The sequence below is a fragment of the Ischnura elegans genome, chromosome 7 (genome assembly GCF_921293095.1).
Source record: "Ischnura elegans chromosome 7, ioIscEleg1.1, whole genome shotgun sequence".
Lineage (NCBI taxonomy): Eukaryota > Metazoa > Arthropoda > Insecta > Odonata > Coenagrionidae > Ischnura > Ischnura elegans.
Window position 1 is genome coordinate 84,163,776 of NC_060252.1, and position 250,522 is coordinate 84,414,297.

Here is a 250,522-nt window from a genome sequence, read left to right on the forward strand (position 1 = left end):
AATGGGTGTATACAAAAAAAACTGATGGTACTTATAAGGCCAGATTAGTTGTGAGAGGTTTCCAGCAAACCGATGAAATTGATGATATTTATTCTCCCGTAGCAAAAATGCAGACTTTAAAAATTCTTTTGTCATATTGTTGTCAGATGGGTTTAGAAGTCGACCAAATGGATGTGGAAACTGCTTTTTTAAATGGCAAGGTCACTTCTGAAGTTTATGTTAAACAACCAAAAGGCTATGAAGATGGTACAAAAAGAGTATGTAAATTGTTCAAAGCTTTATATGGTTTAAGAGAAAGTCCAAGAGCTTGGTATGAATGCCTTGATGAATTTTTGGCAAATTTAGGTTTTAAAAGAAGTGATATTGATTCCTGCTTATATTCTCTTAGAAATGGAAAATATTCTATTTATTTATTAATTTTTGTTGATGATTTATTAATTTGTGGTGCAAATAAGAAAGACATACAGAAAGTTAAAGTCTTACTATCTGAAAAATTTAAAATGAAAGATCTTGGGAAAGTTAAAGAGTATCTTGGGATTACCATTGAATATGAGTCCCACAAGCATGAATTGAAATTAAATCAAACCAAGTATATTGAATCATTGGTTAAGATATATAATTTAGAAAATAGTAAATTGTACAATACACCAATGGAAGTAAACTTAAAAATTGAGAAGGCGGATATCTGTGACAAAAACATTAAATTCAGAAATTTAATTGGTGCCTTATTATATATAAGTTCAGCTACAAGGCCTGACATAAGTTTCAGCGTTAATTACTTAAGTAGATATCAAAATTGTTATAATGAAACGCATTTTAAGTATGCTTTAAGAATTTTGAAATATTTAATTTTAACAAAGGATTTGAAATTATGTTACAAAATGAATGATTGTGTAAATATTATTGATTGTTATGTTGATGCTGATTGGGCAGGTGATTATTTGGATAGGAAATCCACAACAGGTTATGTTATAAGATTATTTGGGAATGTTGTATATTGGAAATCGAAAAAGCAAAAGTCTGTGACGAAAGCTTCAACTTTTGCAGAGTATGTAGCTTTGTCAGAAGCAGTGAGTGAATTAAAATTTATAAAAGAGTTATTGAGTACATTTGATGTACAATTAATAAAGCCAATGAAGGTTTATGAAGATAATTCAGGTGCAATTGATATTGCAAAGCATGGTAATTTTACTAAAAATTCAAAGCATATTGAGGTACACTACCATTATGTGCATGAATGTGTTAGGGATGGTATGATTGATATTGTCAAGGTAAATTCAGAGGATAATGTTGCTGATGTATTTACTAAATCCTTGTGTCGTCAAAAGTTTGAAAGTTTTCGAAATGTGTTGGGTTTGAATTAGTGTAAGTGCAATATAGATGTAAGGAGGTGTGTTGGATATATGTGTGGTACATCTATATTGCGCAAAACTGTTGATGCGCATGCGCACGTTGGTGTACGCACGTTGGTGTGCGCACGTTGGTGAGCGCACGTTGGTTACGCACGTTAGTTGGCGGGAGAGCCAGTCTCGGTCAGTCTCTCGCAGTCACTCTGTATGTGTTGGTATGTGAGCCTGGTGTGTTACCATGGGCCCAGGGGGCCATGGTGTGTAGCAAGGGAATGTATTTTCTTTGTTGGCAATAAAGCCCAATTACTTAATCAATTAAGTTTTACTCAAATCTGTTAACCCGAGAAACCTGAACAAAGGTAATGCACTTTTTGGCTGAGAAGCAGGGTCATGGTGGGGGTATGTCTTATAGGTTCAAAGCCACCCCTCTGAGAAAATTTTTGAGAGAAGGTCTTAGGCTAACTCTCCAAATGAACCTTCCCAAATAGTATTCTCCCTGCAAATAAAGCCTGGGGGAGTTATCATAGCTTTAAGGTAAATGCCAACGGTATATATCCATGTCAATTGATATATCATACAAGAATTCTTGTGTGAACTCCTTCGTTATTTTTTCTGAGAGACGTACTGCTCACAAAACAGTAGGGTCATTTGATAATGAAGTGACAGAACCTTTTACCATTTAAATTACTTTAAGAAAACTATTGTACAGCGATCAATATTAAATGCTCCACCAACGAAAGCATTTTTCTCTTGTAAAATTTTATGTTTTCTCGGCGAATAGATTAATGAAAAATTTCTCGGGATTCCCACCGGATGTGTTATTGGGTTAATTCTCCACAATTAATTAATTAATTGAATTAGGGAGAATTAACCCAATACCACACCCGGTGGGAATCTCGAGAATTTTTTCATCATTTTTCTCTTGTCTTAAATACCTCGTTTACTTAACTGACTCAATCATTTCCTTCCAGTGTCAGTGTTTGAAATGCACCAGTAAATATTGAAATATTTTGAGCTAGCTCTCCTGTCTCGTACTTACGTGACCTATGGAAAATATCCTTTTCTTTCAAGTACATTAATTATTTCCTGCTATTCCGCGGCCCCTGCCTGGAATGAATTCGCCTTTCTATGGGCGCCGATGGAAATTCTCATAGGGGCTTACTCAAAGTGGTAATTTCGAAAGGAGCGGTAAAATTTCTTCCGCGACCTTTAGACTGCTCGCCGACTGGAGAGGCTTTAGCCCTGACATTCTGTTCAACGAAGAGTATTTTTCATCGTCATCAAGGACTTCTGCCTCTATTTCATTGTAAAAGGCCTCCGGATCGACAGCTACTTTTTTTCCATCTGTTTTGCAACAGGTGAGTAATGATCTTATGATTCTAATATCCGTGGTAATGATACAACTGAAAAAAATGTATGAACATCGTGCTTTGCTCGTTGAAATACTACGTGCCACTCGGGAAACTGAAAAATGGGGCTTAAACATTTCTTTCTCTCTGTGAATAACTCATTCTCCGCGCAAATTCGCTGTGAAGCATGTTCGATATTTTCATATCGTGAGTGACCTTCTCGTTATAAAAATACTTTTTAAACACGATTCACGAAATCGAATGATCACAAAATTTGCCTATCTTCCAAATTTCAAGGGGAAATTTCGGGGATGTTGTTCAGATGTTTTTCAAATTATGGCGCCTTATATGAATGTGTTGACGACAATTCTAGGTAGATTTCTTGAGGGTTTATGTCTCAAGTGGTTGTTTGGAAAATTTAATATGAGTAACAGCATAAATAATAGTATAAAAACATAGTACCAATATAAAAATTAATGACTTTATAAAATAAGTGCGAATCCATATAACTCCAACGGTCCAAGTGGGTATAGTCAGACAACATCTTTGTTGTCGTTTTAGCTTGAGTTCCTAAGTTTGATGACAAGCTTAATTATTCCATTTCTTACACCAACTTTAAACTTTTTCCAGGAGTAATATAGTAATATTTATAATGCAATATTTTTTCAAGTTGTCAACCATTTTGGAAAATGAAATTTATACAGAAATGAGATGATATCCTTTTTTAGGTGTTGAACCAATTTTTCTTTCTTGTGACAGCGATTTGTTTATTTTTCAGTGCACGTTATTATAACTGGGATTGAAGTGAGAAAGAATAAAAATGGCCAATTCCAAGGATGATTACATTTTTAGATCTCCATTTGCTGACATTGGTGAGAAGATCAAGATTCCTGAAATTCCTCTACACAGCTTTATTTTTCAGTCGATAGGAATGAACCATGATATCCTTGGCGAAAGACCTCTAGTGGTGAGTTAAACTCCTCAAAGTCCTTAGCTGGCAACTATATGACTCTTCATATATCTACCCAGTCTTGGTATGATAACCCATGGGCACTACCCTCCATGGGGTAGTATCACAACGCTGCAATGAAAAAGGCATTTGCCATTAGAATTAATCCTATCCACCCAGCGTCTACAAGAGGAAAATATTTTCCATGGTACTATATTCTGTTCATTTTATCTCTGCGGGTGAGCTGGTGTGGCCAAAGCAAGTGGTGGTGTGGGGAGGGAAAGTTTCTCAACATGTGACTTTGCCTTTGCTAATAAGCAAACAGTAGGCGTGGCCTTAGTCAGTTGCTCCCCGACCTCCGCAGAGTGAACATGGTTAAGCTGCTCGTGGAGCAGTGTTGCCAAACTTCACACGTTCTCCTTGTATGTATGTGAGTAAGCATGCCTTCCACCAACGGTGCCTCATTCAGCGCGGTAGCAGACAATGTCATGGCTTCCGTGAAAGGATTATCCCCAACGCCTTCCAAATGAGTTGGTATATTGTCTCGGCACCGGGGTCAAAATACATGTGGTCACCTATGACTCACACGTTTTCAATGGCAAAGTAGGGTGGCTATGTACATTTGGCAACGTTATGTTCATTCCTCCTCTCTCTCTCGGTACTACCCCTCCCCTATCAGCGAAGCCATCCAAGAGTTTCCGGGCTCTCACGGAAGTTCACCCGCAAAAAGTGAATAGACTATAGTAGCATAAAAATATTTAAACCTCTCCATAAGCACTTATTTTTTGGGTAGCTCATGAGTTGCCCTGGACATAATTCTCATCCCTCCAATTTGGGACCCAGCTGAACAGGGCACCCAGTCATTACTCTGGTCTTTGAAGTAGACCCTCAAAACCTATCTTAGCATGATCAACTTATTTTGTTACCAGTGTTTTATAAATCAAATATTGCTTTTAATTTTCAATAATTTAACTACTCTAAGAAAAACTAACATTTTTTTAAGCATTGTAGAATTTTAAATGGATTTCTAACGTTGATAGTAACAAAGTTAGTGAACTCAAGGTAGTAAGACTCTTAACTCCAGAAGTTCATTAACACATTCAATGCGGGCCTGATTTTCATTTAAGTCGTCAAAATCGGCTGTTAAAATAAGAAAGAAAAATAGAGGGCGGTTTCCGCACCATAACTTCCATTCAAATACTGCTTTTTACAATTGGCACACACAGTTTGAAAGAGGGAAGCTTGCTGGAGGCCATACAAACAATCCAAAGACTCGGAAGTGGATATTAGTTATGTGCGTAGGTGAAGAAAGGGCTCCCGGCCCGACCAGCATAGCACATCAATTGACTTGCTCCGTATCTTGGTTTGGACTGGACCACGTCTAGTGACATACTCTGTACTGAATGTGTTAACCCTTAGACTGCAGGAACGCTTTTAAATGTTTTGTTTTTCTGGGATGGCTGGAGAGAGTTAAGCCACATTAGCGATCCCAACAGTGAGAGAAAGTGCACTTGGGCTCTACCTGGGCAGCAATAAAAATTTTGGCAAATTGAAGTTACATGTAAATCAGACGGGACCGTAGGGGTGGTATGATGTATGGAGGTTTATGATGTAAAGAGGTTCACTACATAGAGGTTTTACTGTAATGAGAATGCATATTTCCGTAATTGTAAAACAATTTGCTTCAAGTAACCTTTGTCTTTTTTATTACATCTTTCATTTATGTTCCACGATTGACACGAGTGTTGTGGGGGTCCCCTAAGCTCGGGGCCTTCAGCAATAGGGTGGTTTCCTATTATTTTTTTATTGCCTAAATCAAAAGATTACTCCTGGAGTATGTATTTCACGCTTTTAGATTTTTAAATGACGATATCTATTTTTCTCCATATTAATGAAAAATGAAAAATTTCAAGCGCACGAAAATGTGACGGCTAAGTATGAATGCTGGGAAAAGCCCGTGTGACGTCTGGCTGCTGCAGTGTGAGGCCACCTGGGTGTGAGGCTATGAACGCTGCTACGATGCAGGTTGCTTACTGCCGAGCATGGCAGTAGCGTAGAGTACTCTGCTAGCAGGTAGCGCTTGGCTTAAATAAGGATTATTAATACACTATTAAGCGAAGGAAACTTTCTGACCATAAGCAATTTTAATAGGTGATTATTAAGAGATGTTTCCCTGAGCTCTGTGCCTTATACATGTATTGGTAGTCTCAGACGAAGTAAACTCCTGACTACTTGTATAGCATCTAGGTCCCTGTGACGTCACGTGGAATGACATTGCATGGCCGCCAATCTGGCCTTTTTCAAATGAGGTTAAAATTGACCATTAACATTTGTCTAAACTGGGATATCTAAAATCAAATAATTTTTATACTATGAAAACACTTATGGTGCAATCAATGCCTTTCGTTTTCTTTGACGAAGGAAATTACCCTATTGCCGACCAGCTGACCTGGCTAGACCACCCCTATCTGTGGGTGCTATGATATATTTCTCTTTGTAGATTGATGCCCAGAGGGAGCAATCCATTTTGTACAAGGAGCTGGAGCCTCTGTCCAAACAGTTTGCCAGTGCTCTAACCAGAATGGGCTTTAAGAAGGGGGATGTGTTGTTTTACATGACATACAACTCTTCTCTCATGTATGTCTTACATTTTGGAGTTTGGATGTGTGGAGGAGCAACAAGAGGATATTTCCAGCGTGAAGAGAAAGGTAATTTTATTTTCATTGCTTTGGATATTAACAGCATCCTTCGTTAAAACTTTCGCGGGTGCTCGTCATTGTGATTAAAAACTTTTGGGCTATGTCGCCACGTCAATTCTTGGGTGGCCCCAACGTTTCCCGACCGATGCTGGTCGCTTTTTCAAGGGATTAATATTATCCCTTGAAAAAACGACCAGCATCGACGCGGCGACATAGCCCAAAAGTTTTTAATCACAATTAACAACATTACCTCAGGTTTACCTATATACATATTTCACTTTCAAATTGCAACATCAGGCTAGATGTGTGGAAGTTCTGGTGCTCAGTGTGTCTAAGGCTGGAATGGAATCCATCATCTTCAGGCATGCTTATTGTTCTTATTGGCCGGCATACGATTATCCCAGAATATTTACTGCTGATGTTGGATGGATTTTTTCTGCTATGAGGCATGTTGCATCATCTACTTTGTTATCAAAAGTGGCATTATTTCTGTTCTAGATATTCCTGGAATATCTTTGTCCTTGTATCATGGATTATTTGACCTCAATACCTGATGAATATTGTTTGCGACCCGTAATTACTTTTAACCCGTCAGCACCCAAAGTTTTTTTTTAATTCACACATATTCCCCCTTATAAAATATGATACATATGAGCTCAACACAATGAACACAATCCAAATTGACTGAATAATAGAGGAAACCTTCTACTAAGTACATATGTGCACTGAAATGCATGCTAAAATTCACATATTAAATGCATTGAAGGAGTATTGGCTCGGCACTGCACTGGGTGCCATTTGACACCCATGGGCGTTGACGGGTTAATAGAGTTGCAGGTTGTGTGTTGCAGTAAAAAAATTTGGGCCTGTGGCTTTTTGGAAAATAATGGGTTTCATGTATTTAGGACTCATTTACAATGATTTTGTTTTATGTTTCCTTCAGTTTAATTGTTTTTTTATTTTTTTTCAGAAAAGTAATTTATTTGTCTGTGAAAATATTATGAAAAAATGTCAATAGTTAGGGGAAAAGCATACAGAGATAGGGGGGATTCCTACTGGCCTCTTGGGTTGTGCTTGACACTGATCGGAATCATACTGATCAAATTTATTTCCAAAACGATGACTCTTGTTTAATGACAATGCGATAAGAAATTTTTTTGTTTCAAAATTTTCATTCCCTTAGACAATATGAGCCTTTGAATAATTAAATTAATCAAAATGAAAATTGTATGCACAAAAAATTCCAATTATGTTGCAAACCAATCGGGATTAACCATCTCAGAATGAAAATCCAATTGGAATTATTCAAGCACCAACAATTAGTCCAGCACACCCTCCTGTGGTCCTCCCCATGGACCAGCTACCCACATAGCTGAAAATACTTTCTAGATATCTAGAAAATATCTTCTAAATATCTAGAAAATATCTTCAATGTCTTGGATATTTTAAATATCTACTAGATGTCTTGAAAATATCTTCAATGTCTTGGATATTATTGAAATTATATTACTCATGTGATGTGTGAGTACTCAAAAATTGGAGTCGGGTAGTTTTGGTTACAGAGCTGTCGAGGCCAGTAATTTCATAAATCTGCCGATAGGAAGCACTATCAGAAAACTTATGTAATAATATCATTTTTAAGATTGGTAAGTCGTTCTAGTCCCTTTGCCTATGAGATTCAGCTTGTTGTACATGTAGCAGTCAACCACCATTGTAGTCGATGTGGGCACCAAATAGGTATGTACTTTTTTGTCAGCCTTGCTGACAGACTGTCTTCCGACCCGGCGGTGTAATCGTAGTAGACCGCTGTACCGCTCATATTTTCGTATGTTATTCTTTTGAATCCAACTACTATACCTTCTTTACTTTCCTAATTCTGTCACGATTTACATCAATGTTCCTCATTATCTTTTCTTTTTTGCATCAAGCTAAGCATTCAGAATAGAAAATTGGGGATAGGAAAAATGAGAATATGTTCAAGCATGCATTGCTGTATTGCCTGGTTCACAATTGCCATACTCGACTCGAGATCAAAAATTACTACTCGCACATCCCCAATGGCAATCTTTATAATTAACTATTATCTGTTCACTTTATGTTTGCAGGTGAGCTCTCATGAGATCCTACCTATTGGAGGGCTTCACTGATGGGGGAGGGGTAGAACTGAGAGAGAGGGCAGGAGTAAACTTAACATTGCCAAATGTAGATAGCCACCCTAGTTTGTCACTGAAAACTTGTGAAGTGATGGGTGGCCACAGGTACTTTGGGCCTGGCGCCGAGACAACATGTCTACTAATTTGGAAGGTATTGAGGATAATCCCTTTATAGGAGCCCATGACATTGTCTGCCACCACACTGAATGATGACACCGTTAGTGAAAGACATACATAAAGACACACAAGGAGAATGCGTGAGGTTTGGCGACACTGCTCCAGGAGCAGATTTACGATGTTAACATGTCAGAGGTCTGAGAGCAACTGAATTTTCTGAGCGCTAGGCCAGACCAACTCTCTGCGGATTGTCTAAGGGAAAGTCACGTGTCGAGAAACTAACCCTCCCATCACCTCCACTTGCTTTAGCCACACCAGCTCACCCACAAATATAAAATGAACAGTGTAGCTGGCCATCCGGTGTTGCTCGATAAGGATAGTACCCAGAGAAGTGGAAAACTTGGAACTTGGAATTTATAATGATATAGCAGGATTTTTATGTTTTCTCGGTTTTATGGTTAGCTCAATTGGGTCAACAGTTAATAATGAAGTGCTAATTTCAGTATATTATGGTGAGTTCTATTCCCATGTTATTTATAGCATCCTTTTTTGGGGCCCTTTACCCTGTGCTCATGTTGTAGAAAGGAAATACTCAAATGGCCGTGTAATTCTCCCACAGCTCGTCCACCTTGTAAGTCAAAATTGTCACTGCGTTGGTGCGCGGGAAGGGGGAGAAATTCACCGCAGGGACCAAACACCTGCCTCTCAACCGGAAAGCCCAAAACACACACACACACACACGCACATTCACTCACAACAAACATGCACAACAAGATCCTTTGTGGGGGCTGTAGGGACCACCACTAAGGATTCTCGCTCCACAAAAAAAAAACCGGGAATCTTCACAGGATGGGCCTGTTAGGGATATCCAGTGATTTTTGGAAACACACGCACTCAATAAGCAGTCACTCACACATTCACGCACCTACAGATGGCTTCAATTTTCCCGGAGAAAAAAAATGTTCACACCAACGCAAGGTGGACGAGCTGTGGGAGAATTATACGGCCAATTGAGTATTTCCTTTCCACAGTTCCGAGGCTGTAGAAGCTCAACCCCCATTTTTGCATGTGCTCATGTTGTTTTTAAAATACAAAAGAAAATAGTGAAACTGATGTGTAGTGCACCCCTTAGGGCTCTATGTCGCCCTCTTTTCAAGAAACTCTCCGTTCTCCCAATTCTGTGTGTTTACATGTTGAGTGCAATCATTTGTGCCGAATGCAATTTTAGTTTTTATGCTACCAACGATAACATCCACAACCATCTACATGTAAAGTTCATCAGAACCAGTAAAACCAGCCTTTCCCTCATAACACGGGACTCCTACTACATATATAACAAGTTTCCTAGAACATTTAGAGTGTGGAAAAAATGTCTAGTTTTAACTTTAAGGTGAAGGAGGTCTTTATAGTACATTTATTTTATTCTATTGATGAATATTTAACCATGTAAATATGTTCTGTATGGGTATTTTTTATTTATTTTTTGTGACTCAACAGTGACGTGCCGTATATCATGGAACATGTATTTACCGAGATCTCCAGACAAATAAATATTTTTATTCTCTTGGAGCTTGTCAAGAGGTGTGCCTACCCGGCAGGATGTCCAACCGCACATGACGTGATGTAACAAACGATAATGAGAATACGTTGCAAAGGACCCGTCGAACGCTACAAAAAGTAGTGCTATGGTGTTTGATAGCATGAGATGCACCTATGTTCTAACTTTGGTCGAAATCCTTGCAGTCGTATAGAAACGCATTGTGGACAGACAAACAGACATCCTATTTCATATACATATATGTGCCTCATTGTCTACTCTAAAAATTTATCTTTGCTGGGATTTAAATTTTCATTTTCAGGGGAAGTGGAGCGAATCATGAGGGAAGTTGGGGCAAAGTTTGCACTGTGTGAGCAGGAGACAAGTGACACCATCAAGTGGGCAGCGAGTCAAATGGAGTGGCCGGTGAAGCTGCTCTGCATTGATGGAGGTGTAGAAGGAGCGATACTAGTGGAGGACATGGTGTACAAAGATGATGGCTCAGGTTATAATCTCTTTTGCATAAAGCCCTAGTCAGACTATCATTATTTCTAGCCTTTATGAGTGATTTCATCCACATACTACCCTTCAAGGCACCTCAATTATGATAGACGTGTGGAGGGGTGTTAGAATGCCAGCCATTCACAAAAAAAAAGAAAAGGTGGCTTTGGAGATACTTGACCATGTACTGAGTCTCAGCTAGCCTTCATTTGAGCTGTTTACTGTTCTGGGGAACAGTGGCGCAGCGAGGGGGGGGGGGGGGTTTGGGGGATAAACCTCCCCCCCAGAGCTCAGAGAAATTTTTAAGTTTAATCCGTTTTACTTAATTGGATTGATATTACCAATAGAATAGCGTAGGGATTAATATAATACCCCTCAGAAAGCCGTAAAACTCACCATTTTAAACCATTTATCTTAAAATTCTGCAATTTACTAATCTCGTACCTACCGCTTATCCTGGTGGGTATACCGTACCCCCACACACACCGGTATTAGATGCACTTAAACTTCCCCCAGCCTTAATTCCTGGCTGCGCCCCTGCTGGGGAAAAGTGAACTCCCGGGGAAATATGCCTATCCGTTCAGCGAAACATCTCTCTTATTTTATTATTTTATCATTCTTGATTTACAGATTCAAGTCAAACATTGAGTTGAGTGTAGTGGTAGACGAGGTCTTGTCCCCAGTGCCACCATGGCTGGCGATAGAATCGGAAACATTTTTCCTGCACATTTTAGGAGTCAAGTGTAATTTCAAGAACTTTACTAGGTTTGATACATAGTACTCATGAATGTGCTAAGCTGTAGTAAAAAGAATTCTGCAAAAATGCAGTTGGCAATGAATTCAACCACCAATTTATGTGACTTTGAATATTTAGAAAACATTATAGATTTATGGCAAATGAATTTATGACACTAATGCAACTGTTGCTCTTTTAGGTGTAGGTCTGACTTATCTGCATTTAACCTTAAAATTTTACTTTTTACCAACTGCACAGCTTACAAGGAAATTGAAATCAATCCAAAGGAAGATGTGGTTTTCATTCCAAGCACTAATGGCAGCACTGGCTTCCCAAAGGGTAGTTTGATAACTCATTTCAATTATGTGGCAATGCTGGCTGGAATGGGTGCACCTATGAAATTCTCAAGGTGTGTAATAATAAGCCAAATTGTTTGAATGCCTTATCGGAGTACATTGATTAATCATGCTTCAGATGGAGTATTAGTAATTTTTTTCAAATGCATATCCTGCTCATTGGTTTTAAGTTACAAAATACATATTAGAATATGTACTCTATAACTAGGGTGGATACCATTGCAAAAAATTCATTTCGAAGATGCTGAAGAGTTCATTTGCATAACTTCTTGCTATTAGGTAAAATATGGACATGTAACTATATGTTGAAGGATGTAACGATGATGCCTACATATTTGCTCATTTTTTAATACCCACTCTTGATAACACAAATGGCCGATATCACCAATGACTTTTGTGGGCTGAGTGGCATGGAATCACATACAGGGGTGGATTTAGGGGGGGTATCACAGGGGTCATGAACCCACAAATTTTATCAAATTTTTATCAGTATAATAGTTATTGTATGCTGTAAAGGTTATCAAAAAGAGACACTTTGTTACTTCAACCATAGGGGTGCCGAAATATTGAGGGGCCCTTACTGGGGGTCTCGCCCTAGGAAATTTTATAAATACATATTGAGTTTTAAAGTTTTTAAAGCATTTTATAACTGGACACTCCGGGGAAAATCGACAAGCCTGACGCATTTTTTCATCACCCCCATAACGAATTTTTTTTGAGGGGGCTCAGGCCCCCTCAATCCCCATGGAGTTGGCGCCACTGAGACTTCCACAAAATAATTGATAATATGGAGCCCTTGCGTCATGTACAAGCTTCAAGTTTAGATTTAATGCTCGTATAGGAGTAAAGGGAGTGAATATGCAAATGCATGGTTACGATTCCCAAACGTGAGAGAAGTTTGAGTTGTATTTATAACAGAGTGTAGCACTCCCTTCTGTAAACATGCCCCTTTCTTCTGGGAGGTATTCCATATTCCCCAGACCCAGGTCATAACCCCCATCCAAATCTGATGCTGAACCTGCCCCTGATCTCACAACAATAAGTTAATTAGAATTTTATTGGTATATATATACTACCTATGATATTTCCCATTTTCTTCCAGTGATGTGAAGCATAAAGTGTTTCTATCAGTCATGACAAATTTTACCAATGCTCCAATGCTCACTTTTTTGAATTGTGTGGTACGGAAATACACCTTTATATCTATACCAAAATTCAGGGAGAATGAATACTTTAAGTACGTCGATAGATACAAGGTAAGATATAATGTCTTAAATTTTCTTACTTCATCATAGTTGGAATTATCAATGTCTTCTACATTATCAGTCGTATGCTTTTTGATTGATATTTTAATAAGCATAAAGTATTTACTTTGTTTTCTCTTCCAGCCAGATGTTATATTTCTGTTTCCATATGCTGCCCGCTGGTTTTCGAGAACACATGAAGTGTTGGAGCACGATCTATCCACTGTCAAAGAAATCATTGTGACTGGTGCTGTGTTTGAGCATGCTACTCTTATGCAGCTGTCTAAGAAAATGCCTCAGACAAATATTTATGTGGTTAGTGTAACATATCATTAACCTTTTCCCTACCGTACACGTATATATACGTGTGGACGTTTCCTGACCCGGGAGACCACGGGCGTATATATACGTGTGAGATTTTCCCGGTCAAGAAAACGAAACCCGTATATATACGTTTTCTAGCTCTCCCCCTTTCAGGGCGGTCGTGGGTTTAGGTCGCCTTTGTCTCGGGACCCAACGCTTCGAGGTTTAGGATTAACCCTCCGAATCCGGGAGCAGGTACCCGGACCCTTCGTCTTTTATAACCTCTCTCAGCGGTAAGGGACAGCGGTCATACAATTGTTTATAGAGTCAATTTTCGAAATAAATATTTGTTCATTTCTCAAGAAATATAAACTAAGAATTGAATTGTTTGTCTTTTGAGCAGCGTTTACAATTTTTAAACGAAATTCTACGACAAATATTAACTTATATCTCGAGTTATGTATAAACATCAACATGGAAATTGTTGCTGCGTTAAATGCTTTGATAATGGCCTTAGAACTTCGTTTAAAATTTGACAATGCTCAGATAAAAATGAGGAATTATATTCAATGTCTGTAATTTACGTGCAAGCAACAATTATCCATTTGCTAAATACATATAAGCAATTCATAAGTTGACCGCGAACCAATGCCGCAGGTATGGTCGTAAACCCGGAAAGGAGGGAGCACAACTACTCTTGGAGTCCGAGATAATACGGAGTCCCACCGTGGAGGGGTCGAAAAATGTTCAGCGAGACCCTTTTTAACGAATGCCCTCCAAAAATGCTCCGTACCACGAGAAAGAAGAGTCTCTTGGGGAGCGGTACAGCAGTCAAGCTAAGACGAAAACTCCGCGGTCTCGAAAGGGTTAATGGGGATCATGTTATTTATTCATAGTAGAATTATTTATCAAAACTTATGGGATGCATTATGATAATAATTGGTCATAAATAGTATGATTACTTCCCAAGCAGCAATTAATCCCAGTGAGAAATGGGTGGTGGAATCCACGTGGAACCCACGTGGAATCCACGTTGAGTGGTGGATATTTGGTGGTGGTGGATATTGAGTGGTTGGACCCACGTGGAATCCACGTTGATTTCAAGTGGATTTGTGGTGATTAGCATTAAATGTTAAACAGAATTTCTAATTTGTGGAACTTAACTCTCTGGTGACATTGCGTCATTTATCATCCTGAAACCACGCTAGTTATGTGAAAATGTATCGCACATTCTATTTTTATATAATTTGTGGAAAGGCAGCCATGAGAGCACATGAAAAATCGTAGACACATATATAGAAGGTTTAGATATAGAGTGGTTGAGGTTTTAATGGTTTTAGGACAGCACCTACTGCTGTTTTAATTTTCCCATCAAATTTCCACGTGGGTTCCACGTTGATTCCACGACCAAAAACACGTGGTATCCACGTTACATCTCCACGTGGGTTCCACGTGGATTCCACCACCCATTTCTCACTGGGATACCTCTACAACATTGCTGGCATTAAAATATGTCCTCCGTGCGGTATCATTTTAATCCAATTAACGTTTTATGGATATCTGTCAAATATGCAAAGGACCCTCCAAATGACCTTGCAGCAATGTCCAACAGTGGAAATGGAGGTCTATACTACAACATCTCTTGATATCTTCACAACATCTACCTAATGAGTAGATAATGGCTATACTAATTATGGTTTTTGGTAATCCTCAGACATACAGACATTTGTGCTCTTCAATTCTAGATAGAACATATGTTACTAATGGATTTTGTTTGGAATACATTTTTTTAAAGGAAATAAGTGCTATCTTAGAATGATGGTAAAGGTGATAAAAAAGAACAAGTAGGAACATTAATTTTTTCCACAGTAATTTTTTTAAATTTACCCTTATTGTATTAAGACTTAATTAGTCGTCTCCTTTCTTTCCTTAGTTTAATAGGTATGGACTATACCTATTCAATGTCAATTAAGAATATCATGCATATTACAATTTGGATATCTATGTGACATTATTTTTACAACTCATCCTGGATGTTTCATATAAGATATCTATGTAAAGTTGTCTAAATATCCACCGTGTGATAATCAACGTGTTTTCGATATATCAGCTTTATTTTGATATCTGATGGATATTGTCTGCTGCATGGGTTATTTTAGCCTTTTCAATTAACATTAAAAATATGATGTATTTATTTTCTGAGTGAACTATCTTACTATATATAGTGAATATTAATTTTCTCTGTTCTATTTCTAGAACTTTAAATAGAATTCATGCCTTTTAAAAATTTTCTTCCATTTTTATGCAAAATTATGACTTAAAATACACCAGTAATTTAATATTTTTTGGAAAAAGTCATCATTTTCTCCAATTGCTTTTTCAGTAAGGGAGGGTGGAAATGTTATGAATTGAAACCAACAGTTATTTAAGGGTTAAGAGCAATAGGGCTAGATTTTGTATCTCCAGGTTTCTTACATAGCAGAGAGTGGCATCAGGAATTTATTCAATCAATAAATCCATCAACTAGCATCCCTAAAAATGTTGATTCATTCACTTTTCTGTTGAGTATAATTTGTAATGACCATTTAATACGAAATGGCTTAGGTTTCACGGATGAAGCTGATGGTGCATTTTTGTCTACTTGCAGACGTATGGCAGCACAGAAATGCTATTTGTTTCATGTCACGATTTCTCTCACTACTTTGCACCTGAAGCTGCCGGCAGAATAGTTAGCCAGTGTAGTCCTGTTGTTGAGTTCGAGAATGGTAAGACATCTTATGTTTGGTGTTGGCTGATAAATTATTCTTTTGCCCAAAAGAATGCCTTCTCATTTTGACTACCATGATTGAAATTGGTGTCAGATGAAATATTGTTTTATAAATGTGATATTGTTTTAACTTTAGGTCCCGTGTCTGAGAGTTTATCCATGGATGGACTGTTTCCTAAAGTTTAAAATAATTAGTCTCAGCAAAAAAGTTTTCACCTGAGTTGCCAGGGTGATGGAAGGAGTGCGGGAATTTCTTCTAATCTACCCTGAATCTGTCACTATGTGTGTAGCAAGTTGTCAAAACTTATGCTAGGTAGTCTGTGTTGCAATTTTCATTCTACTTAGACCCTCATATCTTGCAAAACTTTTATTTTGCCTTGCTACTGTGTGGTCTTAAAATATATATTCTTTTCACTTCGAATCATTTTTAATAAAATCACTTTAACATGGTTCGTAACATGGAATGGTTATTGATATTCCTTAGATGTATTTAAAAAATATGCAATACATATACATAACAGTACTGAAATTGCATCTGGACCTATTTGCTTGAAGCGTGGGTAAGAAGTGTATAAATCATCTCCTCAACTCAAGAATTAGGAGGAATTCTATGATCAATATTATATACCATCCCTTTTTACTTTCAGAGAATCATGTTTCCTGTGGACTTCTGTTGACCTTTGTAGAAGCAAAAGCAAGTACATATTTCAAGTATAAATGATAATCGTTTGATGAAAGCCATTGATTTTTATGATTCAATATTTTTACCCAAATTTACATAGATCTTGGTGTCCTTGTGCTAAGGTTTAATAATTAAATTTAATGATAAAAAATATTTTATTAATTTATTAAGAAAACTTTGGGAATTTTTCTCTTGTAAATATTCCACAGTATGATGTTTATTGTCATGTACAACATATTAAATATCATCTTGCTTCATAATACACATGTGCTTTCACTTATGTAATTTTTCTGAATGTGTCTTGAGATGATCATTGATGTGATATTTTTCTATGTTGCCAGATTTTAGATGTCTCCTCTGGAAAGCCATTGGGAAAAATGAAAAAAGGAAAGCTCATGGTTCGGTCCCCATATGTCTTCAAAGGTTACCTACAAAATGCTGGCAAGGTCAGTGACAAAAAATAGGTTAAATACCAAAGGGTCTATCCCCAAAGTTCCTATCGCATATGTATTTTTTAAAAATATTTATTGATTATAAGCTTACACCTGCTTAAAATTTTATCACAATCCTTCTGCTTAGATTAGCATTTTCCAACTTTTCACCATATCCTCATAGGCTCCCTGGAATGCCTCTACAGAGACATCTCACAGATGTTGAATTGATTGAATGCCAATCAGTAACCAGAGAACTCATTTTTGTTGGCAATCTATCAAACCTCTCAAAATTTCATGTCCCACCCACAGGCGTGGTTCTGTCTCTTTCAGCCCTCCCTAAATGATGACGGGCATATCTTTTGTGAAACTCCTCTTTTGCAAAAATAACTCTGCCTGATAATGTTTCACAGATTTTTAATGAAATCTACCCTTGTTTTAACCGCACTGTGATCATTACCTTTACCAATATCCATGAATGTTAGTAAATTAATGTGTTTTTATTTTTTACCCTTCATTGAAACATCATAAAAACATCATGGATACATAGGTACTCCAAATCCAAGCTTATAAAGGTTATAAAGCTTGGACTTGGATTACATATCCAAGCTGTTTTTATCCAGTTCGATACTTAATTGAATCATGCTCAAACTTCAGTCCCAGCATTTTGTTGGTGAGGTCATATGGCTAGGACAACCAGACATCCGGATTAATCCAGACATGACCTCCTTTTCAGATGTTCATCTGGTGTCTGGGCAGATTTTTAAGAATCAGAAATTGTCCTCTTTTTTTAAAAATCATGATTATATATAGTAACGTGCTGGGGTGCGTGGGACTGTAGGAGGGTTCGTTCGGACGGGTCGTGGGTTGCGAGAAAGGGAAGGGGGAGGAAGAGAGAGGGGGTAAGAAAGGGAAAAGTGGTTGTGGGGTGGGTTTCTTTGCTGATTGCGGGCTGGCGTGCATGAAAGAACGAAGGCTTGCTACACAAATTACAAATTCAACGCAACATTTAATGCAAAAGTCAAATTGGAAAAATACACTGAAACACATGTAATTGGCCTTTACTTTAAAGAACACTACTGGCCAGTGAAATAAAAAAAAACAAATTTAATCAGATCTACCCTAAACAAAAGTCAATTATGAAACAATAAAAAGTTAAACAAGAATCTTCGCTTCTTGTGAATATCTGGCGTGAATACAAAAACAAGTGAAATGAAAATGCCAACACTAATCCTAAACACTTTGTCCTAAATACTAAAATATTCACACATTCACAGGGAAAATGGGAGGGCAAAATGAATAAAAAAAAATACAAGGGACAATTCTTATGGGGCAACGGGTCTTCTCACGTTTCTTGTTTTCTTGTATGGGGGGATAAAAGGGGGATCTCTTCGTGAATCTTCTTAGTTTGGGAGGGGTGGGGGGGCGCTGTGTAGGCTGAAGGTTCAAAATTAACCTCTAATATAAGGGATGATTAAAGGTGATTTTCAGGTGTAAGTTTCTACCAAGAACATGATTATAAATGAATTATAACATTTTTCCTTTTTATCTATTACAGGGGTTCAAGAAAGCAGTTGATGATGAAGGCTGGTTTGATTCAGGAGACATTGCATTTTTTGATGAAAATAATCACCTCTACGTAGTTGACCGATTAAAGTCAATATTCAAATGTTACATGCATCAAGTAAGTTTCAATTATTGTTCATAGATTCTCTTTCTCATAAGTACCGTATTTCTCCTAATTAGTCCCCCTCGGACTCATTGAGGGCTTTCTTTGCCACTTCGCGATCTTTTTAGCGGCGATAACATGGGTGTATTCGTATTAGTAATGCTCCATGTAAGACCTGGTTTTGAAAACCATACATCCGTGGCTTTGTGATCACGGATAAAGAAAAGTGGTTTGCGCGAATGTTCCAAAACCACTACTCAACGTCGGAAACTTCACTGTCAGGCACCACACCACGAAGTTGCCTCTTGCACAAGTTGCCTGGGTTGCAACTGCTGCGGGACGTGTACTTGTGATCATGGAGTGCTGTCGCGTGCTGCGAGGCTTGGAAAACAGGAACACAGTGCTCCCGTAAATGCAGCTGGTGCGTGATCGCTTCCATTTTACGAAGGGGATTCTAAGAGAAATAATAAGCCCGGTTTATCCTATCATTAACCTTTTCCCTACTGTACACGTATATATACGTGTGGTCGTTTCCTGACCCGGGAGACGACGGCCGTATATTTACGAGTGAGATTTTCCTGGCCGGGAGAACGAAAGCCATATATTTACGTTTTTTAGCTCTCCCCCTTTCAGTACGGCCGCGGGTTTACGTCGTCTTCGTCTCGGGACCCAACGCTGCGGGGTTTAGGATTTACCATTGGAATCCGGAGCCCTTGTCTTTTATAACCCCTCTTAGCGGTAAGGGACAGCAGTCATACAATTGTTTATACAGTCAGTTTTCCAAATAAATATTTGTTCATTTCTCAAGAAAAATAAACTAAGAATTGAATTCTTTGTCTTTTGAACAGCATTTACAATTTTTAAACGAAATTCTATGATAAATATTAACATATATCTCGACTTAAGTATAAACCATGGTCCTTATATACTGGTTACTAATCTCCCGACATATTCCGCCTCGGGAGTGTTGCCTGAGATTCCGCTTCCACCCCTCCAACCCCTCACACGCCTCCCCTCAAACACAACTATGGGCACAGTGCGCTGTCACTAGGGGAATTATGGAACTAACTCCACTGTCGGCGGCGGTATATGCTTTCGACAGCGCAGTTAGTTCCATATTTCCCCTAGTGACAGCGCACTGTGCCCATAGTTGTGTTTGAGGGGAGGCGTGTGAGGGGTTTGAGGGGTGGAAGCGGAATCTCAGGCAACAACTTCGAGCCGGAGATTAGTAACCAGTATATAAGGGCCATGGTATAAACATCAACATGGAAATTGTTGCTGCATTAAATGCGTTAATATTGACCTTAGAACTTTGCTTAAAATTTGACAATGCTCAGAAAAAAATGAGGAATTCAATTCAAAGTCTGCAATTTACGTGCAAGCAACAACTATCCATTTGCGAAATACATATAAGCGATACATGAGTTGACTGCTAACCAATGCCGCAGGTATGGTCGTAAACCCAGAAAGGAGGGAGCACAACTACTCTCGGAGTCCGAGATGAAGCGGAGTCCCATTGGAGAGGGGTCGAAAAAGGTTCCGCGAGACCCTTCCTAATGAATGCCCTCCAAAAATGCTCCGTACCATGAGAAAGAAGAGTCTCTTGGGGCTCAGTACAGCAGTCATGCTAAGACGAAAACTCCACCGTCTCGAAAGGGTTAATGCAGTAATTCCTGTGATTTTGCATCCGATTTTATTTTTTTATAAAGATTGCGGAAAATATTGAGCTAGAGTGAAAATTATGCACGGATAATCCGCAAACACGGATATACCGCAGCCGTATAATCAGGAGTCTTCTGTACTTGGTAAAAAAAATATTTCATGACACAGTAAAGCAAGGGCCAAATTCAGAAGTATCAAATTGTCTCTCATTGAAAAAGTGATAAACATATTTAATTTTTGTCATTATTCTTTCTTCACCATCTTATTTCAATATAGTCAAGCACTTGATTAATATGCTGCTTCTCTATTGCAGACTTTGAAAAAGAAATGGAAAATGATCCTAAAATTACAACATTCTGGAGTTTTTGTGGAGAAAGTTTTCTTACTTCCATAATGTCTGATTGTTTTCTTTGTTCTCATAATTATACTCTGGTGTTATTTTATAGTTCTGTTTATACTATGTAATAGAAACCCTTCATTTCTTTGAGGGATTCTTTCCTTTTTCCTTCCCTTCCTCTCCCCTCCCCAGGAGTGCAGGTGTATCAGTTGTAGTACTTGGTCCCGGCCCCATTGGTTGTAACCTTCTATGAACCCCCATTGGGTTCTCATTGGTGGACACTTAATCCTTTAAACTTGATAGATTCCAAGTTATGAACGAAAATGCGAAAAATAGTGGTTTTTGGCCTTTTGTTATTTTTTGCAATGTTGCTTCAAAAATTGTTATCAAACCACAGATTCTGATCCAGCTGCCCTGAATACATGTGCGTAGGTCAGAAAATTTTTCTTTTTGCTTGGTTAACCTGTCATTGATCATCTTGCAGCTGTCCGCGGCGTACTCAAGTTGAATCCTCTTTGGATCCTTTCTCCTGGAATAGTGATCCCATATTATATGTGACTATCTTTATGTCTCAGGATTGTATCCTGGGATAAATGGATATCCAACTGCTTGTGCTGACTGGGTAGCCAAGAGCTCAAACCACTACTCCACCACACTGTCATGAAAAGCTTAGTTGTAATGAATTTTTTATTTCGAAGTTTTTATTCAAAACCTAATTCTTTTTAGTTAATAAATCAACTTATTTAATCTTATGGATTGAAAGCAAATTGAATTAAATCTTTCTATATATGTACTTTGTTCACCATTTATAGGTTTCGCCTGTTGAAATTGAGGGTGTCATAGTTCAGATCCCAGATGTTTTGTCAGTAGGTGTGGTGGGCATCCCTAATCCTCAAGCCACATCTGTAGCCAGAGCTTACGTTGTCCTCAAACCAGGAAGTAAGATTACTGCAGAAGAGATCAAGGAATATGTAGCTGGTGAGGCATAGTATTTATATCATCATGTATGGTGGTCAGATGTTTTGTCTTTTAAAGTTGAAGAGTTGAATGCTTTTCCATCTCAGTTGTTCCATCATGGATCAATTGTAGATGGCGGTTTGGAATTGATAGCATAGGTAAAGGAGATGGAGGCTTCATAAACTAATGTTTGGTATGAATGTGAATGAACTTCAGATTTTGAGAGCAAGGAGGCTGAAAGATGAAAAATCTCTCTCACTCAGTGATTCAACCCAAAGTTTGTTTTGGATAGGTGAGGCTAGAGCTCACTCCAAGCTAAGCCATGGGCACATGAATATCTTGTAAATATATTGTAAATTCATCGCTACTTAAGTTCTAACTGCTCAGAATTTGCTTGTGTCCTCCACTTTTATAAAATATCTATGAAGAAACTCCTGGGTATCATTACATAATATCGTTTTAACTTAATGCATATATTTCAGGCCGTACCCCATTTTACAAGCATCTGCACGGTGGTGTTATATTCCTGGACAAGTTACCTGAAACTCGAGGAGGAAAAATAGACAGGTTGTCTCTTCTGAAGCATGCAAAGGATAATATGAAGTCTGAAACCAATGGAAATACGCTGCCATTTTTTGAAGCTGTGTGAATCAGACTGGGCTGTGAAAAGTTGAAGTTATACATATTAAATTTGATTGTGCAATGAAAGAGGCAAGTGCATCATATGTTGTCATCGTTGCTTATGCCATATCAAACGGTCATTCTTAAGGGTGAAATTTCCTGCTAGCTGGAGGGCAATCAACACATTTGCTTTGGGTGAGGACTGATTGACAGGGTGGTGTGCAGCAGTCTAGAATGACTTCTACCTCTCTTTGGAATGCAGAAAGTTCTTCACTCAAAATGTAAGGTTAAATTTTGTTACTTACACTAGTTCACTATTAAAAGGTCTTTGATGATGGGTAAAGCCTAGGTATATATTTGTGGTTGATAACAAGATGATACCATCAAAAAATATGCATCGGAAGTTGTCAAAAGGTAAAATCAACTACAACATAGCTAAAAAATTTTATTGAGTGATGTCAACCACACAAGTATGGAACATGTTAGATATGGCCCCAAAAATTATCAGATGGTGCTCATAGACAAGTGTTCATTATTCAGTCTCTCACCAAGACCTGAATAGGATGGGGTGAATGGTGCAAATGAAGCCTCTGAATTCAGATGATGTTGTACTTTTTACTGAAAATGCCATGTAAACAGGTTGACTTCAGATGGATAGGAAATTCCCTCTAGTGCACGATCCGACACCATTCAATTTCACTGTCGACCAAGGTTCTTCTCAACGGAGCAGCATGCCACAACCTTGCCAGTGGTTACCTCTCTTAAAGCCATGCTGTGGCCAATGACAGAGTTGGCACCACTTTCTTCCAAGCTGATGGTGGCGCTCTGTACCCTGATACCAGCACCAGAGTTTTGAGCTTTGGAAACCATGTGTGTCACATCACCACCAATGTTCTGTTAGGAGGAATGACAGATAGGATGAGGACTATGTATATTAATTTGGATTCATAGCGATTTTTGAAACTTCCTTTTCTGGGATTCATTTATTTGTAAATGCTTTAAAGATTGAAGGAAACAATGCATCAAATGACATTACAAGCAAAGAATACTTTCACATATGGAGAGGAGCTTATATTTTTTTAGTAAATACTTTTTGTGGTTTATACTTTTTTAATAATTTAAACCAGGGGTCTCCAATTTACTAGGCCACGAGGGCCACATTCCAAGTTCTGAATCGCCCCATGGGCCAGATAGCAAATTTGCCGATGACTGAAGTATTCGATACCAACATCTACTGAAGTATCCGGTGGCGTATTTCTTATTTACGAGCAGTTGAAGGCGACTTTGACGTGCAGTACAGTGCTGCAATGCTCCTAGCGGCGTCTCACAGAGTTAAACGAGCGAGAATCGCGTGCTACTTGAAACGAGTGTGCGGGCCGGATAAAAGCCCTCCACAGGCCGTATTTTGGAGACCCCTGGTTTAAACTAATTGCTGACTAGGCAGAATTTCACCAAGTACCTAGTATGTGATATCATTCTTGGATACCCATTTTCATTGTCGACAAATTTGAATGTGGCAATTATATTTCTTAAAAAAAACCACATTGGGCAAGTACATACTTCATGCATTCATATCTTTTATGTATAATTTTTAAATTTTTTTCTATATGCTGAACTTAATTATTAAATTTTATGAATCTATCCAAGAAAATTGGCAAGCTATGTGGTAAGGGGAAAGTAGTTAATTAGTAGTGGTGGTCGTATTGGTTCACATGAAACCTGTGGAATTTGAAATCTTAACCCTTCAAAACCTATAATTATGCTTGATTTTCATATTTTGATATTTTTTAACTGTTTCATGATCATGAGGAGATTTTAGGGTTTTGCCTGAGAATCATGTCACTGGGTGGGTTTCTTGAGATTTTGATTCCCTGCCCAGCATTCTCTGCTCAATGAATATGTATAAAGACAGGAATTCCAAATACCAATTACATTGGGCATGAAATGTTGCTCAATGCCAGGGGTCGGCGACCTTTTGAGATGGAAGAGCCAAAAGTTATGCAACCGGAATTGTATTAAGCTGTGCAGCTACATTTTGGCAGTGCTTCAATTTGAGTATGGGCAATGTATTTATTTTAGAGATGCATAATCCTCTCTCCTTCCTACATTCATTGTTTTTATCCTGTTTGCAAAATGTATTCCTTTGAGTTTTGAAAATAAAATGATACAATTATTATTTTTTATGCAAGAAACTGGAATGCTGCAATTGGACATCGAAAGAGCCGCAGCTTGACATTGAAAGAGCTGCATACGGCTTGTGAGCTGTAGGTTGTCAACCCCTGTCCTTTGCAATCGTAAGTGGGGAGGATAACAGATGTTAACCCATTGAGTGCTTTGCTAACCCCCTGTTTACCCACCGAGGGCTAGGCTTATATGTAGTTAACAGGTGCATAGGCTAACTCTTAGCAGGTTAACATCTTTTCGTCTCCCTGTCTATGATTGTCTAAGAAAACCAAAAATTTAAAAACCCAGTTTCGGAGACAGCCTTCCGACTTAAACCGGCATTTGTATTTTCTGTTTTTGGAAACATTCACTGAAGCTAATAAGTTAATCAATTTATTTACTACAATGTCTGCTCTAACCTAATCCATTTGGCTAAGTGAGTGAGATATACATACTGAGCTTATTAGGACTATTGCAGGGATCTAGTCTGGGCAGCTCTGGATGCTAGAATAATGTAAAAACGAGGTTTAATACTTGGGCAGAGAGTGTTTACCAACGTATTCTCACCTGCATGGTCTCTCCAATGTTGGCACACCCAGAGTTGGCTGGGCCTTGGTGAAAGGCAAGAGCGTAGGCGGTGCCTGCTGGCCCACCCAGTCCCCTCAGTCCACCCTTGATCCACACCGGTTCCCCAGCTCTCTTCTGGTAAATGTGAACATACCCGTGGACATTACCACTGTCGTTGGCCGAAGCAGGGATAATCCTGCAGCCTGCGGAGCGATAGCGGGAGCCAGACCAACTGGAGTGCAAGGACTGAAAAATGCAATAGGGTCGTTTACTCTCACCCAAAATTGCAATTCATTGAGACAATTCAGTTGATGGTAGGGAGTTGCAACTGAAATAATATCTTTTTCTTTTGCCATAATCTCGTAAATGTTAACCCTACGCGGTGCAATGTCACGGGTCATTTACTCTCACCCAAAATCGCAATTCATTGAGACAATTCGGTTGGTGGTAGGGATCAGAAGTTGCAACCGAAATAATATCTTTTTCTTTTGCCATAGTCTCGCAAATGCTAACCCTACGCGGTGCAATGTCGAGACTGGCTCGACAAGTTTAGTGCCGAAAGCACTAGGCTTGTCGTAGCATTAGGTGTTACTTTGAGTTAGGCGAAGGGATTTATACCAGGGCAATGTTTCAAAAGATTACCTGATTTTCCGTCAACTCAAAGTTAGACCTGATGCTACGACAAGCCTAGTGCTCGTAGCACTAGACTTGTCGAGCCAGCCTCGACGTTGGACCGCAAAGGGTTAAATAAGAAAACAAAATTTACCTCACATGACTTCTAGAAAATTTGACTAGATGACACTCTTTCAGTGAAAGCTTTTGTTTCACCACCTGAAAGAACCATTTAAAAAAATCATCAATGAATATCTAACAGTCACATGTCTACACCTATTTAGCAGACACATAATGAGATATGAAGTATAACACTTTGCACTTTCACACTTTTCACGAGGTATTTAACTGGTACACTTACAACGAGTTTGGATTTTATAGGGTATGCCGTACCAGCCCAACTACAGCACTGAGAAACGGTAATGAGAAAATGATGCAAAAGACGTGTCAGGCACAGCCAGAAGAAGTACCTACTACGCATTTGGGAGCATGAGGTAAATGTGGACAAACTGTTTGCAGTATATGAGAAACTTGAGTCTGAATTTTGACTAAAATTTGGACTACCGATTGTAGATATAGTGTAATGAAATGCTCCAAAAGGCATATCGCGATACACTGGTCTGTTTTGCAGCAACCCAGGTATGTATTGGTTTGTGGGGATATAGGAGGAACCAAACATAGCCTCTCAACCGGCACTCACTCACTCATACACAGGGGTGGATTCAGCATCAAATTTGGGTAGATGGTAGTCACTACCTGGTTCAGAGGAGTATAGAATATCTCCCAAGAGTGAGAGGGGCCTTCTCTCATGCAAAATGTTTTGATATCCATTTTTTCGCATTTTGTATCCTAAATTAGATTTTTATTTATAACCACTGATGAAATTGAACAATTTTAGACATCTAAGAAGTGGAGGAAAAATGAATAGCCAACTTGAAGCCTAAAATAATTGTAAAATATTAATGTTTCATGCAGCAGGAAATGTGAAAATAGCCATGAATTTACATATACAAGCCCTTCAATCATTTTCATGGATACAAAAATTATTGAACTAAAAAAAAATTAAAATTTTGGGTAAAATTTGGGGGTGTCATGACTCTTGTTACCCCCCGTCCCCCCCAATCCACCACTGCACAAACACACACAATGAGACACACACGGGCTTAAGATGCCAGCAGAATGAGTTCAAAAGAGCAGGTCGAAATGTAAATTAGGACAAGGAATGTGCGGATAGCACTATTTCGGCCTCCAAGAGGCCCTTTTCAACACTGGAAGTATAAGATTTCCACAAAAATACATAGGCGAAGTGATCACTTTGGTGAATTTAATTGTACCATTTTAATTTACAGGGGAGCAGCTAGGAATTAAGGCTAGGGGGGTTTTAGGCGCAACTAATACTTACGGGTGTGGGGGTATTGCATACCCACCAGGGTAAGTAGGAGTTGCGGGGGCCCTCCTCCAGTAAAAATTAAAAAATAATGATTCAAAATGGCGAATTTTACGGCTTTCTGAGGGATATTTGAATAATCCTAACACTATTTTATGAGTTACACCGATCCAAATAAGTAAAATGGATTAAACTTAAAAAGTTCTTTGAGCTCTGGGGGGGGGGGGGGGGGGTTTATTCCCCAAACCCCCCCCCTCGCTGCGCCACTGTTCTTAAGACCATAAAGCTCAGATGCTCACATTCATTTTACCGATTGTAGCGTGAAAATCATGTCATTAGTGCGTTTTTAAAAATGTTTTTGGCTGCGTTAGGCGAACGTCATGCGGACACTCGCGGTATGGGAGTGAACATTTCATCATATGTACTGACCTCTGAAGTGTTATCGCTTTCGCTGCTACTCGAGGAAGATGAATCTCTGTCACTGCCTGCATACGTCACCGCTGCGCAGCCAAGGAGGAAGGCGAGGAGAGTCCTGCGGAGAGAACGAAAAAGGTAAGTCATTCATTCGTTACATTAAAAACTACCCAAACGAATTCTAGAATGCCCGTAATGGTCACGGTGATAACATTACGGAGTCACCGTCATGGGCATACCCAGCGAGGGGCAGCTGCCCTCTCCCCCCCCCCCCCCCCCCTCCTAGAAGCAAATATCGCAAACGTCTTTAAGGAAAATAATATTTTTTCAAGCAAATAATTTTCAAAACTAATGAAGACCTGTTACAGTTTCCTTAAAATGTTGGTTTCATTCACCTTTCCCGTGCTTAAATCTTACCTATAACTTGAACAACCATGACTTGACCCCCTCACCTAGTTTTTATCCTGGGTACGCCCTTGGGCACCGTAATTTAAGTACAAATGTGCGAAATTCTGCAGGGGAAAGAAATCATTCGCCTTGACTGGCATTCGAACCCGGATCCCTCGATTTCCGGCCGAGTACTTTAGCCAGTTAAGCTACCGAGGCGTTATTCCCCTCTGTGTAAATGTGTGCGCAAAACCGGACAAGAAGGTCTGGACTGCTTAGCATATTATGCACCTGCTAGTCCAAGTCGCGCGACGCTGCGACGCAGTCGGAGAGTAGCCAGTCCCGGTATAGGTACGAGAATCAGTTAAGAGCGATCACCTCTTGCGTTCAAAGTTTCGGTCCGCAGTGACCCTATCGAATACCTTTATTTGACGGAAACCTCGACTAGCGAACACTTTTCAGTGGAACCGTACATGTAATATTCCACCTCTATTCTGCGGCTAATTCCTTTTAAGGCCTGGTTACACGGTGCATTAACATGTACAAGTTAATGTACGTTTGCGTAAATGATTTTGGTGGAACGGAACATGTACGAATGCTCAGTGGTGCAGCGAGGGGGGGGGGGGGGTAAAACCCTTCCCCCAGAGCTCAGAGAAATTTTTAAGTTTAATCCATTTTACTTAACTGGATTGATATTACTAATAGAATAGTGTAAGGATAACTAAAATATCCCTCAGAAAGCCGTAAAACTCACAATTTAGAACCATTTATCTTAAAATTCCGCACCTATTAATCCCGCACCTACCGCTTATCCTGGTGGGTATTCCATACCCCCACACACCCTGGTATTAGTTTCACCTAAACTCCCCCCCTCCCCCCAGCTTTAATTCCTAGCTGCGCCCCTGCGAATTCTTGAACCAAATTAGAATAAGTTCTATTTTCCGCTCATACATTCGCACAGGTTGCGTGGTTACACGGTGCATTTTCGTGTTCATTCACGCGTTCATACTTTCAAGACATTAACCTGTACCTACGTGTTAATGTATCGTTTAACCAGGCCTTTAGAGTTGGCCGCAGAACTCCCGCTCAACCGTATGTTTTGGTGATGGATAATTTAACCCTTAAAAGCTGTTATCCTTTCAAAATTTCCGGTTATATAGGGTCGACCCTGGCCAACATTGGCCTGTATCTACCCCATATACCCTGAAATATCTCGTTTGGAAAATTCACCTCAGTATTTTCTCAGATATACTTTTTTCACATTCGAAAAAATAGAAAAATGTCTACTCAGTATACTCAGAAAACCGTAAGGTTTTAGCCTAAGTTTTGGAGGAGTGATGAGTGGCCATAAAAGAAAGTTTCTCTATCTACGATTAAAATTTGGTAACAATTTTTATAAATATGCCTAAACGTTAGAAATTCACGCTTCGTAGTTTCAGGGCAGTATTTAATTCGCAAAATGTGATATGGCAACATTTTTGAAAAAAAAACTGTAGTCATCACGACCACAGTCCAATTGGTCACCCAAGACCATGATCCTACAGGATCTAGTAAAGTGAAAGTGATGTAAGTGAAAGTAATGAAAGAGTCTATTGGAACATTAATGAAAGAGCACATGCGTGATAGAAATACCAATCGAATAATTTCAAATTATTACGTATTGTATTTACCAGGCCAAAAAAATTCTATTACGACCGCGGTTAGGATCAGTTGAGATCGATATTTTGCGTTAGCAACGGCTGTTTATCTCCTGTTGCTTAATACACTGTTTCCATGATCGAAGGCAGTACCAGATAGTACCTGAAGTCGACTGCAATGAAAGTAGTTGAACCTAAATAATAAATTGGACATTTACTAGCCAGCAGCAGGCTACGTTTCGAGTTGGCGTCACGTGCCAATAGTTCGCTCTCCACCTGGCGCTCCACGAATTCGTCATTTCCCCTTATCCCTCGATCCATTTATTTTCTTCCGCGGAGAGACTTTCTATACCCTCTGCCACGCGGCTTTTCTCTTGAACTGAGTCATTATTTCGAAAAGGCTTCGGCAAGCAAAGAAGAGGAAATAGGCGTCATTAAATTTACTGACCACCTTCAATCTCTATCGTAATAAACAGTCGAATGGATCGGGAAGTTGCCGTTCTAGTCGAATGACGCAAAATGCCTTGGTGATCCCTTAGATTTGAGTAAATGATCCTCTAGGTTCTAATTTGGTGGCAATAATGATAACATAAAATATTCTGGCGCAATAGATGTACTTACGCCAATATTATAAGGTAATCATCTATGTGTAATATCATATTGATTAATTTAATTATTTGGAACCGTGGCAATTTTAAGAATAAAAGTTGAGCCAATATTTCAGAGAGATCTTTATGGAAAAGTCATAATGCCAATGGCTAATGTTTTTTTCTTGTTGGACTTGCCATTTTTCGGCGGAGAAAACATCAGTTTCCGAGGCAGTGGGTCACATAATCTGTGAGTACGGTTTGGAAATAGATTGACGCAAAAAATATTTTCGTCTTGTCACTTTCCTTTTTGTCCACACTGCTGAGAATGTCCGCTTCGCTTCCCACGCGGAAGTGGAATTGGAAGGACACGGCCTCAGAGTTGGCCTGGCATGAATTCTAAGGCGGTCCGTCGATCATGCGAACTGGATCATACTTAGAGGTGATCAAGGCAGTGAGTCAAATGGCTTCTAAGGAACAGGTATTGTGACTACTTGATAAATATACACAAGGACGTACCCAGGATCATAACTAGGGGGGGTCAAGCCATGGTCTGTGGGGGGGGGGGGGCAAGCCAAGTTGTGACATTTTAGCATGGAAAAGGTGAATGAAACCAAAATTTTAAGAAAATTGAAAACAGCGCTTTATTAGTTTATGAGATTATTTCCTAGAAAAACTAGTTTTATCTTGCAATTAGATACATATCTTACATTAATACATATCATTTATCGTGGATTTAAAGAAATTTTGTTGAATACTTTCGTTTCAATTCAGTACTGATTTTGCTTAAAAACTTTTGCGATTTTTGCTTCTAGGGGGGGCAGCTGCCCCTCGCTGGGTACGCCCATGAATATACGTCTGAAAAAATTAGTTCAACCTTTTCATACAACTTCCCATCATTAATACCAGTACGTAATGCACAGGGATAGATAACAATAAAATTCACATTAGCTTCGGCTCAAATTTCGTTCTTTGAATAACATCTCTATATTTTTGTAAAGCAAACGGAGTATGGTTTCTGTACGGAATTGATGCATGGACAATGACACCAGCGGAGAAAGCAAGGGGCGAGGCCCTCGAAATGTGGTGCTACAGAAGAATGATAAGGATCAAATGGATCGACCGAGTTAATGATGAAGAAGTCCCATGAAGAGTAGGAGTGAAGGGAAGCCTCGCAAAAATCTTGATAAGAAGGCGGAATAACATTATAAGCCAAATTTTTTGATGTGATGGCCTGATGATGACGATCGTCGAGGGACAAGTAGATGGCAAGTAGATGAACAGGTAAAGAAGGATGTGAAAGAGAAGAAATGCGTAGGTGTGAAAAGATTTGCTATTAGGAAGATTGACTGAAGAGCTGCGTTAAAGCAATCTTAGAGCTGTTGGCCAGTTATGATGAAGAAACGGAAATGTTGGATATGACGAGGAGCTGAGGATGTCTGTAAACAGTATATTGCGGCGTGGGCAATCGACAACTGTGCCGTGGTGGCAACTCTTCTAAGTGATTGACAGTTCACAATAAAAGTAATTTTAATTTTATGTAGCACAATATTGTACTCTGATATCGAGGTATCAGAGTAGTAACGAACGAAATCTAAAGCATAGTTTTTTTTTCAATTTTATTTTTTTCAAACGTTTTGATCTTTCCGACTTTTTGCAAATTCCCTATGAAAAACGTGGATCTTCTTTATCCATTAGCATTGTGATTGACCCAAGGCTCTTCCTTCGAACGTCCTCTCCTATGTTTCTCCTTAATTTTGCCGACCTCCAAGCATCTAGGTCACAGGGTTTGCCTTCAAGAATAACTTTCGCAAACTTAAGTTGAAAGAATTTGGAGACGAAATAAAAGAATAGGGGACGGAAGCGGTGTGTGGGAAAACTATCAAAGATAAATTTCTATTCCAGTGCTTGTAGTTGGGGGAAAATGCCCATTTTCTTCAACAAGAGGGTGAATTCTTTTCAGTGTATTGTCAGGGCAGGTCACAGCTCACCTTGCACCACGAACTAATGCGTGACATATTTATTTACTCTCTGCGTGTGGATACAAAAATATTTTCTTTTAATTCCTAAGAAAACAATGGCTTTAATTCTTACTTTCATCATATTTCCCAAGATTATTTTTGATGATTCCATCACTTAGGGGGAGCTAGGTATCCTAGTAGATACACCGCTTAACTCTTGACGGAATTGTTACGTTTTCAAAACCCGAGTGAAGCCTTAGGATTATTATTAAGGTATTCTACCGATTAAGTTAGGTTTCCGGCAGTGTAGCCAGGAATTTTGTTCGGGGGGGGGGGGGGGGTCCAAAACCAGGGGGGAGAATTTTTGAAAAACAGAGAACTAAATAATGGGTTTTTTAACTAATTTAAACATTTTTAATAATCGTAAAAACTTTATTAAAAAAATATTTTGTTAATTCATGATTTTTGTAATATTTAGTTTTCTTTTATGAAGGAAAATAATTGTGTTTTCAAATTGCGGGGGGGTCCGGTCCCCCCTGGCTACGCCACTGGTTCCGGGGAGTATTTAGGAAGGATTCTGGCAGTTACCCCTTTCTTCATGGGCATCTCTCTTAAATTCGCAATAAGGTCTACTCCTTTTCATTCTATCTATGAACATATTCTTTTCCTTCCTCTCCCTCGTTTACCCAACGTGCTACTGTCCAACACTGTTTTCAAAAACGCCTCCTCTCTAAGTACTCGCTCCATCTATACCTTCTCTCTCCTCTGTATCGATCGATTCCTGTCCGTGCTAGTGATGAGCGGAACTGTGATTTTCCAATCACTTCATTACCTGTGACTGCTATTCATCAGTAAAGGTGATTCTTAACTGTGATTGCGATCACCGAGGAGAATCACTCATTCAAGTCATCCGTGATTTGTGGCGCTGCTATTCCTGCTACTTTGTCCAATCCCTATGAATGAAGTCTCCGCAAATGGAACGAATAAACTTATTGAAAATTGGAAAAATTATGCAAAATATTTTTTTTGAGGAAATAGTTCTGATTCTGAGTTTATATGACGATAATTAAGTAAATTTGATATGGTAAGGGAATTGATAAGTGGCATCATTAAAATCCCGTCGGCATTTTTTTAAACATATTTTATATTCAAACCATCATGATTCAAACCGTCGGTTGTATATTTCGTGTAGAATGTCTTATTCATCATAAAAGATTATTATACTGTTATTATATTTTACTGTTACCTTTATTATACTGTTGGTAGTTGGTAGCAGTGGTAGCAGCCGAAGCTATCTTCACCGTATTCACAATCGCAGTGATTTCGAGTATTTAGTGATTTAGTCACCGGCAGTGATCGGCTACTTCTCTTCAATCACAGGTAGCACTCATCGCTCATCACTAGTCCGTGCACCTTATGCACGGACTCCATTCTTATCCACATTCATATCTCCATTCTTATCCACACCCACATCTCGAACGCCTCCAGTCTTTTCGCGTCCGCCTCCATTGTCCATGTCTCGAACGCCTCCAGTGTCCATGTTTCCGCACCGTAAAGCGCTACACTCCATATCAGACTCTTTACTGTCATTTCCCTTATACCTTCTTTTTCTTAAAGATCCTCTGATAAGATCTTTCTTATTCATGAACGCCTCTTCTGCTAAAGCAATTCTCGTACTCATTTCCTTACCGTAGTATCCCTTTTCCGCTAATATTCCACCCAAAGAGTTGAAAACAGCTCTGCCTGCTCAATTTTTCCCCCACCTATTTTTATCTTGAGGTTAGTTATATGTTATTTTGAAAATTTCTAGGTAGTAAATGTATTTTTTAACGAGTAATAATTGGAGATTGGTCGCTCGGAGGTAATGCATCCTATTGCATCCTATGAACTTTCGTATATACTCTGGGAAGGTGTTGTGCGGATATATAAATTTATGGCGTGTTAGACATAGATGAGCAGAAGTGATGACGAAGCTTTTTAGCTGAAAATATAATGGATCAGCAAAATTACCGGCGATTACGTTGAAGTGTCCCCGGGGTTCCAACTGGGTGACGATCTTGATGAGCCTGAGGGTTGCGGAGGGGTATTTTGTTGTCAAAGTCAATATTAATTCAGACTACCCCATCTAACCGTTGGCTCCCATCAACACATGCATTCGGTTGGAAACCCGAAGGTATTTCGTAGAGAACATTTGGATGGCAAACCTCGACCGTTGAATGAATTTCTGTTTGGAATTGGATGTGTTGAAGTTCAATGTGAAGTACGAGAGAGATAAAAAAATAACATAAAAAGAGTTAAAAATTCTTATTTTCTAAGAAGGTATATAATGTACTAAATATCGTAAAAAAACCCTAGGTTGGGCAGAATAACAGAACACACTAAAAAAAGATAAAAAACACTCACAGGTACTGAATTTTCGGTGGCGTGGCCACCTTCCTCAGAGTTAGGTAGAGTCTCCTACCTAACTCTGAGGAAGGTGGCCACGCCACCGAAAATTCAGTATTGTGAGTGTTTTTTATCTTTATTTAGTGTGTTCTGTGATTCTGCCCAACCTAAGGTTTTTTTACGTTATTTACCTCGTCGAGGAACATTTCAAAATGTACTAAATATTATATACAAATATTATTTATAAATATTATATTGATATCCAAACCCAGTCAGCACCCATGCTTTATTTTTCGAGTGATGAAAAGTTTTTTTTTTACTTTTTAGTGCATTTTATGCTTTTTCAATGGAGTATTTCATCATTTTTTCATCTTTTAATTTTATTTTTGTTTTCTAATTTTTAGTTGTGAATCGATGAAACCACATCTGTTCAAGTAATTTTTGCCCAACAAAATATAGCTAACGCCATCTAATGATATAACGTAAAACTAATTTTCCACATGGAAATTTAGTTAATTAATTAGAGCTCAATGAGACAAATTTTTAATGTCTGAATTTTGAATACTGTTTTCTGATCTGTAGCAAGCAAGCTTGGAAATTTTTAAGCCGATCCGACAATGGGAGGTGGGTTTAAAAATCAATTGCAAGATTCTGCCGAAGGAACAGACAAACAGATGTAAACTTGATCAAAGCAAGTATACCTACTGGGTGAAGAAAGATTCATCATCACTGGTCAACAATCCTAGGATTGGTTTGACGCAGCTCTCCACTCAGTTCTCCTATCAGCTAATCTTTTCACACCTACGTATTTCTTCTCTTTCACATCCTTCTTCACTTGTTCCATATATTTTGTTCGAGGTCTTCCTTTTCCGTTCTTGCCTTCCACTTGTCCTTCGACGATTGTCTTCATCAGGCCATCATGTCTGAAGATGTGGCCTTTGAGGTTGTTCCGTCTTCTTGTTAAGATTTTCATGAGGCTTCTCTTCTCTCCCACTCTTCTTAGGACTTCCTCGTTACTAACTCGGTCGATCCATTTGATTTTCATAATTTTTTTGTAGCACCACATTTCGAAAGCCTCTATCCTTGCTTTCTCCGCTGCGGTCATTGTCCATGCCTCACTTCCATATAGGAGCATACTCCAAATGTAGGTTGAAGAAAGATTGTGTCACGAAATTTAAACCCTGGATATCAGATGCCAGTAGGAACCATAATTACTGATAACATTTAGTTCAAAAATGCACCATTTTTAAGCTTCAGAAACTTTGAGCCTAGCGCTCCCATTATCCGCGAGCTTGCCTTGTTGCCGAATGCTCTGGACAGCAAATTACTTCGAATGATTTGCCTGCCGGAGATCGTGTGATCCAAGGAATCCGGCAACAGACCAAACTCGCAGTCAATCGGAACGCTGGGATCTAAGTTTCTCTAGTTTAAAAATGATGCATGTTCGACCTAAGCATCAATAGTAATTTTGGTTCCTACTTTCATCAGCTAACCAGAGTTAAAATTTCGTTACGCACTTTTTCACTACCTTGTATAAAAAGCGTATAATAATTATCCGCGTGAAAAGCGCGTAAACAAGTGTGTAAAAAACGTTTTTCTTAGACACTCTTTGAGGAGCTTCTTCGGCACATCCTGGGCACGTGAGAAACTGTGTGTGTGAGGTGAGGCATGGAGTGGAAAATAGCTCTTCCATAGTTGTATGGGAAATGACGTTATTAAAGAGGAAAGTGGTTATAGGCTCGGAGTGGACGTAATTACGAGCTTCAATATACTTAGCTGGCGATTGGAAGGCAGTGGAATCGCATCTTAGAATACTTGTGATATTTAATTTTGCGGAAATATTGTAATTTAACTCTGTATTATTATAAAACATTTAGTTCACCGCATAATAACATTCGTAACTTCCTTCTTGCCAGCACGGCTTCCAAAAAGGTAGATCATGCGAAACACAGCTCGCGCTCTTTCTTCACGACGCGACGCTCTCAAATGTGATGAATCGAAAAGACAAGTCGACGCTTTATTTCTAGATTATAAGAAAGCTTTGAACTCGGTACTCCACAAAAAACTGTCACACAAATTACAGTAATGCAGATGCAAACGAAACAGTAGTAAACTGGATACGCGACTTTATGATCGATTTTTTTTGTGTTTGAATGCGAGTCTTAAAATGCAACAGCTTTATAAAATATACCTGTTCTAAATTTCTTCCGGCCACATAATAGATTTAGAATTGTTAAAACAACAATATGAGGAAAAGAAAGTACCATTATAGTTTCCCTAACTATACTACTAAAGCACAAAATCTTAGGCAATCGAAGCCGAAGGACATGACTTATGGCTGAGACAAGTTCAATGTCAGCAATGATATTTCTCCTTATCTTGAGCGTTGAAAATATTTCTCCATAAGGACACATTCGTAAACTTCACATTCAGCTGGAGTTTATCAAAATTTATTATGTTAACTGTGCAGGATTGTGATGCTATATGAAGGACGCTTTCGCAAAATTGGAAATTCCTATCTCCTGATTTACTTTCAAATGCTAAGGCGCTATCGTGCCATTATATGCGAGATGTACAATTTATGGTAAACTAACCATTGTGATCTAGCCATTGCTGAGTAGCAGATTTTAAATGAATTATTTTAAATTTTATTGTTCATAATAGCGTAGGGCAATTAGTTAATAAATAAAAAATAGTTTATAATATATATCAGAAGAGTCGATGGAAGCTTTCAAAGGTCATGGCACCCGTCCAGGAAGTTAGATTCATCACAGGAAAGGCCAGTCGTGAGGTTACAGACGCTTTCCATTGTATTTTCCCGCTCCCGTTACCAGTTGTAGCTCGGACCTCTATCTTTTAGAAATCATTGTCTTCTGTAAATTAGATTTCCTATCCATCATATTTTGTTATCTTATTTTAGCTTCCGCTTTATTTTTCCGATGCTGATCCCATGTGCCAATCGTTGCTAGGTTTCTTAGTAAATGTCAATATTGTAGCAAATCGACGAATCACAATTTCTTCCATATGACCTAGCCATATTTTTCGTATGCTTTTAGTTTCATTGTACGTAATAATTGCATCCTTATGTTTCTAAAAGCATTTTATTGCCGCTACGTTTTGCATCCTACTTTCAACATTGATCCACTTTCACTTACTCTTTTAATTCAAGTTCTAAAAAATAGTCATTTTAAATATTATGTCTAGGCGAACGATGTCTGCCTGCCGCATACTTCGCTAGATTAGCGTACTGTGATGTAGCTGTTTCGATAGGTTCTTATGCAAATGATATTTTGCTGTGGGGGAATGTGAAACTAATTAAAGAACTCATAGAAGTTGAAATCGTTGATGAAAGAAAATTTTCTAATTATTGTAATTATTTCGCTAATTGATTTGTCGTAATCTCGTTTTTTACTATTCTCAGTATTTTCAGGAACCATTGCCTGTTGACTTGTCTTGGTGCTGGAGAACCGTTGTTGACTACCTCAACTGCCAAACTTCAGTTCCGTAATTAGCTCCGCGATTATCATGAAAGCTTTTCCCGAAAAGCAGTGTCGAAATTGCGTCAGGATGGCTCTACAATTACGGTTCATGGGTAAGGAAACAAGCCTATTATCTAATTAGAAACAAGCAAACAGAAATTAAATGGATCATTGAAATGAGAAACCAATTTTGTTCACCAAAGACCCCACGCTAAGAAAATTTGGTTTCAAGGACGTGTCCCTTATTATCTCTGACGTACTGTTTTGAACGGTTCAGTAGTTAATGTTACAAGCGTCAATGTTGAAACTTCACAATTTGTGACACCCGGTGTGATAAAATTCTCATTTTAATAAGATGCCGGTAACAAGTGTTTGGAAGGTGTTTTATGTGGGAAAGCAAAGGCTGCATTACGGCCAAAGACATTGCTAGCTAATGTATTGAAAGTACTTCAAAGAGAGAATTGTCATTTAAGTTCCCAATATTTCATCGAAAGCATTACTTTTATTTCATTCGTTAATTTTTATCATTCCAGATGAGATGGGGACGAGACAGAAGGTATGGATGAATGAAGTACTTAGCGTGGAGGAGATATTGGAAAGAATGTTATGTAAACAAAGGATAGGAAGGAAGAGAATCGAATTTTTTGATAGAAAGATGGGGAGTAGGCCCTATTGTGAAATGGAGAGGGAAGTAAATGAAGAAAGGGGAGGTTGCCATTTTTCATAAATTCTCCATGGTAACCTACCTTTACCGTTGGAATATGTGAATAATAATTGTTATGAAGTGGGCTATATACTCAAAGGACGTCGCGACGGTCGCACGCTTGGTAGAAGCCCTCAAAAGACTCAAATTTCCAATATGTGGTCATTTTCCTGTCCGTATTGCTCGTATTTCCCTTGGAAAAAATCTGTTCGTCTCGTCCCTTGGTTTTACCCTGGCTTGCCTCGAGGTGATAAGTGGTGTTTAAACTCGTATTCTTTTTCGTAGTGTAGCGGAGTTTTGAACGTTTTGACCTGGGTTGTTAGTCTTCGCTTTTTAAATTCTCAGTCTGCGTGAACATTTTTTCCTAAGCTGTCTGTCTTGATTTCTCCGCAGCTAAGAAGAAGTAATAATATTACAATAGAAATTCAGATCACTAGATTCTGCAAATGGTTGCGGTATGAACCGTATTTTTATTAGCTTTTTTCCTTTATATTTTTTTAAATACTGCCCCGGAAACGTAAGGTAATTTTATAGTTACTGTCTTAAAAGGTGTTCTTATATACTGCAAGAGCAACTCTCCACTCTGCCACACGTTCTACCGCACGTTCCATACTGTACGGAAAATTTCAATCATCATCACTGGTCATCTTAATATTTGTTTGACGCTGCTCTCCATGCAAATCACCCATCAGTTAAACTCTCCGCATGAATGTGTTTCTTCTCTTTCACGTCCATGGTCCTTTTCACGTCCTTCACTACCTGTTCCTCATATCCTAATATTGACCCAAGGTACCGTTTTTGCCATCCACTTGTCCCTCGAGGATTGTCTTCATCAGGATATAATGCCTTACGATAAGTATCTATTATTGCCGACGAAGTAGTTACAAATGTAGAATACAGCGATTTTATCGATTAATATCTTGAGGGATTTAGCTAATTCCGAATTCTGAATATTTTTGACGGTTTGTCTGTTGTTTGGAATTTGGGACGGCTTGTCAAATTTACACATAATCTACATGATAATGGTCACATTCGCGTGAGAGGAGAGGAATCAGACACTTGATGTGCCTTGTATGTACGTATAGAGTAATTAGGGATTGGAATTCCACTTATTATCTCAGTACTGGTGAGCCAATGTCTCCTAGAACTAGGAGGTGGAGATGTTTAACACATAAATTTCGCCCTGTTATCTTTTTACTACACTTAATTACTAGTGACTACCCTGTTTCTACCCTACGAGCGTGTGTTGAGGAATTTTAACCACCGCAAGGGCAAGGAGAGAAGGGAAGAAAATATATTATGTATCAAAGAAGTGCCAAGGTAATTTACTATGTTTTTTTTACTGCCCATTGTTGAAACAGGAATGAGACCGTATAAGGTCTCATTCCTGTTTCAACAATGGCGCCTGTCATTTACGAGGGTAATATACTGAACACATCGTCTCTACTCCGTAAAAAAATTGAAAAATTATGGATATTTGAGCAGAATATCTATATCTATCCGCAGAGCTGAATACCGTCGTTGTTATCGAAGTGATTACGCTATTTTCCTTCAGATTCTACCTGGCGGTAGGATTCTGAGACCTGTAGTGTACGGAAATGGACGATTTGGATGATATGAAGGGATAATGAAATCATTCCGTGCTGGCGGGAGAGATGTTTCCTAGAGTTATCGCATGTGACTCAGGATGCTTCAGTGAAAGAAATTCAGCGATATTGTATTTCGCAACAGTATGCGCATCATAAATTGTACGAAGAAATATTGATACTGATCGAGAGTTGAAATTATGTGCTGTTGAACCAAATAATGTAATATTAAGAAATTTAGGGGAGAAAACTAGAAATACTGCTAACTCGAAATAGACGCTAAAATATTTTATAAGCTATAAGCATTTTAAAAGCCTAACATATTTTAGTTCTAATATTTCTGAGGTATTGCTCATTTATATTGATTGGGCAAAGTCGAGTGTAACTATTTTACATTAGAATTTAGTTTAAAGAATATTACAATGAAGTATTCGACAATACTGTAAGTTCAAAATATTACCAGACACACTATTTGGTTGTGATTCCAATTCATATCCATTTCTTGTGGTAGAATATTAATGCACTCCATTTAATGATTCCAAAATAAATACTTTCCTCAAGTTAATACCTCCAGTATTTATTGGCCGTCAGCCGAAGTGAAAGTGAATGCGGAAATCGTGTTTGGAGATCACTCGCCGATTGCTATGACATTGACTTACGACTTTTTTGCAGTTTTTAAATAATTATAGATTGCATTTAAAACTAATAGATCTGTGATTGAAAATTTTAAGTTATGATATTTTAACACTCAGTTAAACGGGATATTGGCTTACGGGTTATTAGCAGTTTATATATAATAATAGTTAGCATTCAAAACTAATAGATCTGTTATTGAAAAATTTAAGCAATGGCATTTTAACACACGGGTCAACATATCTGATATAACGGTAATAAATATTTATGTGCATTTTATCTTCCCCGCGTACTTTGTAACTATCAAGCGTATTACGTGCACGTTGCACTTGCCTGATTAATTTTGCTGAGTATTATGTAAAAGTACCCATAAAAATATATAGCTATAGAGAAAAAATGGCATATTTGCAACTATTCAAATGTTTTTTTGCCCCATGATTTTTAGTGAGTACGTGGCACAGGGCATGACAAGGTCCAAGAAGCTTTTGATTAAAAATAATAGGGAGCCCAAGTACCTCGTCTTATAGGTTGAAAAGATTAGACCTTTATATTTGTAAAAAGTAACCTGTTATGCCAAATGTATGAATATAAAGCAAGTATTTGGAATGTGCGTACGCGTTCCCAGCTATTTTCCGTAACGCCATGGATTGGTTTGTGAAATAACTCATCAATATTAACGGGTGTAGTATTACGTACTGATTTCCTAAAAATATTAATGACCAATTTTTGCTGCTCTCTAGAAATACCTTTCTTTACCGTGGGTAAACTTTTCTCGGGATTCCCACCGGGTTCATGTTTTAATATCGGCCAACGTTTCAAGTACCGTCTCGGCACTCATCTTCAGGGCTGAATATTATCATATCAGGGCTCAATATTCAGCCCTGAAGATGAGTGCCGAGACGGTACTTGAAACGTTGGCCGATATTAAAACATTAACCCGCTGGGAATCCCGAGAAAAGTTTACCCACATTATTCGCCGGGAAAGCATTAAATCATATTTCACCTTTCTTTACAGCTTGGGGTGTTACCTTATTTTATTATTATCGTAGTTATAAATGGCGTAATTATCTTATAGCAGTTATTTTTAGCGAATGGGGCTGCATATAGTCATGGTGAAGAGGAATATTTAATTTAGCTTAATGAGTCTTTCCTCCACCTCAACACTTAAAATTAATTATGTCTCGAAATGATATTGCAGATCATTTTTTTTCCTTGAAAGATACTAAAAACTTCAAATGGAACTCCACCAAAGTTTAGCTGCGAATATGATTAATGCGTTGGTCTGAAGCTTCAAATTATTTGCTCGTAAATATTCCGCTAATTTCAACAATTACCCAAATCCAGAGAAAATCGATTATAAATCGAAATAACTCATCGTCAGTCTATTACCCTCTTATGGATAATGCCGAAAATATCTTCAAAACAATTAAAATATGAATATATTTTTGACGAACTACGTAAAATTTGAACAGTTTTTTCCGTTATAATCAATTTTTAAATCAACCAAACCATGAAAATATTTTTAAAGACAAGACAATTCAAATTTGTATGTGCAATATAAGATTGCATAACAGAAAAGTAAATTTAAATTTCATTTATGTTGTTTATAAGTAATTGTCTGAATTATTTTTCTGTTGTAACTGTATTAATCTTTTGAAATACCTGCGAATATTTCAAACTCACAATTTTATGCACACGTGATTTTTAATACGACAATGGAAGTACTCAGAAATCTCAAATACAAATTTTAGATACCATTTTTCAACTAAATTTTCAGTTTAGAATCTAATATAGAAAATACGTAAAAGTGACTTTGTATTCAAATTTTAAAAGTAAAATAAATAACCCAAAAGTTAGGAAAACAAGCTTAAATAACAGTATTTGGCCGTGGAATTTTTCAATTTTAAGCGCAGTATTACTTTCCGTTAAAGCACTTGAATTTTATTGGAGGACCAATAATTCCAGCTGGAGAGATCATTTCAGTGAAGTATGTAAACTTGTCATGTTATCTTGAAAATTTCAAAGCATGGAAAGGAGTTTTCAGCATCTTCCTGGATCTAAAATTTGAAAATGTTGCTTTGACATTGTCTTACGGCTTACTTTCAGTTTATTCATTAAAAAAGTTTATACTTGAGGTGATGGAAAATATTGACTAGTCTAATCTTATTTACCATTAACATTTCAAGATGACAGAGGTATTGAAATAAGTACATGATATTTTCATCGACTATAAAATTTATTACGACCTAGATTTCAAAGTTACTACATCACCTTCAAGGAATTTCAATGTATTAACATTGAAATGTAGGTATTAATCAATTTTATAATGATAGAATATTGCAAGTATTTTTTCAATATATAATTCAAATAATAACTTGTATTTTTTTACAACTAAAAAAATTTATTACGACCTAAGTTTCAATGTTACTACATCATATTGAAGGTGTTCCAAAGTGGTAACATCGAAACCTAGTTCGTAGTAAATTTAATAACCGTGTAAAATTGCAAGTATTTCTTTTAATATGGAAAAATTCCACTACATCACGCTTGAATCTTCGGATTTTATATGACTGCGTTAGTTTTAAATCAGTGATACGATACGAAGAATTACAAAATACGACCGATTGAGCGGTAATGAGGCGTTTTTTTAAAGCACGCCAATAAAAAATGTTAATAATGAATGGACTTTATTTAGCGAGATTGGTAATATTAATTCCCATGTTCCATTTAACCCTCGTCACACATTGAATATTTGCAAAGGAATACAGTGTCTCTCTTGAATTAAATTTAGTCAATATGTCAATAGATATATAGAAGTACGCTTTTGACGAACAATAAACAAAATTCGATGTGAACAAAGTTACATTTACCAAGCGTAAAAATATGTGAACAAACGTGGGAAAAACCTCTCGTTCTTATTGGAAAAAAACTCTATTAGAGGAAAACGCTTACACAAAAAGGGGGGCGTGAAAAACCGGCCAAATCCTGCTGAGAAAGAGCTAATGTAGCCAGTGCTGTGGTTCTAACGAGATCCCGAATTGTCCGCGTGATCGAGGGCCTTTGGAAGTGCTCATTGGCGCGGAAAAGATGAAACACGTCGATACGCCCGGTTTGCTGTGAGAGAGAGGGGATCTAGTGCGGGTGGGACTGACTTACACGGCTTTCATCCTGGTCGTCTTTCGTCCAACGTGGGTCCAGGCAGGAGGTGCGTTCACAATGAGGAGATGGACGGAGACGGGTGAGACACTGTTGCGGAGCCGTGGAAAGACTTGGCGAGCTGTGGAGTGCTCGCGGAGTCTGTGGCTTTTATATGGGCTCGCGTGACCGTCGGAGGAGGGGGTGGTAGGGATGGGATGGGAAGGGGAAGAGTGGTGGTCGGGGTAGTCCCAGCTCTTGCGCTCCTTCTACTTTCCCCTCTGGTCATGGGCCGAGAGCGCGTGACACCTCGCCGCCCTCTTAGATGCGAATGATTAAGGGGGCTCACAATGGCAGGGCCGGAGCTAGGAGTTTTACCAGGAGGGTAAAGATCATTTAAGCCTGAATCACAAGATCATTTTTTTTTCGTCGCGAAAGTGATCACTATCGCGATCACCAGGCGAAATGATCGTCGCCGGCAACTGTTTTTCGCAATCACGATGAGGATTCCCATCGCTATTTTTCATCACAAGTCCGGTTGCTTTTTCCGTCGCTAAAATCGTCACTAAAACCCCATATTAGCCAATCGGAACGCATTCCCGTATGGAGCGATTGCAGCGCAACGTTTGACAATTGTGGGAACGACATAAATTAACAAACACGCTGTATATTTTCGTGATGAAGGTCCTATGACAACGAGCTGTGATATCGGAAGTGATGCGAAAAGCGACGGCGGGAGTGACCGTGTGATTCAGAAAAATGATCACTAGAGCGATCTCTTTTCGCGACGGGATAAGTGTTCGCAATAGTGATCACTTTCGCGACGAAAATAAATGATCGTGTTATTCAGGCTTTAGCCGCCCCCTACCCTGATCACCCCTCGCTCCCTTCCTACACTCACCACTAAAATATAATATAGGGTGAGCAATGCTTTGACTTTGGAATTTGGAAAATATTTGACACGTTAGATTCATTGCCGAAAAAATAGAAATCAATTATTTTAATCCTATACGTTGAAACTGGTATTTTAAACTGGTTAAAAAAACTAAAATTTTCAAATGGCGCTAGATTTTGAACGGTTCGTGGGATATCAAAATCTATGGGACAACATTTGTAGCATATTTTACGTTATTTTGTTTTGAACTTAAAACTTATTCCTAAAATCAAGAAGACGACCGTTTCGCCGTTTTCATAGTTTTTCGCGGGTTATTCTTCACTCTTTCGACCGTAGAAGCTAAACGTTTACCTTTAAACAATATTTAATGATATATTGTTTTAGTCGAATAAACAATGAGTAAAACGATATTCAACAATACCTTATGGAGTTTCGGCAGAATTTCGTACAAATGCTTTAAATTCAGCGTCCTACCTTTTTTTGCGGAGGTTAAATTTTTGCAACGCATTGGGCCTCAAACGGAGCAGCATGAAGGGTCCAATAAACTTCAAAACAGAACATATATTGTCAACGATATACATTCTTCATTATAAAGGGTGGATATAAATAATGACGGATTTTTAAAGGCACGGTATTATTAAAATGATTATTAAATGAATGCACATAAAAATGTATTAATTAAAATGGCTACAAAAACACCCATCCTCAATGTTTTGGCTATTATTTCGCAATCAAGGTTACAATACGCCTCACCCCACACTCTTCAGGCATTTAAAATATTTAGCGACAGCATGGCGCGAGAGAATAATCATTTTGAGAACTTTTGGAAGTGCAAATTTCATTAACTTTTAAAACAATTTTAAATTTGGAATTTACATAATGTCTGACATGCTAGACGAAGTTCGGATTCATTACCGAAAAAAATAGAAATTAATTATTTTAAACCTATACGTTGAAACTGGTATTTTAAACTGGTTATAAAACTAACATTTTCAAAAGCGCTGGATTTTGAACGGTTCGTGGGATATCAAAATCTGTGGGACAACATTTGTAGGATATTTTATATGTTATTTTATTTTGAACTTAAAACTTATTCTTAAAAGTTGATAGATTTCGTTGCATGAACAAAAAAGCTAGGCAAGAACCATTTTTTGCTATGCTGCGTCACGAAATTTTGTTATCAAACCTCATATTCGGAATCAGCCGCTCAGAATATATATATAATGGACAAATTAAGTACTCGCAAGCTTTCCTCCGATGGCCCTCTTTGACATCTTGACAGGACTATGAAGGCAATGATGGGGCTTATAATTTATCGGTAAAAAAGGACAATTTCCGCTAGTAAATGTTTTTTATATTTTTAATATTTTGACTATTTATATATTTATTTCCATCACCCCTAAAACAACACTATTTGGCCTTTATATAGTGTTTACAACAGTTAACAGAGGACATTCACAAACCACCATGCTCTGGTAATGGATGACCTACCCAGGCGGGATACGAAACCTAGGCCCTCAGTGTGGCAGGCGGGGATTGTACCCCGCCGCCACCGAGGCAGGAAAATTTACGTTAATGGATCTGTTTCCGAAAAGTTATATGACTATTGCATACATATTGTCATCATTAATGAAAGAAATTGTGGATTTTTTCCTGGAAATTCGCCGTTGCCACGGTTTTCTGAAAAAAATTGCCTTTTGAGGAATATGAGGTTTAAATTATGTTTTTTATGCCAAACATAAAAAACTCAATTTAAAACCGAGAATAAAATGCAATCCTACTGCTGCAAATATATTCAGCTGACCGCTTCGTATTTTTCAAATGACCAGACCATTCTTAACGATGCATTGCAAGCCAGTATTACGATGGGTAGAAGAGTGGTAGAAATCGCGAGTGATGGTATACTTCCTACTACCCTCGGAATGGCTATCTTTTCCATCATCAAAAGTTGCGTTTCTTTCCCGGTGACTGTTACGGGTGAATTATTATTTTTTTCTGGATTCTCCGTTCATCCCCTCGCATCGGGGAAATCCCGACTGAACTTCACCGGCCAATTTTCCTGCTTTTAGTGACCGCTTATGGAGGTGATCACAGAATGGAGGTTTAGGAGATGTAAGGTTTTCACGAAAGAGTAATTCTAAAATTAGTCATTAATTAATTTTCTAAGTGTCCCTTTGTTAGACATGCCAAATTCGCACCCACGATAGAGCTCGCCAAGGTAACTTTACTGCAAATGTAAATAATTGCACTCCTATCGTTAAGGGTTATCGAAAATAAAATACTTGGAATTCACATTGCTTACGTGGGAAAGAGGTTCGGTTCTACGGAAAAGTGGCCGCATGGGGAGGTGTGTGTGTAAGTTTCATTGAACTCTTTTCAAAGTAATCTGTTGACCTTACATGGTTGGAAAGTGTAATGAATTAGAATCTTTCAGTAGGCCGTTGCACCTTTTACGTCCAAGCAATATTTAGCGTATTGATGTATGTATATTACAACCAAGCATTAATTTTAATGGAAGGTGAATCATTGTGAAAGAAAACAAGCACATATTTAAGTAAAATTTACTTTTTTTATATTTTCATTGTTGCAGTTGAGCAGTTTTTACTTATGTTGGAGTTAATTTTTTAAAAAAGTAATGCATTTGAAATATATCGTTTGTCATGAATGATATTTTTTGCCATCGTGAAATGCTTTTTTTTCCTTTTGAATTTTTTATAGATCGAATTGTTCACTTTAGAGCTTCTTATTTGAATCATTCAAGTTCCACTGAAGCTCTATGATCTGTGATTTGCACAAAAAACTTCACTGTGTAGGTAATTTACGAGAAAGCATGGCAGGAAGGAAGGTATTTTGAATCTTATTTGTTTTCGGGAATTGGTAGTACTTCCTCGTTCGTTCATCTTGATGACGGTATTGTGCGTTTCGTTTCGTGGAATCATTTTATAACCCCTATATATCGTCGAACGGGTTCGGCTAAGCCTAACTATACTTTGTGATACCTATCTCTTAGTACTCTACTATGTTCCAAAATTATGTGCCGAAGTTTTCTGTCTTTGTCGTTTGCTTCTTCAGGTTAGTGTTGAGCAGAGCTGTGATTGGTTCGATCCTTTTTTATTCTCACGCTTCGACCTCGGATTTTCGGACTTAGATTTGGTTATCACGCTTTGGATTCTTCGCCCTATATATCTTATTAAACCGCATTACTTCTCATAGATTTCAGGCTTTTATTTTTATCAGAATGATTTTCCTATATTGGAAAGATATTTATTTCACCGAATCAGGTTTCTACTTTTGTAGTTTATCCGTGTCGAAAAAACTATTTTTTCTTAATTTCCTTGAGGACTCACAAAACAAAATTTCAGTATTTCAAAACTTCAGTGCACCTCAGACATCTCTTTTGCTATTTTGGAATATAGTTTTGTGGGTATCAAGAATAAGGTTGGTTGAAGTGAGTTGATTCCTCTAAAAGTATTGGATATAACAATAACTTTGTACGCAACCACGCTCACTGATGCATAATCATTTGCACAGAGGATGGATTTCACCATGAAAAATTCATTTAGCTTATCTGGAATTAGAACCCGGATATACGAAATTATAGCTATTAGCCATCTTTCTTCTCATTTCACTATGGATTTTCCGATCGAGATGTTGTGGATAGGTGAAAAATAATTTACAGAAATAGTGAACTGCACTATGAAATATTGTTGGCTCCTTTTTGATGGCTCTCATGTCTTTCGACGAGAAGATTATATTCATTATCGATAAAATTCCTTGTGAAGATTTCTCGCAGCTCACACCGGGTAAGTTCCTTCATATCTCCTTCCGACGTTTCTGTGTGCAACTCGCCCATTGTCCTCGGGGATTCAGGAATCCAATGCTCATCCTTATCGTGTCTTTTCCCGCGATCTATAACAGATTTGTCTTTTACACGAGGTCCGCGATCTGTAAAATATCGCAGGCATCGTGTCTTTTTCCGAACGGAGAAAAAGGGGAAGATGATGATGAATGGCGTTCCTAAATACCTGGCGATGGGCGAGTTGCACATCGAAACTTCGGAGGGTGATATGGAGGACCTTACCCGGAATGATGACCCGAGAAATCTTCGCTGTCATTGTTCGCTGGAACAAGAGAGACATTGCAAAATACTTCCCGGCCTGACTTTTTTGTTATCGGCGTTCATACCTCCCGGTAATCATAATCGGCGTCAATGCACTGTTTGTGGAAATCCAAGCAAATACGAACGTCGCCCGTAAAACTAGAGACTTATGCAAAAAATAAACTATTTACAAACAAAATATTCGTAGAAATATTTTTTTTAATCCATGGAGTCCGTAGCGGTGCAGATTCAGGACGAAATATGGGGGAAAGAATATCTTCTGATATACCATGTTGTCATAGTGGCTAGGGATATGAAGCATTGGTATGAATCACCCCCTTTATTTCCATTGGATCCTCAAAGTGTTGGGTAGCCAGCGACTTGAGTTATTTAATTGTGAAGAATAAAATCAGGTCGTGATGTTTTAAAGTGATTGAATTGGTGTTAAAATGAAATAAAATTCGTTCCTTTCGCACTTATAATTTTAAATGACCAGTTTCTTGGCGGTGCGACAACCTGTGGTATACTTAGATACCTACGGGAAATTCACAATCTTGAATCCACTCGAAAAATGTGGATGAAAGGACATTGAAACCGGTCGTTCTAAATGCATATGAAATTTTCTTCAAGTGAGGTATATTTCAAGTCTCGTATATTTGCCTCCTTAACTTTACCATTTTTATTCTAATGTACCTTCGAGAGGATGTTATAATTTACTAGGAATTTTAGGCCTCGAGATATCAGATTTGAAAGGTCAAACAAGAAACCCTGCTTAAACGTCTCTTGTAAAAATTAATATGAGGTTACAGTTTTATGTTCCATCCTACGGAAACCATAGTTTATATATTGTGCTCTGTAAATTCGATCTACTTCGAAACAATTTTCTGAAGAAAAAGGTGCACCGGACAAATTAATTCGAAACTCAAAAACTAATACTCAATATCCAAGGCCAGGGCGTCAGAATCGAAGTCTCCTCGATTGAAGGGCTGTTTCGCTAGTTATCTCGAGCAAAATGAGGCCTTCTTGCCATCGACCTCCAGGAATTCTCACACTTGTGTCAGCACTTTAATCAGATTGCAGCATTTGTGTGCATGGAAATTGAGAGGACATGACATAGTGTAAACAATGTCGTAATATTGACGATGAATCTCTTCTCTGGTCAAACCAGCTAATTCCATTATTGCCTATTTGTGCATAGGGAATCGGTTGATGCAATACGACCTATATTCTTCTCTCATGATTTATTGACGGAGAACAAAATATTTCTCGCAGGTCTTGCTTGAAAAGTCAGCTGGAAGTTGTTTTCACGCTGCTTATGATGCAGCTGATTCACTCAGATAGCAAGAATTTGAATATTGTAAAATTCTATGTATGCTTAACATAGTGTCTACCCATGATTAATGCATTGTATATTACCGACGGATTTCGCTTTTTTTTTAATGAATCGGTGATTAAGAATCTACAAGCTATGGTAAAAGTATGACTGCACTTAGTCATTGTCTTTGGAGTATATGAAATAAAATTTTTAAAAATTATGACAGTTATGTCTACTTTTATTCGTGTTCCAAGAAAAGAATTTGTTATCGTATTTTGAAACTAGCTTATGTTACGATGAATACGAAGGTGAAGGATAAACGTATGGAATGGGAAAAGCAGTCAGAGGCCATCACTATGGTTCCGTAATTTTTTGGCTGCATTAAAAATGTGGAATAAAAAGGGACTCGTTTTCCTGCATTAACTTTATTTTATTTTTTTAAATGGAAAAAGTTATTATGCATATCATTTTGGGTGAAGAAAACCTGAAAAGAAACAAATGAAGACGAAGATAGGTTGATTTTGGGTGATACTTTTAAAACTGTCGAAATGGCAAGAATTTTGTCATTGCGAATGGCAAGAATATTGTCATTTCGGCAGTTTTAGACAGTGAAAGGACTTGCCATCGTATGATTTGGTAGTCATCGTCATCATAAGTCTACATCCTATGATTGCTTTGATGCAGCCCTTCATTCCGCTCTCTTATCTACTGTTATTTCCATAATGACATATTTCTTCTTTTATATATCCGTTATAATATAATTTATTCGGGCCCGTCCCTTGCCCTTCTCCCCTTCCACCTGTCCTTCATTGTCAATTGTTTTCATCAGGGCATCATGCCCAGTAAATATCACCACCCCTGAAGTGAAATGAGTGTTCGCGGAAAAATTCGCGAATGAACCGTCATGCGCATGATCATTCTGTGAAAATTAGAACATGTTCTTTTTTTCTCTCATGACCCTGTGAATGCTCACGTGATCATTTAGCATGCTCATTCACTGTGTATAGCGGCCTTAATGAGGAAGAGATGCCTCTCTCCTTCAGGGGATGGGAAAGATAATTGTCGGCGACTTGCCAGACGACATTAGATGTACACTTCAGTTTTAACCATGTAAAAAGAGGATCTACTTGTGATTTTAGTTTTAAAAATTAGGCAATAAGGCAGTTATTTAACATCTAGGTGATTTAGGCAGCTGCATATAATTTTGAGATATACGGATATTTTTAATTAATGTGATTGGTTGTAGTAAATGGTACGTATGTTAAGTACTAGGTTTTATGATGGCGTGCTTAACTTGACCAGATTGGTGGTCAATGAAACAAGAAAGGTGTATACGAACGAACGAAATAGGAGAAGATTTTTCGCATGATGGAGGCAAAGAAGCCTCGGAAAGTTTTTGAGTGGGAACATCAATGTACTGTTAGAATGAATTAGATTGAGGATGAATAATTGACAGCTAAATGGCATTAATTTTTAAAATATTTGTTCCATTTAAAGATTCTTAATGTTGCGAGTTGTGTTAAGAAAGAAGTATTAACTACAAAGAATTACAATACGGCATAGCTGAATGTTTTAAATAAAACGTGCCTTTTTGTTATGTGCACAAAATTAAATTCTTACTGTTGACGTAAAATTTCAATTTCTCTTATATACCATTCTATGCCTAGTGACATAGTTTTCATTTTGACCTAATGAACCTTCTATGTCAGTCCATATTTTTAATAGCCAAAACAGCTATGATGAATAATTTCAAATTTATCGTAGAAATTTTAAGTTAGTACCATGCTCATAGCTCCTTGGGCCTCCGCTCTTCTGTGCGATGATACATTTTTAGTTCGGCCATAATAATGACAGATTGTTGCCGCGGCTCGCGAGGCCAAAGTAGAGTGTGTAGCATTAGCGTGGTGTTTACTTAGTGAATATTCATCTCATATGTATTTACTATTTACCCCTTTTAATAATTTGAAATTAATTTGATTATGATAAATTGGGCGCGGATGCAATCGGACGCGGTCAACACGAATAATTGGTAGGAACCGAACGCCTTCTAATTTTTGATATGACTCTGCATTTGAATATTTCCTTGAAAATTGAAAACCACGGATATTCATGAAGGTGGTTTATTTTATATTGTTGTTATGAGGAACCTTGATATTAGCATATCTCTCGGTAGAGTGATCGTTTGAATCCCGTTGAGAAGGGAAATATTATTATTATAATGGAATATATATTCCATGTCCATGGACCTTTTGAGGACAGCTTTTGAGTGCCGTGGTATTCCGTCCGTCGGAAGGGATGTTAAACCATGGCATTGCGTGAATACCATTTATATTGATTTGTATTCATTTTGTTGTCTGAGTAAGATCAAGAGAGTGTGTTTAGTGAACTGATAACTTCCCTTCACCCCGACCTTGGACTCCTGTCCTAATTTATTTCCTCGCCGCCTTGGCCACTAATCATTACTGCGGGATAAAGTGCTCAATTTCATGACAGTGTGGGGTGTGTAAAATTGGATTTTGCAATGACTGGAAACAAAGGCGGTCTGGCCAGGTCGGCTGGTCGGCGATCGCCGTGGGCCCCGAGATTAGGGGGGGCCCTAAAACGCTCACGTCTATCATGAATGGCGTATGAAGAGCGTAGTAAAAAAAAATCAGATTAGTTATACCAAAGTTTTTTTGCGATTATAAAATTATATACAAAATTGATTAAATTATTGTGTCGGAAGATTAAAATGAGAACCTCATGTTTTTTTTGAAAGGGTTATTCAAAAAGGTTATCTTAGAGGTTTTTTGTAGATTTCAGTGCAGTTTCAAGGAAAAAATTCAGTAAATAGAAACCAGAACCGTAACACATTAATAAGTTTTATAAGTTGTGAAATTCTCACTTCGCGCAGAATTTTTATTTACGAAATTTCTCTTTCTTCAACTAACTTTTATTTAGTTTTTAACACCCAGAATAGCGTCAATATCCATTTCAGTGTATGCAATTTAGAAAGTTTTTCCGGGGTAGGACTCCCCATAAGGAGGGCCCCATTAGGAGCCCCACCTGAGGGCCCCCAAGCACCCCAGACCGCCCCTGACTGGTAATAGAATGTCATGAAGAGTTTGGGAATATATTTATGAGGCAAGGCAATCGAAATTCGATGTTTAGGGAAATGTAGAAGCGGACTTTCCTCAGTAGCCTCCCATTATTGGTCAATATTGGCTATCCCGTATTGGCTACATGCAGGCAATATCAGATTTTTTTGGGAGGACAACCCCCCCATAATCGTCATTGGTGGGACAATATCCCCTTTGTGAATCGGGATATTTATTATAATACTTAGACATATGAAAACATTGGTGTATCTGGACTCAAATAAATGGGCCTTGAAAGTGTAAGTGGGAAAATAATCATGAAAATGTGTACGCTGTGGCATAAAAGAGAAGTGAACTCTATTTTTGACCATTTTATATAATGGGGTAGCCGATATTGGGTCATTAAGGGATTTCATTGGCGGTCCATGGCCAATGAAAGCCAACATTGCCATCTTGGTCCACCATTGGTCCAAAGTGGTAGGCTATTAGGGTTGTTGTGAGTGATGAAATAAATCTAAGATAGTGGCCGTGGCTGAGACTGATTGCTGCAAGGAAAATGACAAAAGTCACGACAAACCTAAAAATTAATGACAATTAACGAAAAAAGTACTTCCAAAAAATATTTCCAATTGATCGAGTCGGTGTGGTGGCTAGAGTGTTGGCTTCCCACTCCGTGGACTCGGGTTCAAATCCCAGCGGTGGCAGTGAGTTTTCGGAAACTACCCGATCCTTGGTTGAGTGCTGTGTGAAGGACAATTCAAGCTCACACACCGTCCGTCGAATAGGACGTTAAGGCGTGGTCCCTTTGGCGCCTTTCTCCAAGAGCAGGCTAATGCCGCGGCATGTCGTCGCCGGGGTACTCTCCATTTTTCCTTCCACACCCTTTTCTCATGACGCAAATAGCCTCAGCTGCCGGTCGCCTTCTCCAAATACTATACCATACCATGAAAAAAAAATTCCTAAAAATCGCTGTCGTTTTTTATCTGGGAAAAAAGGTTGTGGGTACCAGAGATCCCGGCGGCCATCTTGCCCGTTTCAGGCAGTTTTTCGCAAATATATTTCTTATTTTATCATGAACTCATACATTCCCGCACGTACTTAGATTCGTCACAAAATTTTGCTTCTAATGAGTGCCGTCTCGGTCGCCTCATCCAAATTCCTACCATACCATATCCAAATTCAATAGAAGGATAGAAAAAGGTTGAAAATCTAAGTGGAATCGAAATGATAATAAAAAGGCTACAGCTAAGGTTGGGAAAATTCCGTATGGTCTCCTAAAAAAATACTCTATTGCAGAAAAACAGGATACATGCGTCTTGATCCGCAGAAGGTGACAAGTTGCTAACTTGGTTGCATAGCTTGGAGAACGGAGTGTAGTAGGTACCAGTGGCGCAGCGAGGGAGGGTTTTAGGGGATAAAACCCCCCTCAGAGCTCATAGAAATTTTTAAGTTTTATCCCTTTTACTTAATCGGATTGATATTACTAACAGAATTGTGTAAGGATTAATAAAATATACCTCAGAAAGCCGTAAAACTCACCATTTTGTACCATTTATCTAAAAACTCCTCAATTTAATAATCTCGCACCTACCGCTTATTCTGGTGGGTATTCCATACCCCCACACACCCCGGTATTAGTTGCACCATAACCACCTCACCCCCCACCTTCCTAGATTCTAGCTTCGCCCTGGTAGGTACTTATCAGTAGAATGTCTCTAATATCTAAACGTTCACCAAACATTATCGTTCTAAAATATGAGGAGCAAATTGGTAAAAAATTAATTTATGGGAAGAGGAATGCACTTATTTTGAGACACCTAAACCTTAGTATTAGAAGAGTTTTACCTTGGCGTCCATTTTGATCATTCTTCTGTTGCCAATCTACTTTAGTTTCGGAATTCGCACCTCTTTTAATCTCCTCATTATTGACAAAAATTCGTTCGAGTTAGGCAAACTAGTTCCTAAATTTATTATTTATCATTGCGGAATTTTTGGTAGATCGTTTGAGATTTTGTAAGGAAAGGGCGGGATTCTTGCCGTTATCGGTAGAATACAAAATTTCCACCATCAACTTTGTCGTTAATGCTCCTTTGTTCCCCTAAAAACATTATTTTGACAGAAGTGAACTAAGGACTATCATTTAGGTGGAAATATTTTTGTCATTTGCCAATTGACACATTTGCTGACTTTGCTACCCCTCCGGTTGAAACACACGGGAATTAGTGGCTTACCATGGATATCTTCTTTCCAATTCAGTGGAGAAGGAATCAGGAAGATTCTAGGAAGAAGAATTTCTTTGCTACGAATGTTAATAAATGAACGTGTTAATAAATATTACACACGCATGTGGAACGATCGCGTGAAGTTCGAGTTCCCGCCTTAGCTATGATAAGGCCTCCAAGATACGTAGAAAATTAACAGCTATTTTCTTACACTCGTATGTGCAATGATAGCAAATAAGTGGTAATCTCATTCCATTCAAAGAAAAAGAATAGGGACGACTTATGCTAGTGTGACGTGGTAGGTGAGAGAGGTACATATACAAGAGGTACATAAGCGGAATATGACGTCAAAGGCGTATGTGATAATTCCTCTATAAATGCGGTGCAAATTTTGCTCCGCATTCTGAACTCTTCTCCGAAATCCAGTTCTCAGAATTTCACCTCGGAACGGTACCTAGATTAAGGTGGAAACAAAAATGTCCATCATGTTTGTCTCTGGAGAGATTTACTCGCTAAATTGCCCAACATGCATGTGAAAGCGATACCTTCTCATATTGAATTTCAAAAGTATGCTTTGATCTGTTGAGTCATTCGATCTGTCGCATTTTTCGGACCTCTTTTATTAGAATTCCTTTTGAAGGTATATTTGTTGTTGGTTTTTAGTAAATACCAGTAAGAAGTTATTACTCCATACAGCCATCTTAGATTCCAAATTTTTCACTTTATCGCCTGCAAGTTCTGACTGTAGACATCGAAACATACGATATGTTGCACCAAACATGGAAATCTCTCGTTACCAAAGTCGATGAACCACTCTTCTTTAAGGTCAGTTAAAATTGTTGAATAACTTTTCAATAGATAGATAGATTGATACATTGCTCCCGTTGATATGTTATTACATGTATAGGACCCGTCAAATGAATAAGTTAAAATGCAATAAAATGGCAGCACACATTAGAAAAGTTACTCAGCATACAACAATATTATAATTAATTTGACAAGAATTCTCTAATTGTTAAAACAAATCCCAAAAAAATATTTTTTAAATTTAATTTTTAAACACACTAGTCACCGCCAAATAAGTAACAAAAGAACAATCATCCAGCAGGAAAAAATATATAATGTATAAATACTTACGTATATATAATGTATAGATTACTTACTTATATATTAAAAATATAAGTATGAGAGTAATTTAGATTCATCCATCTACTAATTTGATATTTGCAGTGGACTGCTATTCTGGCCACATTCCGGCGTCATGTTAGCAGATTAATATTAGTTTAGTTTTTATTAATGTGTATTTCATGTGAACATCTCAAGGTTTTTTGTAGTATTTAATGTGCTCAGTTTTAATCTTCCTAATTTAGTGTGCATTGCCCGCGCTTTGTTTCAATTTCTCTTCCACTATCGCTGGAAAGGTCACATTGGTCCGTATTCACATTTGATATGCCACTCCATTTTTTGTGCCTCTGAGTACCACCAAAATTGTTGAAAAAGTGGATTTTATCGCACCAAAGCGGCTGATAAACAATTCCTGTCTGCAAGTTTCAGTCGAAGGAATCGCGTTGTGAGGCTGGCAGTCGTGCCAGCGTAACTGTTGTTATCGCCACAGCAACCTACGCGGTCGTAACTGGAAATGAATAAGTTCAGTTTTAACACCAATGTGTAATCATTTTTTTAAAATGATATATCTCTAATCTCGATCTAGCGACCCATTACACAGAGGGTTTGGAAGAAATGGTTACTACCCCACAAATTTCGGCTGCTCTAATAGCTTGTCGAAGGATAGGAGGAACCGCGGAAACCTAGAGAAGGAAAATAATTATTACGGGGTAGGGTATTAGGGTAATAATTATAATTATATTATAATTCTTGACGGAACGCATGAATGGGTTTGGGGAGGAGATCGTAGTTGCATTAGGTAATAAACAATTACAAGTAAAAATTTCTTTTAATGAATCTGGAATAAAAAGTACACTTTTATGTTTCCAAATGTTATCCACCATAGGCGGATCTACGGGGGGGCACGTGCCCCCCCCCAGACCCATCAAAATATGCAAGATTTTTAATGCGGTCCCATTATAATTGCGTTCGTTTTGTATTACGAGTTATCCTTGTGCCCCCACCAGAACAAAATCCTCGATACGGTCTTGCTTGTGCCCCCCCAGAAAGAAATCCTGAATCCGCCCCTGTTATCCACTTCGCTTCTGTGTGAAGCTAATATTTTCGGACCTGGTAAATATCAACAATTCAGTAAAAGCGTAAACTCTATCGATATTGCAGGTGCGATTTATTTTTTCTAAATAAAATAATATCTTTTGGCAACAAATCAATAACATTTGGCGTCCAAATTTCGAAATTTAAACACAAAGAACAATATGTATAGTATTTATTTCTTGAGGTCAGGCTGAGTTTGTTTCCTAATACTGAGGTATATGGGGGCTATTAGCCTTAAAATCTAAATATACCACCAAAAATTAATTTCTATTGGTAAAATGGACCGGGAATCGAACCGCGCCGACAGACTATGGTGCACAACAACAATGGATGGAGTCCCAGGGTGATCCCCTGGAGCAGGGGTCTTCGACCTTTTTTAATACAAGAGCCAAAAATCGATTTCACATCATCCACACTATTAGGCCACAATGCTCCACGTCACTTTACCTCCTCATCGATAAAATAAAACATTTAATTTCAAAGTTCAATAATCTTTGTTGGCTAAAACGTTCAATCAATCTATGCGATTTTTGAAATTATTTAATTTTAACTGGTGTATCGATATTTGATTTCATTTTTGTAGTTGCAATAAATATTTTCTTTAGCCTCAAGGGGCCGCAATAAATTAGCCGGAGGACTGCGGGTTGAAGACCTTGTTACCCTTGGGGTTACAACCACGAGTTCCGGGAACCAAGTACTATTAACCTATTCACCCAGTCATCCTTGGGATGGGGTGGAGAGAAAGGAAGGAAATGATCGGAGGCACCCCTGCGAAGTGAGCACGACGACGCCTCCAGGCCAGGATTAGGGAAGGAAGTAATGGGATGGAAGAAATCGCAACGCCGCGGCGCGCCGTCACTAGGGCGTCGTAGGTTACCATTAGCGAAACCATAATAGGGTAGTTTCCTTCATCAAAGAAAACGAAAGGCATTGACTGCGATTCGTTACCCACCGTTATTGTATTCATAATATACAAATTATTTCGTTTTAGAAATACCGGTTTAGACGAATGGCTATGGTCCATTTTTAACCTCATTTGAAAAGGGCCAGATTGGCGCCCATGCGATGCCACTCCACGTGACGTCACAGGGACCTAGTTTCTATACGAGAAGATAGGAGTTATACATCGTCTGAGGTTATCAATGCATGCATGAGGCGCAGAGCTCAGGGAAACATGTCTTAATAATCACTTATTAAAACTGGCTAAGGTCGGAAAGTTTTCTTCATTTGATAAGGTATTAATAATCCTTATTTAAGCCAAGCGCTACCAGCCAGCAGGGTACTCAGCTACCCGCTACAGAGCGTTCCACATTTAGTTGACAGTATGGGCTCTTATGGAGAATCGTTTCCCATGTTAATCTCCATAAGGCCAGGAGCGCGGTGTTGTCAACAACAGCACGAAAATTAAAGTTGCGTTATGCACTGATTAAAAATTTTATTCTAATGTAGAAAAAGGTGCTGCATTCATTGGCGCCAATAGTTTTTCGATAAAAATTATAACAAAAGCTATAAAAAACATTTCGTTAATTTCCGTCAGAAACGTGTATTTTTTTACTTTATCTTCTTCTCGCAATTTCTGCCTGACCGTTGTCTGTATTGAATTGAATTTTTTTGCAAAAAATTTTTCACACTATTTTCTGCTTGAAGGTCTTCACCAATTGTACAAATATTGAGTTTTAATGTTGTTATGCCGACGTAACACACTTTAGGACAAGAAAATTTTGATTTTTGCAAGGTAAAAAGTAGTCGCTTACTAACTTACGTTTCTTACGTCGTAGGTCCCTATATGCTGCGTACCAAATGTGAAGAACACTACAAGGTTACTTTTGGTGAAAAAATCATTAACTTACATCAATTCTGAAGCGAGTTACAAGGTTTTTATCTTAAGAAAAAATATTACGGTGCCGCTGGGCGGGCTTCTTGCTTTTTCTTGCGCGCAGAGGGAAAATTCTCGGGAGGAAAAGGAGTTTTTTGTCAATGCATACTATGAAATGTATTTATGTATTCGTTTGATATCCTAAACAGAGAATACCTACTCATACGTCGTAACAGCAGTGTTTTTATCTGAATACATTGATACACGAAAGTAAGCAAGTGGCTTGGAAGTAAGACTCTTTCGCCTTGGGTGTTTAGGTCCCATCGGGGAAACCAAGAAAAAGAATATCTCATAATCTGTACCAAACACTACCCCATCCAGTGCACGCATTTACAAAAGGGGGCTTGGGTTTTTTCTGAGTTCCTTTCATAGGGTGCCATAAAACCTGCCCCAAAAGCGACCCAGGCCGAAGGGGCCGAGGGAAGAATTTACGAAGGCGTTCAGTTTGTCATTGCATTTTTTTGGAGTGAACAAGTGAGTGTTATGTGGTGTATTGACCTTGAGAATTGTGAAGTGTGTTTTACACTTATCTTTGCTGTAACATGCCCAATCAATATGTCCAATACAAAGAAGAGGAGAAAAGGTGAGAAGCTCATAAGCCGCGAAAGACGATTGGTGCTCAAAGTCTTCTCGTACATAAGGAAATCTCTCAGCATTAGTGAGGCCTGCCGAGAAGCTTCGAAGGCTACTGGGTGCTAGGAGTTCACTAATTACAGAGTGAGAAAGGAAAGCTCCCGTGGTCCATTGGTAACTCCTTCAAAAACTAAAGAAATTAGACAGCCTTACAAAAATTCGAGGGCAGTGATTTCCGACGGTTTGGTGAGATCGGGAATTAGAAGGAATGTACATGAATCCTTCGTGAAAATTATTCCTCCGACTTTAAAATCCATCTGAAACCCGGTGAATATGGATAGTATTCTCCCAGATTACAAAAGGACAACACTATATCGTCTTCTTTTGGACATAGGCTTCGTGTACGAACGCAGGGGGAAAAGAATCATCCTTATCGAAAGGGATGATATTATTAGTTGGTGGCACAATTAAATATCTAAGGTAGCTAAAAAAATATCGTCGCGAACTCAGGACGAGTGTATTTACAGGCGAAAGTTGGATTAATTTTGGACAAATAGTGAACATAAGTTTGCGAAACAAACAATTAAAAAATCCGCGTCAAGCTTTCCTTGCTGGATTAAATACTGGGCTTGGCCCCCACTTCCCGAGGAGGACGATTTGCAATTATACACGCAGGAACGGAAAATGGGTTCATAAAAGGAGCATCGCATGTGTTTCTGTACAAAAAGAACTCAATGGATGAGCATGAAGAAGTGGGTGGCGAGTGTTACGAGAGATGGTTTGAGCACTCACTTCTTGCAAACTTACCCGAAGGATCAATTATAGGGGTAGATAATGCCTCTTATTACTCAAGGAAATTGGAATCCTTGCCTACTACAAGGTGAAGGAAAGAGAACATTAAGGAAATTAGCTTTGAAGATGTCAGCTTGAAAAGAGATCTTTAATTTACAATAAACCAAGTACGGGAAAATTTTGAAAACTTAAAGATTGATGATGTCTTATACAACGTCGCCTTTCATGTAATACTAGCTAGAGCCAAAAAATATTGCATAATATGGAAGGAATAGAAATTTTGTCTCATTCAGGAGCGGCTATAATTTTTATTATCCTTCAATTTATTGTTATTTTTTACATTACAGATTATTCATTATTCAGTTTGTGCATTGAATAAGTACGTACATGAAATAACAAAAGACTTTTCCTTTTGTACTGCAGCAAAGGTATTGTGATATACGCTAAAAAAATCCTTAATTTACGCAGTCTTTCGTGCGATCCCTAACTCCTTTTTGAACTAAACCGTTTTGGCGCCAAATTATGTGTGGTTGCATACACTGTTAGGATGCCTGCCGGCGGAGCAGAAGCTTGGCAACACTGTTATCCATAAGGCCCGTACTGTCAACTAAATGTGGAACGCTCTATAGCAGCCTGCGTCGTATCAGCGCTCAACTCGCCTCAAGGTCACCTCACAGGGCGGCAGCGGGAACCAGAAATACGTCACACGGAGAGATTTCCTGGCATTCATACTTACGCGTCGCGTTTTCGCGCGCTTGAAAATTTTCACTTTTCATTTAATCGCGAAAAATAGATATCGTCATTTAAAAATCTAAAAGCGTGAAATACGTACTCCAGGAGTAATAATCTTTCGATTTAGGCAATAAAAAAATAATAGGAAACCACCCTATTTGATATACTATGGGGGAAAAAAGTATCCCAACAGAGTTTGTGCCGCCACCATCGCTTCGCAGGAGAATGGATTCCCTTTCTAACGGTATATAATCCTTGGAATGAGACGAGGGAAATTCAAATACGGTCTTTTTTCAGCCACCGAGGTCGTGGCGGTGAATTTGCCTGCCTCAGACCGAGGTTCGAACGTATTTCGTACTCCTCTCTAGAGTGTTGGCGCATTCGATATCCTTAGGAATTGTGCCTTCCTTTCACCCTCTATATCCCTCTAACCCTCCTTTCCGTTCCTTCTTCGCACCTACACTGGCACATGATCATGATAATTTTCAGCCATGATATTTCCTAAAGAATGTCCAGATACATTTCTGAATGCCATCCAAGCGCTTTTTCCGTTGACCTTAATTGCTGTTGAAATTCCTAATCCTTCAGCGCTTCCCTAATCTGTGCCCCAATACAAATTCCTTCTTTTATCTTTGCCTCACTTAATTGAAGGACTTTTTGTTCCAAATGAGAAAAATCAGCACTATTTTTGTCCATTGCTTTCACAAAATTGAAAAAGTCCTTATTTCATATGCAGAGTCGGAAAAAGAATATTTTTTGGATCGACCAAAGGCTGACAAAGGACATTTTTGGATTCAGGAACGAGTTTTTTATTTTATGACAATTTTTCTTTCAAGTAAAAATTCTTTTCTATATTATTGGTGGTGATTTTTTTCTAAAAGTAACTGCATATTCTCGTAACATTCTTTCATTTCATTTTTATGAGTTAGCAGTATCAATGGGAGCTCATTGCCATTATGTAAGAGATTAGTCTTTAATATAATCTAGGAGGAGTAAATGAACAAACTTAATCATCTGTGTTGAATTCAAAATTAAGAGTATCCATTACGGAGAGAACGCCATTGCAAAAATCAAATGGTTTTCTAGAGAAAAAATCAATTCTAATTTGTCATGGCGAGATCGAGACATTAAAAGTTTCGTATGTGGATCCAGCAATTTCCAACCAATCATAGGACCAATCGTGGTCCTAATATTTCACCCTACTTTTTTGATAAAATTTAAACCGTGCACTTGATCATTTAAATTCTCTTGCACTATAAAATGAGGTCCATCAGATGTACTCGCTCCAAAATTTGGGTCCTCCGAGTTTCCGAATCCTTCCTTATCACGTTCTTGATTATTTTCTGAATCTTCGCTAAGACTAACATACTCCATTGGTTCCGGCTCTTGCACATTTTCGAGTGAGGGAACATTAGTATCGCTGATTCAAAGTTGTCTGGATATTTTACTGTGAGTTTTGACTTCAGTGTAATTCGTTTCATTTTTTCAACAAAAATAACAGTCTGAAGAAGGATCCGCCAAATCATGGGAATGGTAAATTCCTTATGATGTTTTCCCTTAGTCCAACAAGTAAAAATGGAGTAATTTTCCACCTTTGAGCCTTAAAAGTAATTTCACCGTATTCATAACAAAAGTCATCTGGATGGTTCACGCAATATCTAGGCTTGAATAAAGCTAAGCCACTTCTCAGCGATTACATTATAATAAGCTGTAATTTCCTGCGATCAACAAAATTCTCCAACTATTCTGAAACAACTCGGTTGAAACCAATTTGATTCCAATGTGCAGCACTCTTTTATATTTTGAATTCATAAGTTAGCAGCAAGATTATTCCATGCAAGCTAAATTTTAATGCGCCATTGTGGGTACTTTAAAGCACTGAATTTTTAATCAAGAAAATCACGATTCCGCCAAAAATATAGGGGGTAGGATGTGCCACGTAAGTTCAGTCCTTCTGGACTACAGCCTGCGCCAGAGAGAGGCTCACGGGCGCCGCGCCGATTACATTACAGCTACAGCTGCATCTACATAATAACCTGCGAGCCACGTCTAGGGTGTTTAACAGGGGAGCACGCATTAGGAAACGCCGACGACCAGAGACCGGAAGTCTTAGCCCCTGAATGTTTGTCCAACCATACATGCGTCGGCAGTGGATTTGCGCAAATAAAGAATTTTCACGGGCACAAAAAAGCGTCAATAGCAATTGTAGTCACAGCGGATGCAGTACCGCGCGTGTGTCAACAAACACCCACGTCAATCTTAGCGATGATACGACGTTTTTTCTTAAAAGACCGTAAATACTGAGTATTGAGAATCGGATATCTTTTATTCGTCCGGTCTTTTTCGGAGTGATCCGAAATTATTATGCTCGTTCTAGAGGTCATTTTATAAATATTTATTGGCGCATATCATCATGGGACACGTGACACATGGGTGATACCTGGGTGATACCTGGGTGAGACATGTGTGATACTAACATCCGTGAGGAATGATGTCTTCCGATTTCCCCTCTTTGGTGGGTCCACGGTAGCTCACAATGCTATATAAGCAGAGGCCCACAGCATTTCCAAGTCACTTACACCAGGACAGCGGAATTGAGAAGACCAGACGCATCTGATCCAGAATCATCCCATACGATATATTCGGTAAGTTTTAGTATTTAAACTCAACGAATACGCCAATGCTTGCAGTATCTTTCGCCTGATAGACTCATAATACTGTTACTGTAAATATTTAAATACGAAATAATGAATAAACGGCCTAAATGTTTGCTTCACATTGGTGGCATCTGAAAATTTTCATATCAATGCGTTACATTATGCTTCATTGCGTTGGATTAATTAACACTTTGGGTGCTAAGGGCGTAATATATTTTTAGATTTAAGATATTTAATTGAATACCACACAGATTAAACGTTGGTCTCAGTTATGGTTTCCGCTTATCTGACGATTGAATTATTTACAGCTATAAATACTCCGCCTCCAGTTCGATTAATTCTATCTTTTCGATGAACAATGAACGATTTTTGGAAGATTTTACCATCTAAATCTTCATCTGTTAGTCAACTATATGTTCCCATAAAAACATTTTACTTCGTCCTATAAATTAAATGGTATAATTCGGGAAATTAATTCCTTAAACTACGGCCATTAATTATTGTCAGGGTTATTACTTTGAAACTAGTATTATTGCGATTCGGGACTGTTTTTGATTCGCTCTTGTCGATTAGACTATTTTTAGGCTCTATATTCCTACTTCATGGTTCTGCAGATTTTATTGTCTCACCATACTTTAACCTTGACTGCCTTTGATATTATGATTCAACTGATGTTTCTCATGCTTAAAGTTATAACCTGTATTATTGTAAATTGGTAATGCTCATTATGACAGGGTGATTTTTCTTTCTTTCACTCTATTCTCATTTCTTGAAGAACTTTTATCTGTGAGAACATCGGAATTTACCCTTTTATTTACCAACCCACCATTATATCTACACCCTTCCCTACTCTCTACTCTAAAAAAAGACCTTCAGGGCTCAATATGCTACACGGCGATAAATACGTTTAAGTTCACTCAACAACGTCCCAGAACTAAATCTATGGTGACCACTGATACCTAAACAATTATCACTTTAAAAGGTATTAGTGAGTCAATTGCGACTGAAAATTTTCTCAATCATATGCACATGATTGCTACAAATTTAATTGACGACACACAATTTTTCTAGGTAAATTCCATAAATCGTAAAACAAAACTAACATTTTATTTTTCCCTAGTCAGTGGAAAAAAATATTTATTTTCTGCAGTTTGATACCCCACTTTCTTTCCAATTTATTTGAAAACCAATATTTTTAAATCAAAACAATGCATAACATTTTACTTACTTGTGAAATATGTAAGGATCAAATAGATATCTAAGTTAATATGAACAAAAATAATGGAGGAAAAAAGGACGAAAAATATACTCCAATGAATTCACACTTCGCTTGGGACAATATCTCTCCTGTTATAAAATTCGAAATCTCAGCAGCACTTCGATGTCAGTATCAACATCTGCGTTTGTACACCTCGGTCCTAATCGGTCACTTCTCAGATGGAAATCAGGTGGAGGTCTTCTCCGATTGTTCAATACCTCATTACCCTCCCTGTTGCGTTTCTCCGAGTAGTACACGGTACTTCAATTTTTATTCATCCTTCGCTATGTTTACGCTACTGTTAAGCCTGCCTCCAACAAGCTGACTAATTCAAATACGTGGGTAGAGATTTTGGCCGTATCGTTGAGATAGGCGAAGGAAAATTCAGAGGAGCGTTCCCATTGTGCGCACATGATACCGTCGAATGCGCCTCAATTCTACGGAGTTCATCGCGAATCATGCTCTGGGTTGCGGGGGACTCAGTAGTCGGTCGCGTATTTGGACGACGGAGATAGGAAATGGTTTGCCTTGTTTGAATTTCCCTCACAGGCCAAAGAATAACAACCCACTGGAAAGGAAACCCACTATTCCGCGGAGCGATAGTGGCGGCACAAACTTTGTTGGGATACTTTTTTCCCCATAGTACTTACATGTCTATATTCCTAATTAAACTACGAGAGACGACCTTTTGCCGTTGGCATAGCAGCAATTTGCGAAGATCGGGCGCTCGCTGTCAGGACAGTTAGGTTAGTGGCAATGTGCAGAATATAGACGAATTCGATGAATGCTGCTTTGGGCGCTTTGCGGAAAACGGGCGTCCTGACCTACCGAGGCAGGTCAAATGTGCGGAGCATGGATGATCCACCCTCGAGACCCTACGTGCTACACTGCTTTAGACGAAGACCATGAAACTCGGAGAAATAGACCATCCATACAATAGAACTTTCGCACTAGGGGCGCAGACAGGAATTAAGTCTGGGGGGTTTAGGCGAAACTAATACTGGGGTGCCTAGGGGGTATGGCATGCCCGCCAGGGTAAGCGAGAGGTGCGGGGGCCCTTCCCCAGAAATTTTTCAACGTAACTGGTTCAAAATGGTGAGTTTGATGGCTTTCTGAGGGATATTTATCCTTACTCTTGCCTATAACTAATATTAATCCAATTAAGTAAAATAGATTTAACTTAAACATTTCTCTGAGCTCTGGGCGGGAGGTTTATTCCAATAGCTTTCCCCCCTCAGAGCTCCCCCCCTCGCTGCGCCACTATTTCGTACGTATTATGGCCCGTTATTGTGCGTGGAAAAAACGCAAACGCAATTTGATGCAAACCCACGAATATTACCAAAAAGGCTCTCTAAGTGTGCCTTTGTCACCCACCGCGCATTCTAACGAGTTTACAAAAGTCGCCATCGCGTCGCTGACGACAAATTGATCCGAGTTTCACGGGAATATCCGATCTATGAAATTCATAACTTTTCAATGCTAATCCTCGCAATTACAAACATTGTATTGCAAAATATTGGAAAAAAGTGGATCGCATTGCATTTATCACCGCGCCGTGGACATTTTTGAAAACCGACCGCAACACAAATCACCTTTATATGGGATGGATTGGGCCTCCTTTATGCAGCCCCCTTGTGCAAACCACAGAACATTAAACAATCGATTGCCCATACCCCCTCCGAGTGTGAAGTAATGAAATTGCCCATCTGGCCATCTTGAGGAGAACCTCCATAGCTGTGCCTCATTTAAATACACAATATTAGTGATAATTTTTGGCACTCCGCTCATACATTTTGGATTTGGTGGCGGCTTGGATGATAAGCTTGTTGCTAGGATCCCATGCGATCGTTTCTCCGCCTAAAAATGCACGCACTATTTTTAAATCGAAATTTGCCTAATTTCCCATTTCAAAGACTCGCGGGTCGGACCCATATTTCAGCATGGCTTCAACCGCTCCCGTGCGCAGTAGCGGATTCAGAAAAAACACTCAAGGGGGCGCAAAAGATATTTTGAGCTACCTATACTTCTATCGTAATAAAAAAAAATCAAGTTACATGCAAATTTTAAGATACTTTTGTTTAAACTGGTTGTACGCATAAACATGACAATGTTTTCTTATGATATAAAAAAGTCACAATTGTAGTCCTGCAATGTTCGGAAATGCGGGCAACCCTGCGAGGGGGGACGCGCGCCCCCTGCGCCCCCATATATATCCGCCACTGCCAGTGCGCGATGCATAGCGAACAGCATTACATAGCTTAAAGATAAGTGTAATTGTTAATTATCTGTAATACAGGGTCACCATAAAATAATGGTACTATTTCAGTAATCCATAGGAATATAGTAGGAAAATATCAGACTCACACCTTGCGTGCGTTATCGACCAAAACGTCATTGTTAATTTTGATTCCTACTTCCATCAGCTAACCAGGATTAAAGTTTCATGACGCGGTTATTCTCCACCCTGCGTAATAATGGCACTGTGCTCGCCAAGGGAACTGCATAGAGGGGGCCAAATTCCATCCCACGGAAGGCTGATTTCTGTTGCCAATTCGGTCCCATTTTAATCGGTGTTCAAAAATTAGATCTAAGGTTTCCGCGGCGTTTCTTCATATGATTCTCGGCTTTCGGGGGTTCTTCCGCGTTGAGATGACCATAGGCGACGACAGTTTCTTCAAGTTCTTTCGAAGTCGTCACCGATGGCCATCTCAACGCGGAGGAACGCCCGCAAGCCGGGACTCGTATGGTTTTCAAAAATGTCCGCGGCGCCGTGATAGGTGCAATGCGATCCACTTTTTCCGATATTTTGCAGTAAAATGTTCGCTATTGCGCAAATTGCAACACAACACTTCACCTGAGGCTAAAAGAGGTAACACAATTTGTTTGAAGAAATCCACTGTATTTCGAGAATGAGACGCCAAAGTACGTAATGAGCCGAAGAGAAAACTATATGTACATCATGCAAATACGTGGCAGCTGGAAAAAAGATCCACCACATCTTTTTCTCAGAGACACTCAACTACGCGAATGACATGGCCGGAGAGTAAATTCGAAGCATTGCCGAATAACATTTTGGAGAAAACAAGGGTTACTGTTTGTTACTTACGACTCTCCGTCTCTGCCTCCGGATAAGCCAGGCAGCAATAGCAGCCATTCTCTGTCGCCTTTGCATTATTAAGATTGATCATCATCTCCGACAATCCAATAAGCGCAGTTTAATACTGTAGCCCTAGGACAAAATCTCTCGGGTCCATTTCTTCCGCGGAGATACTCTAGCAACTAGAGCTGTGTCGTTCATGAATGAATCGTTCATTTTGAACGATTCATTGGCATGAACCGAATGAATCGAAATACGCTCCTCGTTCAAACGGTTCATTATGAATCAAGTCGATCCGTGCGGTTCATGCCGTTCGTGTAGTTCTTGAAGAATCGAAGAATCATTTAGAATCGAAGAATCAGTTAGAATCGAAGTATCATTTAAGAACCGCAGATTCGTTTAAGAACCGAAGAATCATTTAAGAACCGAAGAATCATTTAAGAATTGAAGAATCATGTAAGAATTGAAGAATCATTTCAACGATTCCAACAATCGTCGGAGTAGTAGAAGTAAGGTCTTGAATTACTTCACGGGCCGCGGATGACAGTAGGTTTTCTTGTCAATTAAGAAAAGTGGCGGATCCAGAGAGCCTCTATTTATAACCATATTACATTTATTACCATTATATCTAGAGTTTTTTTTATTACACCATTATATTTAGGGTTAAATAAAATGGTAATTTTGTTCAGTTGTCAGGGAAGGTTTACTCCCAATCCCCCCCACCTACTTGTCACAATTTTGAATCTGCCTGCACTGGTTAAGAGTGAATATTCCATGAAGTTTTCGCTTATTATATGGAACTTAACGTTCTTCTTCCCCCGACAGTTGATGAATAAGAAATCATTTAGGAATTACTTAAATTCTTTGAGAAAAGAGTAACAATATTCCTTGTTAAATGTTTTGTGGGAACTGAGGAAGCAACTGATGGTGTAACTATGGCTAATAATTTTTCCAAACACTTTTCAAATTCATTCTTCTCCCTTCATGTTTTTTTTTCAAACCGCTACCCATTTCCTTTTCGAATTCCTCATTTTCATTTATCTTACTTATAAGGTTCCGTATGTTCAATCCAGTACATCAATTGATTAAATTCTACGCCAATTGAAATTTTGGCATTATGTATTATTCATTACAATGAGACTTATAATGAGAGATAATTCACTATAGTGAGACCCCATTTGGATAATGAATCCACTGGGTATATAGGACCCTTATTATGATGTAGGTACATGTAAATATATAAAGTTGGTCTAACAAAAATTTTTAATATAGGCTTAAGCTTGAATATAACACAGCATTTCTGATGAACTTGATAAACATAACCATTTACACATCTCATTTATGAGTTGATTTTCTTGTACAATATAATGGCAAAATTGCCTTTCCAGAACATTTAAGTTTAATACAATTCAGAGTACCGTTATACTCCTTCGAGAAACCAGCATGACCTTTTTGTAAATGTTTAACCTCTGGTTGGAGCTGAAAGCATGTGTTTACCCGCGAGAACCTTTTTAACCAATGTCCTCCAAAAATGCCCCGTGCCCGGTTTGGGGGATAACCCCTCCCCCCAAACCTCTGAGAAATTTTTAATTTTAATCCATTTTACTTAATTGGATTGATATTACTAATAGAGTGATGTAAGGATTGATATAAAATCCCCCAGAAAGCCGTAAAACTCACCATTTATCTTAAATTTCTGCAATTTATTAACCTCGCACCTACCGCTTATCTTGGTGGGTATTCCATACCCCCTCACACCCCGGTATTAGTTGTACCTAAACCCCCCCCCCCCCCCAGCCTTAATTCCTACCTGCGCTCCTGCTCCGTACCACTAGAAAGAAGAGTCTCTTGAGGCTCAGTGCAGCAGTCATGCTAAGACGAAAACTCCTCCGTCTCGAAAGGGTTAAGTAGATATTCTTATTATTTTGTAATATCATTTTATAACACCTGTGACTCAGTTATTACATACACAAAAGCCCGTTGTCAAAAAATATTCTACGAATATCCCAAAATGCCCACACATCCCCTTAGCCCACCCCCTCTCTCCCCTAGTCTATCCATCAATGCCGGGAAATGCCTCCACCCGAAATTTGAAAATTTCCAAGTGGCATTGAATGGCTAACATTGATGGATCTCCAAAAATCTTGTTTAAAACACGATTTATGATCTTTAGAAGCAATTGAACTCTTGAATGTGGAACATTGTTTTGGTCCCTAACCCAGTTGATTTTCGGACTTAAGTTTTTGGTGCCTTCTTTGAATTACTGTTATACAAATTGTATACGCTATACACAAATTGTATACATTGTATACAAATTGTATATGCTGTATACAGCATGTGACTTAATGCAGTTTATACAATTTGTATACTTTGTATACAAGTTGTATACAACCTGTATAAGTTGTATAAAATTTTATACGGTTTTATACAATTTTTTCATAGGGGTAGCAGTACTGCCAGTGAATCACGGAACGCGCCCTGCCATCGCTTCGCAACTGTGAGGATGAATGCGACTACAGCGGTCATCGCTTTGGCTATTATAGCCAGCGCTTCGAGTGAGTACCTAAAAAGTCACGTTTACTTGTAGATAGATGTGGAGACATTGAGAGCACCCATAACTCACTCTTTATCGGTCGTGTTTTGTGTATTTTTTGTGTATTAGAGCGACGGATTTCTCTCGTAACCCATTTCCGGCAAGAAAAATGTCTGCTTGCGATTTTGAAGATATCAATAAGCTGCGCTCCTATATTGTCGTCTTTAAGTTATCTTTCGAAAATATTTTAATGGCGCTCAGGGCTGGGCAGTATTCTAAATATAAGTATTTTAAAATGCGTATTTGAAATACATTTGTAATTTTTACTTGATATTTCATATACACGACCTGAATGCATCTTGTATTTTGTACTTCAAATGCAGATTTTTTGTATTTTTCTATTATAAAATTTAAAACACGAAGAAGAATTATATAAAACACGAAGTGCTCCGACCATAAGTAACGAAATGGTCGAAAGTTAAAACAAAACACACATTATAACGGCAAAAAAATAACTTTCGACCATTTCGTTATTTATGATCGGAGCACTTCGTGTTTTATATCATTCTTCTTAGCTTTTTTAGTACTTTAAAAATATGCTATTTAGATTTATAATATTATGAGAAAGTAAAAAAAGTTAATAATTCTATTAGAGGTGCTAGTTGCCTTCGTCGGGGGGAGGAAAGGGACGGGCGAACGGACCCGCCATCTACCTGTGTCGTTCCTGTACAGTTTTTTTGTCGGTCCTTTCCTACCCTCCTTTGCTCGCAGCTCTGGTACTTTGCGGACCCGTGCGCCAACTTACGGTGTACACAGTATAAACTAATTTTAACACTTTTCATAATCGAAAAAATAATTTGTTAAATAAATATTTGGTAAATTCATGATTTTTCTATATTTTGTTTCCTTTTATGAAGGAAAATAATTGTGCTATTATATTTCGGGGGGGTGTCCGGACCCCGCGTATCCCCCCTGGCTACGCCACTGGGTACAACACTATGGCAGGCAACAGTGCAACAACGATAGGCGACAAGGCTGCGACGGGTACCGCAGCAGAGTCAACCTGGCTGTGGAACAGGCAGGCTGGCCCTGCTTGTCTACATTATTCGTATCAGTGGCGTAACTATGGGGGGGGGGGTGAGGGAATAGATCCCCCCCGAAAAGCCTCAGATAAATAACAAAAAATATTTAAGGCTATTGTCTAATTTTTACACATAACAACTGCATCTGCTTTAAGTTCAATCTTTAAAACCCAAAGTGATGTAAAATGTATTTCCAGGCATGTCATTTTTCAAAACTTTTACCAGATTTTGCCCGTCGGTGAGGGGGTCGCCAACTCAGGCCATCCCATCCCCCCCAAGGCATATTCCTAGTAACCCCACTTATTCATCTCAATCTTTTATCAACATTATTCGTCTTACTCTTTATCAAGGCTGCTCATCGCGCAAGGAGCGACCGCTACTTGACGGGAGAATCATTGGTGGGGAGGATGCAGCCCCTGAAGAGTTCCCTTACCAGGTAAGGAATAAGATCAAGGGCGCACCTAGGATCAAAACTTGGGGGAGGGTGGAAAACCATGGTTGTTCAAGTTATAGGTAAGATTTAAGCATGGAAAAGGTGAATGAAATCAACAATTTAAGAAAATTGTAACAGCTCCTTATTAGTTTTTAAAATTATTTGGTTGAAAAAATATTATTTTCCTTAAAAACATATGCAATTTTGTTTCTAGGGGGGGAAGCTGCCCCCTCCTGGGTACGCCCACGACTAAGATCACCATTATCATCACTGGTCAACGATCCTAAGATTGGTTTTACGTAGCTCTACACTCAATTCTACTATTAGCTATGATCCGTTTAAAATATTTTTATGACCGGCATTGTCGTGCAATTTCGGAAGGTTTTGAGTTTTGGTTTTATTGACTAGTTTTGGTTTTATGGCCAAAAGTGGAAACCATCCACAGAGCCAGTGGCACATCGAGGGGGGTTCCGACCCCTGCCCCTCCCCTGGAAATATAAAGACACAATAACTTCTTGAGAACTTGATATAATTTAACAAAATATTTTATAAAATGAAGTTTTTTCCGATTGTAAAAAGTGTTTAAATTAGTTTAAAACACTACTTAGTTCCCTGATTTTCAAGCGTGGAGTCCTGCCGTTTATTTAATTTAATTGATTTAAATCTGCATGTTTAAACCATATTTTCTTCATTTATTTGACCTCGAGTCCAATTTCTCCTGTTCCATCTTTCAGCTCTCCTTGAGAATAGGCGGACGTCACAAGTGTGGTGCATCCATCTTGAACGAATACTGGGCCGTGACTGCCGCACACTGCCTTCACAGGTGAGTATCAACGAGAAACAGAAACACGTATCCAATGGCCGTGACGTAAGTATGACGTCATTGGTGGAAAATAATACTGTGTTGGTTTGCTGGAACGGAAGGATTCGCAGCAGTGACCATGGGCGTACCCAGCGGGGGTCAGCTGCCCCCCCACCCCCCAATAAGAAAAAATCGCGAGTCTTTAAGGAAAATTAGGACTGGATTCAAATGAAAGTTTTCAACAATTTTTGCATTTTCTTTAACTCATGTAAAGTGATATTAGTATAAAACATATTACAAAAACAATTTTTTTTCCAGCAAATAATTTTTAAAACTAAAGTGCTTTTTTCTAAAAATTAAATAAAAATTTCTTAAAATGCTGGTTCCATTCACCTTTCCCATGCTAAAATATTACAACTTGAACGGCCATGGCTTACACTCCCCTAGTTTTGATCCTGGGTACGCCCATTGACAATGACCAACCCAAGATTCTCAACCGGAAATCGCTGTCAGGCACTAATCTCACGTGAGATTGGTCAAAATTCGTATTTTAAGTATAAACACGTTAATATATGCTTCATTTAGTTGCGTTGCATTCATAGCGTTGGATTTATTTAAAAAAAACAACAGCTTTTGCTATTTTTATGTAAGATCAGTTAAGGCTAGTATTTAAGATAACTAAGATCATAGTCTATAATCACATTTTACGCTGATTCTTGCGGAAAAAAATTACGTCACACTTGCCCCCTCTCCCCAACGTGAGATGGAGTGAGAATCGGCTGAATCCCCTCCCCTAAACGACTCACGTAATCAATGGATGCCGCCTAAACCGTTGTGAAGTCGGGAACTGTTCAGCGTTTCGCCCAATCTTCGTTATTTACGCAGCGAAATCTTTTCGGCTCCAGCCACGCGTAGAAAAATCAGTTCGCCACCATCACAATTTTTTATGCAGTGTTGCATGTTGCAGGATAACTACACTTTCCGTGCAATTGCATAGGTTTTTCAACATACGAACAAGGTCTCGGAATGCGTCTTGTTCGTATATTGAGAACTAGCTGTACCTGCCTTCTATACCCTTTTTCTTGACTATTGGCGGCTGGACAGGAGAGAGCTAGTAGCCAATAGCATATTCAAGCCTTGCTCCTTTAGAGAAACATGCTCCATATATCAGTGGCGCAGTGATGGGTATTTTTGGGGGGTAAACCCCCCCCCCCCCAGAACTCAGTGAAATTTTTAAATTTAATACATTTTACTTAATTGGATAAATTTTACTGATAGAGTAGTGTAAGAATAAAATATTCCTCAGAAAGCCGTTAAACTCACCATTTTGAGCTATTTATCTTAAAAATTTCTGGGGGAGGGCACCCACACCTCCCTTATTGCATATCCCCCAATATTAGTTTCTCCTAAATCCCCCCCAAGCCTTAATTCCTAGCTCCGCACCTGCTATATATAGGATCTGATGAATTGTTTCCTTACTTCTATGCTTGTACTCTCAGGTGTATGGAGATTCTTCTTTTTGTAGAAAGCCCTCTTTGCCTGCACTATTCTACTGATGATTTATATCTTTCTGCTTCCTTTGTTGGTAACTCGGCTTCTTAGATCCGATGGATCCTTCCATCTGGTGGATAACTACAACATGGAGCTCATGGCTGGTTCTCTTAACGTTAATAAGGGGGACATCTATGATGTAACTTATTTCACTGTACACCCCTATTATGATCCAGCTGCCAAAGACTGGGACTGGGATGTGGCTGTACTCAAGGTAATTTTTTGTTCTTCTATAGCTATATGGGTATGGGATAAAATATTAAAATTTGTTACTATAAGACCACTAATTTTTTTGTTTATTTTGCTTTTTGTTAGCTGTATTTGCATATTTAATAATAGTGTTTTAGTACACATAGACGAATCTAGGGGTGAGGGGGGGGCATGTGCCCACCTCCCTGACCCTTAGAAAATATGCAAGATTTTTAATACGGTCCCATTATCATTGCATTCATTTTGTATTACGGAGTATACTTGTGCCCTCCCAGAAGAAAATCCTGGATACGGCTTTCCTTTCCCCCCCACCCCCCAGAAAGAAATCCTGGATCCACCCCTGTTAGTACAAACTGCTATTTTTTACTTGAAAACGTATGCTGACGAATTTTTAAAAATAATTTCCTGAATATTTTTTAAAACTTTAATCTTTAAGTATAAAGATTTTCAAAATTTAAATAATTTTGTCGTGAATATTTTGGATATTGCATTAATTTGTATTTAATTGCATTTTATTAATGTATATTTTATTGTATTAGGGTATTAGTTTAAATTCGTACAAAAGCGTTTCTGAGTTGATTTGGTGGAAGTTCAAAGATCACAAATGATAATTTCCACATTTTTAAATTCAACACTCAACAACCGACCATGATTTAAACATGTAGCGTCATTTTCACTTTGAAATGATTCAATGTGTTGAAGCCATTGGAGGTTGTTGAGTTTTGGAGTTAAAAAGTGTGGAAATTACCATTTATGTTCTTTCATCATGAGTTAATTTATGTTCATGTAATTTTGAATATTTTATAAATTTATGAATAATTTTTTCATTATATCAACACAATTTTTTTTGTACCATTTTTAGTTGCTCAAAAAATGTATGTATTTTTTTCTCAAGGGGTACAGTCTCAGAGCCATTAATAAATCTCATTTGATTTCATATTACAGGTCTCAACACCTTTTGTCTTCAGTTGTAGAGTGTCTCCTATTGCATTGCCTGCAGAAGGAGAGGAGCTGGATGCTGGTACAATGGTGGTGATAAGTGGATGGGGTTACATATCGGTATGTGAACAAGTGCAGTCGGGTCAGGTTGGCTGGAGGGTGATCACTGAGGGCCCCCTCAACACTCCCATCTTTCATGAAGCATATACAAAAAATTTAATAAAAAAACACTCAGATTACTTGAACTGAAGGTTTTCTTTTTGCTATTATAAAATTCAACATTTTTATCGGTTGGTTTATTTATAACATACTTAGCGTAAAAATATCATATAAAAAATAAATAAAATTAAGGTGTCAGAAGAATCAATGGCGTAGCGAGGGGGGCGGGTCTGGGGGGTCCGGACCCTCCTCCAAAATACAAAAAAACAATTATTTTCTCTCATAAAAAAACAAAATATTGAAAAATCATAATTTTTTCAAAATATTTCTTTAACAAATAACGTTTTTTTGGAAAGTGAAAAATGTTAAAATTAGTTTAAAACCATTACTTAGTGCATTATTTTTAAAAAATTTTCCCCCCTCACCTGAATGAAATTCCTGGCTACGACTCTGAGAAGAACAAAGGTAATCGTGATGCTATTTTGAAATGGTTATTCGAATAGATTACTTTTGAGGTTTTCTTAGATTTCAGTGCAGTTTCAGGGAACAAATTCACTAAATAGATAATAGAAACACAATTCATTGTTAAACTTTATAAATTCTCACTTTTAAAAATATTTTTTCTTACAAAATTGCTATTTTTCATTGACTTTTTATTTAGTTTTGATGAGTCAGAATAGCATCAAAAATTATCCACTCCCCACTCACCCCAGACCACCCCTGAATCTGAATATTTCTAAGTTTCAGTGTACAGTGCTCTGAGAAATCCATACTTATATGTACTTCTGAGTTCCTATCCTATGTAGGTACCCATAATTATAATAACTATTTCTGTTCCATGGCAAACCACCATAGAAAAATTAAATAGGTTTCCATCATTAGTTTAAAGTTTGATTAAAAATTTTCAATATATATTTCAAGCATTAGTATTTTCAATGGTTGTTCCCAATTTGAACCCATGAATGCCAAATTTCAATTTGTATTTTTAGCAAACAAATATTTTAACAAAGTCAAGATTTTAAAACTTTAGATGAAGGTAAATTTTCATGAGAGTCGGTGCCATTACAAGTTTGAAAATGATAACTTCAGTTTTCAACAATTCTTCAATGTTGGTTTATAGATGCTCTCTTAAAATAATGATGAACAATTCTAATTCCTCAGGAAAAAGGCCCTATCGCTAAATTCCTTCAGAAGATTACATTCCCTGTATATGACCAAAATAAGTGTGCTCTGGCTTACCATGGGATTACAGATCAAATGTTCTGTGCTGGAGTGAAGAAAGGAGGCAGGAATGCTTGTCACGTAAATTGCATTTACATACTTTATATCTTCTATTGTAATAAATGATATATTTATTTCATGGGCGTAAGCCTTAATAACATATCAACACCTCCACTGCACAAAAGCTCAGCAATCGCCTACCCAATCAAATCCGCTCATCTAGGTGCTCAATAATAATACCGTAGCAGAGAATTGGAGGTGAGCGTTTATGCTCCGGCTACTGCCAGCTGAGAGCATTCGTATTGTTGGGCTCCTAGATGAGCGGATTTGTTTCAGTGGGCGATCATTGAGCATTTTTGCAGTGAAGGAATTGATATTACAAATAAAATGCATTGCACCATCATCCAATGTACAACAATAGATGTCATTAACACCCTGTGCTGAAATGACAAGTCTAGCTCATCGTGAACTTCTGATACTAAATTGTGCATTTCATACTAGTGCCTCAAAGTGAATGCAAACATAGGTAAATATGTATGTATTGATTAATTACATAATTTATATATTGATTTTATGCACCCACCCTGAGAAACAAGTTGTATTTTCCTTGAGCATGGCTCTTGGTGGGGGTTTACTGAATAAAAAATTGTTTGGAAGTTTCAGACTTTTAATCTATTTTTGTAGTCATACATATTATCAGTGTATGCACAATAGTATTTTAATGCTTTTGTCAATATAGGTGCTGTTGTAGAGGCCATATATGCATCTTAAATTCAGAATTTATATTTCTCTTAATTTTCTCTTTGACAAATGAAGTTTTTCATGGTCATTATTATCCTTACCATAATAATCTAATTAGATTGGTCTGGTCCAATTAATAAGCATTCACCCTTTCTGATTTGAACTTGAAAAATTGTATGAAATGTCAGCATTGAAGCTTTTGGAAGCACATAAACATGTAGGCACTAAGATATTTACTAAATACAATAAATCTTACTTATAGAGATTTTAAATGACTTTTGGTGAATGGATAAATCAAATTCTCTCACAGGGTGATAGTGGTGGTCCTGTGGTCTACAATGATAAGCTGTACGGCATTGTATCCTGGGGGATAGGTTGCAGAGAAAGAGGATACCCAGGAGTTTACACCAAAGTATCGTCAATGAAGGCATTCATAGCCAAGGAAACTTGCTTGAAGCAGTGTTGGAGAGTATAAGCTGATTAGCCTACATACATGTATGACCATTAGCTATATTTTGTAAATTTGCATGTTCTGAAAACTTTTGTTTTCAATAAATCATTCAAATAGGGTGGTTTCCTATTTTTTTAATTGCCTAAATCGAAAGATTATTACTCCTGGAGTACGTATTTCATGCTATTTGATTTTTAAATGACGCTATCTATTTTTCGCGATTAAATGAAGAGTGAAAATTTTCAAGCACCCGAAAATGCGACGGCTAAGCATGAACGCTGGGGAAACTCCTTGTGACGTAGTTCTGGTTCCCGCTGCCGCAAGTGAGGTGACCTTGGGGCGAGGCTTTGAGTCCTGATATTACGCAGGATGCTAGCAGGGAGCAGAGTACCCATCTAGCTGGTAGCACTTGGCTTAAATAAGGATTATTAGTACTCTATCAAACGAAGGAAACTTTCCAACCATAGGCAATTTTAATAGGTGATTATGCAGAGATGTTTCTCTGAGTTCTGTGCCTCATGCATGCATTGGTAATCAAAGATGATGTAAATCTCCTGACTACTGGTATAGCATCTGGGGCCCGTGTGACGTCAGGTGGAGTGGCATCGCATGGGCGCCAATCTGGCCTTTTTCAGAAGAGGTTAAAATTGACCATTACCATTCGTCTAAACTGGTATTTCTAAAACCAAATACTAATTTGTGTATTATGAATGCATTAATGGTGGGTTACGAATCGCAATCAATGCCTTTCGTTTTTGTTGATAAAGGAAACTATCCTATTGTCAATACTTTAGATTAATGGAATGAAGGCAAAGTATGTAGTAATTAAAGCCATAAGAGCTGGCTTTACTTCATCTTCCTGAAAATTTTCCCTTGTAGCGACTACCCACCTTATGTTTCCTTCCCCAGGTGAAAATTTTTGCTTGCCGTTTCTTTTCACAGGATAAAGGACAGGATAGGGAAAGGAAATTTGCTCTTCAATTGGCTTCTGATGCTTTCCAGTTGGCTTGCATTGTGGATAGTCGCTACTCAATTGCGTTCTAATCCCTTTCCATTGGACCTAGAATTATGTATTTTGAGGAGTAAATGTGACTATTTTGCCATCAGATTGCTTTTCGATTTCTTTCCCAAAAAATTAGAATTATTTCAAATAATGTTGCCGTCCTACTGCATTCTGTTTCTTTTCCGAAGGACTTTTTGTTAGAGGCTTTCTAATGGACTATGGAGAATTAATTACTATGAGATAAAATGTATGCATTCAAAAAAGAGGTGAAATAGATGTACGAGCATGGCAGTATGTATTTTATGTAATTCAAGCTTTATTATGTTTGAAAGGCTCCTTGCAAAGTTATGAAGCCATGAAAGCACTTAACAAACCAGATAATAATTAGATTTTCCATCATTATTTACATGAAAATACTGACCAAACACATTTTATATACATATCAACTCCAGTATCCACCAAATATAAACCAGGATTATTTTTCATGAGAATTGAAATCCAATAAATAAAAGCCCAAATTAACTATCCTTTTTGCAATAAATTTGGGACCAACATGAACTGCACAATGAATCAAAATCATGGTATGAAGCAACACATAGGATACCTCTATTGGACTCAATGTTAAGAGCAAAAACATTTGTAGTACCTAACAATCAAAATGGTGATGGCTCAAAGGAGAAGGTGTTGGAGTAGGAAGGGGTGAAGGATCTTAAGAACATAGGTATTGGCTGACACAAACAGTTCCAAGGCAGTTTAGGATTAAGTTACAAGGGGGATGAGGATCAATTACATCCGTTCTGGTGGGTTACAGAGGCTTTAGTTTCCCAGAGATTTCTTCATAAATATGATTCTTCTCCACAAAAAATATTGGCTGACACAAAACTAAACCCTCTGAGCCATTCACAGTAGCCTAATTTAAGCAGGAAATTGCCAGGCTATTTCACTCAGAAATGCAGACGTTTATAAAAATGTCAAAACCATTAACATTCCTCATTATATACTGATAACTTATCTTAGTGCAGAAAAATTCTCTTCCTCAGTACATATTAAATAAACTATTGAAAAAATCATATCAGTGAAATAATTTTATAGACAAAGAAAATTGACATGCCAAGGAAAGGTGAATGTTGGCACTTTTAGGGTTAATGAACAGTGAACATGAGGTTCAATAACATATTGTTAGGTACATGTATTACTTTACATTCAAAATTAAGTCATGCATATGATAATTCTTTTGCAATTTACGCAAAGTGATGGCAGCCTATGTGCCTATATCACTACATACATAGTTTGTTTTCATAAATTTAATGAAGAAATAGCTTTATGGACTTATATATGTCACTTAAAGAGTTTCGGCTTCTGTTTTCAGGGTTTGCATGTGGTAGTAAAGTCTGAAAAAGGAATTCAACTGTACAAAAATGCCAATTATGCCAACAAGCACTGGAAAGTTGAGCAAAAACCACAAAATACTAAATGTAACACGAAAATTTGCATTGTCAACCATCAAAGTTCGTGAAAATTTGTTCACAGTGAAAATAAATATTATGAAAAAATAAATAATCAGTCTCACAAATTTTAGTACAAGTAGGGGAGTTGTTGATAAAAAAAAATGGACAGTGACGTGTTGCATACAGATCAGGAAAATTGCATCATTAATGCATTTTACTGGAACCAGGACGGATGGCAAGAATTCTCGTTTTTTCTGTTGACTCCTTTTATTTTGACAATTTCATTTAATTATCTATGTTTGTTCCCATGAAATGGACAAAATCATTAATAATGTAATTTTGCGTAAGTTTTACCCTTTTAGCATGTCCACACATATTTTTTTGTTTAAAAAGTTGTCTTCATAGTTGCTACTTTCACCAATTTGCATCAAATATAAAAGGATTGCTAACATCATACCTGTGCAACTACAAAAAAATTCCATTAAAAATCATTTTAAAAATTATGAAACAAAAGAGAGGAGTGCACGTTAAAGAGTTCCAGTTTAAATACCTGCCAGAAAGGAGGTGCATGAGGGATTTAAACAATGCTGTATGCAAGGTGTTTATCAGAGAGTGAGAAATATGTATTAAGTATCGTTATTTAACCCTCTTCTTATTTAGCCCTTCCACAAGGGTACTTATAACTCTTAATCTGGACAATATTACGTATATTTATCCTTTTAAAGTTATTTCCAAGTATATATATATATTTTTTTCAATTAATCATTTATATCCTTTTTCATTAATTATTTAATATATTAATAATATACTTAGGTTGGTACCTACATATAATTTTTAGGTAACTGCTGGAACAACAAGTGTAAGCTAAAAGTCCCATATACATATTTTAGATCACAGGTATTCATGAGGGAGGGGGCAGGGACTCCTATTTAAATTAAATAAGAATGAAAAATAATGAAGAAAAAATCAAGAACCAATGACTGAATTAGTTTTGTGAATCGTGCAGGAGGGCTTTACCATGGCATGCAGGGCTACTCCATCTCATAATATGATCCTATCCATACTATGTATATATGGTCATACACTACTTGATAACACATTTACAGTCATATACCTATATAAGCGAGAACTGGATGAGTGAAAACCTCAACAAATGAGACAAAATACCAGGTCCAGTCATTTTTACTCTTGAGAGCCTCTATAAGCGAGAATCTAGGAACCTCTATAAGAGAGAGATTTTTTGGCAGACTTCAGATGGAGATGTACGTGCACGCTGTCTGTGCATGAGATTTTCCTACACAGACGAACGAATGCTGAAAAAATACGTGTCCTTGCTCTCCCCTTTTTATGATGGTCGCTGGTTCGCAAAGTAATAGTTTTGGGACCCTACACACTGTACACAGGTTACGGCCTGTAGTACACAGGCCGTACCCTCGAAATGCGGGAGCAGGTACCAAGACCCCTCATCTTACATCACCCCCCTTTTGTGGTAAGGTCATACAGTGTGGTAAGGTTGTATGACATTGGTTTGGTTTACAAAGATTTGCATTACTGATAGTCCGTACGGAGAGTATGAGGGTTCTGGGCGAACCCTTCCAAGGATACAACACACCGGGTACCGATTTGATCGTTGTGTAGCGTGGTAGTCCTCGTCGTTGGCTCAATAAAGGATAAAGACTTTTACGGGGCAATGAACCGCTCGTGGTGAGCGTTGTTTTATTGAGGAAGACACTACAATCGATCAGCACCAGCAGTAGCCTTGACCACCTTGACAGTCGGCGTAGAACTCTCTAGAACTCTGCGGTTGGCTGCTCTTCGCGACTGGCTGTCTCCACTCCCCTGGCGGTGGCAAGCGGAACTACATATCAGCTGACGATCATTTTTGCGCGTCGTCTGCACCGACTCCACAAGCCAGTGGCTTATACGCCCGATCACCCGGGGAGGGGCAGGAGAGGAAGGAAAAAGGAAAGAGGCACCGCCGCGATAGGAGCCCGTCAACGCCTCTGGGAAGGGAAAGGGGCGGAAGGGACGGGACGAGGGAAAAACACCCAAACACTATATTAGCAAAGGGGGCCCTACTATTAGCGAAACCAAGCATAAGCAATTAATGTTCTGACGATCTTGGAGGGCCCTTCTATGAGGAAGAAGGATCCAACGATCAAATCGTTAGATGATAGTACGTATGGTCTCCGCCTAGAATGAATGAATTCTAGGTGGAGCAATCATATGCATATTTTCCTGTATCCATATACAAAAAATTGCATTAGCCAATAAGAAATTTATTAACTCACTACACATTATCTCTTTGGATGTATTGGGTCAGAAGCACATATCATGCGCTTTTTAATTCCTTAATGTTGTCCTTTACAACTTTCATGAGGGTAAACAGTTACATTTGTGTGTGTCGTGTTTGTTTCACCGAACGTGGAAGGATTGAAAACACACGCGGTACTCTACACCGATTTATTCAACACATTGCAACAATACAACCTCGGCCATATGGCCGTACACCATACACCGGATATCCGGGAACACACACCAATGCCCTCTTGGTCCCAACACTTAAAACACACAAAAAACAAGTGACACACAAAATCCATTACATCACATTCCTCCCCTGCTAGGTTTCAAAAACCCTCCCTTCAGCCTCAAAGATTAAGGCGTACAGGTGCCTTGCTTCGTCGAGAGGAGCGACGAGGCTCACTGAAGGTGGCATCCCGAGGTTGGTCTTGGAGGTTGCTTTGAGGACTGGTAGCTGGGGACAGGACAGGAATCAGTGGGTACAGGCATGCTGGCAGGGTAGAGTTATGGGTCTCCAATGAGGAATGTGGAGGTTGAGATGGTGAGTCCACCCTGTATCTAGCTGGTGCTCCTGGAGATGGAAAATCCAAGGTGTTATTATACTTAGGATTGACATAAGGTAATGACAAGGATTTAATTTGGTTCATGTGGACTAGCCGAGTTCCACCTCCAATTTTCACTTTGTACATCACTTGGCTAACTCTTCTCTGAATAATCCCCCGAACCGGTTCAGTTTTTGGTTTTACTCTCACCAGCACCACTTCCCCCTCCTTATACTCAGGATACTCATGATTATGAATAAGGGGAAGGGGGGACCGCGGTTTGATTAATGAGAGGAGGGTGCGGGGTTTGAATTTCAACATTAAGTCCGATGGGCTTAACCCACCAGAGGAAAGGGGGGTGGTACGGTAGGAAAACAAAATTTTATTAAGGACCCCTTGAATGTTTTTGTTGTTTGCCATACTAGAGCTCAGTTCCTTTTTAAGGGTTTTCTTAATGGTCTGAACTGCCCTTTCTGCAAGGCCATTTGATTGAGGGTGGTAGGCAGGTGACTTTAGGACCTCAATGCCTTTTGACTTACAAAATTCAATAAAATGTTTGGAATCAAAGGGTGGGCCATTATCAGACATTAATTGCAAAGGGAAACCAAAAGTACAAAACAAATTATTTAAATGCTCACAAACTTTTTGTGAATTTGTCCCATATGGCATATAAAAGGCTTCAATCCACTTAGTACAGCTATCAATCACAATAAGGAAACATTTCTGCTCTATTACAAAAAAATCTACATGTAACCTACACCAAACATCAGCCATAGGCCAGGCTACATTTGCTGAACAATCTGGTTTAAAATTTGAAATCTGGCACTGTTCACAGTTACGGACCATATCTTCAATATCCCTATTCATGTTTGGCCACCAACAAACTGAGCGAGCTAAAGCTTTCATTCTCACAATCCCAGGATGGGAATCATGCAATAATTTCAAAATTGACTCCAGCAGGGATTTAGGAATAATTACCCTGGTGCCCATAAGAAGACAGCCATTTTCCAAAGAAATTTCGAATCTTCGTCGGAAAAAGGGAGCAATAGCATGATCCTCAACATAATGTGGCCAACCTTGCTTAGTTAATTCCACAACCTTACTTAATACTACATCTGTGGCAGTTTCTTCAGCAACTTCACTGTATGTCAATGGAAAATTAGTTGGGAGCACACTGAGTACATTTTCAACACAGTCTTCTGAGGAAATGGGGAGCCTAGAAAGTGCGTCTGCAGGACACATTAGGGCAGACTTACGATACTCTATTTTATATTGATAGGCACTTAGAACAATTGACCACCTTTGAAGTCTTGCTGCTGCAACAGTCGGAATTCCCTTATCAGGAGCAAGGATATGGCGAAGGGGTTGATGATCACTGATGAGTGTGAACTTCTGGCCATACAGATACTTGTGGAACCTTTTAACTGCAAAGATCAGAGCTAATGCTTCCCTGTCCAACTGAGAATAGTTTTGTTGTGCAGCCGTAAGGGTACTTGATGCAAACAGCACAGGTTTTTCCACACCCTCAATTATGTGGCTTAGAACTGCCCCTACCCCATAAGAAGATGCATCAGCTGAAACCAGGATGGGGAACTTGGGGTTATAATGCACCAACAAGGAATGTCCTAAAAGTAACTTTTTGCTATCTTCAAAGGCTCGGTTGCACTCATCAGACCATTCCCAAGAAGCATTTTTCTTAGTCATATTATACAAAGGTTTTATGACACTTGAGAGGTTAGGTAAAAATCTATGATAGAAGTTTAACATCCCTACATAAGACCTCAGTTGAGTGACATCCTTGGGAGGTTCAGCCTTCACAATGGCGTCCATTTTATACGCCATCGGTCGAACACCTTCTGCATTGATGGTATGACCCAGATAGTCAACAGATTTAGAGAACCACTTACATTTGGCAATGTTCACTTTTACATTATATTCATTCAGCCTCTTTAATACCATTTCCACTCTGTTTTTGCAATCTTGAAAATCCCTTCCAGAGATCAAAAGGTCATCCAAGTAACACACTACCATTGGTAATCCCTTGAGAATCTCCTGCATTACTGACTGGAATATTCCCGGTGCACTAGAAACGCCAAAAGGTAGGCGGGTGAATTGAAACAATCCCTGGTCAGTATTTATAGTGAGGTACTTCTGGGACTCCAAGCCCACTCCGAGTTGCAAGTATGCATTTTGAAGATCTAGAGTAACAAAGACAGTGCCTCCGGCTAATGAAGCAAAGACCTCCTCCAATTTTGGCAATGGGTAAAAATCAGTGACCAAGACTTTATTTACTGTTACTTTAAAATCCACACAAATTCGTACCCCTCCACCTTGTTTTGGTACACACAATATAGGGGAAGCCCACTCAGAATGGCGAACAGGTTTTAATATCCCACCCTGCACCATTTCTTCCAGCTGCCTCTGAACCTCAGCTTTTAATGCAAGTGGAACTGAGTAAGCTCGGTGAAATATCGGAGTAGCCCCCTCCTTCACCACCAGATTTGCATTAAAATGATTAATGGTATCAGATTTCTTACTATTAAAAACACCAGGGAACCTGCTAATATACTCTGAAACCATTTCTTCGACATTTAGAATTGGCTCACACACCCCAGCTTGGGGGTCAGATTTAGATTCAAATTGAAAAATGGACATGCCTTCCATTTCCATACTCAATTGTTTTACAACTTTCACACTGCCCAGGAACACCTTCCTCCAACCTGGAAATAAGGCATCCAGCCATGGTCGACCCAACAGTGGTTTTATTTTTCCCTTGGAAGAGACAACAATCAATTCTAAAGGATGACCTTTACTTTTCCCACTCTCTGGAAGGGATGCATTTACACTTATTTTCCCATGAACACAAAGTTGATCTCCGGTTACAGACTTAAGGGCTAGGGAACATTCGTTAAGAAAAATACCACTCAAGAAACTCTTATAAGTGTCTTTAGAAATTAGGGACACACTAGCTCCACTGTCAACTTCAAAAGCTAGGCGTATTCCATTGACAAGTACGTTAATTATCACAGGGGCGCTACCTGACACTGAACTAACCGTGGGCACATTAATTAGAACAAGTAACCATTTCTCTTGGGAGAACAATTGAATTATTTAGAGGAACATACTCTGACCTCGATTCAGTAGATTGATGGGGCTGATCATCTTGCCATTCGTCCAAATACACCTCGCGGACATTGCCACTCCGGCACATTTTGGAGGAATGACCCCTTCGATGACACCTGAAGCATTCCCACTCACGGGCCGGACACAAATCCTCGCGATGGAAACGTCCGCACCGCTTACAAGAACCGCCTCTCTGAGGTCCATTGCTCGGCCGGGTGCTCCACTGCCGTGACCCTCGATGCGCAGGAGCGAATTCTCTCCCCCATGGAGCCGCCTCTTGCAGATGTCGCTGGTGATGGTCTGGCGCGGTGACTCTGCGACGAACAGCATCCACTTCGGCTTGCGGTTTCGCCGATTCCAAGGCTGAACTCCTTTGTGCTAGCTCCACATCCGCGGCAATCGTGCATGCCTGCTCAAATGTGAGCTGGCTCTCTAGCAGAAGCCTTTGCCTCACCACTGTCGACTCCAGGCCGCACACAAGCCTATCCCTTAGCGCATCATTAAGGAAGTCACCGAATTCACAGAATTCGGCCAGTTTCTTCAAGGCGATTATGAATTCCTTGACACTCTCGCCCACCAGCTGCGAGCGGGAATAAAATTTGTAACGCTCCGATATTGTTAGGCGCTTTGGGGCAAAGTGCGCCTTTAGCGTGGATAAAAGCACTTCGAATGGCTGCTCATAAGGCTTCTTCGGAAAAAGGATATTTTTTAAGAGCGTGTATGTGGACGCTCCACAAAAAGTTATGAATAACGGCACTTGCACGCTCGACTGCGATATGCCATTGAGCAAGAAAAATTGCTCAAAACGCTCTGCGTACGAAGAGAAGTCCTCCTTTTCCGGATCAAACGGGTCCATACGCCCTACAAGCGAATTTGTCACCAACGGCGCCGCCATTTCGTAAAAATCACCATTTATTACTTTATCCCAACCGTCGTCGCCAACTGTCGTGTTTGTTTCACCGAACGTGGAAGGATTGAAAACACACGCGGTACTCTACACCGATTTATTCAACACATTGCAACAATACAACCTCGGCCATATGGCCGTACACCATACACCGGATATCCGGGAACACACACCAATGCCCTCTTGGTCCCAACACTTAAAACACACAAAAAACAAGTGACACACAAAATCCATTACATCACAGTGTGCTTCAAATGTTTTGCTGGTATTTCCTCTCCATCCTAGGTGAAGCAGGCAAGAAAAAGAATAAATGGGTACCATTCAAATATATAATTGGAATATTGATAATATGTAAAATGAAAATAGATTATAGTTATTAGGTTAAAGTACGTTTGGTGGGGCCATGGAGCAGGTAGTCCAAAGATGGGCGTGGTACATCCTCCATAGGGTCCTTAATCTTCAACCCTTTCCTCAAAGCGTTTGCCCTCGCTGGCTGGCTAGCCTTCCACAAATGAAATCTTATGGTCTAGACGAAGATGTCATTTCCTGGATAAGAGAATTTTTGAGCGACCGCGTCCAAAGAGTAGTATTAGACGGTGCAGTCTCCAATGAGGTTAGAGTCACTTCTGGCGTTCCTCAGGGCAATGTCATAGGCCCACTCCTATTCCTTCTTTATATAAACGACATTGGCGAAGTAGTACACAGTAAGTTACGATTATTTGCAGAAGACGCTGTAGTTTACAGAGAAATCCGTTCCAGCAAAGATATAGATGAACTAACGAATGACCTTGCTGCTATCCAAGCTTGGTGCGATGCTTGGCAGTTAGAATTAAATTTGAAAAAATGCGTCGTAATGAATTTCTGGAAGAAGAACAACTCCCTACAACGTAGCTATATAATTCGGAGTACCCAATTAGAGACTGTTGAATCCGTTAAATATCTAGAAGTTAGACTCAATAATGATCTATCGTGGAATAAACATATTCGTGAAATAACCGGTCAAGCTAATCGTAAAATGGGTTTTGTTAAATAATTTGGTTAAGAATATTAGGAAAGTGCGACGACAAAGTGAGAGAAATTAGCTACTTTTCCCTCGTTAGACCACATTTGGAATACGCTGCCAGTGTTTGGGACACTCATGAAAAGGCTTAATAACAGAGTTAGAACGCGTGCAAAGAAGAGCTGCCAGGTATGTGAAAGGTCGTTACGATAGTCTTGTTAGTGTAACTGACCTCTTAGATAAACTCGGATGGGAATCTCTTGTAACGTTTTTAAATATACACTACTTGCTTAACAAATAAATTCAGTACAATTAAAAAACAGGCTCTATATTTTGAAATTTGGAAGCAAAAAACAACATCAAAAAGCCACCATGACTATTACAATACCATTTGTACTACCCGTACTACCACTCACTGACCTAATGCCAAGAACTGCACCAGTGGGGACCTTGAATTCTGCCGTATCTCTTCCTCTGCTCTCTCAATACACCGCTACTTTAGTCTTTCTCTCGATCTTTCCTTGTAACACGTCTACCTCCTCCTTCTCTCCATACACGACTCCCCATTTCCGTTCACAACAATCTCCCCGTCCCTCACTACCATTGTTAGTTTTTAATTATTTACAAACAACATGGTGGCTTGTTTACATTATGTTACACTCTGTCGGACCGTAGATTGAAAAATAGACTAAACCTTTTAGATTAATTCAAGAGCAGTGTCTTTTCGGACGAAGTTAACCATATCTAACGGACGCCAACATACTACGGAAGATCAGACCATATAAATAAAATAAGAGAGATAGATTGTAGAACAGACAGATTCCGAATGTCATTTTTTCCATGATCAATAAGAAATTATAACGGCAGCAATAGAACTCGTAAATATATTGCATGACTTGTAGTGAAGCCTACTAACCTATGTAAAAATTAATGCATGTTTCTTAATTCAATTATTATTTCTAACACCATATAGTAGTATAGTTTGTTAGTATACGGGACGTTTTTTGGACGGTGTGGTGTGCATGTGGGAGTCCAAATGCATGCTGCATTCTGGTGATTAATCACCCCCTGCCAAACACCCTAGAGGTGGCTCGCAGGGTATTTGTAGATGTAGATGAACCATGAGGTATGAAATATGTGCCTTGTGGTCAATAATAACCGTCTCAGTTCTGATTTCGCACTCGTTGCCAAGAGGTCAAGGTTGTTGTTACCTGTGGTAGGTGTATTTTGCGTAATAATATAATATGTAAAGGGACTCGCAGTCACCGTCTAAAACTCACACAACCTATCCATCTTTCGGGTGTTTTTCGAATTTTTGAAGTAGTTCGACTGCTTTAACCCTTCAATATCCCACTAAGGGAATAATTGACCTATTATCTCGACGCAGGTTATCTAATCGGAGACGATGTGGAACTAAAGGTAAATTAACTGAAGCCTTGGCGTGCAAATGAGCGGTACCAGATGGCCAAATCATGCTCGGAACTCATTCAAACAGCCCGCTACTTTGCCCATTCCAAAGCGCTGTTGCCATTTTCCGGTGGTCTGCAGCCACGTGTTTAGCAAAGTTAACAAAATCGTTATTTTTCATTGCAGAATCACGGTTTAAAGACGCTCTTGATCGCACGATTGACAGGAGTACTATGCAAATAATCATTTTTTGATTATTGGATTGATTGATGGATTTCCAAAATGCAGTCATTCGAGAATCCAGACAAGCAATACGCCAACTATTGGCCGAATTAGGAAGTAGAGCTCCGAGGATACCTAAGTAAACCACGTTGACTAATCATTTGTATTTCTGGGAATTTACTGATTTTTATAATTATATTTTTGGTATTAAGCCATCATAGCGTCGCAAGTAATATATTTTAAGCATTCATATTCATGAAAAATGCCTTTTCAGTCGCCATTTTTTGCTACAATTCATCCTTTACTGGGACGGTGGTTTGTTTGTTTAATGCACCTGGGGCAACCGACGTATTGCAATTTTTCTTTTCTATCCGTCTGAGAATAATGTTATTTTTATCGCATTCACTCATTTATGATCATTAGGAACCCTATGAGTACTTAATGTCCGTGAGATTTTAGAGCATATTTCAGCTAAAATTTCTTAATTCCTTAATCTTAACTGCTATTTGTCGTTGCCCTTGGGAATTGTAATACCTCCTCAAAGCCAATAAAATCTTCTTAGATATTTTCTACTTAAATTATCGCAGTGGCTAGACGAATCATCCTATTGCACCTATGTTATCATTACAACAATATCCTCGATGCGTCTGCCATGTTGGCAAATTACGTCACTGCTTTCAGCGCCGCCATCGGTGGTTTGAGTCTCGAATAGCGGTCACTTTTCGGGAGGGAGGCCCCCCGCTGGGAAGGTCCAAGACACGAGCCAGCGAGGGCAAATGCCTCGAGGAAAGGGTTGAAGATTAAGGACCCTATGGAGGATGTGCCACGCCCATCTTTGGACTACCTGCTCCATGGCCCCACCAAACGCACTTTAACCCTTACTTATATATAAGTATGCGAGTAATTTAGATTCATCCATCAACTAATTTGATATTTGCAGTGGACTGTTATTCTGGCCACATCCCGGCGTCATGTTAGCAGATTAATATTAGTTTAGCTTTTAATAATGTGTATTTTATGTATATATCTTAAGGTTTTTGTATGCAATGTGTTCAGTTTTAATCTTCCTAATTTAGTGTGCATGCCCGCGCTTTGTTTCAATTTCTCTTCCACTATCGTTGGAAAGGTCACACTGGTACGTGTTCACATTTGATATGCCATTACATTTTTTGTGCTTCTGAGCACTACCAAAATTGTTGAAAAAGTGAATTTTATCGCACCGAAGCAGCTGAAAACAATTCATAACTGCAAATTCCAGTCGAAGGAATCGCGTAGTGATCCGGAATATTCGACCGAAGAGGCCAGCGAAACTATAGTCATCGCCACAGCAACCTACGCGTTCGTAACCGGAAATGAATAAGTTCAGTTTTAATACCAATTATGTGAAATCATTTTTAAAATGATATATCTCTAATCTCGATTTAGTGACCCATTACTCAGAGGGTTTGGAAGAAATGGTAACCACCCCAAAAATTTCCTTGAAAAATAAAATTTCGACTGCTCTAATAGCGTGTCGAAGGATAGGAGGAACTGTGGAAACCTAGAGAAGGAAAATAATTCTTGACGGAACGCATAAATGGGTTTGGGGAGGAGATCTTAGTTGCATTAAGTAATAAAAAATTACAAGTAAAAATTTCTTTGAATGAATCTTGAATAAAAAGTTCTCGCTTATGTTTCCAAATGTTATCCACTTCGCTTCTATACGAAGCTAATATTTTCAAACCAGGTGGATATCAACAATAGGGTGGTTTCCTATTATTTTTTTATTGCCTAAATCGAAAGATTATTACTCCTGGAGTACGTATTTCACGCTTTTACATTTTTAAATGACGATATCTATTTTTCGCGATTAAATGAAAAGTGAAAAATTTCAAGCGCGCGAAAACGCGACGCGTAAGTATGAATGCCGGGAAATCTCTCCGTGTGTCGTGTTTCTGGTTCCCGCTGCCGCCCTGTGAGGTAACCTTGAGGCGAGGCTTAGCGCTGATACGACGCAGGCTGCTAGCGGGTAGCTGAGTACCCTGCTGGCTGGTAGCGCTTGGCTTAAATAAGGATTATTAATACCTTATCAAATGAAGAAAACTTTCCGATCTTAGCCAGATTTAATAAGTGATTATTTAGACATATTTCCCTGAGCTCTGCGCCTCATGCATGCATTGGTAACCTCAGACGATGCATAACTCCTATCTTCTCGTATAGAAACCAGGTCCCTGTGACGTCACGTGGAGTGGCATCGCATGGGCGCCAATCTGGCCCTTTTCAAATGAGGATAGAAATGGACCATTGCCATTCGTCTAAACCGGTATTTCTAAAACGAAATAATTTGTATATTATGAATACAGTAATGGTGGGTAACGAATCGCAATCAATGCCTTTCGTTTTCTTTGATGAAGGAAACTACCCAATTTGCGAAAAGCGTCAACTCTATCGATAATACAGGTGTCATTAATTTTTTCTAAGTAAAATAAAATCTTTTGGCAACAAATTAATAACATCTGGCGTCCAAATTTCGATATTTAAACACAAAAAACAATATGTATAGTATTTATTTCTTGAGGTCAGGCTGAGTTTGTTTCCTAATACTGAGGTATACGGGGAATTGTAGAATTAAATCTAAATATACCACCACAAATTAATTTCTATTGGTAAAATGGACCGGGAATCGAACCGCGCCGACAGACTATGGGGTACAACAACAATGGATGGAGTCCCAGGGTGAACCCATAGAGCAGAGGTCTTCGACCTTTTTTAATACAAGAGCCAAAATCGATTTCACATCATCCACACTAGTAGGCCACAATGCTCCACGTCACTTTGCCTCCTCATCGATAAAATAAAAAAAAAAACATTTAATTTCAAAGTTCAATAATCTTTATTGGCTAAAACGTTCAATCAATTAATGCGATTTTTGAAATTATTTAATTTTAATTGGTGTATCGATATTTGATTTTTTTGTTTGTAGTTGCGATAAATATTTTCTTTAGCCTCAAGGGGCCGCGATAAATTAGCCGGCGGACTGCGCGTTGAAGACCCTTACCCTGGGGTCACAACCACGAGGTCCGGGAACCAAGTACTATTAACCTATTCACCCAGTCATCCCCGGGAGGGGGTGGAGAGGAAGGAAGTAAATGAACGGAGGCACCCCTGCGAAGTGAGCCCGACGACGCCTCCAGGGTAGGAATAGGGAAGGAAGGAATGGGATGGCAGAAACCGCAACGCCGTCATTAGTGCGGCGTAGGTTACCATTAGCGAAACCATGATTTGATGTACATACCTACAGAAGGGAAAGATTTTTCTATGAGGAAGAAAAATCCGTCGGTACTTTCGTGGAAGGGCAAAACAACATTGAGGGCACAGTTGAGGATAAGGCTAGCTACCACCGAGGTAGCCTCCCCTTGTAATTGACATCAGTGGCGCAGCGAGGGGGGAATTTTGGGGGATAAAACCCCACCAGAGCTCAGAGAATTTTTTAAGTTTAATCCATTTAACTTTATTGGACTGATATTACTAATAGAATATTGTAAGGATGAATAAAATATCCCTCAAAAAGCCGTAAAACTCTCCGTTTTGAACCATTTATCTTTAAAGTTCCGCAACTCATTAATCTCGCACCTACCGCTTATCCTGGTGGGTATTCCATACCCCCACACACCCCTGTATTAGTTGCACCTAAAAAAAACCCTGACCGTACCGTGTAAAACGGCCTTTACATTTTCTCACGGCGCTGCCGAGCTACTCCTTCAAATACCATTCAGGCTACTCCGCTATGTGTTTCGCCAATCATTCCGTCGTAACAACACCGTTGTTTTTGTCCAATTTTTGGTTCAAGCTCAGAAGTCCCATCCCTTTTTCATCCATGGAGGAAATCATACTTTTGAAAGTGCCCGTTACAAATAGAGTGAATAACACGAGAGGTGTAGTGTACGCTAATATGTTACTTAGGAAAATTTCACCTGTGACGAATTCGACTGAATCCTGTTGCTGCATTCATGGTGAAATGACTCGTAGACATAAGGCGCGATATACCGGAAAAAAATAAAAGGCCGGCGAGCATCTTTCACTTTGAGATGCTTCAAATTCTTATCTAAAACGACCACGGTCGAGGCCTTTAAGATAACTAAACCCTTACCATTGATCGCGGCAGAGAAGAATCGGCAGCCAGAAGTCAAAGGCCTTTGGAACAACCACAGCCAACAAATGAAATATTTACTAGGAAGCGTGTTTTAGACGTAAGTTTCGTAGAGTACTATAATAGTGCGCACTATTATCTTCCAAAGGTTACCTAATTTAAATGAACGTGGCAGAACCCAAATATTGTTAAAAGAGAATATAATTTAGCTACTAAACAAAATTTTATTGCATAAGTTTCTCGCACTAGCCATCTCCTATTTGAAATTTAATTTATTAATAATAATGTTAAGTCATTACCGGCATGCTCGTTTCGAATTAATAGCATTCGACTCTTTTCAATGGTCACTTTCGATTACTTTTTTGTTCTCAAATTTCATTTGTCTAAATGATAACATTTAAACTAATTAAAATAATGCGCGTTTTCGCCAAGTTAATAGTGCTAATATTTCCTGTATAGATCTGTTTTTTTTAGCTCTGTGATTTGGTTCTTAATTAATTTAACGCATACGTTGACTGCGTTGCGTTAGATCCGCATCTTTAAGAAGTTTGGTATGGTAAATGACTTGCTATCGCGCTAATAAAGAAGTCTTCTATCGAGTATTTGTTTTCAAAGCTGTCCATTTATTTAGCAGATCCTGTGGAGCAGAGGTTGCATGAATTGCAAAAGCCGGAGAAAACAAACACCAGAAATAAATGATCCACATAATAACTTTCCAAACAATGAAGTTATATTATATGCGGATGATACATCCACACTGAACATAGGTGACAATTTTCTAGATGCTAGCAGTGTGTCCCTTCAAACCTTAATAACTATGTCCAAATGGTGCCGGTCAAACAACCTACCTCTTAATGAAAACAAAACATGCTTCATTCATTTTCATAATAAAATAAATCCACCAATAGGGTGGTTTCCTATTATTTTTTTATTGCCTAAATCGAAAGATTATCACTCCTGGAGTACGTATTTCACGCTTTTAGATTTTTAAATGACAACATCTATTTTTCGCGATTAAATGAAAAGTGAAAATTTTCAAGCGCGCGAAAACGAGACGCGTAAGTATGAATGCCGGGAAATCTCTCTCCGTGTGGCGTATTTCTGGTTCCCGCTGCCGCCCTGTGAGGTGACCTTGAGGCGAGTCGAGCGCTGATGCGACGCAGGCTGCTAGCGGGTAGCTGAGTACCCCGCTGGCTGGTAGCGCTTGGCTTAAATAAGGATTATTAATACCTTATCAAATGAAGAAAACTTTCCGACCTTAGCCAGTTTTAATAAGTGATTATTAAGACATGTTTCCCTGAGCTCTGCGCCTCATGCATGCATTGGTAACCTCAGACGATGTATAACTCCTATCTTCTCGTATAGAAACTAGGTCCCTGTGACGTCACGTGGAGTGGCATCGCACGGGCGCCAATCTGGCCCTTTTCAAATGAGGATAAAAATGGACCATTGCCATTCGTCTAAACCGATATTGCTAAAACGAAATAATTTGTATATTATGAATACAGTATTGGTGGGTAACGAATTGCAATCAATGCCTTTCGTTTTATGTGATGAAGGAAACTACCCTATTCAAAGCCCTCTTCTCAGAACAGACTCAAATATCACTATACTTCAATGTGACACTATTAAATTTCTCGGTTTATATCTCAATATGAACCTTGACTGGCAGCCAGGGCCGGCCCTAGCAGGTGCGGGGCTAGGGGCGAACCTTCAGTGCGGGGCCCTTCTCTTAAAATATTAAACTCTATACCCCATCTACAAACTCGAGCATTTTGAATCCCTACCACTCTGTGGCTAAGTATGTGTTCCCCTCCCAAATTCGGACTTCGTAATTACGACGTTATGATTCCATCACGCAGTTGAGTTCAAAATAGTATAATACAAATAAAATTTATAATTATATTTATTCATAAAATTATAACGTAAAATAAACATTTAAAGCGCGCTTTTTCAATAGGTACGTATTTTCATAAGTTAGATTATGAAAGTTAATTAGTTGTAAGCCTAAAACAATTACTGTAAAATGAAAAAAGATAGTTTTAATTTCTTATGCAAGTCAAAATGGTAATAAATTAATAAAGATAAACTTACCATTGCATTGAAGTTTAATCACTCTTATGTACTGGTACTATGATTGTAGTAGTATGTAGTTAAAATAGTTGAAATTGCGTTTTCAAAACTAAGGTATATTTTAATTTTTTTCACGAACGCGGGGCCCGGGGCGGTCACCCCGCCCTAAGGCCGGCCCTGCTGGCAGCCTCACATAACCAAATTAATCAATAAAATGAATATGTACTGGGATCTACATGATCAGGAAACTTGCCCCAACTACCTCAACTCAGATTCTAAGACTCATCTACTACTTCGACAAAATCCATTCCTTTTTAGTTTATGGAATTGTATTCTGGGGTAATAATAGCGCTGCAATCAAGGTATCTTCAATACAAAAGAGGGCTATCAAGAGTATGCTAAGGGTCTCAATTAGGACCCCAGGTAGACCTCTATTCAAAGAACTTAAAATACTTACTCTCCCCTGTGTTTATATCTTGAATTGCTGTACTTTTGTGAGAAACAATAGGCACCTGTTTATGTCCAACTCCTCAATCCATAACCACGAGACACGTGGTAAAGACAATGTCCATCTGAATAATCAGCCTTTAAATGTAAGCAGAAAAGGTCCTCACCTCTCAGCCTCTATGGTTTATAATAAAGTACCAAATCCAATAAAATTTGCAGTGAATGATAATACTTTTAAAAATATGCTAAAAGAACTGCTACTTAAAAAATGCTATTACAGCATTGATGAGTATTTTAATGACAAATTAATATAATTATGTATGTATTTAACTGCTTATCTCTTCTTTGTAATTTCTATGTAACTTTTGTATTAACTTTTCTTCCTTTTTTGACTAAATCCTATGTTATACTTGTATAGCCAACAGGAAATTAAATATTATGTATTATTATTATCAAAACCTAATTCTTTTTAGTTAATTAATCAACTTATTTAATCTCATGGATTGAAAGCAAATTAAATTAAATCTTTCTTTTTATGTACTTTGTTTGCCATTTATAGGTTTCTCCTGTTGAAATTGAGGGTGTCATAGTTCAGATCCCAGATGTTTTGTCAGTAGGTGTGGTGGGCATCCCTAATCCTCAAGATACATCTGTAGCCAGAGCTTATGTTGTCCTCAAACCAGGAAGTAAGATTACTGCAGAAGAGATCAAGGAATATTTAGCTGGTGAGGCATAGTATTTATATCATCATGCATGGTGGTCAGATGTTTTGTCTTTTAAAGTTGAAGAGTTGAACGCTTTTCTGTCTCAGTCATTCCTTCCAGTCGCGTTGCCAGAAATTTTGTTTGGGGGGGGGGGGATCCAAAACCAGGAGAGAAAATTTTTGAAAAACAGGGTAATAAGAAGAGAGTTTTCAACTAATTTTAACAATTTTCATAATCGAAAAAACTTCATCAGTTAAAGAAATATTTTGTAAATTCATGATTTTTCAATATTTCGTTTTCTTTTATGATGGAGAATATGTACTCGTGTAATATTTTGGGGAGGGGGTCCGGACCCCCCAGACCCTCCCCTTGACCATGCCCATGGTTCCTTCATGGATCAATAGGAGATGGCAGTTTGGAATTGATGGTATAGGACAAGGAGATGGAGGCTTCATAAACTGACGTTTTTTATGCATTCCCTGAGATTGAGCTTCAGATTTTGGACAGCAGAAAGGCTGAAAGATGAAAAATCTCTCTCACTCAGTGATTCAACCCAAAGTTTGTTTTGGATTGTTGTGGCTAGAGCTCACTCCAAGCTAAGCCAGGGGCACATGAATATCTTGTAAATATATTGTAAATTCAAAGTTCTAACCGCACAGAATTTGCTTGTGTGCTCTACTTTTATGAAATATCTACGGAGAAACTGCTGGGTATCTTTACATAATATAATTTTAAGTTAATGCATGCATTTCAGGCTGTACCTCATTTTACAAGCATCTACACAGTGGTGTTATATTCCTCAATAAGTTACCTGAAACTCGAGGAGGAAAAATAGACAGGTTGTCTCTCCTGAAGTATGCTAAAGATAATATGAAGTCTGAAACCGATGGAAATACGCTGCCATTTTTTGAAGCTGTATGAATCAGACTGGGCTGTGAAAAGTTGAAGTTATATATTAAATTTGATTGTGCAGTGAAAGAGGCAAGTGCATCATATATTATCATCATTGCTTATGCCATATCAAACAGTCATTCTTAAGGGTGAAATTGCCTGCTAGCTGGAGGGCAATCAACACATTTGCTTTGGGTGAGGAATGATTGACAGGGTGGTGTGCAGCAGTCTAGAATGATTTCTACCTCTCTTTGGAATGCAGAAAGTTCTTCACTCAAAATGTAAGGTTAAATTTTGTTACACAAGTTTACTATTAACAGGTCTCTTCGAGAATGAGTAAAGCCACATTATATTTTTGGTTGATGACATTATAATTCAAAGTTACAAGAGGCCTATATTATTCATATGAGGCTGAATTCTTTGGGAAATGGTGAAAGCACTGAGGATGATACCGTAAAAAAATATGCATCGGAAGTAGTCAAAAGGTAAAACCAACTACAACGTAGGTACAATTTTTTATTGAGTCATGTCAACCACACAAGTATGGAACAAGTTAGATGTGGCCCCAAAAATGATCAGAAGGTGCTCATAGACAAGTGTTCATTATTCAGTCTCTCACCAAGACCAGAATAGGATGGGGTGAACGGTGACAAATGAAGCCTCTGAATTTAGATGTTGTTGCACTTTTGACTGAAAATGCCATGAAGACAGGTTGACTTGAAATGGATAGGAAATTCCTTCTAGAGCGGAGGGTCAACGTCTCCAGTCTGAACGGAGCAGCATGCCACAACCTTGCCAGTGGTTACCTCTCTTAAAGCCATGCTGTGGCCAATGACAGAGTTGGCACTGCTTTCTTCCATGCTTATGGTGGCGCTCCTGGCCTTGATACCAGCACGAGAGTTTTGACCTTTGGAAACGATGTGTGTCACATCACCACCGATGTTCTGTTAGAAGGAGTAACAGATAGGATGAGGAATATGTAAATTAATGTAAATTCATAGGGATTTTTGAAACTTCCTTTTCTGAGTACCATTTATTTGTAAATGCGTTAAAGCTTGAAGGGAACAATGCATCAAATGACATTACAAGCAAAGAATACTTTACATATGGAGAGGAGCTTATATTTTTGCATTAAATATTTTTTGTGGTTTATACTTTTTTAATAGTTTAAACTAATTGCTGACTAGGCAGAATTTCACCAAGTGCATATGTGATATCTTTGATACTCTTTTTCATTGTTTACAAATTTGAATGTGGCAATTATATTTCATAAAAAACCACATTGGGCAAGTACATGCATCATGCATTCATATCTTTTATGTGCTTTACATTTTATCTATTTGCTAAACTTGGTTACATGGGCGTACCTAGAATCAAAACTAGGGGAGGGGGGCAAAACTAGCTGTGCACATTAAAGTTGTAACTTTTTTGCACAGAAAAGGTTAATGAAACCAAAATTTTAAGGAAATTATGACAGCAATTCATTAGTTTTTATAATTATTTGCTCGAAAAAATAATGATTTTTATTTTAGTTGCATGTCTTACAGTAATATCATTTTTCTTCAAAAGGAAAAGTTGGTCATAACTTTTGTTTTGAACTAAATTTATTTTTGCTTCTAGGGGGGGGGGGCAGTTCCCCCCCCCCATGCTCCCTGCTGGGTATACCCATACTTGGTTATTAAATTTGATGCATCTATCCAAGAAAGTTGGCAAGCCATGTGAAATGGGGAAAGAAGGTTAATTGTTATAAGTAGTCATATTGATTCAGATGAAACCTGGGGAATTTTAAATCTTAACCGATCAAAACCTATAATTATGCTTGATTTTTTATATTTTGATATTTTTTTCCTTCATGATCATGAGGAGATTTTAGGGTTTTGCCTGAGAATCATGTCACAGCCCCTATGAAAAAATTGTATAAAACCGTATAAAATTTCTATACAGTTTATACAGGTTGTATACAATTTGTATACATTGTATACAAATTGTATACAAATTGTATAAACTGTATTAATTCTCTTGCTGTATACAGCATATACAATTTGTATACAATGTATACAATTTGTACACAATGTATACAATTTGTACACAATGTATACAATTTGTATAACAGTAATTCAAAGTAGGCCTCAAAAACTGAAGTCCAAAAATCAACTTAGTAGGGGACCAAAATAATGTTCCACATTCGAGAGTTCAATTGCTTCTAAAGATCATGAATCGCGTTTTAAACAAGATTCTTGGAGATCCATCAATGTTAGCCATTCAATGCCACTTGGAAAATTTTCAACCGAGGCGTCAAAAATTTAAGTCCAAAAATGAACTTAGTAGGGGACCAAAATAATGTTCCACATTCAAGAGTTCAATTGCTTCTAAAGATCATGAATCGCGTTTTAAACAAGGTTCTTGGAGATCCATCAATGTTAGCCATTCAATGCCACTTGGAAAATTCAATGTCACCAGCGGGCGTCCATATCTCCATAGTGTCCCCGTGTCCCGTTTGTACGAAGCGGTACGAAGGTTTTAAACAGTACACTGACAAATTCATATGCAGCGATAAAATTGTATCACATACGCCCAAATTTCCTAAAAACTCGTGATTTAATATATGACACAGTAGTCATTTCGTTTCTGGATACTCTGGATAAAAAAATTCATATCCGGTGTGGGACTATTTTCTTTTGCGGATGGGGCCATAGCCACCGAGAAAGAGAGCCCGCGGAAGGATCGCCCAGGATCGCCGTTAGAGATTACGTGGTTTATGTTATGTTTCACCATATTCCTTGGATTTTTGTGGTTAAGTTGGTGAAAATTAGAGTTTTTGTGAATAGTGAAGTTTCCGTTATTCTTTAATTTCATTCGGTGGGCTTCAGAAACTTGTTTGTGAGGCATTTTTGTTCAATATGCCTTTCTCGTGTGTGGTGCCGGTATGCGAAGGAAACGATCCTGCAGGACTAGACCCAAAGTTCAAGTTTTTACCTTTCCTATAGATCTTCATGGATTGAAGAAGAGGTGTATTTTGGCGATAAGAAGAGACAATTTCACCCCTACGGAAAACATTAAGGTATGTACCCTTTCTCCCTGAAATTCTTTGGACGTAATTTCTAGTTAAAAGTGGCTTCATGATGTTGATGTACAGGACTGAAAGTGGTGATTTAAAATATTGTAGCAGCAATTCATTTGGAAATTCTTGCATTTTAGTTGTGTTCGTTGTATTCTGTCGTTCGGATCTGTCGTGCAACAATTGCTCTATGAAAAATGTTCTTAATTGTAATATATGTATTACTATAGTATATTTTATAACTTTCATTTATAAATATGTAATATATTAATATTTTAACTTAAAATCTTTTCTTTTTTAAGAAGAAGAAAAATCCAAAGAAAAGTTTCTAAAATGTTTACGGCCTAAAATGGACAGGTTTCCTAATTTTGAAACCTTAAGAATGTTAAACTCGAGACAAATAAGACTGTAGTTTCCTGTCTTATGTAATCTGCTTGTTACCTACAAGAGACAATTTCTTGCTACAATGAAATTTTTATATACTTCATTACTACAGTAGCAGTGCAGGAGAGCATGTCAGTCCCTGAAAAAGATGTGGAGGTGGCTATCAGAAACTCACTAAGGCACGCCAAGTGACAGCAACAACACGGTTGCAGGGGGAGAAGAAAATTAAGTACATAATACTTACGTAGTTTCTTGTGTTGTATTATTTCACCAAAGAAGCCCAATAAATATTGTGTATGGAATTGAAGCCTAATTTATTTAAATTCTTGTCTGGACCTATTATTTAGATACTAGTATCGAACGAAATTCAGTCCTAACCTAAACGTGTCTTAAAGGTGTCCGTGTGCTGTGTGGGAAGTACCTTGTAGACGTTTAATTTTTTATGAGTAAGTGATGTTTTACTTTGAATTAATTACATGCTATTCTTAATTTCCACTGTTTAACTTGAGAATCCCCTATTTATCATTTAAAAATCTGGTATTGAATGGTTGGTTAGTTTTCAGTTTAACAATGTTTAAAGGATTATAATGTTATATTTTGGACAGCATTCACTCCATTTTTATTTATGCCTTTGTATGCATGTGGGTTCCTAGAGGAAGTGTGGTAAGGGAAATGGTCTGTTGGAATAATTTTTATCTTTATGACCTGAGATGAAATGAGGAAGAAAATGGGTAGTATTACTCCACCTATTTTGGATGAGGTATTCCTAGGTCTTCTTTCATACAGTTTGTATACAATTCTTATTCAGCCCGTATACAGCCCATGTACAATTCTTATGCTGCCCATGTTTAATTCTTATACAGCCCATGTACAATTGTAATATAGCGTGTATGTAATTTGTGTAAAAATGCATATTTTTATACAAATTGTATATGTACACTCATTTTTTTATATAACTTGTATACAGACTGTATAACATCTGTATAGAGATTTTATACAATCTGTATTGAGACTGTATACAACTTGTATAACATTCTATACAGAATGTATACAAAAATTTTATACAATTTTATACAGGTTTTATACAATTTTTTCATAGGGTAGGTCTTCTTTCATACAATCCGTATGCAATTCTTATTCAGCCCATATACAATTTTATACAGCCCATATACAATTCTTATACAGCCTGTATATAATTTGTATAAAATGTACATTTTTATACAAATTGTATACACTCATTTTTGTATATAACGTATACAGACTGTATAAAATCTGTATAGAGATTTTATACAATCTGTATAGAGACTGTATACAACTTGTATATAATTCTATACAGAATGTATACAAAATTTTTATACAATTTTATACAGGTTTTATACAATTTTTTCATAGGGGAGGGTGGGTTTCTTGAGCTTTTGATCAAGGAGGCCATAGCTTCCCCAGCATTCTCTGCTCAATGAATATGTAGAAAGACAGGAATTCCAAATTGCAATTACATTGGGAATGAAATGTTGCTCTATGCCGGGGGTCAGCAACCTTTTGAGATGGAAGAGACAAAAGTTATGCAACCGGAATTGTAATAAGCGGTGCAGCTACATTTTGACAGTGCTTTAATTTGAATACCAGCAATGCGTTTATTATAGAGATGCATAATCCTTTCTCCTTCCTACATTCATTGCTTTTATCCTGTTTGCAATATTCTTTTGAGTTTTGAAAATAAAAATATACAATTATTATTTTTTGCGTTAGGAACTGGAATGCTGCAATTGGACATCGAAAGAGCCGCAGATTGACATTGAAAGAGCTGCATACGGCTTGTGAGCTGTAGGTTGTCAACCCCTGTCCTTGGCAATCGTCAGTGGGGAGGATAACAGATGTTAACCCATTGAGTGCCTTGCTAAGCCCCTGTTTACCCACCAAGGGCTAGGCTTATATGTAGTTAACAAGTGCATAGGCTAACTCTTGGCAGGTTAACATCTTTTCTTCTCCCCATTTATGAATGCCTAAGAAAACCAATAAGTCAAAAACCCAGTTTCGGAGACATACTTCCAACTTAAACCAGCATTTTGTATTTCCTGTTTTTGGACACATTCACTGAAGCTAATAAGTTAATCAATTTGTTTACTACAATGTCTGCTCTAACCTAATCCACTTGGTTAAGTGAGTGATATATACATACTGAGCTTATTAGGACTATTGCAGGGATCTAGAGGCCTCCCAGGAAAGAAAAACTGATTTCCAATCGTTTTGAACCTCATTTGAATCTGATCTGAATCGTTAAAATCTGATTTGACTCTGTCTTGACACTGATTTCCACTGGTTTCCAGCGGACAGGAAATGGAAGGAAGTGATTTGAATCTCATTTTCATTGTAACTGGTTTCCAGCTGTCCTCCACATGGACTGTATTGACACTGAATTGAATGTCATTTGAAACTCTTTTCCTTATTTATTGGCTTGAAAGTGTTTTCCACAAGTGCTTTCCAACTGAGTTGAATCGTAGAATGAATTTGAAATTCTCCTGATATGAGTGTCTTGTAGAAACCCATCTCACACAGGCTTTACTACTGCGTTGATTGGAAAATTTTTGGATTTTTCTGAGGTGTCAATGAGTATATTTAATTCAAAATCAAGGTCAGAAATAAAATAATGACATAAAGGAGGAAACATGTACTTTGCCGTCTTGCAAAAATGCACGGGTGATGAAAAAATTTAATGTACATCATCCGCACTTTGCATTGCATATCATTTCACCTGTTGGAACTCACTACCACCAATATACCAAACTGTACATAACTTTGGAATGAAATCACGTAAAAACCTCACTTCGCATTTAAAAAAATATAGCCGGTATAGTGCTGCCACCTAACTACGAAAGATAGCAAAACAAAAGTAGCAACGCCGATACCCGATTTCGTTTTGAATGTTTACGTGCTTGTGGTTGTCTGTTTTGTGCTAAAGTTATAGGGTGTGGAGAAAAAAATAATCATATCAGTATTATTTAACCAGTGCTAAATTCCCGCAGCGTTGAATTAAGCCATTCGTGCATCTCTTCAGGTTTTAAGCGACAGTGAAATTCTTGATGTGATTTGGATTTCTGTGTTTTCATTGAATAATTTATCTTTTGTCTACAGTTTTTGAGCGATTGCTAATATTTTTGTTTGCAATATGTATAATATGTACGCGCGTTACGTCGCCGACGAGAACCTACCAGGATTTTCAGAGTATTGTGTATCTTGCAGGTTTGTTTGTGCTAAGTGAAACGAACTTGTGTTCATGTATAAACAGTATGGCAAGTTTCTGTAGTGAAACTTACAGATATGGTTGGCTTAATGCTGAATCAGAGTTATTTTCATAAGGCATGTAAAGAAGTCTTTCTTTCATGAAGGCATCTGAAATATTTTCTAGTGTTGTGGTTTTTCTGTTAATCACGGAAAAATTTGTGTTCTTCGATAATTCAAGATTGTGAACTCTGATGTAAGCTGTTGTTCTGGTGCAATGATTGTTCTTTTACTCCTGGCAAACCTTGTGCCTTTCGATGAGTGTTCATGATTGTTAGAACTGATAAACAGTGTGGAAAAGCACTACTAAATTGTCAAACTCTCCTTCAAATGAGATTTCATCTGTAAATTCTGTGTTTCACTAAATTATTTCTAATGCATGACATTAAGATTTTAAGTGTATTCAGCCATAGAAATTTATCAAATTAGATGACAATGTATTTTCAATTGAATATGTACTCCCAATAGAGTTTGTGCATACTTAATAAATACGTTAATAAAGCCTGTGTTATTTCATTGTGGTGGGAGACTTACATGAAGTTCATTTTGTTAGGTTGTATTTTGTAAACTTTTTTGCTGCCGAGTCTACTTCCAGATTGATGACAAAGATGTAGTATGTGAAGTTAGAAACGTTGGTTGAGTGCAGCTCTGCGAAACTTGGAATTGGCGGAAATAAGTCATGCATCAGCAGGTCATAGGAGGTGAGAATCGAGTTGCAAACAAGATTCAGATCGGTATGACGGTGGAAAACAGATTCGAAATAGCTAAAACGGGGAAACCTGTTGAACGGTGGAAACCAGAGTCAAACCACATTCATGGAAATGAGTAGGAAAACAGCCGCCATGTTGGACCTTCACAACTGATTTCCCACTGTCTTCCTACTGATTTCCAGCTGTTTCAATTTTCAAAACAGATTCAAAGGAGAAGGAAATCAGTGCGTCAAACCTGTTGGAAATCACTGTCAAATCTGATGGAAATCAGTTTTTCTTTCCTGGGCTATTACGAACGGCTTACCGCATGCGGTGAGATACCGCCTGCGGTATCATACCGCCCCGAAGCGCGTTTACCGCCCCCGAGCGATTACGAGTGGCCACCGGTCGGTATCATACCACGGCTTAGGGGTCGGTATGATACCACGGCCAGCTACCCCGGTGGTGAGATACCGACCCCCTAATGGCGGACGTCTGTTTACATTTTTCGGGTCGAGTTGGCGTTTTTAAAACAAAATATCCGACGATAGAAACTCGGAAGCTATCATATTTTGTGTTATTTATAATATTAATGTCTGAGTAAGCGTATAAAATATAAAACTGGAGCCGACTGGAGCAGTTGAACAAAAAAAGTATAATACCCATATAACAACGTTGTAGCCGTCTGAGATGAGAGAGAGAGAGCCACGGCCGTAGGAGATGGATACGTTGATTGTAAGTTGACCCTCATTCATTTATTTAATTAGAACAATTTGGATGTTTTTTAATGTCCGCTATGTTTTTATATGCAAAAACATCTTCCATTTCTTCATAGGTTCCGGAAAATTCGTCGTTATAAGGACTGCCTGTGCTTGTATTGTATGGTGAATACAGCTGTTGCTCGCCGCTTGGAGATTTCTACGAACATCTTTTGTGGCAAAATATTATTTTTTCAACGTGACAACTTCTTGCATTGCAAGGTGAATACTACTTTTGCTCGCTGCTTGGAGATTTCTACGAACATCTTCTGTGCCAAAGTAGTGTTATTTTCAACGTTATAACTGCTTGAATAGTGAGGTGAATGTAACTTTTGCTCGCTGCTTGGAGATTTCTACGAACATCTTTTGTTTCAAAATAGTGTTATTTTCAATGTGACAACTACCGTTAATCACAGTACCAGTGGTTGTAATGCACAAAGTTTGACAAACATCTGCCAAGAGCTGTAGTTATCACTGTTCCATTGTGGTTGGTTTTTAAACAGTGGTTTACGCTATCGAGAAGTGTCTGATAGTAATGTAAAGATTGTCAGTGGCGTTTATACCTTCGTCTTTCACCGCAGAGATAACATTTCACGATCAAGCTATCAAGTTCAAAGCCATGTGTGAAATTTGTTTATATACTAGCATATCAATTTCGTACCATGGAGTTGTAGTGAGAAAAGTCACCTGTGCCACTTGCGTAGGATAATGTGAGGCTTAAAATCAGTGATTATATAGTTGTTTTCATCATAGCGAGCTCTTGATTGTAATGTTTACGTGATGAACATAAGAATGGTAGTGACTTCCAGTTTTTGATGATCGTATTTGCCTATTTACCATTATTTATAATGGTGTGAGCATGTATCGATTGTGGATTTTACCTGAAATATTGAAATAAGTTGTAGCCTGTGTGTGTGATTGCCGAGGAACCGATTCGGGATCTCACATGTTTATTGTGGGCAGACTGTTTTGCTGTGGTTGTGTACCCGTGATTAAACCAAAGAAATGGTGAAACTCTGTCACATTATATTGAAATAAAATTTTATTGTAACCAGAAGTGAATATCTTGTGTTTTTTAATTCTCCATTGCTTTTCATAGATAACAGCCAAAAAGTTATTTTTCATTATTTTTAAAAGTGCCTTTCTTGTTCTCTGAATTTGCATTAGGTTTCCAAACCCCGTTACTAACACGAAAGGAATGCAGAGCAACATATATTTTTGTCATTTCACAGATGTTGAGTGTCATATTGTCTGTGATGAAGGCTCTCCAGCTAAGTATTCGTGGTGGATTTTCATATATTTTTTAAGAATGGACATTTCGGTCAAAGCTCTAATGGAATTGGTGGTTCACCTAGCCCGTTGGCCCTAAAAGTACTTCTATCGTAATTTTTCGATGGTCTGCCATGCAATTTGTCACTACCTGCGTCTGCTCATACGTGATTTTTTGATGATATCTTCCGCAAGTCACTGCTAATTATTGTTTTATTCAACTTTTTATCCTATAAGTAAGAATTGAGGAGCAAAATTCGTTCATTTGTCAAACTTTTAAGGTGAATTAACGAAGAACACATCCTTATTAATCCATAAATACCACTAATTGTCTTGATCGACTGCCAACAACTCTTGCCGAAATATTCGTCTGCTAGGAACAGTTGCCGCGGAATTGGAACACCGCACGCCCTTGCCATTGGCTACACCATTTTCGGGCTGAAGGAGCTCAGAATTTTTCATACAAACGTCACAACCGCCGCATCGCTCCTTACCGACCCCCTGACATGTACTCTCCGCCCGGCGGTGACTTTCCGACCGTCCCACTCGTAATCGCAAGGGACGGTATGATACCGTATACCGAACGAAAACTCCGCCCGGCGGTAGCGTACCGCCCGCTCGTTCGTAATAGGCCCCCTAGTCTAGGCATCTCTGGATGCTAGAATAATGTAAAAATGAGGTTTAATACTTGGGCAGAGAGTGTTTACCAACGTATTCTCACCTGCATGGTCTCTCCAATGTTGGCACACCCAGAGTTGGCTGGGCCTTGGTGAAAGGCAAGAGCGTAGGCAGTGCCTGCTGGCCCACCTAGTCCGGCCAGTATACCCTTGATCCACACTGGTTTCCCTGCTCTCTTCTGGTAAATGCGAGCATACCCGTGGACATTACCACTGTCGTTGGCCGAAGCAGGGATAATCCAGCAGCCTGCGGAGCGATGGCTGAAGCTAGGCCAAGTGAAGTGCGTGGACTGAAAAATACAATGGGGTCGTTTACTCTCACCCAAAATCGCAATTCATTGAGACAATGGGGAACTTGCATGAATTTTTTTTATTTCATAGGCGGAAAGAAAATTATTTTCTGAATACAACAAAGAAAACCGCATGTAAATCTGAGTTTTCCTTCGCGAGATATTTAATGATAAATATAACGAATTTTAAAGCGCGGGAAAAACTCCCTCACCCCCCAAGCCACTGCCGACGAAGCCTCGATGACGTCAAAGGTGCCTAAACATCACGCGAAGCTATTGTTGTGATTGTTTGTAGTAGTTGCCAGCAGTTGTGAGAGCTTCGTTTGTTAGACGTGCTGATTATTTTATATTTAAATATAAATATCCGACGATAGAGGCTTGGAAGCCCTCGTATTTTGCATTATTTATAATATTAATATCTGAGTAAGGGCATAAAATATAAAACTGGAGCAATTAAACCAAAAATTTGATAATAATACCTTAATAACATCGTTGTAGGAGTCTGAGCCACGGCCATTGGAAGGGGGATACGTTAATTGTAAGTTGATGTTAACGACGGCATATCATTCATTTAAGTATGTAATTAGAACGATTTTGATGTTTACTAATGTCCGCTTAGCTTTTATATACAATAACTTCATCCGTTTATTCGTAGGTACCGGAGAATTCGTCGTTTAGGACTGTCTGTGCTTGTATTATGGGGTGAATTCCAGTCAATGCAACTTTTGCTCGCTGATTGGAGACATCTAGGAACATTTTTGTGCCAAAATAGTGTTATTTTCAACGTGACATCTCCCGTTAAGCTACTGCTAATAATCACAGTGCCAGTGGTTGTAATGCACAAAGTTTGACAAGGTTGAAAAATATCGGCCAAGAGTTATCAGTGTTCCATCGTGATTGAATTGTAAAAAGTGCTATTACGCTATCGATAAATGTCTAATAGTAGTGTAAAAATTGTCAAAGGCATGCTAATCTCCGTTGTTCACCGTAGATATGACATTTCACGATCACGCTATTGAAATAAAAACTGTGTGTGAAGTTTGCTATTCCATTATTTCAACGAATAGTAGTGAGAAATGTCACCTGTGTCACTTGTGTGGGCTAATTTAAGGGTTTAAATCAGTGAATAAATAGTTGTATTCATCATAACGAGTTCTGTCATTGTAAGTTGTACGTGTTGAATATAAGAATGTGATAGTGACATCCAGTTTTTGATAAGAGTATTTGCCTATTTCCCACTCTATTTTTATGGTATATGCTAGTATATTGTTTATGGATTTACCTATATTATTGAAATAGGTTGTAGCTTGTGTGTGTGTTGGCAGCGGAACCGATTCGCGATCTCACATGTGGATTGTGTGCAGACTGTTTTGCTGTGAATTCGTACCGTAGGACGGATAGGACTACCTTCTCCGTTAATCCGGCGTTGCCAAATTCAACAGCACAGCTTACTCTAATGTCAACAGCACAGCTTACGATCGTTATCCTCCAGTATTGCAAGTTTCTTTTACAACTCGATTTGCCGCCGACGTATAGCAATAATTTGTCTTAACAAATTCCATGAGGGTCGTAGCATCAATTTTTGGTGTCCTAAAAAAAGGCTGGTGTCCTAACACCCCATGCCACACGCCTTTTAGGCGGCTTGCGGGGTATCATGTAGACGTAGATGAATTTCAGGTGTACTATTCGAACGAGTGGCAACGTTATCATCCATTTTTCTGATAACCAAAACACACGAAGTGAAATGCTTGTACTTCATCATCCCGATGCAGCATTATTAATATCCCAAGTAATAATCTAGGCACATTAGCAATAGGAAAACTTGCCCAAGAATAACAGAACAAAATTAAGTGACGATGAGCGGCTAAATACTCCCTCAAAACAAATTTTACACCATGCACTCAGCGTATTTCCCTACTCCCTACGGTTGTTTAGGCACCTATGACGTCACGCCAGGCCTCGGCAACGCTCGGGTGTCTTCGCGCAGTGGTCGGCTCAGAGAAATTTTTCTCGATTTTAAATGCAATTTTTTTACTTCTTTTGATGTTGAATGGAGAAACTGAAGGTACTTTTGCGAGCTAATGTATCCATTTGACTTATTCAAAATAGTTTTTAGAGCAATCTACGACCCATGCAAGTTCCTCATTTGGTTGGCGGTAGGGAAGCAGAAGTTGCAACTGAAATAATATCTTTTTCTTATGCCATAATCTCGTAAATGTTAACCCCACGCAGTGCAATGTCGTGGGTCATTTACTCTCACCCAAAATCGCAATTCATTAAGACAATTCGGTTGGTGGTAGGGATCAGAAGTTGCAACCGAAATACATAATATCTTTTTCTTTTGCCATAATCTCGTAAATGTTAACCCTATGCGGTGCAATGTCGAGACTGGCTCAACAAGTTTAGTGCTGAAAGCACTAGGCTTGTCGTAGCATTAGGTGTTACTTTGAGTCAGGCAAAGGGATTTATACAAGGGCAATGTTTCAAAAGATTACCTGATTTTCCGTCAACTCAAAGTTAGACCTGACGCTACGACAAGCCTAGTGCTCGTAGCACTAGACTTGTTGAGCCAGCCTCGACGTTGGACCGTAAAGGGTTAAATAATAAAACAAAATTTACCTCACATGACTTCTAGAAAATTTGACAAGATGACACTCTTTCAGTGAAAGCTTTTGTTTCACCACCTGAAAGAACTATTTTAAAAAATCATCAATGAATATCTAACAGTCACATGTCTACACCTATTTAGCAGACACATAATGAGATATGAAGTATAACACTTTGCACTTTCACACTTTTCACGAGGTATTTAACTACTAGTAACTCTACTAAACTCATAACGAGTTTGGATTTTATAGGTTATGCCATACCAGCCCAACTACAGCACTGAGGAACAGTAATGAACAAATGATGCAAAGGACGTGTCAGGCACAGCCAGAAGGAGTACCTACTACACATTTGGGAGCATGAGGTGCACCTACGCAATAACTTTGTTTGCAAACTGTGCAGGCGTTTGGAAATGCATGGTAAACAGACATCCTCTTTGGTACATAAAGATGTAAATGTGGACAAACTGTTTGCAGTATATGAAAAACTTGAGATTTGGGTCTGGGAATGCCAAAATTTGGACTACCGATTGTAGATATAGTGTAATGAAATGCTCCAAAAGGCGTACCACGATACACTGGTCTGTTTTGCAGCAACCCAGGTATGTATTGGTTTGTGGGGATGTAGCAGGGACCAAACACAGCCTCTCAACCGGCACTCACTCTCTCATACACAGGGGTGGATTCAGCATCAAAATTGGGTTGGGGTAGTCTTTACCTGGGTCAGAGGAGTATAGAATATCCCCCAAGAGTGAGAGGGGCCTTCTCCCATGCAAAATGCTTTGATATCCATTTTTTCGCATTTTGGATCCCAAATTAGATTTTTATTTATAACCGCTGATGAAATTGAACAATTTTAGACATCTAAGAAGTGGAGAAAAAATGAATAGCCAACTTGAAGTGTAAAATAATTGTAAAATATTAATGTTTCATGCAACAGGAAATGTGAAAATAGCCATGAATTTACATACACAAGCCCTTCAATCATTTTCATGGATACAAAAATTATTGAACTAAAAAAAAATAAAAATTTTGGGTAAACTTTGGGGGTGTCATGACTCTTGTTACCCCCCGTCCCCCTTAATCCACCACTGCACAAACACACACAAAGAGACACACACGGGCTTAAGATGCCGGGAGAATGAGTTCAAAAGAGCAGGTCGAAATGTAAATTAGGACAAGGAATGTGTGGATAGTGCTATTTCGGCCTCCAAGAGGCCCTTTTCAACACTGGAAGTATAAGATCTCCACAAAAATACATGGTCGAAGTGATCACTTTGGTGCATTTAATTATACCATTTGTATTTTACAGGGGCGCAGCTAGGAATTAAGGCTAGGGGAGGTTTTAGGCGCAACTAATACTTACGGGTGTGGGGGTATTGCATACACGCCAGGGTAAGCAAGAGTTGCGGGGGCCCTCCTCCAGCAAATATTTAAGAATTATGGTTCAAAATGGCGAATTTTACGGCTTTCTGAGGGATATTTGATAAATCCTAACACTATTTTATAAGTTATACCGATCCAAATAAGCAAAATGGATTAAACTTAAAAATTTCTCAGAGCTCTAGGGGGGGGGGGGGGGGGTTTATCCCCCGAAACCCCTCCTCGCTGCGCCACTGTTCTTAAGACCATAAAGCTCAGATCCTCACATTCATTTTACCGATTATAGCGTGAAAATCATATCATTAGTGCGTTTTTAGAAATGTTTTTGGTTGCGTTAGGCGAACGGCATGCGGACACTCGCGGTATGGGAGTGAAAATTTCATCGTATGTACTGACCTCTGAAGCGTTATCGCTTTCGCTTCTACTCGAGGCAAATGAATCCCTGTCTCTGCCTGCATACGTCACCGCTGCACAGCCAAGGAGGAGTGCGAGGAGTGTCCTGCGGAGAGAACGAAAAAGGTAGTAAGTCATTCATTCGTTACAGTAAAAACTACCCTAACGAATTCTAGAATACCGGTAATGGTCACGGTGATAACATTACGGAGTCACCGTCATGGGCATACCCAGCGAGGGGCAGCTGCCCTCTCCCCCCCCCCCCCCCTAGAAGCAAATATCGCAAACGTCTTTAAGGAAAATAATATTTTTTCAATCAATTAATTTTCAAAACTAATAAAGACAATTACAGTTTCCTTAAAATGATTGTTTCATTCACCTTTCCCGTGCTTAAATCTTACCTATAACTTGAACAACCATGACTTGACCCCACCCCTAGTTTTTATCCTGGGTACGCCCTTGGGCACCGTAATGTACAAATGTGCGAAATTCCGCAGGGGAAAGAAATCATTCGCCTTGACTGGCATTCGAACCCGGATCCCTCGATTTCCGGCCGAGTACTTCATCCAGTTAAGCTACCGAGGCGTTATTCCCCTCTGTGTAAATGTGTGCGCAAAACCGGACAAGAAGGTCTGGACTGCTTAGCATATTATGCATCAGCCAGTTCAAGTCGCGCGACGCAGTCGGAGAGTAGCTAGTCCCGGTATAGGTACTAGAATCAGTTAAGAGCGAACACCTCTTGCGTTCAAAGTTTCGGTTCGCAATGACCCTATCGAATACCTTTATTTGACGGAAACCTCAACTAGCGAACACTTTTCAGTGGAACCGTACATGTAATATTCCATCTCTATTCTGCGGCTAATTCCTTTTAAGGCCTGGTTACACGGGGCATTAACATGTACAAGTTAATGTACGTTTGCGTGAATGACCGGAACCGGAATAGATGACGGAAGCGGTGTGTGGGAAAACTATCAAAGATAAATTTCTATTCCAGTGTTTGCAGTTGTGGGGAGAATGCCCATTTTCCTCAACAAGAGGGTGAATTATTTTCAGGGCAGGTCACAGCTCACCTTGCGCCACGAACTAATGCGTGACATATTTATTTACTCTCTGCGTGTGGATACTAAACATCTTTTCTTTTAATTTCTAAGAAAACAGTGGATTTAATTCTTACATTTATCATATTTCCCAAAATTATTTTTGATGATTCTATCACTTAGGGGGAGCGAGGTATCTTAGTAGAGAGACCGCTTGGCTCTTGACGGAAGTTTTCAAAACCCGAGTGAAGCCTTAGGATTATTATTAAGGTATTCTTCCGATTAAGTTAGGTTTCCGGCAGTGGCTTAGCCAGGAATTTTGTTCGGGGGGGGGGGTCCAAAATCAGGGAGGAGAATTTTTGAAAAACAAGGTAGGTACTAAGTAATGGTAATTTAAACACTTTTAATAATCGAAAAACCTTCATTTGTTAAAAAAATATTTCGTTAATTCATGATTTTTTAATATATAGTTTTCTTTTATGAAGGAAAATAATTGTGTTTTCAAATTTCGAGGGGTTCCGGACCCCTCCTGGTTTCCGGGGAGTATTTAGGAAGGATTCTGGCAGTCGCCCCTTTCTCCATGGGCTTCTCTGTTAAATTCGCGATAAGGTCTCCTCCTTTTCGTTCTATCTATGAACATATTCTTTTCCTTCCTCTCCCTCGTTTACCCAACATGCTACTGTCCAACACTGTTTTCAAAAACGCCTCCAATCTAAGTACTCGCTCCATCCATACCTTCTCTTTCCTCTCTATCGATCGAGAAGTGTCAGCCGTTCCTTTTCCTGTCCGTGCTAGTGATGAGCGGAACTGTGATTTTCCGATCACTTCATTACCTGTGACTGCTATTCATCAGTAAAGGTGGTTCTTAACTGTGATTGCGATCACCGAGGAGAATCACTCATTAAAGTCATCCGTGATTTGTGGCGCTGCTATTCCTGCTACTTTGTCCAATCCCTATGAATGAGGTCTCCGCAAAAGGAACGAATAAACTTATTGAAAATTGGAAAAATTAGGCAAAATATTTTTTTAATTAGTAGGGAGTAGTTCTGATTCTGAGTTTATATTACGATCAAGGCCGTAGCCAGAAAATATTTTCTGGCTACGGCCTACGGCTTCTGGGGGAGGGGGAGGGTTATGGAACAGTAGACAAACATAAAATTATTTTTATAAGATAAATAAAATAGCGTATACGGTTAAATATGCATATTAATAATAATTAATAAAACCCTTAAAGGAAAATATAAAAATATTATTATAAAGTTGAATTTAGCCTTCCAGCTTTTTTTTGCAGCGACCAAATGAATTAACTCCTCGGTGTCGATGTCAATTCTGCGGTCCCTCAGGAAGCTCATAAGTCACTCACCTCTCTACTAATTCACAGCACTATTATTTCACACACTGCACTACAGCTACACACACTGCACCTACAAATTCGCTCAGATAATTATTGACTTAACACATTCGCGTCGGGCCCCGCCGATAGGCGGCGTGCCGTGTTTTCCCAAGGATCGGCCGCCGCCTTTCGGCGTCTTGAAACACTGGTGATCCAAAATGAAATTTTTTTGTCGCCCGCTCGTCACAGCTGTCTCCTGAATTTTACCCGGTCTTTACATAGAACTACATTCTAAAATCTGCCCCCCGTTCTCAAATGTCATGCTTCGGAAATACAATGAAGCCTTCTTATTTTTCATTCACTATGTCATTTGATTCCGTGTATTCCTGACGCGTTTTTTACCCTTTTTCCGTGTATCATGTTTCCACAATTATATTTTTACAATCTTGCAAGTCGCTATCTTCAAAGAAGTCAAGATAACACTTCCTATGTAGCAAACCATCAGTTTGCCTTTTGGAGACACTTTTTGGCTGTGTGCTTCGTACAATGTACCTATTTTATTTTTGCTTTCGCGACATTGTTATTCAAGGCATATATATAAAGGGGAAACGGCAATCTCGTCCGCATAACTACTCGTCGTTTTCAATGGGTTACACGTATTACGACCGCTTTTAATTCATCACTGTTTTCACACTCCAGTTTGAGGATTTTTGAAGCTTACAAAACAGGACATTACTGGAAAGACGGAGCATACATAAGGTAAGTACAATTTTAAAAATAAATATAATTATTCTATTTATTGATTATCTTTAGAATTCAACAATAGTATTTACTATTTATTCATAAAAAATGAATTTCTATTTGTTGCTGCTATCCCGATAATGATTATGGTCTCGTTGTTTTCCGCAGGATAAATAAGAAGTTGCTTCATAAATACCATTCGCTTCGAATGACGTAAAATACCTTCAAGTATACTTTAGATAAAACTTAGAACCAGCTCAATTGGTATGTACGACTTTATTTGAAATGTTTGATTTCAATGTTTACAGCAATATTGAGAAATAATTTAACCTTTTTCTTTATTTTACTCTAAGAAGACTTCATGGAGAATAATCCGAATTCATCAAGAAAGCGGACAAGGAGCGCACTTCGTCACCCTGTGTCTATCTCCGACGAAGACATCGCTCGGTTCTTTGAGAGGGAAGAAGAAATTTCGGATGGAAGTGCAACAGATTCGGATTTTGATGTCTCCTCTGAAGATGAGGAAACCGACGAGAGCTCCGAGAATGACAGTGGTGCAAATGGCGATTGTCAGGCCTCAAGTGATTCAGGTAAACGCATATCCCCGGCAGGATGGCAAACTGAACGGCCAGTTATCACTCCTATTGCTTTTACTGGAAATTCTGGACTCAAAATACGGCCTCATGTTTTAGATCCAATAGGATTCTTCATGCTCTTGGCAAACGATGAATTTTTCAACCACATAATTTCTGAAACAAATATTTATGCCCAAAAATTGCAGAATAAATCAGTAGCTGATAAATCTAAAATGAAACCATGGAAAGACTTGACTAGAGGGGAGTTTGAAATATTTTTAGGGCTACTTTTTCATATGGGGCTTATCAGAATAAATAAAATTCAATATTATTGGCGAAAAGATGGGCTTTATGAATTTCCCACATTTTCACAGGCCATGCCAAGAGACAGGTTCATGATCATTTTGCGGTGCCTACATTTTGGTCGTAACGCTCCTGATGGCCACCCTAAGCCAAGTGATCCACTCTACAAAATCCGCCCTCTTTTGAATCTTATCCAGACCAATATGAAAAAAGTGTACTATCCTCAGAAACAACTTAGCTTAGATGAATCGATGGTACTTTGGAGGGGAAGACTATATTTCCGGCAGTACATAAAAAACAAGAGGCATAAATATGGTATTAAATTGTACATGCTAACGGAACCAAATGGGCTTGTTTTGAATTGCTTGGTTTACACAGGTTCCAAGGATCCAAATGTTGGGGGAGTTGGTCACTCAGAAAAAGTTGTACATTCGCTTCTATCTGATTATACTAATGTTGGTCATGCTGTGTACATGGACAACTTCTATAACAGCTATAAATTGTCGCGAGAACTGCTGGGAAAGAAAATATATTCCACGGGAACTCTCAGAAACACTAGGAAAGGCAACCCTCATAATGTTGTAAATAAAAAATTGGCAAAAGGAGAAGTAGTGGGCCAGTATACGAAAGAAGGAATTTTCATACGCAAATGGAAGGATAGAAGAGAAGTTTTAATGATTTCCTCGGAGCATTGTGGAGAGATGATAGAAGTAGCAAACAGAAGGGGTAAAATTTCTAAAAAACCAAGCGTTGTAGCCGAATACAATAAATTTATGGGGGGAATAGATAGGGCGGACCAGATTATTTCTTATTATCCAGTGGAGAGAAGAAGCCTGAGATGGTATTTAAAATTAGGGATACACATGTTTCAAATACTTCTAAACAACTCGCAAATACTACATAATAAATTTAGTAGCCAACACATGAGTCTTCAGAATTTTCGTGAAAGTGTAATCGCCAGTCTTATTTTCAAAAACAAGCCGGCAGAAATTCCAGCGCCAATCCAGCGAAAGGAAAAGATCCATTTGCCAGTACAAATACAAAGTGAAAAGGGTTCAAGAGCGCAAAGAAAAAGATGTCGTAACTGCTCAACGACAGGAGTAAGAAGAGACGTCGTCACGTACTGCCCGATGTGTGATGGTGAACCAGGACTATGTCTTGAACCCTGTTTTAGAGTGTTCCATAACTATTAATCGGTAAATATGTTGCAAATTCCAATTACAATTGTTGCAATGTTTATCCAATTAATGTTTGAATTAATAATAAAAGTGTGAATTGTATTCAAAGAAGAAATATATTTTAGATGAAGTTTTGAAACAAAATAGCGTGTAATTATTTTGAAATACACATTTTTTTAGTATACTTAAATAAAATTTTATGTTTAAAGTTTTTGCTACTCTGGCTTGCATTAGTCTAATCGTGAGACCAATAAATAACACTGCTATGCGAGGAAAGAGCTTGCTTGCCGACATTAGCAGAATAGGAAACATCACGGAGAGCGGTTCACTTCCGATAGGCGGCATGGTAATGACCTGAAAAATTGTTGGTAAAATTGTCGTCAATATTAATAAATTGGTCATAGATAATCATTACATTACAGAAATATTATACGAAACAAATAGTAGGAAATAGAAAGATATGCGCTAACATCTATTTTTGAAAACAATCTCGCCGATCGGGCAGCCGCCGATAGGCGGCGGAGATAATGTTTAAAAAATTAACGGTTAAAAAATGAAATTCAGCGAAAATATTGGCGTAAAATTTGTTTATGTAAAGCAACGGTTGGTAATCAAAAGAAAAAGATTCCCGGTCCTACGTAAAGTCGTGTCCTGAATGTCCGCACCGAATGTGGATTGTCGCATTGGACTACTAGATGTCCCTGCGCCGCTCTACGATATAATATCGTCGTGTGAGTACCAAGCGAGCATAAAGTATCTATTTAATTTTATCATTTCGGGGGGGGGGAGGAACAATCCCCCTTGATCCCTCCCCTGCCTACGGCTTTGATTACGATAATTAAGTAAATTTGATATGGTAAAGTAATTGTTAAGTGGCAATCATTAAAATCCCGTCGGCATTTTTTAAAAACATGTTTTATATTCAAACCATCATGATTCAAACCGTCGGCTGTATATTTCGTGTAGAATGTCTTATTCATCATAAAAGATGAATAAGACATCCTTTATTATACTGTTGGTAGTTAGTAGCAGTGGTAGCAGCCTAAGCTATCTTCACCGTATTCACAGTCGCAGTGATTTCGAGAATTTAGTGATTTAGTCACCGGCAGTGGTCGGCTACTTCTCTTCAATCACAGGTAGCACTCATCGCTCATCACTACATCGCACAAGATGCACGGACTCCATTCTTATCCACACCCACATCTCGAACGCCTCCAGTCTTTTCGCGTCCGCCTCCATTGTCCATGTCTCGAACGCCTCCTGTGTCCATGTTTCCGCACCGTAAAGCGCTACACTCCATGTCAGACTCTTTACTGTCATTTCCCTTATACCTTGTTTTTCTTAACGATCCTCTGATAAGATATTTCTTATTCATGAACGCCTCTTCTGCTAAAGCAATTCTTTTACTCATTTCCTTACCGTAATATCCTTTTTCCGCTAATACGCCACCCAAAGAGTTGAAATCAGCTCTGCCTGCTCAATTTTTCCCCCACCTATTTTTATCTTGAGGTTAGTTATATCGTTTATATGTACTGTGAAAATTTCTAGGTAGTAAATGTATTTTTTTACGAGTAATAATTGGAGATTGGTCGCTCGGAGGTAATGCATCCTATTGCAATGGATTTTCGTGTATACTCTGGGAAGGTGTTGTGCGGATATATAAATGTTTTGGCGTGTTAGACATAGATGAGCAGAAGTGATGACGAAGCTTTTTAGCTGAAAATATAATGGATCATCAAAATTACCGGCGATTACGTTGAAGTGTCCCCGGTGTTCCAACTGGGTGACGATCTTGATGAGCCTCAGGGTTGCGGAGGGGTATTTTGTTGTCAAAGTCAATACTAATTCAGACTACCCCATCTAACCGTTGGCGCCTATCAACACATGCATTCGGTTGGAAACCCGAAGGTATTTCGTAGAGAACATTTGGATGGCAAACCTCGACCGTTTAATGAATTTCTGCTTGGAATCGGATGTGTTGAAGTTCAATGTGAAGTACGAGAGAGATAAAAAAATAACATAAAAAGAGTTAAAAACTCTTATTTTCTAAGAAGGTATATATAATGTACCAAATATTATATGCAAATATTATTTATGGATATTATATTGATATCCAAACCTAATCAGCACCCACGCTTTATTTTTCGAGTGATAAAAGTTTTTTTTTTACTTTTTAGTGCATTTTATGCTTTTTCAATGGCGTATTTCATCATTTTTTCATCTTTTAATTTTATTTTTGTTTTCTAATTTTTAGTGGTGAATCGATTAAACCAGATCTGTTCAAGTAATTTTTACCCAACTAACTTTTTATAACTAACGCCATATATTGATATAATGTAAAAGACTTTTCGACATGGAAATTTAGTTAATTAATTATAGCTCAATGAGACAAATGTTTAATGTCTGAATTTTGAACACTGTTTTCTGATCTGTTGCAAGCAAGCTTGGAAATTTTTAAGCCGATCCGACTATGGGAGGTGGGTTTAAAAATCAATTGCAAGATTCTGCCGAAGGAACAGACAAACAGATGTAAACTTGATCAAAGCAAGTGTACCTACTGGGTGAGGAAAGATTGTGTCACGAAATTTAAACCCTGGATAGCTGATGCCAGTAGGAGCCATAATTACTGATAACATTTAGTTAAAAAACGCACCATTTTTAAACTTGAGAAACTTTGAGCCTAGCGCTCCCATTATCCGCGAGCTTGCCTTGTTGCCGGATGCTCTGGGCAGCAAATGACTTCGAATGATTTGCCTGCCGGAGATCGTGTAGGATCCAAGGAATCCGGCAACAGGGCAAACTCGCGGCCAATCAGAACGCTAGGATCTAAGTTTCTCTAGTTTGAAAATGATGCATTTTCGACCTAACATCAATAGTAATTTTGGTTTCTACTTTCATCAGCTAACGAGAGTTAAACTTTCGTGACGCAATTTTCCCTACCGTGTATAAAAAGCGTATAATAATTTTCCGCGCGAAAAGCGCGTAAACAGGTGTGTAAAAAGCGTTTTTCCTAGACACTTTTGAGGAGCATCTTCGGCACATCCTGGGCACGTGAGAAACTGTGTGTGTGTGAGGTGAGACATGGAGTGGAAAATAGCTTTTCCATAGTTGTATGAGAAATGACATTATTAAAGGGGAAAGTGGTTACAGACTCGGAGTGGCCGTAATTACGAAACTTCATTATACTTAGCTGGCGATTGGAAGGCAGTGGAATCGCATCTTAGAATACCTGCGATACTTCATTTTGCAGAGATGTTGTAATCAGGGTTGATAAAAATCAAGTGATTTAAATCATAATGTGATCTATATGTTTGATTTTTAAAGAGTCAAGAAGAAAAGGAAGTTGCAAGTGCATAATTTTGATTTTTATTTCTTAATTAATACAATGAATCGACAGTTATCAGCACAATGGTGGCTCTTAAATAGAAATGATACTGTAGGAATGCATGTAACATGAAAATTTACAAAAATGGCTTTGGTTAGAATACTAGTGTATCCGTTGAAAAAAAATTGTTTTCTGATTTAATTTCTAAGCGTAGGCACTATACAAAGTTGCAATTACAGAATTTTTCTAAACTTCATATGCTTTAGAACCGCAGAATATAGTACATTTGATACTTCCAATGGCAATTTTATATTATGCTGGTGTAATTTTTAATTTGATACCATTGGCATTTCCATAGTTCTCTCCCCTGATTGACTAAATGTTGTATTGAGTGTAGAGTATGTTGCCTCTTGTTGTTTATGCAAGCGTTCATTCTCCAATATGCTGCCCAAATAGTTAGTTTTGCAAATAACTGAATTTTTGATGAATGGAGAATCATAAAAATCTCATTTAAATCAATAAAATCAGATTTAAATCAATAAAATCCGATTTAAATGAAAAAAATCAACAAAAATGATTTTTTAATGATTTTTATCCACCCTGGTTGTAATTTAACTCTGTATTATTATAAATCATTTAGTTCACAGGATAATAAAATTCGTAATTTCCTCCTTGGCTGTCAGCACGGCTTCCGAAAAGGTATACCATGCGGAACACAGCTCGCGCTCTATCTTCACGACGTTCTCAAATGTGGTGAATCGAAAAGACAAGTTGACAAATTATTATTTCAATATTTTAACAAAGCTTAAGACACGGTACCACACAACAAACTGTTATTCAAATAACAGTCATGCAGATTAAACGAAACTGTAGTAAAATGGATATGCGACTTTCTGAGTGATTTTTTTGTGTTTGAATGCGAGTCTTAAAATGCAACAGCTATATAAAATATATCTGTTCTAAATTTCTTCCGGCCACATCATAGATTTAGAATTGTTAAAAAAATAATATGAGGAAAAGAAAGTACCATTATTGTTTCCCTAACTAGACTACTGAAGCACAAAATCTTAGGCAATCGAAGCCGAAGGACACGACTTATGGCTGAGACAAGTTCAATGTCAGCAATTATATTTCTCCTTATCTTGAGCGTTGAAAATATTTCTCCATAAGGACGCATTCAACACTTTATTCAAAAGTCCCCTGCAAAGAAGATACACGTGGAAGATGCCAGGAGACCGTAGAAGATTCCAAATCGACTACATTCTAGTGAAACAAAGATTCAGAAACCAGGTGAAGGACTGAAAAAGTTATCCAGGGGCAGATATCGATAGTGACCATAACTTTGTTATGATGAAATGCCACCTTAAATTTAAAAAGTTGAAGAAAGCCGTGAAAAACATATGGCAGGTTGAAAAATTGAGGGAGGTTCAGCATCAACTGGCTTTTGAAGAGGCTGTAGAAAATAAAATCGGGGAGGATACGACCAACACACCAATGGAAAAGAGTTGGAAAACCATTAGAAGTGGTCTGCAGGCGGCAGCTGAGGAAGTTCTTGGTAAAAGAAGAGTCGTTATGAAAAATCCATGGATCACGCAGGAAGTATTAGATCTCATTGAAGAAAGAAGAAAATACAAGGCTGCGAAAACAGAGGAAGGACAGAATCGTTACAAGAGAATAAGGAACGAAATATGTCGTAAAGCGCGGAAGGCTAGAGAAACGTGGATGAAAAGCATTTGCGAAGACGTGCAAAACAATCTTAAACATGGGAAAGTAGAGGCCGCTTATAGGATAGTGAGGAACCACTTTAAGGAAAGGGGCGTAAGATGTAATACCCTTAGGGACATAAACGGAGAACTATTGATTGAAATCGAAGAAAAAGGGAAGAGATGGAAGGAATATCTGGAAGATTTGTACAAAGGAAGTCGCCTCAGAACGAATGCTATCGAAAAGGAGAGGGAAGTGGATGCCGATGACATGGGAGCCCCTATTTTAAGATCGGAATTTGATGCGGCTGTAAGAGACCTCAGGATAAATAAAGCGTCTGGCATTGATGACATTCCTGCAGAACTAATTAAAAATTCAGGAGAGAAGACGTTGAACCAGCTATACAAAATCATTAGTGAAATGTATACGACAGGTGAGATACCAAAGGATTTCGAGAGGAACATTATAATCCCTATTCCTAAGAAGAAAAGAGCGGAGAAGTGCGAAGATTTTAGGACCATAAGCCTTACTACACATGCGTCAAAGATACTGACAAGGATCATCTATAGAAGAATAGAACGAAAAGCAGAAGAGTACTTGGATGAGGACCAATTTGGATTCAGAAAAAACAAAGGCACAAGGGAAGCAATATTGGCCCTAAGACTGCTCATAGAGAAGAGAATGGAAAAGAACAAGCCAACATTCGTTGCGTTTGTGGACTTAGAGAAAGCATTTGACAACGTGGATTGGAGCACAATGCTTGGAATCCTAAAGGAAATTGGGGTTCTTTATAATGACAGAAGAATCATCCACAGTTTATACAAAAACCAAGTAGCCGTGATAAAATCAGGGCCCAGCTGTGAAGAAGCAAAAATTAGGAAAGGAGTGCGATAAGGCTGTACATTGTCACCCGTAATTTTCAACGTTTACATTGAGATTAATGAAATTAGCATTAATCTCAATGCCATTAATGAAATCCATTGAATCCCATTGAAAGCCATTAATGAAAGCCATTAATGAAATCAAAGAAAAGGCATTGGGAGTGAATATTCATGGATAAAAAATTAGCATGCTAAGATTTGCCGATGACATAGCCGTTATAGCAGAAACAGAGAAGGATTTGAAAAATATTCTGGTTAATATGGGTAGGGTAATGAGTAGATATCAACTGAAAATAAGCACGAAGAAAACCAAGATCTTAGTATGCAGCAGAAGAGAAGAAGTCAAGACCAACATTAAAATAGGGAGGCAAAAACTGATAGAGGTGGATGAATTCTGTTATTTGGGAAGCAAGATAACTAGTGACGGGAGAAGCAAGAAAGAAATTATCAGCAGAATAGCCCAGGCGAAGAGAGCATTCCACCAAAAGAGAGACCTGCTTACAGCGGGAAACTTAAGTATGGGAGTAAAGAAACAATTTATAAGAACCTACATCTGGGGTATGCTACTATACGGAAGTGAGGCATGGACAATGACCGCAGCGGAGAAAGCAAGGATAGAGGCCTTTGAAATGTGGTGCTACAGAATAATGATGAAAATCAAATGGATCGACCGAGTTAGTAACGAGGAAGTCCTAAGAAGGGTAGGAGAGAAGAGAAGCCTCATGAAAACCTTAATAAGAAGACGGAGCAACCTTATAGGCCATCTTCAGACATGATGGCCTGATGAAGACAATCGTCGAAGGACAAGTGGAAGGCAAGAATGGAAAATGAAGACCTCGAACAAAATATATGGAACAAGTAAAGAGAGATGTGAAAGAGAAGAAATACGTAGGTGTGAAAAGATTAGCTGATAGGAGAACTGGGTGGAGAGCTGCGTCAAACCAATCCTAGGATTGTTGACCAGTGATGATGGTGACGTGGATAACAGATATAATAGTGATATAAAATAATCACCAGAAAGTAAAATTAATAACTATTGCTACGAATGACTCTTATTATGCAATCGCTGGGCACTGCAAGAGGTGCGCTGAAAGGTTTCTTTCTTTGAGTGCATTCCATATACTACTACGGAGAATGGACTTAAATCGTGTGCTTAAAGTAGGGAAACGGACTCTTTTACTAACTAACAAACTCTATTTCTAGGCAAGAGCCGTCGATGATCCATGGCCTCCACTTCCTAACCTCCCATACATATTTAAAGGCCTGCTGACAACGGTCGTTTTACAGTATTGTTGTAGTGCGGAGCCCTTCGACCTTGTTTTTGGTGTGGACTCTTGCTATCTGTAGAAGGTTCGAAAGGCATATTACTTACATCGGATGATGTATGCTTTCGAAGAAATGCAGTTAATTTTAATTTATGCCTTATTCTCAATTTAAAGTATTGATTTAAACATGAAATTAGCAAAATAATAGAATCGCCATTTAATATGAACTCAAAATTTACACCCGCACTGAAAGCGCGCACCCTTATATGATTTGCGAGAGTTAATTAATGGGACGAGGGAAATTATCAGACGTGGGTTAAAATGCTGCATAATGCAAGTTTTTAAAGTTGACGCTTCAGGGTGGTAAAAGTGTCGGAATAAATTGTAATGATGATTGCATGGTATCAGAATACGTAGAACAAGGGGAATGGCGTTGGAGTAATGTGAAATCTCCTCCAACCCTGGACCATTATTGTATTTTTCTATTGTAATTAGGTTAGTTAATTGAGCATTGGGAAATTCCTTAGCGTTATTTTTTAATGATGCCTACAAGCCTTAGACACATGGGCGTACCCAGCGGGGGGCAACTGCCTCCCCTCTAAGCAAAAGTAAATTTAGTACAATACGGAAATTTTGAACAAATTTTCTTTAAATTCATGAAAAGTGATATTATTATAAAACACGTAATTAAAATAAAATATTTTTTCGAGCACATAATTTTAAAAACTAATAAAGCACTGTTATAATTATCTTTTGGTTTCCTTAACCTTATCTGTGTTACCACTTGAACGACCTCGCCTTGCCCCCCCGCTAGTTTTGATCCTGGGCTCGCCCTTGCTTAGGCGTCTTTTAGAATTTTATCTCGATTGACCCTTAGCTGCACGTACCGGCGAGGAAAGCGCCAGTGCACGTTTGCGGCGATTTATCCGCACTTTAATATTGTTGGTTTTCCTAAATATACATCAATATTTTAGGGTCTTTTATCGCATTTAGGTAACTTATCATACATAAAAGCACTTTAAATATTTTTGTCTTTTATTTATAAACAAAATTAAAGCATATTAATATGCAAATTTCGTGATGAACACTTCGAATAATTTTTCTTAAGGAATTGCATACGATAATGTTCTTGGTCGAGGAAAAAGTACAGAAATAGAAACCCAAAGTGTACCACCAGTGATCTATGCGCATTAAACGCTCTATTTCGAAATGTAATATAAATATGGAAAAATCCCCGCTTAGTGAGTAACTAAGGATTAAGCGGGGCACGATGGTAAAAGGCAGATGTTAGGAAGTAATAGGTGGAGGGTCAATTTCTCAATTGAGTCCAGAGGGGATAACTGGGGCAGGAGAAGCCTCGAGCGGTAGCGGTCGTCTATTATCACATTCATCATCTAGCGGTGGTAACTAGTCTCCTAGTTCAAGCTGCAGAAATAAATTCAGAGGCTACGCTCACGAGGCAGGAAATAGGTCATAGAACATACTTGCATCGCATGCTGCGAATGGGTAATGGTACGGCCGTCTCAAGGCAAACCGCTAATGTGTCGCCCCCAGGGCCGGTTCTAGACATTTTTCTAGTGTAAGCGAACACAGCGTTCCACTCCCCACCCCTCAGCAATAACCTGAGATGTAGTAGGGATTCTCTCAGGATACATTTTTAAATGAAATACAAATACTTTCGGAGTAAGGGTCGAGACTTAAATATCAGCGTGAACTTAAAGCGTGCTTGCTCTTATATACTGGACTCGCACGCTCCGCGCGCTCGTTAAGGGGCTCTGCCCCTTAAAAACCCCGGTTCCGGCTTCGCCGTCTATATTTGTGTTCGCTCGAAGACTTTTTAAGTTCGAATAATCTCACCTCAGCTTGGGGCCGGCTTCGCCGGCCAGGGGGTAGGGAGGCGCCCCACTCATTCCTCGGAACGGCTTCGCCGTTCCTCACTGAAGGGCGGCTTCGCCGCCCAGGGGTTCAGTGTGCCCCCCCGGGGCTTCCCCGCTTAATATTTGGAACGGCTTCGCCGATCCTCGTCTAAGGTCGCCATAGCCGCCCAGAGGGCGAAGGCATTTCGGAGCTGTTTCACCGTTTTTCGTTTGAGGGGAGTCCACAGCTTCTGCGCCGCTTGAACATCGGGGCGGCTTCGCCGCCCGAGGGTTACTGAAGCTCCTCCTCGCCTACGCCAGTTACTCCTCGGAACGGCTTCGCCGTTCCTCGTTCTGGGGCGGCTTCGCCGCCTTGGGATTGAGGATTTTTTTGGTGATGTTCCAGGAGGTGATCGGGGGTTTTCTGGTATTTTTCCCGTATGGTTTACGGTGGGTCGCCCTCACCAAATATTCCGGATCTAGAGCTCAGAGGGGACGGGAAGTGCGGCGTAATGTTTGAGAGAAGTTCCCAAATGGGAGACTTAATGGCACATTTTACATTTGGGGGGTATTTCAGGGGGATTCCGGGGGTTTACGTGTGTATTCCAGGTGGTCACCATCCGTTCAAATAATTTCCGTGGGGATGAATCGTTGGGGGCGGTGGTATACTCACGAAAAGTACCCAAAAAGTAGAGTAATATGCAAAATTTTATTTTTAGGGGGGTGTATGTGGGTTAACCGGGGGTTTATAGGTTTGTCCTACCAGGGGTCATCAGTCGTCGACATCAATACCGTAGTGATGAGTGGCAAGGCTTGGGATAGTGGCGGAATCGTGACGAAAAATACCCGAAAAGGCTACTTATATGCAAATTTTAATTTTTAGAGGGTTTCGGGGGGTTTAAATATGACGATACCATATGGTCACATTCATTTGCTGTCATATCTAACAGTAGTGTGCCCTATGAACTCCATATTTCAGGAGTAATACAAAAATAAGGAAACCAGTCCCCGAAAAAAGTGAGTAGTGCCCGCCATTTTTATTTTTTCGCGTTTAAATCCATTAAATCATTTGCAAGATGTTTATGATTTCTGAAAGACAATTCATAGTTGTATGTAACTACAAAGTTTGAAAGAAATCAGTCTGGTAAAAATTGACAAAACCTTGTGTTAATCTTTTGGGAATCGTAATTTTCGGTGATTTTCGGAATACTTTAATTTTTTTCTGAGTAACCAAGCACAATGAAAGAAAATTGTTAACTCTATTTCGTAGACGAAGTTATGAGCATATATAATAATCATTTTCAATATCCTAAACCTGTAATTACGACTAGGGGAGCGGAAGTTATGAAATATTTTTCGAAAAACCAATTTTCGGACGCCATTTTGGCAGCATATTTCTTAAAAAGAAACTTATAACATAACATAATTACGTTCCTACATTTACCAGCTTTCAAAAAATGCATTAACGATCCGTGTGGCACGCACGGTTTGCGCGCAGTAAAATAAAAACCGGAAGACGGTCCCCGGAAAAAGCGCGATTTCGGCCATTTTGTCGTCCTAGCGACGACACGTGGCGGAAACTTCCGGTTTTCAGATTTTTCCTCCGAATCATTTCCGGTTCCCCGCACGCGTGCCAAATTTCAGCTCTCCAGCACTTCTAGAAGTGGTCGGGAATTTGTATCCATGAGTGAGTCAGTTACCTCAAGGGCTGTATATAATAGAGACTCGCTGCGCTGCGCGCGCTCGTTAAGGGGCTCCGCCCCTTAAAATCCCCGGATCCGGCTTCGCCGTCTACATTTTTGATCGTTCGAAGAATTTTAGTTTGAATAATCTCACCTCTGCTAGGGGCCGGCTTCGCCGGCCAGGGGGTAGGGAAGCGCCCTGCTCATTCCTCGGAACGGCTCCGCCGTTCCTCATTAAGAGGCGGCTTCGCCGCCCGGGGGTTGGGTGTGCCCCCCCGAGGCTACCCCGCTTAACACACGGAGCGGCTTCGCTGTTCCTCGTCTGAGGTCGGCATAGCCGCCCAGAGGGCAAGGGCATTTCGCAACTTTTTCACCGTTATTCGTTTAAGGGGCAGCTTCGCCGCCCAGGGGTGGATGAAGCCCACAGCGGCTTCGCCGCCCGAGGGTTATTGAAGCTCCCCCTCGCCAATGCCAGTTACTCCTCGGAACGGCTTCGCCGCCTTGGGGATGAAAGACTGCTGCTCCGCTTAGTCCTCAGAATTGGTTTTCTCCACCGAGAGGGGTGCCCAGTGGTATTCGGGGTTTTAATGTGTCATACATGCGGTCATCAATCTTTTACAGTGATTATGTAGCGATGATTGTAAAGGGTAGTGCAATGCGGCGTAATTGTGGCGACAAGTACTCATATAAGAAGGCTTTATGGCAGGTTTTTAATTTTTTTTCCGGGAGTTCCAACGGAATAACCGGGTTTTATACTTGTGTTAAACCAGTGGTCAGAACTCGTTATCATACGTTCCGTGCTGATAAGTCCTAGGAGTTCGAAATAGAGGCGGAATTCTGACGAATCTTTATCCGGAGAGGCGACTTATTACAATTTTTTGTGAGGTTTCACGGGGTGATCGGGGGTTTTAGTATTGACTCCGGCTGAATTGTGACGAAAACTATTCGGAAAGGCGATCTTAAAAATTTTTTTTTCGTCGAGGTTCAAGGAGGTTCCAGGGGTTTTCTGGTATTATTTCCCGTATGGTTTGCGGCGGTTCGCCCTCACCAAATATTCCGGATCTAGAGCTCAGAGGGGACGGTAAGTGCGGCATAATGCTCGCGAGAAGTTCCCAAATAGAAGACTTAATGGCACATTTTACATTGGGGGGGGGACTTCAGGGGGATACCGGGGGTTTATACGTGTGTACTCCCTGCGGTCACCATCCGTTCACAAAAATTCCGTGGGGATGAGTCGTTTGGGGGCGGTGGAATAGTCACGAAAAGTACCATAAAAGTAGACTTATATGCAAAATTTTATTTTTTGGGGGATGTATGTGGGTTTACCGGGGGTTTATAGGTTTGTACTGCCAGGGATCATTGATCGTCCGCATCAATTCCGTAGCGACGAGTGGTAACGCTTGAGAAAAAGAAGGAATAGTGACGAAAAGTCCCCAAAAAGGCTACTCATATGCAAATTTTAATTTTTAGGGGGTTTCAGGGGGTTTAAAGATGACGATGTTCTATGGTCACATCCATTTACTATCATATCTAACAGAAGTGTGCCCTATGACATCCATATTTCGAGAGTAATGCAATAAAAAGCAAACCAGTCCCCGAAAAAAGTGAGTAGTGCCCGCCATTTTTATTTTTTCGCGGTTAAATCTATTAAAACATTTATTAAATGTTTATTATTTCTAAAAGTTAATGCATAGTTGTATGCAACTAAAAATTTTGAAAGCAATGGGTCAGGTTTAAATTGAAAAAATCCTATGTTAACGTTTTGGAAATCGTAATTTTCGTAGATTTTCGGAATATTTTAAATTTTTTCTGAGAAACCAAGGACGACGAAAGAAAATTGTTACCTGAATTTCGCAGACGATGTTATGAACATACATAATAATCATTTTCGTTGTCCAACTTACAAAATTAGGCCGAAAGCAGTGGAAAATAATAAATATTTTCCGAGAAATAGATTTTAGACGCCATTTTGAAAGAGTTTAAGATAGAAATTAACTTAAAAAATTACATAAGTACGTGGCGACATTTATTGGCTTTCATAATATACAACAACGGTCCGTGTGACGGAAATAAATCGCCTGTATAACGATAAAGAGTAAACGAACTCTCGAGAAAATATGGGAACTGCCCGCCATTTTTTATTTTTTGGTGGTTTATCGAAGGCAATATTGTAAAAAAATTTAAATTTTCTGAAACCAAATGCATAGTTTTATGTAAATACAAAGCGCTAACGAAATCGGTCGCGTAAAACTGGACGAAGTCTTGTGTTAATCTTTTGGAAATTGTACTTTTCAGTGATTTTTGGCATATTTTAATTTTTTTCTCGGCAACCAATGAAGACAAAACAAATTGTTGCCTAGGTTAAATGGAGAATCATAAAAGCATATATAATAATCATTTTCGTTGTGCAACACCAAAAATTAGGTGGATGGCAGCGGAAAGTATGAAAATGTTTCCGAAAAATCATTTTTTGGACGCCATTTTGGCGATGTTAAAATTAGCAATTTAATTAAAACAATACATACGTACGTGGCAGAATTCATTGGCTTTCTAAATGCACAACAAAATTCCGAGTTGCTTGCACGGTTTTCGCGCAGTAAAATAAAAACCGAAAGACGGTCCCCGGAAAAAGGGCGATTTCGGCCATTTTGTTGACCCAGCGACGACACGTGGCGGAAACTTCCGGTTTTCGGATTTTTCCTCCGAATCATTTCGGGTTCCCCGCACGCGTGCCAAATTTCAGCTCTCCAACATGTCTAGAAGTGGTCTAGAGTTTGTATCCATGAGTGAGTGAGGCACACATCCGGCTGTATATAATAGGGACTCGCTGCGCTGCGCGCGCTCGCTAAGGGGCTCCGCCCCTTAGAAACCCCGGATCCGGCTTCGCCGTCTAAGTTTGTGGGTGTTCGAAGAATGTTTATGCGAGTATTTTATGATTCCGAATGTGGTAACCCTAGGAACATAACGAAAAACGAGGTAAGCATGCGAAATGATAAGACAATTGTAGAGGGCGTTATCAAAATACTTTTTGTCGTCTTTCGTATCCTTAACCCCAAATTCGGATCCGGTGTCGCCGTCTGATGTTGTGGGTGTTCAAACAATTCTTTTGCGAGTACTATGACCCCTAATGACTGGGGAAGGGTAACGCCCTCCGCAGCCGTCGGGAAAAAACTGTCCCTCGGCTGAGCCGCGGCACACTTGTCAATTCCTGACTTAGTGGACAGTGTTTCGCCGTTTGTCGAAGCTCTGTCCACTAAGTTGATGAGGCCGCCGGCCAGCGGGAATAAGTTAAGTCCGCTGCAGCCGCTACCGAAATTCCCAGGGCGGGCCAGGTGGAAGGGTGTTGCCCCCAAGGATACTCCTGGGAAGGGCTTTGATTTTCATCGACCATTGTCAAGGACGGTAGGTGCCTTTCAGGAAAATTTTTATTTTAGGGGGGATGTGTGTGTTTTCAAATTTCTTTCCCAGTTAATGTTATTTTTCCCAAGTTCGTTTCTATTGAAATGTGATTGAGTTTGACCGGCTGCATTTCGAGGAAATGATATCTTAGGGCCGTATTGATAGTCGTTCTCCTGAGAGTCGCCTAGGCGAATCCTTAACGAGGGACTCCTAGGGGAATCTTCAACATAGAAATTAATGAATGTCCCCTAGGAGTCTCCTGATTAGGGGACCCCCCCGCCGATAGAGGTGAAAACTTTGAGACTCAACAGCAAATGGTTTGTTTAACGTTAGTAACTTTTGGCGGCGCGAAATTGTTCTTTTTCGACGGCGGAGAAGAAAATGATGTGGGAATCGGTAAGAAAGTATAAATAGAACCCCCGCAGCCGGCTTCGCCGTCTAATTCTTTTGTGAGAGAAAATAAAAATTTCCACGTTCCGCTTTTTCGCTGGGTATGGTAGGTGGTCTTCTTATATGATGGATAAAAATGAAATTGAAACGTCTCTGATAGATTTTTCAGCGTACCTAGACTCTTTGATCACCCACTGCATTTGCCAATCGAAAGCCATAATAATTTTAAGGTAACATTGGAATGCATATACAAGTTGAGATAGCCATTGGTGAAGAGGAAGACAATCTGTACTGTAAAGTGTTTTTGTAATTATTCACCTTTCTAACACGGCGGAATCCAAGTTCCACGGGCTTGTGTCCAAAGGAGCTCGCGCTTTTAAAATTTTGCAAATGGCTTTCGATTGTTGCCACCCCCTCGCCACGTTGAGGCTGCAGTTAGGATTTGAGGAGGGCATGCACTACAACGACTCTAAACTACTGTTTATATGAAAACAGATAGATGCCGTTAAAAATTAAAAGATTGAAAAATATGCATCGTGATAATTAAGTATTAATATATGCGAGGCGCATCTTATAATGCAATTAAAATTACGTACATGTGCATTCAAATATTTTTTATTTTTTGAGGTTTTTCCTTTTGTCTCGATCTATACTAAACACATGCACACGGGTTACATGCAGTGAAAGCATACAGTGGCGATTCGTAGTAAATTCTAAGATAACAAAAACATGGAAATAACAAATGTAAGAAAATGTTTTTCCTTGAGTTATGCTAAATTGTAAAGGAAAAAGTTCAATCAATTAAGTGCATCAGGCTCTAAACATGCGTAAGTATAAATGCATAGAGTGTATAGTCATGCAGATATAAAAAATACGTATTCCATTACCTTTATTTTGTAACTTTTTTTATCGCTCTACGATAGAAACAATAACAACATACATTGAATGAAAGCATGCAGAATGAAGAACAAGGAGGAACTATATGATAAAAGAAGCAATAAATGCAAGATATATATAAACGTGCATTTATGATACTGATTTCACTAATATTTATTTTTGTATTTTAAATTTTTTCATTTTTTTGTATTTTTAGTTTTTTAGTGAATTAAACTAGGTAATTCTACGGGAACCAGCTCCTAAAATAACATGCATTTAGGCTAACTATTAACTAATTTTTTATATTTTTCATTTTTTTTAATTTTTTTGGTTTTTCTCATTTTTCAGTACCCTATTTCGTTTCCGTGTACCTACAACGGGGTCTGTATAACGCAGTATGTACGTGTGGGGGTAATGCCGCTGGAATTTAATTTTTGTCCATTTCCTCGTCGTTCCTGGTGGTATTTCTCTCTACATTCTGCCGAAACCGGAGATCAGCCGATCTACCGACGAAGATATCTACAGACAACGTTAGAGGCACGCAAGGGACATCACACACCCTACTCCACTGTAATTTCACGGACGATGGAGATCCTTGTTTGCAGCAGTTTTCTTGAGGAGCTTGTAATGATGGTCTTCTAAATGGTGGCTTCAGTTCCTCGTCGGTCTTCGTATCTCCGACTCTCTCTGTGGTGGAAACACCCGTGGTGCCTTCTCCCTCCTACTCTACCCACCCCCGGAGACCAGCCGTTTAACAGCGTCCTATTGGGTCTCCCTATGATATCTAACGATGACGATGGAAGGCACGCAAGGGACATCACACACCCTACTCCACTGTAATTTCACGGACGATGGAGATCCTTGTTTGCAGCAGTTTACTTGAGGAGCTTGTAATGATGGTCTTCTAAATGGTGGCTTCAGTTCTTCGTCGGTCTTCGTATCTCCGACTCTCTCTGTGGTGGAAACACCCGTGGTGCCTTCTCCCTCCTACTCTACCCACCCCCGGAGACCAGCCGTTTAACAGCGTCCTATTGGGTCTCCCTATGATATCTAACGATGACGATGGAAGGCACGCAAGGGACATCACACACCCTACTCCACTGTAATTTCACGGACGATGGAGATCCTTGTTTGCAGCAGTCTTCTTGAGAAGCTTGTAATGATGGTCTTCGTAATGGTGGCTTCACTTCTTCGTCGGTCTTCGTATCTCCGACTCTCTCTGCGGTGGAAACACCCGTGGTGCCTTCTCCCTCCCACTACCCACCCCCGGAGACCAGCCGTTTAACAGCGTCCTATTGGGTCTCCCTATGATATCTAACGATGACGATGGAAGGCACGCAAGGGACATCACACACCCTACTCCACTGTAATTTCACGGACGATGGAGATCCTTGTTTGCAGCAGTCTTCTTGAGAAGCTTGTAATGATGGTCTTCGTAATGGTGGCTTCACTTCTTCGTCGGTCTTCGTATCTCCGACTCTCTCTGCGGTGGAAACACCCGTGGTGCCTTCTCCCTCCCACTACCCACCCCCGGAGACCAGCCGTTTAACAGCGTCCTATTGGGTCTCCCTATGATATCTAACGATGACGATGGAAGGCACGCAAGGGACATCACACACCCTACTCCACTGTAATTTCACGGACGATGGAGATCCTTGTTTGCAGCAGTCTTCTTGAGGAGCTTGTAATGATGGTCTTCTAAATGGTGGCTTCAGTTCTTCGTCGGTCTTCGTATCTCCGACTCTCTCTGTGGTGGAAACACCCGTGGTGCCTTCTCCCTCCTACTCTACCCACCCCCGGAGACCAGCCGTTTAACAGCGTCCTATTGGGTCTCCCTATGATATCCAACGATGACGATGGAAGGCACGAATGGTGTTTCCATGATGGTAAGAATGCATACGAAGGATGAATTCCTCAGAGAAGCAGCTCGTCAAACACGACATTCTTCGCATATGCTATACCGTCGACGACTTTATTTTGCGGAACAAGAAGGACTATGTCTTCCGGTCTTCGTACACGGCTCAGTAAGACGTAGAGCTGACCGTGTGTAAAGCAGTCCGTCCTGAGGTCGACGCCAACGTACTCTATTGTCTGGCCTTGGCTCTTATGGCCTGTCATTGAATATGCTAAGGCCAACGGAAACTGGCGTCTAAGAACCATAAGAGGTGATCCTTCTGTGAATGGGAAACGGAATGTAATCCGGGGTATGCCAATGCGGTGTGTCTTCCCGGGAATTTTCACTGTTATCAGGCGATTGCTGATGGCGGTCACGATGACTTTAGTCCCATTCACTAGTCCGTCTCCAATGTTTAAGTTCCTCATAATCAGGCACACGGAACCAATCTTGAGGCGCAAAACGTGATCTGGGATGCCATTTCCTGTAGCATGATGCAAAAGTTGAATGTCCACGTCGAGTCCGTCGTCGTCGTTTTCCTTGCACACACTATCGGCGCTTCTAAGCTCATGGAGGCGTCCGTCGGAGGAATCGAGCACCGAATCGTTGATTTCCTTAACATTTGAATTTAACGTGGAGAGGATAGCTCGTTTTGCGCAGAGCTCGGGTTGGCTCAGTACGCAGGGTGGAAATATATCCTCAATCAACTGCCTCAAGGATGTCACAATTCTTAGCCCTCGAAGCGGTATCAGCGCCTCCCGTAGGCGTCCCTCGCCGAAGGAAATAGAGTCTATTGTGCCGTTGCCTACTTGGAGGAGGAAGTCCGAATAATCCTGGCGTTGACCAGTTCGCTGCGGCGTAGTCAACGAAAAAATCTTGAAGAGGCTCCACATAGGCGATGAGCGCAGGGAAACACACGAAATATCGGCTGGCGTCCGCGCGTTTTTAACGACTGGTGCTATTTGCCTGAAATCGCCAGAACAGAGAAAGATTTTTCCTCCGAAGGGTAAATTATTATCCATGAGATCCCTCAATGATCTATCCAGAATTTCGAATATGTAGTGGTGCGCCATAGGTGCCTCGTCGAATATGATGATCTTGGCTTCTCGAATCAGTGCAGCACGCTGGGAACCATTGCTAACGTTCCAGTATCCCGTTCCGTCTCCTAAATCGATCGGAAGACGGAACATGCTATGAGCCGTCGTACCTCCTTGCATGTTGGACGCTGCGATTCCTGAGCTCGCAACTGCAAGGGTAACATATCCGTGTCCGCGGGCGTACGCTAGTATCACACGGAGGAGTGCGGTTTTTCCGTAGCCACCTGGCCCATCGAGGAACAAGATTCTATCCCTTATGTTGTCTTCCTGAAGAAGGGCTTTGATATGAGAAAAAAATCTTTTCTGGTCCTCGGAAAGCTTCGGCTCCCACTCTTCGACAAACAATCTTTGTTTTTCTTTGCTGTACTGAACCTGCTCTCTACTCAACTCCGTCGTGACGTCTTGTACGTGCGGAAGTCCGTGATCTTTAAGGCAAGAACCCTGTCGCCTGAGGCCCCTATCGATAGCGAGAAGAGAAAAGGTATATGCAGCGTCTGGGTTTTCGGGATGCCGTTCTAAATAATCCTCACTGAGGGAATTCTTATAATTTTCCCAAAGAATGGCCCCGGGAGCCCCTATGTTACAAAGGAGAACGAAGAATGACCGCAATGTATGGGCTACCATAAACGCTGAGGCCTCTCGTAGTGCATCGGCGTATTCCTCTTCGTCCTCTACCAAACCTAAACTTCGTGCAACTTCCTGAAACGTGCGACAGTTTCCTACCCCACGGGACAAAAGGTCGGCGAAACCACGGCAAGGAGTGGTCATAAGGAGGATCCTAAGATAATATTGCTCACCTCGATTAGGCGAAATCCAAAACAATCTACACACTTTGACGCCGCGCTGGCGAGCGGTAACGTAATGAACTCCATCGGGGAGCGCATAGAAATTATCACCAACTGGACGACGGGTATGAATCATGTACTTCTCGTAAAAACTCTGATAGGTTAAGCCGTCGAAAATAGTGTCGCGCGGACGATTAAAGTAAAGGATTAATTTTGATGAAGCAGACGACGCGATTTCATTTAAATTGCATTCACGAGGCCTATATATGACGTTCTGTTTGCCTTCCAAGTGAACGGGTAGGCATTCCACGGTGGGCTCAGATTTCGAGATAGGGAACTCTAACAAACGCCAGCACGCATCACTGGCGCCTACCATGCGCTTAGTGGCATACTGTTCCACTTCGTTATCTTGCAAGCCAATCGGGGTCACGGTTACGTTTTGTAGTGACCCTCCCTTCATCAAATATTTGAATAAATACTTCACCACGCGACGTGTGGAAGCTAATTCTAAGTTGATGTGGGCCTCGTACTTTAAAATCAACGCGGCGTTATAGGGGACTACCCATCCGTCGTGAACTGATATTTCTTTGCGTCGCGCGTGAATAATTCCCAAATTCGAATAATCGCGCCTGTATTGAACGAATCCCCTTTCGTCTACGTGGGTGGTTTGGCAAGACGGCTTCGGATAAAATTTACTGCAACAACCCTTAGCAGCATCCCAGCATGGAAAGTCGGTGCGCTGGTCCGTACCGCACGGGCCGTGGATCATATGCTGCAAGACCAACCTCCGAAGTCGCCCACCGGCCTCCTCTTCCGAGGGTATATCTGCGCGGATTACGGCGTCAATTTCTTCCGCTTGGACCGGTCCTACCCCGTCTACCTTGAAAACTATATGTGCGTGAGGCAAGCCCCGCATCTGCATTTCAATAACGTAAACGAAGTACGATGGTCGCCCGAAAAATGCTCCGCTACGCAAATCTCTAATCAATTCCCCGAGCTTAATATTGAAAATCCTGCAGGCAGTGGAAGGATCACTGCGCTTGCTTCCGTAGGGGCACGCCTTCTTATTTTCCTCCCAGTGAGCACTATACGTAAACGTCAGGAAATACGTCGGAGAACCCAACCGCGACACTATGCCCATGGCGTTCTCATAATGGACCTTCATGTACCGCGGACCTCCGGTGAATGTGCTCGGTAGGTAAACTTTTCCTGGAAGCACGCCGCCTTCACCTTGAACTGTCTCGTCGCCGCGGATATCTTGTTCGACCTGTCCTCGTTGTTGCCCTCCAATGTCTAAAATTTCATCCAGCGGTGCGATCCTCATGGCTCTTCCAGACGAAGATCGCGCCTGGGAAAAGCGGATGAAACGTAGTTTCTCCTCTTCATACCGGGCGAACATTTCCACTTGCCACGCCTGCGATAAACGGCCCAAGTGAGAAAATCGATGATCGGAAAGAAGGAGGCATCTCGAGTAATTCAATTGCGACAGCTTGTTTCCTCGGTTGTCCAATAATCCTATGTGCCAACCCAAAGTCCCCTGTGGATAAAGTAGTGGATACTGGAATGGCTCCATAAGTGGGCTCAACAGGTCGATTGATGTTGGCCTTCGATCACCCCTCTTCCATACCGTTAATTTCCGGGGATCGCGTCCAGTGTCTTCCGTGCTCATCGCGGCGTGCACTTCGATTCCACTTTGCCTATCTCCAAGCGTGGGACCGTGAGTGGATCTGCTGGTTACCTCGAAAGTTAGATGTGCGTCGATTGAAGGCTCCGCACTCAAGCGTCGGAAATCCTCGATGAACGGATTTGTATTCCGGATGTAGTGGTCAATTTCTTCGATGACGTCAGTATTTAACGATCTTCCAAGTGCAATATTTCTTCGTTCTTCGCCGTCATCGATGTAGAGCCGGCAACGGTTCACAAATTGAGTATTTCCTGCTCTTGTGGTGAACCTTTGGCCAGGAGCCTCCAGGCTGTGCATTTGGTGGTACATCCTACCTTCTATCTTGAAAAAGGAAAGTCCACTTGGGTGTCTGTAGCCTCCACTAACCTCCAGCGCGCAGAAGGCAAACAGGTCGTTAAACGCTCGCGATCTCTCTAGGAATTCTTTCTTTGAATAAAAAGGTGCGTCTAGAGAAGGTAGTCGCTGCACATTGTACGATCCCTGTCCACAGCACCACCTCTTACGATTCTTCTCTTCGTCGAAAAGCCTTGCGCAGCAGTGGGCACATCGATGAACGTCATCCTCCCAAAGCGATGTCCTCTTCAGCTTGAACGGTGCAACGTCATCGAGTTCGAGTCCTTTCCAATACGCCATCGGGCCGAGATTAACTACCTTCCTTGCGAGAGCAGCGGGGATGTGTCTTATGTTTTCTAATTCCGGATGTCGCAACCTATAGCTCACCGTTCTCTGCCGTGATGCCTCCGGATTAGTTTCGTGCAGACGTTGAACAGCTCTCCTGTTAACGTCGGGGTGGTCATTGGCGTACCTTCTTACGGCGTCTCTATTGACTTCTGGATGTAGGTGACTGTAGAGACGAACTGCCCGCTGGTTCACTTCTGGATTCCTCTCGGCATATTTCTTCTTTGCTGTAATTAATTGCTCTTCTCTCGTAGAATCTAAAATTTTACGCCTACCGGATTTCGCCTTCTTCGGTCGCCCCTTCTGTTTCCTAAGTTCCGTGATATTAGTGTGTGGAATATCTACGCGCGTGAGAAGGACGACCGGTTTCATGTTATTGAGCTTTGGATCCCGAGTACTGATACTGCGTGAGTTATTATGAGTACTTTCTGTTGTGCTGGTTGTTGCTTGGATACGTGGCGCAAATGAAAGATTGTCCGAGGGTCGTGGTCCTCCCTTCAGTTTTCTAAGTTCCGTGATATTAGTGGGTGGATTATCTACGCGCGTGAGAAGGACGACCGGTTTCATGTTATTGAGCTTTGGATCCCGAGTACTGATACTGCGTGAGTTATTATCAGTGCTTTCTGTTGTGCTGGTTGTTGCTTGGATACGTGGCGCAAATGAAAGATTGTCCGAGGGTCGTGAGAAACGTAGACGTGTTATGGTGTACTGTTCTCCTTTTTTGTTGAAAGAGTTATTCGAAATGAGCATAGCGGCCAGTGCGGATAAAGTTTTGCATTTAAACAAACTGGCTCTACCATCGTGACAAGATCTGTACTCATAGTCCACCCCATGAGAATCGAATAGGAAAGTGTTTCCGCATCGGTGCCAAAACGTTACGGATCGAAGTTCACCGGTGAACATGAAAGCAACGTGATGCTCGGATTCAGATAAGAGGCCCTCAAGGACACCCGATAGTGACCTCACACCTTCCTCTACATCGCGGACAGTAAAGGGATATACGCCGTAGTGCACGTCGGATGCGTCGACGTTGACTAAATTTCCCATTACTTCTAATACCCCGGGCAATTCCTCCGGATAAATGTAACGGTCTAAACCCTGGAATGATTCATCTCGTAACGTTCGATAGATCCTGTTGCCACAGAAAAGGATTGAATTTATAGTGTCCGCATTGAAGGACCCACTGATAAATCCCCACGCTGCAGCGCAGGTGGAGTTCACAACGCATTGTGATCCAGCACTCCAACCGAATAGCTCATTGTTTCCCTGGTGGAAAGACCCCGAAGCTACGCAGGAGAACTCCCTTCTCCGAACATCCATCCCGGAATGAGAAAAATACGAAATGTGATAGAATATTCTCAAGGGGATGTTGATATACTTACTGAATACGATGTGATCCTAAAACTATCAAAGAGAGAAAACCTTTTGAGGGAAGCCTCAATATCACCTGAAAATGAAGAGTACTCTATAATTAGCAGCGAAATGTTGACGTGGTGAATAAGAATTAAGTTTAAAACACAATACCGTTATTTACACAAATGACACAAATAACTTTTCTAACTATTGATTCAGTAGCATTTTGTTCGAATTGAAATCGTAAGCAACGAATTGCTGAAGGGTTTATCGAAAAAGAAACGGTTTAATGAAAAGGAATGTTTACGGTTTAATTTTATCATGGCAAAATTTATGTTATTATCTTAGTGGCAGTGACCTACACTATAAAAAAAATAAAATTTTATTATAATTAATAGTAGCGGGCGTAACTTTATGGAAATCCGTAATCGTTGGAATAGAAGAATTACACACTTGGCTATTTCCACATGCAAATGTAATTCTTCTATTCCTACCAAATTTTTTTGTAAATCGAGTCGTTGATATAAATTACCTTCGTTGGAACTTTGAATACGGCTCAAGTGTGGTATTTATATTGCGAGTTCTACTCAAGGTTCAAATTATTAATTTACTGAATTAATTTACTGAAATATCATGTCAGTAAAGGTAAGATTAAATAAAATTTAAGGCAATTTGGAGGATGTGATGCATTTTCACCATAGTATTCATTATAGTCTAAATGTTGAAATAAGAAATAAAATGTCTAAGGCAGAGCGTTTAGGTCGCAGATAACGAGAAGGGGTTGTTGACTTTAAGATAGCGCTTAGGCAAGGAAACTGAAAAAAGTGAAGGTGTTTGATCGCTACACGACATGAGGAAAAATTTTAAAGCGGATTAGCGCAAATGATTGTCAAGTATCTTTGATGTTGCACAATTTACGGTAAATCATGTGGATAAACAGCACAGTGATAAACTCCCGAAAGCGGAACAGTGACAAATTGTAGGTACCGCAATCTGGTGTCGTGAAGTAATTTTGAATTTCCAGGAAGAGTCGATTTCCTTGCCGAGCGATAGTGCGTTTGAGAGGCGGAAATAATTAGGTACCGTGGATCATAATGGGATCTCTTGAGCTAAGTAAATGTAAATTGTAGGATGTGGGTACTGAACGTATGATCATTGTTATGAAGGACGTATTATGGAAAGAAGTGTTAAGTAATACAATGGAGACATTACTTTACGGCACGTAATGAATTATATACTTAATGAAACGCACAAGAAGTTGAAACAATGCAAATGCGAAAGCTAATAAGAATCGCGAGATGGACGACTGCTTGACCTCATATCCACGAGTCTAATATTTTTCAAGATTTCCACGGAACACTTCAAAACGCGAGAAACTATGGGAAAGAGTATCTTGTTGTATCGCTGTAACATATTAAAGGAATGCGGTAGCACACGAATATTGAATATCATCGTTCAAATTGTTTCGCGGGCAGTATTTTTAATCGGTTTGGATCGGTTTAAACGGAAGTTAACGTCGGGTACAATCCAAGAAACGCAGTAAAATGAGGTCACCTCGAAGGAAATGCAGGAAAAGTCAGGTCTAATGAACACGTGCATGCTAAATAATCAACATCTTCATGGGGTGAATCGTTATATTACGGAATGGTGCAATTATTTAAACGAACAATTGATTTACCTGGAGTCGTGGACTCCCACGATGTCCTCACAATGAATTTTTTGCGTCCCTCCGGAAGCCACGGTGTAATCATAAAGAATAACCATGTTAGTATGAGCTCAGTTCTCTCGCAGGAATAAAGAACACCCCGTAAATATTAGCTCTGAAAGCGGAATGAAGGGAAGTTCAACGGTTTTTTGAAACGCGATGTCCCATTATTGGCGTAGCCTCTGACGGTTGTGGAATCAATGCATAGTAATGGGAATACAGTGCCATGGAATCGCTAGATTGGATAAATGGGTGAATGAGGCCGTTGACAAATCCTTCTCTCATTTCGCCATAGTCAGCCTGATTTGAAGGATAGCTTTAGAAGGTCGAGACTATTAAAGGATCAACAAGGGATCCCTCCGAAAAATATTTTACTTCGTAAGATTGTTAAATTTTTGCCAGGGCAGCCAACAGTGACGGCAAACAAACCGTTGTCAACATTCTGACGTGAAGTAATAGGTCTCTGAACGCCTATTTAGGTAAAGACGTTTATGAAAAGTAGGTGTGATTATTAAGCTAAAAGTTATAACAATATGGCTGTAAAGTCTTCTATTTTTTTATTATGAGCATTTAAAATACGTCTTACAAGCCATCAAGGAAAAACGTAATTCGCAACGCCGCCATCTTGAATGACGTCAGCTCATGCAATAGTGTTGTTCTTAACCACCTTGACCGTGCACATTATCGAAGTTTACAGTGAAGATATTGTGGTTATGACGCCGTATTTTTCGTGTCGTAGTTATTCCTCGATATGTCGCAGCGTATAGCTTCAAGTACTGCATTGTGCCTAAGTGCAGAAATACGACTAGAAATGCTCGAAATAAATATCTTAATAAGGTCACCCAAGACGTAGAACGAAGATTGGTTCGGATGAGAAAGTGCCGACGTATGTGAATGAATGAAAAAAATGAATTCTAATATTAACGCATTGTTTATCAGATTTGACACAATCCTATACCTACTCATCTTCACAAGTGGAAAGTATTTTCACTTGCTGGCTTTATCCACTTCGAGGGGATCTCTGTCCGACACTTTTTGAAAAATTTTATTCCTCAAAAAGACTAATGCAACAATATAGAGCAACATTTGAGAAGTTATACTTTAAAAAATAAAATATGTATTTTTAAAACATACCTTTCTCGTGGACTATTTTTAACTATCCTCACGAGCTAAAACAGGTTAAATATTTTTTAAGATCTCTTAGTTTCCATAAGGTGAGGTGGGGTAAGTGCGACTGCGGAATAAGTGCGACCCCCCTTCAGGTAAATCGTATTTCCGTTCTCGAAGCAGGTGGCGGTCGCGCAACATATTCCACACACAGTAATGAAACCAGAGGGAACGACTTTGTAATACTTATTTCTTAATTTCTCGTTCCACATGCTTAGGAAATATACCCGTCCGTTCATCTCGTAGTCTTAGTTGGTTGTGAGGAGAGGCTATACCGCAGTTCCCTCTGAATCAACGCATCGGAAGTGTTAGGTAAGAACTGTACCTTGTTTTCTCTTCTTCATGGATTGGCTTTCCTTGCTTTACTTTAAATCTAGGAACTCGGGTCATTATATTTAGTTTAGGTGGGGGGTCGCACTTTCCCCGTCGTAACCATTATTCATTCCTACCTTCCGGGACACACACGAGCTCGAACGATACATTCGTTTTGATTGTGCATAATTTGCACGCAACCAATGGCAGTCTAAACATATGTTTAGACTGCCAATGGCGTCGTCAGCGTAATGTTCTCGTCCGACCCTATTAAATGTTATTTCATTGTTAAATTTCATAAACACATTTAATATGTATTTTACTAGAGCCGGTGATGTTATATTTCAATAGCTTTGCATCTTCACTCCCCGGCTTTCAGCATGCATGTAGCAATATCGGTTGCTTATGTAAGTAAACATTGCTGCCGCTGTAATTTTCGGCAAGTTTCCGGTGTCAGCCTTGGTGAAACCAGGTTCCGTGGCGTTTGCTTTTTACGATAAAACTTCGGAAAGATATATAAGAAATAATAACCTCACTTAAAGTCGTTAAATAAACCGAGAAATTTGGTGACAATGCGCAACGCCACTGGATTTCCCACACGATTGCATGAGCTGACGTCACTTTCCGGCTGGCCAATGGAATTACGTTTTGAAGTGGGTGTGTTTTTGGAACTGTTTCGGTCATTTCTTTTGTAAATTCTTAATAAAATATGTGAAATAAATGCGTTAAAGTGGCCTTTATGACAATTTTACTATATTTTACGATTTTTAGTTAGTATGTGAAGGGATATTAAAATTTTGTCCAGAGACCTACTCATCAGGCGTATTTCGACGTAAAGCTTTTAACCCTTCTAAAATCGTATTTTTATGTGACTTATCGAATTCTTTGATTTATATCTGGAAGGGTGAAGGAATAAAACTATTGCCTACATGTAGTTTAAGAAACTGTGACCATATACAATTATCACTTATTGGTCTGCAAATGAATAATACGTCGACGGCAGCAAAAATTATGGGAAACGGATTCAATTTTTTCAATTGAAAATATATTAGGACGTAATTTTAGCAACGAATCACATACAAGCGCACTTGGAAAAAGACAACAATACGTGATTACAGTCATTTTCATTCATAACGTTTAGATATGATCACTGTGGTATCCATTGTTATTATTGTTATTATTATAGTAAACAGCAAAACGCTTGCACGGGGAAAAACAGTAATGCTAAAATGCAATTATTACAGGGAAGAATGAAAATGGTTCGGTATAACAGTGCGAGGTTACGAATGTGTGCAATAGTCAATTCCGTTAGTTAAATAATGTGTGGATTGTATTAAACAGCGCTTCATTACATAGAAAGTTATGCAATAACAATGGTCATAATTTACTCAGCAACAATGACCCTTCTTGGAATTTTGACTACGTCTAAGGCCCCTTGCACACACACCGATTTTTGCCGGCCGGTAAAATATAGGCCGTCCACATTCCAATAGTGAACGACGGCAGTGAATGGGAGCTTGCACACACACCGGCCACGCGCCGGCACCGGCAAAATGCCGGTTTGTTGCCGGCCATTGGCGGTAGGGATCGCCTGGCGTCGGGCCGGTGCCGGCTATACAGCGGCGTACGAGACGAAATGGGAGCTTGCACGCTAACCGGATTTTTATCGTCCAACCGGCCACTGGCAGTGTGGATCTCCGGCGCCGGCATAACAATGAAGTGCTCGTTTGGCTGGCGAAAATCGGGCGTTTGTGCAAGATCGCTTCACCGGCAAAATATCGGCCGACATTTTACCGGCCGGCAAAAATCGGTGTGTGTGGAAGGGGCCTAAGGTCGGGTATTTATTTTGTCGGTTCTTTCCAAAGTTTCAATTATCGATTTACTAAAATCATTAGTTAGTAAAGGTAAACATGAATATCAATTAGTGAAGATAAACATGGAGACATGTGTGTAATGCATTTATGGTGTGACGATTAATTATTCACGATAAATTAATCGTGAAATGCAATTACTCTTAATGTAAATGAATCTTAAGCAATGTGCAATCCATCAATTTGCAGACCTTGTTAAAAAAGATTCCATTGCATGCAACTATTTCTCAAAGACTTTCATACTTATTAAAATATTTTGTTGTAATAAATTAAATGAAAACATTTTAATTCGATCTAAAAGTTCCCCTGTCTCAAGAATTTTTACATGGCCACTCATCAGAATCTAATGATGATTCACCGCCTTTCACGAGTAGCATGAACGCGGTAGCCGAATTCAAATCGTTCTTACAGAGCATTTTACATTATTTGGAGGATTTGAATTCTCCCATCGTTCATTTCGAAGGAATTGGATTCGGCGGATTTTAATCTCCCATAGTTCTTTTTGAAGGAATTTTATTCGGCGGTTAAATTCGAACGAATTGGATTCGACGGTTAATTTTCAACGATTCGCATGGAAAACATAGATTCACTTCATTCGGTTAATGCCCATGAATCGTTAATTTTGATCGGCTCGTTCATGATCGACACAGCTCTACTACTGGGTCCGTGAATTGGATGGAGTCCAAGTGTTGCTGTGTTTACTGATTAGTTGAAATAAAGACTGTACCTGAAAATTAGAAAATGGTTCCTACAAAAATTTACCGAGATGAAATACCTTAGAGAGTGGGAAACAATAACTGCCGTTCATAATGACATCCAATTAGGTGAAGTTTTTGCACATTGGAGGAAGTGAGCCCAAAATTAATTAACATATGACCATTGTGGAATCTACTCAAGTAATCCATAATTAATTTGAACGAATCTAATAAAAGATGCTAACATTTAATATTTAAAAATACACAATAAATTGGAATGTCAAACGGTTCCAAACCTTTTCAATATCGTGCAAGATTTATAATACGTCGTAGAAAGTCATTCCCTCAAATTATAAATCTCAGCGGAGGTTATTGACCAGATCATGTTTTATTTACCGCTTATTTTTCCGGCTAATTAGACCTTTAGAATAATTTTAAACTGTGAAATAATAATTTATGTCTTCTAGAAGTAGGCGCGGTGGAATACGAAGTGGGATCATTCAACAAGAGGGAAATGGAAAAGTAGGAAGAAAATTCGATCGTTCGCATACGTAAACTGAAAGGCATACAAAAAGTTTTCGTTAGTGTGGACGTTAAACTGAAATTAATACGGGGCCTCTGAATGCGATGCAATGTAAATGTTTCAGGGTTTGTGGTACACTTGTAAGAAAGAGTCAAAGCAAGTAACAAAGTAAGCGACAGCTTTAGATCATCGCCCAGTAGTAGATATGTTTGAGATGCGGAAGCAATCACCATCGTTCATAATCGGATCCGTTGAGCGAAATGAACGCAAGTTAGAGTGAGTGAGTGGGAAATAAGTCAACATATGATCATCGCCATGGAATGACTTCTAATGAAAATAAACGTCGTCCAATACGATGGAGACATTTTAAGGCACGTCATTAATTAACTATCAAAGAAAACGGACAAGAACTGAAGGATTCAGTGCAACTGCAACAGTTAAGATGAATCCCATAAAGGGTGATTGCGAACATTCGAAGATTTTTAGCGCATCTTTCACTAAACTTATGTCCTTTTGTGTAATATATTTATTTATTATTTACTCACGATTTAAAGGAAGCACTTTAATTTTCGGAGAAGAACACCCTATGGTGTCCTAAGTGCGTATTTAAATTTGCGAGAGCACATACAATATTGAACAACATCAGTCAATTTTTTTCGCGAGCTGCATTTTGTAATCTCTAAGCAGGTAAGTGAACGACGTATTAATTGCAAGGCATGCAGTGAAAATCGGCGAAAGACAGGCGTACTGAACACGTGCATCTTAAAAAATCAACAGGTGGGAATGGGAGCTTCTTGTAACCTTTTTACATGCAAAAATGGGTGAAATTTATTTACCTGGAGTCGTAAACTCCCACGGTGTCCTCAGTAACACAAAAGATAATTCTACTCTACTTCGCTTCAGGAGTCACTGTGTTAAAACTAAGAATATTTACTGTTAAAAGCTCTGTTAACCCGTAGGTAAGCAGAACAACAGGAACACGTGAGCAGTAACAGCAGAATGCGAGGGGGTAAACTGTTTTTGTAACGTGCTGCGCCACCGTTGGCGTCGCTTCTGTCGGCAGTGGAAGGGAGGGGAACGTTGCTGGAGGGGAAGGAAAAATCCGGAGGATGACACGTGTTGGAAAGCTCCTCCTTCCAGAATTGGAGAACATGCTATCCGGTTACGTGAGGGCATCCGGTCATATTTCGGGGCATCACATTTCCTCCGACCCCTCGTCATTATGAGACGAGTCACCTAGTGGGGTAACGGGCGTTTAAAAATAACTAATCGCAGCTCATGTTATACCTCAATAGATATGCGAGATTAATTACGTGCGCAAGATTTGAAGAGAAATAAGTCCAAACACGATGTATTTGCAACCATAATGGAATATGTTATGCGTATTATTTTGAAGTCAGCGACTTCCGGTACCTTTACGTTTTGAATCATGCGTGCAGTTCAAAGTCGTAAGTGATGAAAGACGATTTTTGTTAAGCAGTACACTGTAGCTATAGGCAAAATTAGACGTATGTGAACATTTTTTCGGCAGCAGTAGTCGATGTACTATGCAAGTGATACTAGTTCGTCATTCATTGTTAGAGGAATAGCGTGGGATCGAATCGCTAAGTTGTAGTAATAGGTTTACGAGGGCACTTACAAATACATTTCTAATTTAGCTAAAGGAAATAAATTTGAAAAAGAAGTACAACGATGTTGCTAAAGTTTATTTAGAAATGACGATATTATAAAGAAAGTATGACACGAAGGAAGACGTAACTCAGGCCATTGCTATAGTTTTGGAGGCGTGTTAATTACGCATCAAAAATGACAATATACGCATAAAGCGAGAAGTTCATTAGTCACGAAGTAATTCGATTCCTCCACTCAACCTTTTCAAAACATGAAATATTCGCGGTTGTTAAGTTAGTTAAAGAAAATCGTCCGCCGAAAACGTTAATGTGATACGTGGAAGAAATACAGAGCGGTTAAGGAACGGCAAAACATTCATTGACCCGTGAGAGAAATGAACCCTTCACCCACACTATTATGCAGCCAACACACATAACAAAAAATCCAAAAAGGCCCCATATGTATGGGCGTACCCAGCGAGGGGCTGCTGCCCCCCGCAGCAAAAATAAGTTAGTTCAAAAGTATACCAGAGTATTTTTTACATGCAGGAAAAGAGATAGTCATATGAAAACGTAATTAAAAATTGTTTTTGAGCGAATAATTGTAAAAACTCACAAATATTAGAATGGAACATGTGACTTAAACAATTTAATTTGAGCAAATAAATTTAAAAAGTAATGAAGCGCTTTAATTATCTTGAAATTTTGGTTTTCTTAACCTTTTCTGTGTTAAAAGTTAAAAAGACCACGGCCTGCCCCCCTGTATTTTTGATCCTAGTTACGCCCTTGCTCATGTGACGTATTTACATAGATAACATGCAATGGATAATGTTTTCACTCAATCCCAGTTTTTACACACCGCCCAAGAGGTAACTAGGTAGGCGCGTTTCCATTTTCTAATATGCGGAAAGATATTGTTTGCCACAAAAGGACACGGTACATACGTGACTCATGTCAGGATTTTTTCTGGGGGAGCACAAGGGTCTGGCAGGTCTTCTCTTATGTAAGATTAAAAACAAAACACATACATTGGGTGACGTCATTGGGCGACAATAAGTCCTTCCAATCTCCGACAAATTACTCTCTCAGCATCAAAAATTAATTTTCACTAGAAAGTGGCACTCGTGATTAGTCATCAGTCACTATTTTCAGCAGTATCCACCCTAAAGTGTCATTGTTGTTGCCCATTTTACTGAAAAACTTGGTTTATAAAAAATGGATAGCATTGAGTAATGGCGGTGATGAAAGACTTGTTTTTGAAAGGGTTAATGCCGAAAAATATCTCAGCTAACTTGAATGAAGCTTGTGGAATATCTCCTCCTGTGTTTGAAACAATTGAAATTGGATAAATGTGTGATGACGTTGCCGTTAATCCAAATGAATTAACATAGCTCCGGACTCTCTGTGAAAGTGTCAACCCTCTACACGATTCCGCGATATGCTGTTAAGAGCCAGACGAATCAAAGTGCGCGGTATAGGTAAGGCCGCAGGCATACGGCAATGCACAATTGTTTTCATTTCGCACGAAAATTTGGGTGTGAAAAATATATCCGCTGCATTGCTGCCACGTTTTCTCACATTGGAGAATAAACGCACTCGTTTGGCCAATACAAAGTCTGTTTTGGCACCTTTACTTCGCAATCCTGAGGATTTTCCGCATCAAGTCATAACTTTTGATGTAATATGATTTCATCACCACAGTACAGGGAAAAATAGCAAGTAAGCAATGGAATTTTGAAGATTAACGGGCTCCAAAGCAGGCGAATATAAATGAAATGGACCGGTCAAGTGATGGCAACGATATTTTGCAATGAATGCGGAATTTTCTACATCGATTTATTGGAAAAGGTATAAACGATAACAGGGGAGTAATATGCATCGTTATAGGACCGGTTGATGGTGCAAATCAACAGAAGTGCCCTCATTTGAAGTAGAACAATTTCTTCCGTCAACAAAACAATACACGGTTGCACACCTGCTCAGAGTCAATAGCCTATATTACAGAATTAAACTTTCAATTACGAAGAAATTCTCCGTATGCATCAGATTTGGCCTCCGGTAGCTTTTTATAATTAAATAACTGGAACAAATGGCTTTGCGGTTGTATTAGTCTTCAGTTAAATTTTATCGTGTTGTATAACTCCGTGTTATATCCATTCCACTTCCAATTTTAATATTTCCCGGTTCCGCGCTTAAAATGCTTAAAAAATGTCATAAATACACCGTGTTTGGAGTCATTTTCTTTTCTATTTTGTGCACAATACGAATACTTCAATCCAACCAAGATACCTCATCATTTACCGAGAGTGATGGTAACACACTTTTGGATCCAATAGGTGACTCATTTCTTTGGCCTCAAGAAACTGGGAGCTTTGAAAAAGGTTGGCTGAAAAAGGTTTAATTGGCGTGTAAGGGGGAGGGGTGAAACACGTTTCTATTGCTCTCGTGTAAAGCGATATTTTATTTCGTAACACGAAACCTGAGGGAGCAATTATCTGGGATGCAAGAGGCTTTTCGTGGGTGGGCTATGGTGGGGAGGGAAACTTGAGAGGAGTGGCCTGAGGACTGGACTGATGGGTGGGGGAGGGTGGATGTTGGGAAATGTGGGACATAGTTACTATTCTACGGCGCTGAGATACACCCGACGGTAGATGAATCTCTTGGCGAATATTAACATTATTTGCCTGTCGTGTTTAGCCTCAATGTTCTGCTAGGAGGCGGAGTGCTCCAATAAGGGGCATGTGCATAGCAATAAGACATTATGTAAGTGTTGGAGTGCACTAATAATGGTGCTTTAAACTTTAACGGTACACCACTGATCCATGCTAAGAGTTAATAATGTTTTTTTTCACATATGTGCCTGTCCGGCACATTGCGCCTTAACTCAGCTATTCCAAATTTGCGCCTTGCGAAAGATTAAACTACGACATAATGATTGAAGCCTTCGAAAAGTATGCGCTGTGGAATAGGGAATCAAATCAGCAAACAAGAGAGAACTGGAAAGTAAGAAAGAAATTCCATCGCTCCAAGACACGACGAAACAATTTAGAAACGGATACGTGCACAAGACGGGGAGCTCCGTAAATGTAGAAAAAGATATATTTTAGCGGACGCAGCCTGGCCTAATGACATAATGTGAGTATTTATTCCCAGCAAAAGTATGTCTTTAATGTTGACGTTGAAAAATAAATAATACTAGATCTGTTAATACGGTGATATCCAAGTTTTTCAGTGTTTATTTTATAGAAGAAAGAAAGATTAGTATGGTAAATTAGCGACTGGTTCACAAAAAAAATTATCGTGCCATTGTATGTTTGAGATGCGGAAGCAAACACCGTCGTCCGTAATGGGACCCGTTGCGCTAAACAAATGCAAGTTAGAGAAAGTGAGTGGGAAATTAATCAAAATATCCATGGCTAAGTTCTAACAACACGTATCTAAAATTCGGCCGGTTTGAGACAGGTATCCTAAACAAAGTGTAATAACTTTTAAAAATAAAATACAAGCAAAAAACAACTCTTTGTTTGCAAATAAATGCTCCTTTTTCAATGTATGAACTCTTGGTTTTTAATATCAGCGTAAAAGTAAGAAAAATGAATCGCTTTTTTGCTCACCCGAGAAGTTGCTATTTTCGAGATACGTGTGGTTAGAACTTAGCCATCGAAATAATCACTGTCATGGAATGACTCATAATGAAAAGATACGTCGTGCAATACGATGGAGACATTATTGTAAGACTAGTAATTAATTATCCATCTAAGGAAACGAAGAACGGAAGGATGCAATGCAATTGCAAAAGGTAAGAAAATCGCATCAAGGACGATTGCGAACTTCCGAAGATATTTAGTTCTTTAGGGCACCTCTCGCCTAACTTATGTCCCTATGCATAATTTTTACTCACGAGTTACATAAATCACTTTAACTCGCTGCGCTTCGCGCGCTCGTTAAGGGGCTCCGCCCCTTAAAACCCCGGTTCCGGCTTCGCCGTCTACATTTGTGGTCGTTCGAAGACTTTTGAAGTTCGAATAATCTCAACTCGACTAGGGGCCGGCTTCGCCGGCTAGGGGGTAGGGAGACGTCCCAGTCATTCCTCGGAACGGCTTCGCCGTTCCTCGCTGAAGGGCGGCTTCGCCGCCCGGGGGTTTAGTGTGCCAGAGGGCGAGGGCATTTCGGAACTGTTTCACCGTTATTCATTTAAGGGGCGGCTTCGCCGCCCAGAGGTGGGGGGAGTCCACAGCGGCTGCGTCGCTTGAACATCGGGGCGGCTTCGCCGCCCGGGGGTTACTGAAGCTCCCCCTCGCCTACGCCAGTTCCTCGTTGTGGGGCGGCTTCGCCGCCTTGAGGTGGAGGAGCCCCCCCGCGGCTGCTCCGCCGCGGGCGGGGCCCACTTAAATGGTCTTCCCCACCGAGAGGGGTGCCCAGGGGGATTCGGGGATTTTAATGTGTTATGCATGCGGTCACCAAAAGTCCACAGTGATCATGTAGCGATGATTGTAAAAGGTAGTGCAATGCGGATTAATAGTGGCGACAAGTACCCATAAAAGAAGACTTAATGGCAAGTTTTTCATTTTTTTCGGGGGGTTCCTGCGGAATACCGAGGGTTTTATACTTGTGTTAAACCAGTGGACACAAATCGTTCTCATTAATTCCGTGCCGATAAGTCCTAGGGGACCGGAAGAGTGGTCTGACGATTCTTTTACCTGGCGAGGCTATTTTTTAGAAATTTTTTGGGAGGTTTCACGGGGTTATCGGGGGTTTAAATAAGTGGTAGGGGCACTGGTTAAATTGTGTCGAAAAGTATTCGGAAAGGCGAGTGTAAATTTGTTTTATTTTTTTTTGGCGATGTTCCATGAGGTAATCGGGGGTTTTCTGGTATTTTTTCCCGTATGGTTTACGGTGGCTCGCCCTCACCAAATATTCCGAATCTAGAGCTCAGAGGGGACGGGTTGTGCGGCGTAATGTTTGCGAGAAGTTCCCAAATAGGAGACTAAATGACACATTTTACATTTGGGGGGGATTTCACGGGGATACCGGGGGTTTAAATGTGTGTACTCCTGGCGGTCACCATCCATTCACTTAAATTTCGGGAGGACGAGTCGTTAGGGGCGGTGGAATAGTCACGAAAAGTACCGAAGAAGTAGACTTATTTGAAAATTTTATTTTTTTGGGGGGGTGTATGTGGGTTTACCGGGGGTTTATAGGTTTTTACTGCCAGCGGTCATTAATCGTCCACATCAATTCCGTAGCGATGAGTGGTAAGGATTGGAAAAGCGGCGGAATTGTGACGAAAAGTACCCGAAAAGGCTACTTATATGCAAATTTTAATTTTTTAGGGGGTTTCGGGGGGTTAAAAGATTACGGTACTATATTTTTCACATTCATTTACTGTCATGTCTAAAAGAATTGTGCCCTATGACATCCATATTTCGAAAGTAATACAATAAGAAGCAAACCAGTCCCTGAAAAAAGTGAGCAGTGCCCGCCATTTTTATTTTTTCGCGGTTAATTCCATTAAATATTTAATAAAATGTTTATGTTATCTGAAAGCCAATGCATAGCTGTATGTAACTACAAAGTTTGAAAGAAATCGGTTGAGTTAAAATTGACAAAACCTTGTGTTAATCTTTTGAAAATCGTAATTTTCCGTGATTTTCGGAATACTTTAATTTTTTTCTGAGTAACCAAGCACTATGAAAGAAAATTGTTACCTACATTTCGTAGAGGATGTTATGAGCATATATAATAATCATTTTCGTTATCCAACACCTTAAATTAAGTCGAGGGGAGCAGAAGGGATGAAATTATTTTCGAAAAACCAATTTTTGGGCGCCATTTTGGCTGCAATTTTGTTGAATTGAAACTAATAACATTACATATTTACGTGCCCACGTTTATTAGCTTTCAAAAAATGCATTAAACATCCATGTGGCACGCAACGTTCTTGCGCAGTAAAATAAAAACCGAAAGACGGTACCCGGAAAAAGCCCGATTTCGGCCATTTTGTCGTCCTAGCGACGACACGTGGCGGAAACTTCCGGTTTTCGGATTTTTCCTCCGGATCATTTCGGGTTCCCCGCACGCGTGCCAAATTTCAGCTCTCCAGCACGTCTGGAAGTGGTCGGGAATTTGTATCCATCAGTGAGTCAGTTACCTCAAGGGCTGTATATAATAGAGACTCGCTGCGCTGCGCGCGCTCGTTAAGGGGCTCCGCCCCTTAAAAACCCCGGTTCCGGCTTCGCCGTCTATACTCGTGATCTTTGGAAGAATTTTAGTTTGAATAATCTCACCTCAGCTAGGGGCCGGCTTCGCCGGCTAGGGGGTAGGTAAGCGCCATATTCCTTCCTCGGAACGGCTTTGCCGTTCCTCGTTGTGAGGCGGCTTCGCCGCCCAGGGGTTGAGTGTGCCCACCGGGGCTTCCTCGCACAATACTCGAAACGGCTTCGCCGTTCCTCGTCTGGGGTCGGCATAGCCACCCAGAGGGCGAGGGCTTTTCGGAACTTTTTCAGCGTTATTCGTTTAAGGGGCGGCTTCGCCGCCCAGGGGTAGATGGAGCCCACAGCTGCTGCGCCGCTTGAACATCGCGGTGTTTCTCTCCCCGGGGGTTACTGAAGCTCCCCCTTTCCTACGCCAGTTACTCCTCGGAACGTCTTCTCCGCCTTGGGGATGAAGAGCCTCCCGCGGCTATTCCACCTAGTCCTTAATGCTCTTCTCCTAATTAATCCTAGTCCTAAATAATGAGTGGTAGGGGCACCGGTTAAAGTGTGACGAAAAGTATTCGGAAAGGCGATCTTAAAAATTTTTTTTCGTCGAGGTTCCAGGGGTTTTCTGGTATTATTTCCCGTATGGTTTGCGGCGGTTAGCCCTCACCAAATATTCCGGATCTAGAGCTCAGAGGGGACGGTAAGTGCGGCGTAATGTTTGCGAGAAGTTCCCAAATAGAAGACTTATTGGTACATTTTACATTTGGGGGGGGACTTCAGGGGGATACCGGGGGTTTATACGTGTGTACTCCCTGCGGTAACCATCCGTTCACAAAAATTCCGTGGGGATGAGTCGTTTGGGGGCGGTGGAATAGTCACGAAAAGTACCATAAAAGTAGACTTATATGTAAAATTTTATTTTTTGGGGGGTGTATGTGGGTTTACCGGGGGTTTATAGGTTTGTACTGCCAGGGATCATTAATCGTCCGCATCAATTCCGTAGCGACGAGTGGTAACGCTTGAGAAAAAGAAGGAATAGTGACGAAAAGTACCCAAAAAGGCTACTCATATGCAAATTTTAATTTTTAGGGGGTTTCAGGGGGTTAAAGGATGACGATGTTCTATGGTCACATCCTTTTACTATCATATCTAACAGAAGTGTGCCCTATGACATCCATATTTCGAGAGTAATACAATAAAAAGCAAACCAATCCTCGAAAAAAGTGAGTAGTGCCCGCCATTTTTATTTTTTCGCGGTTAAATCCATTAAATCATTTATTAAATGTTTATATTTTCTAAAAGTAATGCATAGTTGTATGCAACTAAAAATTTTGAAAGAAATGAGTCAGGTTTAAATTGAAAAAATCCTATGTTAACGTTTTGGAAATCGTAATTTTCGGTGATTTTCGGAATATTTTAATTTTTTTCTGAGAAACCAAGGACGACGAAAGAAAATTGTTACCTAAATTTCGCAGACGATGTTATGAACATACATAATAATCATTTTCGTTGTCCAACTTACAAAATTAGGCCGAAAGCAGTGGAAAATAATAAATATTTTCCGAGAAATAGATTTTGGACGCCATTTTGAAAGAGTTTAAGTTAGAAATTAACTTAAAAAATTACATGAGTACGTGGCGACATTTATTGGCTTTCATAATATACAACAACGGTCCGTGTGACGGAAATAAATCGCCTGTATAACGATAAAGAGTAAACGAACTCTCGAGAAAATATGGGAACTGCCCGCCATTTTTTATTTTTTGGTGGTTTATCGAAGGCAATATTGTAAAAAAATTAAAATTTTCTGAAACTAAATGCATAGTTTTATGTAAATACAAAGCGTTAACGAAATCGGTCTCGTAAAACTGGACGAAGTCTTGTGTTAATCTTTTGGAAATTGTACTTTTCAGTGATTTTTGGCATATTTTAATTTTTTTCTCGGCAACCAATGAAGACAAAACAAATTGTTGCCTAGGTTAAATGGAAAATCGTAAAAGCATATATATTAATCATTTTCGTTGTGCAACACCAAAAATTAGGTGGATGGCAGCGGAAAGTATGAAAATGTTTCCGAAAAATCATTTTTTGGACGCCATTTTGGCGATGTTAAAATTAGCAATTTAATTAAAACAATACATACGTACGTGGCAGAATTCATTGGCTTTCTAAATGCACAACAAAATTCCGAGTTGCTTGCACGGTTTTCGCGCAGTAAAATAAAAACCGAAAGACGGTCCCCGGAAAAAGGGCGATTTCGGCCATTTTGTTGACCCAGCGACGACACGTGGCGGAAACTTCCGGTTTTCGGATTTTTCCTCCGAATCATTTCGGGTTCCCCGCACGCGTGCCAAATTTCAGCTCTTCAACAGGTCTAGAAGTGGTCTAGAGTTTGTATCCATGAGTGAGTGAGGCACACATCCGGCTGTATATAATAGGGACTCGCTGCGCTGCGCGCGCTCGTTAAGGGGCTCCGCCCCTTAAAAACCCCGATTCCGGCTTCGCCGTCTACATTTGTGATCGTTCGAAGAATTTAAGTTTGAATAATCTCACCTCAGCGAGGGGCCGGCTTCGCCGGCCAGGGGGTTGGGAAGCGCCCTATTCATACCTCGAAACGGCTTCGCCGTTCCTCGTTGAGAGGCGGCTTCGCCGCCCAGGGGTTGAGTGTGCCCCCCGGGGCTACCCCGCTTAATACTCGAAACGGCTTCGCCGTTTCTCGTCTGGGGTCGGCATAGCCACCCAGAGGGCGAGGGAATTTCGGAACTTTTTCACCGTTATTCGTTTAAGGGGCGGCTTCGCCGCCCAGGGGTGGACGGAGCCCACAGTGGCTGCGCCGCTTTAACATCGGGGTGGCTTCGCCCCCCGGGGGTTACTGAAGCTCCCCCTCGCCTACGCTAGTTACTGCTCGGAACGTCTTCTCCGCCTTGGGGATGAACAGCCTCCCGCGGCTACTCCGCTTAGTCCTCATAAATGGTCTTCTCCACCGAGAGGGGTGCCCAGGGGGATTCGGGGTTTCAATGTGTTATACATGCGGTCACCAATCTTCCACAGTGATTATGTAGCGATGATTGTTGCCCCTATGATATCCATATTTCGAGAGTAAAACAATAAAAAGCAAATCCCTCCCCGGAAAAAATTGGTAGTGCCCGCCATTTTTATTTTTTCGCGGTTATATCCATTTAATTTTTTATTACATATTTATTTTTTCTGAAAGATAGTGCATAGCTGTATGTAAATACAAAGTTTGAAAGGAATCGGTGAGGTGTAAATTGAAAAAATCCTATGTTTATCTTTTGAAATCGTAATTTTCGGCGTTTTTTCGGAATATTTTATTTTTTTCTGAGTAACCAAGGACGACGAAAGAAAATTGTTTCCAAAATGTCGTAGACGATGTTGTGAACATATATAATAATAATTTTCGTTGTCCAAATCATAAAATTAGGCCGACGGCAGTGGAAAATATTAAATATTTTCCGAGAAATAGATATTTGGACGCCATTTTCAAAGCGTTTTAGTTGGAAATTAAGTTAAAAAATGAAATAAGTAGGTGGCGAAATTTATTGGCTTTCATAATATACAACAACGGTCCGTGTGAAGGAAATTTATCGCCTGTATAACGATAAATAGTAAACGAACTCCCGGAAAAAAATGGGAAGTGTCCGCCATTTTTTATTTTTTGCTGGTTTATTGATGGCAATATGGTAAAAAAACATTACGTTTTCTGAAACAAAATGCATAGTTTTGTGTAAATACTAAGTCTTAACGAAATCAGTCGTGTAAAACTGGACGAAATCTTGTGTTAATCTTTTGGAAATTGTACTTTTTGGTGATTTTTGGCATATTTTAATTTTTTTCCCGGCAACCAATGGTGACAAAACAAATTGTTGCCAAGGTTAAATGGAGAATTACGTAAGCATATATAATAATCATTTTTGTTGTGCAACACCCAAAATTAGGTCGATAGCAGCGGAAAGTATGAAAATGTTTCCGAAAAATCATTTTTGGACGCCATTTTGCGAAGTTAAAATTAACAATTAACTTAAAGCAATACATAAATACATGGCAGCATTTATTGCCTTTCTAAATGTACAACAACGATCCGTGTATCTTACACGGTTTGCGCGCAGTAAAATAAAAACCGAAAGACGGTCCCCGGAAAAAGGGCGATTTCCGCCATTTTGTCGTCCTAGCGACGACACGTGGCGGAAACTTCCGGTTTTTCGGATTTTTCCTCCGAATCATTTCGGGTTCCCCGCACGCGTGCCAAATTTCAGCTCTCCAACATGTCTAGAAGTGGTCTAGAGTTTGTATCCATGAGTGAGTGAGGCACACATCCGGCTGTATATAATAGGGACTCGCTGCGCTGCGCGCGCTCGTTAAGGGGCTCCGCCCCTTAAAATCCCCGGATCCGGCTTCGCCGTCTACATTTTTGATCGTTCGAAGAATTTTAGTTTGAATAATCTCACCTCTGCTAGGGGCCGGCTTCGCCGGCCAGGGGGTAGGGAAGCGCCCTGCTCATTCCTCGGAACGGCTCCGCCGTTCCTCATTAAGAGGCGGCTTCGCCGCCCGGGGGTTGGGTGTGCCCCCCCGAGGCTACCCCGCTTAACACACGGAGCGGCTTCGCTGTTCCTCGTCTGAGGTCGGCATAGCCGCCCAGAGGGCAAGGGCATTTCGCAACTTTTTCACCGTTATTCGTTTAAGGGGCAGCTTCGCCGCCCAGGGGTGGATGAAGCCCACAGCGGCTTCGCCGCCCGAGGGTTATTGAAGCTCCCCCTCGCCAATGCCAGTTACTCCTCGGAACGGCTTCGCCGCCTTGGGGATGAAAGACTGCTGCTCCGCTTAGTCCTCAGAATTGGTTTTCTCCACCGAGAGGGGTGCCCAGTGGTATTCGGGGTTTTAATGTGTCATACATGCGGTCATCAATCTTTTACAGTGATTATGTAGCGATGATTGTAAAGGGTAGTGCAATGCGGCGTAATTGTGGCGACAAGTACTCATATAAGAAGGCTTTATGGCAGGTTTTTAATTTTTTTTCCGGGAGTTCCAACGGAATAACCGGGTTTTATACTTGTGTTAAACCAGTGGTCAGAACTCGTTATCATACGTTCCGTGCTGATAAGTCCTAGGAGTTCGAAATAGAGGCGGAATTCTGACGAATCTTTATCCGGAGAGGCGACTTATTACAATTTTTTGTGAGGTTTCACGGGGTGATCGGGGGTTTTAGTATTGACTCCGGCTGAATTGTGACGAAAACTATTCGGAAAGGCGATCTTAAAAATTTTTTTTTCGTCGAGGTTCAAGGAGGTTCCAGGGGTTTTCTGGTATTATTTCCCGTATGGTTTGCGGCGGTTCGCCCTCACCAAATATTCCGGATCTAGAGCTCAGAGGGGACGGTAAGTGCGGCATAATGCTCGCGAGAAGTTCCCAAATAGAAGACTTAATGGCACATTTTACATTGGGGGGGGGACTTCAGGGGGATACCGGGGGTTTATACGTGTGTACTCCCTGCGGTCACCATCCGTTCACAAAAATTCCGTGGGGATGAGTCGTTTGGGGGCGGTGGAATAGTCACGAAAAGTACCATAAAAGTAGACTTATATGCAAAATTTTATTTTTTGGGGGATGTATGTGGGTTTACCGGGGGTTTATAGGTTTGTACTGCCAGGGATCATTGATCGTCCGCATCAATTCCGTAGCGACGAGTGGTAACGCTTGAGAAAAAGAAGGAATAGTGACGAAAAGTCCCCAAAAAGGCTACTCATATGCAAATTTTAATTTTTAGGGGGTTTCAGGGGGTTTAAAGATGACGATGTTCTATGGTCACATCCATTTACTATCATATCTAACAGAAGTGTGCCCTATGACATCCATATTTCGAGAGTAATGCAATAAAAAGCAAACCAGTCCCCGAAAAAAGTGAGTAGTGCCCGCCATTTTTATTTTTTCGCGGTTAAATCTATTAAAACATTTATTAAATGTTTATTATTTCTAAAAGTTAATGCATAGTTGTATGCAACTAAAAATTTTGAAAGCAATGGGTCAGGTTTAAATTGAAAAAATCCTATGTTAACGTTTTGGAAATCGTAATTTTCGTAGATTTTCGGAATATTTTAAATTTTTTCTGAGAAACCAAGGACGACGAAAGAAAATTGTTACCTGAATTTCGCAGACGATGTTATGAACATACATAATAATCATTTTCGTTGTCCAACTTACAAAATTAGGCCGAAAGCAGTGGAAAATAATAAATATTTTCCGAGAAATAGATTTTAGACGCCATTTTGAAAGAGTTTAAGATAGAAATTAACTTAAAAAATTACATAAGTACGTGGCGACATTTATTGGCTTTCATAATATACAACAACGGTCCGTGTGACGGAAATAAATCGCCTGTATAACGATAGAGAGTAAACGAACTCTCGAGAAAATATGGGAACTGCCCGCCATTTTTTATTTTTTGGTGGTTTATCGAAGGCAATATTGTAAAAAAATTTAAATTTTCTGAAACCAAATGCATAGTTTTATGTAAATACAAAGCGCTAACGAAATCGGTCGCGTAAAACTGGACGAAGTCTTGTGTTAATCTTTTGGAAATTGTACTTTTCAGTGATTTTTGGCATATTTTAATTTTTTTCTCGGCAACCAATGAAGACAAAACAAATTGTTGCCTAGGTTAAATGGAGAATCATAAAAGCATATATAATAATCATTTTCGTTGTGCAACACCAAAAATTAGGTGGATGGCAGCGGAAAGTATGAAAATGTTTCCGAAAAATCATTTTTTGGACGCCATTTTGGCGATGTTAAAATTAGCAATTTAATTAAAACAATACATACGTACGTGGCAGAATTCATTGGCTTTCTAAATGCACAACAAAATTCCGAGTTGCTTGCACGGTTTTCGCGCAGTAAAATAAAAACCGAAAGACGGTCCCCGGAAAAAGGGCGATTTCGGCCATTTTGTTGACCCAGCGACGACACGTGGCGGAAACTTCCGGTTTTCGGATTTTTCCTCCGAATCATTTCGGGTTCCCCGCACGCGTGCCAAATTTCAGCTCTCCAACATGTCTAGAAGTGGTCTAGAGTTTGTATCCATGAGTGAGTGAGGCACACATCCGGCTGTATATAATAGGGACTCGCTGCGCTGCGCGCGCTCGTTAAGGGGCTCCGCCCCTTAAAATCCCCGGATCCGGCTTCGCCGTCTACATTTTTGATCGTTCGAAGAATTTTAGTTTGAATAATCTCACCTCTGCTAGGGGCCGGCTTCGCCGGCCAGGGGGTAGGGAAGCGCCCTGCTCATTCCTCGGAACGGCTCCGCCGTTCCTCATTAAGAGGCGGCTTCGCCGCCCGGGGGTTGGGTGTGCCCCCCCGAGGCTACCCCGCTTAACACACGGAGCGGCTTCGCTGTTCCTCGTCTGAGGTCGGCATAGCCGCCCAGAGGGCAAGGGCATTTCGCAACTTTTTCACCGTTATTCGTTTAAGGGGCAGCTTCGCCGCCCAGGGGTGGATGAAGCCCACAGCGGCTTCGCCGCCCGAGGGTTATTGAAGCTCCCCCTCGCCAATGCCAGTTACTCCTCGGAACGGCTTCGCCGCCTTGGGGATGAAAGACTGCTGCTCCGCTTAGTCCTCAGAATTGGTTTTCTCCACCGAGAGGGGTGCCCAGTGGTATTCGGGGTTTTAATGTGTCATACATGCGGTCATCAATCTTTTACAGTGATTATGTAGCGATGATTGTAAAGGGTAGTGCAATGCGGCGTAATTGTGGCGACAAGTACTCATATAAGAAGGCTTTATGGCAGGTTTTTAATTTTTTTTCCGGGAGTTCCAACGGAATAACCGGGTTTTATACTTGTGTTAAACCAGTGGTCAGAACTCGTTATCATACGTTCCGTGCTGATAAGTCCTAGGAGTTCGAAATAGAGGCGGAATTCTGACGAATCTTTATCCGGAGAGGCGACTTATTACAATTTTTTGTGAGGTTTCACGGGGTGATCGGGGGTTTTAGTATTGACTCCGGCTGAATTGTGACGAAAACTATTCGGAAAGGCGATCTTAAAAATTTTTTTTTCGTCGAGGTTCAAGGAGGTTCCAGGGGTTTTCTGGTATTATTTCCCGTATGGTTTGCGGCGGTTCGCCCTCACCAAATATTCCGGATCTAGAGCTCAGAGGGGACGGTAAGTGCGGCATAATGCTCGCGAGAAGTTCCCAAATAGAAGACTTAATGGCACATTTTACATTGGGGGGGGGGACTTCAGGGGGATACCGGGGGTTTATACGTGTGTACTCCCTGCGGTCACCATCCGTTCACAAAAATTCCGTGGGGATGAGTCGTTTGGGGGCGGTGGAATAGTCACGAAAAGTACCATAAAAGTAGACTTATATGCAAAATTTTATTTTTTGGGGGATGTATGTGGGTTTACCGGGGGTTTATAGGTTTGTACTGCCAGGGATCATTGATCGTCCGCATCAATTCCGTAGCGACGAGTGGTAACGCTTGAGAAAAAGAAGGAATAGTGACGAAAAGTCCCCAAAAAGGCTACTCATATGCAAATTTTAATTTTTAGGGGGTTTCAGGGGGTTTAAAGATGACGATGTTCTATGGTCACATCCATTTACTATCATATCTAACAGAAGTGTGCCCTATGACATCCATATTTCGAGAGTAATGCAATAAAAAGCAAACCAGTCCCCGAAAAAAGTGAGTAGTGCCCGCCATTTTTATTTTTTCGCGGTTAAATCTATTAAAACATTTATTAAATGTTTATTATTTCTAAAAGTTAATGCATAGTTGTATGCAACTAAAAATTTTGAAAGCAATGGGTCAGGTTTAAATTGAAAAAATCCTATGTTAACGTTTTGGAAATCGTAATTTTCGTAGATTTTCGGAATATTTTAAATTTTTTCTGAGAAACCAAGGACGACGAAAGAAAATTGTTACCTGAATTTCGCAGACGATGTTATGAACATACATAATAATCATTTTCGTTGTCCAACTTACAAAATTAGGCCGAAAGCAGTGGAAAATAATAAATATTTTCCGAGAAATAGATTTTAGACGCCATTTTGAAAGAGTTTAAGATAGAAATTAACTTAAAAAATTACATAAGTACGTGGCGACATTTATTGGCTTTCATAATATACAACAACGGTCCGTGTGACGGAAATAAATCGCCTGTATAACGATAGAGAGTAAACGAACTCTCGAGAAAATATGGGAACTGCCCGCCATTTTTTATTTTTTGGTGGTTTATCGAAGGCAATATTGTAAAAAAATTTAAATTTTCTGAAACCAAATGCATAGTTTTATGTAAATACAAAGCGCTAACGAAATCGGTCGCGTAAAACTGGACGAAGTCTTGTGTTAATCTTTTGGAAATTGTACTTTTCAGTGATTTTTGGCATATTTTAATTTTTTTCTCGGCAACCAATGAAGACAAAACAAATTGTTGCCTAGGTTAAATGGAGAATCATAAAAGCATATATAATAATCATTTTCGTTGTGCAACACCAAAAATTAGGTGGATGGCAGCGGAAAGTATGAAAATGTTTCCGAAAAATCATTTTTTGGACGCCATTTTGGCGATGTTAAAATTAGCAATTTAATTAAAACAATACATACGTACGTGGCAGAATTCATTGGCTTTCTAAATGCACAACAAAATTCCGAGTTGCTTGCACGGTTTTCGCGCAGTAAAATAAAAACCGAAAGACGGTCCCCGGAAAAAGGGCGATTTCGGCCATTTTGTTGACCCAGCGACGACACGTGGCGGAAACTTCCGGTTTTCGGATTTTTCCTCCGAATCATTTCGGGTTCCCCGCACGCGTGCCAAATTTCAGCTCTCCAACATGTCTAGAAGTGGTCTAGAGTTTGTATCCATGAGTGAGTGAGGCACACATCCGGCTGTATATAATAGGGACTCGCTGCGCTGCGCGCGCTCGTTAAGGGGCTCCGCCCCTTAAAATCCCCGGATCCGGCTTCGCCGTCTACATTTTTGATCGTTCGAAGAATTTTAGTTTGAATAATCTCACCTCTGCTAGGGGCCGGCTTCGCCGGCCAGGGGGTAGGGAAGCGCCCTGCTCATTCCTCGGAACGGCTCCGCCGTTCCTCATTAAGAGGCGGCTTCGCCGCCCGGGGGTTGGGTGTGCCCCCCCGAGGCTACCCCGCTTAACACACGGAGCGGCTTCGCTGTTCCTCGTCTGAGGTCGGCATAGCCGCCCAGAGGGCAAGGGCATTTCGCAACTTTTTCACCGTTATTCGTTTAAGGGGCAGCTTCGCCGCCCAGGGGTGGATGAAGCCCACAGCGGCTTCGCCGCCCGAGGGTTATTGAAGCTCCCCCTCGCCAATGCCAGTTACTCCTCGGAACGGCTTCGCCGCCTTGGGGATGAAAGACTGCTGCTCCGCTTAGTCCTCAGAATTGGTTTTCTCCACCGAGAGGGGTGCCCAGTGGTATTCGGGGTTTTAATGTGTCATACATGCGGTCATCAATCTTTTACAGTGATTATGTAGCGATGATTGTAAAGGGTAGTGCAATGCGGCGTAATTGTGGCGACAAGTACTCATATAAGAAGGCTTTATGGCAGGTTTTTAATTTTTTTTCCGGGAGTTCCAACGGAATAACCGGGTTTTATACTTGTGTTAAACCAGTGGTCAGAACTCGTTATCATACGTTCCGTGCTGATAAGTCCTAGGAGTTCGAAATAGAGGCGGAATTCTGACGAATCTTTATCCGGAGAGGCGACTTATTACAATTTTTTGTGAGGTTTCACGGGGTGATCGGGGGTTTTAGTATTGACTCCGGCTGAATTGTGACGAAAACTATTCGGAAAGGCGATCTTAAAAATTTTTTTTTCGTCGAGGTTCAAGGAGGTTCCAGGGGTTTTCTGGTATTATTTCCCGTATGGTTTGCGGCGGTTCGCCCTCACCAAATATTCCGGATCTAGAGCTCAGAGGGGACGGTAAGTGCGGCATAATGCTCGCGAGAAGTTCCCAAATAGAAGACTTAATGGCACATTTTACATTGGGGGGGGGACTTCAGGGGGATACCGGGGGTTTATACGTGTGTACTCCCTGCGGTCACCATCCGTTCACAAAAATTCCGTGGGGATGAGTCGTTTGGGGGCGGTGGAATAGTCACGAAAAGTACCATAAAAGTAGACTTATATGCAAAATTTTATTTTTTGGGGGATGTATGTGGGTTTACCGGGGGTTTATAGGTTTGTACTGCCAGGGATCATTGATCGTCCGCATCAATTCCGTAGCGACGAGTGGTAACGCTTGAGAAAAAGAAGGAATAGTGACGAAAAGTCCCCAAAAAGGCTACTCATATGCAAATTTTAATTTTTAGGGGGTTTCAGGGGGTTTAAAGATGACGATGTTCTATGGTCACATCCATTTACTATCATATCTAACAGAAGTGTGCCCTATGACATCCATATTTCGAGAGTAATGCAATAAAAAGCAAACCAGTCCCCGAAAAAAGTGAGTAGTGCCCGCCATTTTTATTTTTTCGCGGTTAAATCTATTAAAACATTTATTAAATGTTTATTATTTCTAAAAGTTAATGCATAGTTGTATGCAACTAAAAATTTTGAAAGCAATGGGTCAGGTTTAAATTGAAAAAATCCTATGTTAACGTTTTGGAAATCGTAATTTTCGTAGATTTTCGGAATATTTTAAATTTTTTCTGAGAAACCAAGGACGACGAAAGAAAATTGTTACCTGAATTTCGCAGACGATGTTATGAACATACATAATAATCATTTTCGTTGTCCAACTTACAAAATTAGGCCGAAAGCAGTGGAAAATAATAAATATTTTCCGAGAAATAGATTTTAGACGCCATTTTGAAAGAGTTTAAGATAGAAATTAACTTAAAAAATTACATAAGTACGTGGCGACATTTATTGGCTTTCATAATATACAACAACGGTCCGTGTGACGGAAATAAATCGCCTGTATAACGATAAAGAGTAAACGAACTCTCGAGAAAATATGGGAACTGCCCGCCATTTTTTATTTTTTGGTGGTTTATCGAAGGCAATATTGTAAAAAAATTTAAATTTTCTGAAACCAAATGCATAGTTTTATGTAAATACAAAGCGCTAACGAAATCGGTCGCGTAAAACTGGACGAAGTCTTGTGTTAATCTTTTGGAAATTGTACTTTTCAGTGATTTTTGGCATATTTTAATTTTTTTCTCGGCAACCAATGAAGACAAAACAAATTGTTGCCTAGGTTAAATGGAGAATCATAAAAGCATATATAATAATCATTTTCGTTGTGCAACACCAAAAATTAGGTGGATGGCAGCGGAAAGTATGAAAATGTTTCCGAAAAATCATTTTTTGGACGCCATTTTGGCGATGTTAAAATTAGCAATTTAATTAAAACAATACATACGTACGTGGCAGAATTCATTGGCTTTCTAAATGCACAACAAAATTCCGAGTTGCTTGCACGGTTTTCGCGCAGTAAAATAAAAACCGAAAGACGGTCCCCGGAAAAAGGGCGATTTCGGCCATTTTGTTGACCCAGCGACGACACGTGGCGGAAACTTCCGGTTTTCGGATTTTTCCTCCGAATCATTTCGGGTTCCCCGCACGCGTGCCAAATTTCAGCTCTCCAACATGTCTAGAAGTGGTCTAGAGTTTGTATCCATGAGTGAGTGAGGCACACATCCGGCTGTATATAATAGGGACTCGCTGCGCTGCGCGCGCTCGTTAAGGGGCTCCGCCCCTTAAAAACCCCGATTCCGGCTTCGCCGTCTACATTTGTGATCGTTCGAAGAATTTAAGTTTGAATAATCTCACCTCAGCGAGGGGCCGGCTTCGCCGGCCAGGGGGTTGGGAAGCGCCCTATTCATACCTCGAAACGGCTTCGCCGTTCCTCGTTGAGAGGCGGCTTCGCCGCCCAGGGGTTGAGTGTGCCCCCCGGGGCTACCCCGCTTAATACTCGAAACGGCTTCGCCGTTTCTCGTCTGGGGTCGGCATAGCCACCCAGAGGGCGAGGGAATTTCGGAACTTTTTCACCGTTATTCGTTTAAGGGGCGGCTTCGCCGCCCAGGGGTGGACGGAGCCCACAGTGGCTGCGCCGCTTTAACATCGGGGTGGCTTCGCCCCCCGGGGGTTACTGAAGCTCCCCCTCGCCTACGCTAGTTACTGCTCGGAACGTCTTCTCCGCCTTGGGGATGAACAGCCTCCCGCGGCTACTCCGCTTAGTCCTCATAAATGGTCTTCTCCACCGAGAGGGGTGCCCAGGGGGATTCGGGGTTTCAATGTGTTATACATGCGGTCACCAATCTTCCACAGTGATTATGTAGCGATGATTGTTGCCCCTATGATATCCATATTTCGAGAGTAAAACAATAAAAAGCAAATCCCTCCCCGGAAAAAATTGGTAGTGCCCGCCATTTTTATTTTTTCGCGGTTATATCCATTTAATTTTTTATTACATATTTATTTTTTCTGAAAGATAGTGCATAGCTGTATGTAAATACAAAGTTTGAAAGGAATCGGTGAGGTGTAAATTGAAAAAATCCTATGTTTATCTTTTTGAAATCGTAATTTTCGGCGTTTTTCGGAATATTTTATTTTTTTCTGAGTAACCAAGGACGACGAAAGAAAATTGTTTCCAAAATGTCGTAGACGATGTTGTGAACATATATAATAATAATTTTCGTTGTCCAAATCATAAAATTAGGCCGACGGCAGTGGAAAATATTAAATATTTTCCGAGAAATAGATATTTGGACGCCATTTTCAAAGCGTTTTAGTTGGAAATTAAGTTAAAAAATGAAATAAGTAGGTGGCGAAATTTATTGGCTTTCATAATATACAACAACGGTCCGTGTGAAGGAAATTTATCGCCTGTATAACGATAAATAGTAAACGAACTCCCGGAAAAAAATGGGAAGTGTCCGCCATTTTTTATTTTTTGCTGGTTTATTGATGGCAATATGGTAAAAAAACATTACGTTTTCTGAAACAAAATGCATAGTTTTGTGTAAATACTAAGTCTTAACGAAATCAGTCGTGTAAAACTGGACGAAATCTTGTGTTAATCTTTTGGAAATTGTACTTTTTGGTGATTTTTGGCATATTTTAATTTTTTTCCCGGCAACCAATGGTGACAAAACAAATTGTTGCCAAGGTTAAATGGAGAATTACGTAAGCATATATAATAATCATTTTTGTTGTGCAACACCCAAAATTAGGTCGATAGCAGCGGAAAGTATGAAAATGTTTCCGAAAAATCATTTTTGGACGCCATTTTTGCGAAGTTAAAATTAACAATTAACTTAAAGCAATACATAAATACATGGCAGCATTTATTGCCTTTCTAAATGTACAACAACGATCCGTGTATCTTACACGGTTTGCGCGCAGTAAAATAAAAACCGAAAGACGGTCCCCGGAAAAAGGGCGATTTCCGCCATTTTGTCGTCCTAGCGACGACACGTGGCGGAAACTTCCGGTTTTCGGATTTTTCCTCCGAATCATTTCGGGTTCCCCGCACGCGTGCCAAATTTCAGCTCTCCAACATGTCTAGAAGTGGTCTAGAGTTTGTATCCATGAGTGAGTGAGGCACACATCCGGCTGTATATAATAGGGACTCGCTGCGCTGCGCGCGCTCGTTAAGGGGCTCCGCCCCTTAAAAACCCCGGTTCCGGCTTCGCCGTCTATACTCGTGATCTTTGGAAGAATTTTAGTTTGAATAATCTCACCTCAGCTAGGGGCCGGCTTCGCCGGCTAGGGGGTAGGTAAGCGCCATATTCCTTCCTCGGAACGGCTTTGCCGTTCCTCGTTGTGAGGCGGCTTCGCCGCCCAGGGGTTGAGTGTGCCCACCGGGGCTTCCTCGCACAATACTCGAAACGGCTTCGCCGTTCCTCGTCTGGGGTCGGCATAGCCACCCAGAGGGCGAGGGCTTTTCGGAACTTTTTCAGCGTTATTCGTTTAAGGGGCGGCTTCGCCGCCCAGGGGTAGATGGAGCCCACAGCTGCTGCGCCGCTTGAACATCGCGGTGTTTCTCTCCCCGGGGGTTACTGAAGCTCCCCCTTTCCTACGCCAGTTACTCCTCGGAACGTCTTCTCCGCCTTGGGGATGAAGAGCCTCCCGCGGCTATTCCACCTAGTCCTTAATGCTCTTCTCCTAATTAATCCTAGTCCTAAATAATGAGTGGTAGGGGCACCGGTTAAAGTGTGACGAAAAGTATTCGGAAAGGCGATCTTAAAAATTTTTTTTCGTCGAGGTTCCAGGGGTTTTCTGGTATTATTTCCCGTATGGTTTGCGGCGGTTAGCCCTCACCAAATATTCCGGATCTAGAGCTCAGAGGGGACGGTAAGTGCGGCGTAATGTTTGCGAGAAGTTCCCAAATAGAAGACTTATTGGTACATTTTACATTTGGGGGGGGACTTCAGGGGGATACCGGGGGTTTATACGTGTGTACTCCCTGCGGTAACCATCCGTTCACAAAAATTCCGTGGGGATGAGTCGTTTGGGGGCGGTGGAATAGTCACGAAAAGTACCATAAAAGTAGACTTATATGTAAAATTTTATTTTTTGGGGGGTGTATGTGGGTTTACCGGGGGTTTATAGGTTTGTACTGCCAGGGATCATTAATCGTCCGCATCAATTCCGTAGCGACGAGTGGTAACGCTTGAGAAAAAGAAGGAATAGTGACGAAAAGTACCCAAAAAGGCTACTCATATGCAAATTTTAATTTTTAGGGGGTTTCAGGGGGTTAAAGGATGACGATGTTCTATGGTCACATCCTTTTACTATCATATCTAACAGAAGTGTGCCCTATGACATCCATATTTCGAGAGTAATACAATAAAAAGCAAACCAATCCTCGAAAAAAGTGAGTAGTGCCCGCCATTTTTATTTTTTCGCGGTTAAATCCATTAAATCATTTATTAAATGTTTATATTTTCTAAAAGTAATGCATAGTTGTATGCAACTAAAAATTTTGAAAGAAATGAGTCAGGTTTAAATTGAAAAAATCCTATGTTAACGTTTTGGAAATCGTAATTTTCGGTGATTTTCGGAATATTTTAATTTTTTTCTGAGAAACCAAGGACGACGAAAGAAAATTGTTACCTAAATTTCGCAGACGATGTTATGAACATACATAATAATCATTTTCGTTGTCCAACTTACAAAATTAGGCCGAAAGCAGTGGAAAATAATAAATATTTTCCGAGAAATAGATTTTGGACGCCATTTTGAAAGAGTTTAAGTTAGAAATTAACTTAAAAAATTACATGAGTACGTGGCGACATTTATTGGCTTTCATAATATACAACAACGGTCCGTGTGACGGAAATAAATCGCCTGTATAACGATAAAGAGTAAACGAACTCTCGAGAAAATATGGGAACTGCCCGCCATTTTTTATTTTTTGGTGGTTTATCGAAGGCAATATTGTAAAAAAATTAAAATTTTCTGAAACTAAATGCATAGTTTTATGTAAATACAAAGCGTTAACGAAATCGGTCTCGTAAAACTGGACGAAGTCTTGTGTTAATCTTTTGGAAATTGTACTTTTCAGTGATTTTTGGCATATTTTAATTTTTTTCTCGGCAACCAATGAAGACAAAACAAATTGTTGCCTAGGTTAAATGGAAAATCGTAAAAGCATATATATTAATCATTTTCGTTGTGCAACACCAAAAATTAGGTGGATGGCAGCGGAAAGTATGAAAATGTTTCCGAAAAATCATTTTTTGGACGCCATTTTGGCGATGTTAAAATTAGCAATTTAATTAAAACAATACATACGTACGTGGCAGAATTCATTGGCTTTCTAAATGCACAACAAAATTCCGAGTTGCTTGCACGGTTTTCGCGCAGTAAAATAAAAACCGAAAGACGGTCCCCGGAAAAAGGGCGATTTCGGCCATTTTGTTGACCCAGCGACGACACGTGGCGGAAACTTCCGGTTTTCGGATTTTTCCTCCGAATCATTTCGGGTTCCCCGCACGCGTGCCAAATTTCAGCTCTTCAACAGGTCTAGAAGTGGTCTAGAGTTTGTATCCATGAGTGAGTGAGGCACACATCCGGCTGTATATAATAGGGACTCGCTGCGCTGCGCGCGCTCGTTAAGGGGCTCCGCCCCTTAAAATCCCCGGATCCGGCTTCGCCGTCTACATTTTTGATCGTTCGAAGAATTTTAGTTTGAATAATCTCACCTCTGCTAGGGGCCGGCTTCGCCGGCCAGGGGGTAGGGAAGCGCCCTGCTCATTCCTCGGAACGGCTCCGCCGTTCCTCATTAAGAGGCGGCTTCGCCGCCCGGGGGTTGGGTGTGCCCCCCCGAGGCTACCCCGCTTAACACACGGAGCGGCTTCGCTGTTCCTCGTCTGAGGTCGGCATAGCCGCCCAGAGGGCAAGGGCATTTCGCAACTTTTTCACCGTTATTCGTTTAAGGGGCAGCTTCGCCGCCCAGGGGTGGATGAAGCCCACAGCGGCTTCGCCGCCCGAGGGTTATTGAAGCTCCCCCTCGCCAATGCCAGTTACTCCTCGGAACGGCTTCGCCGCCTTGGGGATGAAAGACTGCTGCTCCGCTTAGTCCTCAGAATTGGTTTTCTCCACCGAGAGGGGTGCCCAGTGGTATTCGGGGTTTTAATGTGTCATACATGCGGTCATCAATCTTTTACAGTGATTATGTAGCGATGATTGTAAAGGGTAGTGCAATGCGGCGTAATTGTGGCGACAAGTACTCATATAAGAAGGCTTTATGGCAGGTTTTTAATTTTTTTTCCGGGAGTTCCAACGGAATAACCGGGTTTTATACTTGTGTTAAACCAGTGGTCAGAACTCGTTATCATACGTTCCGTGCTGATAAGTCCTAGGAGTTCGAAATAGAGGCGGAATTCTGACGAATCTTTATCCGGAGAGGCGACTTATTACAATTTTTTGTGAGGTTTCACGGGGTGATCGGGGGTTTTAGTATTGACTCCGGCTGAATTGTGACGAAAACTATTCGGAAAGGCGATCTTAAAAATTTTTTTTTCGTCGAGGTTCAAGGAGGTTCCAGGGGTTTTCTGGTATTATTTCCCGTATGGTTTGCGGCGGTTCGCCCTCACCAAATATTCCGGATCTAGAGCTCAGAGGGGACGGTAAGTGCGGCATAATGCTCGCGAGAAGTTCCCAAATAGAAGACTTAATGGCACATTTTACATTGGGGGGGGGGACTTCAGGGGGATACCGGGGGTTTATACGTGTGTACTCCCTGCGGTCACCATCCGTTCACAAAAATTCCGTGGGGATGAGTCGTTTGGGGGCGGTGGAATAGTCACGAAAAGTACCATAAAAGTAGACTTATATGCAAAATTTTATTTTTTGGGGGATGTATGTGGGTTTACCGGGGGTTTATAGGTTTGTACTGCCAGGGATCATTGATCGTCCGCATCAATTCCGTAGCGACGAGTGGTAACGCTTGAGAAAAAGAAGGAATAGTGACGAAAAGTCCCCAAAAAGGCTACTCATATGCAAATTTTAATTTTTAGGGGGTTTCAGGGGGTTTAAAGATGACGATGTTCTATGGTCACATCCATTTACTATCATATCTAACAGAAGTGTGCCCTATGACATCCATATTTCGAGAGTAATGCAATAAAAAGCAAACCAGTCCCCGAAAAAAGTGAGTAGTGCCCGCCATTTTTATTTTTTCGCGGTTAAATCTATTAAAACATTTATTAAATGTTTATTATTTCTAAAAGTTAATGCATAGTTGTATGCAACTAAAAATTTTGAAAGCAATGGGTCAGGTTTAAATTGAAAAAATCCTATGTTAACGTTTTGGAAATCGTAATTTTCGTAGATTTTCGGAATATTTTAAATTTTTTCTGAGAAACCAAGGACGACGAAAGAAAATTGTTACCTGAATTTCGCAGACGATGTTATGAACATACATAATAATCATTTTCGTTGTCCAACTTACAAAATTAGGCCGAAAGCAGTGGAAAATAATAAATATTTTCCGAGAAATAGATTTTAGACGCCATTTTGAAAGAGTTTAAGATAGAAATTAACTTAAAAAATTACATAAGTACGTGGCGACATTTATTGGCTTTCATAATATACAACAACGGTCCGTGTGACGGAAATAAATCGCCTGTATAACGATAGAGAGTAAACGAACTCTCGAGAAAATATGGGAACTGCCCGCCATTTTTTATTTTTTGGTGGTTTATCGAAGGCAATATTGTAAAAAAATTTAAATTTTCTGAAACCAAATGCATAGTTTTATGTAAATACAAAGCGCTAACGAAATCGGTCGCGTAAAACTGGACGAAGTCTTGTGTTAATCTTTTGGAAATTGTACTTTTCAGTGATTTTTGGCATATTTTAATTTTTTTCTCGGCAACCAATGAAGACAAAACAAATTGTTGCCTAGGTTAAATGGAGAATCATAAAAGCATATATAATAATCATTTTCGTTGTGCAACACCAAAAATTAGGTGGATGGCAGCGGAAAGTATGAAAATGTTTCCGAAAAATCATTTTTTGGACGCCATTTTGGCGATGTTAAAATTAGCAATTTAATTAAAACAATACATACGTACGTGGCAGAATTCATTGGCTTTCTAAATGCACAACAAAATTCCGAGTTGCTTGCACGGTTTTCGCGCAGTAAAATAAAAACCGAAAGACGGTCCCCGGAAAAAGGGCGATTTCGGCCATTTTGTTGACCCAGCGACGACACGTGGCGGAAACTTCCGGTTTTCGGATTTTTCCTCCGAATCATTTCGGGTTCCCCGCACGCGTGCCAAATTTCAGCTCTCCAACATGTCTAGAAGTGGTCTAGAGTTTGTATCCATGAGTGAGTGAGGCACACATCCGGCTGTATATAATAGGGACTCGCTGCGCTGCGCGCGCTCGTTAAGGGGCTCCGCCCCTTAAAAACCCCGGTTCCGGCTTCGCCGTCTATACTCGTGATCTTTGGAAGAATTTTAGTTTGAATAATCTCACCTCAGCTAGGGGCCGGCTTCGCCGGCTAGGGGGTAGGTAAGCGCCATATTCCTTCCTCGGAACGGCTTTGCCGTTCCTCGTTGTGAGGCGGCTTCGCCGCCCAGGGGTTGAGTGTGCCCACCGGGGCTTCCTCGCACAATACTCGAAACGGCTTCGCCGTTCCTCGTCTGGGGTCGGCATAGCCACCCAGAGGGCGAGGGCTTTTCGGAACTTTTTCAGCGTTATTCGTTTAAGGGGCGGCTTCGCCGCCCAGGGGTAGATGGAGCCCACAGCTGCTGCGCCGCTTGAACATCGCGGTGTTTCTCTCCCCGGGGGTTACTGAAGCTCCCCCTTTCCTACGCCAGTTACTCCTCGGAACGTCTTCTCCGCCTTGGGGATGAAGAGCCTCCCGCGGCTATTCCACCTAGTCCTTAATGCTCTTCTCCTAATTAATCCTAGTCCTAAATAATGAGTGGTAGGGGCACCGGTTAAAGTGTGACGAAAAGTATTCGGAAAGGCGATCTTAAAAATTTTTTTTCGTCGAGGTTCCAGGGGTTTTCTGGTATTATTTCCCGTATGGTTTGCGGCGGTTAGCCCTCACCAAATATTCCGGATCTAGAGCTCAGAGGGGACGGTAAGTGCGGCGTAATGTTTGCGAGAAGTTCCCAAATAGAAGACTTATTGGTACATTTTACATTTGGGGGGGGACTTCAGGGGGATACCGGGGGTTTATACGTGTGTACTCCCTGCGGTAACCATCCGTTCACAAAAATTCCGTGGGGATGAGTCGTTTGGGGGCGGTGGAATAGTCACGAAAAGTACCATAAAAGTAGACTTATATGTAAAATTTTATTTTTTGGGGGGTGTATGTGGGTTTACCGGGGGTTTATAGGTTTGTACTGCCAGGGATCATTAATCGTCCGCATCAATTCCGTAGCGACGAGTGGTAACGCTTGAGAAAAAGAAGGAATAGTGACGAAAAGTACCCAAAAAGGCTACTCATATGCAAATTTTAATTTTTAGGGGGTTTCAGGGGGTTAAAGGATGACGATGTTCTATGGTCACATCCTTTTACTATCATATCTAACAGAAGTGTGCCCTATGACATCCATATTTCGAGAGTAATACAATAAAAAGCAAACCAATCCTCGAAAAAAGTGAGTAGTGCCCGCCATTTTTATTTTTTCGCGGTTAAATCCATTAAATCATTTATTAAATGTTTATATTTTCTAAAAGTAATGCATAGTTGTATGCAACTAAAAATTTTGAAAGAAATGAGTCAGGTTTAAATTGAAAAAATCCTATGTTAACGTTTTGGAAATCGTAATTTTCGGTGATTTTCGGAATATTTTAATTTTTTTCTGAGAAACCAAGGACGACGAAAGAAAATTGTTACCTAAATTTCGCAGACGATGTTATGAACATACATAATAATCATTTTCGTTGTCCAACTTACAAAATTAGGCCGAAAGCAGTGGAAAATAATAAATATTTTCCGAGAAATAGATTTTGGACGCCATTTTGAAAGAGTTTAAGTTAGAAATTAACTTAAAAAATTACATGAGTACGTGGCGACATTTATTGGCTTTCATAATATACAACAACGGTCCGTGTGACGGAAATAAATCGCCTGTATAACGATAAAGAGTAAACGAACTCTCGAGAAAATATGGGAACTGCCCGCCATTTTTTATTTTTTGGTGGTTTATCGAAGGCAATATTGTAAAAAAATTAAAATTTTCTGAAACCAAATGCATAGTTTTATGTAAATACAAAGCGTTAACGAAATCGGTCTCGTAAAACTGGACGAAGTCTTGTGTTAATCTTTTGGAAATTGTACTTTTCAGTGATTTTTGGCATATTTTAATTTTTTTCTCGGCAACCAATGAAGACAAAACAAATTGTTGCCTAGGTTAAATGGAAAATCGTAAAAGCATATATATTAATCATTTTCGTTGTGCAACACCAAAAATTAGGTGGATGGCAGCGGAAAGTATGAAAATGTTTCCGAAAAATCATTTTTTGGACGCCATTTTGGCGATGTTAAAATTAGCAATTTAATTAAAACAATACATACGTACGTGGCAGAATTCATTGGCTTTCTAAATGCACAACAAAATTCCGAGTTGCTTGCACGGTTTTCGCGCAGTAAAATAAAAACCGAAAGACGGTCCCCGGAAAAAGGGCGATTTCGGCCATTTTGTTGACCCAGCGACGACACGTGGCGGAAACTTCCGGTTTTCGGATTTTTCCTCCGAATCATTTCGGGTTCCCCGCACGCGTGCCAAATTTCAGCTCTCCAACATGTCTAGAAGTGGTCTAGAGTTTGTATCCATGAGTGAGTGAGGCACACATCCGGCTGTATATAATAGGGACTCGCTGCGCTGCGCGCGCTCGTTAAGGGGCTCCGCCCCTTAAAAACCCCGGTTCCGGCTTCGCCGTCTATACTCGTGATCTTTGGAAGAATTTTAGTTTGAATAATCTCACCTCAGATAGGGGCCGGCTTCGCCGGCTAGGGGGTAGGTAAGCGCCATATTCATTCCTCGGAACGGCTTCCCCGTTCCTCGTTGTGAGGCGGCTTCGCCGCCCAGGGGTTGAGTGTGCCCACCGGGGCTTCCTCGCACAATACTCGAAACGGCTTCGCCGTTCCTCGTCTGGGGTCGGCATAGCCACCCAGAGGGCGAGGGCTTTTCGGAACTTTTTCAGCGTTATTCGTTTAAGGGGCGGCTTCGCCGCCCAGGGGTAGATGGAGCCCACAGCTGCTGCGCCGCTTGAACATCGCGGTGTTTCTCTCCCCGGGGGTTACTGAAGCTCCCCCTTGCCTACGCCAGTTACTCCTCGGAACGTCTTCTCCGCCTTGGGGATGAAGAGCCTCCCGCGGCTATTCCACCTAGTCCTCATTAATGCTCTTCTCCTAATTAATCCTAGTCCTTAATAATGAGTGGTAGGGGCACCGGTTAAAGTGTGACGAAAACTATTCGGAAAGGCGATCTTAAAAATTTTTTTTCGTCGAGGTTCCAGGGGTTTTCTGGTATTATTTCCCGTATGGTTTGCGGCGGTTCGCCCTCACCAAATATTCCGGATCTAGAGCTCAGAGGGGACGGTAAGTGCGGCGTAATGTTTGCGAGAAGTTCCCAAATAGAAGACTTATTGGTACATTTTACATTTGGGGGGGGACTTCAGGGGGATACCGGGGGTTTATACGTGTGTACTCCCTGCGGTAACCATCCGTTCACAAAAATTCCGTGGGGATGAGTCGTTTGGGGGCGGTGGAATAGTCACGAAAAGTACCATAAAAGTAGACTTATATGTAAAATTTTATTTTTTGGGGGATGTATGTGGGTTTACCGGGGGTTTATAGGTTTGTACTGCCAGGGATCATTAATCGTCCGCATCAATTCCGTAGCGACGAGTGGTAACGCTTGAGAAAAAGAAGGAATAGTGACGAAAAGTACCCAAAAAGGCTACTCATATGCAAATTTTAATTTTTAGGGGGTTTCAGGGGGTTTAAAGATGACGATGTTCTATGGTCACATCCTTTTACTATCATATCTAACAGAAGTGTGCCCTATGACATCCATATTTCGAGAGTAATACAATAAAAAGCAAACCAGTCCTCGAAAAAAGTGAGTAGTGCCCGCCATTTTTATTTTTTCGCGGTTAAATCCATTATAATCATTTATTAAATGTTTATATTTTCTAAACGTTAATGCATAGTTGTATGCAACTAAAAATTTTGAAAGAAATGAGTCAGGTTTAAATTGAAAAAATCCTATGTTAACGTTTTGGAAATCGTAATTTTCGGTGATTTTCGGAATATTTTAATTTTTTTCTGACAAACCAAGGACGACGAAAGAAAATTGTTACCTAAATTTCGCAGACGATGTTATGAACATACATAATAATCATTTTCGTTGTCCAACTTACAAAATTAGGCCGAAAGCAGTGGAAAATAATAAATATTTTCCGAGAAATAGATTTTGGACGCCATTTTGAAAGAGTTTAAGTTAGAAATTAACTTAAAAAATTACATAAGTACGTGGCGACATTTATTGGCTTTCATAATATACAACAACGGTCCGTGTGACGGAAATAAATCGCCTGTATAACGATAAAGAGTAAACGAACTCTCGAGAAAATATGGGAACTGCCCGCCATTTTTTATTTTTTGGTGGTTTATCGAAGGCAATATTGTAAAAAAATTTAAATTTTCTGAAACCAAATGCATAGTTTTATGTAAATACTAAGCGTTAACGAAATCGGTCTAGTAAAACTGGACGAAGTCTTGTGTTAATCTTTTGGAAATTGTACTTTTCAGTGATTTTTGGCATATTTTAATTTTTTTCTCGGCAACCAATGAAGACAAATCAAATTGTTGCCTAGGTTAAATGGAGAATCATAAAAGCATATATAATAATCATTTTCGTTGTGCAACACCAAAAATTAGGTGGATGGCAGCGGAAAGTATGAAAATGTTTCCGAAAAATCATATTTTGGACGCCATTTTGGCGATGTTAAAATTAGCAATTTAATTAAAACAATACATACGTACGTGGCAGAATTTATTGGCTTTCTAAATGCACAACAAAATTCCGAGTTGCTTGCACGGTTTTCGCGCAGTAAAATAAAAACCGAAAGACGGTCCCCGGAAAAAGGGCGATTTCGGCCATTTTGTTGACCTAGCGACGACACGTGGCGGAAACTTCCGGTTTTCGGATTTTTCCTCCGAATCATTTCGGGTTCCCCGCACGCGTGCCAAATTTCAGCTCTCCAACATGTCTAGAAGTGGTCTAGAGTTTGTATCCATGAGTGAGTGAGGCACACATCCGGCTGTATATAATAGGGATACGATATTGTTAGAGATTAAAAACCACTTATATACACATTATATTGGACTGAGCGCTTAGGCGCCCTATGCGGCCGCGTACTTTGCTTACCACTTAAACCGGCCCTGGTCGCCTCCCTACAGGGGGGTTTGGTAATACCTCCAAATAAAACAGGGGGATCCAGGGCAGGGGCGCGGCCAGGAATTAAGGCTGGGGGGGGGGGGTTTAGGTGCCACTAATACCGGGATGTGTGGTGGTATGGAATACCCACCAAGATAAGCTGTAGGTGCGAGATTATTAAATTGCGGAATTTTAAGATAAACGGTTCAAAATGGCGATTTTTACGGCTTTTTGATGGATATTTTATTAATCCTTACACTATACTATTAGTAATATCAATCCAATTAAGTAAAATGGGTTAAACTTAAATATTTCTCTGAGCAATGGGGGGGTTTTAACCCCCAAAACCACCCCCCTCGCTGCGCCACTGAGTGTATGTAGATTTCTTTTTAACTTTAAAATAGTGAGTTTTGAGTTTTGCAAAAGTATGTAGACACCCAGTAGTCTTATTTAACTGACGGGGCCGGGTCGGTGAAAACTTGTGAGGTTGGCACATAAAGCGACTTGCATCCCTCACTCGTATGCCGACCAAGAGCCGACGAGGATGGAGGCGGACGCGAACTAGCCACCGAAGCTTGAGTCAAACTCCAGGAGGATAAGCCCAATTGGAAATAAGATTAGACGATGGAATCACTGAGGTAACTCACTTCCACGCTCAGGTTATGCCGTGGGAGTGTATTCTTACGGGCTCCGTGGCGAGGTTTTTCCTATATTTAGATTCATAGTTCGACTCACCGTTTACCTATCACCAATTCGTGGTTCCGTGGCCGAGTAGGTCTATACCGTGCGCATCGGTTACGGTGAAGTTCAGGGAGGGTTCGAATCCGGATGTATTATACTTTTTCACTTTTTAAAGAGACTTACTGAACATCAACAATCTATGCAGATGACGCAAGAAAAAGGTAGCACTGAATTTTTTTGTAAACGACTGATTTTATGTAATTAAAAGTAGCCTCCGATGCAATACGCTTTACGAAACTTTTAACGTCAAATTAACCACTGGCGGTAATGCCGAAAAAAAAACGAAAATTCCGAAACGCGTACTACAGGGAATAAATAAAACCAATGCAATAAGCATTTCCTGCGTAATTCGCCTACTTAGACTGCGAGCGTGGAAACGAATATACCGAAAATAAATCTACTAAATATGACATCAAGTTTGCCGTAGTTAATTGTCGCAGCATTAAAAACAAGAGCGCAAAGATCAAGCATACAGAATATTACATATTAGCTCTTTTTATAGACCTCCAACCTCAGAAATTGATATTATTTACCAATTAGATTATCAAATATCTGCATTTATTTTGTGAAGCAGCTAAGGTGTAATAATTATTAGGGGAAACTTTAATCTCCCATCTGTAAATAGGGATTCTTACCCTGAAAATCGAATTCAAAGAATAGGGAAATAAATTAGCATGATCGTACAACGCATAAGCAATTCACTCACACAGCTACTACTATGGGAGGAAATAAAATATTAGTCTTATTAGGATTAAGCCACCATAAGTTGATAAAACAAATGAATGTTATTGACGGTTTAAGTGATCACAGAGTAATTTTTGCAACCTTTAAAATCGGAGTAGACTCATTCGTAAAACCAAAACGGAATATTTATTTGATACATGCAACTTCATTAAATTTGGCAAGAAGTTTGATAAATCGTAGACGAACTACGTAGCTAAAGCAGATAATAAAATCACCGACGTATTATGTAAATGCTTCTTTGAAATTCTACATCAACTTATATAATCCGTAAAAACCGAAATTGATAGCAAAAAACCTCGGTGGTACAACAACGATGTTAGGAGGGTCCCTAAGAGACAGAGAAAACTGTAAAACGTACTCAAAAGGTCATTTACATTCATTATTACCGGACTAGACATGATTTGTTCATTAGTATATACATAAATACCAATAGCGCTAAATTTCTTGCGAAGGTCGTATAACTATCCCTATGCATGTGCTTTGGATAGTTTCAACATAAAAGCGATAGATTAAGTAAAGATAAAGTTCTGAAGAAGTTAGAATTAGTCCAGCGCAATGTGAGAATATTGTCGGACGAGAAAGTAAAAGATAGGTGTTATTTCGCACTCAAATACTGCTACGGGCGTACAGAAAGCACAGATGTTAAACAAATTTGGTTGGGAGCCACTAGAGACTCGGAGGCTACGCGCTAGGCTTAATTAGATTGCTTGAGCAATGGAGAATAGATATCATTATGAGCGACGCGGAGAACATCACATTAGGGCCTCACTACGTTTCCAGGTCCGATACGATAAATAAAGAGACATCATGCCGAACGGATAGGTATGGGAATTCTTTTTCCACTCGCACCATATAGAACCTTAATAAATGCTAGGCCTAATTTCGTAAGAGTATTTTTTTTGGTAAACGGTAGGCGTCCTAACTCCCCCCGCCAAACAACTATTGATGCGGCTTGTAGGGTAGTATGTAGACGCTGATGTATTAAAATGATGGTGGAATACTATTTATAATTTTACACTTATGAAAGCAATTGATATCACCCATATCTTCAAACTTATTAATCGCGCTCACCCCAGAGTTTGCTGCGATATATTTAGGTGGGGTGAACAAGCCGACTTTGGTGTTTTTCTTAAGTTGCCAAAGGTCAAATGAAATAAACCAATTTATTTCCACCTGGTCCTTATACTAATTGTGGTTCCACTGAAAGGAAGGCGTTGGCGCTTTTAATCACGTTATTTCCCACATGTTTTGTGACCAAGAACAAGAAATTTAAAAAAATATATTATCGATCAAATTACAATTATTTTTTTACTCTAGGGTCATCAAATTGATTTAAAATAGAGTGCATCTTAATATTTTTGAGAATTTAAATTTCTGTGGAATGTAGGAATTACACTCAACGTATATTTGACAGTAATTAGCCGAAAAGACTCGAAGATACAACTACTCTCACCCTCTCCCCCATTATTTCTTCTCCGTGAATGAATCGGTTTAGATATGTGTTAAGGTTGTTGAGGTTCCGTAATGAAAGATCGACTTATCTCAACATGAATTTATTTGTTGCTTCTTCGCAGCGCAGAACAAGACTAGACTCATACAGGGAATAATCACGATAAAAACCCAGTCAGCCAAAAAAAACAAAAGAGCAATGAAAAACGTAAAACAAGTCAAATCAGCAATTGAAAACTTTTACATTTTCTACAACACTCCCCCAAAAAGTTTACATTGCTGTAATAACAAACAAAAGAAATACATCAAATATCAATAACATCTCTTTTGCTCAAAAATGACTCTTACTTCATCAGTAGCAAAATTAAAAGAAAACCCTTACATTCCAAATAAATAATTCACATTCAACTTCAAATTAAAGTTCACACATGCCCAATAAAGAACGCAAATTTTCAAATGGTACTCTTGGAACAGGCTTAGTAAAAACATCTGCAACTTGATTTTTACTTGGAACATACTCAATTGATAATTGTCCTTTTTGGAGTTGTTCACGAACAAAATGATAACGTACATCAATGTGCTTAGACCTCTTGTGAAATTCAGGGTTTTTAGCAAGCTTAATAGAACTAATGTTATCACAGAACAACACCGGGGGACACTTTAATGGGGAAATTTCGTCAAAGAGTCTCTTCAACCAGACAGCATCTTTTGCGGCTTCACTAGCAGCAATGTACTCAGCCTCTGTGGTTGACAGCGACACACACTGTTGCCGCCTGCTGGCCCAGGTGATGGCACCACCACTATGCATAAACACAATGCCACTGACTGACCGCCGCGTAGTGGGGTCGCTGGCATAATCAGCATCACTGTAACCAACTAGTTCCCCACCATTCTCTGATGAACTGTAGAGAATCCCCTGTGACATTGAACCCTGCAAATACTTCAAAATCCGTTTAACTAAACCCCAATGTCTTACCTCTGGGTTATCAAGGAATTGGGATGCATAGTTCACCGAGAATGCTATATCTGGCCTAGTAGCAACAGCCAGATACAACAGGCAGCCCACAGCCTCTCGATAAGGTGCACTTGTTTTCTCAGCATCTTTCCTTTCCTCTTCTTTCAAATACTGTTCAATTGGTGTAGAAACTGGATTTGCTTCAGCCATATTGAACCGCTGCAGCACCTCTTCCACATAAGAACTTTGGTTTATGAAGATTGAACCATCTGTTTTTTTTGAGTTATGTGTAAGTTCAAGAAGTATCCCACTGGTTCACTAGTGATTTTAAACTCCATTTCTAAACGTTGCATAAATTCAGTAATTTTATGTTTATTTGATGCTACCACAAGTCCATCATCAACGTAAATGACCACTATCAGTTTGTCATGGCAATTTGTCCCATAAAATAAGCAAGGATCTGCTTCACTCTCACACAGCCCAAAGTCCTTAAGAACTTCCTTAAAGCACTTATTCCAACACCGGGGGGATTGCTTTAGCCCATATAAACTTTTGTGAAGCTTGCAGACTCTGCCAGTGCCATCATCATACCCCTCTGGCTGCTTCATGAATATTTCTTCGTCAAGAACCCCATTGAGAAAAGCAGTTTTAACATCAAATTGTGCCAAATGCATGTGTTCCTTGGCAGCAATACTTAATACAGCTCGTATAGTATCGAGCCGGGCAACAGGGCTAAAAGTTTCACTATAATCTGCTCCTTCTCGCTGGCTAAACCCTCGCACTACAAGTCGAGCCCTGTATCTATTAATGTGACCATCACCTGCACGTTTTACTTTGTAAACCCATCGATTAGAGATGGATTTGCGATTACCTGGTAGCGTAGTGAGGGTCCAGGTCAAGTTTTCCTTTAAGGCAGCCATCTCTTCCTCCATAGCCTTCTCCCAGAGTAATCGCTGATCAGATTTCATTGCCTCCGAGTAGCTGCTTGGCTCAGCAACCTCAGCTAACATTGACTCAATGAGGCGTTCAGGTGGTTTGATTTTCAAACGATCCCGTAGGTTTCTCTCACATTTATCAGTGGGTTCAGTAACGCAGTCCTCTTCAGGATCATTTGAAGGCTCCAGCTCATCATGCACGTCAGTTGGAAATAACGTCAGCAGCCCCCCACAAGTCTCAGGTTCAAATACGACGTCACAACTCCGAATTATCTTGTTTCCAGGTTTTATCCACACTCGAAATCCATCTATATTCTGAGAATACCCCACAAAAACCCCACGCTGGCTCTTTGGGTCCCATTTCTTCCGACGGACTGTTGGTATGTGAATGTAACAGTTGATACCAAAAACCCGAAGTTTGTCTAAATGAAACTCTTTCCTTGTAAAGATCTCATACGGTGTTTTTCCATCCACACTGCTTGGGCCTGTTCGGTTGAGAACATAAACAGCCGTATTAACTGCTTCTGCCCACAATGTTTTAGGCAAATTCTTTGCTAATAGCATAGTGCGAGCGAGTTCAACCACAGTCCTGTTACTACGCTCTGCACAACCATTTTGCTCTGGCGTATATGGATTGCAGACACAGAAATCCACACCCATTGACTTTAACAGTTTTTCTACCTCATGATTGACAAACTCTCGACCACCATCGCATTGAAATACACGCACAGGTCGTCTGCATTGATTCCTCACGATCTGCAACACTTCTGTAATCTTCTGTGCAGTTTCTGACTTCTCCTTCAGAAAGTAGACCATGCGAAACCTCGAGTAATCGCATGTAAAGCATAGAAAGTAACGTGCTCCACCCAGAGACTCACACTCCATCGGCCCACAGATGTCAGCGTGTATCAACTCCCCAGGTTCTTTGGCTCGCTGACTTCTTGAATGAAAGCTACTCCTGTGCTGCTTACCTTGAACCCAAGCGGCACAAAAACTTTCACCTTCAGTAGCTTCGATTCCCCGTTGTTTGAGAAACTTCAGGACATGTCTTTTATTTTGATGACCAAGACGCTCATGCCAAATTTGTAGTGTGTCTTTCGATGCTACATTCATCTCTTTGGCACCCGTTACATCTAACTTCAGCACACGGATGTGGAGTCTGAATAATTGTCCATACCGGACGCCACAAGCTTTCACTACACCGTCTTTAAGAAATTCACACTTAGTTTTCGACGACTTAAAAGACAAGCCTTTATCAAGGGTGGAAACAACAGAGAACAAATTTCTCCGGGCAGTGGGTACATATAGTACATTCTCCATGCGACACGGTAGCAATTTACCGTTAACACAGGATTCAAACTTGATTGTCCCTTTACCTAGTGCATCCATTGTGGATTTGTCGCCAATATGTATTTTCAATGGCGTTGAAAACTGTTCAAAAGAAGAGAAACATTCTTTCTGGTTAGATATATGATCGGTGGCACCGGTGTCTACAACCCACATATCACCAACAGTCTCTGCATTCAAAAGTTCACTAATGAAAGCCTGATCAGCCTCATCATTACGGTCTGGCGCACTATATTTATTTTGTACCCTCTTCTGTTTCCAACTAGGACAATCCTTTTTCATGTGCCCTTGTCCACCACAACCATAGCACTTGATTTTCCTTTTATCTTTTACTTTCTCTCGTGAAGATTCCCCTTTCTTTCTACTTGAACCTGCGGCATAAGTGGAAAAATTGCTATTTCCCTGAATTTTAGATTTTACAGTCATCAGTGCTACTGCCTCTTCCTTTCTTTCAGCTCGTTTCAAACGACGTATTTCATCAGAAGTCAGCACTGCCACCAAATTTGCGAAGGTCTGATGATCTTCAGGTCTCGCCCACTATGCCTGTTTCAGACTCTCGTACTCGTCGGGCAATGTGTCCAGTAACTTAACCATCAACGATGACTCATCCGGCTTCACGTTTAACTGCTGCATTCGTAAGACTAACCCTTCAAACTTCGCGATATGAGTGACCATATAGTCGGCGAGGCTCATATTGAAGCCAAAAAATTCCGCTTGAACAGTATGAGCAGCTTGTTTAGTCTGTTGTTCGAATACAGCATGCAATTTGCACCACATGTCTCTCGCCGAGTCACACGCGACGAGAAGAGCAGCCACTTTAGATTCAATAGACCTTACCAAGACTTGGCATGCCGCTCGATCCGCCTTGTCCCAAACTCTATACGCTGCATCATAGGAAGTGCGCTCATTAGAGGATAAATTGCTTCCCACAACCTCTGGTTTTGAGACCTCTCCAGTGCAGACCTCGTATGCATTTTCAATACCTCGTAGTACATTTTTCACCGAGAATTTCCAAATTGTCCAGTTCTCACTACCGCGTAACTTCTCGATTCCATGGAGCTCCATGCTTTACACTTAACAGCAAACAGTTCGTTCACAAGTGCAACCAAGCAAATGTCCAAACGAGAACGTGGCGCGAAAACGTTATTTAACTCGCATTGAAAGCAACGAAGACTATTTAAGCAAACAAGGAACGCAAGGAGCCACGCTCTGCTACCATGTTGAGGTTCCGTAATGAAAGATCGACTTATCTCAACATGAATTTATTTGTTGCTTCTTCGCAGCGCAGAACAAGACTAGACTCATACAGGGAATAATCACGATAAAAACCCAGTCAGCCAAAAAAACAAAAGAGCAATGAAAAACGTAAAACAAGTCAAATCAGCAATTGAAAACTTTTACATTTTCTACAACAAAGGTAGATAAAGTCATCATATTAATAAATTTAGTCGTTTAAAAAAATTCAGCACGAAATTTTTCTTGAGTCGTCTGCATAGCTTATGTTGATTTCAGGATGTCTCTTTTAAAAAGTAGAAAAAACTTAACTTTGGATTCGAACCCTCCCAGAACTTAACCGAAATTACCGCGCATAGTATAGACCTACTTGGCCACGGAGCGACGTATTATAAAGAGATAAACGGCGAGTCCAAATATGAATCTAAATATAGGAAAAACCTCGCCACGGAGCCTGAAAGAAAACTCTCCCACGGCATAATGTGATCGTGGACGTGAGTTACCTCAGTTCATTCCATCCGCTAATCTTATTTCCAATTGGGCTTATGCACCTGGAGTTTGACTCCACCTTCGGTAGCTACACCACGTCCGCCTCCGTCCTCGTCGACTCTTGGTGGCATACGAGTGAGGGATGCAAGTCGCTTTATGTGCCAACCTCACAAGTTTTCACCGACCCGGCCCCATCAGTTAAGTAGGACTACTGGGTGTCTACATACTTTTGAAAACGATAGTACACCATCACCTGTTTTGCATACTATGCAGAATGCGTTTTTCGTTAAAAAGAGTTATCAGAAAGTATTTGTCGGGGTTGAATGAAAATTTTAATCTATTTAGTTGAACATAGACTTATATTTAACAAAAAAAACTTAATACTAGGGACAACTGCAATACATACTGATTGTTTTTTTGCGTTAGCTTAAACTTTTAAAGTTTGTAAAAATAAATTTACACAAGAAAGTCGTATACAAAATATTTAATTTATAAAATCGGAGAACAAACATTCATTTTTTTGCTGTTTGGGCGTTTGGTCGTTCCCTTGGTACGTAGGTTCCCTTGCAGTCGCCTGGGTTTCCCGACCCTGGATAACGGGATGGAGGCGGAGGGAGGGGAAAGGAGCTCATTGCAGTCGCCGTATCTGGGTACATTCGATTGTTCCGTGATATACATTTTAACTTGCGATGTAAAATAGAAAATATTTCGCAATCTAATAGGATCGTTTATGCCCAATTCCCAATAAATGATGGTACATCCTCCGGTCAAACCAGAATGCAAGGCCGCTAACAGCGATTGCGACGCCAATGCTTGGCAGTTACATAATAGGGTGGTTTCCTTTTATTTTTTTATTGCCTAAATCGAAAGATTACTACTCCTGGAGTGCGTATTTCACGCTTTTAGATTTTTAAATGACGATTTCTATTTTTCGCGATTACATGAAAAGTGAGCATTTTCAAGCGCGCGAATCATCCTCTCATAAGCTCCTTCCTATTAATGAACGCCTCCTTAGCTAACGCAATTATCTTCGTGATGCCCTAACAGCTGAATTTGTTTTCTTCTACCGTGCTGCCATAATAGTTGAATTTGGAAGGAAATATCAAGAAAAAAATGGAAGAGACGAAAAGAGGGAATATATATACTTAAAAGAAATGAGAAAATAGAGAGGGAAATGAAAAAAAAATATTTCAAATGGAAACGAAGTAAACAAACAGGTGGAAGACCCGATAACAATTCATTCAACTGATACGCCGGGAAAGTACCATATAATTCTGTAACTGCCTGACCCCCGCTAAAGCCGGAACGAGTAAGGGGGATGGCCCTTTAGGGGTTCAAAACCACCCGGAATGTGTGGGAGATACCTTAAACCCCTTCCAAATCAACCCCGCGAAAATAATATTTGGCTACAGCCTTGCTTCCCGTATACACGCCACATGAACGGTCTCCCGCCATGAACTTTCTGATGCACATGATAAAACTGACTAAAAATTGAGGTTAATTTAAGTGTACTGGTAAAAATTAAATAAATGCGCTGCATTCATGCCAACCGAAATATAAATATAACTCGAAATCCAATAAGAATAAAATATCAACATAAAGCTACACTTCCGACCAAACGGCTTAAATCTCAATGAAAATCATGCACTATACTATGTCAAGCGAGAAAAGTAATACTTTTTTCATCCGTAAAATTCTTACCGGGAAGTGCAGTAATGAAGATTCTTCAGCGCCTTTTCCGTTTTCTGAACTAAGCAGCTAAAACTGTATATCCACTTTGTCAGCGGCGCTCAGAACTCCTCATAGAATTAGCTTCATAAAAACCTCAACACACGCTAATCCAATTAGGACTCGAGAGTACTTATTACCAAGAGAAACAGAAGAGTATTCCTTTGAGGATGAGGATTCCCAAACAACTCCTCACACGAAATGATATCCGAGCCACACCAAGACGCGCACTGCAGGAATTTCTCAACTGGTCGCCGCACCCTTCTAGCGGTTTTGTCCTTGAAAAAAGTCCTCGTCGTGCCTTCGCGAGTCAAACCTTGCGCGCGAATGGTCAAATGATTCGATCTTCTCATTTCTCAGGCTCATCTCGTTTTATATGTATCATGATCTGCTCTTCTAGTTAAAGTTTATCACCTCGGTGTTAGAGGATTTGCAAACCACTGGGTAAAGTCTTCAGGACAAGCATTGGTCTGTTTTAGAGTCCGATCATGGTGTCCAATGCAGATCTAACATTAATAAGGTTTCTTGTGGTGTACCCCATGGATCGATACTTGGCCCTATTCTTTTTGTTATTTATATTAATGACCTCTCCAACAGGCTAAGTAAAGAACAAGGAGCTACACCAATCCTTTATGCAGACGATACAAGGAAAACAAACGACTAACAAAATGCTAAAATCGATCCAGCCGTGATCCAGTAAGTGGTGCATCGGTAGCGCAGGGAGCGATCGGAGAGAAAGTGGACCACGAATTTGTAGCGTCTGAAGCGGGAGCACTCGGGAGCATTGGGCGCGTGTACTGGACCACACCCCTAGTTGACAAATTATTTACGCGCAGGGGCGGATTTAGATCAAAAGCAGGGATGACAATCGAAACTAAACGATAGTCAAAACCAGTAAAATTTCAATTGTTTCGTTCCCGGGAGCGAAATGTGGAATCGAAACGAAAAAGCACGAATTTTACGAAAGAGGATCTTCGATTCGGCCTCTAAATGTGTTTTAACCCACCGCGTATTTAAATGGGTCTGGGTTTTCAAAAGTCTCCACTCGTGTGGCTGACGGAGAAAGTGATCCGAGTTTCACGGGGAAATAAGGTATAATGACAAGGGCGTACCCAGGATCATAACTAGGAGGGGACCAGCCATGGTCTAGGGGGGGAAACCAAATGTGACATTAGTTTATGAGGTTATTTCCTTGAAAAAATAGTTTTGTTTTAGTTACATGTCGTATACTAATACATATCATTTTTCGTGGGTTTAAAGAAAATTTGTTGAATGCTTTCGTTTCAATTCAGCATTGATTTTGCATAAAGACTTTTGCGATTTTTGCTTCTAGGGGAGGGTAGCTGCCACCCCCCCCCCTGCCCCTCGCTGGGTACGCCCATGCATAATGAGAGGTGTCAACTGAAATTTACATTCATAATGAAGTGATTTATCAAATTCAAAACTCTTCAATGCTATTCCTCGCATTTGCAAAGGCCATACTGAAAAATATTGGAAAAAAAGTGCACTCATCACCGCGCCCTGGACAATTTTGAAAACCGATTAAAATGCGGCCGAAGTGGCAACAGGAATCATCCTTCTGTGGGATGGAATTGGGCCTCCTCCATGCAGTCCCCTCGCGAAAAAGAATTAAACTAGGGGAGCAAAACTCAGGGTCGAAACGAAATCGGAGTCAAAACTACCGCGAGTTGAAACTAAACTAAAGCTTTAGAACGAAACGAAACACGGATTATATTTTGAACTGGAGGACAGGGCCGCTTCATCAATTAGGCACAGTAGGCACTGTGCCTAGGGCCTACGGACTTTTCAAGGGCCTACGAAAGCCAGAACATAAAGTGAAAACAAGTTCAGAATGCCAGTAAAATTTAATAATGTTTGAATTAAAGTAACTATATATAACCGTGTGAGCACCTTAGCAAGTCAAGCTGCAGTGCTGTAGATCTGTAAATTACAGTATGTTAACTTTTCGGCTCTTTGTCTTAGCAAAGTCACATATGGCGTCCTCAAATGTCATTTCCCTCATCAAATCCTTTTCAATTGAAAGTAATGCCGGGGAGGATAGTCGTGTTTGTCCCATCGTTGACCGAAGATACGTTTTTATCAATTTGAGTTTAGAAAAGGAAACTTACTTAAAAACTTTTTTTTAAAAATTAAGAAAAAAAGCACACGATTAACAATTAACAACAAATACGAAGCGCATGATGTAACAGCGGAATTACTACATCATCACTGCATAGAGTCTGCATAGAATAATTAACAATGCGGAAAGTTCATTTAGATTTCAAATCGCAAAGAAGTGTGGGTGCATTTTTGAAAAATATTAAAAATGAAGTCGGGGAGGGCCTATGACTTTGAAAGTGCCTAGGGCCTACGATGACCTTAAAACGGCCCTGCTGGAGGGACCACGTGATTCACCTTCGAACAATTTAGTTTCGACCCACACACCGAGTACGAAGTATGGTTGAATGAAGTAGAGGTTCGTCCTGCCGCCACTAAAAGCCAAAAACCGGAGAACGGTGAACGCAAACTGGGAAATCGCATGCAAGGGCCATAGTCCTACTAATACAAACTAGAACTTTAGTTGTTCATCGTTTTTCATTGATTGCGAGTAACCCTAATTGACTAACGTCAGATAATTAAAGTAAAAAAAAGATTCAAATTACCAAAAGTAAGAAACAACCAGCAAATATCACGCAGCATTGACCATTTTACTGCACTGACAAAATATTTTTAGTCAATTCTACATGAAGATCATAGGCGGATTTAGGGGGGGCAATGCCGAAGGCGGTTCAAAGGCGGATTTAGGGGGGGTACGCACGACCCCCCCCCCCAGGCGCTTAAGAATAAACAAGATATTTAATACGGTTATACCTACGCTCGTTTTATTTTTTTTTGTATTTCCGAGCCCCAATCATTTAATTTAATATTAATAACTTTCATATCAAAATAAAGAAAACATTTTGTACAGTAATTGTTGTGTTTTGTTTTTAATCTCAAATATGAGAAGACCTGTTGGACCCTTGTGCCCCCCAGAAAAAATCCTGGATCCGGCCCTGATGAAGATTCTATAATACAATTCATTTCCAGAATTACAATAGTTGCCCAGTTGGATTTATTTTTGCTTATCAAAAAGAAATGGCCCTCAAATTGCTCTTCCATACTCGAGGCGGGAATCATACCGATAAAAACATATTCAGAAACACTTCATCCGAATACGCGTTCGTCTAGTTCCTCCAGATAGGCGCACAGCATGAGGTTCAAAGTTGCACAATGGCAACAGTCAAGACACGTCGCTCCACTCAACCAATTGAGCTGATTACTCACCGAGGTGCAGAGGACCGCCGTGATACTTAACGAAGATGAACTTCTCAAGATGCTCTTCAACACAAACTAACGATTCATTCCGGAGTGAAAAAACCTTCCTTATCTCGAGATAGTACACAGCAGTGAATTACTTTATTTTCTTTTTTTTTTAAATTACATCACAGCAAAGATTTATTTCTCAAACCATTGGACGTTAGATAAATATGGTAGGACAGAAGCCCGGGAAATAGGAGGAAAACACTCTGCCGAAGAAAAAAGATCAACTGTGAACTTGCCTTACTAGCTAGAGGGATTCCGGTGGGAGGGTAATGCCATGATCACCGGTAATGCCCCTTCCCCGAGAACTCGTGTCAGACCCCCAGAAAAAATTAACAAACAAAATATTTCATTATCATAAAAAAATGTTATGACCCTTCCCCGTGGACTCGTGCCAGCCCCCCAGAAAAAATTGACAAACAAAAAATTTCATTATCACGCAAAAATGTCATCAGAACTTAGTCTCAAATTATGTTCTAACAAGGTTAAATAAAAACATTTTCTCGCGGAGAAACACCCCGTGGAAGTGGGGGTACCCTGTAATATCCGGTGGCCAAAACAACCGGAAGGGGCAGTATTTCCGGTCTGAATTTAAAATGCTTCTTTAGTAGTTTAGATCAGGGACGCAGCTAGGAATTAAGGCTGGGGGGGGGGGGGGGTTTGGCGCAACTATTACCTAGGGATATGGGGGCATAGCATACCTGCCAGGGTTAGCAGGAGTTGCGGGGGCCCTCCTCCAGAAAAAATTATGAATAAAGGTTCAAAATGGCGAGTTTTACGATTTTCTGAGGGATCTTTGATTAATCCTAACACTATACTATAAGTAATACTAATTCAATTAAGTAAAATGGATTAAACTCAAAAAAATCTCTGAGCTCTGGGGGGGGGGGGGGGGTTTATCCCCCAAAACCCTCCCCTCGCTGCGCCACTGGTATAGATGTGGTGTATTACTAGTGTTAATTCACAGCTTAACTTTTTCTAAGGGCATATATACTTCGTTATTGCACGGTACTTCCCGTATTTATATTACAAGAGGATTATGAAGAGTTATACCATCTTCCATTCAATGATTTGTACGCTTGAAAAGCCAATAAATACTAGATCCACGTCATATGTCGACCGTGAGTGAATACCTTGTGCAGGCTTCAATGTAGATTCAAGGGTTAAACAAACTTTATTTGTTTAGACTGTGGTAGATTGCTTTAGCTGACGCAAGCGATAAGAGCCTGCTATATCTCCTCTCATCTCTGTGCAGATGGGATAGTATATTAAACGCTTGGCATTTCCATTGCCTTAAGCGTCCAGTGAAGCTTACATCACTTTGATTTGTCCACATGTTTGGAACAAATGACGAGAGAGAAGATAACAAACTCCCTTGGCCTATTGTAACGAGGGATATATTGAATCTCAGCAATTAGGTAAGCAATAATCTGTTTTATTTTTTTAATTCCGCAATCGGATCCATCGTAACACATGTTGGAAAATAACTTAATGTAAAAGGATGTTCTGTTTCGAAGATGACTTTAGGAATTCGAAATCGCTACCATACTTACTGAAAAATTAAACGCTATTCACCTGGAACTAACAGATGTTAACATAGGTGAAACAATTGTGATGGTAAAAAAAAGGCTGACGTTATCGCGTACGTTGGCGCGTTGAATGCTGCGATGGGTTAATTGCAATCTTTGAGAACTTTTGCTTACATCTTCTAAGAAAAGTAGAAGACTTTGGAAGAAACTAGTGGATATTTGTTTATCTAAATTGCCATTAAATTGAAGATAGTAAAGTTAGAATCGTTTGTGAAGTTAGTTACGAATATTTAGTTGATAGTATGCCAAATTTTTGCATCGTTTCGTATTCGGTTCTTCGGAATAATTTTACCCCTGACTTTGGGAAAAATTGAAAATTAGAAGTATTTCTTTTTTATTATATTCAAAGGATTATTATTAACTAGAAGGCCACCCGTCGTTGATCGGGGAAGATATTACTCCTAGAAGAAGGAGTTTTAGCTGAAGGAACAAAGCAGGTATGATGTGATTGCATGTAAGTATCGATTCGTATCCGTATCGTATATCCGTATACCGCTCGTGAGATCAGTTTATACCCAACTCCACAGTATTGATCATTATGACCAGGGGCGGTCTGGGGATGACTGAGGGCCCTCGGCTAGGGATCATAATGGGGCCCATCTTACGGGTTCGAAGGTCATCCCCCAGAAAATTTTAGGAAATTCTATGGCCGGAAATGGAGTTTGACGCTATTCTGGTTCTTTAAAACTAGATTAAACTTAATAAAAAATAGCAATTTCGGGGCACGAAAAAAGTTAAAAACTTCTCATTGATGGGAAGAAATAAAAAAATTCTTGTGTACAAAGTAATGAAGTGAGTTCATACATAGAGTAAGTATATATAGAGAGCTCACCACACGTACAAAAATCGTATACGTTTTTGGTGTAGTTCTAGAGCGATTAACCAGATGTCACTAGAAGAATTTGTGCAATTTTTTTAATTTGCTCGTTCCACAAGTCTAAAAATATATTCTGAAGCAGAAAGGGTTGCTACGTTTAGAGAGGACATTAATTATTCGATTTTGTTTATAACAATTGTTATAAAAAATATTTTCTCGAATTTCGGCTAGTTACTTGACTTTTCCGAGTTTATATTCCTAATCCATTTTCCGGCAGACGGTTCTTAGTATAAAGTTGAAACTTACAGGATATGTTCATAGCACATTTTTTTCCATACTAGTAAACTTTAATTTGTTCATAACTCAGTTTCAACGTTGTTATGTGTGTTTATATATCTTTCGGACGAAAAATTTGGAATTTTGCAGGGTAAAAATCAATCGCCTGCTAACTTTCGTATCTTACGATATAGGTCTATATATGCTGCGTATGAAATTTGGACAAAACTATAAATTTATTTTTGGTGAAAGAGTTGTAACTTTATCTCAATTACAAAGGGAGTTATGCATTTTTAATGGCCGCACCTCGTCAGGCTTTCTTTACTGGCCTGGGTCTACGCAGAAAGCTCCCGCCTCCTAAGGAGTTCGTTTTGCCATCAGATAGGTTGGCGAGGCGAGGGTTTTGTTTTGACGAGGAAGAGATTTTCCGTGAGGGAAGATCTTTTCGCTTCAAGAGACAATATAAATCTTATTGATGGTCATCGCATCGTTGAACGATCAACATATCGAATGAAATACATTTCGCGTAGTGTGCTTCAGAACTTCAGATAGGAAATACCTCACTTTGGTGAAGTGTAAATGCTATTTACAACACCAAGTGCCGGAATATTACAATAAAAAGGGAATGCGAGATTGGATCTCTACACTGAACAACAATGCACTGTTTGCCTTTCGCTAACGGTCGTAGCCTCTTCACCACAGTCGGTAACTAAAGCTTAAAAGTATTTGGTAATGAATTCTTAAGCGCGCAGCTTCAAACGAACACAAAGAGGTATGGATCAGCAGTAGCATTTTTGGGAATAGGGGTGGTCGGTGACCTTGATTTGTTTGCTCGATAGCGGGATGAGTAATGGCCCATTCTGTTACCACGTCGAAAATGTAAAGGTTTCTTTCGGCTGTACCAGTTTTCTACTTCAGGTCTTACGTATGGGGCCGGGGATCATCTAATGCATGTTTTTGTCTTTCCTTGAGACCTTATTCTGATCATAGTTGTGATAATCGTCGTCTCGTCAATAACAAGACGCATTGTCCGTTGAGGAAAGTTTTGTTTTAAGCGTTAGCATTTAGTTGAGGTTCTTAAAAGTAACACAAATAGCGGCTGGAATTGGACCCGGGATCACTCATTGCTTAAATTCTTGCCTCATTATATGAATGAATCCCTTCTCCCAGGGGCCGAAAAACAAAATATCCAAAGATACATTTTACGCGGTGAGCATTTATATAGCAATGTCGAATGGAGTATTTTTGGCATACTCTAATTGTAAGTTGCTGCGGCACTAAAAAATATGGCGATTCAAAACTATCCGCCCTCCCCTTTTCGGAATTAAACCTCCTATTATGCAGTTTTGCGTATCGAAACTGCAAGGAAAATTTGTTTCGTAGGCCTCATGGGGAATCCTAATTCGTAGGCTAAAATATGTTATCGCGTTAGAATCTTGAGTTATCCATTCATTAATTGTTATAAAACATTTGATTCTATGTAGATTAGATATTGATTGCTTTTCGTACACATTTTAACAGTCCAAAACCTATTTTTTGTCTTTGATAACAAGTTATTCATTTAAATACAGATTTTCAACACTAATACAGGGTTTGTTATAATCATGCAACATAAAGTAGGTTCGAAGATTTTCGCGGCGTTGATCAGATTATCTCTGCATTCTCTTCGGGTTTCCACCGCGTCCGTTGGCTTTTGTCGAAACTGTTCTCGCCAAAAGGCAACGGACGCAGTGGAAACCCGAAGAGAAGGCAGAGATCATGCAACATAAAGTTTTAAGTCAAAACTTCGAACTGCAACCGACCTGTTGACGAGCCTTTCCGGAGGTACTTCCTCTGAGTGGCTGAAATGTCATCTATCAATGATTTTCCCGAGGTGTAACACTCATTTTCCTCCATTGTTGGGGACTTATGTCCCAACGAGTAAAAACTAGAGATGTGTTTATAGAAGGTTAAAAAACTTCCATCTGATGTAAAAACATTTCGACGGAGTCGACGTACAAGTAGCCCACCGGCGCGAGAATGTAGGAAAATAAAATTGTGCAATATATATAATTATATTACCTTTACTAATCCAAGTACATCTCACCGTATGAAAGTTAATCACAACCAAGTTGATTTTGATCAATCAATTAGAAGGTAAACGAAGAAGATTTTATTATTTCCAAAGCAGAAAAAAGGAACAGTGTGCTAATCCGTAATAAGGTCTCATGCATCGCCAAATGTGATGATGTGTTGGAGGATACCTCATTCGTGATTCTCCCCCGTGATCCAACGGATAGATTCCAAAAAAGTGTTAAAAAAGCTTTATCTTCCTGCTGTAATTTTATAAATTAGCCCCTAAATTAAATATCATCTTTAGGCAATTGCCTGGTTTTTCACCAAAATATAATATTAATAGCCCCATCATTTTGCCACAGAAACTTCAACACCTCATACGTCACCATCCAACTCCAAGCTAGTTTCATTTGACCTAAAAAATCTATTTACTTCTGTACCTGTACAAACAACTTTGTTACTTATTGAGAGACCACAATATTAAAATCAGTGTGTCTTGTGAACTTCATTGTCTAATGGAACAGAGTGCCAGCCAAAATTATATTTTGTACAATAAGAATATTTATCACCAAAGAGACGACCTTGCGATGAGGTATTCCCTTTTACCTGTAATAGCCGAAATATTTACGGACAATTCAAAACGCCAATTATTTGATTCGGGCATTCTATCTCATCTAACATCTTCTGGTACCGCTAGGTATGTTGACTACATCATTTGCCGCTGGACCGGAATTGTCAGACAAGTAGATAATTTTCTGAAGCTTTTAAATCCTCGACATCCTAATATTACCTTCGTAGCAGAAATAGAATCCAAAAAGCACCTAAACTTTCTCGATCTCTCCATATCCATAGTTGATGACAAACATGAATTTGGTTTATACAGAAACCCTTGTTATGGTGATACAATCATTCCGAGTTATTGATGCCATCCGACCTCCCAAAAGTTATCCTCCTTCCATTCTATGTTACATAGATTGGTCAATATACCTTTAAAAGCAGTCAACTTCAATTGTGAACTTTCCACAATGAAATCAATTGCAATTTCAAATGGCTACAGCTTTAATACTTAAACTAAAATCCTTCAGAGAAAGTTGAAAACGCGAGCTATTTCACAGCTTTGCTCCCTTCCCCCATCACAGAGAATTCTAAAAATTGGTGACGGTCATTTTTTGTGGGAGACCTTTCCAACAGGCTTGCAAACAAATTCCCCAAAAATAAATTCAATGTTTCTTTTTACAACCCTTGCACTCTCGGTGAAGTTCTGTGTCGTAACAAAGACAAAATAGAACCCATCCATCAATCCGGCATTTACAAAGTTAATTGTGAATCATGCCACTTGAGTTTCATTGGTCGAACAGGCAGAAGTTTTATTATGAGAATGAAAGAACATAGAAGGTGCAGGAAACTGGGATGAAACCTCACTTATCGCCAAACATTTGGTACAGACTTTTCATTCTTGTCATTTTCAACCAGAATTTTCTCCACCCCTTCAGTAACGGCACAAGGCTTGATGTTTTAGAGCAGTTTGAAATAGTACAAATTTATACAAATATTCTTATTAGATATTAGATGTTCCCGTGGACATGCCCCGTTAAGACGGTCTAAGGCTCCGCTACGCGGTGTCATAAAACGTCCGTTTTCGCAGTAAAATCCTTAGGGTGAGGGATCGGAGAGTAAAGAAGGTGTTAGTCTCAGCTGGTATCTTTCTGGTAGGTCTTTTGTATGATTCCCGGGAAAACAAGTCACTTTTTCGAAGTGTGAACGCTTTTAATAGAAGCATGGTCTTCGATCGTATCCAAAGAAAACGAAATGAACTTCAATGAAACGTGCACTCACCTCGGCAAAAATACTTCCACTGCCTTCACCACAGACCATTTGAGAATCGGTGTCTTGAAGCAAAACATAAAAACGGTGAATGCTGAGCGTTAAAACCCATACAGTTTCAATAACATTACCGCGTCGCGGCTAATCCAACTCCCGACGCGCGCAGACGAACCCTGCCGCACGATCGATAAATCAATGTAATTTTCGGCGTCGCAAACTTATTTCCAAGATAACTGCATAAACACCTAAAAAATCTTCAAATAATGCTCTCATATAAGTTACTTCGCGTGACTTTGCCGAAAAATCATTTGAAACTCTACCTCAATGTAGAACTTTGTCGCAAAACAGTATCCGCCATTTTGTAACTGCACGGTAACAATTTATCGATGATATTCTTAAAGATTACGGAAAATTAAAGAAAGAAAACCATGCCAACAGATTATGTGGTTTTTTATTCTGCATGAATCCACCTACAGCTTCACCTTCTACTTACTTTGGAAGATTTTCAGAGAAAATTGAAGACGGGCGTTTTTATGGAACGTTGCTCACGTTTAAGCCTGGGTGTCTCAGAATCGGGTAGGATCTTTGTAAAATTAAGTGCATATCCTTAAATTTCAATTAGTTTTGAGTATACCTGCGAAGTTTCAAGTTTATAACTCAAAAAAAGTCATTTTGTAATTTTGTCCGGCTTTTTCCGATTTCCGCCCACTGTGCGATATCCAACGGTCAAATTTGAATCAAAATATTTGCATCAAAATTTGATGCAACTAACGCGCACCCTATCCCACGGTCAAAATTTCATCCAACTGGCTTTTGGTACTATCATTTGTACAAAACACCGTTTTGTCCAAATGGATAGGGCAGGTTCTAAATTTTCATCCAATAGGATGAAACCAACCATTCACTGGGCCCTTGACAAAAAAGCATCGCCAAGCGCTGACACAGAGGCCACATAGGTGAAGCCGGTGTCCCACGGTCAAATTTGCATCAAAATATTTGTCCAAAAATTTTGATGCAAATTGCAAATATTTTGATGCAACTGGACGGGGGTGTCCCACGATGCATATCATTTGGACGAAAAGGAAAAGGAAAAAGACGATATTTATGTAAACAAATTTGGAAGCTTATGGAAGTGAAGGATTCTGTCTTTTTTAGCAGGCGAAATTGTCTGAACAGGCCTCTTGAACATTAAAGAGGCGAAAAAAAGAAAACAGAAGGAATGCTGAACTTGGCCTTGGCTGGAAAGGGGGTATGAAAGCGTTGGAATAAGCATGCTAAACATGATGGAGAAGGAGTTGGTCGCCGATGTTCCCGTATATTATCGATAATAATTGACGATCAGTGAGGATATTTGCATGTCCCTTATTAGCAAGGCTGAGGGCAGAATAAAACGGCAGGATACAAACGTGAGGCAGTTTATTCCCGCGGTGAAAATATTATTAATAATTAGATGGATATTGTGGTTGAGAAGATGTTATGAATAGTGCTGTAAACGTGCATTTAAATCAAATTTTTCCTCTCCTAATCTAGCAGTTGCTAAAGACCAATTTTTGCTCATTTTTACTTTTAGGACCACACCAGGCGATGAAATAGACGATCACGAACGTATATATATATTCGGAATACTGTTTTGTGAATTCACTTCGCGGTATGGTGACATTATAAATTCAAAACTAAACCATTTAGTATTCAATACAGTACTAATGAAAAAACTCAACCGGTTTCGATATTTTCAGGTATTTATCTAGAGGTTTACGATAACTCTAATGACCTGAAAAGAAGGAAACCGGTTGGGTTTTTAATGCATACTGTGTGGAATACAACAAAGTTTGCAAATGAGCATTTTAATTAATAAAATATATATTATGGACACAAAAATAAACTTTGTTGTATTCCACACAGTATGCATTAAAAACCCAATTGGTTTCCTTCTTTTCAGGTCTTTAGCGTTAATTGTATTGTATTCGATCGCTTCTCAGAACGACTTCAATCGCGTTTTGGTAATCTATTGAAGTAAATACGATAGGCTGCATGCTCTGCTAATGGGAAAATCCACTACCGGCTTCCCTTTCTTTCAATCCGAAGTGGCAAGAGACCCGTTTCCCGAACACATGCCGGACCTTAGGGACGTGGGAAGTCCTTAGTCGGGACCTTTTGTTATCTTAACTTGGTGCACCACCCAACTTGAGTTTATTGCTTTCCTAGGGGCGGTCTGACCTGTAATTGAAGCTTCACGTGTTAATAGATGAGGTCTTTACCCTCCACCCGCCTTCTTTTTGGACGGGTTGTATTGCAGGTCCGCCGCTAGCATGCATTTTCGCACAAAATCTAAACATTTCACATTCTCTTTACGGGGTCCAACCCTACCCCTACAAGTTATCTGGGGGAATGGCCACATTTCCATGGCTCTTCTTTTTAACTCCGTTCAAATAGCGCTCAAAACATTTTGGTACCCTTCTGTTTCTCCTTTTCTGTCGATTTGAACGCATACCCATTACTAATTGAGAAGTCCTATTTTGGCCACAGTTTTTGTGTTTAACAGTGATCTCACAAAGAAGTTATAGTGTTGTGATAACTAAAAAAATGTGATTCAGTAATTTATTAGTTCCTGACAACCACATAAATAAGGATTATTGAGCAGGTATACTATGTTTCATTTATTTCCGTTTCTAGTTTCCGTTTTTTTAAATTGGTCTGAGACGAGGCACGCACTATTTTTCATATTTTCCCTTCTATTTTATATTTAAACTTTGTAGAAAGAGGACTGTAGTGTAGCTTTTTACAAACCTGTGTTATTGTTGACTGTCAAAAATTTCATGGACATTTACGCGGCGAGAACTGCACGGAAAAATGCTGGAGAAAAAAGAGAAAACCATAGTTGCTCGAAAAAGGAATTTGAATGCATATCTAGGGGGTTGTTTCAGATTACACGGAGATGAAATGCAAAACTTGAGCTTATTAATTTTTTGAACATGAAATTTTTTTATTCTGACGAGAGAAGATGGCGAGCTAGTTCACGATCAATCTCTTTTTTTAGAGGAATGGCAACTGGTTGAACAAAATTGTTGATTTCCCTGATGTATTTCGCAACCTTCCAAGCACCTCGGGTTCGTATTTTCCTAGTATTTTAATGGTGACATGGGGTCCCCTGGGATATTGTTCTAGTAGTCTCATTTTTTAACAGGTACATCCGATATACAAAGGGGTAGGCCAAGTAAACAATTCACTGACGTTACTACGCGCTCCAAAATTAGGAAAACGAAGCTGCTTGAAGTCAAGTAATTTGCAGGAGTAGAAGAAGAGTTAATCTTTCAATTCTCAACAATTTTGAGATCTCTGTCTTGCGGATTATTGATTGATCCGGTAAAATTTAAGAAGTTCTGCTTAGATACAGCGTAAAATTTTGTGAGACATTATGTATGGTTTTACATGCCACCCACGGAGCACAAAGTGCATACATGGTGCAGATGTAATCGAGTCGGCTCTTCTTCCTAATGGAGAACTGTCGGAGGAAGCCCAGGAATCTCGCCATAAAGATATTAGAAAATACCGCGAGCATTACGCGAGAAAAATATCTCGAATTCATACGAATGAGAATATTTTCCGGTGACTGATCCTGACATCGGACCCTTTTATTAGCACATGAGGAACTGACTGAACAAATGTCGGGGCCTTAAAGATCTTTCGCAGGAGGTACGTGATCTTGGTCTTGCTAGAGTCTCAAAACTCTGCGAGCGAATGCGAAGAGAGGGATGGGTGGGATTGGGAAGAATCTGATGATGAATAATTATAATACATAATCCGTAAAGTAATAAATCATTAACCATGCTTATATGAGAATAAAAGAGTCACTTAAATACTATTTTGACATTTATTTAAAAATTACTTTTAGTCCATACAGAAGAACCTTACGAAATCTGGAAATCGCACCTCTTTAACGTAAGTCAATGAACCCAACAACCCTCTTTTTAGCCTTTTTTATTTATTGACTAATTTCAAAGATCATTAACTCATACTTCATAACTAATTATCATTTATTTTCATGTTTTATCATGATTTGCGTTCGTCTATGCAGTCAGCGTTACGATTAGCCATATAATAAGTTAAAGTTCCACGTATCGCCTAAAATAATATTTTTTCGCAAAAATAACTGCAGAAATGAAAGTAGCATGCCAAAAAACGTGTAAAGAGCAATTTTCAAAGACATCCAAAGAAAATATGATTTTGGTCAAACTTTTACGTGATCCGGGCCTTTGTGCGCCGCCTCTCCTATGCTCTCTCAGGCCGATGTAAACATCGTTTTCCCTTCCTTCGATGCTTGGGGGACTGACAGAGTTTGAAGACGGGGAGCGGGAAGGAAAGCGGATAGGCGAGGTGACCTTGAAGAAAAAGACCCTCTCGCCTCTGGCTAGCTACTCTCGTGCCACCTTCCTGCTTTTTGAGAATTAAAACTGTCGATACGATTTCCTCCTATGCCGTGAGCCCTCTATAATATACTTACTCTATGGTTCATATGAGAGCCAATGTGCGAGTCTATGAAAAGTGAGAATTTCACAGCTGATAAAATTTAATGAAATTTATTTAATTTAAATGTGCGTATTGTGGTTCTATTATAAATTTAGTTAATAATTTCTAATATAAATTTAGTCTATAGTTTTCTCGTTGAAACAGCCCTAAAACAAAAAAAATCCTCTAAAATGACCTTTTCGAATAACCCCATGAAAAGTGAGAATTTCACAGGTTACAAAATTTGCTTTTGAGACCACTATAGCCCTAACGCAACTATTGCAAAAAGCAAAAAAGCATCAGGTCAAGAGCGTACCCAGGATCATAACTGAAGGGGGGGGGGGCAAGCCATGGTCTATGGAGAGGCAAGCCAAGTTGTGACATTTTAGCATTGAAAAGGTAATGAAACCAACATTTTAAGAATTATAACAGCGCTTTCTAAGTTTATGAGATTATTTCCTTGAAAAAATAGTTTTATTTTATACATATCATTTTTCGTGAGTTTAAAGAAAATTTGCTGAATACTTTCGTTTCAATTCAGTACTGATTTTGCTGCAAGACTTTTCCAATTTTTGGAAAAAATTGGAAAAGTCTTGCAGCAAAGTCTTGCAGCAGTCTTGCCCCCCCCCTCGCTGAGTACGCCTATGCATCAGGTTCTCTTTAATCTTCTGACAACTTCCGTTTATTTATTATTATATAATCTTTTTGCACTGAGTGCGTTGTAAGCAAAGCAAATAATGAAAACGCATAATTTTATAATTGCTAAATATTTGGCTCAACTATTCTTAGTATTTTTTTATTACACCTTTCGTTGTGGGGGCCCCCTAAGCTCGGGGTCCTCGGCGATTGCCGACCAGCCGACATGGCCAGGCTGCCTGGCTGATGATGATGATGAATTTTATCTGTCAGTAAGTACGTGGAATAGGACATGACAAGGTCCAAGAACATTTGTTTACAATTAATTGGGAGTCCAAGTCTGAAAGCTTGAAAAGAAGACCTTTATATTTGTAAAAAGTAACCTGTTATGCTAAATGTATGAATATAAAGCAAGTTTCTTCCGTTGTAATGTAGTTTTAAATCAACCAAACCATGAAAATATTTTTAAAGACAAGTCAATTCAAACGTGTATGTGCAATTTAAGTTTTCAAAACAGAAAAGTAAATTGCAATTTCATTTATGTTGTTTATAAGTAATTGTCTGAATTATTTTTCTGTTATAACTGTATTTATCTTTTGAAATTCGTGCGAATATTTCAAACTCACAATTTTATGCACACGTGATTTTTAAAACGACAATGGAAGTACTCGGAAATCTCTAATCACATTTTTAGAAACCATTTTTCAACTTAATTCTCAGTTTAGAATCTAATATAGAAAATGCGTAATAGTGACTTTGTATTCAAATTTTAAGAGTAAAAAAATAACCCAAAATTTAGGAAAATAAGCTTAATAACAGTATTTGGCCATGTAATTTTTCAATTTTTAGCGCAGTTGTAATACCCATTAAAGTACTTGACTTTTATTGGAGAACCAATAATTCCAGCCCGAGAGATCATTTCAGTGAAGTATATAAAACTTGTCATGCCATCTTGAAAATTTCAAAGCATTGAAAGGAGTTTCCAGCATCTGCCTGGATCAAAAATTTAAAAATGTTGCTTTGATATTAACTTACGGCTTACTTTTTTTAAAATTTTATACTGCTTAAATTTTTATACTTGAGATGGGGGAAAATATTGACCAGTTTAATTTTATTTACCATTAAATTTCAAGATGACAGCAATATTGAAATAAGTACCTACTTGCAGTTTCCCTCGACTATAAAATTTATTACGCCCTAGATTTCAAAGTTACTACATCATCTTCAAGGCATTTAAATGTATTAACATTCAATTAATTTTATAATGATAGAATATTGCAAGTATTTTTTCAATATATAATTCAAATATTAACTTGCAATTTTCCGAAGTTATAAAATTTATTACGACCTAGGTTTCAATGTTACTACATCATACTGAAAGTGTTCAAAAGTAGCTTAGTTCTTAGTAAATTTTAAACGTGGAAAATTGCAAGTATTTATTTCAATATGGAAAAATTCCACTACATCACGCTTGAATCTTCGGATTTTATATGACTGCATTTTTAAATCGGTGATACGATACGAAGAATTACAAAATACGACCGATTGAGCGGTAGTGAGGCGTTCTTTTAAAGTACGCCAATGGACCTAATTTGGCGAGATTGGGATTATAAAGTTCCATGTACCAGGGGCGCAGCTAGGAATTAAGGCTGGGGGGGGGGGGGGGAGGTTTAGGTGCAACAAATACAGGGGTGTGTGTAGGTATGGAATACCCCCCAGGATAAGCGGTAGGTGCGAGATTAATAAATTGCAGAATTTTTAGATAAACGGTTCAAAATGGTGAGTTTTACGGCTTTCTGAGGGATATTTTATTAATACTTACACTAGTATATTAGTAATATCAATCCAATTAAGTAAAATGGGTTAAACTTAAAAATTCCTCTCAGGTCTGTGGGAGGTTTTATCCCCCAAACCCCCACCCGTCCCGTTGCTCCACTGCAATGTTCCATCTAATCCACGTCATACATTGGATATTTGCAAAGGAATACAGTGTCAAGTTACTCTTGAAATTAAATGCAGTCAATTATGACAAAAGGTATCCATAGAAGTACGCCTTTAAGAAACAATAAACAAAATTCGATGTGAACAAAGTTACGTTTACCAAGTGTAAAAACATGGGAACAAACGAGGGTAAAACTTTCCGGCCTTGTTGGAAAAAACTCTTTTACAGGAAAACGCTTACACAAAAAGGGGGGCGTGAAAAAACCGGCCAAATCCTGCTGAGAAATAGCTAATGTAAGTGTAAGTGTAAGAAATAGTAATTCAGTGCGGAGGTTCTAACGAGATCCCGAATGGTCCGCGTGATCAAGGGCCCTTGGAAGTGCTCATTGGCGCGGAAAAGATTAAAGTTTAATCATTAAACACGTCCATACGCCCGGTTCGCTGAGAGAGAGGGGATCTAGTGCGGGTGGGACTGACTTACGCGGCTTTCATCTTGGTCGTCTTTCGTCCGACGTGGGTCCAGGCAGGAGGTGCGTTCGCAATGAGGAGATGGATGGAGACGGGTGAGACCTTGTTGCGGAGCCGTGGAAAGACTGGGCGAGGTGTGGAGTGCTCGCGGAGGCTGTGGCTTTTATATGGGCTCGCGTGACCGTCGGAGGAGGGGGTGGTAGGGATGGGATAGGAAGGGGAAGAGTGATGGTCGGGGTAGTCCCAGCTCTTGTGCTCCTACTTTCCCCTCTGGTCATGGGCCGAGAGCGCGTGTCACCTCGCCACCCTCTTAGATGCGAATGATGAAGGGGGCTCACTATGGCAGGGCCTGAGCTAGGAGTTTTGCTAGGGGGGCAAAGATCAGTTAGCCGCCCCCTCCCCTGATCCCCCCTCGCTCCCTTCCTAGACTCACCACTAAAATATAATATAGGGTGAGCAATGCTTTGACTTTGGAATTTGAAAAATATTTGACACGTTAGATTCATTGCTGAAAAAATAGAAATCAATTATTTTTATCCAATACGTTGAAACTGGTATTTTAAACTGGTTAAAAAACTAAAATTTTCAAATGGCGCAGGATTTTGAACGGTTCGTTGGATATCGATATCCGTGGGACAACATTTGTAGGATATTTTACGTTATTTTATTTTGAACTTTAAACTTATTCCTAAAATCAAGAAGACGACCGGTTCGCCGTTTTCATAGTTTTTCGCGTGTTCTTCCTCACTCTTTCGACCGTAGAAGCATAGAGTAAGTATATATATACTTACTCTATGGTAGAAGCTAAACGTTTACGTTTAAACAATGTTTAATGATATATTGTTGTAGTCGAATAAATATTGAGTAAAACGATAATTAACTCGACCCTATGGAGTTTCAGCAGAATTTCGTACAAATGCTTAAAATTCAGCGTCCTACCTTTTTTTGCGGAGGTTAAATTTTTGCACCGCATTGGGCCTCAAACGGAACAGCATGAAGCAGGGAACGAGGGGTCCAATAAACTTCAAAACAGAACATATATTGTCAACGATATACATTCTTCATTATAAAGGGTGGATATAAATAGTGACGGGTTTTTAAAGGCACGGTATTCATTAAAACGATTAATTAAATGAATGCACATAAAAATGTATCAGTTACAATGGCTACAAAAACAACCATCCTCAATGTTTTGGCAATTATTTCTCAATCAAGGTTACAATACGCCTTACCCCACACTCTTCAGGCATTTAAAATATTTAGCGACAGCAAGGCGCGAGAGAATAATCATTTTGAGCACTTTTGGAAGTGCAAACTTCATTAACCTTTAGAACAATTTTAAATTTGGAATTTACATCATATGTGACATGTTAGACGAAGTTCGTATTCATTGTCGAATAAAAAAAATTAATTGTTTTACACCTATACGTTGAAACTGGTATTTTAAACTGGTTAAATAATAAAATTTTCTAATGGCGCTGCGTTTTGAACGGTTCGTTAGATATAATAAAATGTGGGACAACATTCGTGGGATATTTTACGTTATTTTATTTTGAACTGAAAACTTATTCCTGAAAGTTGATAGATTTCGTTGCATAAACAAAAAAGCTGAGCAAGAAGCATTTTTTGCTATATTGCGTCACGACATTTTGTTATTAAACCTCATATTCGGAATCAGCAGCTCAGAATATATATTGAACGGAAAAATTATGCCTACCCGCAGGCTTTCCTCCGATGACCCTTTTTGACATCTTGACAGGACTATGAAGGCAACGATGGGGCTTATAATTTTACGGTAAAAAAGGACAATTTCCGCTAGTAGGTGAATTTATATTTTTAATATTTTGACTATTTATTTTTTTCCATCTCCCCCGAAAACAGCACTATTTGGACTTTATATAGGAGTGTTTACAACAGTTAACAGAGGACATCCACAAACAACTGTGGTGATCGGAAGATACTCTGCGTGGCGGGAAAGGAGGCGGGACGCTACTTTTCCCGCCCTAGGGTGCGTGTGTTTAAGGAGCATTTCCGAGAATTCGGACCACGCACTCCCTTTCCCGCTGCGACCCCTTTCCCCCCACCCGCACCCCCAGAAAATAGAGATATAGGGCAGAAATTGTGGCCCGCGGTGGACAGTTTTTCTGGGCAGTACAGCAAGTGCGGAGTGCTTGGGCAGAGCGAGTTCGTCGTTCGGGGACTGCTGCGACTCTCCTCCGGGGACTCTTCGGGACCTTGACGCGGGAGCTGCGGTAGATCTCGAACGACGACTCGTGTGGGAATCGAACCGGGTACAACCAGGTCCACGTCCATCGGCACCGCCTCTTCCTACTCGCCGCCACGTAAGTTCTCTGCCCAAGCATTCCACCTCCGTGCGCGCCAGCCTCAAATCCCCACCCCCAGTGCTTATCAAGAACAATAAAAGCTGTGTTAGTTACTCCCAATGAGCATTTGATTCGCTCTCCCTCCGGGACCTTATCCAGGCAGAAGACCTACCAGTAGGTGGCAGTGTCGTCCTGTTGCGACACAACCATGCTTTGGTTATGGATGACCTACCCAGGCGGGATACGAACCCTCGGCCTTCGGTGTGGCAGGCGGGGAGGGGACTGTACCCCGCCGCCAGGAGGCCGGAAAATTTACATTAATGGATCTGTTTCCGAAAATATATATGATTAGTGCGTACATATTGTCATCATCAATTAAAGAAAATGTGGATTTTTTCCTGGTAATTCGCCGTTGCCACAGTTTTCCGAAAAAAATTGCCTTTTGAGGAATATGAGGATTAAATTGTGTTTTTTATGCCAAACATAAAAAAAAACAATTTAAAACCGAGAATAAAATGCAATCCTACTGCTACAAATATATTCAGCTGACCGCTTCGTATTTTTCAAATGACCAGACCATTCTTAACGATGCATTGCAAGCCAGTATTACGATGGGTAGGAGAGTGGTAGAAATCGCGAGTGATGGTATACTTCCTACTACCCTCGGAAGGGTTATCTTTTCCCTCTTCAAAAGTTGCCTTTCTTTCCCGGTGACTGTTGCGGGTGAATTATTATTTTTTCTGGATTCTCCGTTTATCCCCTCGCATCGGGGAAATCCCGAGTGAACTTACCCTTCCAATTTTCCTGCTTTTAGTGACCGCTTATGGAGGTGATCACAGAATGGAGGTTTAGGAGATGTAAGGTTTTCACGAATGAGTAATTGTAAAATTAGTCATTAATTAATTTTCTAATAGGGTAGTTTCCTTCATCAAAGAAAACGAAAGGCATTGATTGCGATTCGTTACCCACCAATAGTGTATTCATAATATACAAATTATTTTGTTTTAGAAATACCGGTTTAGACGAATGGCAATGGTCCATTTTTATCCTCATTTGAAAAGGGCCAGATTGGCGCCCATGCGATGCCACTCCACGTAACGTCACAGGGACCTAGTTTCAATAGGAGAAGATAGAAGTTATACATCTTCTGAGGTTACCAATGCATGTATGAGGCGCAGAGCTGAGGGAAACATGTCTTAATAATCACTTATTAAAACTGGCAAAGGTCGGAAAGTTTTCCTCGTTTGATAAGGTATTAATAATCCTTATTTAAGCCAAGCGCTACCAGCCAGCAGGGTACTCGGCTACCCGATAGCAGCCTGCGTCGTTACAGCGCTAAGCCTTGCCTCAAGGTCACCTCACAGGGCGGGAGCGGGAACCAGAAATACGTTACAAGGAGAGATTTCCCGACGTTCATACTTACGCGTCGCGTTTTCGCGCGCTTGAAAATTTTCACTTTTCATTTAATTGCGAAAAATATATATCGTCATTTAAAAATCCAAAAGCGTGAAATACGTACTCCAGGAGAAATTATCGTTCGATTTAGGCAATAAAAAAATAATAGGAAACCACCCTATTATCCCTTTGTTAGACATGCCAAATTCGCTCCCACGATAGAGCGCTCCGAGGTAACTTTACTGCAAATGTAAATAATTGCACTCCTATCGTTAAGGGTTATCACAAAGAAAATACTTGGAATTCACATTGCTTACGTGGGAAAGAGGTTCGGTTCAACGGAAAAGTGGCCGCATAGGGAGGTGTGTGTGTAAGTTTCATCAAACTCTTTTCAAAGTAATACTGTAGACCTTTCATGGTTGGAAAGTGTAATGAATTAGAATCTTTCAGTAGGCCGTTGCACCTTTTACGTCCAAGCAATATTTAGCTTATTGATGTATGTATATTACAACCAAGCATTAATTTTAATGGAAGGTGAATCATTGTGAAAGAAAACAAGCACATATTTACGTAAAATTTACGTTTTTTATATTTTCATTGTTGCAGTTGAGCAGTTGTTACTTATGTTGGTGTTAATTTGTGAAAACTAATGCATTTTAAATATATCGTTTGTCATGAATGATATTTTTTGCCATCGTGAAATGCTTTTTTTTCCTTTTGAATTTTTTATAGATCGAATTGTTCACTTTAGAGCTTCTAATTTGGATCATTCAACTTCCACTGAAGCTCTATGGTCTGTGATTTGCACAAAAAAACTGCACTGTGTGGGTAATTTACGAGAAAGCATGGCAGGAAGGAAGGCATTTAGACTCTGATTCGTTTTCGGGAATTGGTAGTACTTCCTCGTTCGTTCATCTTGATGACGGTATTGTGCGTTTCGTTTCGCGGAATCATTTTATAACCCCTATATATCGTCGAACGGGTTCGCCTAAGCCTAACTATACTTTGTGATACCTCTCTCTTAGTACTCTACTATGTTCCAAAATTATGTGCCCACAGTTTTCCGTCTTTGTCGTTTGCTTCTTCAGGTTAGTGATTATTTCGGATCCTTTTTGATTCTCACGCTTCGAATCGGGATTTTCGGACTTAGATTTGGTTATCACGCTTTGGGTTCTTCGCCCTATATATCCTATTAAACTGCATTACTTCTCATAGATTTCAGGCTTTTATTTTTATCAGAATGGTTTTCCTATATTGGAAAGATATTTATTTCACCGAATCAGGTTTCTATTTTTGGAGTTTATCCGTGACGAAAAAAACTATTTTTTCTTAATTTTCTTGAGGACTCATAAAACAAAATTTCAGTATTTCAAAACTTCAGTGCACCTCAGACATCTCTTATGCTATTTTGGAGTATAGTTTTGTGGGTATCAAGAATAAGATTGGGTGAAGTGAGTTGATTCCTCTAAAAGTATTGCATTTAACAAGTAACTTTGTACGCAATCACGCTTACTGATGCATAATCCTTTGCACAGAGGATGGATTTCACCATGAAAAATTCATTTAGCTTATCTGGAATTAGAACCCGGATTTACGGAATTATAGCCATTAGCCATCTTTCTTCTCCTTTCACTCTGGGTTAATGAAAACTGAAAAAGCAGGAGCAATTTCCACAATTTTTAAATTTAATGGTACTACCGGTTTCGCTTTACAGCATCATCAGGTACAGTCGGATTCAAAAGTATTGCAACAAATGGAGCGGCGCCACTTTCGCCGCAGTTTTGAAATCGAGTTTTCGTATTTTCTGTTGCAACAGTGGGAGGGAAATTTGAACAACATTCCCACTTCCCGAAATATTTTTTATAACAACATCATTAAAGGGAAATGTATGCGGGGTGTGTGCAGTGTTTAATACCACATAAATTGTGCAGCTCATACTAGATAATAAATCTATGTCCAGAACGTCACTTTACTTCTCGTAAGCTGGCCGATCCGTCGAAGTATGTTGTCTTACAATTAACGCTGAAGCTTTTCGATAAGCGATAGCGAACAAAACATACACATAAAATATCCGCCGCAATATCACAGAAAATAATGCCACTGAGTGTTAAAATTCAGTTTGATTTAGTGACACTAGAAGACTGGTTCATTCCCTTTCCTGACAAAGCTCGTAATGAATCCCCTGCTGAGTCAACGTGTGAGGTGGACTAGTGGTGAAGGAGCAGACTTACCGCGATAGTAATCCGAAGTAGGTGTTTCGAACCTCTAGGCAAAATTTTTTTTTCAGTTACATGGGATGGCAGTAACAATTTTTTAAATCCACTTAAACGCATATTAACTTAATTAAACACTGCTGTCGTTATAAATTTTTAATGGGGAAATTTCTCTTTTTGATTTCCGCAGATATCATTTCCTATCTTTGGATTCATATTTGGACTCACCTTTTACCTCTTACCAATACGTGGCTACGTAGCCGAGTAGGTCTATACTATGCGCTGTAACTTCATGAGAATTTTGCGAGGGATCAAGTCCCAAGTAATCAATTTTTTTCATTTTTTAAACAAAATTATTGCAAAACAATGCAGTTTATTTTATCAACATAATAATGATGGTGACTACGAAAAATTCAATACTGGATTTTTTTAAGGAGTAAAGTTTTCTAAATGTAGACTCCGAGGTGATCCACACATGCGTAAATCCTCACGTTACATGAAGTAAATTTAGGAGCAGTAATGGAGGGAAATCTATTATATCTAAATTGATTAGCACTCTCATAGTGATACATTCATCTTATGAACAGTGAAGAAAAGAACCGACCGAAAGGTAATCTATAAAATATGACATTAACATTGTCGCAATTAACTTTCATAGCGTTATAAACAAGAGTGCTAAAATCGGGTGTAAATTTCAGGGCGCAGACATGGTCATAGGAACAGAGAGTTGACTTATGAAGGATATAAGCGACAGCGAAGTTTTCCCTCCAGGATTCTACAAGTCCGATCCAGAGTCGATGAGATGCTGCAGTTCAGAGGCGGCATCAGTGATGAAAAGGCGGCTGACTGCAGGGCGCTTGCCGCGTTTGCCAACTACCCTACATGTTTTCCGCGAAGCTACATGGGGACACACAGCGATGCGTCTTCTCCGCAAACCTCGCGAGATAACAGCATAGCCCGTCGCTGGATGCGGAACGGGAGTTCGCACGGGAGCGGCTGCGGGAATTGTCTCGCCGCTCTCGCTGGCGATGTATGACACTTAGTGACCATGTGAGATTGCTCTTGCACACTCAAATATATATATATATATATAATACCGGATATTACTGCATCTGTTTTTTTGGGGTACCTACCTTACCCTACCAAGAAGTGACAATATATAAATATAACTAATAACTTACCATCATAGGTGCATCTATAGAGGGGCACGGGGGCCCGTGCCTCCCCAGACCCTTAAAAAAATATGCAATATTTTTAATACGGTCCCATTATCATTGCGTTCGCTTTGTATTACAAAGTATCCTTGTGCCCCCTAGAACAAAATCCTGAATACGGTTGCGCTTGTGCCCCCTCCCCCCCCCCCCCAAGAAAGAAATTCCTATATCCGCCCCTGCTTACCATTATATGTATAAATATTTCAGGATTTTCCTCTGTGATGTGTGTTACACAAAAATGTCCCAGGTTGGGCGCACACAGTAAAATACACACTTAAAGATGAAAATAAATAAATTTTCAGGGGCAACTACCACTTTCCTCAGAGTTAGAAAAGATTTTTATTAAATTGTCTTGTACTGTGCATGCCCAACCTGGAATATTTTCATCTCATATGTATAAATATTCGAGGCTAATATCCTAAAGCCCCTTCCCCTCCATCTTACTGTCAAACAGTGTTAGATATTTAAAAAAAAACACAATACAAATTAGCTATGCAAATGAGGCTCTGATTGTCATGGTTGAACTGACCTGGCAGATCGCTGCCGAGTTCTCAATCAGCCACATAACCAGAAAGGTACTAAGAGTTTGGGTGTTATGTGGTTTGCCTTTACTGATTCTCTTTTGTCGTCGTCGCTTCGGAGGTATCAGACAAAGATAAACTCGTTACAAACGTTTCAGCTACTTAACGATGAAGTAATCTTTCAGCATTATAACAATTCATTGATTACTGGAATACATAATGAAATGTAACAACATAATTTGAAAATTGGAGTGCTGGAGGGCTTGGTCTTCTCAGCAGATGCGTTGCAGACAGTTACCTCCAGGGGAGAAATATGAGGGATGTTTATGTCCCCAGAACACCCCTATGGTTATAAAAAATTAAAACATACATTATTAAAATCAATTCATACTGATCAAGCATTACCAGTACTATTACACTTATTCACAAAATTACATTCATCCATTGTTAAAGCCCTACCTAACTAAATACCTCAACATGCACGCCTGAATTAATCTAACGCCATAATATGGACTCATTGTACGATGCCCAAAGGCCTGCCTAGTTGAGTTATTTACCATCGACAGCATTATATAATTAATATATAACCCATATTCTCCCGTTCCAAATCTAAACTGTAACCGAAAAAATACATGTTATTATTGTTTTTGTGTAACAATGTCCTATTGTCATTACAAAAAATGGATTAACAATGTTAACAAATTGCCTATTTGCATACAGTAGGATGAATTAAAATATAGTTATGCACACAATATATGCCCAATGTAATTGCACTTGATGGATGCTTTCTGAAAATGTTCAATTTATTTAGGTTAATTGTCAACTGACGAATGTAAAATTTTGTCAATACTTTAACGAAATTCCATTTTACTGGATTTGTACCAGCACTTTAATTTTCACAAACATTACATGTAAAATGTTTTATCTTATGTCACCAATCACAAAGATATTAAAATATTTTATTTTTACAACATCTCCTTTGTAACATAGTCAATTGTATACAGAAAATAGTTTTATTGCCTTTACTTGTACAAAGTAGTAGTGAGAAATTACATGCACACAAATTAATAGTATTTAAAATTCTTAAATTAATAATTTCAAATGCTATTAAAATAATATCATTAAAAATCGAGACAAATTATCAACTACAATAATACAAATTGACTTTAATGGGGACAATTTATTCTGGTCAAGGTGTTACTTAATTATATTTTCATGGTCGCAAATACGAAGACCTGCCTATTCTGAGTCATTTCTAAACAACTGTCAGATGCAATATTAAATCCCTACTCTCCTGCCCCAAGTCTAAACTATAGCTGGCAAAAATACAAGCAATAGTTACAAAAATAAAAGAAGGCTCTGTACAATATTATCGAAAAACCACAAAAACAGTAAGGCAAATAGTACTTAGCACTGGAATAAAGAACATAGCATCATATAATATATTATATTTAATGATTTCACATATTTAAATACAAATCACAAATGCACCAACTGTTTTAGCCAGGGATAAGTCATATTTGCATGTTATTAGATAACCTTTACAATTTGCAACTCATGCGGAAACTCCATAAACTTTGAAAGAAAAAATAATCTATCACATTCCCAATAAGGGTGCAATTTTGTAAGCATTTGGCGTAAATTAATGACTTATCCCTGTTACACCCCCTCCCCACGATGAGGGAACAGTTTGGATTTGAGGGGGGCATGCACTACACTACGACCAAAATTAATAAGAATAAAAAAAACTACACAAAAAAGAATTAGCAATTCATAACAATCAAGCGCTACTACTACTAATATCATTCATTCATTCATAAACCACATTCCATTCACTCATTCATCAAGTCACATTCCACCCTCTCATTCATAAAATCACATTCCATTCACTCATTCATAAAATCACATTCCATTCACTCATTCATAAAGTCACATTCATCCATTCGTACAGCCCTGCCTACCTAAATACTTCTTTATACGCCTGAATTAATTAAACGCCTAAATACGGAATCGTGGCCACGATATACGAAGACCTGCCTAATCTGAGTTATTTCTACTCGACGGTAGGACGCAATATAAAATCCCTGCTCTCCTGCCGCAAATCTTATCTATAGCTGGAAAAAATACATGCATAAATAAAAAATATACAAGCACCCTGTACAATAATTGCACTAAAAAAAACAACTATCTTCAGGCTTGGTGTTTTCTTTCTTCCTATCTTCATTCTTCCTTTCTTCATGATAAAATCCTCAAGTCTCTAGTTGTCGGCGCAGTAACCTTCAGGTGTCCATTTCATGGACCTCCACAATTGTCTCCAAAACAATCGCTGTCGTTGTCCACAAGCATGCTCTGTGGTAATATAACAAAAAATTCTCAAAATCCAACGAAGGGGAGACCTAAAATGTTAACTCTCAGCTCAGAAATATCATTTCGAGGAAGGCGTTGAGAAAATATTAACTTTGTAATTGTCAAGAAATTTTTAAAATTAAAAAAATGCAAGAACGGGTAATTACAAATTATTTGACGCTTATCTCATTGGCGATATTTCAATGTATTTTCATTATTCTTTAAACATTTATCAAGCAATATTAAAAAAATTCCCGGAAATCATTACAGTGAGCTGAGTCTGTTATATATATACCTTTTTTACGACTTACTTGGACTTCATGGGTATTACTAAAAATTGATAGCAAATATACACCATTCTGCATTTAATATATGTACTATTATATGAATTGGAAAACAATATTGAAATTATAAAAATCAATGCAATGAAATTATTTAAAAAGACGAAACCAGAAGTTACAAATATGGCATCCATATTAAGGACACAACACCTATCCAGGATGATGTATTTTAATAATTTCTTTTAAGATGTAATTTAATAATTAAGTCTTCTGATACGAAAGAAATAATATAAGTTAATTCTCAAGATCATGCAAAGAGCCAGAGGTCAAAGTATCACTTCAGAAAAATACAGCTGAAAAAAAAAATGAAAAATATGTACTGATTTTTTCCGACACCATTGGCTTAATAAATATTTAATAGCAAGGAAAAACGCGTCACCAGAACTTAAGTACCCAAAATTAAACACAAAAGAGTATCAATCATTGTAACATTATTGTTGCGCCTTTTTTTGAAATATGTCACTTATACTCATTAAATTGACGGAAAAATTCAGAAAGGTAGAAAATATTACCGGAATCTCATGTTTCCCTCAGGTAGGGTCTCCGAGGAAGTAATTACTTGAGCGCGCATGACGGTTGCTGAGTTACCAAAAGCAAGGCCAATATGGAAACCTCGACCTCCACATTACAATGAGAAAATTAAATAGAAAAGTAAATATTTATGATAGATTCACGAAAATCCCCATAATTGTCCTTCATTCGAATTATTAAATTTAATGGAAATGAGGTATCAAACCGAAATATATGAAAGTAAACGCTATCGTCGTCGTCAACCGATCAATGCCTTGAGATTCAGCGCGGGATTTAAGTGTTGTGAGTGTAGCAAAAATAGCGCTAGATCTTAATTTTTGGTGCGGTTTAATTAAATATTTTCGCGTTGGAAAAGTGAAAATATTTATTTATTTTATTACGCATTCATTACTTTTATCATCGTGGTTCCTGAATGTAAAAATTATAGTATACCTTTGTGATCACTAAATAATGGTTCTGAACTGAACTCAAAACTTGGAAGAGGAATGAATGAAATCTTACCGTCTGCCTGCGGCAACGAGCTGCATTCCTTCGATCTTTTTGCACGTGCTTTCACCGAGGCCTCGAGTAGTCAACTCACACAAGACGATCCAACGAACTCTGCAATGGAAAAAAACGAACGCTCATAAAGAGACAAATCAATGTCCTAGAAAATAGGCCAAATGGCTGAATCAATCAATAAATTTTCTTATGGCGCATAGACGTTACAGAGTAATAAGGCTCACCTTTTAATTAGATTAAAAAAAACTTCGAGTGAAAAATAACATTTCCCGTATTGCAGGGGAAATTAAAATAATATTCAATTAATTAATAATACTTATTAAAATAAAAAATTAATTCCAATTAAATGGAACTATATATTTGTTTAAATAGGAAAAATTAAGGATTGATTTTGAAGTGGGTAACCTTTCACAGGATAAAAATAGTTAAATAATTCAGAATAAAATTTATAATGAATAAACAGATAATTAGAAACTGATTACAAATAAAAGTATTTCGGACTGCTTTATAATGTGAAAATATTTTGCGGAAACTGTAAAGGGAGGTGATATCTTGACTTGAAAACACTTGAAAAGAAAATACGTTAATAGGTGAGTCATCCAGAAAAATGTTGGCACAAAAAAATATTTTGCCCATTGCAATATATTTCATAAGTTTTCAATTCATTTCGAAGTTAATTGGTCAATGAAATATCACTTCCAGTTACTTAGTACCAAGTACAATTTTCAAACTAAGTAGTCAATGACTAAATTGAGGGGGATATTAAGTTTATTTGTTAATTTTGATGGCATTATGGGCAAATTAGAAGTTCTGTATAAGCATGAGCACAATTGAGTTCCGTTAATGAATGCAAAATTGAACATTCTCAAGCAACTCGTTAAGTTAAAAATTTGCATTGGAAAAATGAACCAAATTTGAATGAGTATTGAGATCATACCGCTCCTTATCTGCTGCAACTCATGTAGAGCCGCAAGAAGCCAGCTCGGTAATGTGCACCATCCAATCTTCTTCGAAGTGTCTTCTTTCTCCTTATCATCATGTCCAGCGATGAATCGCGCCTAAGGAGAGAGCGGGTTAGTGCATACACAAATAAATAACCCTTCCGAGGATTTGCACCACTCCAAAGCAGCACACAAGAACGTGACAATGGCATCGATAGGAAATCATAAATTTCCTACCTAGCCACAGCCACATTCCTGCATGACGCAATGGAATCCGTAATGCAAAACCACGGCAGAATAAACTACAACTAACGCGCGCAAAAAAAACGCCTAGCCTTACGCAAATTTATGTTCACTGGCCAGAAGGGCCCAAAACTAAACCGCAAATATCGCACACGTCTTCTTACGATGCTCCTCTTCTTTCTTCTGCGAATACTTGCGTCATCAATCTTCTCTTCTTCGTGCAGTCTTCACTCTTCCTTCCTTGAAGTCTAGCGATGGCTTGGATCTGTGAAGAGGTAAGATTAGTGCATGCACAAACAAACAAATAAATAAATAACACTAACATGTAAGCCCTAACGCAACGCAACGGAAAAATAATCGCAGCACACGCAAATATAAATAATCACACGCAGAAAATTATCACAGGAAATCACACGATAGATTAAAAAACACACGCAATCGGATCCTTGCCGTTCTTCGAGCTCAATTTGATGTCTTCAGTCTTCATGACTGGAGTGGAAAGAGTTACAGACATGCTACAATTAAGTACAAAAAAACACTCATTTCAGGCGAGGGATTATCAATGTCCACTCATTCCCGATATACACCTGCACATTATCTTCACTCTTCATTCTTCGAGGCCCCCTGCGATGTCTTTTATCTTCGGGGCCTCAGCTACGTCTTCTTTCTTCATTCTTCATTCCTGCAATAAATGGTGTTAGTACAAAACCCACCCAAATACCTTAAAAAAACAACTCACACAAAAATACCCACATGGATTTCCTGCCTAAGAATGCATTCTTTGTCTCCTAGGACCGGTCTCATTCGTAGAAAATAACTTTAAAGTGCACTTTCTGGTACCTTAGTTTCAGCGGTGTTTCGAAACCTTTTTGAACTTGCTCCTTAGAGCCGTTATCTTTCGTGTACTGTTGTTACCTAGAGGTCGTGCTTTGATAATAGAGTGTGAATTCGCTTTCCACCAGGAGTCTCTCATAACTCCAGGTGTGTGGTTCAGGTCGGCCCTAATTTACCATTTCATGTTCAAGATAACCTGATGAAAACCTGATACGGCAATGACCAACGTCCGAGGAAAACTGCATTCTTCCCAGCATTCAACTCAAGTCGATGAATGATGTTCTAATTCTTCAATATTCATTCTGAAATTGAAAAAGCAAAAATGTGGATTAAAATTCGAGTCAAATCTCTCCGAATAACATAAAAGGAATTAGCATTGGATGTCCCGCGAGGCCACCGTCTTCTTCTCTTCTTCATTCTTCCTGCTCTACCCTTCATTCTCCCCCTCGCGTCCGGGGATGGCTTGCACCTAAGGAGAGAGCAAAATTTTAAATTAAATTCGGGGGTTAGATTATTAAATATGGGTCACTCCACCTAAATTCCACAAGCGTTTGTCCCTAAGAGTCTCAGGTTTTGTTATCTGTATGGGTCTACATCAACCTCAAACTAAATACCCTGATATCTTTTTTTATGTGGTTTTAATACGTTATCGGTTTTTTTTAAATTGTCTTAAATCATTTAAATCCCACAATTTAACTATCAAATTGTCGTATAGCCATTATATATTGCTTTTTTTTACAGCTAAGTCCTTTCGTCAGTCACTCTGAGTAAAATATTTATAAAGTGCACTTCCCTATTATTGTTATATTTAAATTTAAAAAACATTGTTAATCAACTTTTCTCAAAATAATCTATCTCAGAATTGGCCCACGCATTTATTATTTAGAATGTAGGCTCATTCATTACCTTTGAATTACAAAAATTAAATTTAAATCACCTCCTGAATGATATTTTTTGAAAATATGAAAACGTTTACTTTTTCTCCCGTGCGGCTTTCCGATTACTTTTAATACTAGTCTACGGACGTGCACTCATAGACTGGTAGTCTATATCATAGTAGTATGACCTACAGCGTCAACTATAAAATATCAACCATGAATTCATCAAAATCTGAGACCCTACGGGACAAGCTTTTTTGGAATTGAGGTGGAATGACTCAAACTATTATACCCGTCTGTCTTTAAAATTCATGGAAATGGATGCTAAAACAAAGGCTGTTTATTTAAAAAGAAGGATACTCAAAAAATTATCTAGAAATTCACATATTTGTTCAATGACTTTTAAACAACAGGCTATTTTTAGGGAGCTTGCTAAAGTGATATTGAATAGGGTAGGTATATTAAAATCTCTCTTAAACAGATTAAATTATTGTAATTTAATGTGAAATTCTTTATATCCAATTGATTTTAGCAGTGAAAGATTTGTATAAATATGTAAAATGGCTTAGAAATATATAACTTTAATTATTCCAATAGCAACACTAGGGAATTCGTAGAATAAGCACTACCAAAGAAATACATAGCAAACAAACATTTTGGGAAATATTACATCGCATTAACTATTTTGTTTTAAAAAGTAGGCAGACAGCAAAATTTAAATTCATGACTAAAAAAATTGAAGTTATTGACCACTTGATGTTAGTGTATTACAACTTGAGCAAGATTCTTTATCTATATTGGACTTGTACAAATCGGAATTCAAAGTTGCTTTGTTCCACCGAGATCACGATTTAACTTTATCTAGTTTATTTTGGATACGTTTATTATGGATACATAGTATGGAAGCTCATTTTTAATCAATAATCACAGCCAATTTTTATATAAAAATTTCCTTCTCTCTTCATATAAATCGTTGGAATTGATACTGGAAAAAAAGGGGGCAGTCAAGTGAACCTTATTTCTATATTTCACGGGTTATCTTAGTGGTAAAATGAAAAATCAAAAACTTAAAGCCATGCCCCATAAGCATGCGTTGTTATCGCGACAGAATTGTATGCGTTTTTTTCAGTGTAAACACGTTAATCTAACCTTCATTCGTTAGATTTATTAAAAAACAATGTGTTATCATTTTTTTATGAAAAAAATTACGTGATACTTGCAAGGAGGTGAGATTGGGTGAGAATCGGCTTGACCCCCTCGCCCATCCTAAACACCACATCTGACTAACCTTTTCGCTACTAACAAAGTAAATATTCGCCCGGACGGTTTTTGACGCGGAAGACGAAAGCAACAAATTTTCGTCTAACATTTTCCTACGCAGGCGAATGAATGCCGCAAATATCTCTTTCGTTGCCCTTTTATGCTGGTCGCAGCTATGCGAAGTCTTATCGGAACCCAAAAAAGTGGGGACATAGGCCGTACCCTCGAAATCCGGGAGCAGGTACCCGGACACCTCGTCTTCTATTACCCTTTTTGTGGTAAGGGATAGCGATCATTTAGTCAGTTTTTGAAATCCTATTGAGTTCCTTTCTCAAAAAATATAAACTAATAATGGGGTAGTTTCCTTAATCAAAGAAAACGAAAGGCATTGATTGCGATTCGTTACCCACCATTAGTGTATTCATAATATATAAATTATTTCGTTTTAGAAACACCGGTTTAGACGAATGGCAATGGTCCATTTTTATCCTCATTTGAAAAGGGCCAGATTGGCGCCCATGCGATGCCACTCCACGTGACGTCACAGGGACCTAGTTTCTATACGAGTAGATAGGAGTTTTGCATCGTCAGAGGTTACCAATGCATGCATGAGGCACAGAGCTCAGAGAAACATGCCTAAATAATCACTTATTAAAACTGGCTTAGGTCGGAAAGTTTTCTTCGTTTGATAAGGTATTAATAGTCCTTATTTAAGCCAAGCGCTACCAGCCAGCAGGGTACTCAGCTACCCGCTAGCAGCCTGCGTCGTATCAGCGCTAAGCCTCGCCTCAAGGTCACCTCACAGGGCGGCAGCGGGAACCAGAAATACGTCGTACGGAGAGATTTCCCGGCATTCATACTTACGCGTCGCGTTTTCGCGCGCTTGAAAATTTTCACTTTTCATTTAATCGCGAAAAACAGGTATCGTCATTTAAAAATCTAAAAGCGTGAAAAACGTACTCCAGGAGTAATAATCTTTCGATTTAGGCAATAAAAAATAATAGGAAACCACCCTATTGAGTTCTTTTTTTGTCAATTAAGGAGCGCTTACAATTTTCAAATGAAATTTTACCATAATTATTAACTTATATCTCGATTTTGATATAAACATCAGCATAGAAATTGTTGGTGCATGAAATCCGTTAATTAGGACGGTATAGCTCCGTTCAAAAGTTGACAATGCACAAAAAAACCGAGGAATTGAATTCGAAATCTGCAAAATACGGGTAAACAACAATTATCCATGTAGCTAATTTACAAAAACTAACCACGAGTTGACCCGGCACTAAATCCGCTGCTAGGGCTGTCAACCCGGAAAGGAGGAAGACCAATTATACTTTGAGTCCGAGATAATGCGGAGTCCCCGCTAGGAAAAGTCGAATAAGGTTGGAGCTGAGAGAGTGTGATTATCCGTGAGACCCTTCTTAACCAATGTCCTGCAAAAATGGTCCGTACAGAGGGGACGGAAGAGACCCTTGGGGCTCAGTCCAACAGGCATGGTAAGGAAACAACACCACGGTGTCGAAAGGGTTAATGGATACCCATAAAGATGTAATATTCGTAAGAATTAGCTTGTATGATACAAAGTAAATATATAGTTGACAGAAAAAAGTGGTATATTTTGCTTGAATGTTGAAAAAAATACGAAAATAAAATCCTTTCAGGAAATAAGGAAGGTGGAGAAGTAAACCAACGAAGCATTATTTGACATTAACGTCCGAAAAGTATGGCTCTGTTGTGCCTACAAGTCGAGGGTAAAGTGGAGGGTCTATCAATTTATAATGAGAGGAACTTTGAGAATAATATGATAATAATACTCGGTTCTCTTATTTTTCACCTGTATATCGAGTACGGACACGTAAAAGATAAGCGTGAAAACTCCATCTGCGAAAAAATTATGAAATTGAAAGTATGAAATGCTATATATTGAATAAATATATTATAATTTTTCAAGCGTTTCAACTTCAGTGGTGAAGTATATGATTAAAAAATAATTAAAGCACGGTCTTATCCTGTAACTTATGTCATAAATGATTAGCCTCATTCACTGAATCGAATCACGTACTAGCTTTTGTACGCGAGAGACTATTCATGCACTTTTTCTCAGCTTCTTTGCTTATTTATGCTTCATGTGACATTTTTTCCGATGCCCTTTGAAGGTTTAGTTAAATTAGCGCTAACGAGAGTGAGACATATATCCCTATGTCAAATGCTAACTCAGCATAATATCCAGCTAGCATTATGCGAAAAATCCACGGAGAAAAAAATCATTCGCCAGGATTCGAACCCGGATACCCCCTAAAAAAATTTTTTCTCAGTAGATTTTAGCACAATTTGTGCATTGTGGGTGACTCTCGTAAAGTTACCACCGTGGCTAGTCCCGGTATACTTATAAAAAAGAAACACTTATCCAGTCATCAAACTGAAAAGGTGTTTGGCAGGGTTGGCTTATCACAAGCATGTAAGCTACCTACCATAAATGTTTACGAAACATGATAGTAACGTAAGAGGAGTTTGGCCCGTGATTTCAAATGAAACTATCGTTGAAAATGTAATTTACTGCGTTCCTTGGGTCCTAACTTCCTTTCTTCGCATGATTTATCGCTCATGGACACTATAAAATTAATCTGAATTTATTCATTGGCGGCATACAAAGAACTCGAATCAATTTTGCCATATGCCAATTTTCCAACAAATACTCCAGTAATTTTCCTGGGCAATGGTTAGTACTTCCCGATTTCCAATGAAATTATTACATTTTATTAAATTATGGCGTATACCCCTGTCTGTCCATCCCGTATTTCATTTATAGTTAAACGGTTCCTAGAGCCCGTCCATATTAAGATAGTATTACTTACACTATACTAAGTCATCAACAATATATTCACTACAGCGTATCAGCATTCAACGCCCACTTAAACACCTTATAAAAACTGTAACAACTGTCATATAAAGCCTAAATAAGGTTTAAAAAAGGAGTACTGATATCCGTATAAATAATCGGTTATAAACTAGGACTCAACAACAGCTGTCAGCTCCGACTTCTCAACGCGACTCTTGTTAACAGAAGAATAACCAGCATCGAAAACATTTTGCAGTACAAGACTTCGGAGCCTCTGATGAGCTCAGTTATAACCCCAGAACTTTTCCGCCACAACCACGCACAGTAAAGATGTACTCGGCGACGGAGCCACGAAGTGGTAAGAGACAAACGTTGAGTCCAAATTTGAGTCTAAAGATAGGCAGAACCTCGCCAAGGAGCCCGAAAGAAAACACTGCGACAGCCCAACGTGAGTGTGGACGTGGGTTACCTCGGTACATTCCATCCGCTAATCTTAATTCTGATTGGGCTAATGCCAATGGAGTTTGACTCCAGATTCGGTGGCTAGGTCGCGTCCACCTCCGTCCTCGTCGGCTCTTGGTTGCTTACGAGTGAGGGATGGAGGTCGCTCTATGTGCCAACCTGTCAAGTTTTCACCGACCCAGCCCCATCAGTTTAAAGTAGGACTACTGGGTGTCTACATGTTTGGAAAACGATAGTACTTACATTCTACGTATGAGGGAAGAATGGAAAAGTTTCGAAAAGTAATCGCGCGATAACCAAATGAATCCTAATGTAAACCACCTCTAACATTTTCTGTGCAATGTATAGTGCCATCTTACGATTATTCGCGAGTGTATTGGAAATTTTGTGGCTTGGCTACGTATATGACGGCGTTGATAGAAATTCCTGTTATCAATAAAAACCGTAAATTACTCTCACTGTAGCGTTCATTTTATTAAAAATATATTAATATAAGTTGTTAGTCGTGATATCTAATTTTCGAAATTGAATTCAAAATGGTGTAGCCTATCTACACACATGACGACGTTGATGTAAATACCTATTCTATTTAGCAATCGCTGATTGATAAAAATCGTGAAATATTTCAAATTCGTGTCGTTATGGCGTGTTGTGAGACTTGGACGTTGACAGCAGCAGAGAAGTCAAGAGTGGAAGCACTCGAAATGCGGTGCTACCGGAGAATGATAAAGATAAAGTTGATGAAGCGAATAGGTGCTATAGACGAATGATGAATGTGAAATGGATCGACTAATGAGTATATGATGTGATGTATGACATAAGTGTGACATATGAGTGATGTTATGAGTATGACTTAAGTATAATGAGGAAGTGCCAAGAAAAGTGGGAGAAAAGAGAAATATTCTAAAATCCTTAGGATAAGACGGGAAAATTGAGTTGGCAATAATATGAGCCATGATAATCTGATGAAAACAATCTTAGAAGGTCAGGTGGAAGGAAAGAAGGGCAAGGAAAGTCCCCGAATGTGACATTTCGGATAACGGAATAAGGTTTTTACATAAAGAATTATTTCCTCTGAAATAGAGAAAATTAAAATACCTTTATCGTTGAAAAAAATCATTTTTTTATAGCCTGTCATGGAACTTTGTTATAAAAGGTGGATTTCTGAAAAACAGCTGCATTTCTAGAGATTGCATTTAATATTCTGTAAATAATTGTGGGCCCTTACGGTTGAAGGCACAAGCATTCTTCTACTTGACAATTCGCAGTGTGAATGCCTCGTCCTCCGAAAAATCATTATCAGCCCGTTGCGTGCGAGAGGTGAGTATGTCGTGTGCGAATCTCCACGTCCGCCTTCAAAAATAATTCAGCGTGATACCTCTGGCTTTAAGCTAATCTATTTAATGTTAACATAGTACTTTGTTGTGTTTCAACGCTAGAATTTTGTGTATTGGAGTGCTTGGAACGGCAGAGCAAAACGTGTCTCATGTCATTTGATGCCTCCTCTTTGCAGAGAATAACCCAACATGGAATAATTACCGTAAGTGTACCTCATCGGAGTTTTTGGTTGGCAATCGAGTAAAACTCGTCGGCATTCTTGAAACGATTACTTTTGCAGTAATTTGTAGTAAATTGTAGCAATTACTTTTACGAAATGCAAGTTTTATTTTTAATTTACTACTTACGTTGGAAGAGGAATCGGTACTATCGATGTAATCGTTAATTGCTCCTAATCGACGCTAACATTATAGGTTTTTGCTGATTTGCCTAGGCCTACGTATAACTTCTAATCCTTGAGTGTCATAATTTCCTTGCTTAGGTTCAGCCACTCTTATGTTGTAGCCAACAACACAAATGGGTACAATAGTTATCATTGTATGCATCGCGAGTTAAAGTGCAACTTTAGCAATTTCTGATTCTAGTTTTCCATATTTTTACTCCAATATTCGACATTAATTGCCAAGTGGTCTTTAGAGTGGACAATTTAGAAGAAGTTAATATAATTTTACTGATTACTTTTAAAATCAGTCATTTATACCCGTAAATGATTACCTTTTAAAAAGTAACTGCAATATAGCCGAGTTTCTTTTTCTCAGCACTTTTACAAACACTGCTCATTGGATAAATATACGATAACGGGCAAGTGGTGGAGGGTTAATTTCGCTGGCATCCGAGAAGGTGATTGATTACCGAGGAGCAATATGAAATATTTGACATCTGGTGAGACCTGCCTTCATTTTCCATTTCGCTGATTGTCATTTTGGTACCACTAGATTCGTGCAGCCGAGCTTATTAACCAGGTGAGATTCTACAGCCTCTAATTAATATTGATACGACTCCCTTCATTCTGTGTAACGGAATTAATTACGTTCGACTGTTTTAGTTACTCCGGTAATCAAAGGTTCATTTCCGTGTCTGAAAACTTCGCGGTGCCCCTCCGCTTGACTAAACTGTGGTATTAACATTAAAGCAACGGACGAAGTGAAGTACCTGGGCAGGGCCGGACTGGGACTCCAAAAAGGGCGCTGCCTTCAACTTAAGAAAGGGCGTAATCCGAGGGTAGGGCTAGGGGATATTGTCTTGAAATTCACAAAGTAAAATTTGAAAAAATATGGTTTAAAGTAAACAAAATATAAAAGTATTTTTTGCAACAATGGTTTCAAAAAAGCTATACAACTTGTATGTGATGAAAGGTACACCAATTTTACAAGCAAATACTCCAAATGATCATGTGTAATTGGCTTCCACTTTAGATGGATATTTTCTAAATATTGTATATTTAATATTTTCAAAGATATTTATTATTAATGTTACAAATTACACTACTGTCACTATTTCAGATATCCACTTTTATTATCAGAGGAAAAGTAGGCGCTTCATTTCCATGCTTTGGAAACAGAGTTCATTTATAATTTTTTCATTGCTTATCTTTGTGGCTAATTCTCGTTCTGACTGCATCAAGAGGAGAGCTTCCAAATTCTCATTTCTCATAGATGAACGAATTCTCAATTTTATGGGCTTCAGCTTTGAAAATGCACGTTCGCAGCTCACTTGGGCCATCGGTATTGTTAAGAGGAACTCGTAAGCTTTATGGAGTTGCGGATACATTAATGAGTACATGTTGTACTGATACATTATCTTGTTTCTGGGATCTGCTATTGCAGCTTGGAAGAAACGCCCTTATATTGACCACTCATGTTTTCAGCTCCATCAAATGAGTTGGCAATACAGTTGTTGTTATCAAGTCCTGCTTCCCTAATTACTTCGGTAAATATCTAGAATAAACTTTCTCCTGTTGACGACGACTGCACGCTCTGTAAGCCAATAATTCTTTCTTCTACTTCTGTTCCTAAAAACAATGACATATTGGTCAAAACTAGAGACATCTGGAGTTGAGTCCATTAAAACAGAGTACGACATAGCTTGCTTTACTTCATCAGCGATAATTGATTTGATCAAACATTTTATAATGTTCATTATTTTGTTAACGGTGGTTTTACCCAGAAATGTCACCTGGCTTCCCCTTCGTCTGGCTTGAGAACTATCATCGTCTGATTTTAACGCAGCTTTACTCATTTGAATGTTTTTTTTCACATGATTTTCTAAGTTTCTGTAATAATTGCAGAGAAGAAGGATTGTTTCTAAAAAATTTTCATGGTCCAATGAATGGTTATCAAGGGAATGGGCACTTTTTTCTGATGCCCTACAAGCAAGGCCTTGTTTGCCAATAAGTTTTACAACATCTATAACAGCACTTGCCTTCGATAATATACTTATTTTTTATTTTTGCAAGCTGTTTTTAAAAAATTTGCTTGTCGATGGTCGATACCCTGTCGTGCGCCGCCTTAGCCTTACTTGGTTCTTTGTGAGATACTGAAACCTCATGTTAGAGTACAGTTAATGTCAAATGTCTGTAACGGCCCAACCCCTGGCAGAAAACAGATGAACAATCAATAAAAACTAAGCATACACGTAAAATAACTTTTTTGAACTAGTGTTGTAAGTAAGCCAGCTGCGTTTAAATTTTTCGCCATCAATATCTACGTTAAAAACGCTTTCACTAAAAGGCAGTCGTTTGGCGTTTTTGTCACGCTGAACAGGATGAAACTGGAAAAACGAAGCAATGTCTAAGTCTGTCCGATTTGGCTTTTTATTGTACCAGGCATTTTCATTGTCCAACATTGACTCTTCATTTGTTTGAGTCTGTACTTTCAGTGACACTTTATTGTCTGTTTTGTCTGTTGCTGCTACCGGTTCGCTTGGCTGTACTACTTTCACTTCCGAAACTAACAAATCCAGTTAAATATCACTCCCCGGGTCATCCTCCGCCACAGAATGTTCTGTACATGAGATTTTTTAAAAATGTTTTCGATAGGCCTCCCAGATTCTCCATCAGCATTAGAAGAACAACTTGGCTGTAAGCCATGACCATAGAAAGTGGTTATCTTTGGCAAATTTTGAGCAACTTTTTCCCTCTGCCTAGCGTATTTTTCTTTTCTGTACTCATTTCCTGATTTCCTTTCTTTCTTTAGCCTTTCTCCTTCCAATGTGCCCTAAAAAAGAATTGTATGTGCATGGAAATGTCCACAATAATCACTTTAAATAAATATGTCTAGTTTGTGGAACAGTCCACCATAAATTACTGAAGGTGACGCGAATGCGGGAGTGAGATGATTGCAATGGCGCAGCGCGTCATTGCAATCATAGCATGTCGCTGTCGTCTTAGTTACTGTATCAGTACAAGTTGTTTTTGTATTCAAGTGTTGGGTTTTGTTTTGACCGGAGCACCTTTTGAAAATGCGTTCTTACCTTTGCCTTGCGGGCGCAGGTACGCATTTTTCAAAGGGCGCACCGGCCCACTGGCCGATGGGCCGGCGGGCCAGTACCTGGGAGTTATGATAACTTACAACAATCGTGGGGAACACTTATAAGGAATATTTCTGGCAGAGTCCTAAAGAATTTAAGATTCGTGAAGCGTATTGTGGGAAGATTTTCGGATGAATCTGAATGGCGCTGCTGCAGCTGTTCAGCAGCGCTCGTGATGCTCCTCCGTTACGCTGCCGCAGCTGTTCTGCAGCGCTACAGTGGCGCCCTAGCAGCGTGTGTGGCATTCAAAAAACGGAAATTTGAAGGTTGCTGTCGCGCGTCAGCAGCGCGTGGGCACCGTCTGCAGCGCTACGGTGTAGCGCTGCTGCAGCGCTTCAGCAGCTATTTGTGTTTACTGGGGTAGTGTGGGAAGATTTTCGGATGAAAAACTAAAAGAGAGGTGCTATTTTACGCTCTTCATGTCCACACCTTGAATATGCAGCAAGCATATGGGATGCGGTGCAGAAAGACATAATCCGCGAGCTGAACAAAGTACAAATAAAAGCTGCACGATTCGTAATAGAACTCCTACGGGCGTACCGACAGCGTTACCCAGCGAAGTAGCCACCGGAGACTCGGTGGCTGCGCGATAGGCTAAGATTGTTTGAACAATTGAGAATAGATATCTTTAAGAGTGATATTGAGAACATAATAGTATTAGAGTCCCTCTATATTTCCAGGTCCGACAGAAGCAATAAATTAAAAGAGATATTTTGGCGAACGGATAGATGTGTGAATTCGTTTTTCCCCCGAACCATAAAGGACTTTAAAAAAATGCTAGCCGTAATTTCGTTAGAGCATTTTCTTTAATATGTAAACGGCTTTTGTCCTACACCCCCTGCCGCACGCCTTTTTAGGCGGCTTGCGGGGTAGTATGTAGATGCAAACTAAAGGGCAGTGAGTGCAACGAGGTCCGTTGCTAAGATTGGCTACATTCAGTTCGTGTTCCGCTTCCGTCGGGTATGGATGAGTTCTCACTCCGTGTGGTTGACTCAACGCTATGCATCGCCGTTTGCGAGCCATTTAGTTTCCGGCTAAATGTGTGAAAATAGTTGCCTTCATTGAGTGGAAGCCTTATTTGTGTAAAGAAAAGTGTGCTAAATCGAGCTTACAGGAGTTATATCCGCCAGGCCTACAACATCTTTCTGGCATTAGTTCGTGTGCAAAGTGTAACACATCTACACGGAATACAACTTCCATCAATAGCGATAACTGCCGTAAAACCTTCCATGGATTTTCTCTACAGGAGTCGCTGACATCGAAGGAATTGAATCAAGAGGACAATCCTGGAAATGTGTGTACTGCCAAAATTTACGAAAGACATCCCGTATGGACAGAAGTAAATCGGAAGGTAAATCCCTTCAGGAAATATTTTATTTGTTCATAGGGAATATAAAATAACTAAATGTAACGGATCAAAAAAACTAGGGAACACTATTCATAAGCCATACGATAAATTGGGAGACAGGTTGCAGTTAATTGAATCGCAGGGTAAAATATTAGAGAAATTTTTAGATCAAATATCCTAATTGCAAAGTGAAAATGTGGTGCTGAAGACGCAACTTTCTGACGCACTAAACCGTTCTGATGGCCTTGCGAAACGTATTTTAGGTATTAAGACGAAATTTCATGGCATCCCCAGCCAATGTGATGAAAATATGGAAGTAGTAGTGAATAAAGTTTGTGCTGCATTAGATGCAGAAATAAATAGTAGCCTAAATGTCCACTACTTCCCGGTTAAGACGAAATCTAGTTGGGAAACAGGAGGAATTCAACTCCGAATTCTGAATCAGCACGTAAATGATAAGCTGTTAGCTAAGTGCCAAGTAATTTTTTTTCTATTAGACTCTTGACCTAGTAATCCTACCTCCTAATGACGTACAATCGTTTTCAATAATATCATAGACATCCACGAGTCCCATTTTAGTGAGTTAAAATAATTTTCATACCCTAGGGCTATAAAATGATTTCAACTACGAATGTAGCTAGTTAGTTATCGAGTGTTGCCGATACTATAAGTCGGGATTTTACTCAATGGATATTTGACAGTGATTAGCCGCAAGGAAATTAAGATACAACCACTGCCACCTCCCCGACTTATTTTACCTCAGTGATTTAATCTGTTTAGAAAGAAATGTGTTAAGGTAGATAGAGGCATTATTTTTATAAATGTAGTATTGACTCTTGTATACTCTATTATTTTATAAAATGTAAAAGAGAATAATTAATTCGATTTTATACCCTCCCACATTTCACTGCAACAACCGCACATGTAATATATAGAACGCACATGCAAGCTATAGAGCCACAACTTTCTTATATCATAAGATAGCATTGTCTTGTATATGTGCGTATAATCATTTTGAATAAAACTTTCTTAATCTTTGCATGTGACTTGATTATTTTTCATTACGATTAAAGTACAGGAGGCTCAAAATATCTTTTGCCCTCGCCCTTGAGTTTTTTCTGTATCCGTTACTGAAAAGTAGTGAGGGTGAAGGATCAGAAGGAAGTAGGTGGAGGGGTTGTAGGAGGGGGTACAGACGGTAAGTCAAGAAGAGTTCATCATACAGACAACCTAAATTCCGGACTTGCGTCATGTCACGTGGTAAAAAAGGTTTTTGGGAAGGAAGTGGGGTTAGGTAGCAGTCAGGGGAGTACATATAAGATGGGGAGTGACTAAAAAACCCATTTCCGTTCAGTAAGTCAAATTTCTTCCTTTTCTTTTTCACCATTTCCCACTTTTCGGCCGCACCAAAAATAAGCCGTTTTTCTTGGAACTGAATAATTAAATATCGAAAATTTGATGCATGTTTGTGTGCCATTCGGCGCTTTGAAAAGTTGGGTCACGGTTCTCCAAGCACCTTTTGCGTTCGGACACACGAGTAAAGAAGTTCCTCCCAGTGTGGCCGATATACACCCCCTCAAGTGAGTCACATCATAGTTTGTACTTGCCGCTGAGCCCGAGAGAAAAAACTCCGATGGCCCAACGTGTGCGTGAGTTTCCTCAGCGCATTGCAACCGCTGGGGTTTTTGCCCCGGGAGTTCGACTCTCATTTCGCATCCGGGTCCGACCTCGTCGGCGACGTAAAGGCAAAGGAAGCAGCTCGCATTGAGTGCCAACCCTGTAAGTGGTCACCAACACGGCCCCATCAATGAAAGGGGACTGGTAGGTGTCTGCACATTATTGAAAACGATAATACTTGTTTGCATCAATGAGACCCTTTGTGCTGGTAGAAAGGTGGGGTGGCGCGGCATGATAAGCACTGTAAGCATCTATGGATTCGCGGAGGTGAATTTATTTGAGAAAAGTAGAAAAGGAGCCAGCAATTGTAGTTAGCATCATGGATGATGTAAAACATCTTTGATCGTTGCTTTTGTGATTCATAATTCAATGATATAGAAGGTATACCTTGACTATAAGCCAATTTTATGGATATGAATAGTACTGTAAATGTCTTTAATGGAATGAATTCCCTATTGATCGTCCATCAAAATATCCGAAGTATTAGACGCAACTTTAATTTACTACTTTCACATTTAAATAGCATTTCACAATTACCCGATATTATAGCTTTGAGTGAAATAGGAATACAATCTGATTAAATTAATGTATATTCAGTGAGTGGGTAGGTACTATTCTTATGGAAGTTGTAATACTTCTGAAAGAGCAAGAGGTTTGTTAGCGTTTATAAGACATGACATAACAACCGTACTGAGGCCTTGTCATATAAACCCTCCTGATTGCTTGTTGATCAATGTTTCATGCAAGTTTTGTATATTTGATCTCTTTGTCGTCTACAGGGACAAAAAATTTCTATTGATCAATTTATTTCAGGTTTTGAACCCTAATCAAGGTGCATATCTCAAAAATTAGTAATGGTCAGTGATATGAATGTTCAGTTACTAATGCCCAGCTGCGACTCCAAGCAGTTGACAAATCTCATGAGTTCATGTGGCTTGACTACCTTAATCAATGAAGCAACCAGAATGACTAGACAATGAGCTACCTGTTCAGATCATGTAATCACTCGGTGGTTTAACACATTTAATGTAGACCTCAAAGCCAAGTTTATGCATATAGGTATAACGCATCACTCTCGAGTCCAACCCAATTCCAATCTTTCTGATCGCGAAGAAAACGAAAGTACACCATCTAATGTCACTGCCGTATCTCATTAAATGAAAATGTTCGACTGTATTCTTGGGAAGTATTGTAAGAAGAACATGAAATTTCCTAAACTTTTACTACATTTTCAAATATACTGTTAACATGTGTCAATGAGTCTTAAGTATGGCCAGGAATCAACGTGCCGTAAAATTAAAGCCCTGGATCCTCGATGAGCAAAGTTGCGCGTAAAAAAATCTTTTTCTGAAACTACGCCATCACCCGCACAATAACGGCTTGAGAAAAGAGTACGTAAAGATAAGAATAAACTGTGTATATGTGTCCGTAATGCGGCTAACTCCTATTACATGGAACAATTGGACAAAGTAAATCGAAATAAAAAGGAACAGTGCATGAACTAATACAAGGAAATCGAACCTTAAATGACCCAGTTATTATTGATATAGACTTCAAGAAGGAGTTCATAAGCACATTTGAGTCTCCTAAATTGTATCCATTTGTAAAAAATAATTCAATGATCGATAATTCATCAAATAGTAAAAATCATCTAAGCCTAAACTCCTTTTTGGAACCAGTCACTACGCCTGATGTATTAAAAATTGCCAACAGCCAAACTTTAAAAAATCTGCCCGTCCGGATCAAATAAATGCTGGATTGATAAAATTATCATATAGGACATTGCAGATGTACTCTGCCATTTCTTCAATGAAAGCTTGCCAAATGTGAGGTTTCCTGCATCCTTGAAGCAAGGAATTATTCTTCCCGTTCACGAAAAATTCGTACTACGCGGTATTCACAATTACCGTCCGATTTCTTTGCTCTAAATTTATTCTAACGTACTTGAAAAACTTGTGAAAAGAATACTGGTAAATTTTCCGGAATAGGAAGTAGTTCTGTGACAATCAATATAGTTCGAGGGTCGTTCAATAAGTCTTTAGAAAAAGGTATAAGAACAAATTGTATTGGACCAATTATTATATATGTTTGATTTTAGTTTCCTTTCAGCTCTATACTTTTTTGTAAGCAAAAGTTGTTCTCTACAATCGGTAACAACAAAGAAACTATGGGATGGATACAGTTCAAACTTCAACTGTTGACGAGTCACAAGTGCTAATTTCTGACTTATATTAATATTGGAAACTAAGAGAGCAATTTTTCGGAAATTCTAAGGACTTATAGAACGAACCTCGTATTAGGATAGGTAAAAGTGCTCAGGACGCTTGAAAAACTTAATCACCCCAATTTTTCAGTCCATTAAATGTAATAAATAAACCGCTGCTATATACATAGTTATAAAAAGCCTTTGATACAATAAAATACAAGATGTTTTTGGATAAACAACATCTTGCAGAAATTCATAGCATTTCTATAAAGTCATTTCGAAAGTTTCTTGACTGCGCGCTTAAAGTTTTTAAGGTACTACAATAGTCATAGAAGTTCCGAAAATATTTGTTCTGGAGTGGTTCAAAGATCAGCGTTAGGTCCAATATGATTTTTATTGTAAATCAATCATCTGTGTAATCTAAATTTCGGTGGTAAACTAACCGCCTTTGCGGATAACCTAGTCCTGTCTTACAAAAGTGTGAACCGGATTGATTTACAGCAAAGCATACATAAAATGTGATATAAACGATATCAACCAATGCACAGTGGGCGGAAATCGGAAAAAGCCGGACAAAATTACAAAATGGCTTTTTTTGAGTTATAAACTTGAAACTTCGCAGGTATACTCAAATATGATTGAAGTTTATTGATATGTACTTCATTTGACATAGATCCTACCCGTTACTGAGATACAGAGGCTCAAACGTGAGCAAATTTCCATAAAAACGCCCGTCTTCAATTTTCTCTGAAAATCTTCCAAAGTAAGTGAATGGTGAAGTTATGGGTGGATTCTTGCCGAATAAAATGCCACATAATCTGTTAGCATAGTGTTTTGTCTTTAATTTTCCGTAATCTTAAAGAATACAGCCCATAAATTCTTACCGTGCAGTAACAAAATGGCGGATACTGTTTTTCGACGAAGTTTTACATTTAGGTAGAGTTTCAAATAGGTTTTCGGCAAGGTCGCGCAGAGTAACTTATATGAGAGCATTGTTTGAAGATTTCTTGAGGTTTAAATGCAGTTTTCTTTGAAATAAGTTTGCGTCGCCGGAAATTACATTGATTTTTAGATCGCGCGGCAGGGTTCTTCTCCGCGCGTCGGGAGTTGGATTAGCCGCGCCGCGGTAAGGTTATTGAAGCTGTATGGGTTTTAACGCTCAACATTCACCGTTTTTATGTTTTGCTTCAAGAAACCGATTCTCAAATGGTCTATGGTGAAGACAGTGGAGGTTTTTCATGCGATGTACTTGCACGTTTCATCGAAGTTATCGTCATCTTTGGATACGATCGAAGACCATGCCTCTATTAAAAGCGTTCAAACCTCGACAAAGTGAGTTGCTTTCCTGGAACTCATACAAAAAGACCTACCAGAAAGATACCAGCTGAGACCCTTATACCTTCTTCAATCACCGATCCCTGACCCTCAGGATTCTAATTTCGAAAACGGTCGTTTTATGACACCCTGGAGTGGAGCCCTTGGCCGTCTTAACGGAGGTATTTCCATGGGAACTTCTAGCTTTTTTAAAATGTGCATCATACCCTCAGTTCTACTTTGACATACAGATTTTCATGTCTTTACACGTTTACCATGCGTTCCTCCCCGTGTACGCATTAGGGCATTGGATAACCTTAGGTTCGACAAATTTATTATTTCTGAATTTCACATAGGCTCCATCCGCCATTCCATAGAAAATGCCACCTCACATTATTACATGACTTGATATCTACAAAATAATATTAGAATTTGTAAAAAAATCATTCACTCGGTAAAAAATATTTGCTCCATTATTTATCGCGGAGGCTGAATTTAAGACAAGGCCACCCCATTTAGATCTTGAGAGGTGGAAGTGGTGGCTAGGCAGGCTATTGTTCCCAATATGGTGTGGTTCAGTGGTGCTTGAAGGTTTACTTCGCACATGGTCTCAGTTATTTTAATTCCTTCGTTAAAAGCTGCCTTTTTTGCTCTCGCTATTCTATCATAACTGGGATACAATTCGTGTCCATGGCTCAGAGCTGTCCTACGAAACGACCGATGTTGACGCTTGGTCAAATCAGAGGCAAACATCAATGACAGTGCCTCTTCCACTGTCATCTCAGGGTGGACCTTGTCACTCGTCCTCCACTTTGAAAGAACTCTCTTAGCCCGAGTAGGGGTCGTAGTTGTTATTTCTGCAATTAGGTGAGCTGCTGCAGTGTCTCCCCTCTCTCTCAAACTCACAGATGCCGCGAGAGCAAGCTCAGCAGTAGTAGCAGTAGTTTTTAAAGTTTGAATTTTCTTCTGCGTGATCTAACACATTAGGTGCGACATTTTCTTGGCCACCCTGGAATGCCTAGCAAATATAATATGAATTTTGTAGCATGAAGCTACAGGGGGAATTTTATTTAGTCAATCAATTTGAGAGGAATAGATTTTTACAATAATACAATACTCAACCGGCTGTCGTTGAAGTATCGGGAAAGTGATGCATAACAAATTCTGGAAATGTTATAGAGTCAGCGAGCCAACGTTTATATCGACACAAAAATCATTATATCGAGAACTCTCTACCCATTTCTTAAGGTATGGCCATAGAATGCGTTTTGTCAGGAAGTCATTCAGAAATTTCAGAGCATCAGGGCCTTGTCTTAAATTCAGCCTCCGCGATAAATAATGGAGCAAATATTTTTTACCGAGTGAATGATTTTTTTACAAATTCTAATATTATTTTGTAGATATCAAGTCATGTAATAATGTGAGGTGGCATTTTCTATGGAATGGCGGATGGAGCCTATGTAAAATTCAGAAATAATAAATTTGTCGAACCTAAGGTTATCCAATGCCCTAATGCGTACACGGGGAGGAACGCATGGTAAACGTGTAAAGACATGAAAATCTGTATGTCAAAGTAGAACTGAGGGTATGATGCACATTTTAAAAAAGCTAGAAGTTCCCATGGAAATACCTCCGTTAAGACGGCCAAGGGCTCCACTCCAGGGTGTCATAAAACGACCGTTTTCGAAATTAGAATCCTGAGGGTCAGGGATCGGTGATTGAAGAAGGTATAAGGGTCTCAGCTGGTATCTTTCTGGTAGGTCTTTTTGTATGAGTTCCAGGAAAGCAACTCACTTTGTCGAGGTTTGAACGCTTTTAATAGAGGCATGGTCTTCGATCGTATCCAAAGATGACGATAACTTCGATGAAACGTGCAAGTACATCGCATGAAAAACCTCCACTGTCTTCACCATAGACCATTTGAGAATCGGTTTCTTGAAGCAAAACATAAAAACGGTGAATGTTGAGCGTTAAAACCCATACAGCTTCAATAACCTTACCGCGGCGCGGCTAATCCAACTCCCGACGCGCGGAGAAGAACCCTGCCGCGCGATCTAAAAATCAATGTAATTTCCGGCGACGCAAACTTATTGCAAAGAAAACTGCATTTAAACCTCAAGAAATCTTCAAACAATGCTCTCATATAAGTTACTCTGCGCGACCTTGCCGAAAACCTATTTGAAACTCTACCTAAATGTAAAACTTCGTCGAAAAACAGTATCCGCCATTTTGTTACTGCACGGTAAGAATTTATGGGCTGTATTCTTTAAGATTACGGAAAATTAAAGACAAAACACTATGCTAACAGATTATGTGGCATTTTATTCGGCAAGAATCCACCCATAACTTCACCATTCACTTACTTTGGAAGATTTTCAGAGAAAATTGAAGACGGGCGTTTTTATGGAAATTTGCTCACGTTTGAGCCTCTGTATCTCAGTAACGGGTAGGATCTATGTCAAATGAAGTACATATCAATAAACTTCAATCATATTTGAGTATACCTGCGAAGTTTCAAGTTTATAACTCAAAAAAAGCCATTTTGTAATTTTGTCCGGCTTTTTCCGATTTCCGCCCACTGTGCAATGGTTTGCATCGAACAAATTTAAATTAAGCGAGAAAACCTAAATTATGTTAAAATTTATACAACAGCTTCCCCATTGACGAATGTTGTGTAACGTTCTTCCAAGCGTACTAAAATGACATGCTGACAGTTTCACACTGGTTCGAGTTGAGGAATACCATGGATTAGCAACTGATGAGCATCTAAAATGGAAGCATTATACAAATAACATTGCAAATAGTTTGAAAAATTGTAGAACTTTATTCGTAATAAGTGTTCTTTAACTGTGATTTACAATATTTATTATGCTATCGTATATTCTGGGGTAAATTATGGTATGTTGAGCTAGGCTAGTGCATTTAAAATTCGATCAAACGTACACATACAGCTCTAAGAGCAATCACACTTGCTCCTGCAGCCGGAGCAGATGGCCTTTCACTCTCTTTTCCTATAATTTTTAAACTGCAGGTACTTACTACCCCTGAGACACTGATACATCTATTAGATGCTAAGGTTTTCTACCTTCGTGGTGGTGGAGGTAGTCCAAAATTCTTGGATGAGCCCCAATAATACTGTCTACGAACAAATACTTCATATGAATTGCCCAAACTCAATGTTATTTTATTAAAGGCAGCTTTATTTTCTTGGGACCAAAAATTTGCACTAGTTTGCGAAAAACAATCAATGAGAGTAACAACATGTATACGACTACGAGAGTAACAACATATATACCATCCTTAAGCAAGTGAACCTGGCTGTATACTAAAAAAATATTATAGGGGATATCTAATAGAACTATTTTCAAACCATATTCCTTTTTTATTGTTAATTCCATTTTTAGTTTATATTTACTGTGTGTTTCTAATGTATCAAAAGTTCATCTGGAAGGCATTTCTTGTTTCGCAGCAATATGTAAAGAATTACGACTGTATTTCTGAAGGTGATCCCTCCAACAGACAATAGACAATAGACTGAAGACAATAGACTCTAGGTCAACAATAGCTCCAAAATTATTTATGTATGTATGATATTTAACTTTTTAAATTGTTTAAGGAGAAATACATGTAACTATTATGTAGAACTGATGATAAAAATAAAAGGTAGGCATTTCAACATTGCAAGTCAAAGCCAATGGTTAAAATCAACGGGACACTTAAAAACGATAAACACGTTTTATTACATTTGGGTTTTAGACGCTTGCTTTAATATGGCGACAGGTATGAATAAAACCGTAGGAGAAAAAGATGACTGAATAATCGACTCACTATTGTACAATTGGCTTCATAAGTAAATGTCTAGTTGCGACAGGCCACAGATAGTAGGCATAATTCGCTTGACATTTTTCCACTTTGGAAAAGAGGCACGACAAGAAGAGGAAGACGCAGAGAAAATCATATTTGAACAACACTATATTTCCAGTTCCCTCAGAAACGATAATAAGAGATATTTTTTCGAATGGATGAATAATTGAATTTGTTTTCCTCCCGCACGATAAAAGAATTTAATAAATTCTGGGTAGGACTTCGTCACAGCCTTTCCTTTTTATTCGTTGACGGCTGGTTTCCTAACACCCCCTGCCACACGCTTATTGACGCGGCTTGCTGCGTAGTATACATATGTAGAAGAGTAGGTACTGAGAAGAAGTAAAGGGGGGAAGCTTCGCCTAATATATTGTGCACGAAAGTCTGCTCGTAGTCTAGACCCTATGTGGGAGCTCAATGGAAAAAGTTCGCAAAGTAACCGATGTACCACCACAAATGTTTTCACAGGAAAACTCCTGATTGGTTTCACAGGATCAAATTCAGACCTCTAAGGTCTCCCCTGTCATCACACCACCAACCCTCACCTCACATTCCATATTACATCCCTTAAGTCTTCCCTTTCAAGATTTTGAAACGACATTCATGTGATATGTCTTTCAAAACTAAAGTTATGCGAGCATTTATTGAAAGAACGAAATTTGAGTTGCGGTTGGTTCGGCATAGTTATAATTTCAGGCATTCGAGAGAAAAGAAAAGAAAATCATATTTTGTAACAAATGACAATGACGAGTCATTATCATTAGTCAATGTTGACCTGTAATTGATTGAAACATGCTAATAATTAGTGGAAACTATTGTGCATCCTTGCATAGATGTGGAAGAAGTGTACTTGGTATTTTTTGACGTGTCCTAGATCAATGAATTTATATCAGTACCAAGAATTTCTTTTTCTTACAGATATCCTTATAGATTGCCTCCTATTCCCTTCGGCAGCAGAGATAAGAGGTCGTAAGCATTTTCACGCCTAATTTGGGGGAGAGGAACCCTACTCATGTGTATGATAACAAGGAAGTTAGTTTTACCCACGATGAGAAATACGAGAACAGGCCGGGTCGTTGTGCGCATGTCAGTCGAAGTAAGCTAAAATCATGCATTGGGCAATTATAAATAAACGGCTCTTAAGACACTTATTTGACTTTAATGCCTACCGACTGAGAAATTGAAAAAATTATCACGAAGTAAAGGAGAGCCTGGACTGCCCAACAGTGAACCAAGCACTGGAGACCCACGCCGCTAAGTATTTCGCTGCAGCCCTTAGAAGGCAAAATGTCAAAATAGGGTCGATTACTCAGACAAGGAACCGCAATTCATTATTAGAATTCGGTTGATGAAGTGGGAAGATTACTTACGAGGAAAAATGATTTTCTTCACTCAGCCATTCTCTGTTTAAAATGAAAAGATACGAGAAGGTACCCCAACATATCATGAGTTGGTGATGCCATCACATCTCTGATAAATCAGAACCGATCAGAGAGGGAAAGCATTTCTAACTAGAGAACCGTCTTGTTGCTCTCTTATAATAAAAGCCTAACCTTCCGAGACTAATAATTGTTGTATTTATTTTGTAAGCAGTTATTTTTTAATTGTACGCACAGTGGTGAATCTATGGGGGGGGGGGGCTAAGGGGACCATAGCCCCCCCCTTGGGTGTCCAATTCACTTTAGATAAAATAGTTATTTTATTCGGACCCCCGCTACTGCTGGTCGGCTAACCCCCACTTAGCCTCCCCCCTTTTCCCTATTCTGGATCCGCCACTGCTGATCCGCATCTTACTATATTTCTACTGTTTTCATTCATGTAATGAAAGTGTTATCGTCGGAAGAAATAATTAAAATAAGCGGCAATTAACTTCGCTTGTTACGCGAGAGATGCTTGGGAGTATCTAGGGGCGGTGACTCGCTCCGCATTAATTTGTGACGGTATCAAATTTTCTGCCAAAGTCTCGACACCTTCGATTTTTCACCGAGAATTGCTCGATAAGTGGACGACGGGTTGTAAACGGAAAAATTTGTCCGTGCCATTATCAAAATCGACGATAAAAGAAAGTCCTGAACTGGTCTATTGTGTCAAAAACAAGTGTGAGCTCAAATAAAGACGTATCACTCGAGCTGAGAAATAGATCGAAGTAAGAATGGTGTATAGGAGGCAAAGGGGACACGTAAGCTGGGTAAATCGCAGTACGCAAGTCATTAAAATTAACCTATAATGATGATTATTCATGGTTATAGGTAAACCTATTTATCTGAATGAAGCTGAACAAAACTGTAAATCCTCGCAATGGATTAACATGACGACTATTAACTTATCACTGTGAAGCTGAAACATACGTTTCATTCGTTGATGATTGAAACATAATTCTAAAAAGGTTTCTTGAATGTTCTCGTGATACATGACCCTACCTAATGCCACCTCATTGCATAAAATCTTTGAGTATATTTTGGATATTTTTTTCCTGGGAGTCTCCCTCACGGAGGAACAAAGCAGACAGAGGAATCTATGTCGAGAAAAAGTTTACAATGCCCGTGAATCACCAAATGAATGGTCACTACGTCGTTAAATAGTTCTACTTTGCGAGTGCATTGAGACAATGTGAAGTAAAAGCAAAATGTAAATGAATCAATGGCTAAAAGAAGCGAATGAACCACCAAGGATTTAAAAAATTAAAATGAACGAAAATTTGACTGACTTACCATATCTTAATCAGCACACCTCTCCCATGTGACCTTGTACGGATTTCCCGCAAAATCTGATTTCACTTCACGCAATCGACAGCGACAACGGATTTGAATTGCTGTAAAGAAAGAAAAATAACAAATTAAATTTCGCCTCGACTTAGTGCTCGATTCAAACGATTACTATCCTTTGTAAACCTCTAGCCACACTATAAATATTATCGCTAGAAAGAATTAAAATATGCGAGAATGTCTGAGTGAGCCATATTGATACATTTTTCAAGTAGAAATAAACGAAATTAAAGAAATTTATTGGAATTCGATCCCTACCGACTGAGAATTTAAAAAAAAATCGTGCCTAATAGTGAACCAAGCGCTACTAGTAGTCACACATGTATTTCGCTACAGTGTTTAGGAGGCAAAATGCCACGGTAGGGTAGATTTTTAAGACCCGAACCGCAATTCAATATACGTATTCGGTAAATGGAAGTGGGGACATTGTATTAGTTAAGAGGAAAGTACGAAGATTATTAAGTTACGAGGAAAAGTAATCTTCATAACTAAGCCATTCTCAGTTTAAAATGAAAAACATGCGAAGCTAACGCCCACATTTCACGATTTGATGACGTCATTACATCTCCGGTAAATTTAACCGTTCTGCTGGAACCAATCACACAGGGAAAGAATTTCTAACTTCTTGTGGTCTAATTTCTAATTCTTATTTCCAACTCCCTCAGAATTATGGCCCAACCTTAGTTTCAAAGAAGCGTTCCACATTATGTATAAATGTACTCATTTCCTAGACCAATCCGTGGAATAAGTGGCAGCAAGGTGGAATATACCAATTAAGATTGACAAAATATATGATGTCACAGATTCTGATTCACATCACTACATAGTTATGGAATATACCAATACTTAGATTAACAATTTTTGACGCAACCAATATAATACACCGGTGAAAACTTAAAAAGACAACGTCAGTACCAACTGATTATGACGGTTTAGAGCAATGCACAGTCACGAGAATCGCTGATTCAAAAGCTTACATTGAAACCCCGGTCTAAACATTTCTGGAGCACTTCTTACGACCTTGGTTCACGCTTGCCGAGAAATAGTGAATTTAAAATTTGAGAGGCGAGAGAAATTCACCACACACAAAAATGGATATTTCATACGTTGCAAGTATTTTGCAAGTCCCAAAACATGACCAAACGAGAACGGTTCAGGTAAACGAACGATGGAAACTTCCCTCCGTAAAATATATTCACGACCATCATATCGAAAACGATTACATTACGTAGCCTCAAACATCGAATAAAATATGAGAATTACTCTTGATAAGCTTGAAGACTATACGGGGTCACTGGTTCTCAGCACTTCGTTGAACACGATTTTCCGCAGAATTAATTTACTTTACGGGTTCCATAGTCACTCGCTACAACAATTATTTCACATGCCTAAAGTCGAAATCACACACAATCAACACTAAAGAAAACTTAGAAAATCCAAGTTGTTAACTTTTTTGGGAACACTCCCGTACTCACCTCTAAACTCAATGCAAGTTGCCGCCAGACTGATGAAAGATTTTCAGGAGAAGCATTGTGGGCCTCTTCGAGTGGCACGTGACAACTATCCACCACAATAAATAGTTCCGATAAATTTAAAAAAAAACAGTAAAAAGCAAGCTACAGCATAACATAAATAACTTATAAAATATTTAAATCTATTAATTTTAATATTTGATGTTGCTCATTAATTTAATAATAGGTTTAGGTGCGATTAGAAAATTGATTCGTTACGCGGAAGAACGAATTTAATTTTAAGTCTTCGCGGAATAACTTTAGCGGAAAACAGTATCCTTCCGCGAGGGTCTCGATGCAATTTTTCCAACCTTTTTTCGCGCCTGCTAGAAAAATCATCCCATTGTGGGAGGGGGAAAATCTGCTTCAAAGGTCATTCAAATACGTCATCCGCAAGATTATCATCATTTCACGAAAGTATTGCATTATTCCATTGCCTCTCGTAACAGTCTGTTCCGCGACGTAAAATTGGGCAGTAGTCATGGCTGTTTTATGTCGAGCCTGCCTTAATTCGACGGCCTCAGTAACTGCCCTACCCCGCCTCCTATCAGGTCTTACCCCCCTCTAGTCAACTCGTCACGAACCTTGGTGCCATTTCAAGCAACTTATTTCTTGATTAGACAGCTGATAAACAAACCAACCCTCTTCGTCAAGATCGCCTTCTTTCTCAGCAGTTACGGAGTTAGTGTAAGAAGACAGTGCGAAGGAGACTACGAAAGAAACATAATAACTCTTCGGATGGCCATTTACGTGAGTACGAGAATGTTTTACTGGCGGTAGAACAATTCATAGGACAAACTTACTTTGAAAAAGTCATGCGATCTATTTTACGATAATGTTCGTAATTATTTTACTGGTTGTATTTGTAGGGTGGGAAGAATCGAAAAAAAAGTAATAGGCATTTGTAAAATCTCGCTATTTGAGGTGTGATTTTTTCGTCAAAATAGCAGTGCATTTAAAGGACGTAAAAATCGGTCGCTAAGTGATCTCCATGACAGTGTTGTAAGCATTAAAATTATTATTTAAATGAGATAATTTGCTGCACTTTTAAGTGGGTGGTTGAGTTGTACGTTAAGATTCAATCGGATTGCTGTTTTTGTGTTGCTTATCACTTTCCATATATTTACGGTTTCGGTAGTTCCACATAGTACATTAATAACTTAATGGTAAAGATCAACTCATCCGCATTTGCATGTGTTTTCGTAATGTTTTTTCAATGAAATAATGGTAATAGCTTAAGGGCATTGGCGTGGTAGCGGTGGGAAACTCAGGGAGTTCTCAATTCCTCTTCCTATCGAAATTCAGGAGAGAATGATCATATGCGAAATCCCTCATTATGAACCCCTCCTACCCGGACATTATATGTGTATGGCAGGAGCAGTCGTTGTACATCGTTGTTTAGGGGGTTCATTAACTTCCATACCGCGACTTGGTGGTGTGCAATACCTGTTAGTGATATTACGTATGAAGCCTGATATACGCTGACGAGTGACTTTGTGGTTTTCATAAATTATTTTAAAACATTGTTCAATGATCTGGTCATGCGAAAATTTTCATTGGTAAGCCACCTAAAAGCAATTGCAATATTTTCAATTTTCCCAGAAATTACATGGGTGGTTCTATCCCCACTATGTTACGACTGCGGCCTAGATTTGAATAACGGTAAAGGTAATATAGTAACTCTCTCACGCATGGCTCACACCAATGCGATGCCTCTTCAAGTGTTTATTCAAGTGTCGAATTACTCTATTTTCTGTTCCAATTCACATAACATTCCAAAAATCATTCAAAATTCTCTGTCCATCTTGATGATTATTTTCTGCCATTTGCGTGAATATTTTCGAGACCGCAACGATTTCAACAAGTTGGGCTAAACGATGAAATTTATAGTGCCGAAGTATTTTTTCTGCTGCTGCTTTCCCGTTGAGCTGCAGCGATGGCTTTTTCTCTCTGGGTTTCCGTCCGGGTTGGGCTCCCCAATTTCTGCCGACGTTTCGATGGACGCGTCTCACTAACAGTATGTCGGAAGTCCGAGAAAAATTCATGGCATATCAATTGCTATTCCCGTAAATACTGGGGGGCGGAAATGTTTCTCTAGGGCATGGAATTAACTGCAGGGGAATGGTGTGGCCAATTTTCTTCAATAAAAACCTTCGGTTTGCATAAATGTAACTTATTTCCTACTAACTTTCATCTGTTGAGGCGTTAGACCTATTTACCACTCACAATAAATCTCCAGCTATTTTCCACACGTTGATATGACCGGTTAGATCCAACTTCGCATTACCTCTTTTTGGGGTGAATCAGGTGGACTCAACTGGATCTGAACCTCTCTGCTCGAGTAAAGTGCCCATATACCAATACATACCATTCTACCTCCTAACCTTTAAGATCCCACCTCTTGTCCTTGCTTCGGCCTGCACTAACCAACCAGGACAAGAAATGAACTTCTCGGCCTAAGCTAGGATCTTATCTTCGAATAACTCCTATATTTTAAGCTTTGGTTTTTCTTTTGTCTCTAGACAGGTTTGTTTTCCTTGCCTAACTTTTGCAAAGCAGCTATCGGTCTTCTACAACTCCTTACACACCTCTTAGAACTCAATTTCAGTGACATCGCCTTGCCACAGCTCCGTTGCTTATCAGTTGCCAGCCATAGTTAACAGCTTCGATTTATTATGCGAAAAAAATGTGCTCGTACAAAAACTATCACGTAGTGCCCAACATCAGCGCTGATATTCAGTTTTAGTTTTTAAGAGGACGCATACCTCGAGCTCAATCGGTCTTTTTTGTGACGGATTACTAGCTTAAAACTCATGTACCAACTTGGAATTTTCAGGGTGCATAAAAGAGATCTGCAAGGCAGCTGAGATGGGGAAACATCAGGCTGAGACCCTGCAAGGAACCAAACCCGTGGATGCAGTCAGCAGGAAAAGAACGAGAGCTGAAGCATTGAAGGATTCAGTGAGGCATACTGATAAGTACCTACCTGAGACAGTAGTGAATTTGTGTAAAACGTGCAATTTTAAGCATAAAAAAGGAGAATGTCGAGCATTTGGTAAAATTGTGGAATAATTGTGGAAAGCAAAATCATTTTGCAATTGCATGTAAATTTAGAAAATTGTATAATAATACTAAAGTAAAATCAGTTGACTTATCTGCCCCACACGTAATTGTTAAACACGATCTTAATGATTTTGTAATTGAAAGTGTTGTGAACAGTTTAAGAATGAAAGATGATTCGAATGTCTGGTCTGAGACTATTAATTTTAATGGTGTAAACGTCAAATTTAAACTAGATATCGGTGCTCAAGTGAATGTTTTGCCTCACAGAATACTGACAAATTGTAAAAGTGATAATTTGATGAAGGTGGAATTGAAACCCACGTCATAAATATTAGAATCATTTGATGGTCATAAAGTGAAGTCACTTGGAGTGGCAAGTCAAAACACTACGCAGAGGAATTTTCAAATGTTCTGGATTTCTGGATTCCGGATTTGAGGTCCTCAACTGTAATATGCTGGGAAGGTTCATCAAGAATCGCTCTTTTTACTGAAAAGGATGAAAATTAACCGTGAAATCTACCTCTTTATCTAAATGAATACTGTATTCATAATATACAAATTATTTCGTTTTATAAATACCGGTTTAGGCGAATGGCTATGGTCCATTTTTATCCTCATTTGAAAAGGGCCAGATTGGCGCCCATGCGATGCCACTCCACGTGACGTCACAGGGACCTAGTTTCTATACGAGAAGATAGGAGTTATACATCGTCTGAGGCTATAAATGCATGCATGAGGCGCAGAGCTCAGGGAAACATGTCTTAATAATCACTTATTAAAACTGGCTAATGTCGGAAAGTTTTCTTCATTTGATAAGGTATTAATAATCCTTATTTAAGCCAAGCGCTACCAGCCAGCAGGGTACTCAGCTACCCGCTAGCAGCCTGCGTCGTATCAGCGCTCAACTGGCCTCAAGGTCACCTCACAGAGCGGCAGCGGGAACCAGAAATACGTCAGACGGAGAGATTTCCCGGCATTCAT

At 39.5% G+C, this 250,522-nt stretch overlaps 4 protein-coding genes across 4 annotated transcripts; 2 read left to right on the forward strand and 2 right to left on the reverse strand.

Annotated features, from left to right (window-relative positions):
• The first annotated feature begins 2,570 nt into the window (after window positions 1–2,570).
• Window positions 2,571–23,179, forward strand: LOC124162892 (4-coumarate-CoA ligase 1-like). Its single transcript, XM_046539592.1, has 13 exons — window positions 2,571–2,707; window positions 3,477–3,665; window positions 6,148–6,355; window positions 10,476–10,658; window positions 11,649–11,799; window positions 12,849–13,002; window positions 13,135–13,305; window positions 15,941–16,058; window positions 16,708–16,754; window positions 17,084–17,188; window positions 18,732–18,857; window positions 21,654–21,819; window positions 22,281–23,179. Exons 2-13 carry the CDS (start codon window positions 3,519–3,521, stop codon window positions 22,445–22,447), a joined length of 1,743 nt encoding a protein of 580 aa, XP_046395548.1. The 5' UTR covers window positions 2,571–2,707; window positions 3,477–3,518; the 3' UTR covers window positions 22,448–23,179.
• Window positions 23,180–27,646: 4,467 nt separating this feature from the next.
• LOC124162894 (trypsin-like) lies at window positions 27,647–79,108 on the forward strand. Its single transcript, XM_046539593.1, has 8 exons — window positions 27,647–27,700; window positions 71,311–71,423; window positions 72,834–72,919; window positions 73,651–73,739; window positions 75,321–75,483; window positions 76,425–76,538; window positions 77,739–77,879; window positions 78,850–79,108. Exons 2-8 carry the CDS (start codon window positions 71,372–71,374, stop codon window positions 79,012–79,014), a joined length of 810 nt encoding a protein of 269 aa, XP_046395549.1. The 5' UTR covers window positions 27,647–27,700; window positions 71,311–71,371; the 3' UTR covers window positions 79,015–79,108.
• A 4,782-nt stretch (window positions 79,109–83,890) lies between these two features.
• Window positions 83,891–88,556, reverse strand: LOC124162895. Its single transcript, XM_046539594.1, has 2 exons — window positions 87,416–88,556; window positions 83,891–84,313 (listed from the first exon to the last, which is right to left on the reverse strand). The coding sequence occupies exons 1-2, from the start codon at window positions 87,735–87,737 to the stop codon at window positions 84,090–84,092; spliced, it is 546 nt and encodes a 181-aa protein (XP_046395550.1). The 5' UTR covers window positions 87,738–88,556; the 3' UTR covers window positions 83,891–84,089.
• Window positions 88,557–99,690: 11,134 nt separating this feature from the next.
• LOC124162896 lies at window positions 99,691–208,326 on the reverse strand. The gene is made up of 4 exons (XM_046539595.1): window positions 208,095–208,326; window positions 113,977–114,079; window positions 109,346–109,591; window positions 99,691–100,131 (listed from the first exon to the last, which is right to left on the reverse strand). Exons 1-4 carry the CDS (start codon window positions 208,103–208,105, stop codon window positions 99,928–99,930), a joined length of 564 nt encoding a protein of 187 aa, XP_046395551.1. The 5' UTR covers window positions 208,106–208,326; the 3' UTR covers window positions 99,691–99,927.
• Between the last annotated feature and the right edge of the window lie 42,196 nt (window positions 208,327–250,522).

Coding starts and splice junctions, on each gene's coding strand:
- LOC124162892 (XM_046539592.1), top strand. CDS start 3,519: ATGGCCAATTCCAAGGATGATTACATTTTTAGATCTCCATTTGCTGAC. Junction 3,666..6,147: donor TTGGCGAAAGACCTCTAGTG/GTGAGTTAAACT, acceptor TTCTCTTTGTAG/ATTGATGCCCAGAGGGAGCA. Junction 10,659..11,648: donor GTACAAAGATGATGGCTCAG/GTTATAATCTCT, acceptor CCAACTGCACAG/CTTACAAGGAAATTGAAATC.
- LOC124162895 (XM_046539594.1), bottom strand. CDS start 87,737: ATGCTGTTCGTCGCAGAGTCACCGCGCCAGACCATCACCAGCGACATC. Junction 84,314..87,415: donor CATCAATCTACTGAATCGAG/GTCAGAGTATGT, acceptor TTCCATCTCCAG/GAGCACCAGCTAGATACAGG.
- LOC124162896 (XM_046539595.1), bottom strand. Junction 109,592..113,976: donor AAAGCGATAACGCTTCAGAG/GTCAGTACATAC, acceptor TGTATTTTTCAG/TCCACGCACTTCACTTGGCC. Junction 100,132..109,345: donor ACATTGGAGAGACCATGCAG/GTGAGAATACGT, acceptor TCCTTCTAACAG/AACATCGGTGGTGATGTGAC.
- LOC124162894 (XM_046539593.1), top strand. CDS start 71,372: ATGAATGCGACTACAGCGGTCATCGCTTTGGCTATTATAGCCAGCGCT. Junction 73,740..75,320: donor GCCGCACACTGCCTTCACAG/GTGAGTATCAAC, acceptor TCGGCTTCTTAG/ATCCGATGGATCCTTCCATC. Junction 75,484..76,424: donor GGGATGTGGCTGTACTCAAG/GTAATTTTTTGT, acceptor TTCATATTACAG/GTCTCAACACCTTTTGTCTT.